This window comes from Rattus norvegicus, chromosome 10, assembly GCF_036323735.1.
Source record: "Rattus norvegicus strain BN/NHsdMcwi chromosome 10, GRCr8, whole genome shotgun sequence".
NCBI lineage: Eukaryota > Metazoa > Chordata > Mammalia > Rodentia > Muridae > Rattus > Rattus norvegicus.
This window is the reverse complement of record NC_086028.1, coordinates 27,416,812-27,705,169: the sequence shown is the minus strand read 5'-3', so window position 1 is coordinate 27,705,169 and position 288,358 is coordinate 27,416,812. Positions and strand designations below refer to the sequence as shown.

Sequence of the window (288,358 nt, the reverse complement as noted above, 5' to 3'; positions counted from 1 at the left end):
GGTCTGAGGCACGGGTTTCTGTTTGGCCTCAGTTCTAGAAGCCATGGCAGGGAAATAGCTGTCATGCCATAGTTTAAGGATAATTTGTGGAGATCGTTCCCTGAATACTAGAGCTGACTCTGAGTTGAAGAATCTCATCTCATACCCCCAGGGACAAGCATAATCTCAGAAGAATGACAGGTACCCACTCATCAGGCTACAGATTATGGAATTTGAAACTTAAGTCTGTTCTACCAACATAGAGGCCCACATGCGATGCCAAGTTTGTTTCAGTTTTACCTATGAGATCAGATTGCAAATGGACCTTCGGTTTCCTAAGTGTGCAGGATCACAACATGATGATTTGTTGAGTAGACACAGGGACAAAGCCTTTCTAAACGTTTACATCGTCCTTCCTAACAGTTAGAGTTCTTTTCCAGTTCTTACCCAGAAATTGAGGGAAGTGTGTGTTTTGAAGAGAGCAGGCTGAGTTAAGGTAGCACCAGCAGCCCAGGCTCAGGTGGTACTGGCCAAGTCCTAATGGTTAGAATCTTACTTAGTTTCTAATCTGAGACATAGCCTCAATTCTTCCCCCCTTCCTAAAGTAGAAAGTGATAGGTATCTGCCAAGGTTGTGTTGTTTGGGGCAGGGAAGACTGACGGGGGTAACTTTCACCCTCTTTCAATGCATCTTCTTCATTTGTTATATTAATACCAACCACTAAAATGATACCAAATTTTCTTAGCTTCTGTGCTGCTTGTTTGGTGAGTGAAAAAGTGTTCAACTTGGAATAACTGTGGCAAACAGTACATGAAAGTTCTTTCTCGCCTTTCATGGTGTCCCCCTTCCCCTTGCTGAGGCTTCTGGTTTCTTTTTTCACTTGAAATGCTTGAGATGGTGGTGCGAGCACATATCCTAGGTATCACTGTCTATGAGAGAAAGTTGCCTTCTGCATTTCTTGCTTGCTTCCTATTTCTACCATGTTAACACTTTGCATAAAATACATGCTTGTTTCTTGGTTACTGACCCCATGGAAACTAAAACACGAGACACATTTGCTTTTCAAAATGGCAATTTAGTCAAACTTAGTTTAATTGAACTCTTAGGATTTTACCTACATAAAAAAAGTTGGAATTTTACTTAGCCAAAACCAACGTGGGGCTGGAAAGATGGCTCAGCAGTTAAGAGCTCATTGAACTCTTGATTCCTAAGACTCACATCTGAAGCTTACTATTGCCTTTCACTCCAGCTCAATGGGATTTGATGCCTTGTTCTGGCCTTTCCAGGTACCTAGATACACCACATGTAGCATATAGACACACACAGAGACACATACATATAAATATAAATAAAAATAAATCTTAAAAATTGACCTGATGCGCTTTTAATTCAAACCAGTGTTTTCAAAAGCTGCCAGCAAAGATTTTTATTCATCAGAAGGGTTTTACCTGTAAGCTCTTCTCTGCTGGGCAAGGCTCTCTCCCTTGATGACTACTGAGCTCCCTATGAGCTCTCTAGCACTAACTGTCTGCCAGCTCTTTTTGGGATACACCTGCAAAGCCTCCACTCCTGCCTATTTTGGATGGTTGGTACTGATTCCTGGGACAGAATCTCTGGAGAGGCTGGCATATTCAGGTTCTTGCGATATAATAAGTAACCATGGATTAGACCAAGAATAGGTGGTAACCTTAGTAAGTGAAAAATGGGAAATATTGCAACTTAAATCTCTGCCATGCATTTCAGAGGAAGACATCCATGCAGCAATGGAAGGATGAAGGCAACTTATATTAATTGGGGAGTCTAATATCAAGACATAACATTGAGATGCTGGAAGACATGTCGTATACCCTGGCCTATTCTTACAGCAACCTAAAACATCTGGTCAAAAAGGCCAGGTGGAAGACACCTGTAACCCAGCTGTCTTAGTCAGGGTTTCTATTGCTGGAACAAAACCTAAAGGCAAGTTTGGTAGGGAAGGGTTTATCCAGTTTACACATGCAGATCTTAGTCCATCATTGAAGGAAATCAGGCAAGAACTCTAGCATGACTGGAAACTGGAGACAGGAGCTGATCCGGAGGCCATGGAGCAGTGCTGCTTACTGGTTTCTTCCTTGTCATGGCTTGCTCAGCTTGCTCTCTTATAAAACCCAGTACCACCAGCCCAGGGAAATCACCACTCACAGCGGGCTATGCCCACTTTCATTGATCACTAATTGAGAAAATGCCTTACCACTGGATCTCATGGCGGCATTTCCTCAACTGAGGCTTCTTGTTCTCTAATAACTCTAACTTGTGGCAGGTTGAAACACAAAGTAAGCCAGTATGCCAGCACGTGGGAATCTGAGGCAGAAGGCTAGAACATTTGAGTTCACCTTGGGTTACTTCTAAGTTGCTGTGAAGTATATGATGAGATACTCAAAACAACGGATTGCAAAAAGTGAAACAAACAAAAAACTATGGGCAGATAACTTAGAACTAGACTATCGAATAGAGACTCGGATGTGCAGAAGCATGATAGTGAACCCACCCCTAAAAGTTCAATGGGATGCATGTGGTACTGTACAATGTGTCCACCACTCGCCATCCACACCCTTTTTGTTTCCCTACAGCGAACTCCGACTTCTTGCCAGTTAGGTGGATGGTAAAAAAAGCTTTCTGCCACTTTTATTTTATTTTACCTAAGGATGTCCACATGATCTCCTTTCTCCATTGGACAGCTCCTGTTCATGCCCATGGTATTGAAGTAAATGTCTTAAAACTTCCTAGGCCTTTAACAGTTAATGCGTGTTTTTTCCCATGGAGGCCACATTTTATCCAGTGATTAGTTTTATTAAAGAAGTTTTTTTATCATTTATCATATTTTATTTTTCATGAATTCAGAGAAGCGAGCTTGTCATTGTTTTCTTCCACTATTCCTTAAAAGGCTATGTGTACAGTAAACATTTAAAGGTCTTCAGTAAATGAACAACCGATGAATATTAGTTTTTGTACTTTAACCACAGTAGAGAATCTCTGGTTTATTTTCTCGCTAAAAATAAGGTATGCACCAGAACTATTGTTTATTTGGTTTGGTTCATTTCAAATCAACCTTTAACTCTTTGGATATCTGTATAAAGGTGACAGATAAATTAGGCTAAGGCACCAAGGATTATCTAAAAATGGTCTGATGATTATCTGACTTAAAAAAATGGTAATGTCTGTCCTGTCCTTTACTTAGAATGATATTTTTTTATCATTCCATATGATATATGTCTCATTTCTCAAAAGCTATTCCTTATCCTGGTCATGCAGAGTCTAAATAAATTGTGTTTATAAAAATATACTCTAATCTACAGAGGAGCGCTGCTGTGAAAATGGAAAAGCCTAAACTGCTATCTTCAGTCGCTATGGGAAGTTGTACATCTGAGAACCATCAGTTTTCAAATTGAATTATGCTCCAGTTTGTATTTCTAGCTAATGATTAAAACAGCACGTGGACCAGCAGGTTTCCACCAATAGAGCAATTGCATACAAGACGCTGCCTTGTCCTTCTGTCTACAGAGCCCTTCGCAGAGATGAAAGGTCAGTCACTTCTGCTTTAATGATTTGCTGTTATTGATTAAAATGCTCCTTTTGTTTCAATCACATTTGTATGATTTTATGCTACAAAAGTCCCCACTGACCTCCAAAGAAAGGGCAGGCCTTTACTCAATAATGTGTTCAAAAGTTCTAGACAAAGGAGAGGGACAAAACAAAAATAAAGACAAAAGCACTTTGAAGAAAGTTCCAATAGAAGTTCACTATGGTCCCTGAGAGATCAGTTTCCACATGGGACAGAAAGAACCAGGTTACAGATACATTGGAACCAGTGCCTTCTGTTTTCAAAACAAGACCAACTACATTATAATACCTACTTTAGAGCTGTGGAATATAGAAAAATGGAATTCCCATCATAATCTCAGTGTATATAGCCAAGGAAACTCACAGGCAGGACACTTGAAATTCCTTAAGTGCTGGTCCTGTATCTCTTTCTATTTATAGCACACACACGCACACACACACACATACACACACACACACACACACACACACACACACACACACACACACAAATACACGTGCGCGCGCCCGCGCTCACATCTGTACACATAGAAACCACTATATACATTTGGAGAGATTAAATGTTTGTATTACTTTATATATTAACTATTCTTTTTACTTAATTTTACAGTAGATAAACTTAGAGTCATGATTTGAGGTCTGTGTGTACACACTCTGTGTAAGTACGAGTGGGGTATAAATGCAGGTCTGTGGATGCCACAGTGCACATGTGAAGGCTAGAGGACAAACTCAGGTGTCAGTTCTTGCTTTCTAGCTCATTTGAGACAGAGTCTCTCATTCACAGTATCATAAGCCAGTATTCCTGGTTTGCAAACATCCTGTCTCTGCCTCCCATCTTCCTGTAGGAGTATGCAAATCATAGAAATACAGTCCTGACCTGTTTTGGCCATCTGAACTCCGGTCTTCATACTGAGACAAATTATTTTACCCACAGAGCAATCTTCACAAGAGCTTCTTAATTTTAACTGGAACGAAATCAGCTATAAGGGATTCCATTAAAGAGTAGACATCTTTAGAAATGGAAACCATCATTGAAACTTACCTTGTTTTTAATATTTTGAGGTGAAAGTTAAGTATTTGAGCCATCTTCCTTTTCCTTTGATGACATTTACACCAAAGTTTCTCACTGGAAGTGTACATAAAATGTATTTAAATGGTCTGGGTTTTGTCTTAGCTCCTGATCTTTCAAATATTCATATTCATTGCAGTAATTTATGGAATAAGGCCTATTTAGGATCAATATGAAAATGTAGACTTTAAAAATGTTTCTCTTCACTGTTTTATCTATATTTTAATAAATTGCTCAAAAATTCAAGTAAAATTTAATAGTAAAACTATGTGCATTAAAGACTTGTAGAAAGGCTTTGGTGGAAATTGCAAGAATCCCTATACACAATTCCTAGCATCCACTGAATTCTTGCCAAATGGTGCTTGCTACTCAGGTTGTTATCAAGTGGAGCCTTCAGAATATCATGAGGATATGCCTACATTGCAAAGTCCTGTATCTATTTTAAATCCCTGTCAGACTCACTGCTCAGATTTCAAGAGCAACTCTGCAAATTACCAACTTCGCCTCTATTTATAGATAGGATGTGTTGACACCATGCTGGACCCATCTTGCTGATCAAACTCCATTGTTGATCTTTAAAATGAGATATAAGGATTTTGCTCCAGGAATCCATATTTATCCTAGAAAGGATTTGCATCTTTCCATGTCCCTCACTACAAACCACTGTGTCTTTTTTTATATTTATTTATTTATTTTTCATGTATGTGAGTACACTGTAGCTGTCTTCAAACACACCAGAAGAGGGCATCAGATCCCATTACAGATGGTTGTGAGCCACCATGTGATTGCTGGGATTTGAACTCAGGTCCTCTGGAAGAGCAGTCTGTGCTCTTAACCACTGAGCCATCTCTCCAGCCCACTACTGTGTCTTTGATTAGCCATAGAACCCAAAATAATTTGCTTACAGGTTTAAAATATTGGGGATGAACAATTAAAGCAGTGCTTGGACCTGAAAGATGAGCACTTCCCTTATTTAATTCATAAATTACTTATTTTTTCATATTTAGTAATTAGTAATTCATTTATTAAATGTAACCTGAAGCCTGTTTCCCATGCTGACTTTTGTCTGATAACGTGGAGAAACAAATACCGATTCAGTTAGTCCATGTTGATGTCCCTTCTTCTCTAGAACAATAAGGGCCACTCTTCCAACAGCCATTTACCTGTACAAAGGGCTCCCAGCTTTCAGCTTTATTTTTCCCTTCCCTGTGGGTCTCTCTCCTCGCTTCTTTATAGGTCTAACCTCTATTTTTCATTTCTCCACATTTTAAAGAAACTCTTACCTTTCAGTATTTTCCTGTAAACTCTAGAATAAAAACACTAAATCAGTACAAACATTCGGCCCAGGCTTCAAAGCATCAAGCACTCACCCTGATCTATGCATGCCTATAGGTACCCATCTCTTCCTTCCTTTCTATGTGTCTCCTATGATCTTTCATTCCTATTCTTTCTCTTATATTTCCATACCTTTTATCTCCCCAACTAAAGAAAAGAAAAAGAATTCTGAAATATCAGTTCCATACCCCCAAGGGAGGAGTTGGAATTAACCTCCTTAAATTATGATATTTCTTTCTATGTGAGGGGATTACATAACACAAATATAACATCAGCACCTTTCCTTCTTCCCTGTGCCTGCCAGAGTATACAGCCCAGCTTTGGAGTATCTGCATTTTAATTCAGTTCTTCATTTTGAAAAGATCATTTCAAATCCGTATTTTTCCCTGAAAAGATTTTTTTCCATTTTTATTACCTTAGGGAGAATGCAAAAAGGATAACTTTTGCCAAGCATTGCCGAGCCTATTCATATTTCAAAAGCAAATGAAGACACCATAGCTAAGCCCTTGGAGGCATTCTGTACCAGTAGGTAGATGATACCTAAGAAATAAATCAGTTTCATTACAACAGTTCCACCCAGCCTCATAGGTATGCTGAGAAGGCCCTACTTTACTCTTGCTTCTTCAAATATGTAAGCTGTTAACATGGCCAATGTCAAGGACATATTCCAGTCCCCATCGCCATACACAGACACACAGACATATAGGCACACAGACACTCATACATTAGCAGACTTATTTCTGAGGAAGTCCAATCTTGTTTTTAAAAGTAGACAGCATGCTAACTATAATGATTAAATGGAACCATGTTCTACACTATATTCTATACTTTCATGTTAATTATTTCCAAGGCTATGCTAGTGCTGCTAGACACTGTACTCTACCTGTTAGTACAGGAGTGGGAAACTTGAGCCCATATGCTTGGTACAACTAACCGGAGAGAACATAGCTTGGTAAAATTAACCGGGTTACTAAGGTGCAGACAATGAGCTTTCAATTGAAGCAGGATGATTGGGGAGAACTTTTTCTAGGAGAATTTTTGAAGAGTGTCTGTAAGGTTGAAGTAGAAAAGTAATGGAGGCAAAGACCACCAATTGAAAAACTATGTTCATTAAACAAGTATATCCACGCCATGACTTGTATTGTACATGGTACACAATGGCTATAGACCCACTGGATCTTTGGTGTTTGTTCTAATGAGGAAGCCCAAGAAAAATAAACATATGCATTAGACTTGCCAGGAAAGAAGAGAACCAGGGAAATGAACCTTGTTAAAGGAGAAGAATCCCTTATTTTGCTTATTTTGTCAAAGAATGGTATGGTTAGGTATGTTTAGTCAAAAAAGGTTGGAGCAGAAAAGACACTTAGGAGACTACTGTCGGTGGAGGAAGGTCTTTCGGAACTTAATGCATGGAGGCAATGAATACCACTTGGTCACGCAAAGTCCCACAGGTCAGACTGAAAGCTTTGGTCCTGGCCTAAGTGCAATTGGGCTTCACTGAGGGTGACAGCATAGTTGAATGCTTGACTTGACTTTGAAAGACTTTACTGGCTTGTGTACACGGCATATTGGTTTGGTGCAGGGAAGGCAAGTTCTCAGATTGGAGGAACTGAACATAATTCCATGTAATTTGAGGTTTCGATACTGGAGCTGGAAGGAGTGAGGTAGAGGTGAACAGCACAGTGTGACAAGTGTGCATGACTCACACTTAACAGTAACACACGGGGCACTTGTTCTTCGCGTGTCTCCCAAGTATCTGTCATTTATAAGACTAGACTGTGGAAATCAATTCTGCCTGTCCATCAAACCAACTCTTCTAATACGTGGACCCTAAGAGAAAAGCTGGAGCCTAGGAAAATTACTTTTGTTGACACATCTCAGAAAATAGCTCAAAAGAAGTCATTCAGTTAGATATTATTTTGGGGTGGGGGAGAATTTGTAAAGGAACTTTTATATTTTCCTATTCATGCCAAGCCTTGCAGTGTGATTATGATTCATTTCATAAGGTAAGTGTTTATGGGAACCAATATCATATTGTACTCACATTATTCTGAGTACATGCTGTCTTAAATACCCTTCACCACAATGTTCTAGCCTTTACTTCTTTTTGCTGGCTTGTGAGAAATCCAGAGGTGTTGCCAAGTGAACAACACTCCTTAAAAATAAATTTTTAAGCATTATATTCTTTATAATTCATAACGGCAGTGAATTGAGTTCAGTGCTAAGATTTTCCAAAGAAATAGATTCTCACATTTATGAGCATGTTTAAACGGAATCTAGATGACTTGAAGTCAAGATGATTGAACACAAGACAAACGTGACCTTAAAATACCCATCAACCATTTCTCCATGACCTGGTATCAGGCTGCTAGACACAAAAATCTATCTCTATTTTGGGTCTCAGGAAACTGCAAATTATTTGTTCATATATATACTTATTTACTTCTACTTGTAAAATCTCATATCATTATGATGCTCACTTTATTTATCTTGATTAAATCAAAGTGATGTTATATATTGAGAATTAGAAGCAATGCCTTTGGAGATATCCTAAGGGATGCTTTTTTCCAAAGCAGATTTCACAAGGTATTAAGCTTCTGTTTGTCTAAAGATACCTCTGGATGAGGCTTTAGCTCTTTATTTTACAGAGGAGGAAACTAAACACTCTTGAGTTTTAAATTCAGGGTGTAGATGGTACAAATATTGTCAATCTTTTTCTATTTTTTAATAGCAAGTAGCACATTATGTAGCAAATGAGTAGATTTTGCAAATGGGTGTTTTCTCCAAACTGACAGTGTTGAGACTTGAGTAAGTTATTTGAGCTGTCAGACCATCCATTTTCTCATTCCTTAGCATCTAGGTATAGTACCCAATTTACATGTTAGCAATGATTTTTGAACAATGCTTGGCACACTGTAGACATTTACAATGGGATACATTAGTGTTATTAATAATAGTTTCTAACACAGCAATCTATTTTACATTTCTCTTTCTTCCGTTTCTTCTCTCTTAGAATCACTCATTTTGCCTTGACTGTTTATCCCACATTACGGCCTTCTGGCTCAGACCAGGAAGACCGTCAGGTTTCACACTGGAGGTTGTAACAGAGGTAAGAAAAGCAGCTTTGGACTGGCTTCCTTCTGAAGCCAGAAAGACAAAAGCCATGCTGCACTCACGTTGCTCCTCTTCCTTATGACTTAGCTCTGAAATTCCTGCCCCGGAAGTCTGAGAATGACCTCCCATTGGATATGGTTGGATGGTCATCTGGTCTTGGTTTAGAAGAGTTTGTTGTTGAGGGCTGATTCTTTGGGAGGTTGAGACTTGTATAAACGAAATGAAATGAATAGAAAGACCAGTGTCAGTGGTCAAGTCAACTGATAAATATCCTGACTGCATCCCCGTGGTGTATTCTCCACCCTACCATGCCACAATTCGCAACACACATTCCCTTTCCGTCAGAAATATTCACAAAGGAGCAACCAACATAGGGCAGGCAGGGCTTGAACCAAACGCTTGAGACTCTGTCTAAGACTCCCTGTGACAGAGTTTTCAGCTTCTAAATAATATTCTCATGTAGAATTTAAATCAACTCTTCTATTTTTTTCCATTTTAAACACAGTTAATACCCAATTTCCCGCACTAGTGAAGAGAATAATTTACAGCTGACACTGAAATTCATTGTATACCGGGTATTAGTTTTCTCGAGTTCTTCATTTCTAATTATGTTTGTTTGAGGCAGTATTGCGGAATGCAGTGTGCAGTAGCCAAGGTGTTAGGTCTGATTCATTATTTTGCACACAGTGTTTATGGCATCTAACATTTGACCTTGAAAAGACAATTTGTTTCTCCAGGACACTTAGTTTTACCCTCCCCAATTTTGGGAATAGTCATAAATATTTACAGAAATCTACCCTGTAGAATATAATGTATATCAATTTGATTGTCTGCAGCATGGACCAGAGGGCCTAGGACACTAGAGGTATTTATTTATTCCTGCTTTAGAAGATTTGCTTTTGCCTCTAATATGGGATACTCATCTAACATGAAGTAAGAAGATTCATTTCTAGATTTCATTTTCTTCCCCCGACAAATAGGAAGCTTCCTTTAATGATTATTATTATTAGCAAACAACAACAGCTAAAACAGGTATGTTATCTCAGGCTTGGGACTATGAACGTCTCTTATTTTCTGTTTTGTTCCCCCAGAACATTTTTGTACAGCAGTTTTTATGTTGACTCCATTTTAGGTGAGGAAATAGACAGACATTAGTGGAGTTTAAATAAATTGGCCAACCTGGATAATGTCCATGCAAGAGAAAAAAAAATCCAACCAAGCAAACAAATAAACAAGCAAAAAAAAACTCTCACCTGGGAACACAGATTCATGTTATCTCAGCTTCCACAATAGTTTTGTGAAGTTTTATAGTAACAGAACAAAGAAAGTCATAAACCAAGTCATCTTTCAAATACGTTCATGGAAATATCATTCAGATGGGTTAAAGCAAAGGGAACACACCACTGGCCTCACACAGCATCTGACAGTGTTCTTAGCTTTTGGGTTGGTAGAAATTGGGTGGTATGTTTGTACATTCTCAATATACTTACCTAGAAATGTTAGGTTACACTCAGAAGAGGACAATGGTTCTTCAAGAGGCCAAGACAGATCCAGATTATTTGTAATTTGGCTTAGAACCCACATTGGAATCTCTACAGACCCCAAAATTCTAATCACCCTTTTTGCGTAAAGCTCCACAAGTGTGTGTCTTCTTCCAGGAGACTTTGGATCACAGGACTCATTTTTGTGGAAACATACTGACATTGTGTTCAGCTTTTCAAACCTTACCTGACTCTTGGGTCCCAGTCACATGATCATAAATAAGAACAGAAAGCTAATAATAAAGCAGTTGTGTGCTCACCTCTTTGTTTTGGCTCTGCTGCAGGCTCTGTGGATCAACAGTATCTTTAAGAGAGAGTCTTTCAGATGTGGATGAGGACTCACTGACAACAGAAAGACTACCTGTTCATGGAAGCAGAACCGTTCTCTAATCAATGTTCAGTATTTCTTCAGGCTGGAGAAAAAAAGAAAGAAATTAAAGACTTTCTAGAATTCAATGAAAGTGAGGGCACAGCATACCCAAGCTTATGGGGCACTGTGTCACTTACTCAACTATGTTTATAGCAGTTTTGTCCATGATATCCAGAAACTGGAAACAACCTAGATGTCCCTCACCTGAAAGATGCATAAAGAAAATGTGGTTCATTTGTACAATGCAATACTACTCAGCCAAAAGAAGAAATGAAATAAAAGAAAAGAAAAGAAAAGAAAGAAAAGAAAGGACATCATGGATTTTGCTGGGTATGTGTGGTTGTTTGAATATGCTTGGCCAGGGGACTGCACTATGAGAAGGTGTAGCCTTGTTAGAGTAGGGGTGGCCTTGTTCAAAGACGTGTGTCACAATGGGGATGAACAATGAGTCCCTCCTCCTAATCATGTGAGAGCCAGTCTTCTCCTGTTTGTCTTCAGAACAAGTTGTAGAACTCTCAACAACTCCTGTGCTATTCTTGCCTGGAAACTACCATGCTCCCACCTTTATGATAATGTACTGAACCTCTGAACCTATAATCCAGTGCCAAATAAATGTTGTTCTTATAACAGTTGCTCTGGTTATTGTGTCTCTTCACAGCAATAAAACCCTAACAAAGACAGTATGTAATCACTTATAAATAAATATTAGTTATAATGTATAGCATATCCTTGCTATAATCAACAGACCCAAAGAAACCACATAACAAGGAAGGTTCAAGGAAAGACGGTTGAACCTTTCCCACAAAAAGAAACAGAATAGATATCAAGGTCAATGGAAGAAGGAACCTGGGAGGAAGAGGAGATGGGGAGAAGAGTGGGAGAAGAGAGATTAGATGTATGGAGAGCTGGGGAAAGGGAAGGGAGATCAGTGGGGGTTGAGGTGCAATCTTCAAGACATGCCTGTGACCTGGGCTGGGGTAGGCCATTACATTAGTGTAGTCATAGTGGCAGGAGCTTGAGGGGACTGGTCACATGGTGTCCACAGTCAGGAAGCAGAGATCAATGAAGGATTGTGCTTAGCTCACAAACTCATTTTCTTTCAGTCTGTTCTCTTTGTACGAATCCTCTTTATACAATGTTTAGAGGAGTTAATAAAGGAATAGTCCAAACATACAAAAGGAATTTCAATAGCTCTTTGGTGATGATGATTTTGAAGGTGTTTAACATACGATGTCACAAAATGGAATTAATAGCTGGTTTGGCAGAAGACAGTGGGGAAAAATTCGAAAGGCATCTTTAGGAAAGCAACTCCACTGGAGAGGAGAGCTACTGAAAATAACCAATGGGAAGAGTATGAAGCTGAAGAACAGAGTACTTGCTTGGATGAGTCAATTAATGCAAGGAATCAAGAGTGTAAAAAACATACACTCTAGCTAGAAAAGTAGCTTCTTATGTGGCCTACAACCCTACTGTTCCATAGGCTATTCTGCTATCAGTAAACACTGCTACCAGTTTTCTTCTACCAGAAAACCAAGAGAGAAGAAATATGCTCTGGACCCTAATGTAATGCATTGATATTACTCACCTAGATGCCAGGCATTATCCTAAATTCTTTCATTCATTATCTCAATATGTAAAATTGCTTATGTTTTTGAAACAGGTATGAAAACTCAGATGTGTTCATACAGTGATTGGTGGAGGTAGGAACACATGGTTGTATTGGAGAAATTCCTTTACATTTTGACAGATGACAAAGCAGGAATCTGATTTTGCAGCTAGCATTAGTCACACAGCTTATCTCTGCTTTACAGACAGCACTGCAGAAGCATAGGAATGAAGGCAGAAGAAGACTTCAGTCAAGTTCTTTTTCTGAGAAATGATTTATGAAGGTTGAGACTCATTGTTTGTCCTTTCTGGGCCTCCTTCCCTTAATTGTAACCTGAGTTTGTTTATATGAACTTATATAGGATTAAGTTTCTCAGAGTCTATGACAGCTGTTTGACCATATACTGAAGAACTGCAACTTCTCTGGCCTTCAGGATGCTCTTGTTCCTTTGCTGTTTTACCTAATATGCCCTAATTTATGAGGAATAATAAGAAATCCCCAAGAAATATAAGTTGGCTTAACCTAAATATTAATATTGCCAATGTGACAAGCTCTAACATCACCTTGGAGGCAAAACTATGGGCGTACCCAAGAGAATTTCTAGACTTCATTGAAGAGAGATGATTGATGTTAAAAGTTGGCAACACTGTCCCATGGCCTAAAGCCCTGCACCAAATGAAAAGTAGAAAGTAAGCTTATCTGGAACTTTATAACTTTTCCCTGCCTCATGATTTCTGATGTACTGTGGCTGCTGCCTCAAACTCCTGTGGCCATACCTATCCAGGAATGATGTATTGGACCCTCAAAGTATAAACCGAATAAACCTTATCTTTCTTAAGTTGTTTTGATAGATGTTTCATCATAACCACAAGGAAAGTAATTAATATGTTAACTTACCAATGCAAGACCTATTGTGAAGTTTAGAAATTGTATTAAACTTTCAAAGTACCACCCATATTTTATCATATTTTATAAAGTCAATTGATAAGTTCCCAGATGTTTGTTTCCCATTTCTCCTTTTCCACAAATATCTGTCTCTTTTAGACATCTAGCTAGTTTTTGAGCATCCCTTCCCATTCCTCTAGAAAACACAAGGGTGGTATTGTATCAGATGAGATCTCCAAAATTTATATGACCAAACTCACTGGGTCCTTTGCTGCCATTGACAACATCCATTTCTGTATAAATTTTCAGTCATCAAGATGGCACACAGGAGGGTGTTGTTCACCCCAGTCAATGTTAAGGCAGCCTCGGGAAGATTATTTTAAAACAGGGATAGGTAAACTCATCATTTTTATACTGTGATAGAATATTTTTATAAATGGGAAGTATAGATGAGTATTGACAAAGTTAAATAGGTACAGTATGTGTCAAGAGAAACCCAGAATCACTTAGATGTAATGTTGCTCATTAAAATGTTTTTTGACATGCCAGGCACAAGGATAATGGAATGGTAAGGGGCTTTTTCTACTGTTATCCAGGTAAAATTGGATATAATTATGTCACTGAGAAGAGAGCTAATGTCACTAGAGGTCACAATAAGAAATTTAAGAAGACAGATGTTATCCTTTTACCACTCCATTTGCTCCATGTCTTATAAATATATCTCCTGTGATAATTTCCATAGATCCTCTCTGGTTCTTAATATATACATTTTGGGATGCTAGAACCACACATATCATGAACTCAAAGGCAGAAATGTAGCTTTGCAACTTCTTCTAACACTTGTAGAGAAAGAACATACTGCCAAGTTTTGATTTAATCACCCCAGAATGTTAAACCCTAACTCTTAAAATAGATAAGTAAATGATTCTTAAAGGAGCATAAAATTCCTTTGTCTCCATTGGCAAGTCCATTATTTAAAATAAGACATTCTCTACAGTGTTTAAAAGTTGAGTTCTGCTTCAGGCCATGGGCCTCTTGCCAGGAACTAGCAAAGTGCAATAACTTAGAAAAGGCTAATAACTGTGAAATGTTATTACGTTATTTAGACATCGCTCGGAAAGAGACTAATAGCAGTAACATTATGTGTGAACTGCCAGGCGCAAAAGTCACAGAACTGGATCTCTGTTCATCAACAACTCCACAGGGTAGCGGACCTCGTTCAGTTGGCCTGAGTATAAATCTCATTATGATCTCTAGGCTCTCCATTGCTGCAAACCTGCCACATTCGTACCCAGCTCACAGCTTCTTTGACAGAATTGTTGGCTCTATTTGTCCTTAAGAGGGTTGAGACTGATGGAATTGATGTTTACAGGGAAAAGAGAAAGGTATGGGCAACCTCTGCAAAAAGAATAGGCAAAGGTAAGAAATTCTCATGAAATATCATAATTAGACACTTTGGGGGTGGGGGAATAACCCAACCCCATTTTCCTCTGTTAGTTGCTGGAAGTGACTCTCAAATAAAGGATAGAGTGGAAGCCCAGGTAATTCAGGGCTGATAGCCTCCCCTGAGCAAGCTTAGAGGCACTTTGTTTCTCATGCATTTTAACTAAGGAGGCATTTAAATTTGTGAGTTGGTGTGAGTGTGTGTGTGTGTGTGTGTGTGTGTGTGTGTGTGTGTGTGAGAGAGAGAGAGAGAGAGAGAGAGAGCTATAACTTTGTTGACTAGAAATCCTAGCTACAATGATAAGTCACAGAAAATATATAAAAGACATCTAGTTTATGGAAGCAAACGGAATCTACTCTTATTTGCAGATGATTTAGGTAAATACTACAGATAACAAATAAACTAATCTGAATTTCAGAAAGTAAAACATTCAATTAAAAATCTGTATATAGATCAATTTTATTTCTGTGTGCTTGCAATCAATATTTCAAAAAGAAAATATGAGCATAATTACACTTAAACATCACCCAAAAGAATGAAATTCTTAAGGACATGCATTTATGTTCTCATTAATAAGTGGAAATTAGCCAAAACAAACAAACAAACAACAACAAAACCCCAAGTACATAATACCCAAGATACAGTCCACAGAACTCAAAAAGGTCAACAAGCTCAAGGGCCCAAGTAAGGATGAGTCAGTCCCACTTGGGAGAGAGAAGAAACAACCACAAGGGTGGAGGGAGGGAGGAACCTAGGAGGGGAAGGGGATGTGAGTGGAGGAAGAAGGGAACATGATCTGGTATTGGGTGGGGGAAAAGGACTGAAGCCCTGAGGTCCGATAGAAAGAATGGAAAACAGGTGACCTCAGAAAGAAGGAGGTTAGGAGGACCCTCTAGGATGTACAGAGACCTGGGAGGTGAGAGATCCTCAGGAATCAAAGGGGGGACCCTAAATGAAATGCTGTATAGTGGAGAGAGGGAACTTGTTGAGCCTACCTCCATCAGAAAGATAGAGCATCAAGTGAGTGATGGGAGCTGCTATCCTATAGTCAAAACTCTGACCCATAATTCTTCCTGTCTGAAAGAACTGCAGGAATGGAAATGGAGAAGAGCCTGAGAAAAAGAAGGTCCATCGACAGGCCCAAAGTGGGATCCAGCTCAAGGGGAGGCCCCAAGACCTGATACCATTACTGAGGCTATGGAATGCTCACAAAATGGACCGATGATGACTGCCCTCCAAAAGACCCAACAAGCAGCTGAAAGAATCAGATGCAGATATGTGTACCCAACCAATAAACAGAAGCTGCTGACCCCTCTGGTTGAATTAGGGAAAAGCTGGAGGAAGCTGAGGAGGGGAGTGACCCTGTAGGAGGGCTAACAGTCTCAATTAACCTGGACCCCCAAGATCTCTCAGACATTGGATCACCACCCAGGCAACATACACCAGCTGATATGAGACCCCCAACACATATAGAGCAGAGGACTCCCAGGTCTGGGTTTAGTCAGAGAAGATGCACCTGACCCTCAAGGCCCTAGGGAGTTTAGAGATCTGGTGGGGTGGGTGGGGTGGGGACACCCTAGTGTAGACAGGGGTCGGGGAGGAGGTATAGGTTGTGGAACAGTTAGTTGGAGGGTGAACTTGGAGAGGAATATAATTTGGAATATAAAAATAAATAAATAGATTAATAGATTAATAAAGTAATAAAGTATAAGATGAGTATACTGAAAAATCTAAAAGTTGTTGAAGTTAAACATGAACAAATAAATCGACTCGCATTCCATATTTATTAAGAGAACAGAGTGTTATTGGTGCATCAATGATCTTCAAACTGATACAAACATATATCACAATCCCCATTGACCGTGCTTTAGTGTGGCTTTGGCAAAAAAGTCTTGCTAGTTTTAAAAGTTGTGCTAGGTGGCATTGATGACGACATTTCTCTCCTGGTAATGTGCAAAGTGTCTTTCAGCACTGTGAGAGCGTGACAGCAAGGAAGGAGCTAGGAGTTACTGAGAATTCATAGCTACCTGCAGAGGTAGTCTTGTTTAATGTAAGGCCCAGGGTAGGTCAAACTCTCTCCAGTGGGTAGCCACACACTCAAGAGTATATAGCCAACACGAATGGGACTTGATAGGTTAAAAAAATAGGATACACAATGTACTGGGTATGAAATTAAAACTGGTTCTGGGAGGAGATGGAAAAAGGGGGTGAACATGGCAAAGTAAAATGTATGAAGCTTTCAATAAGTAATAAAATATACATTTAAAGAGTCATAATAATGCAAGAGATGAAGAGTATTTCAAATAGTCTTGAACATGAAAAAGAAGATTGAATAATTAAGATTTTTTATTTTAACACTTTCTAAAATGTTGGTTTTCTGAATGGAAAGGAAAGATACTTCCTGTCCTTTCGTGATACTTTTATAATGTGATATATGGATTGGTGGAACGGAATGGATTTCAGAAATAAGCCTTATACTCACAGTCTACTTATTTTTGTTTTATGTGTAGGGATGTGACCCAGGACTTTGTATATGCTAGGCAAACACTTTACTAAGGAACGACATTACCAATTCTGGTGAATAATTAAGGATTATTTGTTTGGAGTTTAAACTCATTAAATTGTTAAAGAATAGTGTTTTGAACAAGTAAACCCAATACCTTGATATTATAATAAGGTAGGCATGGTGCCACAGGCGTGGCATCCCAGCAGTTAAGAGACTAAGGCAGGGGGATTGCCATAAATTTAATACCAGCCTATTCTACTTACTGACAATTAAGCCAGTCAGGATTATATGGCAACACTTGTGGGAGCCAAAAAGAAAACAACTGTATACCTATGTGGAAACGAATGAATCTGGTCTCCTAGCTCATATCACATATAGGAACTAAGTAAACATAGGCTGAGGAAATAAGAGTTAAAACTGTAAAGCAAGCAGGAACTCATCACCATGAACTAAGCACTTTTTGTTTGATATGTTGCAAGAACTACATGTAACAAAGCAGTATAGATTTTTTTTTTCAAAATAGATAACAGACGTTAAGCTATGTAGTTTGCCTATGTAGTTTCCCTTTGTGATAGAATTTTTCTTGATAATATACTAATCTGTCCTATTCCATTTTAAGGAAGGGGGTTTAAAATACCCTATACTTGTGCCATTGGCACTCAGATCAAGAAAGTGAAGTCATCAACAGTTCAACAACAACCACGTGCTCTCCACCCCAGTTTTGACTCCCAACCCCAACTAGTCTCCTGAGAGGGCATCGCAGATTAGTTGAAGTATTATTTTGAACTTTACAATAATAAAACATGGCTTCTTTTATTGAGAAAAGATAATGATTTTTCTATCTAACAAGGCCCCTATATCTGGACTATGTAAAAATTTTTATAATTTAACAATGGTAAGACAATAAACCCAATTAGAATACTGGTGAGAAATTTGAGAACATATTTCTCAAATATCGAAACCAATGGTAAATAATCAGACGACTAGATTTAAGAAAATGTAGAATAAAATCACAGTATAAAAACAGTTCTTGTCTGCTATGCTGCTAGCAGCAGACAAGGTAAGTGTAGATGTGTACGTAAAGAAATTGGAACGGTTGGAGTAAACCTAAAAATGCCTGAACCTTTTACCCGGCTCTAACGCAGGCGCTGTTGGGCCACATGAAACTGTGGGGAACTTTTATCTCAGCAGCTCTATGTTGCCCCCAAGCACTCTCAGACTCAGGCGGTCCACAAGCCATTCCCGCGTTGCACCTTGCCACGCTGGTCCCTAGTATTAGTTCTGGCATCAGAGGGCCATATGCAACTAACCATAATTTATCTCTGGTTAGTATCTCTCCCAGCGACTCTCTACTAGCCTTGAACTCTCTGGTTCCAGCTACCTGGTAAAATCTGGAAGTCTAGCAGCAGCTGGCCAATCGCAGTTCCCTGCCACTGACTCTGCAAACACTCCCCGCAACTGCCCCCGCCCCGGTAGTTAAGGTATAAACTCCCAACTACCAGGTGAAATCATGACTCAATAAGCTGTAATTTATTAATCAGATTTATGTGTTAAATCCTCAATCCACAATACATCCACAGAATAAACTCACAACCAAATGATAAAGATATAAACCGCCCACCTAGATAAGGTAAATTGATCTATAGAAATCTATCCCTTAAGAAATATATGTAACTACCTAGGACCATTTAAGACCCCCTGAATCTGGGTCGTCCCTCTCCATCTCCATCTTGATTCTATCCCTTTCCCTTCTCTCTCACCTTACAAAAACTTTGTGCCTGCCTTACTTTACTGTCCAACCAGGGCCTTGACCTAACTTCTGCCTCACCTGCATATAGACATCAACCTACCTGGAACCTCCGTTCAAATGAGATTTCTAAATACTGGAGAGTCGTGTGCTCTGTCCTCAGTACATCAAATAGGCCCTCCTAAGTATGTACCTTGAAAAACTGTGACAGATTCCCATAAAATATGTAAAAGGTATTAACAATACTATTAGTGCAACTCAAAGGTCCATCAAGTCTTCAATAGGTGGACGAAATATTCATACAATAAAATATTATGTAGTAGTAGTCATACAAACTCACATTATAAATTTATGTGAAATCCCCCAAATAAATAAGTCCATAGCAAAACCAAAACAAATGAGCAGATGAAACGATTCTGTGGAGTGTATGGGCAGCAGAGACTAGAAATGAAGCAGGATCGTTAATGGATGTGCTTTTATGTCTGGAAAGAAGAGAACGGGTGCAAATGTTTTAAAGTTTAAAGTGAGGATGATGACGGCTGTACACGTGAATTTGCAAAATCAAATGGGTTAATTTTATGGCAAATAAGCTTTATCTCAATAACCCTCTTTAAAAGATATTCAGTGCTTTCAATAGCGTAGTTGTAACATCACTGACATAATTAAAATGTATTAGAACGCTAACGTAATATCAATTACTTTAGGCGATTGACAAGTGTTATTTGTTACCAATTTATACTTAATGTGACTTGGCACTTGTCCCAGGCTTCTCAAAGCTCTTGAGACAGTGTTACAAGGCCTCAGGGAGATGCCAGATGAGCTGTTTCATTCATAAATTAGCTGAATGGTATCTACAGACTTCGTGGAGTCGATTGGATAGCATTCATTATCGGGGGTGGGGGTATCGCTCTGTAGATCGTGCAGCATGAGGCAAGTGAAACCTGTTTTCCACCTGTTTCCCTATGTATTTCTGAGAGACTCAGGACCACCACCATCACTGTGTGTTGTGGTTTAAAGGTAAAATGCCCTTTCTAGGCTTGTGTTGTTGGGTAGGTTGTGGAACTTTTTGGAAGTCTTGCTGGAGGAAGTGATACACTTGAGGGTGGGGCTTAATATGTATTGCCCAGCGCTACTTCCTGGACTCTCTGCTCCCTAAGTGTAAATACAGTAAGACCTGCCCTTTTCCTGCTCAGGGATGCCAGTTCCTCCTCACCAAAGTAGACTATCCCTGCGCAACTGGAAGCCAAACGTATTTTATGATATCGACCAGAAAATAGCTACAACAATACGACAGTCCAGTGTTTCATAACTGACTTGGTTGACATTCTCGGGAAAATCTTCCAATGACACACACAAACCCTGCAACAATTGAGCTGCATGGAAAATTCCATCCTGAGTTTGACCCGGAGTGGATCTTGGAGGACTCTTTTGGGAAATCTAGATCTAAACATCTCATTCATCACCCTCAAAATCCACAGAAGGGATAGCAACGCCCAGAATATTTAATTTCCCAAAAAATATGCACACACAGCAGAAAACAATTCCAGAAATTATCAAGAGAAATTCCAAATTGTAAGAAAATTTTGAAGTGTTTTAATCATTAATGATCAATGTGATTTAGTAATGAGATTTCCTTTTATATTATTGAAAAGTAGGTTATCATTCAGATTCCTCAATTGGATTTTAAAATAATCAAATATTTCAATCATAGAAGTAGAGCAGACTCTAAGGCTAAAGAATTAGTGGGTGACTAAATTTTTTGGGACTCAAATAATAACTGAATGAACACAGTATGAATGAATCCTTGAGAACTCAAAATAAATGGGACTTAGAGTGTGAGATAAATGATGGAACAGAAAGGTTTTCCCTTCCTACGTTATATTGGTGAAATGTACATTCTTAAGGAACATAGCTGTTAGCACACACTATTTACTGTTTACATTCATTCTATAAACAAAGAAAAGTTTACCATCATGAGGCCTGCTTTTATCACATCAAGTGTCTCTTCAGACAGTTTCTGACTTGTACTAATCTATTTACACCTAAATGCTTGCCTCAAATCTAAAAGCCCAGTTTCCTTCCTATAATGTTTACATTGACTTTTCTGTTCAACATATATAAAAAACATTTGCACTTTTGGCAATTTTTTAAGTCCAGGACATATTATTAGTAACAAAATATTTCCAAGTTCTGTTTTACCACTTATTGCCCTGGCAACTGAAATCATCTGACTAACTAACTTGTCACCTGTTCTGACTGCTCTATCTGTGTCTGTGCTCAACAATTTAGAAATCAAGTAAGGTAGACTATTTGCTATTTATCTTTCTGTGCCTGGCTTATTGCAGTTGCCACAATACCCTCCAGATGCTTAAATGTTTATGTAAACAGCAGTGTTTCATTTTGTTCTGAGGTATATATGTTATATATAATAATATTATTATATATTTATATTATATAATACAATTCATATATATTATATTATATATATTTATATAATATATTAACAATACTGTGGTGAGTGGGCCTAGGAAAGTGGATATCTACTTAACACACCTGTTTCATTTCTACTGTAAAAATGTTTTTTAAACCTTCTTTTTTTTATTCTATGTATTACTGTCTTCCTTTCATTGTCCCTGCCCCCAGTTTTCCCCCTCATATATGTATCTTCCAAACTGCTACCCTTTTAGTCTCAAAGTCTGTCTTCTGTGATTTTTTACCTTTAGATCAACTAGTTTTGGTACTAGACTTCTTTAATTGCTTTACAAGCATTTTCCTGATGCTGGCACAAATAAAGTGTTGTCCTGAGCTGAATCTAATGGTAAGACTGGGTTCTTCTTTAAGCGTAGACGTGGAGAAGCTGACATAATTCAGATGATAGGTAGGAACAGTAAGGAAGAGGGGACAAGTCGTTTGACAGTTTTAGCAAATGATTATTGTGTTAGTGATGAAATGACCATATTTTTTGGAAGAAAGTAACTTGTCCATGACACCAAGTAAGAGTAGCCTATGGGCCACACTGTTATACCACGGAAGCACGTTTATAAACCTACACATTAAAAACTCTCACAACTCACAAAATAATCAACTATATGTAACATATACTACATGCCAGGATATTTTCTGAAAGGCATCTGTAATTTCTCCTAGTTACTAAAATTAGAGTTGATGTCCAGAAGATTTGCCTAGTTTATTGCATTGTTCTCATCTCACAGGCAGACCATTTTGAATGTGTCTGAACTTTCAAATCTGCTCATTTTCACTATGCATTTCACAAGCTAGCAATTATAATAATAGAGAATGAAATGGTAAAGATGTTAAACTTTGCCCACAGAACCATCTAGTTCATTTCCATTGGCAAACAGTAAGCAGGAGGATGGACGTCACTTCTGTGTTCCATAGTACATCTGGAGGAGTGCTCACCTGTGTGATACTTGGATCTGAGAAGTCTTTCTTGAGCCTCACACATTATCTTCTTGTGCGAGTCTTTCCCCAACAGCATTTGCATATCTTTAAATGGAGCGTTGTTCCATATACTCTGCCAGTTACTATCTGTTCTCCTGCTCCACTCCACTTAACTTCAAAGCTCCAGGAGTGATGGAAGAGTATTCATTTCTGTGGTTTATGGTATATATTCTCAATTTTAAAGTCCCTGCTACTCTTTGGTATTTGTGGATGGAAGCAGGTAGGTTTACCTTTTGTACTCTAAGCTGTGGAAGCAGTCGAAGATCTTACTCAAAAAGGAGACACTGAGGTCACCTTTCTCCATGTCTTAAAATAATCAAAACACCTGTTGATGAAACTAAAATGTGTGTGTGTGGGGGGGGAGGGCAGGTATCTATCCCAATGGAACCATTACTTTTAATTTTTTATAGATTTATTACTAACTAACAATATGTGATGATGTTGAAAGCAGCCACCTTGTTATTTCCTCAGAAGGGTTCTGAATATGAGTAGTAGATGAACTGAATTGACCCATAGATTCATGACTTTTTTTCTGTATAGGTCCTATAACAGTGAAAATAAATACCAGGACTTTCACACTTTGGTTTATGGATTACATTCATAAACCTTAACAGTAACTTTAAACGTCGTAAGAATTGTGCCATGGGCTAGAGAGATGGATCAAGGATTAAGAGCACTGGCTCCTCTTCTCGAAGACCTGGGTTCAATTCCCAGCACACATACACAGCTTACAACTGCCTTTAACTCCAGTTCTAGGAGATCCAACACCCTCACACAGCCATACAATCAGGGAGAACATCAATGGACATAAAATAAAAATGAATAAATCATAAAGACCAATTGTGTCTTTTCAGTTTAGACACCTGCAGCTTTTGTTTCCACATCTTATAAAATTGAGGTGTTATTATTCAATTATGCAAGACCCATATTCTATTTCTGAATTTAAAAGTGAAGTGGACGAGGGTAATACAGAGGAAATGAGTGGGAACAAACAAGAATCTGCAAAGCTGTTCAGTATATGAGGTTTCCACGGATTGCAGGAAAGTAGGGGTCAGAAAGAAAGCCATAATCTACATCTATCTCTGTAGATGTAGAAGAAAGATAAACTTTTATCTTTCTTTTCCTTGTCATTCTTTTCATCTCCATTTCCCCTGGGACTACCCCACTAGGTATCAGTGACTCTGGTGGCTGCTTGTGACTGAAGAAGGTTCAACCCTGAAGAAGGTAGAGGCATGAGGACAAAAGGCCACCTGAATGCTTTCCACAGCCTGGCAATCAAGGAGAGACTGCACAGCCTGCCAGCGGAGGAGGTCCAAATGTAGGGTGAATCATCCTTTGCCTTTGGAGTAAGATGGATTCCGTTCACATTGCGAGTTGCTTTCTAGCAAACCTGTGACTCCCGTTCGGTGGCTTGAAAGGTCATGCACCTCTCACCGGGATGCAGGCAATGGCTCTGCCTTCTATATCGCCTTGATCTCAAACTGTTGCTTGCACACTTTCCCTCCATCATCTTTTCTGATGGATTCTCACTGCTGACGAGGCCAGCTGCTCACACAATATGCTGGTGGCACATTCCTGGCAGGCGCTCTCTCACAGCCAGTCCTGTTTATGGCCTTTCCAGCTGACTGCATGTTCTAAAAGCTCACCCGAGCTTCAGAATCAAAAGAACACAGATGCTGGTAGGTATGAATCTTCCCGGGGTCAAGTCAAAATTTGTGGGTTAAATGCATATTTACGATATCCGTCGCTTCATGTTAACAAAGCAACAATGGTCCTTTGTGTATTCCTGAGATGCATAAACACAGCAAGCCTTTGCCTTACTGAAGAACACCGCATTAGCTGACTGAATTATAGGACGCAGGAAGACATAGTTGGTTCAATTTTTTTTTCCTGATCACTCGGATCAATACAATTAGACTGCTAATGGGTCCAGTTAAATTAGCTCAAGCATAGAGAAGGAATTTATGGCCCCACAAAAGTGAAAAGAACTTAGCTTTTGTAATAGTTGTAATAGTTGGTTCTGGGCACTAAATAACATCAGGAATCCCTCCTTCTCTCTCTCCTTCTCGTCCCCACCCCTTTCCTCTCTCAAATTCCATACCCGTACCAATCTTCCCATGGAAAGTTCACAGTATCTGATGGATGACAGGCCAAGCACTATATCACTGACGGTAGGAAGATAGGTGAATTGCTGTCTAAAAGCACACATTGGAGATGGTGATTACAGGAAATCCTGACTGGCAGCCAAACCTGATCTTATACAGGAGGAGTCCTAAGTTTAGTTGCTTACCCAAGAAGAAGCCCAGCAATTGAACTGGGTTTCAAAGCTCCATGCAAAAAATAAAAAAAAAAGATGTACAATATTGTACTTCCTTGGAGAAGTAATCCTTCCCCAGTATTTTCTTCCAGTGCTGTTACAAAGATCTGAGTCTTTGTCCTCATCATTATTGCTTGCCTGGCTGGGGTAGTCTATACCTTTAATCCCAGCAACTGGGAGAGAGCAGCAAGAGAATCATTGTGAGTTTGAGTTTGAGGCCAGCCAGGTCTACAGAGTGAGTTCCAGGACAGCCAAGACTACACAGAAAGCACTGTTTCGAAAAAACCAAAATAATTAATTAAATTAAAATAAAACAAAAATAATCATTGTTTCCTATGGTGGTTCCACCAGGCAGAGCTTATTTAATTCCTCATTGTGCTCTTATTCTAGACATACTGATGAGGAATAGTGATTTGCTTCGCATTGCATCAACTGATTTATCTTTTCCAGTACAATAAGATTTTAGTAACTAAAGAACTATTTTGGGAATAAGAGCTCATTACATTTTGTTTATCTTCATTCTATGTGAGAATTTAAAACAGAAATTTGATAAACGTACTTGTGTTTCATTTTTCAGCCCAATAAAAGCATAAAAACCTCATCAAGTAGTCTTCTATTAATAAGTAATAATCATTAGTTTTAAATGCCTTAAATGCCATTATTTGTTGTACATGGACAAGCAAGGTCTTCGAACTAAATGAGAAGATGAGCTGGGCTTTATAACTGGCCAGCCTTGCTGTCTGCTCCTCTAGACAATCTTTCCAGAAACCACATTAATGTTTTTTTTTTAATTTTGTTATTTCTGCAATGATGGCTTTCACTTGAATAGGTCTTAACAAATAGCTAATTAAAGAGCTTCTTAAATAAGCAATGTTTTATGGTTTTTGGCAAGACTGAAAACGAGTGTTCATTTAAATCTCTTGGCCTAAGACTTGAATTTCTCACAACGTGGCACTGCTCTTTAGTTCTAGTTAAATTAGTAGACGAGTTAACATGGTCAGTACAATAATATCACAGCGAAGTCCACAAGAGGCTGAAACCAAAATGCAGCCACATTAATCCACCCTTCTCCTTTGCTAAAGAGAAAAAAATCAGGCAATAAAGAAATAGTTCATAGGACAGTATACAACAGAGTATATTCTTTGTGCTTGTTAAAAAAAAAAAGAAGATAACCTTTATGTTCTAATTCCTGGGACTATCATCTCGTAGGTGACAAATAGGACATGTGAGGTGACAAAGTATAAGGAATCCACCAGGAAATATTATTTTGAAATAATCCTCCCAAGGAATCAGAGACTACTTTGATTCTGATTCTGTATGTTCTCCCATGGGCAAACTGAAGATAAACACTCCTTATACTTCCTAGACTATTTTGGAAACAAAAAACTAGACTGGTAGCTGACTCAAGTTCAGAGTCAAGGATATACACTCTTCAGCTTGTATTATTGCAGATCTTCCTTTGATGGAATTTTTTTCCTTTTTTTTTATTAACTTGAGTATTTCTTATATACATTTCGAGTGTTATTCCCTTTCCCGGTTTCCGGGCAAACATCCCTCTCCCCCCTCCCCTTCCTTATGGGTGTTCCCCTCCCCATCCTCCCCCCATTGCCGCCCTCCCCCCAACAATCACCTTCACTGGGGGTTCAGTCTTAGCAGGACCCAGGGCTTCCCCTTCCACTGGTGCTCTTACTAGGATATTCATTGCTACCTATGGGGTCAGAGTCCAGGGTCAGTCCATGTATAGTCTTTAGGTAGTGACTTAGTCCCTGGAAGCTCTGGTTGGTTGGCATTGTTGTACATATGGGGTCTCGAGCCCCTTCAAGCTCTTTCAGTTCTTTCTCTGATTCCTTCAACGGGGGTCCGATTCTCAGTTCAGTGGTTTGCTGCTGGCATTCGCCTCTGTATTTGCTGTATTCTGGCTGTGGCTCTCAGGAGCGATCTACATCCGGCTCCTGTCGGCCTGCACTTCTTTGCTTCATCCACCTTGTCTAATTGGATGGCTGTATATGTATGGGCCACATGTGGGGCAGGCTCTGAATGGGTGTTCCTTCTGTGTCTGTTTTAATCTTTGCCTCTCTATTCCCTGCCAAGGGTATTCTTGTTCCCCTTTTAAAGAAGGAGTGAAGCATTCACATTTTGATCATCCGTCTTGAGTTTCATTTGTTCTAGGCATCTAGGGTAATTCAAGAATTTGGGCTAATAGCCACTTACTTTGATGGAATTTTTAATAGTTACCTCAGTTTTTTTCTCCACTTCTTTCATTATTCTGAAAGCCAAGATGCGAATTCCATGTTTGCTTTAAAATATCAGCTTATAATATGAGCACAATCATTGAAACCAAGGTGACATATATTCAGGAGGAATTGTACACTGTATTACGAATTTTGGCCAATTTTGGGGATAGCCATGTGTGGTATTATATGCCCTTGTGATGCTTGGTAACAGCCTTGAGCCATGGCTTCCGAAGAGCCACACACTACCTTGCCTTGTGTTGCTAGATTTTGGTGCTCAATGGATTGTCTAGACACCATAAGCGAATGTGTACCTTTTTTCTGTCTTAAACTGCGAGTTAGATTCTGTTACTTATACTTTGAAAATCCTTAACTGACAGAGAGTTTATAGAAAGCTTTGGGATGATTGGCTAAGAAAACAAGCTCTAAGATGGACGAATCTGAGTATTGATTATCATAAGGAGGGGCGTAAGTAGGAGAATAAAGACCGAAAATGGTGTTCATCTCATAGGACTAAGAGACATTTATTTTCTCAGTTCTAGAAGTTGGAATATTTTTGGGTTACGTTTGGAGTGGATTCATTTCATAATGGGGCTCTCTTCTTGCATCACAGATTTCCTCCTAACTGAGCATCATATAGTCTTTCTTGACACTGTGCCTGACTAAAAAAATTCTGCCTGTGCTATTATAAAACAACAAACCAATTTCGAGAGTCCCACCTTAGAACAAACTGAGACCTAACTCCTCTCCAGAGATGCCATATGCAAATGCTATCAGATAAGGGCAGTAGCCATGTGCAACTTCCAGCTCAGAAACATGACTTGCACTATGATGCGTCATGAGCAGTCCAAGCAATGATGTGAACCTTAGCGGTATTTTTGTGTATTTATTTAGTCTCTACTTTGTATGCTTGGTATTTGGCATCTAATTGTACTGCATGGTTTTCACAAATACATGAATGAAGCTACTGATGATAATGTCCACCCCTCATTTATAGGTGAGCTAAAAAAAAAAAGTCAAGCATTTAGATAACCTGCCCATCGTGTTTAGATTATGAGGGATAAAACTTTAATTCTGGGTCTTTTAGTACTGAAATCCATGCACCTGACCATAGTACTTCTTAATTTGTTGAAAACCTTATAAATCATCTGTCCACATTTGCCCATGAAGTTGCAACAATAGCATAGATCTCACCTCATTCATTCCATTTGAATAGCTACCCTGAAAAGACCTTTCAAATATATTCATAAAAGGATACTGGAGTTATACTTATTCATTTTTCCTGAAACAAAATCACACTGATCATCCAATCATTTTCATTTATTAAATACTGGTTGTGTTTCTGTCTTATACAAGCTACATAGTGCAAGACACCGAGGACTCTTTTTATTTCAGCCCAAGTTCAAATGCTTTTGCAGAAGTGTATTTTCATGAACAATAGTCATGGATAATCTTATGGCAAAATATCTCCCAAGGCAAGTTGTCATAGAGACTGAGAAAAGGTTTTTTTTCTCCCCATTCTAGTGTGTAGAAGCATGAGGTCATATGCTATTTGAGCACCTCTAAGAGGGTGCTGTGTCACTAGGTAAGGAAATATTGGCTCGTAGGCAGAGCAGCATTTGTGGGGAGAAGGATCAGATAAAACCTGGCTTAGAAAAGAAGATAAAAATCAAAGTATTAAAATATCTGCTTTATAATGTGACAATGATGTCCTTCAAATAACTCCCAATCCTTATGGTTTAAAAGAGCAAACATGGCCTCTTGGTTCAGCTCATTATCAGGGAGATAAACGTCAGGACCAGAAGGAGCTGTCTTGAAGAGTTAAATTCTTCCTTACTTTTTCTAGTGGTCATTGAAAAAAAATGTTACTTTTATAGCTTTATAGTTCCAATATGGCTTCGTGTTAAAATAGGCAACTTCCCTGTGGGTGAATGATCAAATATCCTCTTCCTAGAATGCTGTCTGAAATTCGGTCTGGCCTATAATCTTACTCTAACATAATGATGCTTACAAATGTAATATCTCATCCCTTTCGCCCAGATTTCAGCCATGTAGTCTATTTCTCTTCATCAAATAGATTTCTCGTTTTGTCGTTAGCTACTGACCCTTAAAGCCCAAACTCATCTCATACATCATCCTTCATTATATCACAGGTTTTGGAGGCTTGTTCACTTGTAAATTACCTTCGCTGCTCGGTATTTTGTATTTAGAAATAAATAAATAAATAAATAAATAAATAAATAAATAAATAACTTTATTTTAATCAAGAACAACAGCTGCTCTGGTTTAATCTTGTCTCGGCTGAATTCTAGTCACAAAGTCTGACTCTCCGCTGTAAGGTGTGGGGGACCAAGCACTTCTTTTGGAAAGCACATTAAAGAGATGTAGAACTGGGAGGAAGAGTTCCTATTTAGTATTCTAATAAATGACGCTATTAGGCATGATTTTTGAAGACTTCTCTAATTGGAGTCATGCCTTATTCACAAGTCATTAAAATTGTCATTTAGGTTTTAAAAAAAATCAAACTTCTCCTTTTGATTACATCTGTAATTATAATACATTAGCAGAACAACTATAAATACAGAAGTGCCATTTGCTTCTGATGTCAAAATGTAGTTGTAAAAGCAATAAAATCACCTTGCCATTGTGCCAGCCAAAGTCATGTTAATTGCCTTAAGAGTCCCAGTCCTGTGTCACAAGGTGTGACAAACATAGTGTTTTATACGTTCAATTTGTGCTTTTACAGGCTATCAAAGCTTCTTATTCAATCCTGGGCCATGTTCTAATGTTTTCATTCTGTACCAAAACGTGCCTGAGATACACTTGGAAACTTTTGGAGTTGGAAGAAGAGTTTGAAAGATCCATTCATCATTGATTGGTCTTCCATCCTTACTTTGTAGGTAGCAGTGAGCTGACAGTGAAACCTGAGCTTCTGTCATTAGCAGAGGGACACTGTGTATTTTATTTCTTGCTAGTCAGCCTCCCACTCTAAACCCAACCAGTGTTTTCAATAAAGTTGTGTTCTAGGAATCTTCGGAATGAATGTGCCAAAAACAAAATTCAAGCCAGCTTGGGACTTTCACATTCCAGAAATCTAGTCTGGCATCTGCACATGATACAGTGATGCCATATAGGCGGTCTCTCCCTTTCTCGTCTTGCCTCACTGCTTTCCTTTGTGTTTCTTCAACATCCAGACTGTCTCGAAGTGTTGGCAGTATCACTACCCAAACTGTCAGAGTGATGCCTTGTCTTTCTTCAAATCTAAGTGAAATACAGAAATAGCCCACACACCACATCCACAAACACCTGCATTGTCTGCCATTGCTTGGTCTGACTTTTTATTCTGGTAACTCAATTAGTTAGCCTTGATTGCATGACACTCTGGAGCTCATGGCATATATGTCCTGGAGAGTGACAGACGATCCATTATGGTGGAGGTGAAAAACACCAAGTTGTGTGGTTTGAGGTCTGTACTGTTTTGCATGAAGGCATATGGTGAAATGAAACAAACAGAACTCTGAACTGTTGATAAACGGCTTCAAACAGTGCTCCTCTTATTGTCTGTATCCAGAGAAAATGGCTCACATATCTCGGCCTCCCATGTTTGATAATTAGCTGTCTTCCTAAGAATATAGAAAATGTCGATTGTGAAAGTTGAAACAGAAATTGAAGGTTATTAATAATATTGATAGTATCTCGATTAACATAAGAAATTGTTATGAGGATTTTAAAGAATTGTTTACTGGAAAGGAACTTATTTCCTAGAGTTAAAATGAAGTTCATGAGGTCATAGAACAAATAAAAACTTGAAGCTAATTTTTCCCTAGTTTGGAGATTTTATTAGTCATAAGCCAAATAGCACATTGGAGTCTGGTTTTCATAATCAGTCCTTTTGTCCTTTTCTTCTAACGGGTTTTGTAGGAAAGTGAATGGAACATCATGAGTTAAAAATAAGTACAATGCATGGAGGTGTGTGGTGATGGGCTGACCCATGTCAGGATAATGGATTCCATTTTGCAGGGGTATTAGGAATATCTTTCCTCTGATAAAAGCATACCTATTTTTTCCATTCAGCTCTGTACCTTCCCAGGCATAGATTTTATTATTATTATTATCTAAAATGAGAACAGGTCAACAACTTTTTTTTTCTCTATCTAGGGCAGCACTGAGGTTAGCTGATGTTTTAAAGATAGAATAAAATCTCTAACCAGAGCCCTAATGTAGCAACATAGAAAGTTTTAAAAGACACTGACAGCAGCAGGGAAGATTAGGAGCCTGAGAAATTTTCAGCCATGTTCATAAACTTGGATGCTCATAATATCACTGAGACTGTTTATGAACACACGAGCTGCTTATTTATTCCAAACTTTCTAAATTAACTATTGAAGCCATTCATTCAATAAATATTCTTAAAATTCTTAGTATTTGAAAAACAACACATGTTTTTATATCAGGAAATATCAGTTCATAAAGCAGACAGAACCTGTCCACTTATGAATATAAATTTGGGTGAAGGAAAGAAATTAAAATGATCATTATAAATATGTTCAGCATAAAATGGAGAGAATGTAGAGAAAAGGATGGGATCGAAGGGATAGTAGGTCGGGGCTGACTTTAGAGTGTTAAAGGAAGGTGATGATATTGTATAATGTGGAAAGGAGAGGGCTCATCGGAAGACTTAAAAGAACTAGGAGAATTAAGCATGTTCTGGAGGGACATTTCCAGACAGAAGAGAGGCAAGAGAGAAGAAACATGTTCCGATCATTGAGGTTGAGCAATGAAATCTATATAGCTGGAGCCTAGAGAAACAGAACACTTGGCACCAGGTAGGTATGCAATGGGATTACAGTATATAGGCTATAATATATACATTATAGAGATGTATACAGCTTTTGTATCATATTTTAAAATTCTCTTCTGTCTGTTAAAAAGGAGTCTCTGATGTATTTGGAGAAAAGCAGTTGATCTGAGTTGCCTTTTAAAATGCACACTTCTGATACCATGAGAGGAATGTGAGGGTTAGGTACTTGCTTTAGTGTTGCGACAGAAAACTTGGCAAAACAGCAAAAAGGAGAGAGGTTTTATTTTCACTCAAGGTTTAAGAGGGGATACGGTTCATCATGTTGGGGAAGGCATGGCAATAAGAACATGAGGCAGCTGCTCATATCACATCAATAGTCTTGAAGCAGAGAGATATGAATGTAGTGGCTCAGTTTGCTTTTTTCCCTTTCCATTTTTGTTCAGCTTGGTACAGCTCTACAGATGTTCCTACCAGTATGTCTCCTAGTTCATCCAAATCCAGCCAAGCTGAGGAAGGTTAATCTTTAACATTTAGGAGCAAGCATGAAGAGCAGAAGACAGCCTGGCTGTTCAAACCATGCAAGTACAATATTGTAATTCAGCTAAGTGGCTACAGAAGGAAATGAGTGGTGGTCATATATTATTATGCTGGAAGGAGTAGAAATATTGTAGGAAGCAGAAGTCCTAGAGGACTGGACATAATAGAAGCATTGCCTTCATGAACACATAGCATCTGTGGCTGAATGCATATGACCTGCACAGGGTGAAGTCAGTCAACATTCATGTATGGCACAGTGGTGGCATACTGGTGCCAAACTAAGGAGCTATTGTCAGGTGGCGTCTTCTAAAGGAAGGAGAATCTGTTTTCCATAGTGGTGTTTACCCCACACCCATGAATATATGGGTAGCCAAATTCAACTCAATAGATTATCAGGGGAAAAAAAGAAAAACAAAAAAGTGAAATTTGGAAGTAGATGGGTAGGTTGGGGCCAATCTGGGAAGAGTTGTGGGAAGAGTGGAAGAGGTAAATATGATCAAAACATATATGTATATGTGTATGAAATTCTCAAGGAGTTAATAAAATTACTATACAGAATGCTACTATTACAGAGTCCCTGACATCAGTAAATGGAATGCTCCTAAATTGGAGAGAAAATCAGTTTTGAATACTCAATATTTGCAACGCACATTCAACATATATGGAATGTGTAAGTTAGTTGGAGTTTAGAAGAGTGTTATATATTTAAAACATAACAATGCACTCTAACATAAAGACTTTAGAATAGAGTAAAAATCAACAAAGGACTCTGAAAAAATAACAATTAGTAAGTCATAGGACAACTCAGAGCTGAGAAACTTGCTTCCATGATCAGCGTGTCCTCTGGTTAATACTCAACTCTACCCTAAATTCTGTCAAACACCTGAAGTTTCCCCAGTTACTTATGAAAGTGTTATGGCACATTTGCTCTGTGCTGAAGATGGTGTCCAAAATAAATCAATGTTTAGAATCAGGAAAGTTTTATCAGATGACATGATCTCTAATTTTTTTTCTATTCTTTTTTTTTTCGGAGCTGGGAACCGAACCCAGGGCCTTGCACTTCCTAGGCAAGCGCTCTACCACTGAGCTAACTCCCCAACCCCAAAAGATTTTATTTATTTTATTTATATGAGTATACTATAGGTATCCTCACACACACCAGAAGAGGGCATCAGATTCATTACAGATGGTTGTGAGCCACCATGTGGTTGATGGGATTTTGAACTCAGGACCTCTGGAAGAGCAGTCAGTGTTCTTAACCACTGAGCCATCTCTCTAGCCCACCACTGAGCCATCTCTCTAGCCCCCACTGAGCCATCTCTCTAGCCCCCACTGAGCCATCTCTCTAGCCCTAATTTTTTTTACCAGAAAAAAATACATAGAGAAATTCCCATTTCTCACACTACAAAAGTGAGATTGTGTTTCATTCTTATACTGATGTTCCTAGAAGTCAGGTCTTTCCTTGAGATCAGATTTGAAAACAGGTGCTATTCTGCTTGTACAAAAACTCACTTTCTCTACAGGGAGTCTTTGGATTCCATGGCTCTAGCTATCTCAGTGACCATATTTGTTCAGGAAGAACACATTTTAAAAAGGACTAGAGACCTGAGTATGAGTAGTGCCTCTGTGGAACTGGCTGGAACTCAACTGGGAGGGAGTCTGTTTTCAAAGGCAGAAAGAAAAAAACCAGCTCTTAAAATGAGCAAGGAACCAATCTCAAAATGCTATAATGTATCTAGTCTGAAAACTTGGGAGTCCATGGTGAGATTAAGTCTCCTATAAATATCAGAGAAGCTGCACACATGAAATCTTTCTAACAAGGCTGCCTAAACATGACCTTGGCAAGGATGATAACAGTAGAATAATGTATGCTGTGGAAGAGGGAAAGTTCAGGAGGCCACAACCCTAGACAAAGAACTATAAGGAAGTAAGGAATGTTGAAAGTACAAGAAATAATCTTCCCAAGGGAAAGATAAATGTGTCACTGAAGCACCACTGAGGATATCATTCAAGAGCAGTCATTTCTGAGGGCCATTGATTTTCCTGTTGGATAGGACTGTTAATAACTTCTCTCCATCAACAAGTCACATAAGACCTAAGAAAGAAAAGTTATCTTGGCAACCAACAGCTATTTGGACCTATGGCCCACTCATTAGGAAGGAATTCATGTCTGATCCTGCAAACCAACTACGTGGCTGGAGGGGTCAGAGATTCGACATGAGAACCCACTATCCCCTTTTCTTAAATCACAATAATGTCTATTTGTATCTTAACTGCCCATCTTTATGTAAACAGAATAGCAAGTGTAGCTCTCACACCTCATCATAAATTTTAGTTTTACAGTAGAGATGGAGACTACTACATAGATTTACAACTGCTCAAAATGTAGACAGTAAATGACCATTGGTTTCCAGTCTCAAGTGGTACATCTTCAATGCAACCTTAGAACATAAGGCTCAGGGAAACTTTCAGAAGAAGTGGAAAGACTCTAAGAGGTAGATGACCAGGACCCCTGTCATTAGACAGCATTTTTAGTCAAAAAGAGAAACTGCACCCATGAAATCTCAATAACGTGGTTGATTAAACAAGACTAAGTAATGACGATAACAGTTGACATTTTGGATAGGGTTAATTTCACAAGGTTCCTATTCCCAGATGAAGACCTACAGCAATCAGTGGCTGCTGAGAGACCGAGAGAGGGAGAATTGGTTTTCTTCATGGATGAGCTCCGAATAGGTTATCGAATCCCACACGATCAGCTCCAAATGCATTTGCATATAAGCAATACTAAACAGATTCTGTAGGACACCCATGCATGTGCGTGTGTGTGTGTGTGTGTGTGTGTGTGTGTGTGTGTGTGTACACACAAAATTAAAGTCACAAATTTTAAAGGGAGTCATTTTAAAGGGCAGACATTGAAGGAATTGGTAGAAAAGGAACAGTGAAAACGATATAAATAAAGTAATCATGTATAAATTCTCAAAAACTCTTAAGTTTTATATACATTTAAAAATAACATCATTCCCATATTGTTGTTGTTACCATCAATCAACTGAAGACCCCAAGACTGACCGCCCTCTGAGAAGGGTGGAATTCTACCAATACATGGTCTTTGAACTTGAGCCAGAACATTGGATGTTCCTCTGAGCCCCAGCCTACTGGTCCGCACTAAAGGTTCTGACATGTATTTTCATAATCATGTGAGAAATTTTCTTATATTTAATATTTCCAAGTACAAACGCATGCCCTACTGCTTGTGTTCTCTTGAGAAGCTCATTTATTAAACTGGGGAAAGAGAAAGAAAGCTCGAGGGTCTTCGTTTACTGTCAGAAAGCCCCATAAGCATTTGCTTTTCCTTGCCCACTGTAAAAACAGGCTATCCTGGGTGTTCCACATTGATTCTGGAAGAGTTGCCAAAGACACATGTCGGTTCCTACTGTGTGCTAGCCCTGGATGCAGAAAAGCTCATCTTACACGCACATAATCCCATCATTTAATTTTAGCAGGAACCTTGTGAAAACCTTTTAAAAGTTTTTACTTATTAATCATTTTATACTTCGTATGCATCAATAGTTTCATTTTATATATTTTGTGAGATTCTTGAAATGTTCAAATGAATTCCTGGCAAGTGGAATGAGGAATCGAAATGAATAAATAAAGGTTTGGCAAACCACGTCTGAAAGGTTGCCAGCTTTGAGCAGAGTTCTGATTCCTTCGTGATTGTTCTTAACTCTTCTCCCTTTGATTTCGTTCCCTCACCTTCTCTTGCCTTTCCCTCTCACATTTCTCTTTCCCATGTCCTTTCCCTTTTCTCTGTCACACCTGCTTCTATTCTCTCCTATTCATTCTTCCATTCCTGAAAACTGAAAAAATATATATATTTGTTCACAGTTTGAGATCCATAATGTCTGTAAGTCTAGGCAGTGGGAGCTACAAACAGCTATTCATGTCTCACCAGCTGCCAGAAAGGAGCAGTAACTGCTTGCATGCTGCTGCTCCTCCTCCTTCTAGATTGATGCAGCCCAGGCAATGGTCCAAACCACAGTCTAGACTTCTTTTTCACATCAGCTAGGATAAGGAAGACAATCTCCTTCAGGTATGCATTGAGGCCAATTTCCCAGGTGGCTCTCGGTTCTATCAGGTAACATCTGTTACCATTACAGCCTCTCCTGTCATTTTCTTCTCTTATCTTGTGATGATGTTCTTAGGGCTTGGCATTTCCCTACTAGGGATTCCAGAGGAAGCATGTTCATTTTATTTGAAAAAATGTCATGTAGGAGGCTTCAGTTTCTTCAGGGCCAGTGGACCAGATGACAATAGAGACCTACCTGCTTGGCCCTGCCCTTCAACATTTAATTTGAGGTGAGAGAAAGAAAGAAAGAAAGAAAGAAAGAAAGAAAGAAAGAAAGAAAGAAAGAAAGAAAGAAAGAAAGAAAGAAAGAAAGGAAGGAAGAAAGAAAGAAGATAAAGAGAAAAAAGAGAAAGAAATAGAGAAGAGAAAGAGAAAAAACAAAGAAAAAGGGAAGAAAGGTAACAAAATCTTCACATTGTGAAATTGATAACTCAAAACTTTTCAATGAGGACAGAGAACGGAGAACCCTGTGTACTGTGAGAAAACGTGGCTTTCAAATTCCTTAGATGATAATTTAAATGTACTCACTTGATTTATTTTAATGCTCCTTCCCTCTTAAATAAATTGGGGATGACAATCAAAGCATCTAGAATTTGGAAGTTCTTGGATTTTCAAAATACATAGAAAATAAGAAAAAAACTAAGCAGGGGATGTAGCCCAGGTGGTAACACAGTTTGCTGCATAAGTCTGGCAACCTGAGTTTGATCCCCAAGACACTACTTAAAGGCGGAAGGAGAGAACCAGTTCCACAATGCCATCCTCCAAATTCTGCACATATGCACTGTATGTTCTATTACTATAGATATAAAGGAAGATTGGGAATGAAAAATCTCGTCTCACTCTTTCCTTTTAAATTTAGCCTTGTTCCTGACTTCCCTCTTAAGGAGCATACAGCCTTCATAGCTGGAGGAGAAGTTGTGTAGCAGCAAAGCAAAGACATTGTGTATACAAGGTTGGTTGTCAGCAAGCTGGTCCTGCAGTACAAGCTGTGGCCCTCTTACGTTCTACGCAGCTGATTAGTTTCCCACACACTCTATCATGCCATCCTAATTACAACACATGCAACACGGTTGGCTGTGTCGGGACCTGAACAAAATTCATCTTTCCTTTCTCCATTTACCCTTCCTCTCTCATTGGTCTTTCCTGGGGCATGAAGGGTGGTACCAGATCCTTCAGGTCACTACTGTGAATTGATTTTTAATCTGTTTTATTAACTGCAGTCTTATTGCAGTTAGGATCAAATTTCTTATTTTTTTTCCATTTCAGAATTTGAAATTTCTGATTAAGTGTGTTGTGTTGAGTGTGTGTGTATGTGTGTGTATGTGTGTGTGTGTATGTGAGAGAGAGAGAGGGAGAGACAGAGAGAGAGAGAGACCGAGAGAGAGAGACAGAGAGAGAGGGAGGGAGAGAGGGAGAGACAGAGACAGAGACAGAGACAGAGCAAGAGAGATAAGTGTATATGTGTGCAGTTACACATAGTTATGTGTACTCATGTGGAAACCAAAAGATGAATGCCTCTGTGGTGCCTTCTACCTTGAATTGTTAAGACAGAGTCTTTTACTGAACCTGAAACATGATTAGACCTTAGACATAGAGAAAACTTTGCAACTTTGACTGAAACCAAACACACACACACACACACACACACACACACACACACACACACTCATAGTTTTTCTTAAATATAAGCAATGCCAGCTTCTATGAAAGGGGAAAAGAGTGATCCCGTTGAAGTTACAAATTCATGGAAGCTTGTCTACATATTTTCTTGGAGGTTGTAATGTTCTTCCACTCAGCTTGAGCACTGCAGTTATAGAACCCATTTGATGTGCCCACTTGAACACATGAAAAGAGAACTGCATCTTTCTGGGAAGTGAATGATTTTCTGCACTGGGGAAAAGTCAGTTGGTTGGTGGTAGTCACTGTGAGGTTTGGGCTCTTGCAGTCTAAGATTAAGCTAGCAACATGGTACATGCAATTCTTCAAAATTTTTGGATGCTCTCTCAGATAAAGTATGCCTTCCTGAGTTTGCACTGCCACTTACAGGAAGTTTCTAGTAAGTTTATAGTTTCTGCTAACAGTTTCTACTAATCTTTCTATATTATGGTCTGCAAGACAGGGGTATGGGCTATACAAATTCTCTATTTCAAAGTTTATTAATTTTCTGCATGTCTTCTTCAGGAACTATTTCATTGTCATAACAAATCCACCTTCTGGCTTTTCAGATCACTTCATGCTCTGCATTGATCACGGACTAACCAGGTCCTGACTAGGAACGCAGCAGTGAGTCTTACTTCTTAAATGAATGGCACATTTCTTTGTTGACATAGCTCATTCTGAGTGCTTCTTTGGCTGCGATCACAGGGCTCCCTTGCTTTAGCAACACGCCCATGGCCAAAGCTTTAAACATGGCCTTCTTAGCTCCTCTGTGCCATTTTCTCTATGTTATGCCATTTCTCCAGGTCAGAACCAGTAAGTAAAGTTTAAGCTTTTTTTTTCTTTATTTTTTATTGGATTTTTTCATCTTTATTAAATTGGTTATTTCTTATTTACATTTCAAATGTTATTCCCTTTCCCGGTTTCCAGATCAACATCCCCCTAACCCCTTCCCATCCCATTCTATATGGGTGTTCCCCTCCCCATCCTCCCCCTATTACTGCTCTTGCCTCAACAATCCTGTTCACTGGAGGTTCAGCTTTGGCAAGACCAAGGGCTTCCCCTTCCACTGGTGCCCCTACTAGTCTATTCACTGCTACCTACGAATTTGGAGCCCAGGGTCAGTCCATGTATAGTCTTTAGGTAGTGGCTTACTCCCTGGAAGCTCTGGTTGTTTGGCATTGTTGTACATATGGGGTCTCAAGCCCCTTCAGCTCTTTCAGTCCTTTCTCTGATTCCTTCAACAGGTGTCCCATTCTCAGTTCAGTGATTGGTGCTGGCATTTGCCTATGTATTTGCCATATTCTGGATGTTTCTCTCAGGAGAGATCTACATCCGGTTCCTGTCAGCCTGCACTTCTTTGCTTCATCCATCTTATCTAGTTTGGTGGCTGTATATGTATGGGCCACATGTGGGGCAGGCTTTGAATGGGTGTTCCTTCAGTCTCTGTTCTAAACATTGCCTTCCTATGCCCTCCTAAGGGTTTTTTTGTTCCCCTTTTAAAGAAGGAGGGAAGCATGCACATTTTGGTCATGCTTCTTGAGTTTCATGTGGTCTGTGAATCTTGGGTAATTTGAGCATTTGGCCTATTATCCACTTATCAATGAGTGCATACCATGTGTGTTTTCTGTCATTGGGTTACCTCACTAAGGATGATATTTTCTAGTTCATTCCATTTGCCTATGAATTTCATAAAGTCGTTGTTTTTGATAGCTGAGTAGTACTCCATTGTGTAGATGTACCACATTTTCTGAATCCATTCCTCTGTTGAAGGGCATCTGGGTTCTTTCCAGCTTCTGGCTATTATAAATAAGGCTGCTATGAACATAGTGGAGCACGTGTCTTTTTTATATGTTGGGGCATCTCTTGGGTATATGCCCAAGAGAGGTATAGCTGGATCCTCAGGTAGTTCAATGTCCAATTTTCTGAGGAACCTCCAGACTGATTTCTAGAATGGTTGTACCAGTCTGCAATCCCATCAACAATGGAGGAGTGTTCCTCTTTCTCCACATCGCAGCCAGCATCTGCTGTCACCAGAGTTTTTGATCGTAACCATTCTGACTGGTGTGAGGTGAAATCTCAGGGTTGTTTTGATTTGCATTTCCCTTATGACTAAAGATGTTGAACATTTCTTTAGGTGTTTCTCAGCCATTCAATATTCCTCAGCTGCGTTTTGTTTGTTTAGCTCTGTACCCCATTTTAAAAGGGTTATTTGTTTCCCTGCGGTCTAACTTCGTGAGTTCTTTGTATATTTTTGATATAAGCCCTCTATTAGTTGTAGTTGGTAAACATCTGTTCCCAATCTGTTGGTTGCCGTTTTGTCCTAACAACAGTGTCCTTTGCCTTACAGAAGCTTTGCAGTTTTATGAGATCCCATTTGTCGATTCTTGATCTTAGAGCATAAGCCATTGGTGTTTTCTTTAGGAAATTTTCTCTAGTGCCTATGTGTTTGAGAGTCTTCCCCACTTTTTCCTCTATTAGTTTAGTGTATCTGGTTTGATGTGGAGGTCCTTGATCCACTTGGACTTAAGCTTTGTACAGGGTGATAAGAATGCATCGATCTGCATTCGTCTACATGCTGACCTCCAGTCGAACCGGCACCACTTGCTGAAAATGCTATCTTTTTTTCTACTGGATGGTTTTGGCTCCTTTGTCAAAACTCAAGTAACCATAGATGTGTGGGTTCATTTCTGGGTCTTCAATTCTATTCCACTGAAGTTTAAGCTTTTAATCGATAGGTTTTATTATCCTTTTTCCTAATCTTTGAAAAACTACCCCATTTTACTTTAAAAGATATCTTTATTTTCTTCCGGTTTCCATCTGGGCTCAGAGCTGAACCTAAGACACAGCCCTCTGTGTTCAGATCCTGCTGGGAGAAAGCTGATCTCAAAGGAGTGCTAACACACCGGGGAGCACAGGCAGGACTATCACTTGTCCTCAAAGGGACCCACCTGGACCCTTGGGAGACAGAAGCTGAGGAACAGTCTGGGACAGGAGCCTTCCAGTTTCCATGTGCTCCCAGAGCTGACACAGAGTCACAGCCCTTTGTGTCTAGATCCTGCCAGGAGAGAACTGGTCTCCCAGGAGTGCTGACACACAGACTTACAGGTGGGTCAAGACACAGTCAAAGGGAGAAAGACCAGACAACATCAGAGATAACCAAATGGCAAGAGGCAGGAGCAAGAACATAAACAACAGAAGTCAAGACTTCTTGGCATTCAGAACCCAGTTCTTCCACCACACCAAGTGCAGAATATCCCAACACACTGGAAGAGCAAAACTCTGACTTAAAATGACACCTTATGATGATGTTAGACAACTTTAAGAAGGACATAAATAATTCCCTTAAGGAACTACAGGACAACACATATAAAGAGGTAGAAACCCTTTAAGAGGAAACACAAAAATTCCCTTAAATAATTATAGGAAATCACAATCAAACAGATGAAGAAATTGAACCAAACCATCCAGTATCTAAAAATGGAAATAGAAAAAAATAAAGAAATCGGCAAGGTGACAACCGTGGAGATAGAAAAATAGGAAAGAGAACAGGAGTCATAAATGCAAATGTCACCAAGAGAATACAAGAGATAGAAGAGAAAATCTCAGGGGCAGAAGATACCATTGAGAATATTGAAACACCAGTCAAAGAAAATGCAAAACGCAAAAATCTCCTAACCCAAAACATTCAGGAAATCCAGGACACAATGAGGAGATCAAACCTAAGGATAATTGGTATAGATAAGAGCTAAGATTCCCAACTTAAAGGGCCAGTAAATATCTTCAATAAAATTATAGAAGAAAATTCCCCTAATCTAAAGGAAAAGATGCCTACAAACATATAAGAAGCCTACAGAACGCCAAATAGTTTGGACCAGAAAAGAGATTCCTCCATCACATAATAGTCAAAGTTCCATATGCAATAAACAAAGAAAAAATACTAAAAGCAGTAAGAGAAAAGGTCAAGTAACATATAAGGGCAGACTATCAGAATTACACTAGACTTCTCACCAGAGATTGTGAAAGCTAGAAGATCTTGGGCAGATGTCATATAGGCCCCAAGAGAACACAAATACAAGGCCAGGCTACTATATCCAGCAAAACTCTCCATCACCATAGATGAAGAAAACCAAGATATTCCATGACAAAACCAAATTTATACAATATCTTTTCACAAATCCAGCCATACAAAGGATAATAAATGGAAAACTCCAACACAAGGAGGGAAACTATACCCTAGAAAGAGCAAAAAAGTAATCTTCTTTTAACTAAACCAAAAGATGAGAGCCAAACAAACATAATTCCACCACTAACAACAAAATAATAGGAGAAAACTCATTGGTCCCTAATATCTCTCAACATATATACACTCAATTCCCTAATAAAAAGGCATAACCTAGCAAACTGGATATGTAAACAGGACCCAGCATGTTGCTACATACAAGAAATGCACCTTCACTATTTCTTAATATCTCTCAACATCAATGGACTCAATTCCTCAATAAAAAGACACAAACTAACATAAAGAGGACCCAGCATTTTGTTGCACACAGGAAACACACCTCAGTGATGAAGACAGAAACTACCTCAGGGTAAAAGGCTGGAAAACAATCTTTCAAGCAAATGGTCAGAAGAAACAAGCTGGACTAGCCATTGTAATATTGAACAAAATCTACTTATCACCAAAAGGTATCAAAAAAGATAAGGAAGGACACTTCATATTCATCAACAGAAAATCCAACAAGTTGAACTCTCAATCCTAAATATCTATGCACCAAATGCAAGGGCACTTACATTCATCAAAGAAACTTTACTAAAGCTCAAAACACACATTATTGTGCACCTCACACATAAATAGTAGGAGGCTTCAACACCTGACTCTCAGAAAGGGACAGATCATGGAAACCAAAACTAAACAGAGACACAGAGAAACTAACAGAAGTTATGAACCAAATGATTTTAACAGATATCTACAGAACATTTCATCCTAAAACAAAAGAATATACCCTTCTTCTCAGCACTTCATGGTATCTTCTCCAAAACTGACCATATTATCAATTATATGTCACAAAACAGGCCTCAACAAATATCAAGAAGATTGAAATATCCCATGCATCCTACCAGATCACCATGGACAATGCTGGTCTTCAATAACAATAAAAATTAAGGAAAACCCACATACACATGGAAATTGAACAATGCTCTACTCAATGATAACCTGGTCAAGGAAGAAGTAAAGAAAGAAATCAAAGACTTCTTAGAATTTAATGAAAATGAAGGCACAACATACCCAAACTTATAGGACACAATGAAAGCAATGTTAAGAGGAAAACACATAGCTCTGAGTGCCTCCAAAAAGAAACTGGAGAGAGCATACAATATCAGCTTGAGCCATCCTGAAATATCTAGAACAAAAAGAAGCAAATACACCCCAAAGGAGTAGACAACAGGAAATAATCAAACTCAGGGCTGAAATCAACCAAGTAGAAACAAAAAGAACTATCCAAAATCAACAAAACCAGGAACTGGTTCTTTGAGAAAATCAGCAAGATAGATAAACCCTTAACCAGACTAACCAGAGGGGTATGAAAAGGGAGACATAACAACAGAATCTGAGGAAATCCAAAAAATTACCAGATCCTACTATGAAAGCCAACTCTCTCACTACTTATTCAATATAATACTCGAAGTCCAAAAAACCCTAGCCAGAAGAATCAGACAACAAAAAGAGGTTAAAGGTTACAAATGGGAAAGGAAGAAGTCAAAATATCACTGTTTGCTGATAATAGGATAGTATCATTATGTGACTCCAAAAGTTCTACCGGAGAACTCCGAAGCCTGATAAACAACTTCAGCAAAGTGGTTAGATATAAAATTAACTCAAAACAAATCAGTAGCCTTCTTCCACTAAAGGATAAACAGGATGAGAAAGAAATGAGGGAAATGACACCCTTCACAACAGTCACAGATAAGATAAAACAACTTGCGGTGACTCTAACCAAGCAAGGAAAAGATCTGTATGACAAGAACTTCAAGTCTCTGTAGAAGGAAATTGAAGAAGATCTCAGAAGATGGAAAGATCTCTCATGCTCATGTATTGGCAGGATCAATATTGTAAAGATGGCCATCTTTCCAAAAGCAATCTACAGATTCAATGCAATCCCCACCAAAATTCTGACTCAGTTCTTCATAGAGTTAGAAAGAACAATTTGCAAATTCATTTGGATTAGCCCAAAAAAACCAGGATAGCCAAAGTTATCCTCGACAATAAAGACCTTCTGAGGGAATCACCATCCCTGACCTCAAGCTGTGTTACAGAACAAAAGTGGTTAAAAACTGTGTGGTATTGGTACAGAGACAGGCAGGTAGATCAATGGAATAGAATTGAGGACTCAGAAATGAACTCATACACCTATGGCCACTTGATCTTTGACAAAGGAGCTAAAACCATCTAATGGATAAAAAGACAGCATTTTCAACAAATGGTGCTGGTTCAACTGGAAGTCACCATGAAGAAGAATGCAGATTGATCCATTTTTATTGCCTTGTACAAAGATCAAGTCCAAGTGTATCAAGGACCTTCACATCAAACCAGATCCACTCAAACAAATAGAAGAAAAGTGGGGAAGAGCCCCTAACACATGGATAGTGGGGAAATTTTCCTGAACAGAACACCAATGGCTTATGCTCTAAGATCAAGAATCGACAAATGGGATCTCATAAAACTGCAAAGCTTCTGTAAGGCAAAGGACACTGTGGTTAGGACAAATCGGCAACCAACAGATTGGGAAAAGATCTTTACCATTCCTACATTCAATAAAGGGCTAATATCCAAAATATACAAAGAACTCAAGAAGTTAGACTCCAGAGAGCCAAATGACCCTAAACAAAGAATCCTCAGCTGAGAATTATTTATTGGCTGAGAAGTACTTAAATAAATATTCAACATTCTTAGTTACCAGTGAAGTGAAAATCAAAACAACTCTGAGATTCCACCTCATACCAGTCACAATGGCTAAGATCAAAAACTCAGGTGACAGGAGATACTGGCTAGGATGTGGAGGAGGATGAACATTCCTCCATTGTTGATGGGATTGCAAGCTGGTACAACCACTCTGGAAATCAGTCTGGAGGCTCCTCAGAAAATTGAACATAGTTCTACCTAAGGACCCAGCTGTATCACTCCTAGGCATATACCCAAAAGATACTCCAACATATAACACGGACACGTGCTCCACTATGTTCATAGCAGCCTTATTTATAAGAGCCAGAAGCTGTAAAGAACCCAGATGTCCTTCAACAGAGGAATGGATATAGAGAATGTGGCACATCTACACAATGGTATACTACTCACATGTTAGAAGCAATGACTTCATGAAATTCTTAGGCTAATGCATGGAATTAGAAAATATCATCCTGTGTAAAGTAGCACAGTCACAAAAGAACACATAGGGTATGCACTCACTTATAAGTGGATATTAATCCAGAAGTTCAGAATACCTAAAATACAATTCACAAGCCAGAAGAGGCTTAAGAAGAAGGAACAGCAAAATATGGATGCTTCAGTTCTTAGATGGGGGAACAAAAATACTCACCAGAGTAAATAAAGAGAAAAGTATGGAGTAGACACTGAAGGAAAGGCCACCCAGAGACTGCCCCACATGGGGGTGCATCCCATATACAGCCCCCAAACCAAGACAATATTGTGGATGCCAAGAAGTGCATGCTGACAGTAGCCTGATATATCTGTCTGCTGAGAGTCTGTACCCCAGCCTGACAAATACAGAGGCAAATGCTTTCAGAAAACCATTGACCTGAGAACAGGGTCTTCAATGGATGAGTTAGAGAAAGGACTGAAGGAGGTGAAGGTGTTTGCAACCCCATAAGAAGAACACAATACCAACCAACCACCACCCCCCAAGAGCTCTCAGGGACTTAACCACCATCCCAAGAGAACACAGGGATGGACCTATGGTTCCAGCTGCATATGTAGCAGAGGATGGCCTTATAGGGAATCAGTGGTAGGAGATACCCTTGGTACTGTCAAGGCTCCATGTCCCAGTGTAGGGGAATGCCAGAGCAGGGAGTTGGGAGGGAGTGTGTGGGAAGGTGAGGGAGCACCCTCATAGAGGTTGGGGAGTTTGGAGAGCAGGTTTCTGGAGGGGAAACTGGGAAATGGGATAACATTTTAATGTAAGTAAGATATGCAATTAAAAAAATAAGTATGGAAAAAACCTGTATAACCTTAAAAATTACCTTTATTTGCCTTTACGCTGAGTTTTTCTTTGCAGTTTTACCCATTCTCATCAAAATACACACACACACACACACATACACACACACACACACACACACACACACACACACACATGTTTTCTAGTGCAAATAGGTTTCATGTGCCTAGGTTTTAATTTGTAAAATAACCATTAAGAGTAAAGCCATCCTGCATACTAGAAATGTTTTGTCTTTTCCATAGATATATTCTTTGAGATCCACAACTCCATTAAACCTGTGGCTTTACTGGACAATCATGTACAGGAAGGACACCTCCTTCAGGGTAACATCTTCCACTAAAATAATGTTTGGAATTCCGAAAGAAGTGAGGATGAATGGTAGTGGATTTATCATTAAAGTATCCGCAGGACCTGAGAACTCAGCTGTGCCTGGTCGGCAGGATCATGACTGTTCACCTCTGTTTCCCCATGTCTGAAAACTTTTGGCTAGGTCTGACACAAATGTTTCCTGAAAAGTGACCAAGTGAGGCATTTTAGAGACGGGAAGTGTGTCTGTGAAATGGATGCTCAATGTTCAAGGCTGGTAATAAATAAAAAAGCTAGCATATATTTTTTCACAGACCACTAACTATCTCGTAATGTGTCCGGAGCTCCGTCATTCCATCTTTACAACTACCTTAAGAGTAAACTGAATTTATGCCTTTCATTTACAAACAAAAAAGCGGAGTTAGTGGTGTGTGTGTGTGTGTGTGTGTGTGTGTGTGTGTGTGTGTGTGTAATAGTTGCTTGTAGGCATCGCATAAAAACTCACGTTGAAGTCTGCAAGATAGTGAGTTCCAAGTTTATAAAATCTTGTGCTTTTCAGAAATTATTGCAACATAAGCCACACACGCGGACATTCATGCACAATAAAGCCACACATAGAACTTTTAATTTTTATTTATATTTCTTAGCTCAAGAATTACACACTAGCCAACATTAGTATATATTTACATGCTGAAACTGGCTGCAATTAGTTGAAATTCATGAAAATAATTCTTATGTGCTATTCATTGATAATCCTCTTTTGAATTTGACTACCGCGTGTATCCCAGAGATTTTAGAAGTCCTGATGTTAGAAAGACGTGAAAACGGATGCAGTGAGTCCCGCTAGTGCTTTGCATTTTTCTAGCTGTTGGGGAGTGAGCAGGATGTGTGTGTTCAGAAAGGCTACAAGGTCATTGTAAGGCTGATAATCACTACGTTGTGAAGACACGGGACCATCACTTCTTATAAAAGGACAGTTCAGAACTACGCAGGAACAATTCCATAACAGAACTATTTAAACACCCATGCAAAGAAAAATTGTAAGTGGCATGGAATTTAAATTATAGGTAGCTTCATTTGCGTGGATTGTGTCTAAAACGAATGTGTGTGGACTCGTAATCACTGAACCAAAACATAAAATGGGACAAACTGATGGAAATGCTGACTTGATTCAAATGGTGAGTGACAGGGGTATGGCGTCAGATGGAGGGGATCTAACAGGGAGTGGCATTTCGCTTTAGAACTCAAAATAAAATTTTGTTTTTCATCGTTTTGGATGTTTATCACAAACATACTTCCTAAATCAAGTTAAAAATTGATGTCTAAATATTGCACATATCTAGAGAAATGTTCTCAATGAATTTCCCAAACTAGAGCTATTTAAGGGTACAGCTTTTTTTTTTTTTCCAACTTAAAAACGCAAACAAACACACAGACAATAATTTGCTCAGGGAAACTTCTGAATTTACTCTCTATTGACTCCTTTCTATTTTTTTTAAAAACCATCTCCCTACTGCATTTGGAAAAATTATTTAAACTTTGGTGTGAAGCAGTGACCTTTTTTTCCATTTCCTTTCTTTCTTTCACTTTTTTATTCGTTTGCTTTTGAAAAATAATTCTGGAGTCTTTGGTTGAAAGGAATAATACTATCTAAAGACAAATGCTAGTATATATTAAAAAAAATCTTCTAGCATGCATCACATATAACAAATTCTGGAGCTGGTATGAATAATTTTTGTTGTCTGCAGTGCTGCTATAAACATCTAGTTTTGGGGGCCTAGCTATACTTTGCAAACTTTGGCTTCTTTTACTCTAGCATAGAAAAAAGTTAAATCGACCCTAACCAAGTCTCCTTTTTTTCCATTTAACTTTTTAAAAGCATCCCTTTTTGTTAATGTGATGCCAAAACAAGGCTACATTTCCCACTGAGAGGGATCAAATGGGGGTGAAAAGCAGGGAGTAGAAGATGGTGTATGTGTGTGTGTGTGTGTGTGTGTGTGTGTGTGTGTGTGTGTGTACTCATACCTGTATGTGAGAAACAGCAGTGGAAACCCTTCTGGCTGGGATTCCCAAATCATTTATGCAAAAGGGTGTTTAAATTACTCTGTTGGGGCACTGCAGTAAACACACTGAGTGAAAAATAAATAGATAAAATTAAGACAAAAACCCTAAGCAATTATTTGTATCTGTTGACTAATAATTTACAGCATATTTAATTATGTACATAATGTAGCACATCAATGTAAGCCATAAACAGAATTAGTACATTGCCTTACTGTAAAATACAAATTAGAAGTTAAAAATATTTAAGAAATCTGTTTAAATATTTACACACGCTCAGTGAAAGTTATGGTTGCTTACATAACAGATTCTGTACACTTAGCAAAATGGCATAATTACTACAGTTGTAAATTTCCCCTAACCATCATGGTGAAGGGTTATTTTTTTTCACTCCTCTCCAGAGGATCTTTTCCCCCATTTTCTTAATTTTATTTTTTAAATTTTAAATCACCAATGGACAGTGTTATATGTGTCCTTTAAAAGAGAGCAGATGGACATTTGACAAGCAATGCAGAAACTAGTTAACATCTCATAATTTGAGGTACAGTACTATTGTAGTGTCAAACTGTGCAATGTTCTTAGAACTGTAGGCATTGATTTGCTGAGAGAGATGTTCAGTACCCTGTATTACTTATTTCAGAATGGTGACCGTTGGTTGCCAAATTTTAAAAAAAATTAGTCATATACAGGCTCAATGAAGGAAATAACTCATTAGCTTATTCCTTTTGTTTCTGACGTATGAATGAATGCATACATATGCATGTATGTTTACATGGATCTCTATATACACTATACACATGTAGATATGCTATAAGACCTGTCCGTGTTGATGTTTTCGGGTTTTGTTGTTGACCATGAAGTTAGCTATAAGACTCAAACACAGTGACCTACAGAAAACGGAATTGGTCATAGTTGCCGATTTAAAGCAGGTCTTGCTTAAAATACCTGTGATTTATTTCTCCGTTAGAAATTCCACTGCACTTTTGTGATGTCTTGTGCTTTTGTAAGCTGACACTTCTGTGTGGTCCTAATCCTAGAATGTAGCATCTTTTGGTTTTTTTTTTAAATCAGTATTATTACTGTTGTTTTTATTACTTTACTTAGCACTGCTCTTGTTGAAGTGAAGAGAGAGAAGGACTAGATGGCACTGCTTGAGTCCTATCCTTTGTTGTTAAATTGCAGTAGAAATAATTGTAACATTCCTATGCAAACACATGAGTATGCTGCATGAAATTTCAATTCGGAGGTGCATTTCATACCTACAAGCAGTCATGTACAATATATATATATACAGATTGAGATCAGAGATTTTGTTTAGACTGTGCATTTGAGAGTCAGAATTTGCCCACTAATTTCTCAAAGATGAAAAAACACCTTAATTGCTGGCTATCTGACTATTGTATAATCAAAAGAAAAAACTATACATATGTATAAACGGATAGTAATACCATTTCAAGATTGCCAAAATACACCTTGGTGGTCCATTAGTTTAATTACTGGGTAATAAACTAATTGGTTTTCCCAGATTCAGCAGACCTAGCACCCTTTCCTACATTCTAATTCAACTAAATATGTAGCTTAAAAATAAATTCTACATGGACTGCTATTCCTGGACGGGAGGAGTCAGTGTTCTCTACCTACATGTATATTGAATGTCAATATATGTTTTCACTCTAGGGCATTGGTCACAAGGTCCCGTCTTTTCTCTGCATTAGTTAGACCAGAAATCTGTTTGCTGATCATGAGCCTGTGAAACCCACCCTGTGAGGCTGCTTCTCTCCATCTTTGATCTAAATTATGTGGTTGACTTCCCTGGACAGCTAAGGTTTTGTTATAATCACAAATTACAATATCAAGGGTTTTGTTATGGCTTTTATGGAGATTGCAAATGGGAGCCTAGACTTAGGCTCTGAATTGTCTTTAGAAAAATCTTTTCAGAATGGCATGTCACAGGTGTGCCCCTGAGAATAAGGTTATGCTTCTTCCTGTGGGTTTCTACTCAGACTTCACCCCTGATGACAAGGGATAGGCACTTTTATTACTGTGAACCCCCCCTAAAATAATGATTTTGTAGGAGAAAGCCCTGGAGAAACTCGAAAAATCTTTACTCTGAGCACATGTGAACATCCTTAGTCATGTCTGTAGTCCTGTAACTCAAATTCAAAAGTATTAGGTACATAGTTAAAACACAGGAGTCAGGCACCCCCAACACTGATTGGGAAAAACAAACAAACAAACAACAACAACAATGACAAAAAAACCCACAAAAACCTACTATCCTATCTTTGTTAAAATTTAGAAAATTAATGATGAATTTTCATTTCTTTTTCTTGTTTTCTCTTTATCAGAATAGAAGCACACAGTAATGCTTACTCTCCTAGGTTTTTGAGCCATGATGGAAAGATTCATCTGTAAATGATACTAGCCTTGACTCCTATACACTTAACTGGGGACCCTACTCTGAAGTCAGATATATATTTTTTTGATTGTTTTTAAAAAATAGAAGTAGCAAAGTCATCCTCTGAGGTTAAGGTCAATCAGAGTCAAATGTATAGAAAACATAGTAATTTAGTATTTTCTATAGGTAAAGGCCAAATAAACACCCCATCCCCGTTGACAAAAAATAAAATATATTACCCTGTTCTCTTTTCTGTAAAGAATCTGTAGGCCCAATATAGAAAGATGCACAATGACACAATTTGAGAAGCAGTATAAAAACAATCCTCATACCAGCCTGCTTGGCGGTTATCTACGCTTCTGTACCATGAGCTGGGAGTGCAACACTCACTCACCACGGTTTTGTTCTAATCCCAGTGTCCACTGTTTTTCGTGGTTTGCTTGATTAAGTAGATTGCAATATACACAATGTGAGCACCCTTTAAATGACCCAACCCCACAGACTCCCAGACTCCGTAACGCAAGCCTTGGAGAATACAAAAGAAAACCCAGGTCACAAGGTCTCAGCAAAGTCTCTCCGGGGCTGTCTCCTAAGTGTAAAATGAGATATACTGAAAGCAAGAAAATCTGAAGAGGGCGACTAATCCTTTAGGGCAAAGAGCAAATTCTCCTTGTAAAAATACCGTATTCGAGTCCGAAATAAACCTGTAGGAGGACAATGTAAGGGCAACTGACACTGAGGAAAAATGACCTGCTTGCTCATCTCTGCTCTGTATTTGTCTGTTAGAATGATTCTCAATATAAGCTATCAAGAGACTTCTAATTCCCTCCACTTTTCTATTTGATAGCTACTTTTTTGATGAGATAAATGATTTTTAAAAATCCTCCTTAAATGTGCTAAGCTCACGACATGGGCACATCAATCTGTCTCATTCTATGCTTTGCTGCTCAGGGCTGTGTGTCAGACCAGATGCTGTGTTGCAATGATAAGGGTCACACTTGGTTGTTTTACTCTCTCTTAACCATGGTATTTTCTGGACTTTTGACCCTGCTCTGTGCTGCTAGCTTTTATTTTGACCACCTAGGAAACAGCTTTTTGGCAAAGTGTAACCTTTGGCCGCTGCACACGGTCTGCTCAGAAGTCTTCTGTTCCCTAAGACCCGCTTGAAAAATATGCCAGCTGCTTTGCTGTAGGCCAGACCAATTGGATTCCCGAGTCTCTTCTTTGAAGCTTTGTACCACCTCCCTATTTTGATTGTGCTCAAAATGCATACAAATGTATGAGACCTTTGAGAATCACCACTCTATGATGTCATCATCATCATCATCATCATCATCACCACCACCACCACCACCATCATCATCATCACCACCATCATCATCATCTGGCTTAGACCTCAAAGCCCATATTGAAGTAGCATGTTTGCATTATTGCGGATAATGTTTTATAAGCACAGTGCTGTCCCAACTGCGTGCCAACCTTAGGAACAACGATGGAGAGCATTTGGAAATGACTGTTTCAGAGACTTGACTGCCCATGCCATTGAGCTTTCCAGTGTCTTCTAGAATCTAGGTAATTAACCCTCTGAGTAGGCTGTGTCCTAAAACTGACAAAGATCTTGCCGGCATGTGTACAAATCACTTGCATTGTAACTGGAAAACCACGAGGACCTTAGTGTAGTCATTACTTAGTAGAAGCAACCCAAATGTTATGAAATGGACCACAGGATAGGCCAGCAACTAAGGTATTTTAACATCGCTTTTGTCCTGGATTGATGTGTTTTCCAAGTCCTACATCAGGCATCAAGCTGTACAACTGTTTGAAGAGGAATCTAGTCCTTGCTTCTCATGGGAGGCTGGAGTTTAGTTCACATAGTAAAGCCAATAGACGATGTTGAAGAAGGAAAACACCACAGGGAAGAAAATGCGGGACCACCGATCAATGGCGTTCACATCAGTCAAGTCGGGGATGGTGATTTTCAGTTGGGAGGCACGTCTCCTCAGGCGACTTTTCTTTTGTGCCACATGTCGTTCCAGGGCGTTGCGGCCAAAACTATGCCTAGGCAACCCAGCTTTCCGATACTGGATGCTGGAGGCATCATAGGCAAGCATTGTGCTCCTGGGGTCTCCAAGTCCCATTACTGCTTCTGATGTGGCCATCTCATTTTTTATCTCAAGAGTGCTGAGTAAGATGTTCTCATGTGGGTCCATCTGGAAGGAAGAAGGATCAGAAAGGGTACCATAAGACTTTGTTAAGGCTTGTACTGCAAGGAACTATTACAGACACTTAACAGGCTGTGTATCACAGTGGCGAAGAGAGCTAGCTTTCTTATTGCAATGCTTGACTTTTAATTGCAGCTTTGCCACTGTGAGCTATTGACCATCAAGTTCCTCATTTACTAGATGGTACAGATTCAATTCCAGAGGTTTCCTATAATGTGATTATAATAGAATAACTAACACCAGCTTCATAATTTCTACTTACCCCAAGCAGAGAAATAGAAGTCAAGAAACATCCCTTTACATAATTTATAACATTGACATAAACAGATGAACAATTCAATTTTATTATCTATGGTATAATGGTAGGAAACTACTCTCTGAGTTATATTCACACTTATGTAATATATTTATTTACTGAGTATATATATATATACATATATATATATATATATATATTTGAGAATCAAGGTATAGCAACCGCCATTATTCTTTTTCTTCCTTTCTGGTCATGTTGGGGACTGTACCTGGAGCCTTTACTATTATAGGTAAGTGTCATACCTCTGAGCTACATGCCCACTGATAATTTTTTAATTACAAAATAAGAAAAAGTGAATCCAACTTTCTGTACATTGATTGAGAAGTAGAATATTTTTGTATGTTCCTCAAGAATCCAACATTTTTGATCTTTTTAAGGCAATGATTATGCAAGTTGGGTGTTATATTTTAATCCATTAACCATTACTAAAATAGAAACTAATGGGATGGGTCACCAAATATACTTGTCACATTGAGCCACTTAAAAATATTTTTTAAAAGAAATTCTTGTGTGTAGCAAGATTTAATAATCTGAAAATTTCCCCCTGGGCACGATTCCCAACATGCACATGGTAGCTTTCAAGCATCTATAATCTAGTTCCAGGGGATTCAATGCCTTATTCTGACCTGCATGAGCACCTCACACATGTGTTGTGTATATATAATATGTAGGCAGAACACACATACAATTAAGACAAAATGTCTCTAAAAATACAAAACTATACTATTACAATATTACTAACATGTAAATTGAAATGCTATATATAAAGGAAGACAATAAAATAATGAATGAATGAAGAAAGAAAGAAAGAAAGAAAGAAAGAAAGAAAGAAAGAAAGAAAGAAAGAAAATCTGGCTAATGGTAGGCACAAATGATATAGACAGGAGATATAAGCAATTTGTAACATGATATAGTAGTGTGAGCATGGATTGTGCAGAAAACAAAATATTATAAAGACTACATATTAGTAATTAACTTTGATATTTACTTTGATGGTCCTATATTACAACTTCAGAGCTAAGACTGTTTGAGAAAATAGACTCTACAAAACATTCTAGAGCATAATAGTTGGCCAATTAATCTCTGCCCCCTATATGGTTGTTTTATGGTTTAAACAAACATACTGGGTAGACTAAACAACAGCTATTCAAATTGTTTTGGAAAGTTTATCAAATTTGGAAATGCAAATACATATATGATACAAGAGTACTGACTTTCACAGCAGTGGTTGTGATGATTGGTTAGTTCTCAGCCTAAGGAACACTGAAATGCTTTTGCTGTGTTCAGTTCTCTGCAACAACTGTTGCACTAAATACTCACAAGCTTTCTTATAACAGGGCACTCTTCTTCCATTTACAGGTAAGGGTGTTCACCTGAATTTCCCTCCCAGACACTTGGTCCCTAAGGAAAACCATACCTCAAAGCTTCATCCTCTAAGAAATCAAATTTACAAGTGAGAGGATGTGAATTTTCACCTGCTGCTCCAACACTCCATCTACTCTCTATATTTGCTGTGCTTTTATCCATACAGGAAACAATTTTTAACATGCAGATTTTTCTTTAATGATTTTCAGTGCTTCTCTCATTCCAATACCGGGATGCTTGCCTTACTACAGAGTGTTATAGTAGTAAGAGAGGTTACAAAGCAATTATAGGCTTGACTGTTAATTGTATGAAACAATGGTAGCAATCCCAAGAAGGGCATTGGCACCTGTCAAAAGTAACCTTTTCTAAATTTTACACACATTACACTCGGATGATTTATTTAACTTCAATGAGTTTCTATCTTACTGTGTATGGAATTCAAGAGTTGAATCCAACGATCCCTGGAGCCTTATCATTTGTTTCTTTTTCATTTCCAAATTCAAGAGATATGTTCAGTGTGATTGATTAGCGGGCTGAGTGTCATGAATATATAGAGGGCTAAGGAAGAGTCCTCATGGCAAGGGCAGCCTGCAGAAACAACACTGGGTACAGGTCAAAGTGTAGTTTTCCATTGGTTCTTTTTGATGTGAGAAAGCTAAACATTCCTTCATCTGTATTGAGAGCTGATGTAGGATGCGGGGAAATTAACTGAAAGGAAATATGTAAGAAAGTAGACGCTAAAGCACGATTCAAGCCAACTGTCATGAAGTTGACAGTTATAGGGAGATGCATATGAGTACCAGGAACATGGAAAATAACAATAATAAATAACCATGCCCAAGGGAAAAGTTACTGGGTTGGCTTATATATACTTATGTGACCCACAAGAAGCACTTCAAAATTCAGAGCTGATCTCATACAAGTAAAACCACTGTTCTCTGGACGATTAAATTTGATCTAGAGTGATCTTTTCCTAGGTAAGTCCAATCATCTCTGTCTTATTGGCGGTCTTGGCAGGCTGAGAAGGAGGTAGTGGTGGAGAATGCATATGGAATACCTGTGTGGACATCTGATGAGCTGCCACTCTTTGGCAGAGACCCCTTCACTAGAAAATGTTTTTTTCTTTCAGTTTTTAGTGTCGTAATTTATCTATGTAGCCCTGCTGACCTGGAACTCACGCTATAGACCAGACTGGCCTCAAATTCAGAGATCCTCCTACCTCTGCCTCCTGAGCTTGGGGATCAAAGGCATGCACCACCATAATTGGATCAAAATACTTAAACTGTAAAATATGACTATTCTTCTAGATTTGATTACCTGGCCAATAACAGAAAAGAATTAATTTATCTAAAAACATCTTTATCCAGAAAAATCTTACCCATGCTACAGAGACAGGAAGTAGGCAGGAATAAGAAATAGCCATCTTCATTTGTAATTCATTTTTCAATTAACAGGCAGGAAAGAGACTCAGGCCAGTTGTAATTCACTGTAATACGCTTTAAAGTAAAGTACAATGACATAGCTCTGGTTTTCCCAGCTAATTCTAGGAAGGAGCATTTTTCTCCTTGATCCTGTTTTCTACAAGGTCTTCTTTATAGCACTTACCTTCACTTTCCTCCTGAAAGTCACTGAATTCCTCACCAAAGAACACTCTTTAGTGCCCCTTTGTCACCAATATGGAGAATGCTTATCACATCTGCTTAGGGACTCAAAGAGCACTTGCATCACTTTCTCCATTCTGCCAAAGGCAGGCTATTGTACACTGTCCTGTATATTACTCCATATTGTGACAGTCTTTGCTTATCCAGGGTCTACCTTTGGGACTAAATCTCAACCTCTCTGATTTCAGTTCTGTTAAATGTCAATTGGGGAAAGTATCAGCACCAGCTTTCTGGGGTTGTTTAGGAAAATTGAACAGCTGTATATGCAAAACACTTAGGCTCTTTGCTCATAGCAGGCATTCAACAAATCGTAGCTAAAATTGCTATTAAAACTCCAATACAGCAACCATTGGACTAAGCATGGAGTAGCCAGTGGAGGAGTTAGATATAGAACTGAAGGAGCTGAAGGGATTTGCAGCCCCATAGGGAGAACAACACCAACCAACCAGACCTTCCAGAGCTCCCATGGATTAAACCACCAACCAAAGAGTACATATTGAGGCATCCATGGCTCCACCTGTATATGTAGCAGAGGATGGCCCTAGGACATCAATGCGGGGAGGGGAGAACCCTTGTTCCTGTGAAGGCTTGGTTCCTCAGTGTAGGGGAACACCAAGGCAGGGACGTGGGGGTGGGAGGGTCAGTGGGGGAGCACCCTCATAAAATCAGGGGACAAGAGGATGGGATAGGGGATTTCCAAAGGGGAAACTGGGATAGGGGATAACATTTGAAATGTAAATAAATAAAATATCCAATAAAAATTTCAATATAGGTGAATAATCCACAGTCTCCTTATCTTCATGCCTTTACTGTAAATGAAACATCCATAGCACACTGACCCTACACACCTACACACACACACACACACACACACACACACACACACACACACACACACACACACAGGCTGTGTAAGAGTGAACAAAAAGATTATAGAAGCTAGGGCCATTGGATTCCTGCAGTGGAAAGTGTTTACCAGACATGATCTGGCTGTTATACACATGAACACATAGCAGCTATGACAGCATTCACAAGAGCTCTACAAAATCTCCCCAGTCAAAACCAAGCATGGAAAAAAGCTCATGAAGCTCTACCCACAGATGAGGAGAGATATTAGCAATTGATGACTTCAGGCAGAGGGAGAGAGTTTTCTTTAGGCATATAGCTCATGAGGGGCTGTGTAGGCTCAAGCTGATGGTCCTATAATCATATGCATACAGGTAGCACTAAGAGGAATTAGTAGGTTTTAAAAAAAAGGAAACCAATGAAATTGAAGTCAAACATGGTAGGGGAATAAAAGAGAAACTGGGTGGGGAGGGAATGGGAGTAGAGTCGATGACAACACGTTATTGGCATATATAAATTTATCAAACAAAACAATCTCACTAGTCAATGCATCTATAGGTTTCACTTTATGCTGCCATAGGAAAAAAATGCCACAGACAGTTATATAGGCTAAACTTTCAAAATCATTACTACCTACTGAACACTATGTGTTTATTTATAAAATATGGCTTCATTAACTATAGTAAGTCTACACTGAATCATTTTCAAATGTTGAGATGAGATGAATAGAAGTTGCATTTCATTTTTGGGGGAGGGATGGAGAGAGAACAAAAGGCTAATGGACATTACTACATACACCCTGCATGCCAGTTCATTTTAATATACCTAAAACCACCTGGGAGGTCAGTCTTCTGAAGGAAGTTTTCTCAGACAAATTTGTCTCTGGATGTGACTATGAGTAATTGCCTTGATCGTTACTTGATATAAGAGGACCTTGCACCATTCTCCAGACAAGTGTCCTGAACATTGGAAAGAGAGGTGAAAGCAAGCTGAGGATCATTGGGCCAGCAAGGAACCATGCCAATAATTCTCTGCCCTTGAGTGTGGATATGATGCGTATACAGTTGCTCACCTTTCTGCCTTGACTTCCCTCAAGTGATGAACTCTAGTCTGGAATTGCATGCTGAGATAACTCCTCTCTTCCATAAGTTACTCTGGGTCAGGATATTTTATCATAGTAACAGAAAGGAAAGTAGGGCACCACATTTACGGAACCAGTTACATCTGCCCAATGACAAGAAAAATAGGGCCTAGAGGCCAAGGCCAAGAACGAAATTATCAGTATTACAGTGGCAGAGAGCAGGGACAGATGACCTGGCTTGTCTTTTCTCCTGATATGTCAGTTTTCGTTAAAATTCTGATGACAATAAATTATACTAATTTTCTTGGTATTTGTCGTTTATCAAACAGCACTTCTTGAGGAAAACACAAAAGGAGGCCTTTGTATTCCATTGCTATATCTTCAATAATCTTACATTGCTCTTAGAACAATGCACATGCTCAATATAGAGTGGTTCAATGAAATTAATTTTGTGATAATAAAAATCAAATCCACCTCTTTGTGAGTCATCAGTACATTGGAGTCAATTATTTCATAGCACTCTAAAGAGCAGAACACACCAGGAAGACCTCTGGAACTCTACCTCTGCACCCAAGATTTCTTTGTCTATTTGCATAGGTGTTTGCTTGCTTGCTTGCTTTTTTTCTAAAATAGAGCCTCTATACTCCCATGGTGCCCAGTGTTACTTCCAGGACAGATCCTCCATTCCTACACAGAGAGGAGTACTTAGGAACTAACAACTTGAAGTTGAAATTAAGCATTTTATTTACAGAACACGTTCAGTTGTCCCAGAAGCTACTTAGAGCTGGCTCTGATCCCACACTTGGAAAATAGTGAAAAGCAGGCAGAGCAGGAATTAGATTTAGATCTGTTCCACTTTCCATTGCTGAAGCATGGAACCAGTCTACCTCAGTGGGGCAGTCATCACTGGGTCTTGCACAATTATCCAGAGGAAGGACTAATATGAGTGTTTGGAGTGAAATCTGTCACTAAAGATAAGAGCTGGTTAAACTTGTATTAACTCCAACACTGTCAGGTGAGAAGAGAAGAAATATGTGTTCTGTCTGCTTATCACGGGTAATCTACTTATTCTCATTTCTTTTTTTAATTGGATATTTTCTTTATTTACATAAATAAGTAATTGCTGGACTGTGGGTCTCAATGCAGTATTTCAATGCTACCTCCAATCTGTCTTAAATCTACCAAGGAAACCTGATCCACCTGGTGGGGTGGAGGATGAGAAGCTGTGTCCCTTGTTCCTAAGCTCAGGTGTCCATCACAACCCCCTGAGGCCTTGTTAAGACAGATTTCTGGCTTCCACTGTTAGGATACCTGAATCAGCAAAGTTGGAATGCATCTCGATAATCTGAATTTCTAATAAGTTCCCAGGTGACACTGTATTTCTGATCTAGGGTTTATGCTTAGAAAATGCATCCCTTGGACAGCAGCTGAAGGGCACAGTGTGACTTCAAATGAGGAAGCAGCAGAGTTAAAAAAAATTATGAAAAGAGAAGTGGCTGGTTGAATTCTACAACCAATTTGAAGAACAGCTTTCACATGAAATGCATGTAGTTTTCATTTCTGCACTATTCCCAGGAAACACACAACACATGCTGCTTCTCTGTGACTTGACAAAACTCTATGAAACATGGATCATTAACATCTCCATCTTAAATACAAAGAGATAAAGAGATATGCCTAAATGTGTTCTTAGTAATCTGGTCCGAGATCCCCTCCTAGGTACTTAATTATACATCCTCCTGGCTGAATTTTGTCATTGAATACCTTTTCTGTATGCTGTCTTTAGATGATAAATTTTAGAAAATTAGAAGATGCTGCCATTGACTCATGCATTTAGCTAATTTAAAAAATAAGTTTCTCCCTCTTCCACTTCCTCCTCTGTTTCTTCTTCTTCTTCTTCTTCTTCTTCTTCTTCTTCTTCTTCTTCTTCTTCTTCTTCTTCTTCTTCTTCTTCTTCTTCTTCTTCCTTTCCTCCTCCTCCCCCTTCCTCCTCCTCCTCCCCCTCCCTCCTCCTCCTCCTCTCCCTTCTTCTTTTTCTAATCTAACCTTTTCTGATTGTCTCAACTCAGCAGAGCAGAAAAGACATGTGAAACCCTCTCATCTAATCTGGTTTCTGCAGAGGACATTGTACTGGAAAACATACCAGTATTATGAAACTATTCTCTTTTAGCATGTCTACCTATTCAAATAACCATGGGCATTTTCTTAATAGCAGCTGAAGCAAGATGGAGAAAAGCAAAAAAAAAAAAAAAAACAAACAAAAAACCCAAAAAACAAAAACAAAAACAAAAAACAAAACCAACCAACCAACCAAAAACCTAACAAATAAAACAGAAGAGATGGGCACATAAACCCACACGCTTGCAGATGAGTTGCAGGGAGCCTTGCTGGTAGTGGCTTTGTACTGTGCTCTTATTTCAAGTTCTGCTTCTTATTCGCCTATCCATTTCTAAAAACACGCTTGTCTGGGGAGATTTTATAAAATCACCGTTATCAATCAAACTGTTGTTTCCCATCCAATGCCCCTGTCTGCAAATTAAGATGCACCTGGAGTTGTATTTTTCAATCAAGAGCTGAGTGCTGGATTTTGAGAGGCAGACAAGAGTCTCCTGCAAGGCTCCTCTGAGAATGAAGACAGCTCGAATATCATCCATCTGGCACACCTACTGGTTGCAGAAACACCTCTACTGACATGGCTTACTTTGTAGATTGACCCAGGGAGCGTTGCCACTGACACTCGTAAATTAACTCTGAATATTTGGAATATATCCTTGTTTCCTTACTGTTGTCTGCTTGTCAACATTTTTTTTCAGAGGAAGAAAACTGGGCTGGCTAAAGGATTCCATTTTGCTGTTTTTTTTAAACAGTAATCCACTATGCTCTGAAGAGTATGACTTGCTTTTTATATAATGATTGGTTAATTCCAAATGGGTTTTCAGACTCACTGCTTCTTTGCCTATTTATAATTGACATATGATCTACAGGGACAACCTTATGTCTAAGGTCATCTACAGAAAAACAAATCACGTCTCTCACTAGCAGACTAGAATCACCAGCTTACCTGAAAAGGAGAATAGTGTTATTTTAAAACTCAGTTCACTGCTGGCATTACCCACTGCATGAGAAATTGCAGATAAAAACAAGTTCTAACTACACAGCTTCCCTGCCCTGTGCCTACAGAGGGTAGGAGATCTAGTTTTATCTTCCATGAAATGGCATCGGGGCCCGTGAGACTTGAAATGCTAAGGCAATGAACCATTAAGCACCTGGGGATAGTCAGTTGCACTCTTTCTGGAGGTGGAAATCCTCTGAAAATACCTAGCAAACGCTCAGTATTCTGTGAAGTGAAAGAAAGTTCAGCCAAGCAGAATGTGTAATGGGGATTTTATCAGAGTAAGTGAAGGCCAATGCTGTTGATTCTTCAAGTCCTTGAACCAAAGTTAGTGGAGAAACAGCAATCAATGTTGGCATTTAGAATTTAGAACTGGATGTAGGAAGAATGCTTCACAATATCTCGGTAGCTTTTGCCTTACCATATGTGTGTGTATGTGTATGTATGTATGTATGTATGTATGTATATGTGTACATATGTATATATGTATATGTGGGTATGTATATATGTATATGTATATATGTATAGTCATCCTTCCTTCATGCCTTTATTTTTCCTTCTTTGCCTTCTTCTCTCTCTACCTCTATACTTTCCTTCATTTTTAAACATATTTAATTGGTATACAGTTACTGTGCCATCTGCACATGCTTCCCTGTGTTGGCCAGAAAGTGTAGGTGGGCTAGGGAAAACCAACTCTGTACCTCAGGTTCTCTGATTTTTTTTTCCTTCTCTAAACTTGCCAAAGCAGTATGCCTTCAAGACAGCAAAAGTGAGATTGTGTGTTGGTGGTAATGGATCGTTAAGTCTGTCTGGAAAAAAAAAATGCCACAAGTATTTAAACAAATAAATCAACCCCAAACCAAACACGGTATATTGAATCTCTAACAGTGTTAGAGAAGTCTGGGAGCTCTTCTATGGCAGGCTGTGGAGACCTATTACATGAGACCAACATGAGAGATAACTGCTGTACAGCCATACTGTGGACTTAGCAATAACAACATCCCCCACTACATACCACATCGACAGAAAGGTGACACTTGTAACCAGAGCCAGAACGAACGTAAGATCTGCTTTCCTTAATTAAGTCAGTTACTACTATCATACTAGAACTACCCTTTGTATCATAAATAAGTCCATGATTACTTCAGGCATAGTTACATGCGGAAAACTTTTCCTGGTCTTGATAAGTAATTACTAGAAAATGTACTATGTTCATTATTTTTCAGTACAAAGTAAAAAATAAGGAGCAGTATGAAATAGATTTCAGCATCTTTGAAATACAGTGACAATTATTGTAGCTTTGCTAATTCTAGGTTTTTGACTGGATATGAAGTTTGCTTACTAAACTGCTTTTGTGTTAAGCATCATCCATCTGTGCAATCATTCCTTATGATCGTCACCCGCTATGGTTCTAATGTGATCATCAGGTGGAATGTTTCTGTTTCTCACATAAAGAGTCCATCAGGCCAGCAGGTGAATGCAATGAGCTAGGGGGTGGCTTGTTTTCTGAGGGGATGACTCTTTTCTGAGGAAGCAGAAGCAGAACTCAGGATAGGAAGGAACCGATGAAGTCTCTTCTCTCCAAAGTTCCCCAGCAACAGGCCTCATAACACTTGCAATCAGTACAGAATCAATCTGTGAACCCCTTGATAGGCATGTGTGTTTCTAGAATTGACATTCTTACCCTTTAGATTCTTCTCCTAGATTTACTGCCCTTTGCAAAGTTAAAACATTGACAAGAACAGTAGCTTCAGCAACAACAGCAGATTCCAATTTTGACTTTCGCTCCTTTTCCTCCTCCTCCCCACCTCCTCCAGCTCTTCCTCACCTCCTCCAGCCCCTTCTTATCCTCTTCCTCCCCTTGTGTTCCCACTCCTCCTGGTCTTCCTTTTCTTCTAATTCTGTCTTGCTTTTTCATGCTCCTTCTCTCTTTCTTCTCCCCACTTCCTCTTTCTCCTCTTCTTCCTTCTTCTTTACCCTCTTCCTCCTTCATTTTCTTCTTCAACACTATTATTCACTAACTCTTCCAAGCCTCCCTATCTTCTACTGGGAAATTCTGAGATTATAGATAGATATCATTATGCTCAACTCCTTAAAGGGTCTTAGCCAGAAAATCTAGGTGTATAAAGGAAGCCTCATGCAGGTAGAGCTGCAGTGGACAAGTGAGCTTCCTGGAGATGAGCCCACTGTCCTGCTCAGCTTTGGTGGGTGAGCTCTGGTGTGGTATGAACCCAGAGACATTGTCCAAGGACTGCCTCTTGCTTCTGTTGTACTTTCTTATGTTGGTCATTGCCTACTCCTCATTCATTTGGGTTGGTGTGAATGGACACAAAGAGACCCTTGCTGCCTATCACTTGGTGTAATAGGCACCACCCATCCTGGGCGATGGGCCATTTTGTTGGGCAAGCTTTTTGCAGATCAATATGAAGGTGAAAAATTCTTGAGATAATAGTGTCTAGATGAGTTAATTATTTCATGGAATTTCTGACTTGATTTAAATAATCTTTAAAGGTTATTTTGATTTAAATAATTTTGGGAAGTTAGGGTAGTTGACAAAAACACATACAGTTAGGAAATTGGAAGAGTTGATAAAAAGTTTAAGTTAGAATTAAGAATAAACTGTGCCCTTTCCTGATAGACTGGCGAGAGCTGCTTGAGTTAGAGAAAGGAGTGCAGTGAGCATTCATACATTACAGCATGTGATTGTAGAGGTAAGAAGAACAGACTGGGACAAGCTAATGATCGAGATAAGCATACCCTCTGAGATGGTCTGAGTTCTTTCTTGTGATCTAGGGATTCGGTGACAGGAATTTGGTGTGTACCAGAAAATGATAAGGTTATAATAAGGAGCAAATAATTCCAATATGAGTATAAGATCAGAAAACAGATGACTAGCCAGCTTAGCTGATCAGAACTTCCAAATTACAATGTAAGAAATTTGCTCCTTAGTAAAGGTAGGTTGTCACCAACCAGGCAAAGGGTAAAAGTTACTCCCATAGACTTGGCTGGTTTAAACTTTGTTAATCAATGACTAAAAATTACTGTTTTGAGGTCACTATGAGTTTTTGCAGAGAAAGATAGGGCACAATTGCTTAATTAGGTATGAGTTCATATAAGATATATGTAATTAATATTTTGTTGTAGTTTTCTTTTATATAATGATTTTGATCTGTTTTGGAAGAATGTTTTTTATGGTGATTACCTCTGGAAAAGATGTAATTTGTGGCTATGTGGTAATTTTCTTTCTAATAGAAAAAACTGTCTCTAGGGGTCTAAAAGAGAGTTGAGAAAAGAGATACATTCTTCCAGCTTATTCTTGCTTCAACCTTTCAGTATGCCTGAGTGTTTGATCCCTTCTTTTGTCCCTGCAGGCCCTATAGTTATCTGTATGTGCCTGTGTTAGATGCTCTCTGTGGCTCGATGCTATGTATCCATTAAGCTGACTACGGCAACCAGTACAAATGAGCATTCAAAATAAAACTAAACTGAATCTCCAATAGTTATGTTAAATCTTGGATCATTCAATTTTGGCTTATGATGGTTACAAAACAAATTTTGAAGCAGATATAATGGAGAACAGGAGGAAGTTAGTCTTAGAGTGAATTAGACTAAAAGATACTTTACCTTAATTGCATCTAAATAAAACATTATCAGGAATACAAGATAGTCAAAATTACAGCTAAGTGTTCAGTGCTCAGGGAGTGGCATAAAGTGTTCCTCTTAGATTTCATTAATACAAATTTCTTCTGTAGCTGCATTTAATTTTATATTAGCAACTAACTTTTTTGACTTAATATACAGAGTGATGTTAGAAATGAGAGCAAAGGGAAAATCTTGTCTTTGATATCGTGGTGGAATAATCTTAATTCCAGCACTCAGAAGAAGGAGAGGTGGTAGTATCTCCCGGTCAAGGTCAGTCAGGTTTACAGTTCAAATGTAGTCAGCCTGAGCTACATGTAGAATATTTTTAAAACAAACAAACAAAAACAAAAGAATAGTACACTTTCCCCATGTAGTTCTTTATAAAAGCAAATCCCCATTAGAGATTCTTAAGTAGTTTTCTTGGTTTTGGTAGCTTACAGACTTTTCAACCCTGTCCTTAAAGGAACTAGTTGATATTTTCTGCAGCATGATGCCACCTTCCACATGGAGAATGACACATTAGTACAGATAATTAGTTTGTGTTTCTCCAGAATATTTGCATTGAGATCAAAGAGTAGATGTTAAAGTTAGAAGAGAGGCAAACACATTCAAATTGCTATATTCTACAAGATCACAGTGAATGAAGTGCACGCTGAATAAAATGTCTAAAGGTTGGTCAAATTCTTTTTGGTTTCTCTTTTTAATTGAGTAGAATACATATTAAATTTGAAAGTAAGTAAATTTGTCATTGGAGAGAAAAACCAATAAGGATCAGTTTAAATTTTTCTGAAGAAATGAGAATTGAAACTGTATTATGAACAATCATCATTTCTTGCATTCACATGAGCTTTTGATTTTCACAGGTCTCTGTGGTGTAAGGAATTGAGTGTACTTTTACAATAAACTTTCCTAGGTTCAAACCCTTTTCTCTGAGAATAGCTATGTTTGTCTTGGATGGACAATTACTAGGCTTAAGAGTTCTCCCTGCCTTCCAAGTAGCTAGGACTACAGGCTTACACTGTTGTATCCTTTAAGGATCAGATTTGGGAAAGTTTCTGGAAGTGGATGTGAGAATTTACACATACAATCATAATGATTCAACAGAAGAATGAGACAAAGGTTTCTTAATTCAGTTTTCATTTGCTGTATTGACACAAGCCCTGAAGTAGAATCGGTGAACTAATCTAATCTTTCCATTAACTGGTTCATCTACCCCAAAGCACTATGGGTGGAAAATTCCTGAAGATTTTTACCAATATTATAGCTTGCAATTAACAACTTCCCAATATAAGTTACCCAAATAAGACCACATAGAACACTTGATTTGATTTTTTCCTTCCCAAGGCTAGAAACAGGCTAGTCTGTGGTTTTTAGTGCGTAGAGGTAAGGACGACAAACGTAACACATCATGCCAAGTACAGTAATAGGATATATGAGTAAGAGAGATAAACAGTATTGTCAGGCATGCTGTCATAATCTTTAATCCTTAAAGAGGAGTAATAAATTCATTAGGTCAAATCTCAATTTTATTTATAGGTCACAATTAACTTCAAGGTTGTGGCTTCAATCAAACCAGGTCATTGAGAGAAGAACTTATGATCGTTATCTTTTCCTTGGGTTTTAAAACTGACCCTGAGAGATATTGTCCCATACGTAAATGAGGTGGGTTTGGGCACAGAAATCCACCCACTGCCTCTATTTAAGTCATAGAGAATTGTCACTGCTAGCTTTTATTCAAAAGCAAAGAGTCCACAGTTTGGTTTTTGTCACATTCAGTCATGGCGTCATTTTTTTTTTGTATTTTTAAAAATTTGTTTATTATTGATTGATTGATTGATTGATTGATTGATTGTGTGTGTGTGTGTGGGGGGGGTGGGTGTGGGTGTGGGTGTATTGCTTAAGTATAGGGTTAGAGGACCAGTTATAGGTGTTGATGCCTAAGCTCACAGTAGATGCAATTCCTCTAGCAAGATTTGCAAAAGACTGAGCCCCACAAACATTCGATCCTGCACTTTAGATTCAACATGCTAGGAGATTTCTAAAGTTAAAACCTCAGTCGTCACAGGAAGCAAAAGACTGCCAATCATCTATCTTCCTGGTGCTTAATTTGAGGACTATGTTTGTTTCTTTATCCTTACAATGGCCAGAGGCAAGAAGGAACTAGAAATGTTCCACTTCATTATCTGCCAACAGGATTAGTCTAAGTTTTGGAAGTCCCACCCTGCACCCATCAACAAAATTAAATTTTCAGACTAGTTCTTATTCCATTTATATATGGAAAATAAATATCTCTTCCTGCAAATGAAATCGTCAATAAAGACAGCTTCATTATGATGATAATGATAATATGCAATTCACATTCTGTGCGTGCTCTTTGTATAGTCACATTTAAAATTCGAGTAGAGACAAGAACATTTATAGAGTTAACTAAATTTGCAAATGTGAGCGTGGAAACAGCTTTGATTTCTTGCTCATCTACCAACTTGCTGTGTGATCTTGGCTTAGTTCCCCAGCTCTACTGAGCCTCAGTTTCTTACTTGTTAAAATACAGGAATGAAAAGGCACAGAATACATAGGCCACAGAAGCAGAAGTAGGACTGCTGAGGAAGGCGGGAAACCGTCAGGAGGACATAGATGATGGAAAAGGAAGTTGGGAAGGAGTATGTTTCATAGAAGAATCTATGAAACAATGTTATGGAACCCACTGCTTTGCATATGAATTTCAGAAGAAATTTGAGGTTATTTTAGGATTGGTTCATAGTATTTAGGAAGTATAATTTGGATCTTCACGGTCCTTCAAAGGCCCACATGTTAAAAGCTTAGAATGAAGCCTGTGATGCTACCGGGAAGCAGGGGAATCATTAAGAGGTATGGCATTCGAGGAGGTTCTAGACCATTGAGGGCGTGTCCGTGAAGGGAATGCTGATGTCTTAAAGAAGTGTTTCTCAACTTCAACTCCTCTGAAAGTAGGACAACCTTTACACAGAAGTGATCGAAGACCATCTGAAAACACAAGATATTTGCATTACTATTCATGGTGACATGTTTAAAATTACAGTTATGGAGTAGCAAAGAAAATAATTTTATCGTTGGGGGGGTCACCACAGCATGAGATATTGTATTAAAAGATTATAGCATTAGGAAGGTTGAGGACTACCACCTGCATAGCCTAGTTGCTCTGAGCATGATGTCGAGCTGTTCCTCCTGGCAATGGGAGCACGATGGATTAAACCTGTAAAACCATAAGGCAGATAAACCTTTCTGTCCTTTTACATTGATTTGTTTCAGATTCTACTTTAGAGCAATGGAAAGCTGAGGAACGCAGTCATTCCACCAGCCTGTATGGCATGTTATTAGGCAATAACAAGTGGTCATTTCTAAGGTGCTAATAACTTGCAATGTGTACAACCCAGAGAAAAGGTTCAGATTTACAGATTCACTTAGTCAGACAACATTATTTTAAGAAATGTTTTCTCTGGGGTATTTTAGTGGAGGTTCCAGATGAATCAATACTTCCTTTCTAACGGAGTAGCAGTGACTTCCTGTCCTCATTTTGAGGCTGATGGCTTTAAGCCAGAGTTGTTACTCTTCCCTTCCCCTTGGCAGTTATTGGCACAACAGAACAGGCAGGCGGTCTATGACAAGGGAAACTTATTCCTAATTGGCTCCTGTGTCCAAAGGAAATGCCCATCTCTTTGTCTGGGAAAGAAAGAAGAAATAGGAAATCTGTTTGCTAATACGGAAGTCTTATATCAGAACAAGGTATTTGTAAGTAAGATTTGGGATTGTCTGGCTTGACATCTCCCTTTCTCTTGTACTTATTCCTATTAAGCAGTGGCAGAAAACCAGAAGAATCTCATTATAATAATTAGCAGATATGGTTCAGATAAAATTTGACCCATAGTTCAATAAGTATGTGCATGTATGTACACATTACACCTCTCTCTCTCTCTCTCTCTCTCTCTCTGTCTGTCTGTCTCTCTCCCCCTCCCTCCCTCTCCTTCTGTCTCTGTCTCTTTGTCTCTCCCTCCCTCCCTCCCACCCTCCCTTCCCCCACCGTGTATTTGTATTTGAGGCAAGTCATTACTTGTTAAGTTAGGCAAGTCTCAAATTTCCAGCTATCCTTCTGACTCAGATTCCCAAGTGCTGAGATTGTACCCTACAGGGCTAAAAGTAGTAATCTTTTGAGGAAAATTCAATGAAATCTCACAACATTTTAAATAAGTTTATTCCTGAATTTATTTAAACCACTTGAACAAATTGAATGTACATCCGGGTCTTTTAGCTTGATATTCCCTACAACATTGGAGTGAACTTGAAAGATTAGGTGTGCAGTGTCTTTTAATTTCACAAACAAGACAACTGAAGACAAGTGAGGCTCTTTAGTGAAAGTCTCAGAGTTGTCCCAGAGACTCAGCTACACTGAGTCCCCTGGCTTTATGAATCCAAATTAGATTCTGTGACTGGTTCTGACAATTATAGAAGTGAGAGGAAAGTTATTTTAAAACAGCTTCACATGCAATCTGTGATTAAAATGTGCAACTCAGAGAGAGATAGAAAAAAATAATCTAGGCATGCATTCTAGCTTTATATAGCCATAGCCCTATAACTTACTGGCTTCTATGAGATCCTGAATTAATCCCTGAGAGCTCTGTTCTCAGCTTCTGTATGTTACATGACAGAATTGTTAGAGGTGATGGTGTCTATTCTTAAGCTTATGATAGGCAATGTAATAGCCCAGATGGCTCTGGACTCAATTGCAGTATCCTCAATGTCGTTCTCAAGGCAGCAGCCATGAGTCATCCAGAGATTGCTCTCCAGAGTACTCACTTGTATCCCCTCAGCTAGATTCTTGCTATTTCCTACAGACCATAGATCGATCAGTTGCTTTGGCATCACTGGAAAGTGTGTGGAGATTACAGAACTTCAAGCCTTAGACACTACAGACTGAGTTTGTACTCTTCCAGGAGCCTTAGACTACCTGAATGCATATTAATGTTGAGAGAAACTGGGATTAAATCATCTAGCCTCAACCATGCTACTTGACCTTCTAAAGCCAATGGTATCTGCTTTGTTTAAAGGTGGCTCTGGAAATACACATTCATATACTATTCCTGACTCAAGCATATGTATTACTCATAAGTGAGGCTCTGTGTAAACCCTTCAGGAAAGTGAGCTGCAGAGGGAGCTATGAGCTCTACTGCAGCCAAGGATTTCTTACTCAGCTGTGATCTAATGGCTTTTGTGCATTTGGCCAATTACATGGTGAATTACTCTTGTCAAATGCAGCCTCTGCCTCCTAAAGGACTCTCTGCTTAGGAGAACGGCTGTTAATCTGACACAGCCTTGTCAAATATCCCGGTGCCAGTTCTAACACCCAATTTCCCTTTGCTTGGAGTTTGAAGATGATGGCAGACAGTATATGCTGCTCAACTCTAAAACATAGGGCAACGAAATGAACAAAAAATAAAATATATCAATTTAGAACGTATGGCAGAACATTGTGGTCGGTTGATGTCCTGATATTTCTCCGAAGGAGAAAACCCTATCTGTATTCTGGGTCAAATATTGAAATCTTTCAAAACAAAAGAACCCAGGTTAAAATTGCATGTTAGTCTCTTATGAACTATGAAAATGAATTTCTTTACTTTGATCAAAACTGTCTTTTCTTGGACTAAATGGTTTGTAGAGCAAGTATACAAACTTATGTTTTTGTGGTCATGTGTATTCTTTGGGGAGTTTGCTAAAATTTACCTTGGCAGGCAATCAGAAATTCTGACCTAGTTATTAAAATGTTGTAGCCTAAAGATGACCCTGTATGTAGTTGTGTTTTGGGGTTCTAGATAACAGGAGATGATTCAAATAGATGAGTTTCTTGACTTCTGAGTTTACACAGCTCTCAGTGAACATTAGCTTTTTAAGAGATATTAATATTTAAGACTTAACTAATTTTCCCCAGAGTGGTCCAAGCTGGGGGCGTAGAATGGTTTCTATTTTGTCAGGACACTGTCCTGTGCAGTCACTTCTCTCAGAGACATTTTTTACTGGAATGAAGAGATCAAAGTACCATGCAGATCAAATTATTACTCACTTTTAACTCCTGGAATAGAAGACAGTGCTATGAAGGGGGCAATGTAATTGTTGTGTGACCTTGGACTGGTCACATCTATTTATGGATTAGTCTTTTTGGTAATAATGAGAAGACCCTTCAGTTGTCTCCCTAGAGTAAAATGCTGTTCTTACACGACTGATTCATTTACCCAAGTTGGACAAAGAAGTAACTTAGTCATATTTTTAATTTTATTTTTAGAATTAAAATTTCCATTTCACTCTGTAATGCTTTTCCTGAGCATATATCTGGATGCAGCATCTCCTTCCTGTGAAACTGAAAAGCACACATTATCTGCAACTCAGTGAGCTAATGTACAGTGCACTCTGTGATCCAATACCATTAGAATAATCCTACAGGAGCCATGGGAAGGAAAGGGCCAGTCGACCAAATAAAATGACAGCACAGAATTCAGAAGCAAATCTTTAACACCACGAAACACTCTCAACTCTGTTTTTTCTCTTCTTCCACAAAGTCACAGTGACCACTTGCAAACACCAGCTGCTTTTCCAAGATCTTCCTACCTTCCTTTCAATACAATTCTTAAGAATACAATCTCATGGCATAAGTATAAGTTTTTCTATGCAAATGAGATTTTGAAGCTCTCCCAGCTGCCACTTTATGCCCACACAGCTAAAATTCAAGTCTTGGGGCTTGAGTTATGGGCTCTCTCTAATCCAAGGTGAAGCTGGATTCATCAAGCTAGAACTTTCTGTGCACTTAAGCCATCAAAATAGAGAAAGCTATTCTATAGGAGTAATCATTTGGTAAATATTTAGTGAACAATCATCACATTCATGATGCTCTTTCCAAATCTGTATTCTTTGTGAGATATTCCATGCTAGCCTGCCAAAGGCTATTAGAAGAGGAACAGAGAATAGCTGAGAGCTTGTCATGAAGAAAAAAACAAAACAAAACAAAAAACAAAAAACAAAAAACCCCAAACCCCATGTGTTTGGTTTCAGTAGGCGAGTATTCTCAAGTAATCCCTAAATCTTAGCAATACTTCATCTGAGTAGAGAACTGTGACCCCTAGAGACAATGAAGGTGTGAGGTGTAGGGAGCAATAGAAGGAAGCTAGATAATGGGTGATTTTTGTAGATAGAAGGAGGGAGCTCTAATACTCTACACCACAGAATCTGACCAATTTATGATCACTTTGTATATATAGGAAGGGCAAAAAGAGAAGGACTAGAAGGTTTCTAGAATTAAATAATAAAAAGTATTAAAACATTGATTATTATCTAAACATTGATTATTGTTCACTTATACAGAACCCATTGTATACATGTATTGCGTTGACATATTGCATTTTTCATAAGTGTGGACAATAACAATAATCCTTGTTCCTGGCCTGAGGAAATGTGAAATACTCCATGAACTAATGTTTGCACATGGGTACTTGATATTGTAGTATGATCTTCAGGAGGCAGTTGAGAAGAGCTGACTTCCCCTTCCCCAACTCAGATTTTCAGCCCCAACTCCTCTCTCAGTAATCATCACAGGTATCCTTTTACTCAGGGGAGAAAGCCTGCTGGAGCTTGTCCAACTTCCAGAAATATTTGCAGTCAGAGCTGGTAGAAGTGTTGTGAGGAAAACAGACAGCTTGTTTATTGTCAAGGGAGATTTCAAAAATCATATCAGGGTCCAGTTTTGTTATGTCTCCCTAGATACTCTTTGCCAAAATTAAATAAGTATCAAGCTATCTGGCATAGCTCTTTGCACCAGAGGCTGTAACCAGTCTGAATTTCCTTAAGAACATGAGAAGTAACTTGCTCAAACTATTGTATTTTTTGTTGTGAAATAATTTAAAATTAATAGGAAGGTGGCTAATGAAAATTTGATGCCAGCTCTTGATTCCCAGAACTGTTCATGGAACATACACTTCCTTTCCTTTCCACTATTTGACAAATTCTTCCTAATCCTTACAGAGTTTTCTCAGGCAAAGTTCCCTTTTTTGATGATAGAAACTTCACCTCATTTTCTAGAATCTGAAATTCTATAAGAATAAAATAAATACTATAAAATACCCATCCATTGTTTACAAATGCAGGTGTGAGTAAGAATGAGAAAGAAATTATTCATATTATGTGTGCCCTATCCTAACTCCAGGAGCTTGACAAGGCTGATCTTTGTTTGTAAATGGAAGACAATTTGACTAATCTTTACTTCTTTTGGAGATCTAATTGATCTCCATTTTAACAAGTTATTTTTCTTTTATAGCCAAGAATAAATGTTGAAGCTTTATTAGCATTTTTTGATGTCTATGTGGGGAGAAAGATTTTAGTCTTTCAACTCATGCTTGTTACTTGTATACTTCAAGGAAACATGTACCTTTAAGGTAGTTTGTGAGCCTTCTCTGGGTATATCTATCTATTCAATGGTTTCTCCCTGCCATTGACATTTATTATTGAAGTGGACCTCTGACTTACTATATAGTTTTAATAGGGGTTTGCAATCACTTATTTGTAGTGAGCTTCAAAATCACTTGAAGATGTCCTTCCTGCTATGTCCAACAACTATCACTAAAGGTAACTAGATCTCAATGTTTGAAATGATTTATTATGGAAAGTTTATGGGCTAGATTTTTTTTAGGCAAGGTTACCTTTTTATATCTATCCTATTAGTTTTAGTTAACACAAATCGAGCAGTCTTTGTGCACTTACTTGTAGTTTCTCGAATGATCACTTTGCTTTCAGATTCCTCTGTGTGTGTGTGTGTGTGTCTGTCTGTCTGTCTGTCTGTTTGTCTGTGTCTGTGTCTGTGTCTGTGTCTGTGTCTGTGTCTGTGTGTGTGTGTGATTATGTGCATGTGCGTGGGTGCAGGCTTGTCTGAGGTGATCCGAGGACAACTTGTAGAAATCATTTCTCTTCTTGTATCACATGGATCTTGGGATTAAACTCAAGTAATCAGCCTTGGCTACAGTACCTGAATCCATTGATCCCAGTTTATCCCTTTATTAATTTGCTCCCTTTTCTAATCTTTCTTCCCGCTATTGTAATATTCATAGAAGATCTTATCATAAAAGTCAAACTTGAGATGTAACTTATCTCAGAATTGGTTTTTGTCCAAACCTCTTCCAGGATTTCTATGCTGTTTCCTTGTTGGATTTCTCATCTTGATTCAAATGTTGCTATTGAGTTTTCCAGTTGGCCTATCTACAACCTGGGTGGATTTCTCTGAATTCTGCTTACATTAACTCTGACTTTGTTTGCACATCTTTGCTTGGGAGAGCTTAAGTTTATAATTGTTATTTTATTATTTGATTTACTTTTAAATTTCTGATTTATTCTTTAGGACTTTTTAGACAGAGAGAAGATGAAATGAATCTAGAATTATTTTATACATCTATTTCTCTAGTACTTAATTGGTCACAGTAAAACAGGTATTTTCTGGTTTGTTTGTTTGTTTTTCTCATTTTAGAGGCAAAATGCACATATGGTACACTCCTATATGGTGCCAGTATCTCAGCAAATTACATGCAGACCATTATAGAGAGTGACATGTAAATAGATATCACTTCATTCTGGGCCAAAAAATTCAATTTTCCACATTAAGAGGTAACAGTATACAAATATGCCACCAATGGAAAGCTGATTTTATAGCTGTTTTTAGTAGACATGCCTCAGGAACAATTTACACATCTAAGAATGTATGCATATTAAATACGTGAGTAGTAAATTATGATTTGGCATTCAGTGAAACATTACCATTAATTTGATTTATTTTTGAAACTGTGAAAACTAGAAATCCATTCAATGGTAGAACATTACAAATCTATATAAAAGAGTATCACTAAGCATGAATCCAAGGCAGTGATAATAACAGTTAGGACTGCAAGTGGGGATATGGATGTTTTCCATTGTTTTAAAGCTTTAAAAAGATATATCCTCTGTGCCACCATCCCAATATTCCTAGCCTATTTTAATTGAGTATGCTTTGCCTGGTAATGTATATGACCTTAGCGTAACTATCTCATCTATCTTAGCATCTCCACAGTGAGCTCAGTGTTCACCTTAAAACATTAAAATATCCAATGCCACACACCTCAGAAGGACAAGACCAGAATATAGACCCATTTCAGTTGGACCCTAAAATATAGCCCTTATCTTGCCTCTTGTGATTGCCAAAAACATCTTGGTTATTAAGCATACTACATCTCTAATAAAAAAAACATTGTTTAAATTGTTGAATGTTAATTTGTATTTGAAATAGTAAATACAGACTTAAAATGAAGACTCAGAGGAGAGAACAAACACATATCTGGGAAAAGACACAAAATCAAAGAAAAACATTAAACTTTATACTTCAATGTATTTTGCTGAACATTCTCTTTAATGAGGTATATGTAACAGAGCATCTTAAAAAAACAAGGTTCTTGATCATTGGGCCAAGCCGTCGCTTAAAAAACGTGGCACAGACTAGGCAAAATTTCTTCAAAATATTGTCATGGTGAGAGAATGTTCTAAATTTTCTTGGTGCTTTATCTAATCATCAGACTAATCATAATGATTTGATTTTTTTTCAAATCATTTTTTTAAACATCGTCATAATAAACACCAACTTCCATCATGTTTCATTCCAAATGACCACCATTTTTCCCAGAATGCATCAAACCACTCTACTTTCAGCAAGAGTCACTGAAGTTTAAGAATCACATTGGAAACAACACACTCATGATAGCCGAAGGCATGGACATGATAGGTTCCAGAATTTTGAAGAAATTAAGACTAAAACGATTGTTGACAAGCTCTAAAATGCCTCTGATCCCAGAACCTCTTGCCATTTTTTGGGTAAATACTTAACAAGCTATACAACTTATAAAAGCAATGAACTACTAAGCCAAGACACCATCTAGTCTATCACCCAAATCTGTGCTTATGCACAGAGGCTGAAGAATGAAGTGTCAGGACTTTTGAAGCCACAGTCTTCAAATTAAGGAAGAATGGGATAGAAGACACAATATGGAAACCCACTAGGCATCAAGGCCTCACACAAAAGGTTGAAAAGCATCAGTATCAATTCATCCCCATTAGGAATTGAACATTAAGACACAAAACCAAAATGTGTCAATGGAGTAGTGGCAGGTGATCAGGTGGAATGTTGAGTATTAATGTGTTTCTTCTCCTCCTCTCATTCAGAAGGTAATAAGATGGACTAGTGGCCAGTAAGGTCACGGGAACATGAGGATTCAAACCTTGACTCTAAGAATTAGTAAACAGATAGACTAAGATGTGGTTAACCACAAGTTTTCACAAGGAACACTTTCAATAACTGTCTTCTTCTCTCATGATAATAGTGCCAAACCTGCCATAATAATACTTATTTAGAAAATAAATAACAATAAAGCAAGGACTTGATGCAAATATAACAATCCTAGTTATAAATAAAATAATTTACTGCAGAGGTAAAGGTTCTGAATTCCCATGTTCCAAACAACAGAAAAAGAAAAGTTTAACTCCCTATTCACTCAGGTGTTCAAAGCACCCAACAACAAAATCAAGAAAACCCATGAGTCATCATAATAACACACTCTCTCTATACAGACAATGGGCATAAAAGCAATCTGCTTGCTTTGCTCCCTAATACTGCAATAATTTCTTAAGGCTATGTCCGCCATAGTTGTACTATGTTGAAGACTCTATTTAGGTCTTCAGAAGACATTTCTCTTAGACTAAGATCCCTATGGACACATGCCTGTGAATTATCTTCATAGATGCCAAACATTATGTTAATGAGAACAGCCAAACAGAAATAGAAAGAAATAGATTAAAAACTGGCTTTCTAACCATATACAGAGAGAAATGATAGTAGGTAGTCCATCTAGTAGGGTCCCACAAGGATTGATACTGGGTCCTATTTTGTTTAATATCTTTATAAAAAATCTGGAAGACAAAGTAGAAAATGTGCTAATTAAGTTGACTGATGGCACTGGTAGTTCAGGTGAACTGGGTGTATATAAATGCTATTGGTCTTCAGGAAACATAAAGAAAAAGACCGGTACTAAGGAAGAATGGGAGAATGATGATTAGCTGGTTTTCAAAAGCATTTTAATAGTTAATTCTAAGCAGTAAGGATACATTGAAAAGGTCTTAGTGCTTTGCATTACAAACGGTTCAGCAAAGGCCTAAGGTCAATAGTGTGTCACAACATCCTGGGTGCAAATAACATCAAATGGGGGTTCTTTTAGGAAGAGTTTTATTGAGAACACTGATGGCTGTAGGTTTCTCAATATGAAAAGCACATTGGAGGGATTTCAAGTATGCAATAACCAGGACTGAAAAGGCAAAAATGACTGGATTCTCAAACATGTAAATACTTAGCAACAGGCAGAAAAAAAGAAGTCAGGAAGCCATATAAAGCTTAAAGCTAGGAAAACAATGATTTGGAAACTTTAGTCATGAGGAAAACAGGAACCGATTATTAACGAAAAGAAAATTCTATCAGAAAACACACACACACACTCTATCTATCTATCTATCTATCTATCTATCTATCTATCTATCTATCTATCTATCTATCTATCTATCACACAGGGGCAAACAAGCTTTGATTGCATTAAAATAGATTTTGCATTTTTCTCATTTATTATTGGAAGCTATTCTATGTTTTAAATTACCACAAAGGACATTTGGGAAAATATCAGCAGGACTCATGTCAGCTTGAAGTTGATTTTAAACTCACAGTATTCTATAATTTAGAATGTTATATAAGAACAAGTGAAAGAAACATTTGGTTATAGATTTTCCTGTGCTGGGTTTAAGTCAAGTAAACTGATGAACGGATTTCTCAGATGGACTAATGAGGAAAGCAAGTTGCAATTTTCCTTTATTTTGGTCAGTATACAGAGCCACAACAATATATACACTATATATGGCTGAGAATGTACACTATATACGGTTGGGAACACTCCGAGTAGGTCTGGGGTCCTTGGTTAACTTTCTGATGCAATTGTGGCTACAGCATGTTTTCCTTATTAGGTTTCATTTCTGATTTACTTAAAGGGAAGGGTGGTGTTTTAAAAGCGGGAAAATATATTCAAAAAACTAAAAGTAACTAATAAAGAGAAAAGAGAAAATATGAAAGTTAACTGTATGTTTCTTCTTTTGACCTTCCCTGTCTCATTCTACCTTGACCTTGTGACAGTGCAGTTTGAATATCACCACAGCTGATCAGATATAGTCCTTCCCTCTTTAGGAAGCCATCAAAGCAGGAAAAAAAATCTAATCCTTCTCCTAGCAGCTGATTCTTTTTTTGTTACGGGAGATAACAATACTTAGCTGATTATGTGTCCAATCTTGGGGGGAAAATAACCTTAGAATTACAGTTGAAAAGAAGGGACATTTCTGATAAGAAATAGTGGCATTATGCATGATACTGACACAAAAGAAAGGATTATATAATCAGAACTCAGTGTGGATCTTCTCTGACCTTTTGTGCTGGGCAAAAGAAAGTCAGTATCTGAAATGCTACATGAGCATCTTTTTTGTCTTAATCTAATCAGGATGATGTCAAATGTTCTGCCCTATAAAATGTCTGGCAGAATTTGGCACAATAGTTTTGATGTAGATTGTATAGCTAATAATCACTGAAAACCTCATTCCCTTGTTGTTATAGTAATTCCTGGCATGCATACTATTATAGGCACTATACTTTGGGGATGCTAAACAATGTAAAATCAAGGGATAGGTATGCAGTTGGCCTATTTGACTGTGAAAAAAAATAATGCTTACTATACAGAAGGGTATCAATTTTATTAATACATAATTCTTAATGAATGGCTGTTAGGTAGTGAGGATTCTCTTACCCTCCTTTCACAGTATCCGAATCTTCACATAATATTTTCATAGAAACATTATGAGAAAAGAATTGACCTTATTTAATAGACTAAATACTGAAGGCCAGACAGGTTGACTCTGTCTATTATCACATAGGGCCAAATACTAAACCTGATTGATTTAAAATGTGATGTGGAATTGCGTTTGATATCTTTGGGGTGGGGGCTTGCTGATCAAACAATAGATAAACCTCGTAGTCAAAGAGTAATGAAACCCAACTCAAATATATTATCTAGGGAGATCTGTCTCTCGGGTTCGAAGTAAGAAGGTTGGGTACTTTGGGCAAGATGATTCTTTATCTTTGCGCAAGCTATTCTGGGCATTGTGGTTAGTTTACTGACATCCTTGGCTGCCATACATGGAACACTAGTAGCAACCTCTATGTCCTAGTTTGACAAGCAAACATATCTCTAGGCATTTTCCCAACCTCTCTAGGGTCAAAATTCCCCATTTTGGAAACCGACAATGTACTGGATGGTACCATTCTCCTCTGTTCTTTGTTATGCTATGATCTGCACTGTGCCCACCCTCAGCCAGGAAAACGGGCTTTTCATTATCCAAAAGTGCCTACCCCATGAGCTTTTCCCTGCTTCTTTCTGGAAACAATTGACTTTAAAACTTTGGAAAGCTCTTTAGGTTCCATTTATTTAAAAATCTTCACTGCCTCGGTCTTAAATGTATCATTTAAATGCAAATTAGTATAAAAAGATCAGGTAGATGAAGGTGTAAAGGGATCAGATGTTATCTTATTAAGTCGGACTTGCATCAAGCAATTGTTTAAACTCATTTCAAACTCAAGTCCTAGGAGACACTTTTATTTATTATTCTTTCTGTTTTCTTTACTTAGCATACTCTGTCTGGTGAATCATGAAGCGGTTTTAACAGTCGTCTCAGTTTTCAACCTAGGAAAAGCATACTGATCAGCTGGCTTTTGCTGTCCAGCAGCCTACATATTCCAGCTACAGAATATCTAAGCCCGGGGAATAGGTGGACAGTTCCTAGACTCCATGCTTATTGGCTTCCATAGATAGCATATAAAATTTATTATTATAAATGTCATCTTCTGCAAAAGAAGTTTTTAATTAAAAATAGTCTAAACAAATATGAAACCTGTGGTTAAATTGGAATCATGACTCAGAAGCTTCCATGGAGTTTCTGCAAGGAAATTTCAATGGTGAGATTTGAGTTCTATCCTTGGAGTTATAATGAAGCAGAAGACATTAACATGTCAGTGTCCTAGTTAATTATTGTTGTGGGTAATAAGTATAGGGAGTTTAAGCACATTTCTTTTTCCCAGGATATCAGTGTGAATTATTTAATGAGTTCACTATTTTATGTTATTCCGTAAACACTAGGACAGATGCTACTGAAAACACTTAACTCAAAAAGTTCAAACATGGAATAGGAAGAAATATCTTCACAATTATTCTGTTTAAGACAGAAAACTCTGTAACAGTAAGCCAGGTGAAATTACATTTGGATCCAAAAAGCTCAACTCCAGTAAGACTTCTGCCCAAATCCCTCAAAGTGATGATTCCCAAAATGGGTTCCAAGTAAGAATAATCCAATGAAACTATGAATGTATGATGCCCAGGCTTAGGAAGGACTTGGGATTCAGTCTCTACAACATTCTTTCATCACACCAAGAGGAGAAACTGACTTCAAAAACAAAAACAAACACTGTGAAGACTTATATAGGAAGTCTTTGACCAGGCTTGACTTACTGAAGATGGGCACCTCATGCAGGCAGTGGTCTGGCACGGCTTTAAGCAAGCATGTATCACCTGAGAAAATTGCTCCACTTTCCCTACTTCTTCCCATCCTTTTGATTACTTGGGAGGTGGGCATCTCCGATTGTTGTCAGTAGGTAGTTAACAGATTTCTAAATGTGATTACTTGTATTTTAAACCAAAGAGAAGGCAGAACTAAGGTTCAGAGCCTTCATTTCATATCAGTAAGAGTTTAATGATGCAATTTTATTTTATAGTTAAGGTCAGGTAGCGGCAAGCTCTATTGAGTATGATAAAATGACCTTGTTTTTTTTAAATATATTTAAACAAGTAAATTTAGAGGAATGCAAATTATTTATAAGATGTGATTCTCATATATAGGAAAATATCTTCTGTGGTTATGAGGTGAGGAAGTTTGAGCATCTTTTGTGTCAAAGAATGAGTACCCAAGAGTTGGGTAATATAGTTGAGGAGCCTATTTTGCCTCTCACTTATCATTTATGGCATTTTGGGAGGAAATTACTGTTTTCTTCCCTATGCCCCATTTTCCCAAGTCTTAACGACTCCATCACGCTCCACAATTCCTCTGAATCTAAGCAATCAGGACCATTTCTCTGTAAGTGTACCTTGTTGACATCCAGGCGCATCTTCTCGTTGTTGGCATTAGCAGCTTTCTCAGCTGCTTTCTTTTGGCGCTGGGGTCCTCTCCCAAAGAAGATGTAGTTGACCAAAGCATATTCCAGAAGGGCCATAAAGACAAAGACAAAGCACCCCATTAGGTACATGTCAATGGCTTTTACATAGGGAATTTTAGGGAGAGTCTCCCGGAGATGGGTATTGATTGTGGTCATCGTCAGGACAGTTGTAATTCCTGAAAAAAGAAAAAGAAAAAGAAAAAAATTAGAGTAATATATTCCTATTTCCTTACCTGTCTCATAATAGCTGAAAAAGCTAGCTTACTTATATATATATAAGAGATTGATAGAGATTTTATTATTTATCAGCCTAGTGAAAATATGTGTAAATTAACTTATAGTAAACATGTATCATTATAGAATTATCATCTAATTGTATTTTTTGGTTCATATTTATTTATGAAGTAGATCATTGGAAATGTGGATTAAATATTATGCTACATGTATATATTTGGAGCAAATTTGCATAGAGTAGATCCCAGTTCATATCCCTGATATGTCAGTATCAAGAATGTAGATTTCAGGAGGTGCTTTTTGAAAAATGAGTGAGTGTTGTCTATTTATCCAGAGGAAAGTAATTGATAGTTACAGCAAACCTCAGGAGATCATGGGTGGGAAAACTTCATATAAAGGTTGGATTACAGAGAGTTCACAGCTCTTCAATAATGTTCAAGATCTTCAAATATATACATATATATTGGAAGAATGGAGGTTAAATGAAAGCTTGCTAAATCAAAGATAACGCCCAATGCTGGCTAGATGGAGACCAGTAAACATAAATATGGATATACTAAATTTAAGAAATTTACTCTGGTAACAACATGGGAATGAAAGAAATGCAATATAAGGCAGAAATAAAGAATACTAGATTAAGGGTTTTTCTAATAATCTATGTAAATAATGGAAAGGTAAATTAAAATAGCAGACACAGATCTATGAATGCATTATGCAGCTAACATACACAAACTACTACAAACATTTGAAAGACAAAGGCAGAGGGTTAAAAAGCAGAAACTAGAGTGCTTCTGATTTTGAATTGGACAAGTGTGAATACATAATGCACAGACATGAGACACAGATCAGCTACAGTGGTCCTTATTGGAATGTCCCCTTGGGTCAGGTTATAATTGCTTGTCTAGTTAGCAGGCATCTCTAACAGTAGAGAGCAGTTAGTCCCAGAGCAGTCACTGGAAGGTAAAAATATTGAGAGTTCAGAGAACTTGGTATGGCGCAGTGCAGACTTTGTAGTGATGAGAAAACAAAGAACAGACAGAGGCCACGTCACACAGAGGGGAAGCTGTACTGACACCATCTGAACTGAGGTCTCAGGAACATTCACCTCCCGAACAAACCATCATCGTGTCTCAAAACTTTAACTTCACTCTTCAAAGATTTCTCTAGCGTAATTCTCTTCTTTAATCCTGTCTCACTAATGATTTTCATTTTGTTTTTAGCAGAGCTCATGAGTGAGTAGCTAGTACCTGAACATGGACTTCAGTTGACTTCAGTTGAGATGTTTCCTTACAGACCTTAGATATCCTTTGAATGAGTCATTTTGAAAGACTTTCAATTTTATATTACTCCCTGTCATTTCTACAACAGGCTTTACTATCTTATTCACTTATTAAACCTGACTTTTCATCTGAATGCCTTTTGAAGGTAGTCACGTTCCTAATAATAAATGATTCAATTACAAAGATATTTTAAGCATTTCTTTTAAGGCATTAGTAAATTACGTGTTTGCGCAATAGACACACAGTAGATGCTTGCTTTACTTTAAGAAATCACAGTTTATTGTTTCCATTTCTTTATTAGCATTTTATGTATGCATAAGACAGTACTGGGATATGACTATATATGACCCTTCTTCCTCCAACGAGTCTTTCGATGCTTAGGGGAGAGCATCAAAAAGTAACCAAACAGAAATTAGTTCCCCATCTCCTGTGATCTTTCCCCATGGCTTTTCTCCACACTGTCCTCTACAGGGTCCCATCGACATTCCCAATTTTTTCCAACCCAGGAGCTTTTGGAGGCGTTTGGACAATCACCCCCTAGATCTTGATTTTTCTTGACATCTTTTCTCCTATAATTACTTCTGTGTGAGGTCAGCTTTGACCATGGTGACACTCCCCGGCACGGTTACAAAATGCTTCCTTCTCTCTGCAGACTCACCCTCTCCATAACTGTTGGTGGCTCCTCAGTGTCTGTTTTCCATCTTCTCAAAATGAGTGTGCAAAATTTTAGGATTTATTGTGACATTTTCAAACATAATTTTGTTACTCCTCACGGTCCATCCTCTACTCTCTCTCTCTGTGCTACTTTTGCCTTCTACCCTAGCACCCACCTTTTTGCTTTCACATGAAGTCTGGTGCCCTGCTCCCTTTCCACAATACCTCTTTTTGTCCTCTCATGATTGCCTTTCCAGATTCATACACACACACACACACACACACACACACACACACACACACACACACACACTCTTGAAAGTTAGGGTCCCCATGAGAGTAAAAAGTATGGCAATTTTTCTTTCTGAGAACCTCACTTAATATAATTTCCATATTAGTCTACTTTTCCTCAGTGTTCATGTTTTGAAATTGAATACAATTCCACTGTGTATATGAACCACATTTCCATGATCTGCTCTGTCTTGCTCTTAAGACTCTTATCTATATTTGCTGCTCCACTCTATTTTTCAGAAAAGGAGACACGCATCTTCAGTGCCTTGCTGTGTCAGCACATGTTATACGCAAATGTTTTTGAATGAGAAATGAATGGCTTTTCTATGTGTGTAGTGACTGAATCTGGATCTTGTGATGAAGCCAAGCAACTCCCAATTTTAAAAGGGATTAGTCAGAAATGTAAATAGAGAAATCTGTGCAAGAGGTCACACAATTTGCATAAAATGTTTACTAAATGTGATTTATTCACATCTGATGTTATGACAGAAAAACAAAGTCAGGCATATGATGAAGAAGACAAAAAGGATGTCCCAGCACTTGACTCTTTTGTCTCCTCCCCTCTACATGCTATCTTGAAGCATGAATAAACCATCAGATATTTTCTTTACTTATACATTTGTTAAGTAGCACATCTCCGTGCTAAGGTAGGGGATAAAAGGAAGCATTCTGCAGGTGAAGAAGCATGGAGATAAATTGAGCAATTATGCAAGCATTATTACACAAAATATGTTTTGATAAGACTATCAGACTGATGAAACCAATTTCATTACCAGCAGCTCTACCGTTACCTAATTTTGACATGGAAGAGCTTTAATTTGTGTTTAATTGATTTAACGCTGAATCAAATCATAGAAGTCTCGTGGCTGAACTCTTGTAATGGGAAATGTCCAGTCTTATACACCACAAAATTCTGAGTGAGAAAAGTAAAGGCATCCACATTTGGACACACACACACACACACACACACACACACACACACACACACACACACACACGCACACACCCCATTTTGGAGGACGGGGCAGAGAGGGAGAGAGAGAGAGGGGAGAAAGGAGAGAGAAGAAACAGGATTCCACAGTTTGCAAATGGCCTACCTAATGCAACCCGTGCAGCAGAAGCATCATAGTTGATCCAAAAGGAGACCCAGGAGAGGATGGTAATCAGAATGGATGGCATGTATGTCTGCAGGATGAAGTAGCCAATGTTTCTTTTCAGCTTAAAGCTTAGGGACAATCTGGGATAAGAACCTAGAAAGGCAATTTGAGAACAACATAATTATCAATATTTATAAGGTGCTTTCCATTAAAGGTTCATAAAAACTTTGTACTTCTTTTTAAATGCAATTTTAGCTCTGGGTGAAGGGCATTTTTGTTCTGTAAATCTCGTCTGAGATCCCAGGCGTTTTACTGAGCAGAAGGACTCAAGTGTGGAATACATCCCATGCTTCCCAGCAACTAATGAACCCATCCTCTTCCTCATCAGCCTCATGTTTTACACCAAAGATATCCATTCTCTGCAACTGTGAGGACAACACGATTTGTACAGTCACTTGGTTGCCCTCCTTCAGCTCTTCCTTAGTACATTCACCCTATAATTTTTTGTTCTTTTAATATAAGAATAAAGCTGAAGGCCCTGGTGGCAGTAACAAACACCCTCAGAAGCCATAGGATACATTTTCAGTCTGTGACCAGAACCCAGGTGTCTTTCACTGCATACAGCCTTTTCTTTCCTTAGCAACAGCATTACTTGTATGATAGTCTGGACTAGTCACTCAAGAAAGTGTAGAGAATTACCACCTTTAACTAAGATTTATGAGATATAAACCAAAGGACAAAAATGTCGCGCTAAAGACACAGATCTTGGTATATACTAGGCTACTGAAAAAACTGAACCAACAAAACAATCCCACTCCTTCAAATGCCAAGCAATAGAAGTTGCCTGAATGTGAGTCCTTTGCCTGTGGAGTTCTGGGGAGTTAACATTACCAAGAAGACATGTAGGAGTGTACCACCTTGGAGTGTGAAAGTTCCACACTGTAAAAGGCATGAAAGACAACATTCTTCCTATGTATAAGAAAGTGTTGTTTAGTTTTCTTGGGCTAAATCATCAGAGGTCTTAATATATACACAATCCAAATATTTTCAGAAGGATATCCTTTCCACTGAGTTATAGGGATGTAAAAACCCCAGGCTTACTGAAAGCTTCTGGGCTTTTTATCCCACTCCTCTTAAGCTAAAGTTAACTTTGTATTTTTACTAAGTCATAACACAGCTCTTTCAGAAAGTGGTTTACAGCTCGGCAAGTATCAGAATCCTTGGCAGAAAGGCGATTCTACAAATCTTCAGTGATGGACTTAGTTATTTATGTGCCTGTTGGATTCATTTCAACAAGAAAAACCACCAAGAGGAATATTCCAGCAAGCTTATTACTTCCGCTGAAATAGTTTCAAGAAATGAATGCTTTCCTCCACCATCTTTAGGGGAACTCATGCAGCCACCCACAACACCACAGATGCCTGAGATCTGGAGGAAAAGGGGTCCATGCTATCACTGTTTGGAAGATGTCAGCTCGAAGATAATCTGGAGCTAATGAAAGTCTCATGTTCTAAGGCAAACATGGCTTTCTAGGCTACTTTAGTGGATGCCATGCTTCCGCTCTAAGTGCCTAAAGAACTACCCTTAGCAAACTGGAATGCTTAAAAAGAGTGGTTTTAAAAAATCAAGATGCCTGAGTCAGCTTTCCCTCCCTCCCTCTTCCTATACTCCATCTCTAAAATCCATCTCGTCTCTGGCACGAGTGGTGAAGAGGAGGGTTGGCTCTGCTTGACACTGCCTTCCAGAAACCACTTGTGTGTTTCTGAATGGCACAAGGAGCCTCTTGAGGACTGAGGGTTGTAGCATAGCTTCTACACTGTTGGCTCCTAGGATACAGAGTTGCTGCCCGCTATCCCCAACTCCATATTAAGGTATCCTTCTGAAAAAAATGGGATAAAGTTCTTTTTTGCTTAAATCCTCCCGCCCCGATACAAACCTGTGGAGAAAACAACTTTCTTGGTGATGAGTTTATAATCTACAATGGAGAACTGAGGAAGCTCAATCTTTGTCACTCCCGTGACTGCATTGTCATCGCCACGCCAGTAAAACTCAATGTCATCAGTTGTATAGCCATCTGCAAGAGGAAACATATATGAGTGCTCAAAACAGAAAGAAACATATAGAAAGAACACTCGTGTAATAGCTGAACTCGCATGTACGAGAAACTACAGTGATAATGTGATGTGTGAAGTAGCAACCGATAGAAGCATTTTGAAGTCTACTGAAGCATTTCAACCTTACACAATCTTACCATAAGGGAGTAGCCTTCGACCCACTCAAGGTGTAAAAGACTTAGAGGAATTAACAGAATCCTCTTCTTACAAGTAGGAAGTGCTGTGCATGGGCTACAAATCAAACTGGTAGTGAATCTTCCCTTATCTACGAAACATGATCAAATATCATACAATCCTCGATTGTGCTTAAGAAATGATAAAAGAAGAAAAAAATTAAGTGGTTAATTTAGTGCTAAATACCCTCAAATCATTCCCTTCCAATACAGGTTATTTGAATTATAAAATATTCATTTCATGTCAGAAAAGAAGTCTTCATGAAGAAATCTGTATACCACATCTCCAAAAAAATCTCATTTTTCTCACTGAAGTTTTTGGAGCCCTCAAAATTTAATTGGTTTTAACAGCTCTAGTAGATATGAGTGGGTGGCATATATTACAGATGCACAGTACATTAAGAAAGCATGCTTCCCTATACTGAACCATGATTTATGGCACTCATGTCATCGTCATTATTGGATATTCTCATGTGAAAGGATTTTGTATAATAAAGACATATTGTAATCATGAAACTTTCCATCCATGAACCTTAACGAGTGCAGAAACCATGAGTGTAACAAGCAGCCCAATTAGACTATAGACAGTACTTTCAGAGATAGATGGACAGAACCTAGTACATATTAATAATTAATAGACCCATCTAGACTAGCCACAAACATATCCCTCAAGCAAAAATGATGCATTACATCTTTATATACGGCACGTGAAGAGTCGTCACCTCTATGTCTTCACAAAATCTATTGGATCGGAATAGCTGAATGTTACAAGTATGGGGGTTGGTTCCTTAATTTAAAACTCAGCAAAACTAATTAAAGAGTGTTTAGGATCCTTGCCTTTGGCTTGTTAGTAAATAGTGTGACACAGATAACCAAAATACCTGTCGTTTAACACTTAGCTTCACAGAGACCATGATCCATAAAAGGACCCCTGAGTTTATGGACACAGCCACTGTATCTAGCTTTCCATGGGTTTGGAGGGTGGAAACTGAAGCCCCACGCTTCCACTGCAAGTATTTTATCAACCAAGCCATCTGTATTTTCTGCACAGCCTACAGTTCAGATTTGATGATGGCAAACTTCAGGGCATTTGAAGTTCCATCCATTCTTAATAGCATATCCATTTTTATTCAACGAACAAATACAGGGATTTTAAGCCTTAATGAACATCTGTCTGACTGGTTCCACAGTGTTGGATTTTGGTGAACTTTTAAAAATTTTAGTATACTTTCAAGTACCATTTCTCTATTGAAACAGAATTATGGACTGTTAATTGATTTTATTTTATTGGCACAGGCTAATATAGAGATCTTTTATAATGGAATGCCTGTTGTGATAGAAAACTTTTTCTTGGAAGTAAATTTGAAGATTTTATTACACTGTAAATGATAAGTTAATAGCACAATAAACAAATTCTCTGCAGAGAATTCATAACTCATTTGTTTGAAGGTAATACATTTCCTGATATTGGGAACTTATGGTCCAGACTGGTTTCTCAAGTGCAATTTATTTGATTGTCTGTTCTTTATACACACTGCTCAGTTATGAGATAGGTCAGGGTCTTTGATAAGAAGACCTGTTTACAATCAAAGAAAGAGCAATCAAAGAGGTATTTGTGAAATAAGAAGACACAGTCAGTCCCCATGGAAAGAGTTTAGAAAAATAGTAATTACCACTTATATATCTAGACAGCCAAGAGTTGGTAGACACATAGTAAATACCATCCCTTTTACTGAGAGGCAAAATTTCAAGAAAAATGAATCTTGGTTTATCCTACCAAGAGCATAAGATACTTGTGGAGCTGATGATTTGACCTAGGGACTTGCTTTTGCTTTTAAGTAAGCATCTTGGGTAACTATATTTTGGGTGGCAAGTGGAAACCTTAAGAACCACTTGTCTAGCACATGAGGAAGATGATGATAATAACTACAAGATTAAATATAGTCTTTTATTTCACTAAAACCTTTATAATAAAAGTAATATCAATATTTATATCAATATTTACAATAATTATTTTATAGGAAAAGAGTATTTATAAACATTATTTTAAGTTTTGTCAGCCCATACTGTATATGAATTATTTTTATTCTAACTTGATGGCAGAGAAAACTAAGACAAGGAAAAATTACATAATGTGTTTAAAGTTACCTATCTGGCATTTGACTGAATAAAGAACCTGTTGCCATTTTGCTCCAAAGATAGAATTCTCCCACTGTACAACGTTGCTAGGGAACATAAAACAAGCAATATGCTAAAAAGAGACAAAGGGCCAATTTTGTGATGTAAATAAAGGGCAAGTAACTTCAAAGCAAAAAGGGGAGAAAGTAGTCTTGAAATATTTTCCCATACAGAGGACAAGAGCTGAGCTAATGAAGACCCTTCCAGCTTCTTCTCCTCACTCCCTTCCTCAGTATTGACCTCATCTTTGTATTCATCACTGTGAATCTTACACATCCATAGACAGAGGAATTAATTAGAAAAGGGGAGGCATTTTAGCAAGATAGCATTGGCTTTGCTTGTCATTTATTCCCCTAATGGGAACATTACAGAGGACTACATCTGTGTGTTTGACAGTGTTTGCTACGTAATGCTTGGTAGAGGAAAGGCACTCCATAAAATCATGGTGTTAATAACATATTGATTTAATGCACATGTTGATTTGAGTGCACAGTTATTTATAATGGTGATTTATCTATGTGCTCATACACTACAGGTACACACACATGAACACACACATATAACTTTATTATGTACTAAATAAATATTTTCAAAATGAAATTTCAAATTTTATAAGAACATTTAAAGATTACCTACCCAGTCGTTCTTAGTCATATACTTCCCCCACGTCTTGCAAAATTCCATTACTTTTATTTATTCTCTATTTTCTCGTATATGAATTAAGATAATAAAAAACAATACTTACATGTAGAGGTGCATTATGGAGAAAAGCATACATTTTTGAGTTTCTATTATTTAAATGTTCAATTATTTTCAAATTTTACCTAACATATTTTGATCACATTTACTTCAGTTCCTTCCCTTAGCTCCACCCAGCCCCAGACCTGGAACTTTCTGCTCTCTTGTTTTATTTGAAAATTGATAACCCATCAACTCCAACTATGCTATGACTATATTTCTGGATGTAGGGTCTGCTAGTGGAGTGAGGCTGACCATCTAGGAGTTACAGCTGTAAAGAAAATCAGACTCTCTTCTTATACTTTATATAACTGTAAAGAATAATTTAAAAATATCAATGATGAAAACTGAATAGCATTTTGCTGCATGTCATCTTTTTGTGCTTCCATGAGCACACACGGGGACTGCATGATTAGAAAAATGAGTGATCTGACTGCATTTGTAGAACTTTTTTAAAGGCTTGGAAATTAGGAGTCAAGAACTTAAAGGTCGCTTTGATGCCCAAGTTTTTGGAATCTAACATGATGATAGAGCGTATTAATCATATTTCTTGGCTACTGCTAGTCTTCAAAAGCCAAATTGTCTTGACATCATTTTGGTTAGTGCAGGCTAAAATATTCCAAAGGAAAAACAAATGCATTCTCACCCCCTCCCCTACCCTCATCTCTGAAGATGAAAGACCAATCATATCTCACTGAGCTAGGGCAGTAAGATAAAAAGACAGTCTGATAGACCATGTAGGATTGGTTTAAAACAGACCTAGTTTTCTCCTTTGAATTTTCTCTAGAGAAATGCTTAGCACTCTCTCTCTCTAAGTGATTAAAAACTAAGAGAAAATGTATGCAAATGTGCATGACCTGACTTTCATAACATCCATAATGAAAATAATTAGGTTCCTTTTAGAATACATCAGAAGGTGGCCCTGTACTGAAGTGCTGCGTTAATGTCTCAGAAATCAAACTTACCTTTTTATATTTTAAACATGGAATCCCTAAATGTGAGCCATCACATTATTTTTGGTTGTGTCATCAAAAGCACAACCTACACACTAGAGTCAGATGGGCTATGAATACACAAAGCGCAGATTCATTACAATTTACTTGGAAGAGTGAAACTGATAGGCAGTTGCACCATGACATCACTTTTGATCAGGAGGTACAGATATCTATATTTCTAAATAAGTGTATAGAAGATATGAGTTGGAGACACTTTGGCTTTCAAATATCAGTAAATATTACTAAAGGGCTAAGGAGTAGAAATGCCACTTTTAAATACAGATACACAAAAACTGAGCTAATCCTTACAAGCGTGATATGATTTTTCATAACACAACTTGGCATTCTAAAGTGTTTTTCTCTCACTGTCTTTCTTTACTGTCAGTCCACATACCTACTTGTTGTTTATTAAATAAAGGCTCAGTTTTATAACTTTGCAAAAATATGTACCATTTCCAAGGAATTAATCCACAGAGATTAATGAGAACATTAATAAGAGAAAAGTTGCTGATAGCACCATTTTTTAAAACGTTTTATTGGTTCTTTGTGAAGTTCATATCATGGATTCCAATCCCACTCATCTCCCAGTCCTGTCCCCTCATATTGGCCCTTCTACCTTTGTAACCTCTATCTCCAAAAGAGAAAAATGTGGAAGCTGTAGTCTGTCACAATGTGTCCCACAGTACCTCCTTTTCTCTATACTTCTTTGTTGGCAAATGTTCATTGAAATGTATTCTTGGTCTGGCTTCTGTTTACACAATCAATACTGGAACTATACTGAGAGTCCTTGCAGATATTCTGTTATGGCTCTGTGTCCTGGAGATCCTGTAGGTTTAGATTTGTAGAACTGGCCTTTTCCCACACTCCAAAAGATCATGCATAGGGTAGATATTGTGGTAGGCCAATTCCAAGCCCTAGATCTGGGCCTGAGAGGTACCTGTACCCACATCACAGAGGTCCCTCCTATCATTCCCTGGCTGGCCCATCCAATTTCACAGCTTTCAAAGGCAGAGCTAGATGTCCAACTCACATGCCCTTGGGGCTGACTCTTCTGGTGCCCATGCCATCAGTGCCAGCTCTACTGTGCTGCCCCGGGGAGATGCCGAGCCAGCTCTCCAGAGGCTGCAGCTGGCAAAGAGCAGGGATAGCTCTACTACTCTCATGCCCTCAGGGGCGGCTCACCTGCATAACCAGAGCCAACTCAACCCTGCTGTCCAGGCGAGGAGCCACCATTTACTTTTGATAGGGGGAAATTGAAGTGCCTTTGTCCTCTCATAACTTATTGAAGCATTGTTTCTCAATGGAGTTGATAGAAATGTTCTGAAGTATTATCTCCGTTTATACCTCCCTATCTGTCAGCACTTAGCAGTTGCATTAACCATCTAGTAATATCCTGTTTCTATCAGTTGACAATGAAGGGGAATCATAAGCTAATGCGATTGGTGAGTTTACAGTAGACATGAGTTTGATATGAGTTCATTTATTAGAGAATTATATTAAGGACTATTTGAACTCAAATTCTCTGCCTTTGTTCCAGGATTGTAAAATAGCACTGAAAGCTTCCAGAATCAAGCCCTTCATTTCTAAAAATTTAGCAGGTAACTCCCTCTTAGTGTTCTCCTTTTTTCAATGTGGTTGCTACGAGTCTCTGAAGAGCTGTTATCAAATCTTTATTTTTGTTCTAAGAAACATTACTCTTATAATGAACTTTACGGAAAAGGGTTCCATGATCTGTGCATTGGAGAATAATAGCACATGTGAGCCGCTGTCTACAGTCACAGAACATTTAACACAGTAAAGGAAAGGAAACCATGAAGTAAATAATCCATTTAATTTTACTTGTGCTTATCATAGCTGAGACTTGTTTTATTAGAAACAAACAAACAAACAACAAACAAAATGCCTATCCAGATGCAATCATTCCATTAAATGCTGGGTTCACACATTGTAGGGAAAACATAATCGTCCTCTTAATAATGGCCGCCAAGCACTCCCAAGAAGGACATGAGAAGACTCATGAACCATTAGAAGTAATTCTTCCTTAGTAGATTAAACATTATTTTATCCCCAAGAAAATAATTTCAATAAAAGAGATGGAGCCGCCTTTTGGGGAGCTAAGCTGACAGGGATGTAGCATGGGGAAATGGTTTCACTCACGGTTCTCGGGTCTAAGTCAAGTGAACATAATGAGATGCTTACAATTAGAAGGGAATTCACCATATAAATGTTGAGTATACAAGAGTGAGTAGCATCAATGCCAAAGCCATGAGAAATTTTAAGATGCAGCCATGGCTTTTTAAAGTTAGCACTAGGTATTGCTGAGATACTCAGTGATGTCTCTAACTCCATTACATTCTTCCCTCAGCTCTTTAGATGAATGGCTAGACACAAAATTTCCATTGTAAGACCATCTCTAGACTTCAAGCAGTTCAAAATAATTAACTGAGGGAAGGTCAGGTTTGATTGTGTAGTGCTTGCTTAGGACGTTTATCATAGGCCAAAGCCCAACATTAGTTCCTAAATCAAAGATTGTGTGTGTTTGTATTAATCATAAAATTTAACTATTATGAAGTATGAAACAATAAAATCTATCACATTCAAGTAAAATGTCAAATGATGGACTTTGAAATCCATTGCCCCTGGCAAAACAATAATTTTTAAGCTCCATATGGGTGAAGGGTGATTTTGTGATAATTTATGGGAATTGTAACTATACTGCATTTCTTAAATATTGTTATAGTGTTTGCAGAGAAAAAGTCATTAATGCTATGGTTCAGACCTAAATACATTATGTGTCCAAATTCATGAGGTCTCCGTCTCAAAGTAATATGAAAGATTCAGGAAAGTTTTGGTTTAAAAAAATAGCCAAGTGCTTCTCAAACTTTGTGTGTATGGAAATCACCCAGAAATCTTCTTAAAATGCAGACTTGATTTAGATATGAAGCCTGAGATTTCGAATTTCTATCAGAGCCCTAGGGGATCTGATACTGTTTGTTGACCAAGCATCCTTAATCTAGCAAGAGATTAAAGGATTTTGCAAGGTGAAATTTCTCTCTGCCATGGTGATAGTCAGGTAACGGATGCCTTGAATCCAGTAGGATGGACAGAAGAACTTGATCTCTGATAAATTAAAGTCTTATTGGATCCTAAATATTAAAATGCCTTTTCCTGTTTTATGACAGATACTAGGTAACAATTCTGGTACATTGACTGGAGACCTGGTTTCATTTAACTGCCTATAACTTATCAATAAGTAATACTACAGAGAGAAGGGAAAGAGTCTGGGTCCAAAATTCTAGTACAAGTTGTACCTATTCCAATTTTATTTCAATGTTTAGCCTTTATGAGGTTCACTGATAGGACCTCTCACTGATGGAAACAGCTTTCTGTATGTTTCGCAGAAGAACAATCAGCAACTTTTCAAATGCTTCCCCTTCCTCCAGTTAATGATACACAGCTGGTTAATATTAGTTTATTTAAAAGAGGTTGAGAGCCAGGCATAGTGACCTAGTTCTGTAATATCAGCAGGATATAAAACTGGAATATTACATGCTGGATGTTAGAATGGGCTATGTAATGACCATCAATTTCAAAGATACCACAACAGAATAAATGAAAATAAAATATGAAAGAATAGTAAAAATATATTGAATGAAAACAAGTTAGTGCTTTAACAAAACAATATGGAAAGGACAAATAGAGAAAATAAGTTTTCTGTCTAGGTGGTTCAAAACTGAATGAAAACCCATCAGTCTCACATTGAAAACTGACATTGGGAAGGCTAGGCTGACTCCATGAAAGGTTTCAAAAGGGCTGTTAGGAGACTAGGTCAAAGAGTTGAGCAAGTCCAAGCAAGCCCAGGTAAGTCAACTACTAGAAAAAAGACCCAGGCTTCAGGCAGCTAGTCAGAAACTGCTCTACCATCAGAAACTGCCCCCCTTTGCCTGAGGCAAGGACAACTGGTCAGCAGCAGTTTCCAGTCTTCCTCACCAACAGTTTCTAGCCCCCATGTCCCAGTGATGGAATGTCCCTAGAGATGGAGTAAGATAAAGGTTACCTACCCAGGGATCCCCTAATGTGTTTTAAATCAGGCCTGTAAGCTCACTTAGTTGTGTCTCTATCTTGGTAATGGGAGATCCCAGCATGATGGACTTCTGAAGAATAAAACACTCCTTGAGTTTACATACTATTTAAGTCTGGGACATCATTCTTTGGTGAATCACAGACCCTTATACATTATATAGCTTCTACCCACTGCCTTTATTAGTATTCTCTCCCTCGCAAATTCCTCATCATTGGTCTACTCTCTTTGTGAATTATGAGAAACTACTTGACCTTCAGGGCCTGGTTTGAGTTACCTCAGTTATTTGACTACTTCACTCTTCACGTCTAGTGTCCTAATGTCAGCACTGTTTTTTTTGTTTGTTTGTTTATATGAGTACATTGTCACTGTCTTCAGACACACCAGACGATGGCATCGGACCTCATTATAGATGGTTGTGAGTCACCATATGGTTGCTGGGAATTGAACTCAGGACCTCTGGAAGAGCAGTCTGTGCTCTTTACCACTGAGCCATCTCTCCAGCCTTTGTCAGCACTTTAAAATGGTCTATCTCAGTGTCCTTCTTTCCCCTAAACCTTCATTTTCTTTTACTTTGTCTGCAGCTTTCACTCAGAGCATGCTAGTTGAATGTCTGCTGCCATAATTCTCACAGCTGAGTCAAATCTGTATTAGGGGATTTTGTGGGTATGCTGGTCTCAGTGATCAGGCTATCAAGAAGCATGCCTGGCTCTTAACTCTCTTCTTCTTTTGTGTAGGTCTTAACTCAAGCCAGAACTTGTCCTATCTGGGTAAACTGAATTGTCAGTATGGTGCTACCTTATACCCTGGTGACTCGTCAAGTCTCTGCGAGCATAGGGAAACCCAGAAGCCATTTGCTGAGTGGCAGAATGGAAAAGTTAGGAGCTTGAGCATCAGCAAGTCCCATCCCTCTAGCTTGAAGTCATTCAAAGAATGCCAATGCGGCTGGTGATTGTCTAAAGAAGCAGTTTATCAAAACGTAGTTGTGTTTAGTCAAACTTCCAGATGTTCTGGGTTTTTAATAGGTGTTGCCATCCCTAGAGTGAACTAACATGTACTCTTTGAAGGGGATCAGAACTCTACTAATGATTTTCTCTGGGCTGATAGATTTTGGAAACCAATCTGCCACACTAATCTCCAGAGGGACCCAATACCTGCAGCTCAAATACAATAATGCTCCCTTGTGAACGGTGGAAATAGTCACACAGAAGAGTGTGCTAAGTCAAGAGTGATCATGGAAGACATTTAAATTAACAAGGCCAATTGAATGGGCAAGGAGATGCACACAGCTGTGCAATAAAGTGCCATCAACTGTGACATCAACCCATCTGCTTTCTAATAAGAGGTGACAAAGCAAGTAAAGGCCCAGCTGGCTGCATCAAGGACCAATGTGGATCTTTCCATGTTAACCCACACTTTACATATCCTTGCTGGGATACAAGGTGAGCTGAGGATCGCTAGTAAAAATGGTGGCAGCGGGCAATTCAGGCTGAGGGATAGTTGATCTAGAAAAGCTCTTCATCTATGCTATAGACTGTTAGGATAGAGCTTGACCAGTAACACTCTTCTTACAGTACTTGTACTTGCCTAATCTGTAAGAGCATTCGGTATGTTTAATACAAGTTATCTGGCACAGGCTGTATCCCCATCACTCAACTCTGAGATCTTATTTAAACAGAGCATTCACTGCTTACGTTCCCAAAGTGGAGTGAAAGGTGGCAAACGTCCGATATTTAGTACACAGTTATTGAGACGGACTGGATTTATGTTCTGTAAGAGGGTTTATGTACACAGCAGGAGGGAGGACTTAGAGACTGATGGCTTACATGCCACTCATGTCAACAGATGTACGCAGTTAAATATGGCACTGCCGCTTTGTCTGAGGGAGTTGGGAAGAATTCAGTAAACGGAGGTAGAGAAGGGGCTTTAGAAAACAACCACTGGCTTATGTGATTAAAGAATTTCTGCAAGAAACCTGGTGCTTCCTAAGCATCCTCTCACCCTGCCTTTAATAAACCCTCTGACATACGAGTTATTTTCTTTATTTCAGAGATAAAGAGCCTACCTTCTAAAGAGGTTAACTTGCCCTAGTATCAGAAATGGGAATTAAATGTAATCCTCTTTAATATTGGTAAAGAATCCAACCACTTGATCAATATAATTGCCGTCCCACATTATGATACAAAGCCATATGTCTGACTTATTATGTAACATTATAGAGATACTATACTGGGCTCTGTTTTTTTCATTTTAGAGCATAGTTTGGGATATTTTTACTGGAATATGGGGTCAGCCGAGAACATTCGTATTTAACTAGTCTCATTGTATCCACTCTTTTTTGTAATGTGAATTTATAACTTTCACCATTAAGTGGTAGATTCTTCCTCTGTACCCCAAATGTGAGCCATCTTTGATGCTTGTTTTATTCAGTATTGCTGACACAGCTCCAGCTTCGGTCTCAAGAAAGTTTGTAGCTGTGATTATTCTTTGAGCTTCCTGCTGCCACCATGGAAACAGTCCTTGGACAGCTTGCTAGATAATATGGGGCATGGAGAACACTTCCCTTTATCATGGCAGTCAGACAGCAAATCCCCAGCCTTCCTGCCAGAGGACACTAGATGCATACATGGCCATAGTTAAAATGAGCCAAGCTTGGCTTAGCTCGACAGAACCTCCCAACTAATTTGTAGTCTTTTAAGTAACAAAGACTGCTTTTTGTTTTAATCCATTGAGTTTTAGGCTAGCTTTGAAGGAGCAGAAACTAAGAGAGGACAATGAGTCCAATTTAAGACTGAAAATGAACTTTCTTTCCTACTTGGTGATGTAGGGTCTGTATATACAATCCAGTCTAGAATGGACTTTGGAGTCATAGCTGAGCTGTGTTTCACAGAATCTCCAACTGCTTGTATAAATCTTATAGTCTTGACCATATAACACCAATCAGAATACCTACCTAGATTCTGCTACAAAGAAGCCATAGCACTAGGGAAGCCGAATATATGGCGTTTAGAGCTCAAGTTCTACATCTGAAAATAAAGCATTTTCCTCAAACAGCAGTTCTCCAGTTTTGGTTTCTAAACAGCTTTGCTCTGAAAAACCACTGAAGACCCAAATAGCTATTCACATGGCTTAGAGTTATAGATATTTACTATGCTATGAGTTAAAATTACATTTTAAAATATTCAGTATTATGAGTCATTAGCTAATTGAAAGCAACAATGGTGGCCCTATCACTTACTAATATAAATAACATTTCTATGAAGATAATTTATACATATTGCTGCATGGGAAGTGTTATGAAGAATTTCGGTTCTTTTCCATGCCAATGACTTTAGCTGGATTCCCATGTATTCTTTTTCACTGTTAACGTAGTAACCCAGTGCTTAATGCCTCTAGAAACTGCGTCTTTACAGGGAAAGAATGGGGGAAATGAGGCAAATAATTTTTGGTACTTTTGTGAAGGTAGTTATTTAGCCCTGCGGATATTCTAAAATGTTCTCTAGGGTTGGGGATTTGGCTCAGTGGTAGAGCGCTTGCCTAGTAAGGGCAAGGCTCTGGGTTCGGTCCCCAGCTCCGAAAAAAAGAAAAAGAAAAAAAAAAAGAAATGTTAAAATGTTCTCTAGATGTACTCAGGGAAATCTGAGCATTGTAGACTACAGTGTTAGAAATCATTGCCTTTGGGAATTAGCAATATGAAATTTGATGATTTAGGTAAAAGTATGAAGAATCCATTTTTTTCTTTCAGATCTATTGAGTTTATTTAATGTGTCTGAGTGTTTTTGTTTGTATGCATTTATGTGCATCGTGGATGTCAGAAGTCAAAAGAAGGTGTTAGATCACCTAACACTGAATTTATGAATGGTTGTGAACTACTCTGTGGATGCTGGAAACCAAACCAGGGTTATCTAAAGGAGTAATAAGTATTCTTAACCCCCAAAACATATCCCCAATTCCAATTAATTCATTTTAAGTTATTAAAAATTAGTCACGACTAATTCTGTTGTTTGATGCCAAAAGAATAAAAATAATTCACCCTTGAAAAGCTAGGAATTTAGAGGCCATTTTTGATTCTTAGCTAACTCAGAAATAATGCACATTTATAGTTCACAAAATTTAACTTATTTCATTTATTCCCTTGGTAAAGTAGGGATGTGCATATCTGAGAAAGGAAATGAATGCACTTTTATGCAGTTGAAGCTACTCTTCACCCATATCTGGTTCTCAACTCGCAGCTGTGATTGTGGATTTAAAAAAGATTGAACTTCACCTTAGAATGCTCACTCTTTCTCGTCATGTAGATGCTTTGCGTTCCTAAGATAATAGACTTAATTGTGAGGATAAAAGTGGGGCTATTGACTAATAATCAGAGGACTGGGGTTCCTGGTTCAACAGCATCAAGCAGCTGAGGCCTGCTAGAATCCTGTGAGTGGGTCTGGAATCATACTCGTCTCCTCATGAACCTTTCAGAGGAGACCACAGCAACAGACAACAGGTTGACTACCACCTAAAAGAGACCCTGAACTCAAAGAACCTAATTAAGACACCTTTGTTTTTCCTGAACATGACAAATTCTGAAATAAGACGTCTAACTTTATTATTATTATTATTATTATTATTATTATTATTTATTTTTAATAGTCCAGTCGCTATACCCCTCCTGGTCTGTCCTCTGAGTGTTATTTAACCCATTCCTCCTTCCCCATCACCAAGAGGATGTCCTACCCTACCCCCCAAAAGCCTTTATGCTTAAGGGAAATCTGTGAGTAAGGCTGACCATAAAACAGTGTGCTTTAACACAATAAATTTACAAAACCAAACCAAACCAAACCAAAACCAAAAACTAAAAAACACCACGCATCACGTTATAGTCAATGATAAAATGTCAAAAACTTTTTTAACTCAGAGTCCAAGAGATCGATGCTCAATCTAGTTGCTTCCATTCAACACAGTACTTGAAGAATCATTATCAAAACAATTGGCCAAGTAATAGAAATTAATTAACTTAACTGAGAAAGAAGAGTTTAAATAATATCTATTTCCAGACACACACATATGCACATGTACACATACTAATACATGCAGACACACAAACAATACATGCATACACACACACAAAAACATACACACAGATGCACAAGCACTCATAAACACTTGCATGCACACAGATGAACAAACGTGTGGACACACACATACACATAAATGCACACATGTACACAAATGCACACACACACAAACACTTAAGAATAATAAATTCATAAGTGATGCAAGATACCAAAATCTGAGTTTTAAGAAATGATTAATTTCTTCACGTGAACAATAAACGATCTGAAAATAAAATCCAGAAAAAATATATTCATAAAGGACTCAAAACAAACCTAATCCATGAAATTTTAAAAAATCGAAAACTGAAAATATAGATGAACCAAAGAAAAACTGGCATATGAAACCAAGTGTTGGCATTATGGAACCAAAGGGTTTCTGTCTTAAACAAATGCATAGATAAACGGACATGGGGAATGTGAAGGCTTCGTGTCTTGGAGTTTTATGCAGACTTGTTTGCATAAACTTAGATACATGAAAAATGTTTGGACTGGAGATAAGCATTTGAATATAATAAGCACACTGGTGATATCGAATGTTGTTCAACCTAATGAGAGAATACATGAATACACTAGGCCATATCTAAATGCTAACAGAAAGTTGGCTGGTCAGTATATGCATTCACATCCTTAGCGGTGATATGTAAGAATGTAAGATAGAAACAAGAGGACCATGAAGAAGAATAAGAAAAAAAATACATATGGTAGGAGACAAAATTAGAGAGTATACCACCAATTTCCTCAGAGCAAGAAAGGGTCATGAGGGGAAACCAGTGTCAGTGGTGTTAAATGATTTGCCTCAAACATGTGGGGGAATTGGAGTGTTCTTGTGAGGTCATTAACAGCCATGATAATCTCAGCTTGAGTCATGGTCAAGGGGAAAGATACAGTAGAAGAGATTTAGAATACAGTGTAAAAGAAACATCTGAATTGGAGTTTCCTGTGAAAGAAAAAGCTAGCTTTGCAGCTTAGAAGTTTCTTTATAAGAAGAATTTGTATATTTCTTGTCACCTTGTCAGAGGAGCAATAAAAACTGATATAGCAAAGAAGGTGAATGGCTGGAGCCATTCCCTTGAGTGGGCAAGAAGAAGAAATTCTATATACAGGGAGCAGGGTAACAGCAGGGAGAAGGTGGCACGTGGGTGAGGAAGCTGGTGGCTGGATAGGTGAAGGGTGGGAGGATTCTGAGTTCTCTCATGATTCCTTTTTTCCTTAGCTGGGTAGAAAGCAAGATCATTAGTTAGGAGAGCACCAGAGGTGCTGAGAAGGTAAGAAGGTAAGAAGAAAGGAGTAGATTTAAAAGAGAGAGAGAACTAATAGATCAAATATGTATAACATGATTTTCCAGCAAAATTATTGACAGTTGAAAGGTGGGATCAGATGGACAAAATAGGCTAGTCACCATGTACCGCTTAAGCTACTTCAGCTGGGCTTTTTCCCCGATCCAAAACACTCAGACCAGAATATAGAATTACATGGAAACAGCTTAGCCTCTTGGGATATCTGTGGGTGGCAACTTTTTATTTTGATGTTTTAATGATGAAAATCTAGGACACGATTATATGAGTGTTCTTTTTTTTTTTTTTTTTTTTTTTTGGTACCCAGGAAGAAAGAAAATCCAGACTGCATTTTAATACATCTACATAGATTTAAGCATACTTAATACAATGGTTACAGATGTGTAGATACAGTACACTACACTACACTACACACACACACACACACACACACACACAGCAACACACACACACATTCCACCCTTACAGAGAGAGAGAAGAGAGTGAGAAAAGCAGGCAGACAGAAAGACACAGACACACACAGACAGACAGACAGACAGATAGATAGACAGACAGACAGACAGAGACACACACACACATTCCACCATTACAAAGACAGGGAAGAGAGTGAGGAAGGCAGGCAGACAGAAAGACACAAACACAGAGACAGACAGACAGATACACACACACACACACACAATTTTGGAAATATTTGCAGTTTTGATTTTTCTATGTTGCTTTATAATTCCTCATTATCATCTGATATTGATAGTAAAATATTTATGACCTCTGCTTCATACAGAAATGATAATTTTCTGTATATCTCAAAATGATATCTTTGTTGTTAACAGCTCTCTGTAGATATTTTTGAACTTAAATATTTCCTGAAAGTATAGACTTAAATATCCATTCAGTTCTTCCATGGGCAAATAGGGCCAAAATTCAAGAGACATAGTTTCTTTTCCTCAGAGTAAAAAGAATGACAAGGACATCGGTATATGTGTTAGAATATAATTAATGATGATGATGCCTGTGATGCTAAAAACAACAAGATTTTGATTTTTAGCACACTGCACTGTGGGAAAAAAGACAATGCAGAACAGTATTTAGAAAAGAACATTTTTAGATAAGTTTTCCTTATCCCTATTTAGATTATGCAATGCCAGAGACATTAACTGGGGTTTTATTTTGAAAACGAGTCACCCATGAAAGATAAAAGAAGGAAAAAAAAACCTACTTTGTAACAAATGTAACAAAAATATGCTATTTTTTCATATTTACAAATTTAAAAATCATCTCCAGCAATGTACTGGAAAGCCTCAGAGGTGATCAGCCCTGTTGTCTGTGGTTGCTAACCTTGGTTCTCAATGAAAGCAACCATGACCATTTAGAAAAATGGCAGACTTCCATCTGGAAAAGTGAAGAGACCGAATACAGAACTGGAAACTGAAAGGAAAGCAAAATTTACTAGATTTGTACCAATAAGGGTCAGTTGTCAAACAGGTCATTGGCAAAAATTAAAGCATGGTTCGACAGTAAATAGAGAATATACAATGCATAAAGAAAATGTTTAAACACACCCCTCAACCATACCTTCCTATGGTCAACACTGAGGGATACTGGGAAATCCCCCAACACATACCCTTCCATGGTCAACATTGAAGGATACTGGGAAATCAACTCATTTTTCTGAAAACTGATATAGCAAAGCATATGAAATCTTATCTAGTCCTAAGATGATAAAATAATTTAATATCTGGTATGAGGGAACCTGTTTTCATATAAATAGCTTAGTTAATAAGTTAAAAAAGAATAATAAGTACATGGCCCCATTTTGTGCTGTTGTACTAAATCTAAGCTGTTGTCACAGCAAGACAGGACAGTGTCTCGTTTTAAAAAAATGTACCCACTAGGTAGTACATTTGACAAAAGTAAAATCATACAAGTACTAGAAATTATTAAGAGTTATTTCTGCAAAGAAGCCCGAGGAGGAAAATACCCCAGTAAAACACTCAGGAAGATAGATTAAATTAAGAGATAAAGAAATCCTAAGAAATTCCACACTAAAATAAACAATCAGCCTTCCCTCCTATCGCATGGATTCTAAAGGAAAACATGACAATAACGGTTTTCAATATAATGATCATAAGAAAAAAAGAAAGGATGCAAATTATACATGAAAATTACTTGAAATAATTGCAACTGCAAGGACTTTATTTGGATCTGAACTTGAACAGACTAACTGCTGATCTAATATAAGTGAGCACTGACTTAAATTTGATTTTATTGATAATGATATCAAAATCTGATGTTTAATGGTCATCCTTATCCATAGTCTGGAAGGAGTTATGAATCTGATGATATAGTTCTAATACTTAAGGTCTGCAAAACTCTTCTGACCTGGTCTATGGCTCAGCAAGACAGAGGTGTGGACATTTGGTCCTGAATGACAATTTTATCACACTGCAAGTTCAGTTTTAGTACATGGCTGGAACTCAGAGTCTACCTCCAGGAGGGTCTCAAGAGGAGGGACGGGGTTACTAACCATAGTCAAAAATTCCTGTCCCGGAATTGTTCCTGTCTAAAAGAACTACAGGGACAAAAATAGAGAAGAGACTGAAAGAAAGGCAATCCAATGACCAGCCCAACTTGAGATCTGTGCACTGAGGTCTATATGCAGGTGAGGGCAGGCACAAGATAAGGCAAGGCCTGTGATTGGGCATTGAAAAAGAAAGGCGGGGGCAGAGTTTTTGTAAGGACGGAGAGATGAGAACGTTGGAGAAGAAATGAAGTTGGAGAAGAAGGATGACCTACTCTCGTGTGGCTTTAAATAGCCACAGGTAGCTATGAAAATCATGTAAGGGATGGGTAATTATAAGACAATTTGTCTTATGTAGGTAGGCAGTTTATATCAATATCAATTGGTTCTGAGTTTATTGTGTGGACGTTTTGTGGAGTGAGAATTTACTGATTGATAAATTACAAGCTTCTAGAGTTTCGATTTTGCTGGGTTACTGGGAATTGCGACTCTATCTCCAAGGTGCTGATGGCTGAATGGGGCTGGTGTGGCCTGTGGTCTGAGATCTACAGTCACTGCTGGGGCCAGCCACAGCAGGAGATCGCCACAGAGCCCAGAAAGTAGTCAATGGTAGCATGGGATGGAAACTGGGAACTTAATGAGTCAGAAAGGAGACGTTTTGAGAGTTCTAGGTCAGAGAGTCTGCCGAGTCTGGCTGACTGAGATTAAAATACCCTGCAGATGCCATGTGGCCCAATGGTGCCAGCGATAGCATGAGTTGGTGTCTCATTTCATGTTTTTATTATTTACCACTACAGGGATCTATCTCATGGTGGGTGGGGAGGAGAAAGCAAGGCCTAACACTATTGCTGATGCTATGATGTGCTTACAGACAGGAGCTTGGCATGGCTGTCTTCTGAGAGGCTCTACCAGCAGCCGACTGAGACAGACACAGATACACCCACCATTGGACTGAAGTCAAGGGTCTCTATGGTTGAATCAGGGGAAGGATTGAAGAAGCTGAAGGGAAGTAATCCAAACTCCAGGGAGTTTCCAGAGACTTAGCCACCAACCAGGAATATACTAGGGCTGACCCGAGGCCCCTGGCACATATACAGCAGAGGTCTGCCACATATGGCCTCAGCGGCATGAGAGACTTGAGAGCTCAGGAAGGGGGAGGCCTGCTGGGAGGAGCACCCTCTTGGAGGCAAGAGGGAGGAATGGGATGAACAAATGTGGAAGGGTGGACCAAGAGGGAGGCAACAACTGGAATATAAATAAATAAAATAATAATTTTAAAAAAGTAAAAGTGAAGAAAAGGAAGAGAAGTTTGAGTTTTTCCTGCTTACAGACGGGGTTCAGGCAGAGAACACCACTGTGATATCATCCCAGGTCTCTGGATTGTTTTGTAATTTGTTATTTTCTTCGTTCTGAGGCTTATGAAGTAATTTGGGGTAAAATAATCCTTCATTCTTTTATCTGGGAGCCATCAGCTATATTTATGGATCCGGGCTTATGTGTGCCAAATATAGGCTGGAGGGAATGTTACAAAAAGTTATGTTCTTAAAGACAGAGACATGCTGTTTTTTGAATAATTTCAAAGGTTTGTACTGTTCCCATCATAATGTAATTTTAATCAAAGACAATTCTAAAGGAAATGGATTTTAAATATTCAGTGTTTTGTTAAAAATTTTAACAAGCTGAGGGGAGGGAATGAAAGCACTGTGGTGTTCTCAGTGCTGGGGATGGAACCCAGTGCCAGTCAGCCGCTAGCCAAGCACACTACCACTGAGCACAGCACAGCCCAGCCCCTGTTTATGCCAGGTTTGGAAATTTGCTTTTCTCTGCCTCACATATTACTCAGTGTCACTAAGTGATTAAAGACTACATAGTTTTTCTTCACGACGTAATACATAAAACATCAGTCGTTAAACATTTCTCAGAATATCATTAATTCAGTTATAATGATCTATATTTTAGTCTTACTACAGTATTCATCAGTGTACACTGAATAGGAAATAACTCATACTTCATTCTTTATGCCTATGTGTCTCTATACTTGTGCCTGATAATCTGTATTTCTGTTAGAAATGTTAGTAAAATGACGGTAGTTAATTTTTTTTAACTGTAGAGTTTTCCTCGTGTGTCCTATACTAAACTCTTCTAGTCTTTGGATAATAAAGTAAGGAAAGTTTATGATACAGTGTTTAGCGTCCCCCCTTTTGCTGTCCGTAATATCTGAAATGTTACCTAGTACATACTCAGTTTCACCTATATAAGCTGAACAGATATAAAGTTTTCTATGCTAAATTTCAAAATGGTGGCATTCTAACATCTATAATGACAACTTTCGTATGAGTTATTGGATTTTGGAAAATCCTAAAATATGTCTATTATTCTATCCATTTTATTTATTTGTTTGTTTATTTATATTCTTATATATATTTATTAATAATAGATTCTTATTTCATATAGTACATCCCAACCACAATTTCCCCTCCTTCCACTCCTCCAGGCTCCCTAGAACCCCACCTTCTTCCCAAGATCTACTCTTCTCCATTTCTTTTTCAGAAAAGAGCAGGCCTCAGAGAGACAACAACCAAACAAGACAAAAGCAAGATATGATATAATGAAAAGAAAAGGCCCTCATATTGAGGCTGGAGCCAGCAACCCAAGAGGAGGAAAAAATTACCAAGTGCAGGCAAAAGGGTCAGGGACACACCCCTGCTTCGACGGTTACCACGATAACAGCCAAGAGGCATAAACAAGCACAGGTCACCTGGTGCAGACCTAGCAGGCCTGTGCTTTCTGTTTCTGTCTGTGTGAGTCCATACGTGCCCTGCTTAGCTGATCCAATTGGTCATATTCTCCTGGTGTCCTCCATCCCCTCCTAGAATCTTCTCTCTCCATCTACCACAGGGGTCCTCTATCCTAAGTGAACCCAATGGAGACCTTATTCTCTCCTTATAATGTGGGTGGGGGTCTTTGCAACCAGGTGCCATGTGCTATCAGAGGAAGCCTCTCAGAGGATAACTGTGCGAGGCACCAATCTGAGGATAGCAGAATATCATTAGGCATCATTTCATGGTTTTTTTTTTTTTGTTAGTTCGTTTGTTTTGGTCAATCTACCTTCCATCTCTGAGCTATCCAGTCTCTGATATCTGGCTGTTCAAGCAGTATCAAGCGCAGGAAAGACAGATTGTAGGTCACGGGTTTTATGGCTTGGTTGGTGTCCAGGTTTCCCTTTCAATAGTCTGCAGAGTACCTTCCCATGCCAGAGACCAGAACATGGGGGTGGAGGCTCCAGGCAGGGACCAGTGTAACCTCTCTACATTCAATGAGTTGTGTGTCATCCAAAACAATGGGGCCCTGTTGTCAGTTTGGGGGATATCTAAGTTGTTTTACGTTTCTGGCTATCATGACTAAAGATACTTGAAATACATTTAACAAGTGTCCTGGTGGTAGAACGGAACATACTTTATATACCTAAGCTTGGTATAGCTGGTTGTTGATGGAGATCAGTTCCCATTTTTCTCAAAAGCCATCGTATTAATTTCCATAGTTGCTGTACAAGTTTGCATTTCCCTCAGCAATCAAGGAGTGTTTCCTTGCCTCCACATCCTTGGTAGCACAAATCGTCGCTTGTCTTATTGATCTTAGCAGTTCTGACAAGTTGTAGTTTTGATTTTCATTTCCCTGATGGTTACGGATGTTGAACATTTCCTTAAGTGGTTCTTGGCCATTTGAGATTCCTCTGTTGAGAAATCTTTGTTTAGCTCTACGTCCCATTGTAAAAATTAGATTATTTGGTATTTTGATACCTAGTTTTTTGAGTTTTTAATATACTTGGTTATCAGATCTTTATTGGTAAAATTATTTTCCCACATTGTAGGTTCCTATTTTGTCCTATTGATGGTGTCTTTTGCTTCACAGAAGCCTTTCTGTTTAATAAGGTCCCATTTATTAATTGTTGATTCAGTGCCTGCCCTACTGGTATTCTATTTAGAAAGTCATCTCTGGGGCCAATGGATTTAAGGTTCTTCTATCCATTTTATATTTCCTTATACTATATATCTTAAGTAAGAAAAGGAATTATTCTAACTATATAGTAAGTAAGAAAAGGAATTATTATTTATGATATTATTTTTACCTCAGCATTTATGTTGTGTCATGTCAGGTTCTGATTAATAAGACTCTTATTTTCTAATCTTAGAAAACCAAACTACTTTTTGTTTCTTCCTGGTTTAAAATGATCTATTTTGAAGATAAAGATAGAGTGCTTCTACAAAAAGTATGGTTGTAGTTATGCTGACCACTACATGTCATAAAGCTGATTTCTTCAAATATCTTTTGAATTTGGAGAATAATACTTTATAGTCTTCAAAAGGACTCTTCAACTGTATAATATGACTTGCATGCATGAACGTAACTTTCCATTTTGTTAATTTTTATTTTATTTTTGTTTTATTATTTGTTTTGTGTGTGTGTGTGTGTGTGTGTGTGTGTGTGTGTGTGTGCCCGCATGCGCACACATGTGGATGCATTTATGCAATTATGTTCATGTGGGGGTCTGCAGACAGTTTGCGGAGTCACTTCTCTCCTTTCTCTAAATAGGTTCTGAAGACAAAGCTCAGGGAAGCAGGCTTGATTGGGACACTATGTTCCTGAACCACCTGATTAGCTTACCTGGATGAAAATTAAAGAAATGAACACAGGCATATGGTTCACTACATATATGAATATACATATACTTATAAATGCATAACTGAAGTCAAGATCTTGAAGAGACAGCTGATTGTTACGTTCATTGCATCATTTTAAATAATAGCCAAGATGTGAAAACTATTTAAAAGTTCATTGGTTGGAAATGATAAAGAAGATACAGCTTACTCAGCAATGTGATATTATTTCGCCAAAAAACCCAAGGATGACCGGCTTCATGCAACGGCATTGATGAACCTGTTGGACACTGCATTATATCGAACAAGGCATGGAGTTGCAAGTACTGTGTGGTTCCTTTATATGAGGTGGCTAAAATAGACCCAGAAACAGAGGTTGGAACGGCAAAGTCCAGAAATAAAAGAGTAGAAACTGAGGAGTTATTGTTTAGTGCGTATGAAGCATAGAGGTTCCTCCTAAAACCAGAAAGAGAAGTATCATACGCCCATGGGTTCCACTGATTCACAGACAGACAAAGAAATTAAAATATGTATGTTTGAGAAATGGATAGGACAAATGCCCTGAACTGCTCATTACTTTTTCCATATACTGAAGTGCTATGACATACATGATAATTATGAAAATTATTTTATACCATTTAAATAGACAAAAAAATAAAAAGAACACAACAAATGTTGGTGAGGAGGTGACAAAAGGGAACACGTGTCATTGCTGATGGAAATGTTATCTCATCTAACCATTAAAGAAGGCGTGACGTTTCCTCTGAAACCTGAAAATAGATGAACCATATGACCTGGCTCTACCACGGCTGTGTGTTTACTCACAGCATTCTGGGTCCAAATCACTCAGAGGTATTTGCGTATCAATGTTTATTGCATAACTAGTCGCAGTAACTAAGTGATGGAGCCAATTTAGGCCTCTCTCAGTAGAGGAAAGGGTGATGAAAATATAGTATGCATATACAGAAGGGTTTTTTCCATCCACAAAGAAGAAAAACATTATGGCAGTTGCTGGAAAATGGATGTAAGTGGAGATGCTCATTTACAATAAACACGAACATTTTTCTTTTTTTGTCATCATTCCCTAAACAATGAAAAGCGAGACTAGATTTTAAAAAAATACCAATTCCAGACAATCAGCAAGTAGGAGAATCATGCTTCTCTTGAGTGCTAATTCAGCTCCAAAATAAGTGTTCTTTCCTGTGCTTTACTGTCTGTCCCTCTCCTTTACTGATTCTCTCTCTCTCTCTCTCTCTCTCTCTCTGTGTGTGTGTGTGTGTGTGTGTGTGTGTGTGTGTGTGTGTGTGTGTGCTTTTATGTCTCTGTCTCTCTTGGTCTCTCCATCTCTCCCTTTCTGATTTTCTTCATTTTGCTTTTAAAATTTCATTTTGGAATTAAAACTTAATACATCACTTCTCCCCAACCCTTCTCGAATGTGCCCACTTTCTCTCAAAATACTGGCTTCTATTTCTAACTGTAATTCCATACACATATACGAACGCTCATAATCCTAAATATATAACTGTTTTATCACGTTTCTCAAGGTAGATTCCCCTGAGGGTCTTCTATCGTAATAGAGATGCTGGTAATTTACTATGCGGGCGTTTTATTTTTCTCTTTGTTTTGAATCTGCTTCTATTGTACCATTTGATGGACTTCTTATGGACATATTAGGGTTTCGCCGGGTCATTCACGCACACTGAGTAGGTCCTATGCCCTATAAATGTTCAGCGAGCATGTGTAGTAGGTTCTCAACTCTTTGAGAAGTCTGCAAACAGGAAAGTTGGCACATCTATGTTAAGGAGCGTGTCATTCTGCCAAGTTCCCCAGAGATTCGATGTTATAAAAAGAAACCTATGTTCCTAAGCATACAATAAACCGTTTCGAAGGGAGATGACAGCCACAGAAAGGGAACCTCTTTTAAACTGCAACTAAAATGAAAAGTATGACTGGCTGGCAGCAAGCTACAGCACAGAATCATGCTGATGAAGCAATGGCCGGAGGATTCCTTTATCCATCATCCATCCGAGGGGTTTGGTTCTGCTGCTTTTAGCTGTGAAAGAGGAACGCGATTGTTCTCCACACTTGGATACTTGAATCTCATTCAAGCAAATGCTTGCAAAGAACTACGAATTTAGAACCAATCATTTGATATCATCTGAAGAAAATCAGTGGAGATCAAATTTAACCACAATTCTTTTTCCCTATCCCAATGCTAGTTTTCTGGGCACCTTGAGAGTAAGAATCAAAGTCACCAATGTGCTACTTACTATGTGGTAAATGCTTCATTCAAAGTATGTGTGCAAGAATGCATGAATGGTGCTGTGGTTTAGCCAAGAAATCAGGGCTTTGTAACTAATGAATTCGTCTTGATACAACTTGTTGATAAAATATTTCTTTAAAAAAACTAACCTTTTCAAAAATTAGATACTTCTGTAATAACACATTACAGTAAGAGAAAAAGAATTCTTTGAAAGGTAACAAATCCTTTTTCTGGTTTACTAACCTTTCAAGGTCTGGATTAGAAGTCTCTTTATAACTCTAGTTTATGTTAAATTTCAAATGTCACCTTTTGTAGTTACTCAAATAAAAAATAATTTTCATAAAACTTTAATTATACGCGTGGATGTCTCTGCATATGAGTTAAAACAAAACAGAATATCAAAATTCTGCAGTTTTTTCAAACGTATAAGTCTCTTTGTGAGGAAAAATGAAAAATGCTTCCCACGAGGCTTGGTACATACTAGGGAATTAATAAAATTAGATATTATTCCAATGAAAAACTCAAAATAGCAAACCGATTAATTTAGTTCCTCCTCCATTCCTTTCTCTGTAATTCCTGTCCTGTGTCCCTCCATCACTGAAAGTGGATGGCTAAAAGACCATGTTCTGAAGCAAAACCGACTCTCACCACTCCATCATCCACGCTGGGATTTTGGCGGGATTGATAATTTGCCGTTCTTGTGCCTTAAGTCATGGCCACCGTGTCTTGACATATGCAACAGCCTTTTCACGTTAGGCATATTCAATTTTGTCATATTTAAGTCAAATTTTCCTCTCATTTTATAGTACACAAATACATGTTTATCATAGGTTGTATCTCAGCAAGTAAATGATTTGAAGTCTAACTTTACCACCGAAATAACCAAAGAAATGCCATTTCAAGTGTCAGAGAAAGCTACCACATGCTTCAAAGTTCAGTGGAAATCATATACACATTTAAAGATCAAACGCGGCCTCAAGATGTTAACAGCAGGAAACAAAGAACAGCATTTCACAGTATTAAATGTCCCCTTCAGAGATACAGAGACAGTAAGGAAAACACTTCTTATATGTATTTATTTATTTGAAATGTGTGCGTTATTACACTAATGTGCGAGCTTGTACCAGGTCACAGGTGTGACGGTGAGAGGATAATTCGTAGGAGTCAGCCCTTTTCCTGCACCAAGTAGGTTCTTGAGGTCAAATCCAAGTGATCAGGCCATTGTACACGAAGCCATCTCACTGGTTCACAATACTACATTTTATAGGAACATTTAAAGATAATTTTAGAAAGGCATCTCAGAACCCACTTAGGCAACTTCAGTGTGCACAGTACTTCTCTTGCAGAAGCCCCAAATCTAGTGTCTGGCACACAAGGGTAAATTTAAGCTTCTCTCACATTTGTGGTTTAACTGGTGAGCACATTGCACACAACCCAATACATGTATTCTTTCTCTTTCTCCCTGCCTCTGTCTTCCTGTCTCTGTTTCTCTGCCTCCCTGTCTGTCTCCTTCTCTCTGTCTTTCTGTCTCTCTGTCTCTGTCTTTCTGTCTCTGTTTCTTTGTCTGTCTCTGTCTCTCTGTCTCTCTGTCTCTCTGTCTCTCTCTCTCTTTCTCTCTCTCTCTCTCTCCCTTCCTTCCTCCCCTATCTCATGTCTCATTTATGTTCCAAAACATTTTTTTAGTTTCATTTTAACATTTTGTCTTATGTGTGGTGTCTGCATGAATGTCTGTATATCATGGGCATACCTTGTCCCCGTGGAGGCTAGAAGGGAAGGCACTATAACATATGTGGGGGCTGTAAATACAGATGTTTACGAGCTACCCTGTGGGTGCTGAAGATCAAGTGTGGGTCCTCTGGCAGAAGTACTCTAACTGCTGAGTCATCTCTCTAGCACCACTCAAAATAAAGTTTAGACAAAATAAAAATAGGAAATGTAAAAACATCAAGGTCTCGTAATCAAAAACAAATATACCTATAAGGTTTCAATACTTTTTTAAATTTAACTGCTAAAAAAAAAATTCTCGGTGTGAGGGTAAACTTAATTCAGGACTGCATTTGGGGGAAAATAATTTTTGAAGTTGTAACTTATAACAGAAAGTAAGACTTCAGGGAAATTTATTGAGCAAGATGTTATTATTGAAAAAAAGAAAGAGTCTAAAGAAAGGTAGGTGAACTGCCAAGTTAGAAGGAGACAACTGGAAGAAAAAGCAGTCCAACAACACTGGCTATGGCAGGCTTTTTCATTCAGACTACCAGAGTAACCAACTGTTTGCTTATTTGATCTGAGTCTTGCTCTTTGGAAGGAACTCAGATCTGTGTCTTTGATATGGATAAAGCCTGCTGGTGGCAGAGGGGCTCATAGATACTAGTAGGAAGACTGCTGCTGACAAAAAAGAGGGGGCTCTGTTGGTTTCCATGTATCTGCTCAGCAGGATCTGGTTTCTCAACCTACTTGAGATGCTCTTTTTGCATTTAAAATAATGCCTTATAGCAGGATGTAGGGTTCAGCCAAGCAAAGTAAAACATTATGAATAGCCTTATTATTATAGATGGTCTCTTTATCATCAGATCTGGAATATATTTGATTATACATGTTAATGTTTATGGGTTCCGTCTACATTTGGCAACCTCTATCCCCGAGGCTCCCTACCTTTCGATTTTTCTAGGTCCTATTATTAGAAAAACCTGATTTAGAAATTCAGATAAGCTCCTGGTTTTTTTCTCGTGTGGTTGTGAACAGATTCAACATGCCTGAATCTATGCTGTAAAATGGACTTCCGGCAGGAAGACTGGCAGCTCCTGCCGTGAGACCACTGAATGGTTATCAATTAAAAAGTTTTAAAGGGAACTATTGTTTAAATAATACTTTCAATGGCAGTTCTATTTTTGACTTTATGGATAAGAGTATGCATTAGCATTGTATACATTATATAACTATCTTGTACATGTGAGGACCAAAGAAATAATTTGAGAGAGAGGCTTAGAATTTTCTATCAGTTTGTAAGGAATGAATGATATCTCAGAGAAAGACACACACACACACAGAGGGAGGGACTGAGGAAAAGAATAGAGACTACCCATTGAAATGAGGCAAATTAATCTGTCAAGAAGCCTACAGATTAATGAGAGGTGCTATTTTTTCCTTAGATTTATTTATTTTATGTATATAAGTACACTGTAGCTGTCTTCAGACACATCAGAAGAGGGCATTAGATCCTATTACAGATGGTTGTAAGCCACTGCTAATTGGCTGGGAATTGAACTCAAGACCTCTGGAAGAGTAGTCAGTGCTCTTAACTGCAGAGCCATCTCTCTAGTCCCGTGAGGTGCTATTCTTATGGCAAATGTCTTTTTGTTCTTAGGAATAGATTTGCCAAAATATATAGATGGTCTTCATTACGATTTATTACATTTAGTATAGTTACAATGAAATATGCTAATACTGATTTATAATTGTTAATACTGGGCTAGAAAGATGATTCTGTAGTTAAAAGCATGTGCTGCTCTTTCAGAAGACCTGAGTTTGGTTCCCAGTACTCATGGCCATTGGCTCAGAACTATTTGTATCTCCAACTTTGTCCCCATCCTTTCAGGTACTCATATACACATGGCATATACACAATCAGATGCATATCTCTCTCTCTCTCTCTCTCTCTCTCTCTAGCTAGCTAGCTATATCTATATCTATATCTATATCTATATCTATATCTATATCTATATCTATATCTATATCTATATCTATATCTATATCTATATCTATATCTATATATAAACAAGTGCAGATGCAGATTTCCTTACTGTGAACATGTCAAGGAATATTCTCTGGTGTTCAGATCTTTACTTTTGTGGTAATTAAAGCTGTTTCTGCTCCTCAGCCTTTTCTTCTCCTATTTGTAAGCAGACTCTTTAGACAATTTTGCTGATCATCTCAGTGGTGACTAATGTTCAATATAATAAAAATTTTGGTCAAGTCTAAACATTTTGAGAGAAAGTCCTAAGAAGAAACAAAGACAAGGCTTAGCTTCTGCCACATGACTTTGGAAGCTATGTATCCTTTTTCAAAATCACATGTCTCTTCTCTCTCTCTCTCTCTCTCTCTCTCTCTCTCGCTCACTCTCTCATTCTCTCTCTATTTATGAAAAACAAAAATTAAGGATTTTGCACAGGTAAAATGGAATGACTTACTACAATGGAAAAATAAAAATAAAATGAATGACAACAAGTCTCATCTGATCTCCAGGGCTTTGTTTCCTTAACATTCCTTAAGCTCAGCTCAATCTATCTATTATACTGTTTATACAGCCTAAACTGACGTCTAGTTTGGAGTACTGAGACTAGGCCAAACAGAATGAAAATAATTTCAAAAGAACTACCTGACTCAGAATAGTTTACCTAGAAGGAAGAGCTTGGAAAGATCTATTTTTTTCCATTCATCAACGTGCGTCAAAAACTCGGTGACTACACTATGTAAATCATTTCACCTAGAGAAACTGCACTCTACAATTGCTATGGGTTATCATTCATTCAAAGTATCTTCCACACTTCAATTAGGTGTTTGGCAAGATAAGGCACTTAGTATCATCCAGGCAGAGTTACAACTTCTGCATTGTGTATATATTTTATCATTCTGCGCACTTCCAGTTTCCTCCATTCACAGGCTGGCAATGAACGTAAAGTTAGTAGGAGCAGTCACCTGTTATTTGCTGCAAAATCAAACTAGAAGAGGAGCCAAGTGAGATCTAGCGAGCCCTCAGTACCCAGGGGATAAAAGCGTCACTGCTGAGTACAAGGTCCTGAGACTTCCGGTGTTTGCCCTGCTTTGCTGTAGATTCCACAGAGTACAAAAAGTGATGTTTCTTGTCTCTTTCCAAAAAAACAGTGCTGAGGTGTGTTGGAGATCTAAGAATTCTCTTCCTCTATTTAGTTCTGACAGCACATCAGCCTTGAGCATTAAGGGAACTCTTAAGAGTTAGTGTTATCTCCACCCTCCTCTGACAAGACTCAAGCTTTAGTAATAGTAGCATTAGAAGCTTTTACTTACAATATTTCATTTCTAAATTGTGGGCCTGAGAAGTTCGCTTAGAAGGACACTATGAGAAAAATCTAGAAGGTAAAGTACAAAGTAAAAAATGACAAACATTTACAATCACATCTAATACCATAAAAATTCTTATTTATAGGATTTGTGTTCATCTATGCATACCGATCATCTTTCTATTCATGTATCATCTAGCTATACCTATAATTTAATCATCTATCATTTATCTATCTTTCCCTTCTTTCTACATAGCCAATCTCTTCATTAAATATATGCAAATTGTATTTATTTTTATCACTACAATGCACCTTCTTTAAACCATGGCCCTTCAAGTCTGTGCCACTCTCTTGAGTACCCTCTTTTATCTCCTTTTGTATTTCACCTGTAGCTCACTCTTCTTTAGCATCTTTTGCATGCATGTACCGTCATGATGTTTTATCCAACTGGGTTATCTAGAACTCAACAGACTCCAAATAGAAGCCTTCATTTCTATGACAGCCCAGTTCCCATGGTGGCTTCCACTTCTCTAAATGAAATCACGTTCAACTACTTATCCTTATTTCATTTCTTCTTTCAAGATATCCGTCTCATATAAAGTACTGGCATTTCTTTCCAGATAAACACCAAAAGTCAATTATTATTTTTTTTATGTAAGCTGTGCTTTTCTAAATAAATTTCAACTCTAGGTTATCAACAAAACTGAATCCCTTGGCAGCAAGTAGGGTGGGATGGGGGTGGAGACATTTTTACTATTTTCCTTTCTTCTTAGAAATGTTCATTCTAATCACATGGCTAAGTTCCTTCAAGACTTTATTTATTCAAATTCCTCTTCTTTGGAATAACCTTCCTTAATTACCATGTATAAATGTATAAGTCAGCAACTTTGTTGCTTTTTATTCCCCTACCATTCCTTATCAATCTTCATGTGCATTATGCATTTACATTATGTATTTGTTGATTTATTGTCCGCGTTCTTATAAACAATATATTAGTTCAATGTAAATAATCACTTTTTAATTGCTGTGCTCCATCTTTGAGACTAGAGATGATTGTGCAGTAGGGGTTGAATTAAGGCTTGTGCATAAATACAGGAATAAATACTCCTGGCAATGAAAGGGCTAGGCTGACTTCATGACAGGCTTCAAATGGCAGTTCAGGACTGGGCAGGTCCAGGCAGGTCCAGGCCTCAGAAGCTGCCCTGGCACTTGGTCTGCGGCAAGGACAATGGATTAGCGGCAGTTTCTAGACCTCCTCAGCTACTTCCTCAGCAACTGTTTCTAGCCTGCATACCCCAGTAATGGAATGTCCCTAGAGATAGAGGAAGACAAAGGTCGCCTACCCCAGAATACCCTAATGTGCTTTACATCAGGCCTGCAAGCTCACTTGGTTGTCTCCCTATCTTGGTAATGGGAGACCCCCGAATGCTGGACTGTCCAGAATAAAACGCTCTGCATTTACAAACTATTTGAGACTGGGGTATCATTCTTTGGTGAGTCATGGACCCTTATAATAGGAAAATAATCGTTTCTATGTTTTGCTATTCCTTAGAATATTTGAATGAGTTGTAAGGGATGCCAAGGAGGTTTAGATCTAAGTATTCGGTTTTCAAGCCTTTATTATTCAGGAAACTAATTGAATGCATGGGTGGCCATACTAGTTCTTGCCCAATTCTCATGTGTTAATATAAATTACAGCTCATAGTAACTATTCAAAGGCTATTTATCAGAGCAATGGCTTCAACACCACAATCAGAATATGTCCAGTGTAAGTCTTTACTATAAAGATCATACCATTGATCAGGGGCTACATTTGAGATGAGATGCATGCTATTCAAAGTATAATTTTATATGGAAATTAAGTATATTTTTTCTCTCTTACAAACCAGAGAATCTTAACAACAATGGCGTTGTGCACCGTTTGGCAAGCAAGAGGCACAACTGAAGACGGTATCATCCTCAGAGGCACCTGAGATACTGTCTCCATGTTTGCTGCTTCTCTTAATCAATGTGACCTTCCTAACCTCTAGGCTGCTTGTGGCATTTATATTTCTGCCTTTGTACAAATGGCAATTCCCATTTATTTATCACTAAAAAGTACTTTCAGAAAATGACAAACAAACAAACAAAAATATTCTAACGGAGATGAAGCGTAAGATATTTGAGCCAAAGAGACTTTCAGTATCGTCCTCATCATTTGTAGTTAGATGAATAGAAGGGCTTTGTCTCTAAACTTAAGTTTTCTTCTGCATGAAAACAAGGCCAGCACACAGCCATCATGAAGTGTAGATAAGATAAAGTAGCCTGGGATTTGAGGCATTCACTAATTGGCAACTCTGTCGTCAGTAACAGTTGATGACAAAAACGAGGTTTCTTATTATAAGCATTAAGTTGACTTATGTTGGAAAGTACAAATAGAATTATTTGCTCTAATATTCTGTTTATTTATTCCACAGTCAAGATGAAAAATATCCTTAGCTGGAGTCATATGTGTTGATAATTTTTTCCTTTGGCTGTTTTTTCCATCAAATCCATACAAATACAAACCATTTATTCAGAAACTATTATAAAATGTTGAAAATAAAAAGGTGGAAATTGGTTGATTATTGATTGATTGATCAATTGATTGATTGATTGACTGATCAATTTTTTATTGTGGAGTTAGATCCCATGTCTCAAGCATGCTATGTAAGCACTGTGTAGCACTAACTTTCCATTCATGATCATTAAAAAAATAAATATATAATTCTAAAATCATTTATTGAGTATTACAAAGGCATTTATTATAAAGACAGAGCTGAAACTGAAATAAAAGTGAGGGGAAAAGCAATTAGCTTCTTTTAGGTATAAAAGTATAAAGGTGGATAGAGCACCTACTTTGCCTTCCTTTATGCTTATATTAGACATGATGTTATTGGAATTCAGTATGCTAGAATCAGACATGATATTAATAAATCCTTAGGATTTAGATGAATCTAACCTTTGTCAGACAAGATATAATGCTTGCCTAAGAGGACCAGAGGGAGTATATACAGGGATAGTACACACACACACACACACACACACACACACACACACACACACACACAAGCATGTACCCATGTGTGTGCACATACTCACACGGACACACAAAGATAAGAAATCTTCTTTCTTAAATCTAACATAGTCAATCACGTTTTGGTTGCATTTGCTATTTATAAAAGTATATCTAATGTACTTCTGGATAGATAAATATAAATTTATCTAAATATAAAGCATCTGCAGAAAGTTGTAATGTCTCCCATTCTGAGTGTGACTGATGTCAAGAACAATATAATATCTTTACCTTCAATATTCATAAAAGCAGAATCAACAGCTTCATGGTTTTCTTTTCCAATACACTCTATTTACTGCTATAAACATGGTGAGTTCCACCACAGGTGCACAATAACAGGTTATATTATGAAAGTGTTTGTTGGTATAAATTTGGGTGAAATAAACAGTACTTTTATTTCCAAATGTTCAAAAGGTGGCCTTGATATTTATAGCAGTTGTAAATGAAGAGAGAGGGTGTGAAGACAGAGAATCAAGGACTAGAAAGCAGAGGTGTATCTTAGAACAGCTAAGCTGGGTTATTTGAATATGTTGCCTAAGTAATGAGATTCAAATCGAGATAAATTTTATTTTTGCTACCTCCTCCTTTATTTGAAATGAAGCATTTAAGAATAACTAAGTCACAGCCAGGCATCGTGGTGGATGCATCTAATTCTATTACTCGGGAGGGAGAGGCAGAGGCAGGTGGATCTCTGAGTTCGAGACCAGCCTCATCTACTGAGTGAATTCCAGGAGAGCTAGAGCTACACAGAGAATCCTTGTCTTATAAAAAAAATAACCAAGTCATGATCAGCAGTCTGATGAGAAAAACATCACATTTACTTTCAGGTTGTGTGACGACAGAGTCACTGTGTCTGTGGGGCTAACATTCATATCAAATAAAATCTTTTAACAACAAGAAGGAACAAAGAGAGTGTATAATTAACCTGCACCCCCCAATGTCCTAACCATTACTCATAAGAACTATTTATGAATCTCTAAAACAAGCTTTCTGTATCTACCGAGTATTTATCATAATAAGAATATAAAACACCCGACCCGTGAAGAGTGATTAAATGTATAGCACTGAGTAGACAGCATCTGCGAGAATAAATGCAACTAAAATCTTTATACAGATAAGCATATTTTTCCTGCTCTTAATTGTGTGAAATCTCTTTAAAAACAAAATTAAATGGAACTGCTAATGCTCGTTGAAAGCATATGAATAATTTTTCTAGATAAAGTTCTTAGGAGCAGGGGCCACTGGTACTGTCGCAGATAATTAAAAAAAAAAACCCAGTGTAAGTGCTTGATACATTATTGAATTATTGTTTGTGCTATGTCATTTATGGTGTAGGAGTCTAGAGAACTCTTCACATATTTTTTTCCATACAAAAGCTTTTTGTTGAATTGGTGGAAGGTGTTTAGAGGTAAAAATTATCTTCCTACGCAGGAATTACGAATTGAGTTTGCAGATCAATACACATAATCCTTTCTAATCATTTGTCTCAGTGTATCTTTAGGTAGGACACCGAGTCAGAATTTTTCATTTGGAACTCAGTCATTTTCTTTTTAAAATTACATCCTATTTTAGAGGGCGGGAATGAGAAACCTGGGAACTGCGACTCTAAATATTTCAGACAATAGGCTTGACAGCTGTATGCTTTTAAAAATCACGTTATTTACCCTTTGAGGATTTTATCTAATGCATTTTGAGCATGTTTATCCCTGATAAACAGATCCACTCTCAGATCCACTCTCAACACTCTTGCCTTCCTACCCTTCCAACTTCAGTTCTCTTCATCTTTTAAAAACTTATCGAGTTCAATTATGATGTACAACTTCTTTAGGGAGTAGAATCCTCCCTAGAGTTTCCTTGGTCTACTAGAGGTCACACCAGTCTTCCTCTCCTAGCAGCTATCAACTGCCGACAGCTTCCAGTTAATAGTAAGAGTTCATGACTAACTCTGTCCCTCTGTGTCAGGATTTTGTCTGGCTTGAGATGGCACAGGTCTGTGCATGATGTCACAATCACCATGAATTTATATTCTCAACTGCCCCCTTATGTCCTTAAACTTTACTGTCATCTTTAGTTATAATCTTTCAATTCCCTCATCCACACATACCCATAAGCCCTAGAGTGAGGGGTGTGTTATCTATTATTATTCTGTTAAGTATACCTAGTATTACGATGGCTGCTAATAACTTATTATATTATTATATATGTGGTAGTTTGAATATGCTTGACCCATGGGAAATGACATGACTAGGAGGTACGGCTTTGTTGGAGTATGTGTGACCTTGTTGCAGGAAGTGTGTCACTGTGGAGTAGGGCTTGAGGTCCTATGTTCAAACTCCTCCTATGGCAGAAATGAGTCTTCTCCTAGCTGTCTTTGAATCAAGTTGTTGAATTCATGGCTCTTCCAGCACCACGTCTGCCTGCACACTGCCATGCTTCCCGCCATGATGATAATGGACTGAACCTTTGAACCTGTAAGCCAACCCCAACTAAATGGTTTTTTTTTTTTTTTTGCAAGATGTTTTGGACATGGTGTCTCTTTACAGCTATGAAGCCCTAAATAAGATAATATCCATAAGTCAGTGCATCTTTCAACCCTCTTCAGAAAAGCTTCTCGCTGAAGATGGCAGTTAAAACAGAGACCGATCAATCCAACTGATCATCATGCCTACAGGAAGAAACTGTGGAGTGCTCAACCCTGGCTTTATGTGTTTTCAAATATTATTTAAGCTTTGTAGAAACTGTGCTCTGTCATGCACAAAGGATGACAGGATGGAAGGATAATTAGAGTCAAGAAGACATTGTTCTGTGGTTCTGGTAAGCCTGAATAATCACCTGACTGACAAGATGTTCAATCAAATGTTATTGTACCAAACAAGAGAGTAAGATATGCTCAGTTTTAAGTATGATAGAAAGTGAACAACCTGGGATAACATGCCATTGATTTCTTACCAATCTTTACCTCCCAAATACCTGTGTTTATTCCCAGTGAACATACTGTGTCCCACAAAAGGAGGTGGATTTTTTTCTTGTAAATTTCTAGAAAAACTTAACTTTTCACTGAGTAGTTATTTGTGTTTTGAAGTAGAAGCTTTCATAGTGTATATTTATTATGGTAAGAGGATAAAAAACAGTTATAAGAACTTCTGAGCCTAATTTATAACTATTTCCCTAAATGAATCTTATTTGCTATTGTACTTGATATAAATAGATTGTAATTACTCTGGCTTGAAGGGCATATGTATTAACAGTTTTTAAAAGTGGTCCACAGAAGGCTGGGGAGATGGTTCAGTGTACTTCTTGCTCTTGTAGTGGACCCAGGTTTGGTTCCTAGCACCCACAGGACAGCTCACAATATTCTGTCTTCTGCAGGCATATGTTTGGTGAACATACATACAGACAAAATACCAATACACACAAAATAAAAATAAATAAAAAAATTAATTAAAAATATTCAACCTATACTGGTTCATTGGAATAACATATATTACAATTCCATGGCTAAAATGGGAGCCATTAAAATGAAGTCAGGCATAAGTGATTTCAATCTGTGGAGTCTTGTGGGATTTTTATTGGGTTCAAAAGAGTATATTTAAGTGAGTTGCAGGGGATCTGGTCAAAAAGTGTAGCTTGAAGCTACCCAGAAGAAGGTTTTCTAGAGTGACCTGACTAAACAGAATAAGTGTTCACATTTTCATCACTATTCATAAGACCATTCCCCCATAGAGTCTCGTTTAGGTGACTGTAGAAATGAGACTGATGGTCTACACTCTTCTGTCTTCCTGAAAACATACATCTGCCTACCTCCCTATCCCTTGTCCAGCTGATAGGAAAGAGAGTTATTAATCCAGAGAGATAGGGGCTTGAGGAGTCTAAACATTAGAAGAGAGTTATTTAAAACATGAGCCCATTGCGGTTAGTTATATATGCAACAAAAGACATATTTGAGTATCATGGATAAAAACCAAACCAAAACAGAGCGGTGGTCAACAGAAACACCCAGTGTCTTTTCCTGCTAAAGAACTTATGGTGCCTGTAAATGTACCCCCTCAATATTCTACTCCTGCATTGTAAGGATGTACTTTAGTAATGCAGAAGTGTACTCCTACCTGTAAACACTCTGTATGTATATTTGAGGTAAACTTGAAGAGCCTTGTAGCAAACACAGAACAGTGTATTTACAAGATGCTATCTAATAAAATTTTTTTAAATAAGTCTCACACTTTCTTATATTTCACTTTCACTGGCTCTCTTCTAAGTACTCAAGCATTCTGGATGAGGACCATCACAGAGTAGACATGACTTCAAGAAGTCTTGTTACAGACTTTACTGCTAACCACTCCCAATCAGCCCCTCTAGCCAAACTTCTCTATCTGAGTTTCAATCCCTGGGTTGAAATATGACCTAGGGCTGAAAGCACTTGGACTTCTCCATGCAGCTTCTAGAGTGGGTGGCAATTGGAATTGGTCAGCGAATTGTTCAAAGTGTAAAAGACATGTCTACATTCTGCCTAAAGAGCAAAATGCGATAAAACATGAAGGGAAATATTAATTGAGAAAAGGGGAAGACGCACAAATTGAAGGAGAGAGTATACTGAGCTATAGTAATATATTTGGGTTTTAATAAATATTTTGTTGCTATATAGAGTTTATCTTACAATTTCCTTACAAATGACTTTTCTACCAATACTTAAATGCTTTGCGGGTGGTTCTACGTCCCTGGAGTCTGTTTTATTAAGGTTGAATAATGGTCTATAACTTTCCATTTTAAACACATATTACTGCTCCAGGGCCTGTGTATGGTCCAAGGGGATCGCTCATTAATAAACATGTCTTCTTAGCTAGAGTTGGTTGTTGTGAGAATCAAGCTGGCTTTATTCCACAGTTACACAATGATGAAATTTTCTTCCACAAAACTTTAATTTTTCAGTAACTTAATTTACCACTAGTACAGTGAACTGTCACTAGAGCATTGGAAAGCAACCTCAAACTAGGTCAACAGAATAACTCATTAAGCCCTCTCTCACCCTCTCCTGCTCCCTACCCTCCCCTGCTCTTACTTTTTCTTTAACATGTTAAAATATCTCTTTAGAATCCAATTGTACCAGTTCTTTACCCAAATGGGTTTGCAAATCTCAATAAATACAACAAGAGTTTAGAATTGAGCTTCTTTGCAACTACTAAGAAAAAATAGCTTCCGATGCTCTTTCTGGACCAATGCTGACTCATTTACATTTCTGTTCCAGACATTCAATACTCTAGTGGAAAAACAATGTGAGAAATCAAAAAGTAGAAGGAGTAGATATAATTCAGTGTTAGAGACTTGCCTAGTGTGTATGTGAAGCTGGGTTTGAGTTCCTGTACCATGAAGAGGTTTAGAGAGCTGATCTAACCAGGTTTTAAGTAATGTAGCTTCTGAGGGCATGAGTGCAGCAAGCTTCCTGGTGAACACACACACACACACACACACACACACACACACACACACACACACACACACACATAGGAGAATGACAGGTGGGCCAGCACAGTGTAAATGCAATAGTGGTGTTAAGAAACTTGGTGACAAGTTTTTACAAGGGGATAAAGAAATGGAATTTACTAACTGCTGGAGTGTGCAGGAAGAGTTACAGGAAAGACATTGAAATATCATGGACAAAAATTAACAGATATTTACCTGATGTCAAGGCTCCATCACAAAGCTTCTGCATTAAAAAAAAAATTAGAAAGGTTCAAGTGGGGTTGGGGATTTAGCTCAGCGGTAGAGTGCTTGCCTAGCAAGTGCAAGGCCCCGGGTTCGGTCCTCAGCTCCGAAAAAAAAAAGTTCAAGTGTATTCAAAATGCTAGTTTAAATCTATACCCAATCATCCACGTGCAAGTAATTGTTTTTCATTGAGAACTTTGCTGTAGAAGAAGCATGAGTTTTGTGGTCACAAAACGTCAATTTCAAAAAAACTACCATTTGTTTGACCTAGGAAAAACCATTTCAACTTTCTGGGATTCGGTTTCTAAACTTATGAGGTAGGTATTAGGATAGCTACCCTTATGACTATCTTAAATGTGTAGAACTCGGTGTGTAATCCTAAGATAACATTATTCAATAAGGAAAATTCATCCCCACTGACAGCAGCTCCACAAGATCATCATGGAGCTTTCAGATGAGATAATGGTTAGCAATGCTTGCCCTCCTTAGAGATGCTACTGAAAGCACAGTTTATCTGGCTACTTCGTCTGTCCAGTAAAAGATGCATTATAAGATGATTAACTGATGCTTTGGGATGAGGTCATGCCCAAAGGTAGGGAAAACTCTGAATGCGAAAATGGGCTAATGGATAGTTGGTGGATACTCAAAGTACTCATTGTAAAAGAAAAATGTCCTGTACCTTTGGGCCAGGAGTCAAGTACAGCAATATCTTTAGTGAGGCTCCAAGCTAAAACAAATAGATACTGTGCTGGGGAGAGCGAGTTTGAGGAAAATACCATTTCAAATCTGGCTTCTAGGGTATTTATCTTTTGCAATTTGAATTAAGCTATTAACCTCTCTGAACTAAGTTTTTTTCCTACTAAATGTCTACTAAATATAATATGGTATCTTGTCTATTTAAAGATTTTGGCATGCAGCTCTATTAAGGTAATATGTGTATACACAGTACAGAATTGTATACATAGAGGATTTTCAGTGTTCGCTCTAATGTTTTGATATTACTGAACTTATATTGTCCGGTTCCACGGTAGGGCTTTCTGCTTATTTCATTTGCACATTATTACACTTTAATGAAGTGGTCTTGAACCTCTGAATCTAGCTTCAGCTTTGCTGCGCAAATAAAAAATATGTTACATTTTCCATATAGTCCAGAATAGTGTAAGAAGGGGCAAACACGGAAGGGGACAGTGAAGTGACACCTTAGGTAAAGATGTTTTCACTGAGCCCAAACTCCCAGGTTTGATCTCTGGCACTCAAATGGTGAGAAGAAAGAACACCTCAAGTTGTCCTTGGACCATCAGTCACATTGAACCATAGAAAACACGTGAGTGCGCGTGCGCGTGCGCGCACACACACACACACACACACACACACACATGCACACACGCACACACGCACACGCACACACACACACACGCTCATACAGAGGGGATAGAGAAGAGAGATATCATATGTGTGATCTCATGCATATGATAAATAAATAAAATTAAAGAAAAATAAAGCCAATAAAGAAGAGCGAAGAATGGGAGAGATGCTTCCAAATGGTAAAGAGCAGTACATTGCTGCGGGACTTTGAAGTTCCTAGGAGTGCTCTGTTCTCTAGGGCTAACTTGAAGAGATAAAGGAATAGAGGATATATGTTTGCTGAATAAGGGACTGTTTACTAAGAGGTATTTCCAATGCTATTTAGATACTCAACACACGGTGGGCTTTATATTGCTGAAGGTCCCTGGATTCTGGTTACAGCACAAATCTGCTTTCTCCCTATATCAGTATGAGCTTTTATAGTTCTTTTTTTTTCTTGAGGCCTCGTCTTTTATCATGGAAGTAGGCAATATCGTACTACCAGCGTTGCTATCATAATGAATTGTATTTATTCCAGTTTACGCTCTTTCTTTCTGAGTTAAGCAGGCACCACTCTATTCTTCGTGTCCTCTTTCACTTTTTTTCCATGACTTCTTCCTTCCTAAGAATACTCAGTCCATGTGAAGGCCTCTCAGTTTCGAACCCTCTGGATTATGTGACATGTTGGAATTCTGTTTCATACCTGGAGTGATGAATCTTTGGCTCCAAGCTAACTCAGTGCTATATATGCCCACGCTAAAAGATGGATTAACAGATTTGTGTATCACATTGAGAATCCAAGCTTCTACATTTTCATAATGAAACTCTGTGGAAATCCAGTGCCCTTCAGTCCTTTCTCATGCACCCATACCTTAGCCTCTTGATACCTGAGAAGTAGCTGTCAAGCATTCAAATATCTTAGCTCAAATAGTAAAGAGGCCTTAGCAGATATCAAAAGAACAGAGCTTGAAAGACATTTTTCTCCATCCCTTTACTGTATCCAAGTTCTTTTAAAATTATTTAGTTTCAAATATTTAACCTTTTTTTGTATTTAAGAACCATAATTAAATTATCTGATACACACAAACACTGTTTAAAAATTAATGCAATTGAACTGCCTGAGGATCCAGCTATACCTCTCTTGGGCATATACCCAAAAGATGCCTCAACATATAAAAGAGACACGTGCTCCACTATGTTCATCGCAGCCTTATTTATAATAGCCAGAAGCTGGAAAGAACCCAGATGCCCTTCAACAGAGGAATGGATACAGAAAATGTGGTACATCTACACAATGGAGTATTACTCAGCTATCAAAAACAACGAGTTTATGAAATTCGTAGGCAAATGGTTGGAACTAGAAAATATCATCCTGAGTGAGCTAACCCAATCACAGAAAGACATACATGGTATGCACTCATTGATAAGTGGCTATTAGCCCAAATGCTTGAATTACCCTAGATCCCTAGAACAAACGAAACTCAAGACGGATGATCAAAATGTGAATGCTTCACTCCTTCTTTAAATGAGGAAAAAGAATACCCTTGGCAGGGAAGGGAGAGGCAAAGATTAAAACAGAGACTGAAGGAACACCTATTCAGAGCCTGCCCCACATGTGGCCCATACATATACAGCCACCCAATTAGACAAGATGGATGAAGCAAAGAAGTGCAGACTGACAGGAGCCGGATATAGATCGCTCCTGAGAGACACAGCCAGAATACAGCAAATACAGAGGCGAATGCCAGCAGCAAACCACTGAACTGAGAATAGGTCCCCTATTGAAGGAATCAGAGAAAGAACTGGAAGAGCTTGAAGGGGCTCGAGACCCCAAAAGTACAACAATGCCAAGCAACCAGAGCTTCCAGGGACTAAGCCACTACCTAAAGACTATACATGGACTGACCCTGGACTCTGACCCCATAGGTAGCAATGAATATCCTAGTAAGAGCACCAGTGGAAGGGGAAGCCCTGGGTCCTGCTAAGACTGAACCCCCAGTGAACTAGTCTATGGGGGGAGGGCGGCAATGGGGGGAGGGTTGGGAGGGGAACACCCATAAGGAAGGGGAGGGGGGAGGGGGATGTTTGCCCGGAAACCGGGAAAGGGAATAACACTCGAAATGTATATAAGAAATACTCAAGTTAATAAAAAAAATTAATGCAATAAATTAGTGTTTTTAGTCAGGTTCATGATCCCTGTCCATCTTAGACCTTGAATTCAAAGACCTCCAAACAATGTCTTTCGTTTTCCTCTCTTCCTGGTGCCACGTTCTCTAGATTCAGCATAGTGATGACGCCATACTTATTTGTCTTGCTGCATTTTTGGCTTGGACTATTTTAAACAAATCATTAAGAAGAAAGTGTACATAAGTCCTGTATTTAATCATTCAGCCCTAAGGCGAGTGTTTTACTTCTAACCCCATTTATACATTCTTAGATTGTTTATTGCAGCAGCTGCTTGTCACTTGTCAAATTAGATTAAGTCAAATTAGCTAAATTAAATTAAACAATAACAATTGAGTTCAGGAGCCATATGTGAGTAGGTACTTATATTTTGAAAGTGAACATATCAGTTAAACCTCCATCATTGGAGAATATTGTAGAAGAGTGTGCTAGTCTACACCCTGTTCTTTTCCATAGCAAAGGTCATTTTGTAGTAGTACCTGACAATGTTGCTAACCAATGTTGTTACACCAAGAAGTGAACAAGAATTGTTTGGTAATATCAAATATACATCTGGCATTAAAATTCCTCTACCTTAACCCTCTTGCTTATCATGAGTTTATGAGGAGCTTTCATAGGTTTCAAAATAACTCAGAGTCTGTATGCAAAACCTGCTTAAGTACAGAGAAAGAGAGAGAGAGAGAGAGAGAGAGAGAGAGAGAGAGAGAGAGAGAAGGGTTTTACTTGGGAAGATACTGAGATACCATATGATTGTCTCAAATACTGATAAAAAAATGTTTCTAGAAAATGAAGACTCAATCCCTAATAGGAGGTATGTCTAACTAAGTAATTAAGGAGCTGAATTCCTGTTTCAAAGGATACTATAAAATGAATTTGCTAAACACAGAACAAGGAATTCATTTTTTAAAGATGAAAATATCTTTTTTTAGTAGTTCTATTTTTTATTTGATTCACATATTTGCCTGAAATAGGTACAGGGTCAGTTTAGGATCACTGGCCTTGGATGACTCATGTCTTCTTGATAATATCACCCATCTTCTATTGGAATAGCCTGCATTTCTTCTTATGATGAGAGAGGACAGAGGGATAGATAGATAGATAGATAGATAGATAGATAGATAGATAGATAGATAGATAGATGGACAGACAGATAGGTAGGTAGATAAGTAGATAGATTGACATATGGCCAATATCTTCTGCAAAAACATTCTCTACTTACCTAAATTTCTCCCTCTAGGCCTTACCTTTTGAAAATTGTAATGCTTCCCATTAGCATCACAGCTAACGGCTAAGCTTTTAATACAGAGATCATCAGAGAATATTTACCTAAACCTTGCATCAACAATGTATTTTTTAAGACAAGATATCATATAGCCCAGACTATCTTGGATCTCACTATGTAGCTGGAGATGACTTTGAACTCCTGATCCTCCTGTTTTTCCCTTGTGAGTAATGGAATCTGGTTCTGTATTCCTTCCCTTGCTCATGCAGTGTTTCATTCTAGGAACATACTTTATCATCTGAACAGCATGCCCAGCAACAATGCATTATTTTATATATGCATAGCATATATGTATACCTACACATAGCATACATATTATATATGCTGATATATATGTGGGATGAATAATAGCAATAAAACAAAGGACATCAAGGAGAGATTAGAAGCATTTTGTTATAATGAGATACTTGTATATCTGTAAAGCAGTTTTTTGAAAACATTTTAATCACATGAGTAATACAAGCTTTAGGACAACTGCCTAAGATTATAAAATATTTCAATCATAAACTGTATCTTATTTTTATTCTGTTACAATGCCTCTGAGAAGACAGTTCTTCAGTTGCATGAATCTGTGCATTTATAAGCATGTAAAATGAAGCATGCTTCTCCTTTTGCCTTTGGTATAACTAGGGTAAGACACCCTGAAATTCTGAAATAGTCCCATTCTCCTTCATTGGCCATTTCAAATGTTCATTTCCCTTTACTTATCCAGTCATTCATCCAATATTTGCTTAGAGCACCAACTCATATAATGAGGCCTTAGTTTTTGATATAACTCTGATAGGATCTCGTAACTTTTTTTTTTTCGGAGCTGGGGACCGAACCCAGGACCTTGCGCTTGCTAGGCAAGCGCTCTACCACTGAGCTAAATCCTCAACCCCTGATATGACCTCATATCTTCATGATTCCTCACATGAAGTATATTTGACTCTTGGCACACTTAGTGCTACTGAGGATAACTGTGCCACAGTCAGGGCAAGAAGACTTGAAAGGATTTTGCCAGTTGGACAACAGCTATCTATCCTGTACTTAACTGTGAGCCAGGCCTGTGTGAGGTGACTGGGACAGGTTAGACATTCACATATGCAGAGTTCATGTTCCCATTCAATTTAGGCAAACATCATCATGCTGTGAATTGGAGGGGTGCAAGGAAGAGATAGCTGTCTGTTGATGTCTAGTATTTGGGGTGTTATAATGGGAGTGCAGGATCACTGTGTTATCGTCACTGTGACCCTTCTGTTGGCATCCCAAACCAACCTATCAAAGTTGTCATTTACCTATTGCTCACCTCTCCCCAAAACATCCCTGACGTCCATGAAATCACTTGCTGTGTAAGCAGCCCTCAGCCCTACTGGACCATCTATGTTGAGCATCTGTCATTTCTTTCAGAAACTGCAGTCTCTGATTTTTCCCTGGCCTTTCTAAAAGTAGGTCCTCACCTCAAAGGCTGCAACGAATCTTCCATTTCATTACAAATGCAAATGTATGCCAAAAATCTCCATCTTTATATATCTACACATATTCCCAATTGAACGCTAGCATATCAATCATTTTTAAAACATCTACAAAAATCTCTCATGAACATTCCTCTGCTAACCCTTTTTCTAGCCAAATTTTCCTCATGTCTTTCTTTCACTGAAATGGGCCTTTTCTTTTCTTTTTTTTTTTCTTTTTTTCGGGGCTGGGGACAGAAATCAGGGCCTTGCACTTGCTAGGCAAGCGCTTTACCACTGAGCTAAATCCCCAACCCTGAAATGGGCCGTTTCAGTAGGGGAAATTTCATAGGTCAAACGAACAGTTTTGATACTTGGAAACATTTCATTTATTGTTGACTGGTTGGCTTATGTTAAGTAAGATAGAATATTTTGGACAACAAGATGGTAGATAAGAGAAAATGCTCTTAAACTTGCAGTCTTCATTGGCTTAAGCACCACTATACTCAGAACAAAAAAGAGAGATTTAAGTCAATAATCATTCAGTGATCATCTGTCCAGTGTTGTGCTCTGTATTAACTAACAGATATCTTATATTGGATGACATTTTAAAACATGTTTAATTATCATATATACACATTAAATGAATGGGTATGGGAATATATCCATAAGCTGATTCATTCAATGGTATTTTCTAATTAAAAGCAAGGAAACACTAAGTAGCTAGTTTTAAGATTTTTAAAATGTTTATGTGCAAATTGTACCCTGAGTGAGGTAACTCAGACCCGAAAGGACATGCATAGTATGTACTCACTTATAAGTGGATATTAGCCATCTAATAAGCATATATTAGGATACAATCCACAGAACTACCAAAGGTTATCAAGCCAAAGGGCCCTGGTGAGGGTGGTTCAATCCCACTTGGGAAGGAGAAGCAAACAATCACAGGAGGCACAGAAAGGGAGAGATCTCTGTGGGAGAGGGAAGGTGGAAGGGAAAGGGGAACATGAGGAGGTATGGGGAGATAGTAGAGAAGCCCTGAGGGCCAGCAGAATGAATAGAAATATGCAACCTTTGGGGGTGGGAGGTGGGGGAACCCTCTAGAATGTACCAGAAACCTGGGAGGTGAGAAACTCTCAGGACTCAAAGGGAAGGACCTCAGATGAAATGTGCTATGTTACTATATGTGCTATATTACTGATGTACTATGGAATGCTTACAGAGAGGAGCCTAGCATGGCTGTTCTCTGAGAGGCCCAACAAACAGCTGACTGAGACCGATGCAGATAGTTAACCATTGGGCTGAAGTTAGAGACCCCTGTGTTTGAATTAGGGAAAGACTCATAAAGCTGAGGAAGTGGCTGACCCCAGAGGAAGACCAGCAGTGGCAACTAACCTGAATCCATGAGATCTCTCAGACACGGAGCCACCAATAGGCAGCATACATTAGCTGGTCCAAGGCCTCCAATACATATACAGCAGAGGATATGACTGGTATGGCCTCAGTGAGAGATGTCCCTAACCTTCAAGAGACTTGAGGCCCCTGATAGTGGGGAGGCATAGCGGGGGAAAGGGGGTATCCTTGTGAAGACAGGGGGGAGTAGGAATGGCCTGAGAAACTGTGGGAAGGCAGACCAGAAGTGGGGCAATGATGGAATGTAAAACAATGAAAATAATAAAAAATTGTGTATTACTTTATTTATGTTTATTTGGGCACTTATAGGCACTGTGAGGCCCATGTGCTATTTCAACATACTTTCTGTTGTTGCCATTGGGAAGGAGACATTTGAACTATCACTCTAGCAATGATTCAAATGTCTGCTTCAAGGCCTCGAACAACTTTAAAAAAAAATTGTGCCTCAGTACCCTGTTTATGACACCAGGGTGAAAATTTAGACCTAGGGAATGTACCAGATGCCTGGGATAATTAATCAGGATTATTAAATTATTTAGTAAATTCTAAAGGGTTGTACATGATGTTGGAAGTGTGATCGTTAGGGGTGAAGTGGCATTCAATGTTGTGGCTATGAGCTTGCACTTGAATCTGGAATCAAATTGCCAGAGTTCAGGTTCCCTCCTCCCTATTCTCTATGTAATACTACGTAAATCAGTGAGCTTCTCTACTCTTTTTTTCTTTTTTTAAAAAATATTTTATTAGATATATTTCTTTACTTACATTTCAAATGTTATTCCCCTTCCCAGTTTCCTGTCCATAAGCCCCCACTCCCTCCCTCATATGGATATTCTCCCTATACATCCCCCTTATTTTCCCCACATTCCCTTGCACTGGGGGTCCAATCTTGGCAGGACCAAGGGCTTCCCCTTCCACTGGTGCCCCAATAAGGCTATTCTCTACTACATATGCAGATGGAGCTTCTCTACTCTTAATTCCTCCTTCTCTAATGCCCCAAGGAAAAACAACAGACACCAGTTTATATGCTTGCCACTAAAATAAAGTCAAATATTTAAAAGTTTAGAGCAATGTCATTTACTTCATAGCTTTTATTAGTAGTTACATATTATATATTTCGAATGTATGTGTGGCTCTCTGCATGTGCTTATGTATGAGAGATGTGGAACAGTTTGTACACAAAGTAAAATTGGCCCCAGGATTTCATTCCCAATTTAAGTAGATTTTTTCCTGCTGTTCAGTTTTCATGTGCAAATCACTTCACTAACATGGCCACAAGATGACTACCTTAATTCTGTGGTTTGATGGAGTGGGTTCACTCATTACTTTTACACACCCAAGGCTTATATTTTGCCTAAATATGTCTCATCCTGTGATCCCTGTCAACGCTTGAATAGTGGCACAATCTCTCTCATAAAACCACCGAGACTAAAGAATCCTTAGAGTGATTTAATGCCACAGAAGCATTTAAATAATTTCAATATTACTCAGTTGTCTCTACTTTCAAAATCAGTACAACAAGCTAAAGCGAGAAATTAGTTTGGTTTTTGGACACTCCACTTTTCATCTAAATTTATACTGACCAGGCAGTGGATATTAGAAAATATTGAGTTATATGAATAACATGAATATATATCCAAGACAATATATATGTTTATTATGTATATACTCATATACATATATAGCATATATGATATATTTATGCATATATACATTTACCTTTGAGTAAATAAGTAAAAGAAAATATAAAAACTAAAAATTCAAAAGGACTAGATATTTAAACTACATAAAACTTTTACTATATGTATGAATTAATTACTAAAATAAATCTACAAACACTGAGGAGATGTTTGGCATCTGGATTTTTTTAAAAAAAATTTTGAAAGAAAATATTTTGATAATTTTCTGTGATTTTATATGCCCAAGTTGTGTGGTAACATTACTCGGTAGCAAAATGTAACATTAAAACAAACCTAGAATGAACTTTCTTTTCAAAATCAAAACAAAGAAAAACCTAAAAAAAAATAGACTGTTCTATGAGAGAATTCTCCATAGGACATATACGAGGGCAGCTGCAATAAAATGAAAGCTCTTTTAAGGAAGCCACAGAGCAATGTTCTCCAAACACAAAGAATGGACAGTTTTAGGAAAAAGATGAGCAACTCAATGGCTCAAATTATATGAAAACTATGAGAATTTGAAGAAACACTGAGCCAGCACTAGGGGTTAAGTACAAATGCAGCTTAATTAGAGAAAACAATCTCTACTGGTCCAACTGTGAATGAAATTCTTAATACTGATAAAGTGGATTTTGAGTTTATGAGTTCAAGCATTCTTTGGGGAGCGATTTATAAGGGTGTACAAAGTTTAAAGCACTAATTGCCGGGTTACTCGGTTATTCCTGTTCTTTTAACATAGTATAAAAGGAGAGAATACAAAGAGGGACATGCAGCGCTTCATTTTCACATGACATGTGAGTGAATAGTTGGGGAAGGTAAAAAATAATCCATAGGACAGTTATTAAATATATTATACCACATCCCTGTGACCATACTGTGTAAGGAATAGATGTGACATCTCTTAGCACTGGCTGTAATGGATGTTCACGATATATAGAGAATAAATATAGAAGAGCTTCATAGGATGTATTAGTAAAGGGGAGATTATATAATATTGGCCTTGTTTATCCCTGGGGAAATGATAAGGGGTAGACATAAAAAAATTTGATATCTTAGTTTTCCTATTTGTGTAGCATGGTCAAGGGTGGATGTCATATTCTGTCTGATTTCACAGAAGGAGTGTGCCTTCTTTATAGTTGTTAAGGGTGTAAGTTACCATCGGCATAAATTATTGAACTGGTCACTCTGACCATGGGGATCAATTACCTCAGAGTTGTTTCTTTAGGGGATTTGTTTATTCCCACACTGGACTTCCAATATGGGGCAGGACCTTGGCTACATATCAAATATTCCTTTAGGAAGTGAGGGCCTGCGTACTTTGAAGCATCTCCCAGCCTCAGATAACCTAATTCGTGAAGATCAATAGAACAATTCTTATAGATGTTTTCAATCGAAGAATTTGCCTCAGAGAAAAATATTCAATTGTTTCAGATTTACAATCAGATGGTGCAATGACTTTGAAAAAAAAGTCTTAATTTGTACGAAGAGAAGTTTTTTTTTTCAAAATAAAACCTCTAAAATTAAATTCTCTATTTGACCCTCAGGAGTTGATCAAAGCAGAAAACTGTTCTAAAATCAACAGGGGAATTTCCCACGGGAGCACAAATTATCCAAATGATCTCTTTGGTCTATCCACCATCTCTTCTTTGGAGTTATCTGGGTAATACAAATGTTTTCTAAACTTCATGTGACAAATTTTGTTTACACTTTTGTACATCAGGTCATCTAGATTTTATAGTATCAATGAGCATGGGTATTCAGTATATTGTTGAAAACAGAGAATGCAGGGTACCTGCATTTCAGAAAATCCATCTGCCATAATAAGTTAAACAACTTCATTTTTTCCTCGTGTACAGAGCCCATATAACAAATCTCTGCCAATCTACCTCTCATGTCTACCTGTTTCTCTTATAAAAGAACTTTGCAGTTAAAACAAAAGAAAATGAGAAGTTAGGACTCTAAAATCAAATTTGATGTGATGTTATTGATAAACAATTCAAAGCAAAATGCCAGGAGATTTCAAGTCTTTGTGCTTTAGAAACTGAGTCAGAAATAATTATAATACACATATCATAATATTATAATATATATATTTTTAATATAAGCATGTGCCCTAAGAGCTTTAAATACTGACTTGTAATTATTAGTATTATGATACTGGCACACAAAGCCAGACATAGGTTTTGAAGAACCCAGTCTGAAACATAGGTAGACCACAATGCAGATAATAAAATTATTATTTAACAATTACAAGCTAAATACACACATCCTTTTACTTAAAATTCCACTTATGTTTTTAATAAATGCTTAAATTATCCATGAATAATTTATAAATCAGCCATGTATTTATATAAAATATAAAGGCAATGTAACTAAGCTGTCTTACTCTTGATTCCAAAATGTGTAAATATTTCTGATTCAGTAAAGAAGACAGTCAAAACCACATATATTGAAACTGTTAGTAGAATAAGGATTATGAAATGAATGTGGTGAGATATTTGTGTTATAATTTAAAGATACATCATTTTGGAAATTCATTACTTTTAAGTGATGCACATTTTTCAAACTGTGAGGTATAATTTAGTCCTGATACTGGTTCTTTATCAAGAGCACCAAAGTTGTCTTATGATATACAGCATCCTTGATTAATTTTGCCCCTCGAAGACAGATAATGGGAGATGCATTTTTTATTATGAATTTAATAATTCATTTTCTATTAAAAATCCCCTGTAAACAGACGTTTTAGTCATTTTAAGAAAGATTTTTATAGTCGATAAAATAGCCTTGAATATCCTGTATTATCAAACCTGCATCCTCTGTGCGTGGCATCATCACACGCCATTTTTTCTTCAATGACAAGTTGATGATTAATTGTTACAGTCTGAAATATAATGACTTCACTTTATCTTTGGAGAAACATGTACATAGAATTACTTATAAAACTCATATAATGTATATGCAGAAAATGAGAGTAAGTGAAGGTTTTAGTTTAACGAATGGTATGCTGTATTCTTTCAGAAAGCACAGGACGTGAAGGAGAAAATAATGCATGGTACAGACGCTCCAGTCCTCAATCTGTGATTAGCTGGACCAATGACCTGGAAATTATTGGTTCCTTATCTGTAAATTTGGGTAGTTGAACTAGAGAATAGTCGTCTCTCAATTCAGGGCCTTTATAACAACAAATGATGGGGGCCTTTCCAGAAACCGAAGCCTCCAAGTTGGATTTTAAGCTAACAGGAATTATCATTTTAATGGGTTGCGATCATCCAGATGGTCCAAATTAGTAGGTGCACTGAAAGTGATCTTAGGTTATTCAGCCTGTCAAAACTGTGCATAATTAAACTTCCAAAATATATTCAGCAAATCTTTCTCCTGCTGTACAGTTAACAGTGTGGTAAATAAAACCTTGAGCCTCCGAATGTCACTTTGGTGTTGAAGAACAAGAAATGAAAATAACTAATAAGATGCATTTTATAAGCACGGTCTTTGTATTTATTGCATTTTTCAGATACATAAATTCCAAATGGAATGTGTACACATATCAATATGTGTGAGATAGAGAAGAAGAAAAGGAATGGGGAAAAGACAGAGAAAGAAGAAGAGGGGAAAGAAGAGTACCAGAAAGAGGAGGGGTAAGGAACAGATAAATAGAAAAGATTGGATTAAAGAATCGGCTGGGATCATTCAATTATAACAACAGTGAAAACTTGCTTTGTGAATGTTTTCACCAATATAAATTTCTATGGTAGCTCAAAATATAACTTCTAGAATATGACCTTATAATAAAATGATCCTGGGTTTCTCTCAAAGAAAGAAGAAGCAACCACATAGGGACTGATTTTATTTTTCAGTGACTAATTAGCACTGTTTTTGGAATGGAAAAGGTCTCAGCTTACACATGTAGTTCTCAGGTGAGAGCTGTGAAATTGGGAACCTCCCCAAACTCCTCAGAGATGAAGATTCCTCAACGGCAATATAATGATAATAATTCCTACTCTATCAGATCATTTGGCAGGGATAATAGGCAAAATAAAGCATAGTACCTAGTTGGTTTCCTTTCAAGAAAGTGTGAAGTGAATTGGTATATGATCAAATTTATAGCCTTACTTAAAATAGTACATAACTCAAAGAGCTTGTATTGGATTTCACACAGTTAAATGTAAATATGTGAGCTTAGGTCTCTACTCCGATGCCCTTGAGTCCATTATGCTGGAGTTAATGTGCTTCTGAAAGTAATACATCATACATTTGAGTAAGCCAGTTTTATAAAAAGAGTATCAGTCAAATTAAGACTGAGGGATCTTTCTATCAAGTGCTAGAGGAATAATTAGTCTTCTTTTTTAGTCATGTAAAACCTCTCTCTCTCTCTCTCTCTCTCTCTCTCTCTCTCTCTCTCTCTTAGATATATTTCTTTACTTACATTTCAAATGGTATTCCCTTTCCTGTCCATAAGCCACCATCCACAACCCCTCCCCCGTACAGCTGTTCCTCCCAATCACCTCCCCCCCCAACATTCCCCTGCACTGGGGGTCCAACCTTGGCAGGACTAAGGGCTTCCCCTTCCACTGGTGCCACAACAAAGCTATTCTCTGCTACATATGCATTTGGAACACTGGGTCAGTCCATGTATTGTCTTTTGGTAGTGGCTTAGGCTCTGCAAGCTCTGGTTGGTTGGCATTGTTGCTCTTATGGGGTTGTAAGCTTCTTCAGTTCTTTCAGTCCTTCCTCTAATTCTTCCAAAGGGGGTCCTGCTTTCAGTTCAGTGATTTGCTGCTAGCATTGACCTCTGTATTGGACATGCTCTGGATGTGTCTCTCAGTAGAGATCCATATCTGGTCCCTTTCAGCATGCACTTTTTAGCCTCATAGATCTTATCTAGTTTTGGTGAGTGTATATATGGGCCACATGTGGGGCAGGCTCTGAATAGCCATTCCTTCAGTCGCTGCTCTAAATTTTGCCCCCCTATCCCCTCTTAGGGAAATTTTTCCCCTTTTAAGGAGTGGGAGCATCTGCATTTTGGTCATCCTTCTTCTTAAGCTTCCTGTGGTCTGTGGATTGCATGTTGGGTAATTTGAGCTTTTGGGCTAATATCCACTTATCAGTGAGTACATACCAAGTGTGTTTTTCTTTGATTGGGTTACCTCACTCAGGATGATATTTTCTAGTTCATTCCATTTGCCTATGAATTTCATGAAGTCATTGTTTTTGAGAGCTGAGTAGTACTCCGTTGTGTAGATGTACCACATTTTTTGAATCCATTCCTCTGTTGAAGGGCATCTGGGTTCTTTCCAGCTTCTGGCTATTATAAATAAGGCTGCTATGAACATAGTGGATCATGTGCCTTTGTTATATGTTGGAGCATCTTTTGGGTATATGCACAGGAGAGATATAGCTGGGTCCTCAGGTAGTGGAATGTCCAATTTTCTGAGGAACCTCCAGACTGATTTCCAGAGTGGTTGTGAGTCTTCTTACCTGTTGGGCTCATGAATCCGAGTGAGAACTCAGAATGTCTGTGATGCAAGAGTCTGTGTTGGTGCCTCAAAGAGGAAAAATATATTCAGAGACAGCTAGTGAGACACAAAGACTAAGTTAGCTGAAGAGATTTTTTCCAATCCTAGTTACTTTGTGGCATGGCTGTGCAACATGTTGATCTAAGGGAAGCTGATTGAAGAGCATGTGGGAAGACTATCCATTCCCCTTGTAACATTTGGCAAAACTGATATTTCAAGATAAAAGTATCCCAAATGTCTAAATTTGAAAAAATTGATAATGGTAACAAGCAAGCAGGCCTTCCATACCCTCTTCACTCCCTCACTCTCCTCAAGCTCCTTGTCCCTTGGGAGCTTTCAGCCCTGTCTCCAATCCATCTTGGTTCTTGCGTCTCCACATTATGAAGGTGGTTCAAACTGGTATACTCATTACAGCCAAGAGCATCTTTCTTGGCTTCAAGTTAGAGTCAATGATAGAAACAGTTCAGGACCTGTGGGTAATGTTGGACAGAACTTATCCTGGCTAAGTTCTAAGGAAATGCACATTTCATTAGCCTAACAAATAAACAGACAGTGACAGGGGTATGGCAATTAGGTTACATAAACTTATAACTGTAAAGATGCATCATTAGGTTATATTTTTAAACTTCCATATGCCACCCAAACTCAGGCATAGAGAAACCTGTAATGCCATCTTCATGACAGATTTTTCTTAAATTCGCTGGTTTTCCCTTCTCTCCTGACATTTCATTGAAATTTTAATACTCTACACTTTGACATTTGACAGGTTGCCTTCAGCTAACTTTGTTAAGCAGGAGCATCTGTTTTAAAATGGCAAGCTAGGTCCAATCATCCCGTCTTCTTTTTTTGTTAGGTTCACAGGCCATTTTAACAAGCCCTGGGTTTTTTAAATTCTGTGATATTCAAAGGGGGGGTTTGTAAACGATGCTCTGCAAAACAGCTACCATTTACTTTCCTTAATTACTGAAATGGCCTGCTGGAGGTGTAAGGCCAGATAAGAGTCATTTGAATGTGATTTATTTTCATAGGGTAGAATCAGGTTTTGTCCAATTTCAGACACAAATTCTGAATTCTCATAAGGGTTAGAAAAATATGACATCATGAACAGCCATGAATATGTAAAAGTAGCATTGGGAAGCAAGCCAGAGAGCAAGCGGGTTTCTGCATTAGGAGATGGCTGCTTGCTCTTTTTTTGTATGCACAAGATCTAAGTAAAAATGTCATAGTTTCTGTGACAGGTCGTGAGCCATAGAACATGGTCGTAGATATGAGCAACATGGGATGGCATATTCTTCCCTTTTGAGGAATAGGAGGCAAGAGATAAAGATGATTAGGCTACTAAATCATGACAAGTCACTTCTTGGTAGTCCATCAGTTGTCTCTGAAAGAGTAATGGATCAGATTGTCTTACAGTTAAAGGATCATGTAGCCTTAATACTTAGGACCTAATTGTGTTTCCCTGGATAGTACACCATAATTACTGCAGAAGGCTGAGAAAAACTACAAATTGTGGGGTGCCATATTTATAACTTATTAACCTTGGAACACTCAACCCTAAATGGAATGTCTCCCTCCCTACAGAGCTCAGGGAACCTGTTAGAAGACCGGGAAGAAAGAGTGTAAAAGACACTGGGGATAGAAAATAAGGCCATCTAAATCAACATGAGCAAAGCTCATATAAACTCAGAGACTGAAACAGCATGCACAGGGGCTGCGTAGGTCTGCACCAGGTCTTCTGTATATGTGTTATGGCTTCCAGGTTAGTGTTTTTATGAAATTCGTGAGTGTGAGAACAAGTGGGTCTCTGATTCTTGTGCCTTCTCTAGAGATCTTTTCCTTCTATTGGTTTATCCTGTCCGAATTCAATGTAGTAAATTCTTATTTTTTTCTTATTATATTTTGTATTGTTATAGTTTAATGTCTCTCCTAGAAGCCTGTTATTTTCTAATGAAAATCCTTGTGGGAAGGAAAATGGAGAGGAACTCGGAGGAGCTGGAGAAAGAAAAATCCTATTAAGGTATATTACATGAGGAAAGAATCTGTTTTCAAGAAAAGGAAAACTCACGAATTAACTTACTAAGTAACTGACTGACTAAGGCAAAAAGTAAGTTCAGAATTGTCTAGGGATGAAACTAAGTGACCAAGCCCTTGCCTCACTAGTTCAGATCAATGGCTTTGACATCTACTACTGAAGACACACAAAGTGAATGTGGAAACTCTTCTAGCATGTATACTATCCCAGACCTAATCCAGGGTGAATCTGACAGGGCTTATGAGAGCTAGGCTTGGAGCTTATTTCTTTCTGGTATGCAGATGTAGAAATGCTTCTCTAAGATCATAATCAAAAGACTATGCAAAAGCATTATGATGTTCTCTGTCTTATTATCATAGTAATAACAATGAGACTATTGTGAACTAGAAGAGAGCTAGTAGACTAGTTGTTGTAAGTCCTCCATTCTATAAAGTAGTTCATGTCTAGCTATAGTCAATAACTCTGACTTAGTTCTTGTAACCTCTATGTACGATGGCTATGATTATTAAGGGTATATTCCATATTATATAATACTCATTTTTTAATATTATACATGATATGAAGCATGGCATATGATATGTACACCAAAGATGATAATGTCTTCATATGATTTAAAGGTAAATCAATGGAAGAGCATATTTTTGTTGAAAGCTTAATTGAATTCAAAGTTCATCATATTGCAAACATTAAAACGATAACTTACTAGAAGTAAAGTAGCATAGCATCAAATAATTCCTGACACAAAAATGAAGTTAAAAGACACATTAGAGAAGTTTAGAAAGAAATGTCCATGAAAATAACATTCTGGGAAATCAATTAAATTGGCGCTTAGGAAAATTTGAATTTTTAAAGGCTGTATACTTGAAGATTCAATCAATAATTCACTTATTAAAAAACCTAGGGAAAGATAAAAAGAGAAAATACAAATGGTATATAGATAGAAAAATCCAAAGGGCATGATAGGTGGGATAAAAAGAAAATGTCCAGAACCAGAGAGTCTTTTATAATACTTAAGGGAATGACCAACTCCCAGCTATTTATCAATATAAAGAGAATATAGGTTACCAATATCAAAGGATGAAAAGGAACTATTAGCCCAGATCTCATGAGTATGAGTATTATGATAAGAAAATACAATTAGAACCTTTATGCAAATTTGATTCTTAAGGAAAAAAGTGTTTATTGAAATATACAACTTCCTCAAAATTTTGCAAGAAACGAGAAACTAATCTATTAAAAAAACCCATAGCTATTAAATTATTGATTTACTAAAAACTTACTGAAAAGCAAACTTTGGCAAAAATGATTTTATGTGTGACTTTTATCATATATTAAGAAAGGAAGTAGAAACAGGCTCACTGGAAACTTTTTAGAAGACTACGGGCCAGGACATCTGCTGAGGATAGCATGATCACTATTGTTACAATGCCGAATCCTAACGAAAGCTCATCTGAAAAGGAAAAAGCTACAATTTAAGGCACTCCCTGATACAAAAACGAACCAGGAAAACAACAGAGTATCACACTCAGTAGCTGTTAAAGTGGTATTTAATCAAGATCTCTGGGAGGCATTGGATCTCAGATCCTGGGTTCTTTACAAGAAGAGCAGAGGGACAGAGATCTCAGAATATAGTTATAAACTTATAAAGGGTCTTATTTTATACAGTGTAGATATTTAATTTTGGTTTGCCTTTTACATCTTGATAAAATGTGGAAAACGCTCTTAAAATTGATACACTCTGGCAATGAAGTTAATTTCAGTTTCAACAATTCCTGGTCTGGCTAAGCTTTTAACCATTGGTCTTTTTATCTTTAAAATAAGGTTTGACATGGTCCTGTTCAAGAGATTACCACAAAAAACCCACGAGATGATCACGGAGAGGACTTAGTCAAAATACACAGCAAAGAGAGAGATTCTGGGTGGCAACTGCTAGTTTCCACATGTCAAATTAAAATGGATGTCTTTGCTAATTTTAGGATTTATTTTTGTTGTTGTTGTTAATGTGTCTTCACAACCCAAAACATTGAGCCTACTGTATCATTGCATACCTTTAACCCCAAAACCTAAAAGTTGAAGGGAGAGATTGCCATGAGTTTGAGGTGAGCCTGGGCTACATAGTGAGTACCAGACAACCCTGAGGTATTGAGACTCTGTCTCGAAGAAGGAGAAAAAGAAGGAGAACGAGGAGAAGGAGACAAGGAGGAGGAAAAGGAGAAGAAAGAAAAAGAAAAGGGAGGAGAAGAAAGTATGAAGAAGGAGAAGACGAGGAGGAGGAGGATGAGAAGGACAAGGACAAGGGGAAGCAAGGCATAACTAGTTAGGTAGCAAGGTCCTTACTTAAAGTTTAAAGCTGGGCAGAGCTGAAAGATATATTCACATCACAGATTTCCTGTGATTATAGCAGTTTGTATGCTCTCTTGTGTTTGTTATCATAGTGCAATTATAATTGAAAATAGCATCATTCCGTTCAGGACAGTGCATCCCTGATGTATGCTTCCTGATTCTGTTAATTTTATTATTTGGCAGTAAATTTTATTAAGTGTTACTCAAGCAGTATTTTATTGTACATATAAACAAACGGACTCAGCATTTATAACTATAGTAAATATTTTCTTTAAACATGATTTTTTAAGGGGCATTTAAAATCAATTAATTTGATACAGTGCCTTTATTTTGGTAAGAAATAAGTCTTTTATTTTCTAACTGTCAGAATAAATTAGGACTAGCAATCATTTTAGAGATCCATGCATATATTGATACCAAGATACTCGTGACAAATTAGGAGCCCTTTCCTAATACCAAGGCCCGAGGGATTAGAGAAACTTTTATTGCTAATGTAGCTCTGTAGTACACTTAAAGTAGTATATGTGTGAAGAGACTTTCTGGGATTGCATTAACAACACTACACCTCGTTAGTTCTGTGACCTTTACTAACCAATACTACAGGGCTGGCATGCTAAGACAAGGCATTGAATGTAAGTTTTTCATATATTTAACAAATGTCCCATGAAGTATATATATATAGTCCTAGATATTATGCAATTGTGTGTGTTCAAGGGAAAATTTAAATTAAATATCTAATCTTCTTATTTGAGTCATCACCTATCAAATACATTATGAGCAGGTAATCCAATACAAAGATAAATTATATGAGAGTATTATTAATTATTTTAATTGCATCTTGTTTTGATAAGGTCTCTTGATACAGTAAACTTTAAATAAATAAGTAAGTAGAATAGACAAATTTGCTGATTGTTATCACACAAAGTACTATGGGTGATAAAAAAAATGATACAGAATAAAATCCATCCTTTTAAAAGCTATCATCTTTAGTTGCAAAGAAATTAAGTAGGAAAATATTTATTAAACTGAAAATGAACATTATCACTAGAGAGCAGTTGTATGAAATACATGATCAGAAGCAAAGTTCAGACTCATCATTTGTACTAAACTCAATGGGCTGCGACTGGGGCTTCACTGTAGATGCCAGGGACATGGGCTACGGAGCACAGTGATATACACATGCAAACTATCACTGCTTTTCTCTACAGACTCAGTGCTTCTGGTTGTCTGTTCTCATGCTCTACTATACCTACAACTCAGAAGTATGTGACTGGTAGTATTCTGTCTGCATCCGCCTTCTAGTTGTAAAGCAGGGAGATGGTGAATGTCTGGCTTTTCAAGGGATGTGAGTTCCACCATTATAGAATGGGATTATTCATTTATAAAGAAAAAGATGAAAATATCTAATGTCCTCTAAAAGCACACAAATGAGTAGATGGAATTTAATAAAGATGCAAATGCTTATGTGCAAAGTGGACTTTGTTAATTGTATTAGAGCTATAAGTAAGGAAACTTACAATAAATGCAAAGGCTTAAAGGGATGAGCTATAACAGCAGACCAGCGAGGTAACATCTAGTCTTAGATACTGCTTCATATTGGCAGTTGACTCACTGAGAACTGCATTCACCAGTTTACTTTGCCCTACAGTTTCAAGCAAGGTGGGAGATCTGTCAGTCAGGAGTGCTTGCTGAGAGAAGAATTCAGAGCTGGACTGAGTGTACAGCTTACAGATTCTAGGGCATTAGCATAGATTATATAACGAGCGGGGGAGTTCTGGTCCAGTGGCTGAGTAGTAGCCCCTGTATTCATCAGATGGTCACACTAACCCATGAGCAGCTGCTACTTTGGGAACAGAAGGCTGGGCTGCAATTCTGGGAGTCATATCAGAAATCTTAACCTAGTTTCTATTTCTCCAGTCCTGTCAAGAATTCTGTAAGTCCACTTAACCTCTTCTGCTTAAAACCTAACTGCACAGTTCTATTTGCTGCAACTAAATCTTAAACAATAAATTCACTTGCTAGCCTGTGTGTGCTTCTATCTAAATGTCCACTTATCTGTCTGTCTATGTATTTATGTATCTATGTCTGTCTTTCCGTCTACACACACAGACATACACACACACACACACACACACACACCACTCAACTTTCCAAATATTTTTATATCCTCATATGTACAGATGTTATTAGAAGCTGCCACAGGAGATTGGGTGAAGTCAAGTCTGTATCCAGACAGCATGGAACCACAATGCACTATTTGATATATGGTGATTCTTAATGCTTATGATGAAAACAATCATGATGTCACTAAGTAATAACCACCGGGTTGACTGTCACAGAGATCAGTACGGGCATAGGAAATAGAGTTGGAAGCCATCACGAAGAGCGAGATTTGATTTTCAAAAAATAACCATCTTTATTTAAGGCCTAAGAAAATGGAGAAATCTTGGAGAGGTAATGCAGTGAGTCAAATTTTGGATGTGTCACACTGCAGTGGGCTGCAACTGTCAAATGAAAACAAAATACATTGTCTGAAAGTGCTGCAGGGAAGGTCTGTGGGTGTGCGTAAGGGTATAGCTTAGGAGGCTCACGTCATGGTTCCAATTTTCACCCTAAACACTAAGCAACCCACACCTGTGCCAGTTTTCTCTACTCCTGCCTGATAGAGTATCAACGGAAGGGCAGCCAGGAAGAGACACCATCCACAGCATGACAGCAGCCTTGACACAATTCCTCAGCCAAAACCAAATCAAACCACACCAAACCAAACCAAACCAAACCAAACCAAACCAAACCAAACACCTAAACAAATGGGTTTGCTGTTCTCCCCTTCCCCCATAAAACCTGAACACTGAAGACCTGATTGCATTTGCAGAGTGGTCAGACATATTGAGAGCAGGAACTGGCCTAGTAGTAAAAACTTTAAGAGGGGGGAAGGCATCAGATTATAAAAGATAAAGATGCTCAATGCCACTTTCTGGACAGAACATCATTTCTGGGCAGAGCATCCTTTCTGAGTGGTGCATCATTAAACACTCAGTGTCCTGAGAGACCCAGAAACTCACTTTATCCTTAAACAAGTGTTTCAATTTGAAGTCTGTAGCCTAGTAAGTCTTTCCCTAACCTGAACAGCTCTGTTTACCAATCACAGCCAGAGGGTGTTACTCTGGAAGCCTCTGGCTAAGGATGAGCTTTATCGTTGAAAGTTGCAGGCCACTGAGTTCAACGTGTTCACATTTGATATAATATTCACAACAATATTCTTGATATGTTACAAGATAAACGTCTAATAGGGGATCGATTCTGTCACTAATTCATGTTATCTTAAGTTGTTTAAAGTCCGGATGCCAAAAAAAAAGCAGCTCTGATTCACATGAAAGTCTTCACGGATGCCAGTAGCAAAACTACCTACCTACCTATGGGGTGTCCTGTGGTGGGCAGGCAGCAGCTCTCCATACCAGAAGCTCTATAACCTTTTACTTTGCACACTGTATCGGGAAGAGCCTAATGACGGCCTAGGTAAGTGAAACGAATAGGTAAGACTTCAATTATGAGTGTGGAAGGTACTAATTTCCTAACACTGAACTATGCTTTATTGAGGTTTAACCCATTAGGATTTAAAAAAAAAAACAGTGTTTTCCTCTGCAAAGATAACAATAATCATTTGAATTCTCATGTGCTTCAGGGTCCTTTCCGTTTTCGTGATTTTTACATAAAGCAAAGACACCTGGAGGTATGAATGTAGAGTTTCATTCTTCTTCTCTGAGATCTGGTGAATATGACAGGTGATAAGGTTTGAGAGTAGAAAATCCTTGGCAGGTGCTGACACTTTATCAAACCGATACCCTGTGCTGCTCCAGTACAGTGGGTACGAGCGTTTTAATTTTTACTTGTAATTACATTCTGTCTTCTTTTAACCCTATGTTTTTTATTAGAAAGGAGATGTCCACATGACCTGTGTAAATGCCTTCATCCGGGTAAAATTAGTGGGAAGAAGTGATATTGTAAAATTCTCAGCCTGGAAGGATGTGTAGACCTCATGGAACAGAATCAAAATATATTAAATTTTATGTTTTCGGTGATGAGGATGTTAAACTTATATGGATCTGCCCTATATTTTAGTATCTTTCAATAAACTTCTGTGTGATAAAAGAAATATCTTAGCTGTCTGCTCTGACCAATTTGAAAACTCCCAGCTACCCAGTGACTAAGCATATTGACATAAACATAGTGTAACCAATGAGTTGAATGTCTAATTTTATTTCATTTTGCTAACTATGAATTTAACTTTATATATCATATTGGAAAGCATGACTGTATAATATATTCGTAAATAGATGCCCTGGCATTACCCTACGCTGGAGAAACGAGCCTTTCCATGACCAAGGGTTTTTCCTCCTATTGATGCTGGGCAATGTCATCCTCTGCTACCTATGTAGCTGGAGTCATGAGTCTCTCCATGTGTACTCATTGGTTTGTGGTTTAGTCCCTGGGAGCTCTGATGGAGTCTGGTTGGTTGATATTGTTGTTCTTCCTTTGGTGTTGCGAACCCCTTCAGCTCCTTCAGTCTTTTCTCTAGCTCCTCCATACGGGTCCCCTTGTTCAGTCCAATGGTTAGCTACAACCATCCTCATCTGTATCAGTAGGGCCCTGTCAGAGCCTCTCTGGAGACACCCATATCAGACTCCTGTCAACAAGCATTTCTTAGCATCAGCAATAGTTACTGGGTTTGGTGGCTGCATATGGGATAGATCCCCAAATGGGGCTGTCTCTGGATGACCTTTTCTTCAATCCATTCCATTCTTTGTCCCTGTATTTCCTTCCATGAGTATTTTGTCCTCCCTTTTAAGAAGGAATGAAGCATCCTTTTTTATTTAAAAAAGAAGTAACTATTTTAAAGTGGAAGGAATTATTGAGTGAAAGAGTTTTCTACCCAGGTTAAGACATACTCTTCACATCCAAGATGGTGCTTTCAAATGTTGCCAGAACTTAAGAGCAGAAGAATTCAAGTTCAAATATCAAAGTCAGAAATAATATCTGCCCAATGTGCTAAAATTCTATCGATGCCTTTAGGACTTATCTATGGCCACTGGGGACTGAAAACTATTTGCCTGGACCATAGTCCAACAAAATATCAAACATAGCAAGGGTGGGAAGATACAGCCTTGCCTTCTGCAAGCCTAGATAAAATTCTAGAAACTATCAAACCCAAACAGCAATGCCAGCTGGATATTATGCAATGACTGTGTGATCATTTGCAACGCTCTTGGCTTTTCTTGAATAAATAATTATAACTAGGCTTTACTGGAGTGGCAGAGGAATATATTAATTGAAAATAATTCAAGGATCATTTCAAATTCTGGGTAGTTTTATTGCTTTATGCATCTCCATTTCTCCCCATCCAGTACCGATATAAATAGTGATGAATACATTCTCTTCTATTGTGAGAAGGAGCAGACTCAAAAGGGCTAAGGTTATTTTTAAAAGAGTGCATCTACCTAGGGTCTTAGCTAATTCTGCATAGATAAAACTGTAAAATGTTCTTCTATGAGGAAATTTTGTGGAAAGAAATACAAGTGGCTAAGTAATTGTAGGCAAGCACAAACATACGCGCGCGCGCGCACACACAAACACACACGCAGAGAGAGAGAGAGAGAGAGAGAGAGAGAGAGAGAGAGAGAGAGAGAGAGAGAGACTTGAAGCTTAGCAAGTAAGCAATCTTTTCCTAATCAACACCACTCCCAGTGGGATATGCAGATGGGCCGTGCATCCTTACATAAACCGGTACTGCCTTAAAATCCTTTAATTAAATTCTTTCAGCTTTTGCTGGTGTCAAGTGACCCTCAACCCACAGCTACTCAGAAACTATTTAATCTCATCACTTTCTCAGTAAAATAATTTCTTCACACCCAGTAAATGGTCTCGCAAAATACAGCCACCCATTTGATTTTCACCAGCTACAATTGCCTAAAGCTTTTCTTTAACTTTTCTGACCTAAATTGCCTTTTGGCATCTTGTAGCACTGATCTATTTTTCCCTCTAGGTCATATACAGTCAAGATTTTTAAGAGGAAGTCTTGCAGTGATTATCGGAAAAACAACTCTCCCGTTCAAATGCTACATGCATCCCTCCCTAGCTCCAAGGTCCCTTCCTCGAGATAAATGAGTCTACGCAACAGCAATTCCGGTTTCTTCTACTGTGTCTTTAAAATGTCCGTTCTGTATATTGTTGACATTTTCTTCAGTGGTTGTAATTGCCAAATCTCTCTCATAAAGGGTTGTGAGTTTAATTAAGTCCAATATTATAGGGATAATTTGATAATATCAATGGTAGGTGTTGTCTAGAGAATCATTAGTCTTTGTATGACACTGAAATGGTGCTTTGTTTATCTCAGTATCTTTGAACATAATAGTATTGTATGGCCAGTAAACAATAATTCGAAGAATAGCAGCTGCTACTTGCCTAGTTCACTGAAGAAGCTATAACGACTCTTCTAGTTATATTCCAAAATGGCCCCCATCACTGTATCCGTTTAGTCCAGATACCCATCTGCTCACCGTCTCCTCTGTTCTAGGAGGATTATATTATAAGGTGATGCTGACCTTGTAGTAGTCATGACCTAGATAGTCCATACTGACCACCTAAAATTCTCGAAATAGATTTTATGGTTTGTTCTAAGTATCATTTGTTTAACTTAAATAATTAAGTACTTTATCCTACCAACAGTATTTAATTTACCAATATTATTTAATTTATTATTTGCATTTTATTCTTTCCATTATGTCCATAAGCCTGCTTAGCTGCTTAGCACAGTAAGTAATTAGTGTCCAATGAGTGTTTAATGAAGAAAGTAATTATTGAATGGATGGATGGATGGATGGATGGATGGATGGGTGAATTCATTGTTCATGCTTCCTACTCCAAACATTCTAGAGACAGGTTATGCCTTTTTACTGAGCCAGGGATATTTGCTGTCAACGTGTTGAGAGATCATCATAATTTAACAATAGTATTGGGGCCATTTTGAATTGAGAGATAAGAAGAGAAAAGACAGGAGGAGAAAAAAAGGTGGGGAAGAAAGGGAAGAAAAGATGGATAGAAGGAAAAGCGAGACTAACGGTTCCCCAGGCTTCCAAAGGAAACACTGACTAAGGTGGATATGACGAGGTGTCAGGTACCCTCTATAAACCACTTGTTTACGGGTTAGAACTTGAGCACATTCAACAAAATGTAAAAGTAAAAAGGCTTTCATATCCTATGCATTGTTAAGACTGCATCAGATTACATTTTCTACAAGGATGATTAGCAGTCTGGATCAATCTACAAGTACCAATTCATTTTTAGAACAGACCATTTAGAATGGGAAATTGAGAAAAGGGATAACTTAATCTGGTCATCCAATATCAGTGTCTTTCCTAAGACATAGCAATGATTTATGATTACATCAGCAAGCTCTTCTGATTCTTTAAGGGCTACAGGATACTGGAGAGATACCACTTTTACCTATTTGATTCTGTTTCCCTAGGTATAAATACAGAAATATTACCAACTACTTCATTTCGCTGGGCAACTTGAAATAGAAATGAGAACTGTACATTGAGATAATGTATTATGTAAATGTAAAAGTTGTAATTTAACCCTTGAGTATTACCTGTTTCTGCTAATACTCCTTCTTTAAAACAAACCAGATTTTTTTGTTTGTTTTTTGGGTTTTTTGTTTTGTTTTGAGAATACAACAAAGAACTTGAAGTGAGATCATTATAATTTCTCCATCCTTTCATAAATATGATTTTTTTATGAGTCCAGTAAAATGTTACCTCCAAAAACATAATAAAATAAAGTGTCAGAAGCTAACTTTTTTCCGAGAAATCTTACAACTGAGCATCTGAAACTGCCTAAGGCTTTGGTCTTTGAGAAGTATTGTACCATAAGTTTAGCACATGGAACACACCATTCCATCTCAAAGATATTTACATAAAACTAATCATTGAAATCCTATAGGCCAGCTAAATTTAACTAGTTTTATAATGCAAAAAAACCAATTTGGGAATAATGATGAGTTAGAATTTAAGGGTGCAATTAGTTTCTTTATAAGCATGTGTAAATTTAATTACCCCTAGAGCTGTCTTTTTAAAATGAGTACAAATATGCACAAAGTTTCATAAATGCTCTCTGTCTGCTCAGAGCAGTGCTGGACTCATGCTGCTTACCATAGCTAACATTTTTCTCAAAGGCAGGACACATCTCACAGTCCAGCTACTTGGTGTACTGAACACTGAGTTAAAATTGTCTACTTCTAACTATGGACTGGGATAAAATACAAAAGTGTTCCAAAGCATTTGTGGGAAAAAAAAAGCAGACACCAGCTTCTTCTTTCCCTTAAACCAGCTCTTTGTGATGTCTGCAATGCAGAAAGATTACAGAATCATCAATTTAGCCCCTCTTCCAGCAGGGCAGATGACAAATTCATTGTCATGAAATCCATGGTGCCAAAAAGCAAACACATTACAAAACAGATTAGTATCATAAATAGAATAAACATGCATACCTAAATGCTTGCACGCACACACACGCACACACACACACACACACACACACACACACACACACACACAAAGTCTAGCTTACTGTATGGCCTTTGGCCTTCTGCACAAAGCTAAGTTTCTAGCACTGACAATCCTGTTTCAAAGCAAAAACAAGCAAACAAAATCCACAGCCCGGCGGACCTTCATAACACAATCAGTCTTCATGGCTCCATCCGACATTAACTTATCAACTATAGGGGATAGCATTTATGAGTTTCAAGGACAACTGGGGGACATTTTATCACATGCTGTCACCTTCACATTTTCCCCCTCAGGTTTGTCTTAACCCTTTACACCAATTTCATACTTCAAATGCTTGACTAGCCTGTGATTTCCTTCCAGAGTGTTAGTACTATTTTGATTGATAAATCACACTTTTCACTAAACATGTTCCCCAGGATTTAGAGGTGGATGTAAGAAGGTGGCAGCATTAAGGTGGGGAGAAGCTGTTTGAAGTTGTTTGCCTGGATCAAATTGCAAATACTCCTCTAGCAACTTTGCCAAGACCATTGATTGAGGCATGATCCTGCTTAGCAAGCCTGTGCCTGAGGTGAACCTCAAACCAGGAGGTCAGCCCAGCTGGATCCACAGACACTTACAGCTTTCGATCTCCAACGTGCAGTTTTGTTCATCCAGTGGATACCGCCTTAGGTCCATCATGCAGGCAGCTGTAGTTGTGATTCTAGAAGAGAAATGGCACTGTGAGTTGTTAGTGCTTAAATCCAAGTGCAGAAGAGAAGAAACAAAAACAACCAACAAAAAATGCCCTCTTAGAGACTGAATCCTCAGTTGAGCATCCACAAAGAGAGTGATCATCTTTCAAAAATCATTCTTCTCCACAATGCTTCTGGCTTCTGAAGAGAGTGGACTATTTAAGTCTCCAATGGGTCACGAATGGCTTGAACCAAAATCAACCAGATGTGTTTCAAAGGCAATTCTTTCAAGTCTCCAGAACATCTTTGGGGTGAGGTTGTTCTAGCTGTATCTCAGGTGACTTGGGTGGTAAAAACATTCCAATGACTCTCACATTTTGCTTTACTTAATCCTTTTGCACAATGCTAAAGTCTAATCTTCTACCAACCTTACTTTGGATCCATCATTTTTCATGCTTAAAAAATCACACTGTACTTGGTAAGCATCCTCATTAACAGACAGCACACATTAGCCCTCTATCTATGCCTGATCATTTTGTTCTAAATAACCTGATGTTCTCTTGGCTACTTCGAAAGACAACGAAGCATGGAAGTTCATATTTTTGGATTTGACCAACCTACTTTTGCACAATCGTGAGGAGCTCAGAGCTCAGTTAGAAGTGGAAAAATGAGACAGACCTCTATTCTGGAGGAAAGAGTCTAGACTACACTTTCCAAACTCTACCTCTGTCATGTAGAACTAAACCAAGAATCCATGTAGCCACACTTCAGGAAGATACTTGGGTGAATCTGACAACCCAAGGGGTAGACTGGAAATGTGTAATTGGTTATTCATAATGAAGTTTCTTAATTTTAGTTTTCTTTTCTTTTGTACAAAAATGCTTCCCAGAGAAGGTTTCTTGCTGACTTCTCCCTTTATTTAGCGAGTCCTGCAGGTCACTCTGCCTCAATTATCTACTACCCCACTTTCTCCTATGAGTCTGTCCCCCTTGCTTCCCCTACAAGTCAGTGCAGGAGCTGGGCCTTAGACCTTTCCATTTGTGTCCCTAATTCTATCATGCACACAAAACAATAAAGTAGATCTCATCTGTTAAAAATGTAATGACTATTCTAAGAGAATCCAAACTCTGACTTTGTCCGACTCTTTCTCACATGTTATGTTTCTCTTCTTTCCTATTAGCTTCTTCTATTGTTTTTTCTCACAATGTCTTTCTGCCATCAACTTTGTTCTCTATGTCTACAGCATGCATCCTTCCCCATCAGAGAAGCTCTTTCTGAACAGCCTATCCAGGGTGACTGTTTTAAGACATGCCTCTATCTTAACTTTCTGTTCACTGCTGTCAAGCAATTACCACAATCTGGAATTAGCTTGCTAATTGTTGTCTCAGAAGAGTCTTTTTTTTTTCTTTCAATAAAATTTAACCTGCTTATGGGCATAGACTCTGTTCAATTCAGTGCAAAGGCATTCAATAAATATCGGCTGAATGAGGAAAAATTAATTTATAATGAGGCAACCAGATGGATTTGCTCGTTATAAGTCTTTACATGTGGAAGACTTTTATTGCTTCACCTCTGTTTTGACTGAAAATGGTACTGTGTCTTAAGTTAGAGATGTTCCTTTTGTAGGGTTAACAATAAATGGAATCTAATCAATTTAAATTACATGAAGAATATTATTTTAAAGTTATTTTATCAATTTGACTCTTACAGCTTTCAATGAGATTTATGTTGCATTTAAATTCTACAAATTACATTAAAGTTAATATTCACATTTAACAATCTGGTAACATGGTACTTGGATGGATTTTTTTTTCTTGGCCCACTGTTTCCTCTTAGAATTTTGTGAGACTTTATAGATTGATACACTCTGAATTGCCTCTAACCTACAGATTACAAAGGGAAATTAAATTTAGGAAATGGTAGACATACTATCTCCGAGCGCTGTTGTGGAAAATCGTTAACTGGGTTCCTCTCCTCAGAAACTAGATGAAATGACTTACTTAGTCTGATAAACCAATACAAAAGGCAAGACTGCTACAGGGACATAACTATAATTTGGGAAATTATAAAATGGGAAAAACAAGTACTGAAAGCAAGCTGTGTAATTGAGGTGAAATTTGTAATTGATACTGCAGTTTGTATTTCACAGCTCTGCTGATACATATTCATAGCAATTAATAACCGTGAACTATACTGTATAAACTAAGAAAAACAAACCTACTGAAGCTCTGAAAAAGGCAATGTGTTTTCTTCAAGTTTTAAAAATACAGTGAAAGGAGAGATGACTGACATTGTAGTCCTGTTAGCAGAATGCTCACCTACCGTGTATGAAGCCCTGGGTTCAATTCCCAGTACCACATAAAACAGGGCTTGTAGCTAAAGAATCAGAAGTTTAAGATCAAGTATAATAAGTTTGAGGCTAGATTGGGGTATACAAGTCATAGTCTAAACAGCAGCAGCAAAAGCAACAACAACAGAAAGTAATTTTTTCTTATGATATTCATATTATTTATTTGTTTTACTTTACTTCTGTTTTTAGCACTATAACACAGAAAGCTAGCAGATCCTGTGGCCATTTTATATTTAATATTTGTAGTCTGGGTCTTCTATTGGAGTAAAGTCAAAACTCTGGGACTGGAAGGATCCATTTTAAATCTTGATCAAGTGCACAAGGACTAGTCACCCCTCAGATAATTTACTAGCATTCTTCGCCTACTGGAAACACTTGCTGACCAAGCTGGCTGTAGGATGATAAATGGGAGGCACGTATAACTCAAAAAGTGCTCTGCAACTTTTGTATTAATCTGCGACAAGCAGATATCAAGACAACTCATTTCACTGATGAGGAAATATAAATACCCATGTGTGTCCATTACCAGAACCATAACTATGAATGTAATAGTGATACCATATAAATATATGACATTGTTATATATGGGTGTGCATATCATAAATCTAGATATTTCTCAAGTGCCCACAGAGTTCAGGAATCATATGTTTTGTCTTAATTTGGATTTAAAAGACATGTTCCTGACATATGTCACTAACTCACAATTAAAATAATAATAAATCACCAAACAAAACAGAGAAGCGTGATCCAATGTGAATACTGATTGACAAATTAAGAATTTTCAGGTGATGGTTATTAAGGACCAAATATAACTCATCCTAGAATTCACACATAAATTTAATAATCAAAACCATTTTAGTGAAGAAAGTATCCTGTTATGACTATCATTCAGAAAAGGCCAGTGGCAAGCATCTATGCCTGTTTTATTCATAATAGGGCTGAGGTTCACAGTAGTGCAACAGATACAACTTCAGTCCTAATGAATATTCTTAGCACTGTTAATGAGTCTTAAATCACTCAACAGCATTACTAGATGTCTTTGAAGAGATGCTTACAAGCGGTTACACAAATGCCCCGGTTAAAGATCGCAAGATCCAAAAGATCAGAGAATTTTCTGTGAGATTGTGTCTCCTAGTAACTAATGTCAGAAGCTACATCCATAAACTCTCATCAACGTGACCCTCAAAACATGAACTGAACAAAGACACTAATCGACATGCCAAATTGGACTGGAAAGAAAACCCATGAGGCCTCAACCCTACACAAAGGACTACAGGCAACTGAGGAATATGGAGGAAAATAGTTTTCCCATGGAAAGAGCACACCAGTTGGTTACCTAATACCAAATCGTCAACCCTGAAAACATACATAAAATTAGTATTATGCAGACTATTTTAGTTTTAAAACTTAACAATATGGAGACAGCCTTAGTTTTTAATCAAACCAGCACCTTCCTTATGAATGGAGAGTCTCCAACAGTCTAATTGTAAACACCTTCGACAGATTTGAACTCTTTTGAAGAATGAAAGTTTTACTTAGAAATGTCTGTGTTTTATTTGGAACAAGAGATTGTGGATAAACCTTTCCTAAGGTAGTCATAAGCTATTATCACTCTATAATGCTTTGTATCATAAAATATTAGCACAGAGCAAAAAAAAATCTAAATATACAGCACTACCCAAGGATTCACTAAAGGCACTCATAAATCAAGAAATATAAAAGCTAACCCAACATTTTGTATCAAAGCTATAATTTGTATTTTTGTAGTTTTAGAGTGCACAAATGCCACTCAGAATATGAATGGAACTAAAGAGGGCTACTAAGCAAAAGCAAATACCACTTTTTCAGATGCAAGATGAAATACTTGGGCTCACAGTAAGTGTGACAAATCTTAAACCTTGCAGTAGACTCTTTAAGAGATGATTTTTGGAGTTGAAAACTCCATATGCTCGCATGTGTATAGCCTATGAAAGTCTGGGTGGGATTTCAAACAGAGATAGTAAGAGAATGAATTAAGTGATTTTTTAAATGACTTTGATTCTTTAATAGATGATGTCATACTTATCCATCAAGAAATTTTGTTTTTATCCATATCATTGTCTGCTTAAAGTATCAAATGTCCCATCCTGAACCATGCTTCGTTAGAACACAGTGTTCTAATGCATGCTGTGCTTTTATTTGCTCAACTAATATATTTACTCAAAACCTACATCCAATTATAACCACAAGGGAAAAAAAACTTCTGGTATTAATAGGCAAAATACCCAAAGGAAAGTGAAGAATTTTAAACTAGGGAGATTGAGAGATGGTTCAGAAGTTAAATATGCAGGCTGGTCTTGGAAAGGACCAGAGGTCAGTTCCTATCAGGCACATCCATCCAGTAGCTCACAACTGCCTGTGGCTTTAGCTCCAGGATTCCAATGTAGGCATTGCATAAACCTACAAACATACAAATACACACACACACACACACACACACACACACACACACACACACACACACACACACACACAGAAGCTTAAAAATAAAGTCTTTAATGAAGTCAATTACCCAAACATGAATCAATTTTTGAAGTTTTCAAACAAGCATATTAAAATTTCAACACAGAGAAATTCTAAATTTAAGTTGTTTAGGATATTAACTAATTATAAAATGTTCCAAAGACCTCATATAATTCTCTTTCCTTAAAGGTTCTTTAAAAGTGTCTTTCTTGGTGTACTACCGTATTTGACATCACATCATTCTGTATCTTATGGCGACTTTCATTGGGAAACAAAATTAATCTTTCACACTAACTCATACTCAATCAGATCTTACATCTTGTGGATTAAAAAGAATATAGATAAAGGACATGGGTGGTTTCTTAAGTAGAATTCTGATGTAAAAACCACATAATATTAACTTATCAGTTACTAATAAGGTATAGATACTATTAATACCACCCAGACAGTTCTCATTTAAGTCTAATTATTATTATCATCTAACAGACACAAGTAGTGGAGGATGTTTTAAGAGACACACTGTAAATGGAAGAACAGGGATTTTTTTTTCCCGGCAGGAATTGACTTAACAGTCCACATATTTAAGAATGATACTTAACTTGATAGATAGATAACCTTGACAGTGTGGTGTTGGTTCTTCAGAAGACTGTTACATATATTCAGAATGAGCTTATTCTTTCTGGGATCCTGTATTCATACATTCATGGTATGACCTTGAGATGGTGTCGTTCTGTTTTACCCACACATGCAAATGTTGTATTTCCCTGATGTTTATTCTGTTTTACTCAATTATGTAGATTAGCCCACCACAGACAAGTAAATGCAAGCCTCTCCCTAAGGAGTCTCTGTTAATACTCTCTCTCCTCTGATTGAAGGTCCTCCTCACTTTTTTCTGCCTTTCTAGCCACTCCAAAGGCCTTGTGCTTATAGCAAAATCTCCAAGACTCTTGCGTAATTGTTTTTAAAAGCTCCTTTGAAGTCCTCTTTTGAGTCACATGCACTACTATGCTCAACTTTGTAATCACCCAGAAAAGTAAGATTGCTGGCACTCAAGTTCCCATTTGATAATTCATGCATTTCAGATTAGAGCTATTTGTGCTCTTCTGCAGATGTTTGGCCTTCTGCGACTCTTTCAATCTTTTTTTCGTAATCTTATGCTCTGCAAAGATACTGTGACCATTAAAGGGCTACCCAGATCTCTGCCACAAACACAGACATTATTATTTAAGAAATTTCCCTAAATAAAAAGCCTGCTTCCGCAACACAGTTAGAAGTCTCTAGCAAGTTCTTATTCTGTGAGGACACTTCATCACAAACATTAATGTAAATGTCCCAACCTAGGTTCCCATTTGCCTTCTGTTCTCTGTTTTTCCCATCTTCCCTATACTATCGTCTTTGTGGTCTCACCTATAAATCCTATACTTATCTCATACTCTTATTTTTTTCTTTCTAAAATTTACATCAAGAGGAGAGGCACAAGAAAAAGTAAACATCCATTAATTTGATCATCATTTAACTGAAATTTGATTTTATATCACAGTAGAAGGTCTAATGGAGCTATGATTTCTTTAAAAGGGGAAGGGCACACAAAAAGAGTGGGAACTCTGAATTATTTTAAAATCGAACTTTATTCACAATGATGACTCAATATACTGGGTGCTTTTGATAATATATTCACGAAAATAATCAACTACTTTTTTCTATATAACACATCAGAAATCTACCATTTCAGAAAAAGTCATCAGTTTCTCTCTCTCTCTCTCTCTCTCTCTCTCTCTCTCTCTCTCTCTCTCTCTCTCACACACACACACACACACACACACATACACACACATATATATGTATGTATATATATATATATATATATATATATATATATATATATATATATATGTTCAACCCTAGCTAGTCCAGATATTGTTAAGTAGACCAGACTGTCCACAAAGTCACAGCGGACTGTCTCTATCTCTAGAGTGCTAAAAGCTTTGGGCCAGCACAGCTAGCTTATTCAGTTTTGTAAAAATAGCTAACAGATGTGTGAGGACTTGACTAGCACAGACAAACCTCTAACTACAGCTGTGCCTCCTCACTTCTTTCTGGTCCCTTCCAAGTATAGTTTAAAACACGAACTACACAGGTGGGAGCCTACTTTTTGCTTCTCCGATTGTACCCTCTAACTCCAATCCCTGCATTTTGGCTTCTTGAAAACTAGTCTACTTGGACTTCACAATCTCTTCTAAGTCTGGTGTCTGACCCAGGGAGTGAAGAACAGGACATGAATCTGAGATCAGAGGGAAGTTAAAATCCAGGGATGCTACCCTCATTCCCTGCTCAGTCCATAGCCCATCTAGTCCTCCCTTCTCTTTTGAAAAGTGAATCCTAGGGCGCTGGTGGCAACCTGCTGATGCTGTGTAGTTAGGGAGGAATGTTTTTTTTCAACTCTTTGTAAATAGTTCTTTTATTGCCTCCTCAAATTATCCCACTTTCGGCGTACCATCTGTTTCCTGTTGGGTTCTTGACTGATAGAAAGCATTATAGAAATGTATTTAAAATCAGAGGCGCTAACAGTTATGCTGTCAAAAATTAGAACAGTTCCTTTTTGGAGTTCTCTACCTTGAGAATTTGGAGGTAAGATCATGAACATCCCTTTCCTTAAAGGAAACATCTCTTACCTGTCATTCTGGTATCTGTTCATCACAGCCCTTCTAAAGCACCCTCTCCCGCTGCCTAGCTAACATGGTGCTACTTGTTCTCTACTGCTCACCTCCTGTGTGTATTCTCTTCCTTTTTTTTTAACTTATTAATCATTTTATGTGTTTACATTTCCATTCTTACCTCCCTTCCTAGTCTCCCCTCCATGAACCTCGCACCCCATGCACCTCCTCTTTGCCACTAAGAGGGTGTTCCCCCACCCAGCTAATTCGCCTCATTTAATGCTATCTATCCCTATTAAGATTCTGGATGTTTGTAGGATTTCTCTCTCTCCCCCCCTAGACTCAACTCAAGCATTGTCTAACTAAGGCTGGGTTCTCTAGAACCTGACCTTGAGAAGTATTTATTTGGGATCATCAACAGTGCAGAGAAGCTAGATGAGGGGTTGTTGTTGTTGTTGTTGTTGTTTTTAAAGGAAGACTTCGAATTGTGTTCTATGCAGTATGGCAGCAATCCCACCATGGTTAGTCTCCCAGGAAACATGCAAGATCATCTGTGGTAGGACTGAAGTGGCCATTAACCAGCCTCTCATAGTCTATTATGCACCCATAGACTATGCCAGGCAAACTTGACAAAAGAGAAAAATACCTTTGGCTCATTTTTCTCATTCCTTCATTTATCTCCCATTTCATAGAATCTTGCTGAATTCGTAAGGCCAAAAATTCTAAGTGATCCACTGTTATCACATCATCATACATAGTTCCCAAGCACTACACCTGCATCTGTGATGAGCTGTCATGTATAACATACAGGCAATTCATTTCTGATTCCAATAAAACCTATACATGCTACCATCTCAGGGCTTTCTGTCACCTGACCTCACAGTAAAATGGTTTTAGCTACATGGTACTTTTTACTATTTCTAGATTGTATGCTAAGTAGTCATAAAGATATGTGAGCAATGCTTAATACAAGTAGCAACCACGCATGTATATCAAAGGCATGGTTATTATTGTTTAAACAATCAGCACAAAAATGAAAAAGATGGTATCTGGACTGCATAGAAATGGATGCCTCCTGGGTGCTGTGGTTTGGACTACAAACTGGTATAATGTTTCTGAAGGATTGTTGGACTGCAGCAAACAAAACCTACTTACTTAACCTTGGCTCCTGAAATGTCATTTTAGTGAATTGGTGTGAAATCACAGTGATATAGAGATGTTGAGCAAACTTCGTAACTTGGCAGGACAAAAGGCTTTTGTGTATATTTGAATGTGCATGAGTATGTATACACACACACACACACACACACACACACACACACACACATAAATGTTGACATGAATTTTGATCTAGACACATGATGTGGTAAAACACTCTTGAGAAGAATGGGAAAAAACAAGAAATCTTTTCTCGATATATGAACAATAAGAAATTAAAGAAGCAATACAGGCAGTGTAAGTCTGTGTGCTTTTAAGAAGTTACATCAGTGCATATTGAAGTAGTTAAAATATCATAAAAGAGGTATAGCACATTGGTGAGTTGATAGAGTACTTGCTTAGCAAACATAGATCTTTGAATTCTATCCCCAGCATTGCATAAAACTAAGCTTGGTGGTATATATGTATTATTCTCACCAAGGGGAGGTGGAGGCAGGAAAATCAGAAGTACAAACACAACTGTTGCTATATACTGAGTTTCAGACCTCATTGGGCTACAAGAAATCTTGTCTCAAGGAATCTAATTTAAAATGCAATGAAGATCTAGTTGACTCTTTTCTTTCGTAATTTCCTTGTTTCTACATTGAATAGGTATCATTTCCTCTCCAATAAACATTCTAAAGACAGTTTTCTCTATCTGCTTGGGGCTAGGACAGCACTACTCCTGTCTCTGAACTGAATTCAGTCTATCTGAATAACTTTTATTCTTTAAGTGAAGACATTTGTTTATGCATGGAACCATATTCCATAGGTTGCAGATACTGGTCCTCAAAACTGTGGTGCAATAGGATTCATGTCATTAAAAATGTTTATGAAAAACCAAACGCACAAAATAAAGAAAGAATATTAGAAGCAGTAAGGGAAAAAGGTCAAGTAACATATAAAGGCAGACCTATCAGAATCACACCTGACTTTTCGCCAGAAACTATGAAAGCCAGAAGATCCTGGACAGATGTCATACAGACCCTAAGAGAACACAAATGCCAGCCCAGGTTACTGTATCCTGCAAAACTCTCAATTAACATAGATGGAGAAACCAAGATATTCCATGACAAAACCAAATTTACACAATATCTTTCTACAAATCCAGCACTACAAAGGATAATAAATGGTAAAGCCCAACATAAGGAGGCAAGCTATACCCTAGAAGAAGCAAGAAACTAATCGTCTTGGGAACAAAACTAAGAGAAGAAAAGCACACAAACACAACCTCATATCCAAATATGAATGTAACAGGAAGCAATAATCACTATTCCTTAATATCTCTCAACATCAATGGTCCCAACTCCCCAATAAAAAGACATAGATTAACAAACTGGATACGCAACGAGGACCCTGCATTCTGCTGCCTACAGGAAACACACCTCAGAGACAAAGACAGACACTACCTCAGAGTGAAAGACTGGAAAACAACTTTCCAACCAAATGGTCAGAAGAAGCAAGCTGGAGTAGCCATTCTAATATCAAAAAAAATCAATTTTCAACTAAAAGTCATCAAAAAAGATAAGGAAGGACACTTCATATTCATCAAAGGAAAAATCCACCAAGATGAACTCTCAATCCTAAATATCTATGCCCCAAATACAAGGGCACCTACATACTTAAAAGAAACCTTACTAAAGCTCAAAACACACATTGCACCTCATACAATAATAGTGGGAGATTTCAACACCCCACTCTCATCAATGGACAGATCATGGAAACAGAAATTAAACAGAGACGTAGACAGACTAAGAGAAGTCATGAGCCAAATGGACTTAACAGATATTTATAGAACATTCTATCCTAAAGCAAAAGGATATACCTTCTTCTCAGCTCCTCATGGTACTTTCTCCAAAATTGACCATATAATTGGTCAAAAATGGGCCTCAACAGGTACAGAAAGATAGAAATAATCCCATGTGTGCTATCAGACCACCACAGCCTAAAACTGGTCTTCAATAATAATAAGGGAAGAATGCCCACATATACGTGGAAATTGAACAATGCTCTACTCAATGATAACCTGGTCAAGAAAGAAATAAAGAAAGAAATTAAAGACTTTTTAGAATTTAATGAAAATGAAGGTACAACATACCCAAACTTATGGGACACAATGAAAGCTGTGCTAAGAGGAAAACTCATAGCGCTGAGTGCCTGCAGAAAGAAACAGGAAAGAGCATATGTCAGCAGCTTGACAGCACACCTAAGAGCTCTAGAGCAAAAAGAAGCAAATACACCCAGGAGGAGTAGAAGGCAGGAAATAATCAAACTCAGAGCTGAAATCAACCAAGTAGAAACAAAAAGGACCATAGAAAGAATCAACAGAACCAAAAGCTGGTTCTTTGAGAAAATCAACAAGATAGATAAACCCTTAGCCAGACTAACGAGAGGACACAGACAGTGTGTCCAAATTAACAAAATCAGAAATGAAAAGGGAGACATAACTACAGATTCAGAGGAAATTCAAAAAATCATCAGATCTTACTATGAAAGCCTATATTCAACAAAACTTGAAAATCTGCAGGAAATGGACAATTTCCTAGACAGATACCAAGTATCGAAGTTAAATCAGGAACAGATAAACCAGTTAAACAACCCCATAACTCCTAAGGAAATAGAAGCAGTCATTAAAGGTCTCCCAACCAAAAAGAGCCCAGGTCCAGACGGGTTTAGTGCAGAATTCTATCAGACCTTCATAGAAGACCTCATACCAATATTATCCAAACTATTCCACAAAATTGAAACATATGGATCACTCCCGAATTCCTTCTATGAAGCCACAATTACTCTTATACCTAAACCACACAAAGACCCAACAAAGAAAGAGAACTTCAGACCAATTTCCCTTATGAATATCAACGCAAAAATACTCAAAAATTCTGGCAAACTGAATCCAAGAGCACATCAAAACAATCATCCACCATGATCAAGTAGGCTTCGTCCCAGGCATGCAGGGATGGTTTAACATACGGAAAACCATCAACGTGATCCATTATATAAACAAACTGAAAGAACAAAACCACATGATCATTTCATTAGATGCTGAGAAAGCATTTGACAAAATTCAACACCCCTTCATGATAAAAGTCCTGGAAAGAATAGGAATTCAAGGCCAATACCTAAACATAGTAAAAGTCATATACAGCAAACCAGTTGCTAACATTAAACTAAATGGAGAGAAACTTGAAGCAATCCCACTAAAATCAGGGACTAGACAAGGCTGCCCACTCTCTCCCTACTTATTCAATATAGTTCTTGAAGTTCTAGCCAGAGCAATCAGACAACAAAGGGAGGTCAAGGGGATACAGATCGGAAAAGAAGTCAAAATATCACTATTTGCAGATGATATGATAGTATATTTAAGTGATCCCAAAAGTTCCACCAGAGAACTACTAAAGCTGATAAACAACTTCAGCAAAGTGGCTTGGTATAAAATTAACTCAAATAAATCAGTAGCCTTCCTCTGAGAAGAAGAAAAACAAGAGAGAAACAAGCTGAGAAAGAAATTAGGGAAAGGACACCCTTCATAATAGACCCAAATAATATAAAGTACCTCGGTGTGACTTTAACCAAGCAAGTAAAAGATTTGTACAATAAGAACTTCAAGACACTGAAGAAAGAAATTGAAGAAGACCTCAGAAGATGGAAAGATCTCCCATGCTCATGGATTGGCAGGATTAATATAGTAAAAATGGCCATTTTACCAAAAGTGATCTACAGATTCAATGCAATCCCCATCAAAATAACAATCCACTTCTTCAAAGAGCTAGACAGAACAATTTGCAAATTCATCTGGAATAACAAAAAACCCAGGATAGCTAAAACTATCCTCAACAATAAAAGGACTTCAGGGGGAATCACTATCCCTGAACTCAAGCAGTATTACAGAGCAATAGTGATAAAAACTGCGTGGTATTGGTACAGAGACAGACAGATAGACCAATGGAACAGAATTGAAGACCCAGAAATGAACCCACACACCTATGGTCACTTGATTTTTGACAAAGGAGACAAAAAATCAAATGGAAAAAAGACAGCATTTTCAGCAAATGGTGCTGGTTCAACTGGAGGTCAACATATAGAAGAATGCAGATCGATCCATGCTTATCACCCTGTACAAAGCTTAGGTCCAAGTGGATCAAGGACCTCCACATCAAACCAGATACACTCAAACTAATAGAAGAAAAACTAGGGAAGCATCTGGAACACATGGGCACTGGAAAAAATTTCCTGAACAAAACACCAATGGCTTATGCTCTAAGATCAAGAATCGACAAATGGGATCTCATAAAACTGCAAATCTTCTGTAAGGCAAAGGACACTGTGGTTAGGACAAAACGGCAACCAACAGATTGGGAAAAGATCTTTACCAATCCTACAACAGATAGAGGCCTTATATCCAAAGTATACAAAGAACTGAAGAAGTTAGACCGCAGGGAGATAAATAACCCTATTGAAAAATGGGGTTCAGAGCTAAACAAAGAACTCACAGCTGAGGAATGCCGAATGGCTGAGAAACACCTAAAGAAATGTTCAACATCTTTAGTCATAAGGGAAATGCAAATCAAAACAACCCTGAGATTTCACCTCACACCAGTGAGAATGGCTAAGATCAAAAACTCAGGTGACAGCAGATGCTGGCGAGGATGTGGAGAAAGAGGAACACTCCTCCATTGTTGGTGGGGTTGCAGACTGATACAACCATTCTGGAAATCAGTCTGGAGGTTCCTCAGAAGATTGGACATTGAACTGCCTGAGGATCCAGCTATACCTCTCTTGGGCATATACCCACAAGATGCCCCAACATATAAAAAAGACACGTGCTCTACTATGTTCATCGCAGCCTTATTTATAATAGCCAGAAGCTGGAAAGAACCCAGATGCCCTTCAACAGAGGAATGGATACAGAAAATGTGGTACATCTACACAATGGAATATTACTCAGCTATCAAAAAAAAAAAAAAACAATGACTTTCTGAAATTCGTAGGCAAATGGTTGGAACTGGAAAATATCATCCTGAGTGAGGTAACCCAATCACAGAAAAACACACATGGTATGCACTCATTGATAAGTGGCTATTAGCCCAAAGGCTTGAATTACCCTAGATGCCTAGAACAAATGAAACTCAAGACAGATGATCAAAATGTGAATGCTTCACTCCTTCTTTAAAAGGGGAACAAGAATACCCTTGGCAGGGAAGAGAGAGGCAAAGATTAAAACAGACACCCATTCAGAGCCTGCCCCACATGTGGCCCATACATATACAGCCACCCAATTAGACAAGATGGATGAAGCAAAGAAGTGCAGGCCGACAGGAGCCGGATGTAGATCGCTCCTGAGAGACACAGCCAAAATACAGCAAACACAGAGGCGAATGCCAGCAGCAAACCACTGAACTGAGAATAGGACCCCCGTTGAAGGAATCAGAGAAAGAACTGGAAGAGCCTGAAGGGGCTCGAGACCCCATATGTACAACAATGCCAAGCAACCAGAGCTTCCAGGGACTAAGCCACTACCTAAAGACTATACATGGACTGACCCTGGACTCTGACCTCATAGGTAGCAATGAATATCCTAGTAAGAGCACCAGTGGAAGGGGAAGCCCTGGGTCCTGCTAAGACTGAACCCCCAGTGAACTAGATTGTTGGGGGGAGGGCGGCAATGTGGGGAGGATGGGGAGGGGAGCACCCATAAGACAGGGGAGTGGGGAGGGGATGTTTGCCCGGATACCGGGAAAGGGAATAACACTCGAAATGTATATAAGAAATACTCAATTAAAAAAAAAAGAGTGGAGCAGAAACTGAAGGGATGGCCATCCAGAGAGTGTCTCACCTGTGGATCCACCAAACCCAGTCACTATTGATGATGCTAAGAAGTGCTTGCTGACAGTAACCTGATATAGATTTCTCCTGAGAGACTCTGCCAGAGCCTTATTGATACAGATGTGGATGCTTGCAACTAACCATTGGACTGACCAAGGGAACCCCAATGAAGGAGTTAGAGAAAGGACTGAAGGAGCTCAAGAGGTTTGCATCCCAAAAGGAAGAACAAGAATATCAATCACCCAGACTCCCCAGAAGTCCCAGGTACTAAACCACCAACCAAAGAGTACCCATGGCTCCAGTCACATATGTAGCAGAGGATGGCATTGTCTGGCATCAGTAGTAAGAGAAGTCCTTGGTCCTGTGAAAGCTTGTCTCCCCAGTATAGGGGAATGTCAATGTGTTGAGGTAGGAGTGGGAACATTTTCATAAAAGCAGGGAGAGGGGGAATTGGGAGGGGACCACAGGTATTGGAGAAGGGGGGATGGGAGATAATGTGAAATGTAAATACATAAAATATCCAATAAAAACATTTTTTTCAGATAAAAAAGTTTATGAAAAAATGTCAATTAATTATGGATTTTAAAGCAAAAAATAGGTTGAGTGACATCCATGCAAATGCCCTTTAGATAAACGAGTTCTTTCTTTGTGATCTCTGTAATTATTGTCCTAACAAATCTCCAGGGACTTGAAATTCAAGCTCTCTGAAAGGAAACCATTTTGTCTTTGGAAAGCTGTGATTATCAGATTTTCTTTCTATTTTTAACATCAGTTTGAATTCTTTAATTGTAAATTATTTCTCCCTGTACTTTGTAGTTTTGCTTAGGAAGTGTCCTTATTTTTCTTGTTCATAGAGATTCTTGACAGTTTATGACATCCATTTTCACAGAGCTGTACCTCTCTTGCACATTGGTTTCTTTTCTGCCATTATTTGTGTAGAATGTCTTTATCTCTTGCCAAATGAGTGAAAAAAAGAACACTGCAGGAGAATGAATAGAAATATGTAGCAGTGGGGTGTGTGGAGGGGAACCGTTAGAAAGTCCCAGATATCGGGGGTGTGAGAGACTCCCACATGTAGTAGAAATACCCAACAGAGGGGAGACAAAATCTGAAGAGACTGCCTCCAGTTGATAGGCATAGTCCCCCACCCCCAGGTGAGGCCACATACCCATTTCAAAAGTTTTAACCCAAAATCATTCCTTCCAAAAGGAAATTTGGGAACAAAAAATTGAGCAGGGACTGAAGGAAAGGCCATCCAGAGACCACCCCACCTTAGGATCTATTCCACCAACAGACACCAAACCCATTGCTGATGCCCAGAAAAACTGTCCTTTGAGATGCTCTGCCAACACCTGACTAAAACAGAGACACTCAAAGCCAACCTTTGGACTAAGCCCAGAGAGCCCAATGGAAGACTTAGGGGAAAGACTGAAGGAGCTGAAGGAATTGCAACACCATAAGAAGAACAATATCAACTAACCAGAACCCTCAGAGCTCCCAGGGTCTAAACCAACAACCAAAGAGTATACATGGCTCCGGCTACACATGTAGCAGAGGATTGTGTTATTTGGCATTAATGGGAGGAGAGGTGCTGGGTCCTGTGGAGGTTTATTGCCCTAGTGATGGGGGATGCTATAGGGGGAAGGTAGTGAATAGGTGAGTGGGTAGGGGAGAACCCTTTTAGAGGCCAAGAGAAAGGGATATGGAAGGGAATTTGCAGAGGGAGACTGGGAAGGGGGACAATATTTGAGATGTAAATAAATAAAATAATCAATAAACACTGTATCTGATTTATATGCTTAAATTTTATACTGACTTCTTAAGCCCATCAAGATGTCATACTGATACACTGTTTATGCTTAGAACACAGACTTCATTTTTTTCCTGGAAAACAATGTGGTGCCATTATTTCCTTGACAAACTGTCATTTCGTTCCCAGAGAAGAAATAGTGACAGCAAAGGTAAATTGAGATTCTTATCATTACTAATGCAAATATAATATATACTTTTATGAAAAAATAAAATAACAGAGTGGAGAATATAGTTTCATTTCCTGTAATGCTTGCCCAGCATGTACTAGACCAGAACTTTGCACACCAGGTATTGTGGTGTCTCCTGTAATTCCAGCACTCAAGAAATAGAGATAGGAGGATCCCAAAGGCAAAATCATCTTTACTTAAGTAGGAAAATAAAGGACAGCCTTGGATATGCAAGTCACTGCTAAGCAATCTTCACATATTAGGTCAGTAATTTTGTTTTTGTAATTTTCAAGAGGATTTTGTATAAAGAAAGTGATAAGAGATGAGTTTAAATAACCATGAAAGATATAATGATCCATGCACCACTAGTAATAATACAGTTTCATACTCGAGACACCAGCAACCCTCTCATATCCAGAAGTGTAGAAGAAAATAAAAGAAAATGGAACTTCTGAAGTTTTGGAACCGTCTCTTAACTTCTATCATGACTGCCTCCTGCTGTGTGACTTGCAACATCCTATGGGGAGAAAAATGGTATGAAAATGGTCCTGCAGCCCCAAATACTTCATCATCCTGTGAGTTAGAACCATTCCCCAAAGCAATAAGGAACCTTGCTTCTGGTTTGTAGAAATAATTTCTTCAGAATGTTCATCTACTTAGAAGGGTAGGAGGTTTGAACTGAGGAGTGGGAAGGTATGTGTATCTTAGCCACCGAAATTAAGAGAGCCCCTTACAGCTTGTGACAAAGGGAAACAACAGCATATGCTGCCTCATTATGAAATAGTCCAGTGATTGCTAGTCCCTCTAAAACATGTCTAATAAGAGGGTGTTTAAAAATAAGGGAAAACAAAAAAAAAAGTTTCCATGTCTTCAAATGATGACTCAATGTGCAATAAACTTACCTAAGTAATTAATTAAAGCAAAATAAATTGAAGGATACAAAAAAGAAAAGTTTGGAGCAGAGACTGAAGGAATGGCCATTCAGAGCCTGCCCCACCAGCCCATATATACAGCCACCAAAACTAGACAATATTGATGAAGTCAAGAAGCACATGTTGACAGGAGCCTGATATCACTATCTCCTGAGAGGCTTTGCCAGAGCCTGACAAATACAGAGGCGAATGCTAGCAGCAAACCATTGATCTGAGAACAGGGTCCCATTGGAGGATTAAAGAAAGGATTGAAAGAGCTGAAGGGGTTTGCAACCCCATAAAAACAACAATACCAATCAACCAGAGCTCCCAGGGACTAAACCACCATCCAAAGAGTACACATGGACAGACCCATGACTCCAGCTGCAGATGTAACAGAGGATGACTTTGTTGAGCACCAGTGGGAAGAGAAGCTCTTGGTCCTGCCAAGGCTGGCAGTGTAGGGGAATGTCAGTGTGGGGCGGTGGGAATATCGGTGGTTAGGAAGGGGACCTTATAGAAGAAGTGGGGCAGGGAGAAGGGGCTTATGGACAGGAAACCAGGAAAGGGAGTAACATTTGAAAGGTAAATAAAAAACACCCAATAAAAAAATTTAAAAAGTAAAGCTCAACATTAGAAAGAATCTCAAAGAAACAAAAAAGGGTCACAAATAGAGATTTAGAAAAAAAAGATTTAGCATCTGTGCTTCAAAGATAGCTGAGACAGGATCATTGCCATGTGCTTGAAGCCAGCCTGGGCTATGCAGTGGTTAGTTACAGACCATCTTGGGTTAAAGAGTGAGATTTCATGAACCAGAAAGTAAAGGAGTTTGCTGTGAGATTGTATATCCCAGAAATGTGAGAAACCAAAGCCAGAGAGTCCCACTATGATCGCCTAAGTATGAGCAGAACCAGGACAGTAGATGCACCTAAGCAGAGCAGGTAAGCCCATGAGACCTCAAAGCTACAAAACAACTGCTGGAAAACAAAACAAAACAAAACAAACAAACAAACCAAAAACAACAACAAGAACAAAAACAAAACAACGCTAGGAACAGGAGAGACAGTCTTTCTGAGAAGAGCACACAAATTGGTTATCCAGTAACAAATGATCTATTCCCCAAAACACATATGGGCAACATGACATTCTGAGCCGCTTGTATCTCAGAATATATATGTATATTCTGTATACACATATCTGTATGTAACAAATAATGAAAAAAGGCCATCGTTTGTAAGAGATCAAAAATGGGTTTGAAAGAAGAAAAAGAAAGAGAAAATAATGTAATTATATTATAATCTCAGAATATAATCCCCAAAATTAAAAAAATAAAACAAAATGTATGCTAGCTAACATATCTATGTTCTGAAATTATATTAAGTCCCCCAAATAATTTTAAAACATTACAGGAAAGACACAATGGAAATTTTTCCATATTTTATCCCAAGAAGAAGGGAGAACTAAAAACAGACGATATCAGAAGACAATAGTCATGAGTCAAGTTTATTTCACCCCATTGTGAGATGAGAAGAGGCTTGAAAGAAAAGAAAGGTTGTCAATGTTAACCAACACTTGCCCTGATTGATCTTTCCTCCCTCTTTATCCTGCCTCTGTGTTTGTTGCAATTCTGACCCTTTCCCTTCTCTCAGAAGAGAAGAAAAGGTAGATGAATTCATGATTGTGTGAAGTGTGTGACTGGATATTGCAGCCTGAAAAACCATGGATCCCTGTGGCAGCAGAAACTCTGTGGTTCTACCTGGGTACAGGGAAGACTGATGGATGACACCCGCCTCCATTCATGGAGAGGGCTCAGTGGAGCAATGATCAGCTGTTCACATGGTCCACTGTAGACTAAGGAGAAAAGTTTACCCATAAATTTTACCAGGAAGGGCTCTGAGGATTTAGGTTAAAGAGAAAGATGACTCTGCCGATAGTAGGCTGTAAATGATGAGATGGCTCTCCGGGGTGGATGAGCAGGTTTCTTTTCTTGGAGATGATGTGTACAGAATAGGCTCATTTATCAGTATGATGGGATGGGAGCAACTCTTGTGCAAGGATGATCTATATTTTCTGGTTCATGTAGACAGACTCTCTACCTGTTAATTTATAGCAACTGAAGAGTGAAGACAATGTGTAAATTATTCAAAGTGGCAGCATATATTTGCTAATTTGATTTTAACAGAATTTTATCTGAAAAAAATGGGTAGGGTCTACTAAAGTTTGTCAATGTAGTTGCATATCTAAAGGCTTAACATAGCTTCTTAATATCAAAGTATTTCAACACATGCTTAGTAACTGCAAGAGCTAAGGAAACACATATGTGACACACAATAATTTAGGGGAATTCTCAAAGAACTAGATTCAATATTTTATGTCTATAACATTGTTCTTGCTGGAGTCTCCGAATAGTTAAGACATTTGTGGTAGAACACTACAGTGCTGCTAAAGGGTCATTGGTTCTGAATTATTTGTTAATGGTTAAGGCCCATTATATCACTGTGGCACAACTGATTTTAGGCTTCTTTTCTCTGTAGCCTTCTTGCCTTTCCCCAGCTTCCACCCAAAAGAGTTCAGATTTCCTCTACTTGAAAGAAAAAGAGATAGATTAATAATTACCTAATGCCAATCATCCGCAAGAGAAATACCAGGCAATAGGAGATACTGAGAGAAGAAAATACAGTGACAGATGATATTAAGACCACTGCATTTGGAAACTATTTCTACACAGCACACAGAGCTCAATGCTCCCAGTATTTACATTTCACTTCCTAGAAATAAATAAGCAATAAAAAATTTAAAACTGAAGCATTCTTTTATGGGGATTACTATAGCTTTTCAACAGGCTATAATGTCTACCCTAAAAGAGAAAAGATACTCATGCCTGAGTAAGAATCTTTGCTGGGGAACTCAAAGACCCTACTATGATCATTTTGCAAAGGGGATCTAACATCAAGTTTCTTTCTAACTACCATCTATTCATATCTGGGTACAGCTTTCACACTCATCGCACAAACTCATTTATGCAGTGGTTCTTGGTTAATACAGAGGCTCACAAGTGACCACATATCAGGGAATAAGTGTCTTTGTAGTTCTTAGCTCTAAACAAGACATGTATGACACATATCCTTCACCAAGGCTCAGGCAATGTGGGAAAAAGTTATGAAATGATTGTAAGAACCAGATGGCTGCAAATTAATGTCTTCTGAACATGAAATGGCCACAAGAACTCACAGCAGTTGTAGATGCCTACATCAGACCTGCACAGGACCAAGTCAACCAACATTTCAGGATTAAAAGGAAAATTTCCCTCCCCCACTCTAACTAAGGGTCATTGCTTATTAATATATGTTGGGAGAGGGGAAATAAATCAGTTTTCTTCAGTGATATAGCGAATTGCTGTTTGACGGTGCTACAGGTTATGATGCCCTATACCCTTGTGTACATGATAAGCACTATTTAGTCTCAGTGGATCCTAATTTTAAAAAAGAAAGACATGAAGGTACGAAGATGTAGGGGGACCTGGGTGGAGATGCGAGATAATGGATATGTAGACATGATCTAAATATATTGTCTTTATGTGTAAAATTACCAAGAATCATTTACAAAAAAAGGACATAGTACAATATTCAAAGGTGTTATGTTTGCCAAAGAAAATAACTTACATAAATTGGATCAGTTCTGAGGGCTGATGCTAAGTAGCACTTAATATACTCTGTAATTTTATACTTGAGGAAAATAAGCCTCTGAAAGTCTAAGTGGTTAACCCTAATTGGCAGTCAGTTGGATATGACCAAAGACAAATCTATTTCACTTTAGAGGTAAAGCATTTATGCTAGACAATGTGGGGCAGTGTGAACCAAGAGTCAGAACATCTATGAATTTTCAATACAACCTTAATTATCTTGATGAATGTTCCCAAAATTTTAATTGTACTTTATTAGAGTCTTAAATAAGCAGTGGAGTGAATAAAATATAAAAAATAGATAACAACAAAAAATAACAGTTTACAAAGCATGTAGCAGTGAATTCAAAGACTCATGGCCACCCAAGATGCAGAGAATAAGCAATAATTTTGGACCAGCTAAGTTATACTTCTCTCTCTAAGGCCCAATGTTCCATAGAGGAAGAAGGTTTGCAGAATACCTGAGCTGTAAAATAGAGTAAAGATCTGAACATTGCAATTCTCTAGACCTAATACAACACTAATCATCAACTCACTGTATTTCCTTGTAGTGGGATAACAGAAAACCATTCCTTTCAACATCAGATAAGGAAGGAGGAGAGTTTTATGCGGCCCTGCTTTTATCATGAACTATTAGTTATTGATAAATTCTTGGAGACAGGGATTCACTCTCTCTTCTTGCTACACCCTGCTGAGCTCACCAGACTCCACCAGATAGCTCTAAACCCCCACTCAGTCAGACAAAACGTACAAAATAAAAGAAAAAGAAATGAACGTGAAAGAGGCATTTGTGGGCCTTAGGGAGGGGAGACAAGGGTGAAACAGATAGGCAGTGAAAGCGGCCACTATGCATTGTGACAACCTTTTAAAATTGTAGAAAAAATTATTTAAAAAATTTAAAAGAAATAAAAACTAGAATATATTGCCATGATAATTGCAATTGTTCACAGGCACATCCAAGAAAGTTATTATAAGATTGATATGATTTATATTATGTCATTACATTTTAGTAAAATAAATAGGCACATTACATAATTACAGGGAATAAACATGTTTTCAGGAAATCTCAGATTTCTAGAATGTAGCACTGAGACCTTCGAGAGGTTGGATCTCCAGGCCAACTTGTGGACTCGTAACAGAGACTCAATAAACCTTCTACCTTTTCAGGATTGCCTCAGGTATTTTGTCATAATAACGGAAAACAAGCACAAATCCATGAGTTAAGAAACAAGAATATAATATTCAAGGTGATGTAGCCAAACTACTTTTACTAACTTTTTGTGATTTTTTAAATAATTCTTTCATAGATATCACCTACTAAACTAGGAAACAATAAAAGTTCTGCTAATATTTTTTCCAATTATTTTCAATTTCTGATTATTTTTAAATTAATCATCCCTTCAACTTTGTTAAATTTAATTCCAAGTCTAGTTATTGACTATGTATTAACTGCCTGAAAGATGAATTAACTCCTGAAAGATGAGTCCATGTGAGTATCATATTCAAAAACATATTTATTTTATTCTTCATATTTTTTAAGTTTTCACTTCACTTTATTTTTCTTTTTTTAATTTCTTATTAGATATATTTTTTTACTTACATTTCAAATGTTATTCCCCTTCCTCGTTTCCTGTCCATAAGCTCCCATTCCCTCCCTTCCCCTTCCCCTTCCCCCTCCCCCATACGGGTATTCCCCCTATACATCCCCCATACTGCCCCACCCCATATTCCATTGCACTGGGGGTCCAACCTCAGTAGGACCAAGGGCTTCTCCTTCTACTGGTGCCCCAACAAGGCTATTCTCTGCTACATATGCAGTTGCAGCCCTGGGTCAGTGCATGTATAGTCTTTCAATTGTGGTTTAGTCCCTGGAAGCTCTGGTTGGTTGGCATCGTTGCAAGCTCCTTCAACTCTTTCAATCCTTCCTCTAATATCCCCCAAGGGGGTCCTGTTCTCAGTTCGGTGGTTTGCTGCTAGCATTGACCTCTGTATTGGACATGCTCTGGATGTGTCTCCCAGGAGAGATCTATACCCGGTTCCTTTCAGTATGCATTTTTTTTTGCTTCATCCATCTTATCTAGTTTTGGTGGCTGTATATATATGGGCCACATGTAGGGCAGGCTCTAAATGGCCATTCCTTGAGTCGCTACTCTAAACTTTGCTTCCATATCCCCTCCTATGGATATTTGTTTTTCCACTTTTAAGAAGGAATGGGAACATCTGCATTTTGGTCATCCTTCTTCTTGAGCTTCCTGTGGTCTGTGGATTGCAACTTGGGTAATTCAAGCTTTTTGACTAATATCCACTTATCAGTGAGTGCATACCTGGTGTGTTTTTCTGTGATTGATTTACCTCACTCAGGATGATATTTTCTAGTTGACCATTTGCCTATGAATTTCATGAAGTCATTGTTTTGATAGCTGAGTAGTACTCCATTGTGTAGATGTGCCATATTTTTTGAATCCATATTTAATACACAATTATTTGTCTTTGTATATGTTTAAACAAAAGTACCATAAGTAAATTCGTGAAGTTTTCAATGAAATAGAATTTCATGTTTTTCATGGAAAAAAGCAGCTTTCCTTAATATATAGGAAGTGTATCTAGAGGCAAAATGACTAAAGTATTATCATAAAACCATTACTGGACTATCTCAGCCAACTTACCCTTATCTGATCTAAAATCCTAGAGAAAAAGAAACATCTATATAAAAATTCTGAAGACTAATTAACTAGCTAAAACGTCATGATGTTAATTGTGAAAATACTATAGAAAAAGGTCAAATAATCTTGGGATCTCTTTAGTTGTTTTGACAGAAATTCTTTATCACTTCTGTATCTAACCTATCATCCTTTAAATTAACAAGTTAATATTGTTGGAATTCATTAATTTCACAAACTATTAGCTTCCATCTGTCTTATAGTGAATAATTTCATCAAATAAACAAACAAACAAACAAAAATCAGTGCGTAGTTGCTCATTCTTTGCTGTACCACTCACAGATGCATTTTTAAAATGCTTTGATTTATGACTGTGTTTTATTCTGTGACTTCATGCAAGTTCACTGAAAAGTGTTATTTGGGGGTACCCTTAATCCATCAACTTGCACATAATTCAGGATAAAGGATCTCTTATTTTCCTCAAGGTAAAGTCTGTGAGGTAGGTATCTATGAATCCATCTATCTACCTATCTACCTATCATCATCTTCCATCACTTATCTATCTATCCATCTATTTTCTATCTACAATTTAATGCAAAATTTTAATTAATGCTTTCTGAATTTTATATATGAAGAAATGTATTTGGACCTTATTGACCCTCACTCTTCACTTAACTCCTCCATATTATCCTTGATTCCTAAATTTATATCTTCTTTTTTTTTCTTTTTTAAAACCCACTGAATCCATTTGTGCTGCCTATAGACAGGAGTAGAGGGTCATCCCCTTGAGTTTTGTCAAATTATCCAAACTAGAAATCACACCCTAAAGAAAACCAAGTCTCCTCATCTAGTAGCCACCAACTGTTACTAGATCCTCAGAGAGGTGTAGAAGCTGCTGAGCCCCTCCCTTACTTATTCTGGAATGTTAACTAGTTTTGTGCAGGCAACCATGGCAACTTGGAGTTCACAAGAACACTAGTCTCATCTTGTACAGATAATGCTATTTGACTCAGTGCTTCCCAACCTGTGGCTTTTACAATCTTTCTATCTCCTTTATGTGATATTCCCTAATCCTTTTGTGGAAGGAATGTGATCTATTTAACATTTACAACTGAGAATTCAATAGACATATATTTTCCTTAGTCACTGCACTAGAACGTTTCTCCATGAGGACTGAGTTGCAGCCCTTTCTGGTAGGTACAGTGATTCATAGTTAGAGGGCAATTTGATGCTACAATGTTCAGTGAACTCCAAAGCCATAGGTTCTAGGTGAGGTGTACAATACTGGATATGTATTTCCTCCCATGGAGTGGGTCTTCAATCCAATTGGAAATTGGTTGGTTATGTCATAACATTTGTGCCACTGAAACACTGATGGAAATACATTGTCAGGCCAGTTGTGATTGCAAATTTCAGGTTCGTGACTCAATAAAGCCACTGATGGCTTTTCTTTTGGTGGTAGGAAAGGTTAGCCAGAAAAGGGGAAGCATCTTGGTCAGTAAATACTTGATTTATCCATGTTTTATTATCATGGATAATAGTATGTGTTGTTTTCAGTAATATGGACAAAGCATCAAGATCTGGTGGGCAACGGAGAATAATACAGATATCTATGAACAATATCTTGAGGGTAGGTATCCCACACACCTGACCTCTTAGTTTGACGAGCTATAGCTTCTAGTAAAATCAATGCCCCTATGTATGATACTTTCAACTAAGCTCTTTTGAACACAGAGTGTGTATATGTATCTGTGTTGTGTGTGTGTGTGTGTGTGTGTGTGTGTGTGTGTGTGTGTGTGTGTGTAGCTGATAAAACAGAAGGTTTCCATATGGCTTTTCAAACATCCATAGTGTTAGTCATCTCTTTCCTTACCTCCTCCTCTGATCTAACACTATATATATGGTGATACATAAAAATATATATGCTTATATATGGCATTAGATATATCTATATGTGATACTCTTCTGTGGATATATATCCATAGTACTTTTAAGTCTACATATATCTAAATTTCCAAATATCCATAATATTTTAAAAATACTTAGAAATTTTCTTATGGATTAAGGCAAGAAGCACAATCAGATATCCCTCTGGTGTTCTCAGGGCTAAATTCAGCTAATGAACTGAAAAAAATAACATTATCCCATCAAATGCTTAAAATATTTTCATTCATCAACTAAACAGTTTGAAACCAACACTTCAGAAAATGTCAAGGCAATGATAAATGCTATTTGTATTTACGCCCTAAGAACTGCAAGACCGTAAATGTATAAGTCATAAAAGAACTGTTAAATGCAAATTTGATCATTGATTTCTATGATTAAAGTTCATGATGGTTTCCCTTGCTCCAAAGATTAATTTTAAAATCCTAAATATTGTCCAGAACAAACTCTTCTCCTGCTCTAACCTGTCTCATTCCTCATGGCTCACTCTCACTGTCTGTAGTTCAGCCAAAGGAAAGTCATTTTCCCTCCTTCATTTTTGTTTGGCATATACACTGCTCCCTCAAGGTGAGTCTCTTCCCTCTATTTTTCAAAGGTTCTACTTCACTTGAATATCTCTATGTCCTTCTTTATGTGGACCTATCCCCAGTATTGCCCCGACACACACACACACACACACACACACACACACACACACACACACACGCATGCACCACACAAACACCATGCTACCTACATAGCAGATATTTCTATATGCTTCTTTATCTAAGAAAATGATATGCAAAGATGGATGGGATATCTGAGAGATCGTTAAGATGAAACGGAATGAGGCTCCATAGGGAGAACTAGAAACCTGATACGACGATTCATTCTTTCAGATCCGTTTTGCATTTATTTTTATTATGCTATTATACGAGTGTTTTGCTTGAATATATGTATGTCCTTCTTGGACATGCTTGGTGGCCTAAGAGGTCAAAAGAGGTTGAGGAGACCCCGAGACTGGATTTAACACACCTGTTGTGAGTTCCCATGTGAGTAATAGTAATCAAACCTAGGTCCTGTGCGAGAGTAACAAGCTCTTACCTGCTGAGCAAACTCTCCAGCACCAGTAGTGCTTAGTTCTAATGTTCAGCTTAACACAGTCTAGAATCACCTGCAAAGGGAGTCCCCGTGAGGGGTTATTTGGATTAGGTTAGCCTATGGACCTGTGTATGGAGAAGCGAGATGGTGTGTATACTGTGGGTAGAAGTAGATTCTCAGCCGTGTAAGAATGAAAACGTGAGACAAGTCCGATCGTGCACGAGTGTGCATCAATGCATTGCCCTCTGCTCCTGACTATGGATGTGCCATGACCTGCAACTTCATTTTCTGTTCGCTTTCCTTTCCCACACTGGTGGCCTGTAACACAGGTTTATGAGCCAAATAAATCTTTTTCCTCCTTAAGTTGCTTATATCAGAGTGCTTTATCCCAGTGACAGGAAAGGAAACCAAGATATAAGGTAATCAAGTCAATAAATGCAGAGCCATACAGAGCTCTCTCCATGTGGCTTCTCTGGGGGTAATCAGCAAGCCACCCAGGTCAGAAGTCAGTTTACTCATAAATAAAGTGACACGTTACAGTGATGGATAGACAGCAAGAGCCTTTAAATGTACCCTGTCAACCCCGCACAAGCTTATTTGTTGTAGAAATTTAAATAACAGTCATGTGGATCTTAGGCCAACCCTCTACTGCTAACCCAAAGCCCACACCGAGCACCCTTGAATGTTAATACTCATTAATGTCATGCATGTACCTAGACGAACACAGTTTTCTCTCTTCTTAAAAGCAATGGAGCTGAGGGAATTTAACTCAGTATTAGAATCTGTGTCAAGTGTTTCAGACCTTAGATAGGGGCCCTATAAAAATGTACATATTTTAGAAAACTTATTAAATTCAGAAATTACAGATACAATTGGAGAAACACCACATAAGATTACTAATGACTGCATTAAAACAGTATCCCAAAACCTAATAAGTATCCCAAGAAAAGAGGTTGGCATATAATATATATACATATATAATATATATACATATATATATAATCACTACACAAAAATAAGGAGGATGACGCACTCTTAAAAATGGTACTGCAGAAAAGGATAAATGGAAGCCTACTTGTCATATAATATTAACTGGAGGAAGAAAATTATACAGTAGCAAACATAATCAAAGACTTCTATGAAAAGCAATGCATATAAAAATCTGGAGGAAATCCTGTCTAATACTCATGACAGACACTCCAAATTTATAATCATTAATGAGTGTTTTCTTCTAGCAGTTCAAATTCTAAGTTCTTTTCTTTTCTGGCTCCTGTGATGTTCACATATGTTCTGGCGACTAGGAAACAACTTAGCCTGGTCATGAAGCAGAGCGAAGAAGAAGAATAAAGATAGAGAAAAGGCAAAGGAGGAGGAAGAGAGAATGAAGAAGGAAGAGAAGAAATGGCAGGAGAAGGGATGGGAGATTAGGAGAGAGAAGAATGAGACGGTAAAAAGGGAAACTTTCATTTAGTCTTTTAAATATATTTTAAAATTTAAATGTAATTATCTCGTCCCCTCTTCCATATTCTCTCTTTAAACCTTCCCTTGGTCCTCTCTCAAACCCCTCATATTTCCCATCTCCCTTGCTGACTGATGGCTGTTATTTTTGTTACCATTATTATTAATAGGCTATTAATAATATATTATTTTAATATTTATTAAATATCAATAACAGTCATCAGTAATATGCTTCCTCTATGTATATATAAAATTAGTGTTTATTTTTAGAAGGTTTAACACCATTATTCATCAGGAAATGTAAATTAAAACTATTTTGAGAATTTATTTTACCCAAGTAAGAATGGCCAAGATCAGAGATATTATTTATAGCAGATTCTGGCCTGGGTGTGGAGAAATGGGAACATTTATTCACTGCTGGTAGGAGTGCAAACTCTCCCAACTACTGTAACCATTAGTATAGATGTCCTTCAAAAATCTGAAAATTATATTTATTATATGATCTAACTATGAAACTCTGGGACATACATCTAAAAGAGGTTTATCTTACAACACAGACACTTGTTATTACATATTTATTTTTGCTCTACTCGACAGTAGCCAGAATATGGAAGCATCCTATATATCCATCAACTCTAAAAAAGACAATAAAATTGTGGGCACTTACCATAATCAAGGTTAAAAATAAACAACAGTTTTCAGATGACCAGTGCCTAACATTCTTAAAAATACATTTTATAGTGATAGCAAAATTAAGTTACCAAACTTATTATCCCATATGCTCTGGAGGTACAGAAACCGTGGAATAGCAGTATTCTGACTTGAACCATCAGATGAGTGATACTTCTTATACACAAAATAATGCCTTGAATTTAAAGCCATAAATAATTACTTCCATAGTATGAATCTATAGCTATGAGATATTTGTTCAAGCAATGAATCTTCAAATATAAAAAAATTACTCTTTGTTCATTACAGTAAATCAGAAGGGTAAGGGTAAAGGAGGCAATATGAAGTAGGTGCTGTAATACCATGTATCAGACAAACATAGATCCAGTATTCAGTTTTAACAGTGACTTTAGGAGCATTACTTAAACTTTCTGTGATCCTTTTCCCCCAGCATAAAAAATATCCACCCTTACAAGTAAAACTGCACAAAACAATTCATACGGTGTGTAGCACATAAATGATACTCATTAATTATGAATTACTTGAATTACTGACAGAGAAAATGATTTTTTTTGTTGCTTTGTCCTTTTTTTTCCTTTTTTCCATCTTTATTAAATTGGGTATTTCTTATTTACATTTCAAATGTTAGTTCCTTTCCCAGTTTCCAGACCAATATCCCCCTAACCCGCTCCCCTTCTAGATGGGTGTTCCCCTCCCCATCCACCCCCCATTACTGCCCTCCCTCCAACAATCCTGTATCCCATTCACTGGGGGTTTAGTCTTGGCAGGACCAAGGGCTTCCCCTTCCATTGGTGCCCCTAGAGAAAATGATTTAATGGAAAAATAAACATGTAAAATACCATGAACAAAAGTCCATAGTTGATAAATTTGGGAAGCATACTTATAGTGAGAATCTTGGGTTGATTTTACATAAAACCACTATTCTACTTGTCAGTGACCACAGTATAATCCTACTCTGTTATCTGCCATATGGACTTGAAGCTGACAATACCAGGAATCTCTACTCATTGGCACAGAAGGATGAAGAAAAGTGTGCATTCCTTGTACTGGGCAATATGCCCACATTGTACACACAGCATCGTGGTCCCATGGACAATAGCTACTTACTACTCATGACCTGGGTCATAAGGTGAAGAATGCTCACCATCTACCACTCATTTTGTTATCTTGTGCTTTTTGTATTCCCTGCTCATTTCACTCATCTTTTCTGAACTTGGTGTCCCCCTCAAGCCCTGTGACATGCTTCACCATCTGTTTGTGCACATGGCGCTGTCCAGCAAAGTCAGAGTCTAGTGTCCCCATTTTGTTCTTTCTTTCTCTCACTCTTTTTTTAATCTAGTTGAGTTTCAGCAGTGGGAAAAACAAATGAGGAATCACAAGCCCATGAAACTGAAGACGACATGACCTCTGTAAAAAATATACTCACTGTAAGGACCTGGATTGTAGCGAATGCTGTATGCGTTCAACTCCCCCCAGCATTCTGCTGCAAACCCACTATCTACTACTGACGTCCCCTGTGGTATGGCATCACAACTCTCCATCACGTATTTGCAGTCAGCGAGTACCGAAATGATCGATTGTGAATTTGTCTGTGTGTATTTTACACTTCGCTCTCCCCATGTCTAAAGAACATGAAATGATGCAGGGATGGAATGGCTTTCTGTAATTAAACAGGGCTGTCACTGAATGATGGCCCACTGTTCTTTCAGAATTGTCAAACATTACAAAGGATGAAGTTGAGCCAAGCAGCTCATTTATTCTGGGAGGAAGCCCAGAAGCTTGGGCATCAAACAAACATAGCACAATCGCCAGAAGGAAAGGCACATCAGAGCACCAGCGTCTTCCCTGCCTGAGATGCCTGTGACTCTCTCAATAAACAGGCCAATTAAAACCAACTCTAGGACCCAAACTTCAAGCAGAACTTGAATGCGAATGCCTTTCAGCTCATGTTATTTGGAACATGGCCTCTTATAGTAAAATCTGTTTTCCTTCTGGCTAGAGTTTAGTAGGCACGCATGCCTGTTTTAATGATTTCCCTTTGTTTTCCTCTCACTCACTGCTCCCCCACCCTGGGTACCTCACAGTGAATCCACTTTCTGTTACAAGGCAACTCTACTTATTTTTCAAAAAGGGAAACCCATGTGGTTCATCTCATCTCTTTACCAGATGTAAAGATTGGGTGCTTTAGGCATTCTAGAACTTAAGAAGGATCTGCAATTCAATACTTAGTTAGTGGTATTAGTGAGGCACAAAAACATTCAATATCTTCTTAGAACTATCAGCCAAAGAAAAGAGCTAAGTGGAAACTCATTATTACATTATGGGCCTCTTTTATATTGGTGTATCTAATTGCCCAAAGTGTATGTGTGTGTGTGTGTGTGTGTGTGTGTGTGTGTGTGTGTGTGTGTGTGTGAGGGGAGCTACAAGGGCTGACAATTGCATGCAAAGAAAATAAGATTTGAAAAAATATTGTTTGGAAAATATATTTTACTTTTCCATGCATAGTAGTTTCTCTTCATGACCCTCACTACCAGCAGTACCCCAATCATATGGACAGAAGCACAGAAGAGGACATCTGAGTTGTTTTACACACACACACACACACACACACACATACACACACACACACACACATGCACACACATACGCACATGCACACACACATACATATAATTGAGTATAGGCAGGATAATCTAGATGGCAATGATATACTCTATGCTCAGCAAACTGTGCACCATGACCTAGCAGTCATAAAAGTTAGTCACAAAGTATTTTATTGTTATACCTAAAATGTACCACACCCCCCCCAGCACTCACACTCAGCCCCAAATACATTTTTGAAGCATTTTTTTTAAAGATTTGTCTAGAAAGTCTTCTCTCGGTGGTTTACCTTATGGTGGAGACTGGTATTGGGTACCTAATTTCTACCTGTACAGTTGTTTTTTTACTTTGATATGTTTGTCTATCATTTAAAGTATTTTAATGGTAGAAAATATTATATGACATAAAATAGCAGCCTGCCAATGGAAATGAATACATAGGCAATTCCTATTAACACGTAAATAACACTGAACAATAGTAGCAGTGGATCTTGCTTTTGTTTTAAAACATCTCTGAAATGTGCTGGAGTACATACTGCATGAAAGTGCTGTCACTAATAATGTAGTTTCCTATCCAATGAAGAGACACGCTCAACATGTAAACAGGGAGGACCATAGATTATCTTTAACTTCACTGCAGCATGATGATCTTTGATTATTGGGTTTGAAATCATCTCAGCTTCATTTTGTATTTCTTTTCCTATTCCTTTTAAATGGCACATAAATCACACACAGAATACTTTAACATTTGTAGTTGGTTGCTGTGGGACACAAATGCGCTTGATGTTGGGGTGTGAAATGGGGTACAAAACAGAAATCTATGCCTTCCTAGGGATGCTATTCCTGTAGAGGGTATCCAATGAATGTAATATTTAAATGATGGATTATTTTAGGAGCATTAAACGCAATAGTGTGAAAGAGTGACTAGAAAATTTTGGACAACATGGCTTTCCTTTCATTTTCCCTTAAACACAGGAGGCTTTTCTGGCCTCAGGAATATGAGAATCTCATGTTTCCAACTGGAACTTATCCACAGAACTCTTTCTGTCTTTCTTTTATTACCATTTCTTTTTTATTAGTCATTCATTTCTTATTCTCAATAATAAGGTCTCTAAGTGTCATCCTCTAGAGCAGTATCCTACCTCTCCTCTCTAGATATTCCTCATGAGATCCCTCTGATCCTTCGGCTCCATTGAATTCATCATAACTTGAAAACCTTCTATTCATTCATTACTCAACATATTTATTGCAAATGGTCCTAAGATTTTCCTCAGCATAAGAAGTGCCTGTCTATGGGTTACCATACCTGCACCAGCAACCCCACCTTGAGATTACCAGAACTCCAAAGGAATAAGTTAATGAACATGGGAATGGAGTGTTCAAGGATTTTTTTTTTCAGTTTTATCAAAAAGAAACTTGTTTTTGTTTGTCTCCAGCTTCCATTTTGAACGCTCCATAGACATTCTTACAGTTTAGATTATCAAACTCGACGGTACATTAACTTCTATTCATGAAAATTCCCAGCATGCCTTTACCTGCTTTTTTTTTTTTTCGTATCCCAGTCTGTGCACCAAGTTATTTCTCTCTCCTAAATCCAGTATGAAGCATTAGGCTTTAGGATCAAACAGTGATTAAAGCTATTTCTAGTTTTGACAAATATATTGCTACTTTGAACAACTTACTGAATTTGCTTGAATACCCTTCTCTCTAAAAATGAAATGTTCTGTTGCTTCCAAGCCCCTGCTATCTGTTATGTGCCTTTCAACCACATATGTCTTTGAACATGAGGTGTGTTTCCTACTATGCCCCCTCCTTATTCATTTTCTTCCCCAATTAACTTCCAATATTTTGTAAGTGACACATATTGTAGGGCTCATTTGTCTTCGTGTGTGCCCACTACTGGCCTGTGGTGGGTATGTAGTAAGTATTCAATCATGTATTTCTTTCTTGACATATTTTATTCCCACCATATCAGCATGGGCTACAACATAATAAGTCAAAGTAAGATATTTGCAGAAATGTTAACAGTAACAATTATCTTTAAAATTAACTTACTACCCGCCAGATAATTTGCTAAATGCTCTACGTCTATTCATTTGTTTAACTGCCTTAATAATGGTTCAAAGTAAGTAGGGTTAAAAATCATTTTACTGATAAGAAAACTGAAGGTCAGGGGATGGAGTACAACATGTCTGTGGTTCCGAGTGGCCTTGAAACAAGGCAATCAGAGTCCAAACCCAAGCTCTGAGCATTGCAATATGGCTGTTCCAATGGATCTTTGTTAATAGCCAGACACCTCCTAGTGCTTTGACATCTGTAGAATCTTTGTTCTTTGTCTTGTTTGGCTTCTCCTAGCTGTCAGCCTATTACAGCTCCTACAATATAAAGTCCTAATTATTTCCACCATTACGGCTAGTGGGAGCAATCCAACTTGGGATTAGCATCTCCCTCTAAAGATTTATAGCCATTTAGCATTGTGCTGCCTTTTTATTCTGTCCGTAAGAATGCACCTAATGAGCTCCTTCTGCGAAGTAAAACAGCTTGAGCATTTCATGTTATGGGGAATGAGATTTGAGTCATTAACCTTTTACACTGCTTTAGTTCCTAAAGAGAAGGCATGCTTTATTTGTCCAACATAAAGAGGGACAGAATGGCTAAAGCTCTTCCATATCAGTTTAGCAAAATGGATGAATAATATAGTTTCTTAAAGTCTTTAAATAATTTTCTAGAGATAATTTACAAAGGTTAGATTATTTTTCATTTTCTTCGTTCCTCTTCCAAGGAGTAATAAAGCTGAAACCAACACCACTATTCAGTCCATAAAATTAATAGTTATCCCTGTGTTCTTTTGGACCTTGCCCAATAGTCTGGTCCATGAAGGAATCTGCCTAGTTACCCATATAGAGAGGCATATATTAGAGGCTATAATAGGCTCTGAACTCACTACCTCCCCATCCATTGTAAACGTTGATACTAAAGTCACTGGTGAGAGTCTCACACCCATGCTCATGGATAGGTAGGGTTAACATGGTTAAGGCCATCTTACTAAAAGCAATCTACACAGTCAATGAAATCATTGTCAAAATTCCAAAACAATGTTTATAGACCTTGAAGGAACAATTCTCAATTTAATATGGATAAACAAGAAACTCAGGACAGCCCAAACAATCCTGAAAAGAAAAAAAAATACTTCAGGAGGAATTACCATCCCTGACCTTAAGCTGTACTATAGAACATTGTTAATAAAAAAGTTGTATGGGATTGCCACAAAAACAGATAATTTGATCAATGAAATTGAATCAAAGACCCAAAACTAAACTCACACAAGGATAGACAGTTGATTTCTGATAAAAGAAGCCAAAACCATACAATAGGAAATTGAAAGTATCCTCAAGTAATGATGCTGGACTAACTGTGTATCTGCATGTACAAGAATGGCAATAGATCCATGCTTATCACCCTGTACAAAACTCAAGTCCAAGTGCATCAAGGACCTAACATAGAACATTCTACTCTAAATTCCATAGAAGAGAACATTGGTATAGGAGACAAGTTCCTGAACAGAACACCAATGGCTCAGGCTCTAAGACTAACAATCTAAAAATGAGATCTTGTGAAACTGCAAAGCTTCTGTAAGACAATGGACACTGTCAATAGGACAAATAGGCAGCCTACAGATTGGGAAACGATCTTCAACAATTCTATATCTGACAGAGGGCTAGTTTCCAAATTTTAAAAGGAGCTCAAGTAGTTAAACATTAACAACCCAAACAGCACAATTAAAAATGAGGTACAGAGCTAAACAGAGACTCTTCAACAGAGGAATCTTGCATGGCTGAGAAGCAGTTAAAGAAATCTTCAAAGTCCTTAGTAATCACTAAGGATGTAGAGCAAGGGGAAAACTTCCTCATTGCTAGGTGGAGTACAAAATTATGCAATGGCTTTGGATATCAATTTCACAGTTTCTCAGTAAACTGGTAAGAGTTCTACCTCAAGACTCAGCTATACCACTCCTGGGAATATACCCAAAAGATGCTCCAAAACCTCACAAAGACAATTGCTCAACTGTGTTCATAGCAGTTTTATTCATAATAGCTAGAAACAACCTAGATATCCCTCAACTGAAGAATGGATAAAGAAAATGCAGTATATCTACAAAATGGAATACTATTCAGCAATTAAAAACAAAGGCATCATGAATATTTCAGAGAAATGAATGGAACTTGAGAATATCATCCTGAGAGAGGTAACTTAGTCCCAAAAGGACATGCATGGTACAAACTCACTTATAAGGGGATATTAGCTAGAAAATACAGGTTCCACATTGCACTCCATAGATGCAAAAAAGCTAGACTAGAAGGAAGGCCCAAGTGAGGAAGCTTGAATCTCACTTAAAAGGGGGTATAAAATAGTCATAAGAAACAGATAGAGCAAACAAATTGGGAATGAAGGGAGATGCTGAGGGAAATGGGGACTTCGGAATCAGGTATGGGGAAGAACAAAAGAAATGGCTAGATGGCCATAAAAATGAATGGAAATCTGTAACTCATGGGAGTGAGGATATGGGAGCATCTCCAGGATGAGACAATTCAAGGATGAGATGGTATAAAGGGGATGTCTGAAAATTGATAAGGGTGATCTTAGATGTAAATCACTACACTGGGGATATGGAACTTGAAAAGGCCACCTCCTGGAGTCAGGCAGAAACCTCAATGGAGAAATAGAGATACAAACACATCCACAAATCTTTCAACCTAAAATTTATCTTGTTTACAAGAAATGCAGGCATGGTAGATAGAGCAGAGATTGAAGTAATGGCCAACCAAGAACCATCCCATCTTGTGACCCATTCTATGGGCAAACACCAGTCCTTAACACTATTAATGATACTCTGTTATGCTTGTTGACAGGAGCAAGTTATCTTCTGAGGGGTTCAACCCAACAGCTGACTCAGACAGATTCAGATACCCACAACCAAAGATAGATTGATCTTGGGGACTCAAAGGTGATATGAACTCTACAGAGAGACCAGCAAAGTCAACCAACCTGGACCCTTGTGGCTCTAAGCTTGAACCACCAACCAAAGAACATACACAGCGTGGACCTAGGCCTCCCTGCACCTATGCAACAGATCTGCAGCTTGGTCTTCATGTTTGCTCCAAACAACTGGAGCTGGTGCTATTCCAAAAGTTGCTGCATGTATGTGATAGGTTCTTCTAGCTGGGCTGCCTATCTGGCCTCAGTGGGGGAGGAAGCACCCAGCTTCACAGAGACTTGAAGTATATGTGTGGGGAGATATCCATAGAGGAGGGAACCTGCTCAGAGGAGAAGAGGTGTGGGAATTGGAGAAGGACTCTGGAAGGGGATAACCCAGAGGGGGATGTAACATGAGTAAGTATACAACAAAATTAAATTAAAAGGAAAATAGGAACTCTCTAATAGAGCAATGATCTTTAGTGACCATGGGGAGATATGTTGCTTTAAATGAGACAGAATAAGATAAACACTGAACATCTTTTCACGTGTGTGGCATTCTATTGACTCGGAGAGTTCATACATGAAGAAAGAAGGGTATGCAAGTTCTGCCAATGAGTTTGCGAAAACAATATTGGCCCACTATGGTAAATACATATACAATGTGAGCCATAGATACTTTTACAATCCTCGTTATGTATATTGGAAATGTGTGTCGATGTCTATCCTCTTTATCACATCAATGATGCTATCATGTTCGTTCTTTGGGCTTGTAGTACAAGATCCTTGCCTTTTGGAGTGAGCTGCCTCGAATTCCCCAGTCTCTGACCATTCCTCTTTCCTGAAAGTTTTACCTTCACACCTCTGCTCTGTATCAGAGACAAAGTTTGACACTGTAACCATTTGTACCTAGCTTTCTTTCCACTGAAGTCAGTGGGCCTAATGGTATCTAGGGACAAATGTAGAGGGGAATGCAGGAGCCTTAGTAACCACTAGGCTACGATAAGCCAGAAAATATTAGAGAAAAGCAAGGTAGCAAGGTTTGCCTTTCCCTTTCAAATAATCTTTTGCTGTTTAAAACTGAAGCAAAATGTTAAAACGATTTGTGTCCACATGCCATCTCTGCTCCTCAGCCTTCAGTGTCTGACTCCAGTGTTGTTGATTTGGATCTGAATTATTTGGTAATGTTAATGAAACAGTGTGAATCTAACTCAATGAGAACATATGCGGCGACTATGACAGCAGCAAAAGGAGAACAATCCTTGAATTGGAAGTTCAGTGTTTGGGGATATATTGTGTTTTCCAACTAATAGCTCTCTCCACAGCAGCAGGTGAGTTGTTCTCGTTTTATATCTGCCTTTTAAAGAAGCTGTCTTAGTTAGGGCATTATTGCTATGAGGAGACACCACATCCAAGGAAACTTTTAAACTAAAGTGTTAAACCAGGGCTTGCCTAAAGTTTTTAAAGGGTGATTCCATTGTCATCATTGTATGGAGCATGGCAGCAGGCAGCTATAGCTGAGAGAGACTTGGCTTGACATGAGCTTTTGAAACCTTAAAACGCATGCCCAGTGACACACTTCCTTCAACAAGGCCATACCTCTTAATTCTGCCCAAACAGTTCCTTCATTTGGGAGTCAAGTATTCAAATTTATGAGCCTATGTGTGTGTGTGGGGGGGGGCATTCTCATTCAAACCACCACAGTTGAACTTATAGCAACTATAAATTACTTCTAAATATGTTTACTTTTAATCTAAGTAATTTTATCTTATATGAAAATGACGAGGAAGAACGTTACTTTAAAAAAGTAGACACAGTTCTTTAAAAGCTACATCTAAAGTTCCTATGGATTTCTTTTTCCCATGAGGCAGAGGCAAGTTAAGAATAAATTAAGAGACAAATTAAGAATAGGGACTCTTTAAACAGCAACAATATTTAAGTATAAAACCCTCTAAAATCGATTTTTCTGTTGAGGACAGGGAGCATATGATCAGCTCTCCTACTCTGGCTGAGAAGACTGATATTCTTAATAAAATCTCTTTTGTTCAGCCTGACAAAGTGCGATTACTCAGTATCTGTGTGAAAATTAATTAAACCAATTAGGAAACCCAAGCTAAAATTGATATATTAATGTTTAATAGAGCATTTTTCTATGTGTGATAGCTATCTTGTGCTAAAACGTGCAGACTGGAGAGAGAAGATGGAATTAATAAAACCCCACTTGCCTATACTCATTACAGGCTAACTTTTTTTTTGCCATTTTCCCAATGACAGAGCCTACAAAAGGGGGGTGGGGTGGGGTGTTGAATCATTGTTTCTGGTGCCTGCTAGATCTTTCTTTAAGAATGTGAACCTTAAGTATGAGTGACAAGTTTCTGAGCTAGTGTTACTTATAGAAGGTGTTTAAACAAGTGTTGTCTAGCCGACTCCCATGTCTACATACACATGGAGACTAAGTGGGCCTAGGAGCTCTCCTCAGATGGGCTAGCTACTACTCAAAGCAAGAAGGCCATTCTTTACATAAAACCATCGCTAAAAAACAAAAATAAAACAAAACAACAACTACCACAACAGGGTTCAGTAAATATTCTGGGTGATTTCTTTACCAAGTGAGTCTACAGAGCTAAGCACAGCTACATGATTCTAAACTGTATTTCAAGCAGCTTCTTGAGTTTCTCATTAAAGTACTAAACAGATTTCAGAGAACATCCTATATTTTATATAAACAACTTCATATTTCACCTTTCATTCAAACCTATAAAATGTGTCTTGTGTAAGAAATATATCTGAAAACATAGAAGTCTGGTGGATATAAAATGAATTTCAAAAGTACTTTATTCATATAAATTATGCATATTATTGCAAATTGTTAAGAAACTGGTCCCCATGTCAGACATTTAACATTAAATTATTTTTACAGAAAACTACATATGTACTTTTCTAAAATGAATATAGGTGAAAATACAGAGCAAGGTATTATTTTATTTTGACTATATTTGCTAGATAGTCAAAAAGAAAAATAAAATTTCATAATTTAAAAATGTCTTTTTATTGTTAAAGGGTTTTTAGGATATGTTAATCAATTGGCATTAATTTCAATGCTGATGTTAAATTTTTAAGAGAATGTAGGTTGTTACTAAGAGATATTGCCTGTTGATAACATGGGTTGATTCCTTTGAAAATCAGAATGTGACACTTTTGCTTCTGCTTTATAATTAATTCATCAGAAGAGTTTATTTTTCGAAGACAACTGATGTCCTTGGTAGACCTCAGATGTATTGAACATTGCTACAAGCAAATGAGATATTTCTTAGAAGCCAGGATGGAGTACATAAGCAAAATTATAAGACTATAGTCATTGGGGAGCTAGAACAAGAATTTAGCAAACATTTCAATAAATTATTGAATGAATCATCAATTTTCAATTTTCAGACTAGAATGCTGACTGGTTTCCAATTAATTATTCATTAGCCTTTGAAATGTACTAAATATGCTATTTTGAGAAAGTTAAAATATAAATCATATATATGCAATATTCTTTTTATTTTATTTTTTAATTTTTTATTTGTTATTTTATTTATTTACATTTAAAATGTTATCTCCCTCATGGTTTCCCCTGTACAAACCCCCATCTCATACCCCTCACCCCTGCTTCTATGAGCATGCTCCCCCACCCATAAACTCACTTCTTCCTCACCACCCTACATTCCCTTACACTGGTCATAGAGCCTCCACATGACCAAGGGCCTCATCTCCCATTAATGCCAGATAAGGCCATCCTCTGCTACATACACAGCTGGAGCCATGGGTCCTTTCATGTGTACTCTTTGGTTGGTGGTTTAGTCCCTAAGAGCTCTTGGGGTCTGGTTGGTTGATTGTTTTATTCTTCCTACAGAGTTGTAAGCACCTTCAGACCTTCCCCTAACTCCTCCGTTGGGTTCCCATCATACTACTGACATAATCATTGCTATGTTTTAAATACCGGAAAGGTTCACTGAACACTGCTTTACGACAGTTCACTCAAATATCATGGATGGTGGTCTCGCCTTCCTTCCTGCCAAGATGGGTAGGATGCTGTGGTTTGTGGTATCTTATGCCATAGACACTCGACTCAAAGTCATTGATTTGCAAAGTTCACTGGTCATTATCTTGATTTATAAAACTGCCTGGCTCTCAGATTCCTTCCTGAGGTTGAATGATTTCCTTTCGGTTTTCATTATTCACACTGGTAGACACTACCATTACTGATGTTTATTTGCACTGACTTTGTCCGTCTTGAAGGATTACACACACACACACACCCACACACACACACACACACACACACACACACACACAACCTACCACCACCACTACCATTGCCATCATTGTCCTAGAACATCCTATAACTCCATTAAACCCTGGGATTGGAATCTCAAGGTGAATTTCCATACAAGATTCATGTTTGATGTTTCTCGGGGTTTTTTTCATCATGCAAGAGAAAAGTCTCTACCAATCTACTAAAAGAAATTTCCATTTAGCTTTTCTTCTCTCCCATGCATTCTAGGTTCTTTCTGAGCATTCCCAAATTTAAATTTCTATAGGTTCCTTTGTTTTTCATATAATATGAACAAAATAACAAGACTTAAGTAGTATGAAATAAGTAAATACACACATGATAAGGTTTTCCACGAATCCTAGATACTTACAATAATTTCTAAGTATTTTCAACATTTTTCATCACATTAATTCCAAATAAAGTTTTTATCAGACTATGAGCAATGAAAAATAACAGGATTGGCAATAGATTAGTAGGAGGAGGGGCTAAACATTTGTATTCAATACTTATAATGGTCATTTTAACTAAATTTATTCTATCTATTGCAAAAAAGTTTCCTGACGATGATAAGAATAGAGTATCAGCAGCCACCAAACCCAGACACTATTGCTGATGCCAAGAAGTGCATGCTGACAGGAGCCTGATATAGCTGTCTCCTGAGAGGCTCTGCCAGAGTAGGACAAATACAGAGGCAGATGCTTGCAGCCAAACATTGAACTGAGAATGGGGTCCCCATTGGAGGAGTTAGAGAAAGGATTGAAGGAGCTGAAGGGGCTTGCAACACCATAAGAACAATACCAACCAACCAGAGCTCCCAGGAACTAAACCACTACCCAAAGAGTACACATGGATAGACCCATGACTCCAGCTGCATATGTAGCAGAGGATGGCCTTGTTGGGCACCAATGGGAGGAGAAGCCCTTGGTCCTGCCAAGGCTTGACACCCTCCCCCCATGTAAGGGAATGTCAGGGTAAGTAGATGGGAAGGGGTGGGTGGATGAGTGAGGGAACACCTTCATAGAAGCAGGGGTAGGGACATGGCTGGGGGTTTATGGACAGGAAACGGGTAAAGAGGATAACATTTGAAATGTAAATTTTAAAATAAAAATCCAATAAAAGAAAAAAAGAAAAAAGAATAGATTATCACGCATTTAGCAGGAACTGGTCTATTTTTTCCATAAAATTTAAGAGGACTACCTAAAAACATATTTTAAAATCTTTCTATTAATTTCATTGGCTGATTAATATTGCAACTCAGAGAACAATCAAAATTAATGAGCCTGCTTTGCACAGAAGTGCTAGTTTTATGAATGTCACAGGTGTTCAAAAACTTGTTTATTGTCAAGAATCTTTGTTGAAAGTGGAAAAGGAAAAATAATGATTTTCTACTATCGGGAAGTAATACAGGCTGCCCTGTCAGCATCCAGCTCAGAGAAGTTATAAGCCCCAAACCATTTGCCTCTAAAGTGATTCTCAACCTTCCTAATGCTGCAACCGTTTAATATAGTTCCTCATGTTGTAGTAACTCCCAACCCTGAAATTATTTTTTTGCTATTTCATAAGTGTAAGTTTGTTATTGTTAAGAATCATAATGTAAATATCCGATATGCAGGCTGTTTGCTATGGGACACCTGGGAATAGGTTTCTTGTCCCAAAGAGGTCATGACCTACAGGTTGAGATCCTCTGCTCTAGATGCACAAGGGGCAAGTGCCATTAGCGAAAATAGGCCTGGAACAAGAGTGAGGTTGAAATGTATCCAAACTGTGAAAATCTCATCTTGAGACTGGTAGGAGTAAGGACCGTTTCCTCCCTGTTCTGGGCACACTTCAGCCAAACCTGTGGTCATCCAGCACACCTGTCACAGTAATCTGACATATATATCCACCTCCCTGACAGCACTGATCATACGTACAGAGGGGTTTCAAAACCACCAACCTCTGAGGTACACATCCCACCCTGGTTGTCTGTGGTTCTATCAAGTAAGCAGTCCTTCCCTCCACACTTTGACTCTCATGCTTTCTTCCATTGTTCCATTAGCATCAAGCCTAAGCACATCAGAGAGCTACAGTCTCCTGCCTCTAGGGCATACTTTCACACTCAGTGAACTCACTTAAGCTAGACAAGGAAGAGACTATTAAAGCCATTGGAAGAGAAGCCACTACTCCTGCCCTATTCCCTGCCCCAAGTAAGCGTCTCTGCCCTGCGCACCACAAGAAGCCAGATATGATCCATCTATATCTGTCACACATGCGCAACACTCTTCAAACACTTCTTAATTTAGCTTGTTAATTTAGAGGTCAGAGGATTCCTAGCATCTATCATTGTCCCACAATGTTTTATGAAACAAGGTTCTGAAGATTTATGCACATGTGAAACTGCTATCCTGGAACAACTCCTTGCCAAAATACACTGAGTCTGCTTTATGAAGTCAGAGACCATCATGATCCTCTCCTGTACAAAACCACAATCATCTTCACTTATCCCCTCCATGGTAAATACCAAGTTCCCCCAAAACTGAACTTGAAGCAATGCACAGTGCATTCAAGAATTATAAAGCACAGGAGATGATGTTAAGCATCACTCAATCAGTTGCATAAAAGTCTCTGCTAACTCCATATTGACAAACCCCAACACACAAGAAGAGCCAAAAAAAAAAAAAAAAAGAATGTCTTCTCAAAAAATTAACAATTACATAGTGATAGCTGCCAATGAGGGTGACTTAGACAAAATTCTAGACAAAGAATTCAAAACAATAAATATGTCCAAAAATTCCAAAGAGGATGCAAATAAACTCATGAATCAATTGAAAGTGGAGGCAAATAATCTCTGGAGTCAATTCCAAGAGAACACAATCAGCTGCATGAATTAAGAAAATCAATTCAGGATTGAAAATAGAATTCATCAAAGATCTAGAAATACTGAATAAAACTCAAACGGAAATGATATTAGAAATGAAAATTCAGTAAGTCAAATAATCATCTCCTCATTGGAAAGCTTCAACAGTAAACCAATCAGAGTGGGTACATCATCAGCGTTTGAGGATAATACAAAATAATTTGATCATTCAGTTCGAGTCAATAACTTTTTTAAAGAAAAATATCAATAGACTCAAAAGATCTGTAGGACAATATGAAAAAATAAAATTTTGAATTATGGACACAAAAAACAAGGAGAATTCTATGGTAGAAGCATAGGCAGTCTTTTTAATCACAGAAGAAAATGTCCCAATCTCTTAATAAGATGCCCCTCCAGGCATAAGAGGCATGAAGAACATCAAATGGATAAGACTAGAGAGGAAACACCCATGTAATATTATACTCTACAGAATGAGTAAAGGATACTGGAAACTTCAAGAGACAAGGCTTAAATATATAAAGGCAGACCCACCATAGTAATATTTGACTTCTCAATGGAAACACTAAAAACTAAACACTCTTGGAGAAATGGATATGCTTCATGGCCTGAGATCTGCACCCAAGATTTCTACGCCAAGGAAAACTATTTGTGCTAATACTAATAAACAAAAGAGAATGATAAACATTCTGATGCAGAAGCAAGAGGAAGTAGTAAATCTGTGTGTATGTAGATATATGATTATGATACATTTACATATATGCATATAATATATGTGTCTATTTATGTTTGGGTAGGTGACTATTCCAGTGCATGGATAGAAGGTTATGGTAAAACTCTGACCATCAGTCTTGACCTTGAATGAGGCAGGGCCTCCGTATTGTTCTCTGCTTCATACACAGACTATTTGGCCTGAGGATTTGAGTAATTCTCCTGCCTCTATATACATCTAGCTAGGCAAACACTGGATTGCAGACAGACAGTACTATACCCAACTTCGGGTTCCTCATTTTCACATGAGGAACATGATACATTTGACCCACCCATCAGTTTTATTTTTTTCCTCTTACACCGTCAACACACATTCCTCTATTTCATTTGTCACCACTTTTTGATAGTATCCAGTATGGTGTCCCAGCTTTCTATCAAGTGGATTACAAAATCCTTTTTACTGACTTGTCATGTGCCATGAATGATTCTAATCAATTCAACAAGAATCTTCCACAACTGTTTGCAGCCTCATCCATAAAGTATTTCAGAAACCCATCCATTACAGCTTCCATGAATATTATTTTATCAATAGTAGTCGAGTATTCCCCTGACTGGACAGTATCCAGAGTAATTCAATCAAACACCAGAAAACGTTTACTGCTCATCTGTATTACCAAGAAACTGAAATTTAGAAGTTGTATTAGAAGTAAAAATACAGCTTATACATAATCATTTATATAGAAAATATGAAGGAAACCCAAATGCATCGAGTATTATTAATAGGACTTTAGCTTTTCTTCTTCCAGTTAATTTTTCATTTTGGCCAAAGGCAATAGTAAAATCCATGCTAAGAAAATGCTGCTACCTCGGCTTTCTGATTTTGGTGCCAGAACAGGACATATGATCTCTCTGTACTTTTCAACAACTTGATAGATTGATCACTGTGTGCATGCTATCACCTTATGAAATTTCACTCCTATGATACTGTACAGTACCAGAGTTCAACTGTCCTTCATTTATCCTTTCATAGATCCTTTGCACTTATGAATTTGGGCTTCCTGGGTGTGGTCCTATGGGAGAGCTAGGTTTCAATGCAAATTAACAGTGGTTGTAGCACATTTTTTGCTTAATCATTTCTTTTCAACTTTTTTTTTTGAGAAACAGAGCTGAGCCTTTTCTCATCAAGTGTATCCTCTCTGGGACCTGTCTTAGTATAACTATCCCTAAACCTTTATAAGTTCCTATCACTTGCAGCTCATGGGTTGGTGGCACTTATCTTGGTACCCCTTGATGAAGTCATCATACAGGCTCAATGTGTTTCTCATACCAAACACAACAATCTCTTGCCAAATGGGATATATTTTCTGTTCATGTTCCCATCCATAATTGAAAGGCATGGCTTATTTTACTTATCAAACCAAGAAATGTAAAATGGAAACAGGCTGTGGAGATGGTAACTATACAACGTGTGGAAAACACTTAGCTTGGCATATAACACCTGAGAAGGATACAACTAATGACTATTTCCACTGCCACTAACATCATTATGATCACAGGATAGCTACATGCTTAAATAAAATATCAGATTGGGGACAATGAAAAAGCCTGATGTTTAGAATGGTTTGCATCTCTTGTGCAAAGAAAATGTTCATACTGTAATATTTTTAGAATAAAAAAAGTTTCATGCAAAATAATAGGTCAGAGGCATTTGAAAACACTGACGTCTAGAGTGGTCTCTTTCTAGCATGCAAATACAAATGTTTACATTGAAATTATTTCAGAATAAAAATATACTTTCATTTTTATCAATTAAAACTACATCCATTGGTTTTGATTGAAATTAAACTAGCTTCCTTTACAAACCATCCCCATCCAAATAGCCTGGTCTTGCAATGATATACTGGAATTACCCTTAAAAGTGTAAATTATCCATTAATAAACATGAGATGGGTATTATTTGCAAGTCAGATTGCTCCTTGGAGGACGAGAGGGCATGCTATTCTTCTCTGTCACCAGAGGACCATGACCCAGTTCAGCAGCTCAGGAGCATCTGCCATGTCCAAATAATCAGTCAACGGTCAGGGTTTTCTGTTTTCCAATTTTCAAGAAATCCTGTGCCTCAGCTCTTTTGATATTCTTTATCCCTATTCCTTAAAGAAAGCGGCTTTAGCATCAGCAGCTGATACTGGGAGATAATTCAGAAGAAGTAAAACACAACAGCAACTTGGTCTTAGCTGCAGCTAAGTCCTTTGTACACATGGTGTTCTAAGCTCTCAGACATTTCCCTGATAGTAGATTTAACTATTTTTTAGTAGGACTGTAAAAGGAATAAGAAAAATAGCACGATATAGCCACTGACAACAGGCCATTGAATTTTATTTTTCCAGGAAAAGTTAAATGTTAAGATCCGTACTACAGACCTGAGGCCATACAGGACAGTACCATCTGGATGCAGTCGAATCATACGGTTTTTGACAGTCACTCCATGTACAAATGACTTCTTATCATTCAGGAAGTAGGTGTCAGGCACCCAGAGCTGGTCTGCCACTCGATTGTCCAAAGTCAAGTTTAAAGGGATTACATTGTAGGACAGTCTCTTATCTCTCCAGGCTTGCTGGAAATACATGGTCAAGGTGTAGTCCTGTGGATATGAGAAGAAACATAGTTATTTTGTATTATCACAGACTCCTGGAATGCATTCATTGATTTAACTCATTCTTTGAGTTACATACAACTTGCTATATGTTGCAGGAAGACAGACATCAAAGAATAATTGGATAACTTATTTTTTCTGTTGTTTTACAAAGTAGAATGCATAGGGTTGTTTTAGCTAAGGTATAAGTACAAATTTAGAAGGATAGGCACTTGTATTCCTCAGTATTGAAATAATTAGCACATCAAATCTAAGATTTCATGCATTGATTCATTCAACAAATGTTTAATTTGTTCCTGGTATGTGGCTGGCAGTGCTGACGAGTAGATCAAAGCCTGCTCTAAGGGAATTTATGAACAAAGCCTAGATAAATGAAAAGAATGTCACATAATGTTGTAGTGCACAAAGAAAATATAGCAAATATAAAAACATTTATATGGGATGATGTAGAGGAAAGCCTCTCTACGGAGGTGAGATGGTACAGAGACCAAAAAGGCCAAACCACTGGCCCTTAAAGGAACATTCCAAACTCAGGAGAGTCTACAACAATCCTAATGTTTGAGTGGAATTGTCATATGTAGTAAACCGATGAAAGACATTCTCATATGACAGCAGGGGCACATAGAAGAATGAGAACAGAACAACCCTATGAGATTTACCAGTCGGAAGAGGGTGGGTATTAATGATGCCCCGCTGTCAAATGACAACAAATGTTAGATATGGGGAAAGAGGAATCCTATGTACTTTTGGAAGAAATGTGAACTGTTTCAGCCACTGAAGATTTCAGTATAGAGCTTTTTAAAAAATCTAAAAATATAGTTACTATGTGGCCAGGCTGTCCAATATGCAGTCATACTAGAGAGACTCAAAGTGCTACCACAGAGATACCCCTACATTGCTATCTATTTGGCATTATCGGCAATTGCTACAAAATTGAACTAGACTAGATGACAATAAATGAATGAATGAGAAAATGTTATGCATACAAGTAGTGGGAGTTTATAGGCATGAAGGGAACAAAACACAATACTAGCAGGAAAAATGATAGAACTGTAGACCATTATGTTAACAGAAAGAAGGCACACATTGAGAGACAAATTCTTCATGCTTTTTTTCAGACATGGATCTTACACTCACATACACACACACACACACACACACACACACACACACACACACACGGGTAATGAAACTGGAAATGGAACCAAGGAAAACCGAGTCTTTATAGGGAGGAAGAAGACCACCCCAAAAGTCTGAGAGGATGGGATGGAAGTGAGTGGAGAGAAATGAGCTGGTTATCAGGTGCACACTTACAGCACTCCCTTTTGCCTGAGTTGATTAAGTATAAACAGAGCTCTTAATATATGCCTAATATAATCAGCACTATTATGGAAATTAAATAAATAATGCAAATGCAATTTGTAAACCACATAAAGCAATATATTATGAATAAAGCATTAACATATATATTGTGACATGCTTGATCCATTAAAAGCCTATGGGCACAAAGGAATTGCTCTCTCCCCTTCATTTGAATGACTAACCGGAGGACCAAATACTCATTTGAAAAAAGATAATTACAAATCTATTTTAAAATTAATTCACAATGACCTACTTGAGGGCTTTTAAAAATGAGAGTCATGTCTTAATCATTCCAGCAGCCTGAGAAGCTAGATCAGCACCGGGGCACAAATGGTGAATGAGTGAATGGGCTGTAAATCATGCCTCTGGGATTTATGCCCAGAGCCGGATAATTCTGTATATAAGAAATGCCATTCAATCTTCACAATGCCTGAGGTTTTCCAAACTTGGTTGGTTGTTATGTATCCTAATTTTGTGCTTCACATGGTATATGTGATGATCACTTATAAAAATGTATGTGTGTCACATATACAAAAAGTTTAAATAGGTCTCTGGTTTTGCACATCTGCTCACGTTGGACTAATCAAGAAGTTACTTCATCAAGCAGCATCTAATTTTACCACCAGAATTCTATTTTAATAATGCAGATATACTAAGGTCCTAAAGGCATTTCAGATAGTTGTAGGTGGAAATCAGTTCAGTGGATCACTCTGACCATTACCCTAAACGATTCTGCAAATGTCTAGTTCAGAAAAAGAGTTCATGTGAAGATTATTAGAAGAGTTCACCGGCTTAACAGAAACAACACCAGAGAGTCAAGAACAACATTGCGATGAAATAATACCCTGTATAGTTTTCTCATGTCTGTGTCACAAATAACTTAAAAGCAGGAAATAAAAATAAATAGAAAATTAATATTGAGAATAGGAAGATACTGATCCTATTAGAATATTTGCATGGCCTTGACAATAAGCTTTTTTTCTATTGAACACAATTGGAAACAGTTGAATTTTAACAGTCAGCTGATACATATTTAAGCACAAGTCACATGCTAACTCCAGTTATTTATCTTCAAGCCCTTCCTACTAAGACGTACTCCCAAATAGAACCTGGATATTTTGTAACCTAGCATTTCTGCCTCTATTTCAGCTATTTCAAAACTATACACCATGGCACCATCAGGAAAGAAAGAATTTGTACACATGAAGAAAAGTCTTCCTGCAGTCTCCTCTCCTCTCCCCACCTGTTTACTTCAGATAAATCCTTTCGACTTCAGTATTGATCTTGTGTCCTGTGGAATTTAACCATGGGGAGCTGTCCCAACTTTGCTGTGTTTGAACAGGAAATTCTCAACTTAACCACAATCCAGACCATCTCCATAAAAGATGGATTTAGAATGTCAAAGCTAAAACCAATTCTTTTTCCATCCTGTGCAAACTGATGTTTGTACTGCAGGTTATTTGTCCCTCTAGCTGCAAGTAAAATAACAAAATTCTAGAGATAATAAGAAAGCAGCTATCTCTCATGATCATGTAAAGTTAATAATAGAAGACAGACAGAAGAAGAAAAAGAAATTGAGGTAAAATTGTTACAACGAGGAGATTGTTATTGTATTATTGTAATTTGTGTCTTCCTTTTCATTTTACTGCAGTAACATACATGAAGGTGGGCATGTGTCTACATGCAGAGCTAGAAGGATACATCCCTAAAGAAGGGAGATATATGCTGTATCCATGACTGCAAGGATGAATATTATTAAGCTGCCATCTCCATGGAAATGCGAACGTTAATTTTTGCCTTCACATGCGAGGGTCTTTTTTAAAATGTGAGTAAGGTGTTAAAATTCATATGCAAAATGCAGGAATAGGAATAGTAAAAATAATTTGGAAAAAAATAAAACTATCGAAAGCCACAGAATGAGTTTTAAGACATAGTATGAAAATGCACTCAGCTACGTGGGGATGGGTTACAAAAACATAGATCAGTAAAATATACAGGTCTAAAAATATCCACATGTACCTGTAAGTTCACTTGATTTTCAACAAAGAAACCAAGGGAAATAATGGAAAATGCCTGATATTACGGCAACCATCCAATTCAACTGGAATATCTATGTAAGTACAAATAGACGAATCCTTCTGGAAACATAAACCCCAATAAACAAATTCTTCTGTGAGTTGCCTTGGTCCTGGTATTTTGTCAAAACAAAAACTAATACACAAAGTATGACATACATCCATATATATGTATATATATATGTATAAATTAATTTTATGTTGTCAATTTCATATATATGTACATGTATATTTATTCAATATATACTGTTTGGATATATACACTATATACACTATATAATGTATAAATACACACACACACACACACACACACACATATATATATATATATATATATGTTAAATTAGCAAAAAAAAATTAATTCATTTGAATGCTATCAATCAGTTCACCATTCACCCAAGATACCACCTTTACTTTCTAGACTTCTTTAATCTCGGATAGCTCCCTAATCATTATTTTTGTGATGATGTTTTTGAGGGCTTCTGGTCAGTTGTTTTGTTGAAGGTCATTCTGTCTGGATTTTCTAGTATGTTTGCCTAGTGAATTTGGTTTACAGCATGTCTAGAACTAGGAAACAGAAGCCTGATCATTACACAAGATGCTTCTCCATAAGGGTCATTTCCCCTCTACAGACGGACTGTGCCACTGCTCTGGCCACTTCTAGCCAGAGGTCTTCATTCTGGTGTCTGCTGAAGTTTTTTTCCTGGCCAAGCCTATGGTTTTTGTGCCTGTGTCTGCAGTCACGAAGCTTCTGTCTTCCACCTTACTGCCTTTTTGTCTGTGGCTCTCTAATTCTTCATTTCTTTCTTCTCAGGGGAAGCTGGAATTGCTATTCTATGCATCTTTTCCTTTGTTTTGCATTTAAACCACAGTCACTCACTTGGGGAAAAATAATATATTTTCATTTTCCCATTTAATTTTTCTGAATCTAGGGAGAAGCCAACAGGGAATGAGTGTGTTTAATTTGTGTCTGGTCTGTCCTTTGAGTATGCCAAAACATCTGTTAGCTTTCTAAATGGGAAGACGTTAAAATATACTTTCACCGATGATAAAATAAGGGATTAATCTGCTTTATCTACTGTAGCGATGTTTTGTAAGCTTTAAAAATTGCTGTTACTACAGTAGAACCTTGAATTTCAGTGACTAATCTTGTGTGTACATTCTTCTAGACAATAGCTTTGTCTTCAAAATTATGTATTTTTGCAAATATCGCAATTTCTTCTCTAAAGCTTTTGATTTCTGAAAAAGCAACCCAACCTCTTTTAATTACCACTGGCAGAAACAAGTATGTCTAATAATCTTTCTTTATTACTTTCCTCTAGAGGATGGTACTCCAAGACTGAGGTTCTGAATGGAGAGTCTGAACTTCTGCCTGCTTTTAGATGGCTCTAATACTGGAAAGGCAGTGTAAGCTCATTATTAATAAAGTACATGATTAATTTAAGTTTAACACACGTTTCTGGAGTATAATATGCCATACATATCTAACATTCACCCTTGTAGATTTTCCTCTCATTTGGGAAATAGTTTATTAATTTGAGGGCAAATTTAGAAGACACTTTCATGTTTCCTTCTTGTATTTCCAGTGAATTCCAAAATTTGAAATGCAAAATAATTTTCACAATTAAAACTCAAAGTTTTGTTAAAGATATCACATGCAATATGTAAATTATCCTAAACATGACAACTATAAAACTTAGTGATATACAGGATGCATGTTTTTAACATCAAAGGTTGTCATCTCCATGAGAGAACTTGTATCTTATTCATGTAGACAAAAACAATATTTAGTACACATTCAAGTAAATAAGAGTACAATGTGGATTTCTTGTGAACTCTTAGGAAAATGCACAGAATGCTCTAAATATGATTCCTGTTTCTCGGTATTACATTCTTAGTGATATATTTTAATACTTTTTGTTTGTTTTTAATTATGTATGTGCATGTTTTGGTGTGTGGGTGTGTATACATGAATGCAGACCGCAAAGCAAGTCAGAAACATCGGATCCATCTTGGGGATGGAGTGACAGGTAATTGTGAGCTGCTGGAAGAGGGTGTTGCTGTGAAAACTCAACTCCAGGCCACTGAAAGAGCAGTGTGTGTTCCTAACCACTGAACAATCTATCCAACTCTAGAAATATTTGTAGAAAAAAGCCAAATACTAAGTTCTAATTCCAAATATTATAGAAAATCTGGTATGTCTCTAGTCTTAAGAGTTGGTGGCAAATTACTATTACAAAGAAGTTATTACAATGACATTGCCACTGTTTATATTTTTATCCTTTCCCTCAATGGGATATTAGGAACCTACACAGAGACGTGTCTTCCTGAACTAATACAGTTTGAAAGCTTTTTATATGCATAGAATGAAACATTAACCTACTTCCACAGCCTTGTACAAACTTGGACATACCCTGTTTCTTTGGCCTCACCTCTGTCACTTTTCTGTCCCAAATTACTAAACATTTATTCATATTGCCTTTTCCTGATTTGCAAACACTTTAAACTCTTTTAGATTTTGAATACTGTCTTAATAGATAATGAACAAGCTACATTTCTATGTCTGGCTAGAACTCAAATCCAAGTTCGAAACTGCTCAGCAACCTCTTGACCCCAGTAGACCCCAGTAGACCATACACCAGCTTTCATTTACTGTATAGTCTGAGCACTTGACACTTTACAAAATCATATTCATTTATTAGGGTAATTCTGTAATTTTCGCCTTCAGAATTGGAAGATATGTTCCATAAAAATGAGCTTCTCGGGTTTTGAACCATTGTATCTTTTGATATTTAACTACTCCACCCATCTAAAATATCCATGGCACTGTCAATTTTTACTTCAATCAATTTGCTTTCATTATTCCTTATCACTGTCAAAAATGCAAACATCAAAACAATGTTCATATACACAGTTAGATGCAGCAATTACAAACTAAAAAATTAAGCATACATAAAATAAGTTATATCTATTTTATTACCATCACCAAAGTCACACAATTTAATGAACTTAGAGTTGGCACAATTGAAGCTCTGAACCTTCACATTTAATATCTTATTATCATAGGTGATATTAATGAGGACAAAGGAGACCTGTTAGTTTCTGAACATACTCTATGCAATTGTGCATATATTACAGAGTGTCAGAAAACACACATAGACCAAGTTTAAACAAAAAAGGTGACTCCTTCAATTCAATTAGTTTGTGCAGCAACTGCGGCAAGGTAGAGCTCTTGCTTTAGTGATTAGCTTTCTGAGTATCAATTCAATTAGAAAACGCTTCTTACAAATTAATGCATGCTAAACTTAAATTAATATCTCTCTTGAAGGAGCCTGGGTCTTTTAGAATAAAATATTTAAATTTGATGATTTTTAAAGGGACAATGTATACATGATTGCTTAAAGTAATTAAGTTTATTTAACCAAAATGAGTAATTTCAGTGAGTTATAATTAACTCGCATAGCATAACTTTTAAAATAAAGTCATTTTATAAATGAGTTTTTCATGGCTCTGTAACTTGTGTCAGAATTAAAATAAAGGTCACATTATGTCCTAACACTTAAGGAAATGTCCAAACTCAAAACCTGTATAGCTGTGCCAGTACAACATTTTCAAAGTTGTCTAGCTATTTACCTTTGAATACAACTATTGTAATGAGTAATTATGCAGATTACACAGAAACTCATTCGCCTGTCTATTGTGTAGCTATTTCTTTAAACTGAAACATTCTCTCCTCATCATTCCCAATAAGTCTCAGGAACCCACGAACATTTAAAAGGCTAGAAAAGGGCCCTCTCTAAGCTTTTGTTAAGCAACAAACATATACAAGGGAAGAGGTTTTTGTTTACTGACTGGACAGGGTTCCCTAAGAATTCTCCTCTCCTGAGTTTTCACCCATGCATTGTCTTTTTGATAGCACAGCTACTTTTCAGTTAGTCTGGGTGGAATGGACTCTGTCTGCTGTTACCATATTCATAATAAGCAGTAGCCCATTCATGTCTCTCCGTGAGAAGGTACACAAGGCTCTCTTAGTTTATGTAAGTATATTCTGTGATACTCATGCAACTGAAGCCAAAACTGCTTCTTTAAACCTTCCCTAAGATAGGTTATCATCATTAAAGAATGGGTGAACATGAATTCAATATTAACACAGGGATAGCCCCTTGTAGCCAATTTATAAAATATCAGAAACTAAGACATTACGTGATAATTCAAGAAAGAAGAAAAGGGGAATGAATTTTACAAAGATAAAACAAATTTAACTTCATGTTTTAAGACCACAGGAACAATAGCTAAAAATTTTGCCTGTTTTTGATGAATAAGATTCCAGGTTAGAAGTGAGTATTTTATTAAAGGAAGAAACACATTTGCAAGAGCCTAATCCTAACTAACATTTAACTTTAGCTGCATAACTGGGCGGGGTCCTGGGAATGAAGTACTGCTATCCATGTCTCCTTTGTTTCACTTCTCATGTTCTGTTAAAATGTCACAATAAGATAGAATGGAATGTCCCCAACCATAAGACTGCAGGAAAACCGTGAGAGACTTGAGACATGAGACTTGTCAAGTGACATCTTAACGTTTGTTGACACTTTAATATGTGAAAGCAAGTACAATTTACTATGTATCCATTACATTTGGAATTATGCCAAAGGCTGCATAGAACTTTATGTGAATCAGAGTTGTTTTCATTTTCATAATAATTCAGTGTAAGTTGAGATACAGACTATGATTAAATCAAAATATGAATTTTGAGATATGCAAACACATGTAAAAAAGATCAAAGCAAGGAAGAAGGAGTGATGTCAGAAAAAGTAGAAGAAGAATTCGGTCTGATGGCACAGGCTCAGTGTCCCAGTGCTTAAGAGACCAAAGGATGAAAATTACCAGGAGCTTAAGGCCAGCTTTGAATACAAATGAGTTTCAAGACAGCAGTGGTTCTTTAAAGACATAGTGGAACCCTAGCCAAACCAAAAGAAAAAAAAAAAAGAAAAGAAAAAAATGACCTAACAAAACATGAGAAAATAGAGCAGAAAGAGTATTTGAAAAAGCCATAGAGAAACATAGTTTAAAAATTTATTTAAAATGACACATATATATAAACATATATGATAGATAGATAGATAGATAGATAGATAGATAGATAGATAGATAGATAGATAGATAGATAGAATATAAAGAGTTTAAATGGTAAATGGTGTTGGTCACAGACTATTTCACAAAATCCCTAATGGTGGTCAAAGAAAACCTCTCTTCCAGTAGAGGTTCTTGCCACTGTAGTCTGTTACATACCAGAACTTGAAGGCAGGACAGTATTTCAGAGACACTGCAGACTTCAGACATAGAACTTTGTTGAATCAAACTCGTAATGATCTGGTAACATCCTCTTTGAAGACTAGTTCTGAATATACTAGAAGTTTCTATGCAAGCTGTGAATGGAGAGAAGCAATTGCTAGATCTACCCAGCTGTAAGTCTTTCAAAGCACAATAAGGATCATCCTGGCTGGATATTTTGATGGTACAATTGAGCCACTTGTGTCTTAGACAGTAAGCAACAGCTGTCTCATTGGACCGAAGGACCACTCCATAGGATGGCCTACTTGTCTGTAACTGTAAGTTAAGTGACTTTGCATGGCTGGAGAGGCCATATAACTTGCAACAGTCATGTCACTAAATCAAAATTATTCCTAATTATAGGGTAACACTGATAAGTACAGCTTTCCCCCTTTATCATAGAAATTTCTTTTTGCAGCAGTTAGGATTTACTACAGAGATGCACACAGGACAACTAGAAAAACAAATTAACCATGGTATGTCCATTTCAAGTTGGTACATCTACAACCCAGACCCTACATCTAAGGCTCAGGAAAGATCATGAAGGTAGGGCAGAATGATTGTAAGATCCAGAGGAGCAATGCCCCTCTTGCTCCATAGTATTTTCTAAACATGAAAGAGATGTCTTCATGAAATCTCAACACTATGATTATGTAAAGAAGACCTGAATAATAACCACACCAGTCAACGTGCCAAAATGGATGGAGGACATGTCATAAGACCCCATTCAATATTAAAACCTATAGGCAATTAATACCTATTATGGGAGGGCATATTAGTTTGCTCTATTTAGGAATGAGCTCAGAGAAAGGAATTCCAATTCCAAGTGGTCATCCCTAAACACATGTACATAGGAAAAATACCACGTGGATTCAGTAGATGTGTGTGTGTGAGAGAGAGGGAGAGAGAGGGGGGGAGGGACAGAGGGAGGGAGGGAGGGAGAGAGAGAGAGAGAGAGAGAGAGAGAGAGAGAGAGAGAGAGAGAGAGAGAGACTATAGAAGAGGTTATAAATTGACAGACAGTGGGAAGTTGGGTAAAAGGAAGAAGAGCAAAAGAAGGTTGCAAATAATATAAATTTAGCAAGTTTAGGTATGAAATTCTCAAAAAAGCAAAAGAAAGAGAAAACCAAAGAACACAAATAGGGAAAATAAAAATAAGAATCTAAGCATATTTATTCTGAGTCAAAATTTCAGAGTAGTTTCTAAGTTTCCTTACCTGGAAACTATTGCAGATTTCCCTAGATCTCAATAAAAGACAATGTCATTATCTGTAATTCAAGCAGCAATAAGAATGTTTGTTTCAAAAGAATGTTGAATACTGAACGATATAACTCCTATGTAGAGGCAAGTAAGTGTCTTATTGTAAACCCTAAAGTGAAATTAAAAAGAAAAAACTGAAAGATTCCGCACTCCAATTGAACCGTGATGTCACCTGGACATCCTAACCTGAGCAATTACATAAGGTAAGACTAAAATGACACTCATTTTCCAAAAGACAAAGAATACCATCAATGATGTTCTCTCTATATATAAATGGCTATTTAATACTGTGAGAACTATTAATTTAGAAAAGTTGTAAAATACAAAATGAACATCTACTTGGTTATATTTCTATAAATTAGAAATGGAAACTATGGATTGAAAATGTTTGTCAATCATGTACCTGATAAGATGTTAACAGTGAAACCCTAGTAATGAACTCAACAATGAAATGGCAACAATATGGTATAAGAGAAAGACAAAGTTCTTTATCAAAATAATATAGAAAATTACAAAGGTATGCTGAAATTTTTCAAACTATAAATTGACATCTCACCAAGGTGTCACTTCACACCTATGGTAGCTGCAATAAACAATCTACCAGATACAAAATCAAAATTTAAAATGTAAAAAAATTAAGAACGATAGGAAAAAGTATAAGTTATTGAAGATGTGTTGATTTTGGAACGCTTATATGATACTGTGAAATTGCATAGATGTCATAAAGTATAACTGTTCCAATGAATGAATGTATGGATGAATATATCATCATGTAACATCAAGTGACTGACCCGAGAGCCAGTTTAAAATCATATAAGGTACATTATCATATATGGTGCAGTTTTTCCAAAGCAAAGAATTACATCACAAGCCAACCATTCCTTACTTAATAAGTTCAGTTTTGTATATTTTATGGAAAATGCCCTTTCTATGTAGGGAAAGCTGGTCCTAAATTTTTCTTAGCTTTCTGATTACTTGGACTGCAGATGAGAATAACCATGCCAGGCATCTTGTAGTTTTCAATGGGGTGTATTGTAATGTAACTATAGGAGAACCCAAGGTCAAGTTTTCCTTGCCATTTCCAAAATGGGTTGTGTTAGACAAGCATGCAAAACCACCCTGGATACTCATATCATCATTTATCTTCCCACAGGTCCACAGCAAGAAGTTTGATCATGGCAACTCATTAAACATTAAATTGATATGGTCTCCAGAAATGGGAGAAATGCAAAGAAATGACTTTTGTACTTTTGTCGTATGTCATGCTTAAAATAATTTTGAGAAGTTTCTTTAAACCAGTTTGCACACATCAAACCATTTCATTTTTTAAATAAAGGAAACTCGGTATCCAATGACGCACATCGCCACTTTGACCAGCCGTGACACATGTGGTGCTGGCCTCAAAAGAAACCTTTTAAATCTAAACCATCAACACTTATGAATCTATTTTTATGCTCACCACACACTGGCCAGAAGCATGTATTTTTATTAAGCATATCAAACTAAATGACTTATGATATGCTTCTTGTGGTGTTTTCTAATGGTTCACTAATCTGATGGTTGCAAAATAAGTCCACGGAAGACATTACAGAGATAAGTGGATTTCCCACATCGGTTTTTACAGACATTTGCTATGGCTGGTAGTACTACATTCATATGTTTTATATTTTTAATAAAGGTCTCACCTGATCTACAATTATAGTGCTAAGCAGAGCCCATCTAATCCTAAGCACCTAGTTGGTCTTTCTCTTTGATTCTCAAAGTGATTTTTATATGAAAAGTAGAACGAGGTGAGGAATCTGAGAGACAAGAGGTGCCATGGAGTCCCTTTTCAATATTTCAGATGCTTATTTTTGTTCAGCTCAGCATGAGCCAGGCTCGTTCACTCTGAAGCGGCAGCTTCTGAGGAGATCTGACAGTTCTAAAGGGAAAGGACGTTTTCAAATAAGGACGTAGTCTGTTTTCATACTTTTGACAAGGTGGCGGAACCTAAGAACTTGGCCAGTTTGCAGACTGAGGATGGAGCAAAGAAAATGTGCTTAGTCAGTGCCTCCAGGAGAAGGCTGATGGGCCAAGAGAAAAGACAAATGCATATGATCACGTTTTGCAGGAAAGGTGATATATATATATATATATATATATATATATACACACACACATTATTAAGACATAAGTGACATTGAGCTACAGGTCAATATTTTTTAAATCACTGGTGTACAAATGGGCCAATATTTTTGTGGATGCTGGTAGCATCCTGTCCATCACGTGTCTGAGGACCCTCATTGTTATCCTTATTTCAAGCTCTGCACCTGCGTATTTCTTAGATCTCTTGCCCTGGTAACTTGACCATAGCCCTTCACCATTTACTAACATGGATGTCATCAATGTTCTAAGTTTTGTCATCACAAAATCTTTAGAGAAAGTAGTCCAATAAAAGAATGTGAAAAAGAAGTTTCAATGGTTCAAACTACCCACTCATCTTGAAAACAGGACTATTCTTTTAGGAAACCATTCAATGTGTAATGACAAAGCTCGCAAATGAAGGAAATGGGGCTTCTCTTAGTCTCAAAGAGAGAATAATTATTGCTAAGAAAATAAAAATAAATTAATGGATGTACTCGACAGTGACAGAAATTCGTGGTGACCAGTCACTAAAAATTGAGGAGTTGTTTTCAGAGGTTTGGCTATCCTAAGACAGCCAAAACTTAAGAAGTTGTTATTTATTGATTACATTCATAGGTCAGGATAGGACTACTTTTTTATTAAGTTGGTTTCTAAAACTTTCCCCTGAAAAGGTTTAAGCTTCCTGCTTGTAGGGTGTGATTATCCTCAGAAAAGCAGAGCACATGCTTCTGGAACAAAGCAAGTGCTCTGTGTCAGTGGACAGGAGAATAAAGCAAGCAAATGTCCTTACAAAGAAAATGGTTTCCTCATTCTAGACCATAATCAAAGACATCAATGACTATGTCTTTACTAATGTTTATTTCTTAGCTCTTACTTCCTCTAAAGATCTGAGGCAGTTCGTTATTGGTTTCCCGGCGGAGGCATTTTGTCAAATATCACAGAAAGGACAAATAAGATCATGTCAGGGACATTAGTGTCCTTCCTAAGGTAAATTACTTTCAATCACTAAGATACACATATATAAGTCTGATCTTATATATGATGACTTCCTATTTTAGCACATTTAAAAGGAATTTTTTTGGAGTCAAATTTTATTTAATTGTTGCTTGAAGAAGAATTGCATACATAGGTAGTTTTATATACATAGAATAATAGGAGGTGCCTTTTCCTACTGATTGTTTTGGAAGAAGAGCAGTACATTTAAAAGGATAATTTTTTAAAGAAAGAAAAAAGTTAGTAATCTACAGGGTCCTTTATTTGTTTTTTTAAACAACAGTATACATTTAAAATTTCTCCATTCCTAATAGAAAGTTAAGACATGAAAAAAAATGACGTAAACATTCAGTAACATAAGCGTGTACCTACTTTAAAAAGCTTCATTAAACAAAATAATGGTTACATATCATCAAATCTTGTGTCAAGGGTATTTTAAGGCTACTCTTTAACTGCAACAATTTGTATACCAAAAGGTTCATGAAAACACTGGTTAAAGGTAAGTGGGAAGATTGAATTATTCATTAAGTATGGTCATGCAAGGGAAGTAATTTACCAACAAAGAATGCAGCGGCTGGACCCTGTTAACACAGTCTTGTAATCTCATCTATTCCAGAGGCAAAGGCAGAAAGAACACAAGTTCAAGGCATGACTGTGCAGTATCCCAAGATCTTGTCTCAAATTTTTATAAAGAGAAGAAGAAAACGAGGAGGAGATGTAGGATGTATTTCTTACTCTGTGCCAGGGCACAAACTGATTGCTGGATCGGAGAGCAGTTACACACAGGCCTGGCTTCTATTCCCAAGGTACCATTCAGTCAGTGCCACCGCATGTCATCAGAACTTAGTGTATGCCTTTATCATTGTATTCTCTTCAATGATTTTTCTTTAATAGGTATATTATTTCTGAAACGTTATCAGTATGAATTTACTAGGATCACATGATAAATCAACTTGTCACTTAGACAACAATAAATTTCTAACGCCCCCCCCCAAGCAAAATTACAAATGATGGTTTGAAAATATATATCACCCACTTCTATTCATGACAACTTTCTCTTAGAGAAGCAGTGTTGTGCTTTATATTTTCTGCCAAGTAGAACAATATTTACCTACAGACAAAACAGACAAGCTAATAAAATAGTTATTACATCTAAAGCTGGTATTATCCATGATTATCTTTAATCCATTCAAGAAAAATTAATAAAAATCATGGTTTAAAGTCTTATCTGAACTTTAGGCATCAACCTGATCTGATGGATTCTGAGGATAGAACTATCCATGAGTGCCCTATCCTTAGTAAGCCCCTGAAATTCACAATGGTTACAGTACTGAGCCAAAGTAAATATCTTCCCTGTCTCCAGAGCAAATGCTATTAGGCAGTGGTCCTAAATCCTTGAATCTTCATAGGAAAGCCAATTATTACAACAGGGAGATCTCTGATCCAATCTTTCAAATTTACAGTTTGTAGCCTGTAATTCTGCCCCAAACTCAGCGCACTCGAAGATCTGGTGAACCCTGACAGAGTGTTACATTTTCAGATCCCAGACTCCTTCATTGTCAAGTTCTTTATGAGCAGTAACCCTGTCAACAGGAGAACATAGGCTTATATATGTTTGAACACTTGGTCTCCTCTTGATGGAACTGTTGGTCCTGTTAGAGGAGTGTCACTGTGTGTGAGAGTTGAGGTTTCAAAAGACTAGCGCCATCCCAAATAGTCTGTCTCTTGCTTGTAGGCTAAGATGTGAGCATTTAAATGTTCTTTCCACCGTGGTTTTGTTATGCTTTCATGGCCTCTAAGCCTCTAAAATCATAAGCTCAATAAAATCCTTTAATTTATAAGTTGCCTTCGTCATGGTGTTTTGTCATAGCAATTAAAGAGTAACTAAGAGAGGAGGAACAGGTTCATTTCAACTTATGGCTTACAGTCCAGCATCAAAGAAAGCCATGTAAGAATTCAAGGCAGGACCCTGGAGATGAATAAAAACCTGGAGCAGAAGCCATGGAGGGATGCTGCTTGCTTGCTTGCTCCCTGGCTTATGTTTAACTAATTTTTAGTGTAGCCAAGTCCCACCCGCGTAGGGATGGCATCACCTATAGTCACTGGGCCCTCCCAAATTAATTTCAATAAAAACAATGCCCCATCTACATAGTCTCAGGGCAATCTGATGGAGGTAACTCTTCAGTAGATAATCTGTCTTCCCAGGTAGTCTGATGGAGGTAACTCTTCAGTAGATAATCTATCTTCCCAGGTAGTCTGATGGAGGTAACTCTTCAGTAGATAATCTATCTTCCCAGGTAGTCTGATGGAGGTAACTCTTCAGTAGATAATCTGTCTTCCCAGGTAGTCTGATGGAGGTAACTCTTCAGTAGATAATCTATCTTCCCAGGTAGTCTGATGGAGGTAACTCTTCAGTAGATAATCTGTCTTCCCAGGTAGTCTGATGGAGGTAACTCTTCAGTAGATAATCTGTCTTCCCAGGTAGTCTGATGGAGGTAACTCTTCAGTAGATAATCTATCTTCCCAGGTAGTCTGATGGAGGTAACTCTTCAGTAGATAATCTATCTTCCCAGGTAGTCTGATGGAGGTAACTCTTCAGTAGATAATCTATCTTCCCAGGTAGTCTGATGGAGGTAACTCTTCAGTAGATAATCTGTCTTCCCAGGTAGTCTGATGGAGGTAACTCTTCAGTAGATAATCTACCTTCCCAGGTAGTCTGATGGAGGTAACTCTTCAGTAGATAATCTGTCTTCCCAGGTAGTCTGATGGAGGTAACTCTTCAGTAGATAATCTATCTTCCCAGGTAGTCTGATGGAGGTAACTCTTCAGTAGATAATCTGTCTTCCCAGGTAGTCTGATGGAGGTAACTCTTCAGTAGATAATCTATCTTCCCAGGTAGTCTGATGGAGGTAACTCTTCAGTAGATAATCTGTCTTCCCAGGTAACTATTGGTTAGTATCAAGGTGATGGTTGAAGTTAATACTGGTAATGTTCAAAGAAAAAATCCAGAAGACTTTTACTTTGATTTTAGTATATTTTTCCATATTTAATCTCTGTTTATCATGGATTTTGAGCAGGCAGCAGGTGGCAGTCCCTGGTAGGACTGAGTTTTATAGAGCTTCCACTTGTATTACTCATCTGGACATCATGTGTTCCAAACAACAGTTCTATTAACATGTTTCTCCATAAAATTATATCATGTGCAAAGTGTGCGATTGAAATACTACATTCGTCTATGTTTCCTTAGAGGTGCACAATGGTTTATTATAGGGTCAAACCAAACAAGTTAAATGGTTTCTATACTGGGGGAATTAAAATTTTCAAAGACTATTTTAGGAGCAAGTGTGACCATTCCCATTTTGTCATTTCACAGCAATGCCTCTGAGGGGAGTAGCAAAATTCTACTCATTCTTACTAGTCTTTGCCTGTGAACTTTACCAATAAAAGGTTCATCCATTTTTTTATTCTTATGTTTTATATATGTATTTATCTTGTGGTGACAAGGCTGAGTACAGGATCTAGTATCAGATCACCCCTCAAACAAGAATCCTGAATGTGTATCAGAAAAGATTCAATTTCTTTTAAAAAAAATTAAAATACTAAGTAGGCAAAATCAGAGCTAAACAATTAACAAAGCATTCCATAAGGCTTTTAGGTGTGGTCATGCTTGATCCACATTTGGAAGATTAAAAATTAAAGTAAACAAAAAAGCCATTGCAATGAATAAACCTTAAATGACTGCTGTAATTCAGGACCCCAAATTCAGGACTCTGGCTAAGAAAAATCCCAGACTCAAGAAAAATTTTGGGAAAGTTTAGTGTGGCTTAACAATAAATGTGCTTTAATAGAAAGACAGACATCATTGCTACTGTAGCACGCAGGATAAAAAGAACCCAGAGATATATACTTTACAGGTTTTCCTATGAGAAAATACAGTTAAATGTTAAAGAGATGGAATTGTTATGGAAGTATTTTTCTCTCAACCTGACTCTTTAACGGAAGAATTCTTTCTCCCAAATCCGTGACAGATGGTAACCCAATTCTGCTTGGATACTTCCAGTAATGAAGTCTCTACCTGGCAAAGCCGACATTGCCCTGTTGGGTGGATGGAACTGGAAGAAAGATGTTTGCTTGTGATTTTCACCCTCTGGTGTACACAACATCGAGTCTCCCTTTGAAAGGTAGCTGATGTGTAATTTGAGACACTTTGCATAAATTAAGGCGCAGAGATAAAAGGAATGAACACAGTAGCATACTGAGACTTTACGTCCTGTGGGTCTTTCTGCATACAGATGTAAGGGACCACTCCTCCACTGAGAAAGGATCGTTATTTGAAGGACAAATGTTGGAGTCCTAGATGAGATCAGCTTGGAAAAGATTCATGCAAGAATCAATGTTGGTCACCAACTTCCTTCCTTCCTGCTCTATTGTCTTAAAGGCAACAAAAAATCCTTTTTTTTCTAACTAGTTTTGTGGATATATTGTACAGCACATAAAACCAAAATAACTTTAAATCCTTCAAAACTCACAATAAGTTCATGCAATTCAGCATCTATTATAAACGGAGGTGTCTTCATCCCAACTCTATTGACATCCATTCTCTTACCTGAGCTAGAACTCACCACATCTTTTCTTGTTTCTGACAAATATTTGCCACACATTTACCAAACTACTTCCTCAAAATACATTTTTGCATGCCATTTTCTTTCCTAAACTTATATCAATATTGGTTTAGAGTATTCACAAGATTTTCAATTCCTTAATGAGGTTTCTGTGATTGCTTTCCTCTCAACTTGACAGAACCTGGAATTACCTGGAAAGATGCTCTCCATGAGAAAGTTTCCATATTGACCTGTGGGCCTTATTGCACAGGGTTGCCTTAGTTAACTGATTGATTGATTAATTAATTGGTAAAAGAATAGCCATCCCAATGCATTTGGAAAAATTCCCTAGATAGGGTGTCCTAGACAAAGTAAGAACAAAGAAAACATAAACAAGCAAATGAGTGCATATCCATTCATGCTGTCCCTGCCTTGAATGTGGCGGTGATGTGACTCACTGTCTTAAGCTTCTACTGGTAGAGCTTCCATGCAGCGGTGGACTATAACATGGGGATGGATGCTAAACTGAATCTTTTCTCATCTACATTCCTTTTTTAGAGGGAATTGTTTTACAGCCACAGAGATTAAACTAGGATGCCACGTCCCAATCAATGTTTTCTGAATATTAAACTTCATTAATACCCTTGACTTCTAGGTTCCCTAGGACCTAGACTTTTTCACAATCAATTTCTCACATCTCTGTCAATTTTTCCTTATTGTCTTCCTTCAAGCAACTCCTATTTATTCATAAATAGGTCCTGAATCACATAGCATGAGTCACCATTTAATGATGGGTTCTCCACCTTAGTTCTTTTCTCCATTGCCTGTATTCAAATCTAAGTTAGATATCTTCTAACACACTGTGGTGATAACTGTATATTCTTACCTAGAACAGTGTTTATTATGTCACAGTGTCTTATGTTCTTTCTGCTTCCATACATTATAAAGTGTGCAAAGTTGGGATAATGCTCTAAGTATGCAGTCTATATTACCACTGTCAGGAAATGGCACATAGTAAGAAATTAATAGCATTGTCCAGGAATACATCAGTGTAATAAAGTGAGGAGAGTTCCCTGGCCTTGGCTTGGTTGCACCTCTATTTTTTAAGGAAAGCAATCATAGAATTGTTTGGTCATATTTCAGTTCAGTATGTGCTGAGAACTCCACGGACTAACACAATTTCCAGTTATATACTGCTACACATGTTGCAAAGTCACTTGTGGTCCCCATCAAGAAGTTTTGTTTTGTGAATGATATATCTTTTTACTTTGGGTTTATTTACTGGCAAGAGTGGGAAATTATCAAAAGTCCCAGTTATAGTGGTCAATAAGATATGCTAGTACCATCAATGACTAACATAGAATGTGTACTTCAATAATTATTGGAAATAGGTGGACATGTGAAACAATTCAAAATATAATGCAACAGCAGTATAATAATAGAGAGGGGAAGTTGAAAATTTGTTGAGGGAAAAAGATGCTTCATGAAAAAATATTAACTGTTCTGGCATTAGCACCACGAGCAAAATTGGCCATATTCCAGACAATGCAGCTATCCAAAAGGAGAAAGGGACTTCAAAAGAAAGGAAAACCTTCACAGGTAAGGGCAGGGTATGGGTGTGGGGTAAAATTAATCATTACTAAATCTATGCAGACACAAATAATAGAAGAAACACACAAGAGAAAAGTGATAATCTAAACCAGCAAGCAGGTCACTGTGAGTGTACTTTGAATAATATGCAAAGATGATCTTTGTTTCCACCCAGCATGGAATCCTGCTGTATACAAAATGGAGTGTTTTGTGTTTTGTTTAATGTATTTTGTATTATTATAATAATGAATTCAAAGGTAAGTAATTTAGTCATTTTTGCGGTTAGAAAATAAGGGAAGAAACAGTTCATGACTTATGTAAAGAGTTATTAAAACAGAATTAGAGCTCAGAATTGTCTGCAATCAAGCCCGTCAAAACTATAGGCTGAAGACCAGAGTGAGGGGCTGCAAAGAGGACTGTGCAATTAAGAGGATGCATTGCTCCTACAGAAATCCTGAACTGGGACCTGAGCATCTAGGTCAGGTGGCACACAACCATCTGTAACCCTTGCTCCAAAGAATCCGATGTGTCTGGACTGTAGAGACTGCTGCAATCATGTGCAAAACCCCACACACTGGCACATCAGACTCTTAAAAACAAGAACAACAACAAAAAAATAAAATAAAACAAGCCAAAAAGCCTAATGTGTAGAATGAAATGGGCAAGAAGAACCAACTTGCAAGAAGACCATCCTTCTGCCTCAGTCTTCTGAGCTCTGAGGATTCAGTTATGCATCAGCACCCTCACCTCTACATATAATATTTTAAGTGTGCATTTGTTTTTTTTTCTTTTCTTTTTTTCAGAGCTGGGGACCGAACCCAGGGCCTTGCGCTTGCTAGGCAAGCGCTCTACCACTGAGATAAATCCCCAACCCCTTCTATCAATAGTATAGTTTAGTTGCTCTAAAAATTCTGGAATTTGTACACCTTCTGGTTCTAATGTTCGAATTATTATCCAATACTCAATGTGTGTAGGAGTTTGGGTTTTAAAGGGTGCAGTGTCCATATTTTGTGGGTTTCCAACTCTCTTACATTTTTGGATGTAGCAGTCCAAAGTATTCATTGAGAAAATGACAAACCCAGCTAAGTATTGAGGCAATAAATACACAACTAGATTATTTCATCCTCCAGGTTCAGAGATCTTCATATCACTCAAGGTAGGTCAATAAGATACTATTTTACAATTTTTGGTCAAGGAAATTGAAATACATATTTCCATTTGTAGACTAGAGTCTTTTATCTTTTAAAGAGAAGGGCAACACTTGAAAACTGCCTAAAAATAAAGAGAAAAGGTGAATATAGTCATCAGAGATGCGGGCTGACTGCAATGATTGTAGACAATACCATTTGAGCATGTCTAGATGCTCTGTTAGCCATGTCTGAGGCCAAAGCAAGGCCCCGTCAATTCAGTTAGTGAGACAATGCATTCCCTTTTTATGGAAGCCTGCTTAAGTGCTGTTTTTGTTATTGCCCAATGACATGGCAAATATCTGATACTTGGATCACTTTAAGGTGGTCACAGATAGATCTACACTAAACTTTGAAGAATATGCATGACTATTAGATAAAAAAAACAGAGTATTTTTTTCTGGAAAGAGGCATTGTAGACAAAATCCATCATTCTTGCCATCAGAGTTCTCAGTTTGACGTGTTTCTTTTATCTATCACAATTGAACAATCTACAGAAACAAACATATTCCCCAACAACTCCATGTCTCTGGAAAATGCACACCCAAAAGCATCTTGTCTGTAGTGATGGATTGCACTTTAATTCTCTACGCACATCACTGAAAGAGAATTTGATAGCATCTATGATACACTTTATAGACTGGTTCATACAGCTACAGCACAATGCCTTTGCCAAAGCACCCAGCAGGTTACTTTGAAGGACAGCATATCAACTGAAGAGCACCCATTTGCGGCATGTGAAGTCAGCTGTGTAATGCATGAATTTATACATTAACTTGGTGGCTCTCATTATGCAACCCTAAAATAGAGAGAGATTCTTTGCCTCCCATTCAGTCCTATCTTTCCAAGCCTCCTCCTCCATATGTGCGATCATAAATATTCATCTCAGAAAGTCATCCGTTTGACACCAGCACTCTACTGTCTTCCAAAGTGCTAGAAGGTCACTGTGATAAACTGCCTCAGAGAAATAATTTTGAACATCATTGAACAGAGCAAGCACACCACAACACTCACTGTTTGTTTTGAGAATTCTTTATAAAATTCTTCAAGAAAGTAAAAGCAAGAATGAGCTCTTTCAGTTCAGAGAAAAAATTGGGTTGTGCCTCAGAAAATTTTAAGTCAGTTCCATGTTTTGATCCATATTCTCTTCTCATGTTGTATAAATATCGAGGGACTACCTTTCCTTCTAGGATGAATTACTTTAGGAGTGTGCAGATCATGAACATTTTTCTCTTATAATTTCCCTAATAAATCATTTTCATTATTTGTTCTTTGCTTTCCTATTGGGAGACAGAGGCAAAAGTTCTGTGGTTAAGAATTCAGTGTTTAAGAGCACTAACTATCCAGAAGATCTGAGTTTAATTCCCAGTGCCCATAATAATGGCGTATAACAGGATCCAAAGCCTCCTTCTGGCTACAGGCATCAGTTTTGCACTCTGGTGCATAGGTGTGCAAAAACATCTTAGGAGACAGTTGAAATTAATTTAATGCACTGACTAAACACAGGTATACACATTCACACATGCATAGGCATGGGTACACACACACACACATGCTGCATTCCTAGAAAAACCATCACAATTTATTTTCCCAACTTGGTAAAACAAGACAAACTGGACTAGAAAACAGGATATTAAATAGTTGTGGGGAATAGCTACAATTTCCCACGACTCTCATTGTCCCTTGTTAAAATGCCATACATGTTAAATTATAAATATATTTGATTAAAAATCATTCAACCTAAGGGAAATAAACAAACACATTTTCAGTGTATGTGGTTAAGTAGGAATGTTTGGGAATAGGGCTTCACACCATAGGAAAGTTTATGGATCTTTGACTCCCTGCCAACACAGGAAGGTCGCAGAACAGAGCATAGTTAGTCTTCGAGTACGAAGGCTTGAGTCTACTCACCTTCAATTCCATAAACTGGGCTCACTGTCTGGGCTTTCAATTTTATTCTAGTAAAAATATTATAGTAAAATAGTGGCCTTGATGCCCAACATACAAAGTATCTCTGGAGATACAGCAAAATAATACATGAATGACCCCCTAGGGGCTAACAGATACTCAATAAAGGTTGGCTAAACACATGGAAATTATAAATGAAGAGACTTCTCCCAATTACTGTCTCCCAGTCCTTGCATTTTCTTACATTTTTAATGCTCACCGTTCGAAGGAACGGTTTATCACTATGACAGCAAACTTTCGGAGTGTAGCTGTTTGTGACCCGGGGTAAAAGTGCTAAAGTGCTGGAAGAGTACTCACAGAGAATAGATAGCGTGCCCGCTCAGTCGAATGTGCCTGAGCATTTCCCATGTTTCTATGACTGAATATCTGAGCATTAGACAGTGAATGGGCTCACCACTCTCATTCTGCAATACCTTTCTCTACACTATTGTATCCAGTGTTATAATGACTGGGATGGATTGTGGAGGGCTCTAGAAAGGGGACAGAAAATGACCTTTGGTTCATTGATTTATATTTTTCCTTGTAGTTTCTTGTATTTCCTTTTATTTCTTTTTCTATACAACCTTAGGCATTAAGGCCCCAGTAGTATGAAAATCGCCCATTCACATCTTTATGCGAACATGTAGGCTGTACCCCAGAAGTAGATTTTAGATGTAGTGAATTTTGTCCTCTAACCTCTTCAGAAAGAACACACTGCTTCCTCTCATTATTGCCTTATCATTTTCTATATACATTCATCCTTGTGCCACTGTAGTTGTGACAGTGTGGCAAGAAATCACTGAGTACGTGCTGCAGCGCAAACGTTGCTTATGAAAACTTATGCTTGATCTACTCTGTTATGATTACTGACTTTTGATCACAGAACATTCGAAGGAAACCTCTCAATTGGAGAAAAATGGCTGGATTTTGCACAATACCATTATTATTTTATTATCCCCGAATGAAAAATTATTTTCTCTTCTAAATTTCTCTCTAATTTACTCAGTAGTCATAGCACGTATAAAAGCTTTGCCCACTTCAGGGCAAAAGGTATTCATCTGGTTTTACTTACTAACTTTACAGCATTCATTTCAGAACAAAATATTTACAAATTCTACAAGACAATATACTGTATATGTAAGATGTAGTAGGAAACATTATAGTTTGGAAATGTACCAACATTTTTGGAGTACCTGAACCAGGAATCTGTTTATGGTTGAGTTTTAAAGGTCATTATTTTGTTTCTTTATTTTAAGTGACTATACTTTCATTTTATGTCAAGAGATGCACATATTGTTAGCTACCAGACATGCTTTCTAAATCAATTCAAGACACTCTGACATTCAAGGTGATCAGTATTTGGTGCTTGAGCCATGGACTCTAATGAAACAATCACTTTTATCCAAATAAACAGATGATTCATGTTAAGGATGAATAACTGTTGAGTGACAAGACTGTAAGTAATAGACTTTCTAATCACGATTTGTTCCCTGCAAAGAGGATCAGCTCAGTTTCAGCATAGACTATCTATTATGGAGTAATGTGAAAGCATAAAGTTATCCTCAAAATTATGTATAAATCATTTAATATATTTTACCATAAAACCAAAAATGATATAAAACAAGAACATAAAACATTTCTGAGAATGTATTCACGGCAGGTAATTCATAATTTAAACTATACAATGTAATTTTCATTAACAGCCTCATTGGCTGAACATTACCATAACTTTGATGTTTTATAGGTGAGAAAAATCAAACATTAAGTAGATTAAATAACTGTCAAATGTAGACGGAGGAGATAAGAGTATTAATATTTAAATCCAAGCAGTGGGAGTAAGGGTCTTGAGAGTACAGACCAATCAGAGTTAGGACAGTGCATAGAATAGTTCTACTTCCTAATGACCATTTTCTTTAATATAGTCTCTTGCCCTGCCTCTAGAGCAAATATCTTTTCTCAGACATATTGTTCATGCTATAAAAAAATAAAAAAGAAGAAAAGAGATCAAGAGATCTTTACATCTTGGTCTTTCTCTAAATAGTACACAGGGTGCCAACCATCTTTGTCTCTTTGTCTCTGTCTCTGTCTCTGTCTCTGTCTCTCTCTCAAGTTGTCTGTCTCTGTTTCTCTGTGTATATATGTGTCTCTCTCTGTCTCTGTCACAGTGTGTGTGAGAGTGTGTGTGTGTGTGTGTGTGTGTGTGTGTGTGTGTGTTGCACATACACGTAGGATAAGGTGAGGTTTGAGGAATAATTCCTGATGTCCTGTTCTATTTCTCTTCATTACTTTGATATTCTCTTTCTTGCTGACTGGGGGCCTCTCATTTTCTGTAGACTTCTGGGTCAGTAATCATGCCCTAGAAAATCTTTCTGTGTTTCCTACCAAAGTAATAGGTTTACAAATCCTATTCCCCACCATGCCCTACATTTTAAGAGAGTGTGGGGTTCTTCTTCATGAAGATAATGTCTTCATGTTTGCACATTAAGCTCATTTACATACTCACTCCTCTTGTCCCACCTATTTTGGATTTTCTTTCTGTGTCTAGAAGTATGTCCCATTCTGAGAGCGCTATTGACAGAATCATGGGCCATAATGCCTTCCTCATTTCCACACGAAATGTTTCTGTGAAGCCAGCACTATAAAATAGAAAATTTACCCAGGGCAGGAAACTTGATCAAAATGAAGTTAGCTGTTGATTTGTAGGTCATGGCTGAAAAACTGGAAAATGGTAAAGAAACTTATAAGGGTATTAATAACAGTGACATCATTTTCCTGTGTATGATATTAGCATGGCAGCAATTGAATTAAAAGTAGAAACTTGATGTTACATATAATTAAATGAGGCTGGATGAATACAGGAGGATCTAAAACCCTTTTCAATGGCATTAAGGTCAATGACTCATGACTTTCTATTAGAATATGTGAAAGAATCTTTTACTTTGTTAAATTCAAGTTTTAATACACAGACAATGCTTTAAATAGTTAACACAGGTAACACTTTCCCCATTGATTTTAAGTGCTGTGTTTTATAATAAATTTCAATGGTCTACTTAACTTTCATCTTTTGTTCATTAACATAAAAGTCTCCAAGGTTACCCTTCACAAACATATGGATGTGGAATGAAAATTTTATTGGATTTTCAAATCAGTAATGGTGGTCTTTTAGTATCATTTTAAAATATATTTTTAATGTATGATTGTTCTGTCAGTATGCGTGCATGCATGCATGCCAGAAGGGGGCATCAGATCTCATTACAGATGGTTATGAACCAACATGTGGGTACTGGGAATTGAATTCAGGACCTCTTGGAGAGCAGCTGTAGGCACTAAATATTCTCTTATATTCACAATATAAAATGCAGAGAATGAGAACTTACAACTCAAATGCCTATAAGAGCTAAGCCAGTGGTTCTCAACCTGTGTGTCACAACTGCTTTGTGGGTAGCACCTCAGATATTCTGTGAATTCTGTGTATCATACATTTATACTGGAATTCATAACAGTAGCAAATTTACAGTTATGAAGTAGCAACAACATAATTTTTTGTTGGGGGCCACCAAAACATGGGGAACTGTATTAAAGGGTTGCAGCATTAGAAAGATTGAGAACCTCTAACCTAAGCACTGGCTGTATTACTGTGGTGACGAATGAACACATAACTAACATACTATTATGGGGGACTGAGTAGTACTGGTCCCCATAGACTCATGTGTTTGAATGCTTGGCTCTTAGGAAATAACATATTAGAAGGTGTGGCCTTGTTAGAAAAGGTGTGGGATTGCTGGAGGGGGTGTGTCACTGTGGGAGAAAGCTTTGAGGTCTCCTATGTCCAAGCCATGCCTAGTGTGGCACACGGTCTCCTTCTGCTGCCCAAGGATCAAAATGTAGAATTCTCAGCCCCTTCTCTAGCACCATGCCTGCTTCTTACCATGATGATAATGGACAAAAATCTCTGAAACTATAAATCAGCTCCAATTAATTATTTTAACAATAGTTGCCTTGGTCATTATGTCTCTTCATAGTTATAAACCAAAAGTAAAAAAAATTATATAAACTAATAAATTAATTCATGCAGCTATGGCCTGGTCTATATTTGATGCTGCAACATTTTTGCTAATGACACTAGATTATATTACAGAAGTGAGATTATGACTATCAATTCACTTTTCCCAGAGCACTCCTGTTTTGACATGAAACGTAAATCTTTGGTGATTTATTTGCATTTCTAATATCAGAGACATGGCTGCTGATATGTGTGTATGTATGTTCACATAAGAGGATGAAGGCATCTGCAATATTGGCTTAAAGAGGAAGAATGAGTTTAGTTTTCCATAGGAAGTAAATGTAAATGTGAATGGTTTTCTAGTGAACCTAAATTTTTCTCTAGGCAGCACGTAACATTCGGGCTTTGGATTATGTTTGCTGTCTTCATTTTAAAAACTATTTTAAGAAATCAAAAGTCAGTAGGGAAACATGCCATGGGCACTTGTCACAATGCCTCCGCCAAAAGTCTCTGGATAGGACAGAGCTGCTGAACAGAGGAAACTTCAGAAACTGAGGTTTCTTGCACAAGATCAATCCAATTAAATATCCCAGAACACAGGGAGGTGGGGGCTCCTGATGTTCCACAAATAACTGAGGAACTATTGAGAGCTGATGGCTATTCAGGGAGAAAAGGTCACTTTTCTTTGGGCTACAGCCATAGGTAGGTTTTTCTTTCCCCAGTGAATGGCCTCACACCCATGCACATATGGGCACTACTAATTGGACTCAGTGGGTTATAAAAATGAAAGAAGAGACTAGAAGTTGGAAGAAGGACATGGTGGGCAAGGACTGTGAAGTTGGAGAGAGGAAGTGAAAGATTATTATGAGCAAGACAGGACATGTATAAATGTGTAAAATTTTAGAACATTAAAAAGGATAAATATCATCATAATACATATGTCTATGAGATGGAAAATAAAAATAAATCCTACCTAAAATTCTTTTTATTTGCTTTAGTTTCCTAGTATGTTTAGGTTCAGAATTGGATATGTTTCATTTAAAAACTGCTATTTTTTCTTAAAACATATATCATAATCTAAAGAAAAGCTATTATTCATTATGATGTCTATATGTAGTCAAATCCTAATAGTGTGTGGAAAGTAATACAGAAAGGAGAATCAATCTCCTTTTGTGGTGGATTGAATGAGAATAACTCCATAGACTCATATCACTGAATATTTGGTTCCCAGTTGGTAGAATGTTTAGGGAGGATTAGGAAGTATTGTCTTGTTGGAGAGGTGCATATTTGGTATTAAGATTTAAGGTTTCAAAAGCCCAAGCCAGGCCTAATATTTTTTTTTCTTCTGCCCATATACCAGGGTGTAAGATCTCAGGTATTGTTCCAGTGCTATGCCTGTGTGCTACCACCATAGTTCCCATTGTGATGGTCATGGACTAACCCTCTAAAATTGGGAAGAACCCAATTACATACTTTCTATTTTCAGTTGCCTTGGTCCCTTGGTCATGGTGTCTCCTCACATTACTGAAACAATAACTAAGGCACTGTTTAAGCTTCATAACAAAAATTCACAAAAGGAAACAAAAGAGTAAAACAATTGGAAAATGAATATTTTAATGTCCTTTGAAAAGAGCTTTGTGTTTCACTTGCTTAAAAGAATTTATTATGATTTATTTCTCTTTAGAAAAAAAAACTGAAGGTGATTTTCCTCCAAGATGACGAATATCCTCTTTAGCAAAAGACCCTCGAGATATTATATGTGAACATTTCAAAACAATGTATTCTACACTCCAGGGGCTAGACAGTTTTAAAGACGCTTTGATTAAAATTATGGTCACAAGAGGGATATTTCTATGAAAATATCTGTGATGTTTGAACTATGCTGTAAGCTAAATTAAAGCAAAAGTCATTTTCAAAAGAAGAATGTCAGTCAAAAGAGAATGTATGATCTCAGAGGCTACCAACACATATAAGGAAAAGATTTTTGAGTGTCATTTCTTTGTGCATTACATAATCTGTTCAAAAATATAAAATGCTAATACAGATAAATTGACATACAACCTTAATCTAGTGTTGATACTTTCTTATGACATTGTCTCTAGCCAAGTGGACTTCATATTTTCATCCCTTCATAGACATCATGGAAGGCATGACTTTTGCTTAAATTATATAGGAAACTCAAATGTAAGTCATTGGTCCAAATAAACCTTTGGCCAGTTTGGAAACATAAGATCCCTTCATTGGAAAGAGAATACAAACACAGAAGTCAAATTGAGGAAATATAAGCATGATCAATGATTCTACCATTTATTATTAGCGTTAGCAAACAGTGGAGAGGTTATGCAATCTCTCTGATTGCTTTTTACTGTCTGTAGTCACTACAATGTTATCTCTAAGAGACTTTTAGGGAGATTAAAGTAATGAGTCACTCAGAATTATAAATAGTTACATAGTAATATTTCATTCCTTGATAATTTTTTCAATTTATTTTGTTTATAACATTATGTTTCTGAAAATTCAAAGGTGTTTATTGATTTTTAACAAAACTATTCATAATGGCTACTGATAACAAGAATGACTAAATGAAAAATTACTCAACTAAAACTTATGACTTAAGAGTCATTGCTGTCAGACACTGTCATGTATCCTTCCATAAAACAAATATGAGTAACTTCTGGTCATATTTTACATGCAACTTTGTTATGTTTTAAAGTTCAGCTATAGCATAACTATCTTCTACATCATCAAGTGGAGTTTTATGATCTACAGAGGATTGTAATAAATTGAAGTTATTATCAGTGTTCTTGAATTCTGTGCTTTAATATTCTTTTCATTTTATCTTTAATATTAATAACTTCAAGGAACATCCTTACATAGTATGTCTTCATACACTTGGAAAAATATTTCCCTAGTGAACAGTTTTATCTTATCTGTTATTGGATTCAACCATTGCATAATGTTTGTACTCTCTATGAGACATCCCCTGCTTTCTTTAAAAATGTAAAAGTAAGAGGCACCCAACATTCAAGGTGAGACACTTCTCATATTACCAGTTTTGCATCCTATATTAAACAGCATTGGACACCACATACAGTAAACTTAATCAACAGTGGGATGGCTTCATAAGGAACAGTGAAAAAATATGAAATGATAGAAAAAATACGAAGCCATACTTATTAGAAACTTAGGGAGCTCAAAGAAGTGTTTTAGGCACCTGACACATAATAAATTAGATGTCACGTTTCACGCCGACACAAAATTGTGTCTCGATGAGGAGATGAGTAGCACATAAATGAAGACAAGTTAACAGGCATGCCAATATTGTCCCCATCTTATAATGATGCCCGAGAGGTGGAAGAAGTGATTAGAGACCACTTTCTCTGACCCATGCCATACAATGTCTGACCACCACGTTATCTTTTGACACTTAAACATTATTTAGTCCCTGTCCTTCCACACAAAGCCCTCCTCTCAAACTCTCATTTAACATCTAAGGGGATGTGACAAATGCATGTTGGAAGTAACGTAAAGTTGCATTTACTCTAAGGAAAATGAAGTCCTGACATTTCTGAAGAGACATCAGACACATACGACTATGGTCATGAAGCACACACAATTGAGCAGCCTGCAGTTGGCTACACAAAGCTCTGAGTACCACATGTTTTGCCATGACACCATTTCATAAAGTGCAGGCTTAATTCTTTCTCTCTGTGTATTATTAATTAGCTGCACATGTCATTTAGATGGTCATCTTTGTCCACAACTTCAGAAGCACAGAGCTATGCTAATATTAGAAAAATAAACCATGATAATTTGTACCCCCAATGCTGTGTAAGTAAAGTGGAGTTAATTTGCCAGAACAACCTAATTTCCTCTAAGCTATTCTCTCTTTGAAGATGTTCTGCTTCTTCATTTTAAACTAGTAATACTTAATTCCATTATAGATAGCTGTATAAAGAATTGAGGCAACACTACATAAATGGAGCAATAGATCTTCCTCGTTTTGTTCACTCTGAAGTACCCTCAAACTCACAAATTTTACACTACATATAAAATTTACTCTGATTAATGTTCCAGAGAATCCAATATTAGGGCAGCCTCTACAAAGCATGTTTTAACTGTGAGAACCAGGGTTCTATCCCAGTGGCACACTGAATGCTTACCGTAAAAGTGTCCTGTGTCAAGCCTAGCAACCAATCAATAAACATACTCATAAATGTTTAATATCAATATGCTATTAACTTGGGTAAGCACTGACTTTAATCAACCCAGTATCCTGCATCATGAAATCACTCGACAGTTATATTGCTACAATGATTTTGTTCTGTGTACATCATACTCCAATTTCAATTGACATATACATCCATGAATATCACCTTTAGTTTTAATTCCTGACTCAATGGTCACGTGCTTTCTTGTGCCTGAAACATGCTGGCACCAATTCTTTAGCATGAGGTAAAACAGCTCTGTCATCACACTCTAGGAAATTCTTACCTGTCCTCCTCAGTGAGTAAACTGCTCTCCTTTGTACTTAACCCACATTCTTCCCAATGACTGCATTTACAGTACCAAATTGCATCATTCATTTATATATGCATTCATTAAATGCTTCCCCTTCTGACTCAGCCTTCTAAGTATTTCTCAAACCTCTTATTGCATCACCTCTTTTTATTGTATTTGTTATTCTAAAGCTGTAAAATACCACACAGTATGATAACTTCCTCTCCCTTTAATTGGATTAGTTCTTTTTTAAAAAAAAAAGACTGTGTTTATAATTAAGGTCGTATTCTGATGTAGTGAGAATCAGTATAAAATATATACGGGCTAAATTATATGTATATACATATGTATATTTAAACAATAAAAGACAATTCCATTTTTAAAATTTAAATATGTTTTTATCATGAATGGAACAAAGACGACCCCCATAAACATGCCAAAGTGGACGAGTTAAAGTCCACATGGCTGAAACTCAACACAGAGAACTACAGGCAAAGAAGGAACTCTGAAAGAGATGAATGGTCTTCCCCTGGGAAGAGCAAACCTGTCGATTAGTCAGTACCAAGTGGTTAATCCTGAAATATACATATAAGTAACATTATACAAACTGAGTAGGTTATATTTAGGAATATCAATATATACACATAAGCATATAGTAACAATGGAAAAAGAAGTCATGATTTGACATGGAGCAAAGAGGTATAGAAGGATATAGAATGGGGAAAAGGAGAGGAGAAATTATGTTATATGAGAATCTCAAAACTAAAATAAAACATTTTTAGCTTGAGTAAGCATTGATTTTAATTGTTTTCATATCTTGAATCTCTGCTCTCCTGCAACCAAGTACTCTATAGAACTCAACACTAACCATTGGTAAAAATTGCCCAGAAATCATGCATGCCTCACAGCGAAGTACCACAGGACTGAATATGATCAATGAGGTGAGAAGATTGGCTTTCTCATTCTTTTGTTGCTTTTCCTAAATCAAATTCATTTCAGAGCTAGGGATCTGGGGGGATACATTTCACCTGAGGTGAGGAAACAGATGTTTTCTGTGGCGTTGTATTCTCCCTCTGCCAGAAATCTCAGCTAAGTGCAATTTCATTTCAGGATTTCATGATTACAGCTCCGGGGAGTTCAGCGATGTGTTCAGCAGCTGACACTTGCCTCAGTGATTAAAAACGTGCTTGCTTGTGTCTGACCAGCGTGCTGACTCTCTTTTCTTACCTCCTCCAAAGGATATCCCCAGTTTCCCATGCTTCCTTTCACAGCTCACTGACACGCAACCTCTGGAAGTCCAATCCTTTTACAAATGCTTCCTCTATCTCTAAGCTGTACTGTCATGAATTCTCCTTCCTTCCTTCCTTCCTTCCTTCCTTCCTTCCTTCCTTCCTTCCTTCCTTCTTTCTTTCCTTCCTTCCTTCCCTCCTTCTTTCCTTCCCTCCTTCTTTCCTTCCTTCCTTCCTTCCTTCCTTCCTTCCTTCCTTCCTTCCTTCCTCCTTTTCTTCCTTCCTTTCTGCCTGCCTGCCTCTATCTCTCCTGTTCTCACTGTCTTGCTCTCTTTTTCTCTTTCTTTCTTCCTTTCTTTTACAGAATACTATGTCAGGCTCTTATTTGCATATTGCCTTGATTACTGTCATTGTCCTACACTAGGATAAACATCAAGAGGAAAAACATCTGTTTGGACTTGTTCATGTTTTTCTCCAGACCTCAAGACACAGGGTCTTCTTTAGAGCAAATGGTTAATGTGTATCTGCAGAGTAAATGGAAGAAGGAAAAAAAAAAGAATGGGGCTCGAATACTTTCTATTCACAAAAGTACACACATATGCACGTATGGGCAGTTATGGAAAATATGCTGATCACTAAATATATACCATAGGACACAGCCATGGGAGACCCTCGGCCTTTTATACTCTGTGGTCCTCTGAGTTTAACATGTTTAATGTCTGCATTCAACTCTGAACTTCAATCCTCTCAAGCCTTGTTATGATTTGAGTCGAGCTAGCCTCTCTGTTTACGCTCTGTGTTAACTTACAGCACTGTTTCTCTTCTGCTCTTGAGTTTTCTATCATAATTGTTAACTACTTTTAAATGAGAAAATGTATGTCATTCCCATGCCTTATCGGGGATAGTGCTCATTAAGGAGTAGTTACAGTATCATCTATCAATATTGTCAATGGACCCAAACATACTCATGCAGGGCAGTTAATGTAAACTTCTACCCAGTTTATCTGAAATGTGACTTTGAGATGGGGAAGAGACCATGTTATGCAAAGCGAGCTCAGGCACTAAAGTCAGTCTCTTCCTTTAGTGGCAGATTTGTTTTTATTTAAATATGATTCTGACGATATCTATGCGAAAATCTTCAGGTTTTTCTGAAATTTCTCTGAAACACTTTGACTAAATAGAAGCGGAAAGGAGAAGCAAAACACATTTAAAATTCAAAGTAAAGTAAGCTCGTTTGTTGTGAGCAACTTGGGCCTATTTTTGAAGAAAAAGAAATATGTTCTCTTTTACCCAGGAGATAAATTGCAAAACAGATTTTTTTTTTGCTTAATTTGGAAAAACGAATGAATGGATTCTTGCACACAAGGATAGCTTTGAAAACTCAAGTTTATTGGATATTTTCTGGTTTTATTTTTCCTTTAGTGGAGAGGAGAAAAAATGATGTTTACATTCTGATATGCTTCATGGATCCCACTAATTCCACCATGGACTTAAGATTCCTTAAACATCACAGATTTTTAATTACTATGCAAATGTATTAATTAAGCTACTTAGAGTTAAAGGTCAGGTGCCAATGTAGAAATAGAAATAAAAAAATTTAAGAATTTTTGGAGTGGCTGAAATTCTTTAAGGTTGTTTTCTATATAATAAGAATAGGCTAGGTGTGTTGGCACAGATCTCTCACCCCAACATGCCTGAAGCAGAGGCAGGCAGATCTCTGTGAGATCAAGGCAGCCTGGTCTACAAAGAGAATTCAGCCAGGAAGGACTACATAGTCAGTGAGAGCCTGTCACAAACAAACAAACAAATGTAAAGTAGAAGAGATAGAGAAGGAGAAAAGAATGTAATTGTCAACTAGCTATACAAGATAGGTCAACATACATGCAGAATGCTAGTCCTAGTATCATATGCCTTTAATCCTAGCACTCTGGAACCAGAGGCAGGAGATCACATCTTTGTGAGTTCTATGTGAGCCTGGTTTACATAGTGACTTCTAGGGCTTTATATAGAGATCCTGTCTCAAAACCCAAACCAACCAACCAAACACACAGACAAAAGAAAACAGGAAACATATACAGAGAATATAAGGGAAGCAAGAGTTCACAGTGAGTACAGCGGTAGATGAGGAAAAAGTACTTTTATCCTGGCAAAATCAAGTCATCCAGGGTCCACACCAGCTTCTCTCCTTACTGCTTCATGGAGGTTTGCCATTAGGCAGCTGTGTAGAAAATGAGGAGGACTCTGAAATGCTACCTTCGAGCCTGTAAGTTTTGACTTTGACATTACTTACTGGACGGGACATGGGTATTCTGACCTCATCTCTTACCCTCCCACTCACATTTCCTAGTACATTTACATGAAGTTGGAGCCAATAAAGATCTCCGTGTGTGTATGTGTGTGAGTGTGCATGCGTGCCCATGCCCAATGTGTGTTCTAATGCGCATGCCTACGTTCACATGTGGAAGCAAAAAGAGGACATCAGATAGGCTACTTTCTCACTCTTTGCACTACAGGGCCTGTCACTGACCCGACTCTAACTGCTTACACTAGGGTGGGCTGTGAGCTCCTTGGATCCTGTTCATTCCACCTCCTGATGTTGGGGTTACAGGCACACATGTGACAGCTTTTTCTCTATGGATCCTTGACATGAGGTATTCTGATGCACTGAACCATAGGCCCAACTCATAGCTACTACCTTGATAAAGAAGCTTAACTCATTGGTCACATGTTAACGAACTATTGTCTAAGGCACACCTGCAACTGTCCTAAAGTCTGTTAGTTCTTCCATTTAGTCATCACAATGAACTCGGGAGTTAGGTAAATAGGGTGCGTTTGAATGAGGATGCCTCTCAAAGGCCTCTTAAATGCTTGCTCCCTAGTGGATGGTCTATCTACGGAGGGTCAGAGAGTGCAGCCTTGTGGGAAGAAATATGTCACTGAGCCTGGGCTTGGAGGTTTCAAAAGCCCTTGCCAGGGCCAGTGTCTCTCATCTCTTCCCTTCTGACTTGTGGAAGACACAAATGTAAAGTCTTATCTACCGCTCCAGTGCAATGCCTGCCTGACACCTACCATGCTCCTTGCCATGACGGTCATGGACTCATCTTCTGAAACTGGAAAGAAATCAGCCATGAGACGCGCATTTTTATAACTTGCCTTGCTCCTGGCATCTTTGAAGCCATAGACCAGTAACTAAGACAGTGATTACCTTAATCCTAAACTCTGTGTAAATACAACACACCCCATTGCTTTTAAGGACACAGGATTCCTCACAGTAGCCATATGCAATCACATCAATTCCTGCATTAAAGAAGAAAGCAGTGAACCTAATTAAGGCAACGAGACTCACCAGAGATGGTTAATGAATAGACAGCCAAACAATCTTCAATCCGTCAGGATACAACTCCAATAATGTTTTGCTTTTTTTTTCTGAAAAGCCTAGATACTGCCTTAAAAACATGATTTTAGTAGGCTATGCAAATTAATCAAGACTATGTTTTTGCCTTTAGAAAGTTTTCAGGGTAATCATCCTACTCACAAGATTTTATCCCACCTGTGGTCAGTACAGGTAATCAAAGATTTACCATGAGAAACTGCAAGTTTATCTTGTTCTCAATTGTTGTGTTCAGTACATGTGTGAAGAGTGACTTCACAAGGTAGGGTGGATTGCTATAAAATCCTAGGAGATAGGAAGAGAGAGGAAAATAAAGGTCTTCCCAAAGAATGAGAAGACATCCCTTGGCTTTCTTATATTAATTTTCACACCTTATGCATGTGTTTTTGGAAATAACTTGTGCTTGCATCAAGAGAATTAAAAGATCCCTCACTTTTACCATGTCTCTAAGGTATACCCATCTGTCTGTTCTGCCTTTTTGCCTTCCTCTATCCTGTGAGTAAATTCTGATGCACCGGGTATTTTCTGTGGCATGAGGACATAAATGTCTAGGATAAACACTGACACAGTTGAAGATATTGGAAGGAAATGTCATTAGGTGTTTGTGACTCAATTTATTTTCTCAAAATTTTTCTTGAGTGTTCTCAAATGACTGAGTTGAAACTGAATAAAGATGAATAATGTCTCACTATGCATTTTAATTGTTTTTGTTGAAAGGAAGAAAAGCCCTACTTCTGATCCTTCTCTCTTTTTGGTGGCTGGATCAATGAACCTCAGAAAATACCTCAGCTCTCTCCTCGAAGAAGTATCTCTGTCACCTTTGGCATCAGAGAAGGCTGGCTTTGATGGGATGTACTTGTTTGGTTTGAATTGTACTGAGCTCAGGTTTGAAAGTGTTTCTAAAAATAATTTTGTGCTGCAAAGAAATGTTGAGTTCACCATTTGTTGAGATTGAACTTCACTTTGCTTGTAAGTACAGGGTGTCTACTATTTTTATCGATGATTCTGGCTGTAGCCAGTTGAGGTTAGACAGGCATGCACACCTGTGCAGATGACTCTCTTTATGACCTAGAGGAAAACTTGAAGGAGTAGTAACCTAAGACCCCCTTTAAGTGCTGGTAGTTAGGAGATGGGCAGGGTAGCAATTGGATTGCCCAATGTCTGTATCATGCTCTGTACTCATGATGTTCAGACAGTGACAAACTGACTGACTCTAAAGGGACCATGTCTAATATAAATCGCACACTACAAAAAAGTGAAAAAAGTTTAAGAGAAACAACTCACAGAAGACAAATAGAAAACGAAGATTTCTAATTTTGTCACAAGAGAATATCGAAATTTTTTAAGGACAATAAGTGGGTTAATTATTTTTAATTATTATTTTTAATAATATTATTAAATTATTTTTAATAATCTATACAAAATTAAAATCACGACCTGGGGAAATTGTTTTAGAAGACAAAAGCAGTAGTTTCTTATAATTTATGGGGATGGGGGGTGAAAAATCCAGTCTCAGGATGAATTATCAAGAGATGCTCAGTTTTAATGTCTCTTTACAAGGAGGGCTCTCCTACAAATTTTGGCCAGTGTGGACATTTTTAGCTCTGCTGTTGTCACTGATGTGAAATAAGCGTTTTCAAGATTGAGCCCAAATGTGTCAAATGAAAGATTAAAATCCCTTACATTTCCCTAACATACTGAAAAGCTCATTTCACTGTTTAAACTGAAAATATAAAAGTATATGACTCTCTTAAGCAACTCAGTAGCAGCAATGCAGTCTTACCACACCAAGATGCTGTTACTGAAAGTCTCTGTGCATGTATGCATAACAGTGTATCATGCATATCCTAATCTGTCCCAGCAGTTTCTCTTACTACATCTAACCATAAAGCTAGAGGGGGAAGGGTGTTCGATTTATGCAGAGTAATGAAATAGACAATAAAGCCTCTGGTTGCATTGAGAAGGCATTATAAACTATATACATCAATCATTGATACAGGAAAAGATGTATTACCACATTCATCACAATGGATCAATTACATTGATGCATTTGTGAATGAAATCAGAAACCCATTATCCTACCTGCAGCACCAGCTTCACGCACGCCTGTAACACTTCACAACATTTCACTGCAATATTAGATTTTGGTTCAAAGTGGAACTCATTAACTTAAAACGAACTCTTGAGGAAGGCAACGGCGGCAGCTTCTTGTACCATAGCAACGTCCATTGAGTTTTGTAAGGTTAACAAAGAATGGAAGGAAGCTTCAGGGCAAGTTCATGAAGCAGTAATGAAGATGCTGCAGAGATCACCACAGGGGCTATACGGACAGAGAGCGTAAGCTTAGACAGCTCTACTGTGGAAAGTGCTGTGCGCTGGTGCAAGGTAGCAAAGAGACAAGTAGCCAGATTAGAGGTGCCCTCCTGGATACCATGAGCAAGAGCTGGAGGTAAGAGAATAGAAATCAGTCCATTCACATATAGAGACTCGCCAAGCACCTGTCTGCTATGCTATCCTTTATCCTGTGACTCACACTGGCTTTGCTTAGCAACACTATGCCAAGCATCGTTCTTGCGTGAACAAGAAGGTGCTTACTAAAAACAGACCAGTACATTTATAGAGAAGGTTTTATGGTGCTCGGCTCTGCTTACACAGCCTTCTAAGCATCCTTCTCCCATTAAGATGGCCACGACCCTTGGTGACGAGGGAAGTCAGTGTTATATTCAGGCTTTTAGAATACAGCGAAGACCCTACAAAGAAAACGATTTTCGCTGTTTTAAAAAAGTTTGGTATTTTAAGGAATTGTTCGGGATGTTTCCTTAAAGGTGAAGTTTTTTGTTAAGACACAAACATAAATAAATGACATAGAAAAATTTAAGGGATGTAAATTGAAGGATTAGCACTAAAATTTTGAAAAAAAAACCCTGAGAGATATTTTATGGGGATGTAAAGCAGTAATAATAATATCCATTTAAGGTGATGGAGAATGATATGAAGAGAGCAAAAGTGAGGTCAGATAATATTTAATAAGCAATTCTATACTTTGCTTTTAGTCCATAAGTCTCATGATGAAGCAGCTAACTGTAAGATATCCTGTTATAAGCAGATCCAGGGCAATACAAAAGAGAAAAGACTTTCAATGTTTTCAGTGAGATCTAATATCACAAACGCACTATTTTTGCAATGTTTATTCCCAATGTTGGCATTTCTCTTTTAACTAATGCTAACATTGCATATAACGGAGCATAAACTGAACTACTTACTTCGAGAATATTTATTTTCCAATGAAACAGAGGAATATTCAAGGCAAGTGGAAAGCACCGATGTCGCCTTAAAGAAGAATTAACTGGCCCCTGTGAATGAGTTACAAGAATGCAATGTATTTCTGTGGCTGCCTCTAAAGTTAGTTCAAGAAACATGGCTATGTGCATTGGATATCAAAGGATATGTTTTGTGTTAGCGATAACCTTCAATATTTATATCAGTAATACTCAGCTCTGCCTTCATAGAAAGAAGGGATTAGCACTTGGTAATTCTTGAAAAATGACATTCCTCTGCTATTTTTCTTTTGCCTGCCTTTCCAACTAACACATCTTGATGAAGCTGGTCACGAAATGAAAAGATTCTGTTGCTCTCAGTGTAATCAACCTTTTAAGATTCAGTTACTGGCTGGTCATATTCTAGCTCCTTTCTCTGAACCTTTATTAGGGAATAATATTGACAAAATACAGGGAAAACCAAGATTCAGACATGATATAACTTTTTAATAGGATATTTTCTTTATTTACATTTCAAATGTTATCCCCTTTCCTGGTTTCCAATCCAGAAATCCCTCATCCCATGTCCCCACCCTCTGCCTTCATGAGAGTGCTCCCCTACCCACCCACTCCCTCCTGCCTCCCTGCCCTGGCATTCCCCTACACGGGGACGTCAAGCTTTCACAGGTCCAATGGACTCTCCTCCCATTGATGCCCAACAAGACCCATCCTCTGCTACATATGCAGCTGGAGTCATGGGAGGCTCCATACTCTTTGGTTGGTGTCTATGTGGTGTCTGGTTTGTTGATATTGCTTTTCTTCCTGTGGAGTTGCAAACCCCCTCAGCTACCTCAGTCCTTTCTCTAACTGCTCCATTGGGGACCCCATTATCAGTCCAATTGTTGGCTGCAAGCAACCACTGCTGTATTTGTCAGGCTCTGGCAGAGCCTCTCAGGAGACAGCTATATCAGACTCCTGTCAGCATGCACCTCTTGGCATCTGCAATAATGAATGGGTTTGATGACTGCATGTGGGATGAATCCCCATGTGTCACAGTCTCTGGATGGCCTTTCCTTCAGTCTCTGTTCCACACTTTGTCTCTGTATTTCTTCCTGTGAGTACTTTGTCCCCCCTTCTAAGAAGGACGGAAGTATCCACACTTTTGTCTTTCTTCCACCTGAGCTTCATGTGGTCTATAAATTGTATCTTGGGTATTCTTTCCTTTTGGGCTAAAATCTACTTATCCGTGAGTACATATCATAATTTTTAAGTATATAACTTCTAGAGATATAATTACTGTCATCAGGGCTCAGACCATAAACTATAAAAGTAAAAATTGTTTATAAGCTTCCTTGTATCAATAGAATACATGAACTAAGCTAACTATAAACAACTGTGTGTTGATGTAAGTATGTGTATGTATGTGCATGTGTTGGTGTAAATATATTCATACCTGTATGTGTGTGTTTCTCTGTGTGTGTGCATATGTGTGCTGTGTTTGTGTTTATATGTATGTATAGTCGTATTTGAAGTATATAAACCTGTGTGTGTGAACATATCTGTATAAATGTATATGCATGTATATATATATATGTGTGTGTGTTTCTCTCTCTCTCTCTCTCTCTCTCTCTCTCTCTCTGTGTGTGTGTGTGTGTGTGTGTGTGTGTGTGTGTACTCCAGAAATATGGGTAGAGCGCATTTGTTTCCATGAAATGACTGAGAAACAAGCTTACCTGAACTCCTTATCACAGCATGCGACATTAGACCTCACCGATCAATAAACTTTGCTAAGAAGTCAATAGGTGTTGCAGTACATTGCTTAGGAAACAGGTATGACAAATCATATTTACTGAGTTTTTTGTCTTGTCAAGGGGGCAGGTCTACTTTGTTGGCTGTGACTAAGAACATCCACGATTTATGACGCCTGATCAAATGTGTCAGTTCTTTGAACCTGGACAAATCTCATTTGGATAAAGGAGATGGAGGGCCATTGGTTTTACTGGGTTCTCCAAGTTGCCAAGAGCAATAAAATGAAATGATGCTTAGCAAGTTCCCGTTGCCCCTTTAGGAATAACTCTCAGGTTTATCAGCTCTTAAAAGTAATGAATTAAGCCTGGCTCCACGTACCTAATCAATGCCCTCAAAAACTTCATCAATCACTTTTTCTTTATACTTAATAAATAAATTGGCTATACATCTTATAACCTGCTTCTTGATCAGTAGGCACAGCACGAGGCCTTTAGTTAGGAGCATCAGAATTATAGTTCAAATTTAACTACTTGGTAACTACTGCTGAAGTGTCTTCCATGGAGATATAAACATCTACTTCCTAAGGTCTCAACAACAAACTGAGGCATGATTTCACCAATATTTATTCTGGGACTTGATAAGTTCATTAGGTTTACTTACAGAACACAGGTGCGGTACTGTTCACAAGAGTATGGGTGCTCTTTGACTAAAAGACAATATTGAAAATTCTTCACCTACCTAGAATAACCCCTTTCCCATAGCCATATTGATGGAGTCTCCTCCACTGGTTCTTTCCCCTCTCTATATGCTATCACTTCCCCAGGACCTGAACGTTAGATGCATACAATTTATTTGAAGAGATGAATAGATACTCTGTTGAGAGTCCCGTGACATCCCTGTACCTTCTTCTGTAAGGGAATATTAGAAGTCAACCAGCCCCTGCATGATAACCTCTCATGTGCAGGCCCAGCTGAACTCTTGAAGTGTGCCTTGGAGAACAGTTTGATATGGTAACCATATGGTTTATGTAATAAAAAGACACTACCATCTAAACAATTCACTTCTTATGATTAGGAAAGAATGGCGCAAACAAGGTGGGAAAGTCCTTGGTTCACCTCTCATAGATGATAGGGAACACAGATAATAGAAGTTGCTTTCAAAAGGATCGACTCATCAACACTCTTGTGTGTGCTTATAACCCAGCAGGAAAGCACAACGGTGAAGTGTAATGATGGAATGGTCCTAATGCATGGGGAAAGACCACATTTCAATCATTTTACTTAGGCTGTTATCTGAGAAACTTGGTAATGTCAGCATCCTAACTCTGACTCAGCAAAGAGTAAATCGCATTTCTATGGTACAAAGGCCCATGTGTTCTAAAAAATTCGGATTCGACTTTACAATTTTTCATAGTCTGGAAGTGACCATGGCAACAATCTCCATATGATTCAGAGAACACAGCTCCACCACAATGACATATCAGTTCATTTATTCTCCCTGTAACATGAAAGTCGGGTGTCATGAAGCTGTCAGGGTATCGTCATGTCTCGGGTAAGGACCTGTGTCATGAAGCTGTCAGGGTACCGTCATGTCTCGGGTAAGGACCTGTGTCATGAAGCTGTCAGGGTACCGTCATGTCTCGGGTAAGGACCTGTGTCATGAAGCTGTCAGGGTACCGTCAAAAGGACCTGTGCCCTTTTTCAGGAAAAGGGGTATCATTTTCTGTACATGAACCTTGGAACTCTGTCTTTTGAGGACACAGCTCTTGTTAGCCTGATGTGTATTTAAGAGACCTTTAAGTGTTACCACACGTTTAAGATTAGTCAGGTATGATTCAGGAAGAATGAAACTTACAGGGTCCCCATTGGAAGAATTAGAGAAAGGATTGAAGGAGCTGAAGGGGTTTGCAACCCTAAAAGAAAAACAGTGGCAACCAACCAGAGCTCCCAGGGACTAAACCACTACCCAAAGAGTACACATGGGCAGACCCATGGCTCCAGCTACATATGTCCAGAGGATGGCCTTGTTGTGCACCAATGAGAGGAGAAGCCCTTGGTCCCGCCAAGGCTGGACCCCCAGTGTGGGGGAATGTCAGGGAGGGGAGGCAGGAGGAGGGGGGGTTGGGGAGAGGAAACACCCTTATAGAAGAAGGGGAGGAGGATGGGGTTGGGGGCTTATGGACTAGAAACCAACCGGGAAAGGGAATAACCTTTGAAATGTAACTTTTTAAAAAATTCCAATAAAACAAAGAAAAAAAAAGAAACTTACAAAGAGCTGAGAGGAGAGTCACTGTCCCCTTTTCAGCTATTCGATGAATTAGCATATGGAAATATTAGCACCTCACAAATTTCCTGCAGACTGCTGCAAATGGAACACCTTGGGAGGATTAGCCCGCTGAGGCTTTGCGGAATCAAAAACAATGGCCAAATATCCAGGAGGAAACAGCAGCTTTTCTAATGGACAGCATAACACCTTTTATTATCTCCCTTTTCATCGTCGATAACAAATGCGTTTTTTTGTCTGCCTGGCAGCCCATGTATGGCTGTTCATTTAAAATTTTAAAACAATCTAGCATCTTTATAAAATGTATTTTCTATTCGTCCTTTAAAAATATTCCGAACTGGTATAGTGTATTAATGAAATCCTTTCATGTGCCTACAGAAATAGAACCAGTGCACAGAGAAAGAAAAATAAAAGACCGACTCAAGGTCACACAGTAGAGAGGAGGGAGGATAAATTTAGAATGTAGGTTTACTGGATCCGACTCTAGCAGCTCTATACAGAACAAACGAGTCCTTTGATCGTCCACTGCCATGTGCTTCTGAGAGTATGGCTGTCTTCATTTGCTGCCCAGACAGAAATTCTTATGGATTCATGCAAATTTAATTTGTGCTGTATTTTTGGTTTGGGGTTTTGTTTTGTTTGAGGCAGGGTCTCCCTGTATATATCTCTGTCTGCAATGGAACTTCCTATGTAGACAGTCCGGTATGAAATTCACAGAGATCTGTCTGACACTGCCTTCCAAGTGCTGGACTTGAAGGCATGTGCCAGAAAGCCTGTGTGTGTGTCATATTTTAATGAATGTTATTTGTAGATATATTATACTATATAGAAACTTTAATAAGCCTTGTATATATATTAATTTACTTAATTTGAGGAATCATCTTTTGAAGTTCATACCATTCTTTTGTCATCCAGCTGGTAAGAAAACTGATAGTTTAGTAAGTTAATTAAATTGAACAATGTCGCAGAGCTAAATACGCCAGAGAAAAAGATTCTATAGTCTAATATTTAAGAGCGGTGCTTTGTTTCCCAATGTTTAAAAGAAATCAAAGGAAAAGCATTTACTCTCCAAAAAATATGTCCTGCCTTTATTAGTTTTAAGAAACAAAATTGACTTCTAATCTTTGTAGAAGTAACCACAATATTTATTTAATTCTGGTCCAGCAGCAAAATACGGATGTGTTGCATTCCATTCTTTAACAGAAATTGACCAAAAGTATTTCAAAGATACTTAATATTTTAAAAAGGAAATGACAGGTTCCTAGCTTGGGAAAGCATGCCTTAAATCCCAACACTGGGGAGGCAAAGGCACGTGAATCTCTGTGAGTTTGAAGCCAGCCTCTTCTACATAGGGAGTTCCAGGATGGACAAAGGTATATAGTGGCACCCATCTCAAAAACAAAACAAATCAACCAAACAACAACATCAAACTGAAAAAGAAGAGAAGGAGGAAAGGAGGAAAGGGGAAAAAGAAAATAAAAGAAGAAACTTTGAAGTATTGTGATGGAATAGTTCATTTTTCCTACATCTGAAACATTAAGTCATATTTATCACCAGTAAGCCCTATCAAACTACATTCTATGTACAACCCAGTATTCTGTGTAGCTCTGATTTTAGTTTCCTTTTCAATCAATCATAGTGATAATTTCAGTGTGCATGCTTCAAAAAGGATGCTGCTCACTAAAACCTTCAGGTGGATCTACTGACCAACCATGAGAGCGACTCTCACTCTTACTGACATGCAGATTCTTAGACATGTAAAGGAAGACTGTGTTAATACGACACTAGGCTTCTCAGGCAAATTCCCAGATTGAACTGAAATATCCTAGAGAAAAATTGCTGATTGAGTGTAAGCGACAATAACTTCCAAATAAAAGCATAATTTGGTAGTGATATAACTTCCGGAGCGCAAGCAGCACTAAGAGATTCCGTGTTGTTCTAACAATAATTTAATTCATTTGTTATGTAACAATCATGAATCATGTTCATTTTGAGTTCAACGGGCATACAGTTAGAACAGTCAAGGAAACGAAAGGGTGCTGACTTCTTGAGCGCAGACTAAAAGGCTATGGTGAGGTAAAATTGAAATGGACAATGAGTTAAGATTTTACCAACAGTAATCTCGGTAGTAATAAAATATTAACCATGTCAAAAGCATCCATACAGTGTTAGGTCCTATAACCTCTTGATTAAGTACAAAGCAAATCTGAATACAAAATACAGGCTGCCTTGCCTGTATCTGAGAGATGACAGTTGGTGCAGAATTCCTTAAAATTTGATCTATAATTGATATCTAGAGTATCTAACCTGTCCCCTTCAGGCAAGTGGTATTCACTCCTAAACTTTACGTGTTGAGACTATGTATAAGATTACAAAAGAGGTCAAAGAACTGAGATTGTACAAAAATGAGACTTAACCATTGTGATGTAATTATTAATAAATGTAAGACCTCATATGTACTAAGTTCTGGATATGGAGCAGTGAAAATGTTCAGCCATCATATAAAAAATGACAGGTTTTAATTGGAATTCTTGAACGTATTCATTAATAGTGCAAAATACATGTACTCTAAAATAAACTTATTTTTTCCTATTTATTTTACTACTCTTTCTTTTTTCAATATGTTTGTGACTGGAGATAATGTTCAGTGATTAGAAACATGGGCTGCTCTTCCAGAGGACTCAGATTCAATTCCTAACACCAATATGGCAGCTCACAAGCATTTGTAGCTTTAGTTCCAGGGGTTTGGAAACTCACTCACACACGCAGACAAAATCCAATGCATATAAAATAAAAGTAAGTAATTCACTGAAAATTGTAGTTTTGGACATTTTGTAGTATATGTGTGTATATGACCACATTAAAAGGTTTTACCCAGCTGTGAACTTTGGGAACTTCCTGCACAGCAGGTAGAACTAAGAGTTCAATAAAGACAGGAATTTTATGAAGGCAACCAACCTCTTCTGAGCGGAGTTAAGGCCCACCCCACCACAGAGGAAACACAAGCATATTGCTGTGAGCATGACTAAGAACTCCTGTTTGGAGAGCTCACAGGTACCAGTATAAACCTAACCTATTTTTTTATCATCACTATCACCATCACCATCAGCATCACCACCACCACCACCACCACCACCACCACCACCACCATCATCATCATCATCATTTTGTTAAATGCACATAGTATTGAACTGCCTTCTAAATTCATTTCTCTATACCTATAGATTAGTGTAACTCTTAGACATAAGCAGAGATGTTTCGTTGTGGACAGTAGTTAGTACTAAAACTCAGGACTTGTCAAGATACAAATAATAAGTGTAAGGAATGCTCAGCTACACAAAAGACATCTATATAGCTTTCCTTCAAAACTCAACAGTCAATGGTAGAAGGGAAAGGTAGATTTTTAAGAATCTCTCAGACACCGAGCCACCAACCAGACAGCATACAATAGCTGGTCCGAAGCTTCGACACATATACAGCAGAGGAGAGCCTGGTCTAGCCCCAGTGAGAGAAGATGCACCTAACCCGGAAGAGATTGAGATCCCAGTGAGTGAGGAGGCCTGGTGGGGGTTGGGGGTTGGGATATCCCCTTGGAGACAGGGGGAGGAACAATGGGATGAGGAACTGTGGGGGGGGGCGGGACAGGAGGGGGGCAATGACTGGACTGTAAAAATTATTATTATTATCATTATCATTATTATTATTATTATTACTATTACTATTACTATTATTATTATAGTTTAAGACTGGGAAGAACTGGACCGAAACAAGACCACTGTGGCTATAAACTCAAGCGCTGCTGCTGCGATTGCCTGCATAGAAGCTGCACAAGATCAAGGCACTCAACATTCTAGCATGGTGAGGGGGGATAGTACACCTCGCTGCGGACCGAGGAGGTATTGCAAGCTGAAGGTTTCACTTAGAATTTAAAGGCGTGGTAAGGGGAAGAACACCCTTATGGGGGAGGGGAAGAGGATAGGGGGCTTATGGACAGGAAACCTAGAAGGGAATAACAATTGAAATGTAAATAAAGAAATATATCCCCCCCAAAAAAGTGTGATTGCAGTAGATTGGCCACACTCCACTGGATACTCCCCAACCAAGCAGTATATAGGCAACGTGAATTTTACCTTAAAGACGTTTAAAAAAAAAATGAAGACACAAAGTTGAGTTATGTAGGGAGTTGGAGTATATAAGAGGAGGTATGGGGAAACATACGAGAATTAAGTTCAAAATACACTTTATAAAATTTACAGAGAATTAATAAAATTTATATTAAAAAGATACGAAGCATTTCATATATTTACAAGTAAACGCACACACACACACACACACACACACACACACACACACACAGAGTCACACACTCACACACACCAGAAATGTCTTTCTCTAGTTTCTGATCTCTTGGTTAAACCAAGATGAAAGTTACTCCAACATCAAAGAATCTAAACCTCCCAAAGTATATGCTGTGTTTTCTTCAGTTTTGTGGCGTTTTCTTCAGTTTTGTGGCGTTTTCTAGAAATCATGAGCCAAACAGACCAACATGACCATCAAAACAGATCAATAAATCAAACTGGCAAATCATGGTAATAAACATGGGCAAACAATATTCGCCTTAGACTACTGCGATGGGAGAGCTTTTATGTCCTTATTTTTAAGGCACCAGCTGTTCTTTGTTAGTGTTGAATCTTGCCGAATTATTACTGTAGAAGAACTAGACAAGGAAATATTTGATCATAGAGTGGTAGATGTACCGTTTCAGTCTTCTTATATAACTACTTTAGCATAAAATATCTCCTCTGTATAATGTGCAGATGCATTCCTCCAAGTCACTTTTAATATATATAGACATAACCTGTTGTGAGAATCCATAAAAGTTCTTGGTTTCAGAAACTTTACGATATAAGGGATATAGATGGGACAACTTACAAAGACAATTACTTCAAAGACATATTATAGTGCATAAAGTTAAATGCAAGGTGTATTAAGACAATGTTCTCAGCAGCAATGCATGCTGGTCCTTGGAGTCAGATTAGAAGACTGAAATTACAATTAAACAATCCTATTTTTGTGCATTTAAGTTGATTAATAATAGTCTTCCCTTAAAAGAGGTGTGAAATTTTAGATGTGTGTGTAGCGGGGTCAGAGGTGGCTCCAACGAAATTAGTGCCATCACGGGTGCCTAACCAAAAGCTGGAATAGAAATGGCAGTAAGAATGAAGAAACTAAGAGGCAAGTTTCTGAAATGTCTCTTTGACATTTATTCATTTGGCTAAGAATTAAAATAACCATTGAATGGAAATTTTCCATTCAGACTATTAATAAGAATCTAAAGTACTGAAGTATAAGGGCAACAAATACATAGTACTTATAGGAATAAATTTATTGAGAAATGTGCCATATTATCCTGAATGAAACTACATACTTTTATTAAAACACATAAAAATATAGGTAAGTAGCAGGGAGAGTCATACTTTTCAAACGGGAGGGCCAACAAACATTCAAATCTGTTCAATAGGAAAATTCAAATCAGTTTATATTTATTAAAAATGTGATATTTATCCTACTGAAGTTTAATATATACATATGTACATATGTTCATATATATATGTGTAGATAATATGAGTGAGTTATTTTCAAGTAAACATAAATATAGTAAAGGGGATTCATTACCTTTAACATAAACTTACTTCTAGCACAAAATATAGATAAAAACTAATGACTGTTACAGAGTAAAAATTACAAATCTAAAAACAGGAAAATTACTGTATAAGTATGTAATATAAATCTATATAAATATTCTATATAGTTTATTTCATAGTAACAAAAATTCTACAAATAATAACGATCATCCACAAATGATTGATTTCATAAATAAAGTGCATGTATGTAATAAAATTCTATGCAAAAATTAGAATTATGATTCAGAGCATCACAAGATACTGACAATGCTGACAATTGTAAATATATCTGAGGGCATGATAATATGTCCTACCTTATTTCATATGGCAAATATATTATTTATTAATACTATAAATGTATTTCTAAGAAGTCGGAGAACTCTATATTTATTTTGCTAGTTGCAATCTTCTCCATCTGTCTTTAGTCTGGCCAGAATACTGTTTTAATGGCCAGAAGAAAAGAAAATAATTCAGATTTTAAAAACTCCTAAAACATGGGGGAAACTGTATGTGACAGAGGAATTAACTTGATTTATAAACAGAATGTAGCAAGCAAATTAAATCTACCTTATACATTTCATTCCTCCATTAGCAAATAAAAATGTTTTCTAAAACTCAAGAAGGCTTTCCCATTATTTAAATTCTAGGATAAAGTCCGTGCTCCTAGTGTCTTCCTTTTGATAGAAATAATGTTTCATAAATGTAGAAGTAATCTGTTAATATTCAGCAGATTTTGATTGAAGAGCTCTGCTTTCTAAATGAGTATACACAGCACATAATTTGGAAATTATAAAAGTATTTGCATATTCAAAGCATATTGTGTATATATAAGATATATTTCTCCTGATTTTGATCTTATCAATCTATGTGGAAGTTAGATAAAGTATATTAAAGATGCAGGTATCAGATGAGTTTTGTTTGAGGAACACATTTCTCAGGACTTAGATATGGGTCTGTTCCAATGGAAGACTTGACTTGGGTGGATACATGTGTCGCCATTATTTTCACAGACACTGAGGTACTGGTCAGCACAGTGTTTTGAGACAGCTGTCTTCCCATTGAAATGGCAAGTGTGATGTCAATAACTGATTTTCCTTTGCTCTAAAGTCTCTCATAAAATTTAATCAAAATCTAATTTTGTGCTTAATTCCCAGGATTAGCATACACTTTCTTTTGAGCACATCTTTTTTGTGTGTGTGTGTGTGTTCAGCAAGAACTAAATTCATTTCTTAGGAATAAAAGCTAATGTACAAGAGCTAAGAAAAATATAAATTATAATGTCTAATTAACTCACAAATTCTACTGGTGCCGAAAGTGATAATTACTAGCAGAAACCATATCTAAATCATTGAGTCTATATGCATTCACACTGTGACAAACTTGAATATTTTTTAATCGATTTTGTGAATTACCCACCACCCTTGGCGATTATGGCAAAGGAACATCTACTCAATTCCTAGGACATTTTTTTCTTATTATCTTTAGGAAAACCATTTGGGGAGGCAAGCTTCATTTCCACCCCTACCCCTTTCTGGAGAATCATAAAAAAGAACTGTGTTGTCTTGGTTCTAACTAAACTCTTGCTTCTTCTACTAATCCATCAGCCCACATTCATAAGCTGAGAATGTAGAGTTTATTTCATGTTTTTTGAAAATTGTGCCATTTCATAGAAATTTCTTAATAAAATGAGTTTTAAAAATTAGTCATAATCATTTTCCAGTTACATGTCAAAATTTTTCATTTTCCAGGTGAACCTTTCAAACTAAAATGTTTTTTGAAAATAAAGTATTTTTGCTTCAAAGAACAAAGAGAATATACATATACCATATACTTGGATTCAGATCATTCTAAATCATCTAAATTCCAAAGGGCAAAGTCTGGGCATGGAGTGAGTTATTGGTAGAGCGTGTGGTTCACATGTGCAAGAGAAAAGAAGAGAGAGACAGACAGGAGATGGGGAGGGGGCAAATCAAAAACCAATTCTGGGCTATCCTTATATAGTCCTTATAGCATGCTTCATGTATTTTATACCAAGCAGAGGTCAGCTTTAGTGTAAAACATAAGCCTTTTTTCTCCTAGGTCGTGAAGACATACTATAGACTCGTGGGCAAAAGACTGCTATTTTTATCATTCCCTCAATGTCTCCCACTCCCCTCTCCGTGCTTCATTTTAAAATAAAACAGTGTAAAAACAGCAAGCAAATGAGAACTGGAGAAGAAACAGAGAAATGGGGATCAGAATCTAAACCCTACTCACCCACAGCTGCTCAGCCCTGCTTACAATTCTTTGTCATGCTGGAATTTTTGCCAGGGGAGTTTCTTTAAAATGACTCCTTGAACGCATAGGCACAAGGGAAATGTTCCTGAACAGAACACCAATGGCTTATGCTCTAAGATCAAGAATCAACGAATGGGATCTCATAAAATTGCAAAGCTGTAACACAAAGGACACTGTTATTAGGACCTAACGCCAACCAACAGATTGGGAAAAGGTTTTTACAAATCCTACATCTGATAGAGGGCTAATATCTAATATATACAAAGAACTCAAGAAGTTAGACTCCAGAGAGCCAAATAACCCTATTAAAAATGGAGTACAGAGCTAGACAAAGAATTCTCAACTAAGGAATACTGACTAACTGAGAAGCATCTAAAGAAATGTTCAACATCCGTACTCATCAGGGAAATGCAAATCAAGGCAACCCTGAGATTCCACCTCACACCAGTCAGAATGGCTAAGATCAAAAATTCAGTTGACAACAGATACTGGTCCTTACCAGCATCTGAAGATGGAGATATGGAGAAAGAGGAACACTCCTCCATTGTTGGTGGGATTGCAAACTGGTACAACTATTCTGGAAATCAGTCTGGTGGTTTTTCAGAAAATTGGACATAGTACTACCTGAGGATCCAGCTATACTACTCCTGGGCATATACCCAAAAGATGCTCCAGCATATAACAAGGACACAAGCTACACTGTGTTCATAGCCGCCTTATTTATAAGAGCCATATGTTGGAAAGAACTCAGATGCCCTTCAACAGAGGATTGGATACAGAAAATGTGGTACATCTACACAATGAGGTCCTACTCAGCTATTAAAAACAATGACTGCAAGAAATTCATAGGCAAATGGATGGAACTAGAAAATATCATCCTGAGTGAAAAAGAACATACATGGTATGCACTTTATGATAATTGGATATTAGCCCAAAAGTTTGGAATACCTAAGAAAAAAATTCATAGATCATATGAAGCCCAAGAAGAAGGAAGACCAAAATGTGGGTGCTTCTTTCCTTCTTAGAAGAGAGAACAAATATTCATGGAAGGAAATACAAGGACAAAGAGTGGAGCAGGGGCTGAAAAAAAGTCATCCAAAGAGTGCCCCAACTAGGGATACATCCCATATGCAGCTATCAAACCCAGTTGCTATTGCTAATGCCAAAAAGTGCTTGCTGACAGGAGCCAGATATGGGTGTCTCCTGAGAGGCTCTGCCAGAGCCTTACTAATACGGATGAGGATGGTTGCAGCTAACCATTGGACTGAACAAGTGGACACCAATGGGGAAGTTAAAAAAAGACTGAAAGAGCTGAAGGGGTTTACAACCCCATAGGAAGAACAACAATATCCACCAACCAGACCCCACCAGAGCTCCCAGGGAATAAACCACCAACCAATGAGTACATATAAAGGGACCCATGACTCCAGCCACAAATGTAGCAGAGGATGGCATTGTCCAGTATCGATAGGAGGAAAAGCCATTGGTCCTGTGAAGGCTTGTTTCCCCAATGTAGGGGAATGCCAGGGCATTGAGGTTGGAATGAGTGGGTAGGAATGGGAGCATCCTCAAGGAAACAGGGGGAGGGAGGAGGGGACATGGGTGAGGGAGGAAAGAGATAACATTTGAAATGTAAATACATAAAATATCCAAGAAAATTAAAATTAAAAAAGGAAAAAAATAAAATGACCCATAGTTTGTTTCATTCAAGATTAATGATGACGAGGGTTATCTCTGAAGATACATTTCAGGGATAGACCATGACTACCTAGCAAGCACATATCCTCTTGCAAATGAGCAAATGGACAGAAGAGGAGAAAAATAAAAGATTTGAACACAAGTTTGTAATTTTTGAGATTGTAACATAATCACAGAAAATTGTCAATGTTTAAAGATTATTTTGTGTTTGGGTGAATGACTAGATGCTCTATTTCCTAGATATTGTCAATCTAACTTGCCACAATCTCAAAAACAGGAATAGTCAAAGCTTTGTTGCGAATAAACCCTGCTTTCTAAGAAAAACAGACAAAGCTCAAAAATATATTTTCCTGTTTCAAACATTAGAACTGCAAGGTAAAAAAAAATGTGGATATATTCATAGAAAACACCAAATAGCTAATTTTACCTATTAAAGTCCTACTTCCTAATATTCCCATTAACAAAAGAAAATGCAAAAAAATCTTGAATTTTATATAACTATTAATGTTTCCCATTTTCATGGAAATTGAAAAACTCTAAACCAGTAACAAAATGAAAAAAGAATAAATATATTGCACCTCTTTAAAAATAAAATTTTGAGTAAATATCATACTTGAGAATGTTTCGTAATATATGAGTGCCTACATCCATTGACAGATACCTTTTCCTAGAGTCAAACAGCCTGAGGTGTTAAATGTCAGTGATGCCCTTATTATCTTGTGGCTATGGACAAGTTAATAATTCAAAATTTAGTTCAGACATCTGTAAAATGAGAAATTATTTCTATCACTTATTAGGTTAACTGTGCTTTTTACTTTAGCTAAAATAAAATAAACATTTTTTCTATACAATCTAAGCAGTCAGTGAAATCCCAAAAACTGGGTGTAGAGATATTCAAAATCTCGAATTATAATTTTGGTTACTAAATTATGAACTTATATATATAATGTACTTTAGGTACCTCAGCATTTATACATATATATCTACACACACACACACCACACACACACACACACACACACACACACACACACACATATCACATGTGTTGATACAAAAGTCATTAATCTTCAACTTATGTATATCTATGAATACATATAAAACCTTCTTATAAAAACCAGGAACTCACTTATAAATTGTAATACTTTTAGAAAATAAATTAGGGATACTTTTCACAGAATATACATGAACCTAAAAGGTGAATTCTATATAGTAGAGGAAGACTTAACTCTAAGGTAAAATCTCCTTCAATAGCTACTGTCAATTCTAACCAATAAGGTGCCCTTCAGTTAGCACTGAATGAATATTTTCCGAAAGGCTACAATGTCAGTGCTTTCTCTGTGCGTGAACAAATTCAGCCCTCACTGGTTGCACATCTGGGTATAGCCAGGCCTCTGCTGAGCGCATCATCGGTACTTGCAAAGTCTGGCCCTCCAATCTCTAGTTTTCCTCTCTGGCTCACTCGTGTATCCCTTTCCTAAGCTATACATTGATCCACCTTCAAAACTTCATTAATTTAATTGTTGCTATTGTGTTAGGAGGAAATTTATTTCATCTTCAATTGCCTGAGAATTGCTTTATAGTGAAGACCTCTTGGCAGGGAAATGGACACTGGGTGCCAACTTAGCGAGCAAGGAAATGAGAGCTGGCAATAGAAACGCCTGAAGCACATTAACAAAACTGTCATCAAAAACCAACAGGCAAACACCTCTCCAGACTTATCCACATAGACGGCACAGCCCATTTATCCCCTTGTGTAACGTACAACATGATAAAGTAATATTATGCAGTAATTATTTGGCAAGTAAGATTCATAGCTGGAAACATCATATGGATTTTTTGTTTTATATCTTTTGAAATTCATAAATATTAATGTTTTCTGCTTTAACATTCAGTTTTAGTGCATGTTTACACCACCCAAAATGTGATAATTTTATAAAAACTCAGATATGAGTCAAGGTAATATTGATATTTAATACAGTTCTCTCTTTTGCATATTTTGCATATCATTATTAATAAAGGAGACAAACACATTAAGTGCTCCTTTATTTTTTTAGCTAATCACTTCCCATAATTGTAAGCTTCCCTAAAATAGATACAACAGATTTCTTTTTTAATTATAGGTAATGAGTAACAGGTAAATGATCATTACGTTCATATATTTCCACATCATGCAAATTACAGAAAGAATGCAGGATAACCCCCATAGAACAAACAACAATATCAACCAACCAGACCCCCCCCCCAGAGCTCCCAGGGACTAAACCATCAACCAAAGAGTACACATGGAGGGACCCATGGCTCTAGCCGCATATGTAGCAGAGGATGGCATTGTCTGGCATCAATGGGAGGGGAGGCTATTGGTCCTGTAGAGCGTAGAGAGATGTTGGGCAGTGAGGTGAGAGTGGGTGTACCTGTGGGGGAGCACCCTCATAGAGGCAGGGGATGGAGATGGGATGGGGATGCTACACAGGGGAAACTGGGAAGAGGGATAACACTTGAAATGTAAATAAATAAAATAACCAACTTTAAAAAGGAAGAAATACAAACACCAGTTTGCCTTGGCGACAGTGATGTTACATATTTTTTGTTACTATAATTGTAAATTATGAAATTAAAATGCACATAAATGCAAATTAAAATGTCCTAGGAAATGAAAATGCACAGTATACTACTATCAAATAACCAAGAGCATTGTATTGTGAATAAGAACAAGAATTAAAATGTAATAAGCCCAAATAAAAACAATTTTAAGAATTAACAAGAAAACTTTTTTTTTCATATTCTAAAATTGTTTACCCACAATAGGCTTTTAAAATTAAGTGAGAAAGGCCTTTAAATACAGAAAAACATGGCTCAGGAACAGTGTTTTTCCTTACTTGCTTGAAGAGAAAAAAAATGCTATTCTTCACACCAGTAATTCTAAAAGGCATCTTTTGATTTCCAATATTTAATGGCTGTCACTTGCACTTAATGAGTAGAAGCAAGAAGTGCTGTTGAACGCTCTACGGTACATGCAGCAGCCCTCTGTAATAGAGTGGTAATTGACCCCAAGTACCAGCAGTGCCACAGTTCAGATAGTTTGAGTGAGTCCAAAATAAGAAAGCACCCTTGTTAAAACGAATCCTCCCTCAAAGTGTTTTTTTTCTCATTTATGCTCTTGAAGGGATTCTGTCATTGTGCAATGGGTTAGGAGAAAATAAAACATATATGATGCATTTCTAAATCATGACATTGAAGAAGGCCCCCCATCTGCTTTCTGTACAATGTAAGCCCATATTCACATCTTTAATTCACCTCCCATTCAAGCAAAGCCTTGCTGAGTATCCAGTAAGAGAAATTACAGATGATGTACTCAGAGAGAGAGAGAGAGAGAGAGAGAGAGAGAGAGAGAGAGAGAGAGAGAGAGCGCTGAAGGAAATAGATCTTAAAATCAGAATTATTAAATTGAATGGCTGTTCAAAAACATATGAAAATTTTAAAAATCTGAGGCTTATGATGAATTGCAGTTAGATCATGTAAGAAAGAAGGGGAAAGTAGAAGGAAACAGAGCATCTTGATAATAATGAAGGAAATGTAAGAGTGTGGTGGTTTCACGCAGTGCCTCCCCACAGTTTAACTTCGTGAAAAGAGTTTAAAGCTGTCAAAAGTTAAGTCAGCAACATCGGTGGCAATTATTCATCATAAATTAGAAACCTTTATGATCTCTTGATTGATATTGCTGAAGCGTCACAGTAAAATTAGACATGTCACTGACTGATACTCATTATCAATGAAAGAAATTAATCATACAATCAGCTTCCTCAACAACTTGAGATCTTAGACAAATCTTTATATATCTCTGGATAAAGTACCTGACTGAAGGAATCACTTGTTTAAAACTGAGGTGTTTTAAAACTAGGACAAGAAATGATAGATACATCTTATAAATCACTGGATCATCTTATCCATCCATTAATTTCTTACACACACACACACACACACACACACACACACACACACGACAATGATGATGACCACCACCACCACCACCACCACCACCACACCACTGCCACCACCTCAGAAGAATTAAAAACAAAACCATACAAAGAGTATCCTGACAGAAAGCAAAGGATCAAATAGTTAGACTTCCCTATGCTAAAAGTACACTCTAAATGAGATGCTAAGATTGAGAGATGAGAAGGTGATTTTTTGCTGCCTGTGTGACCTTGAAAAAGCCACCCTTCATCTCTGCACTTCAGGTTTGTCTTCTCATAAATAAGTTGATTGTACTGATCTCAGCCTTTATAGGATGTTTGCTAATGAGATAATGAGAAATAACACAATGACTGCAGAAGAGCCCAATAAACAGTAGCTGTAATTATCTTATCATATTAATGAGATGGTGATGATGATAGTGGTTGCTGAACACTGCACGGGTGGAGGAGGAGAAAGAGAATGAGACAGTAGGGAAAAGACAAGATGGAAAGTAGAAGGATACAAAAGCTTGTGGATAAGAGCAAGAGGAATGCGGTAAGGAAAGAGAAAAGGTGGAGGAGAAAAGAAGTTGATGAAGAAGATGAATAATAAGAAGAAAGAGAGGAGGAAGAAAAAATCGGGGAAGCATGTAGAGAGGAAGTGTAGAAGAAGGAGGAAGAGAAAGCAGAAGAGAGTTCTTTGCCAATACTGAGTATAAGATTTTCTATGAAAAATCTATTTAGAGCTAGTCAAACATGTTAGCCTAGAGAGCTCCGAATGTATTCCACAACAGCCATGCTGGCTCCTCTGACTCATTAGATAATGTCTCTTCTGGTACAGAGAACATGAAAGTCTTAGGTAAAGAAATCTTTCAGCTTCTCGCTCTGTCCTTTATTGTTCTTTGAATCTTCTGCCTTCTGCCTCCTAAAGGCTATTTCTTCTCTAAGTGTACATGGTTACTTTTAAAGCAAATTTCTTCTCAAAAATGTAGTTGGTCTCCAACCACTAAAACATTCCTTATTGTGCTCTGTTAATACGTTCCTATTCTTGTGACTGAGAGACAGCTCTCACAGCTTCTTTAAAGTGATTCCAAAACATGGAACCTGAGGGACCACTTGTTTCTCATTCAAACTCTCATGAGCATCAGCTTCTAAGACATTAGCTGAAGGCTCTTAAGTCAATAGTCAATTACTTCTTGGCTGCACCTTAGCCACCCATCATTCTCTCTTCTCAGCTCTTTTCCTGTTTTCTGCCACATAAACTCCAGTGCTCACAAGGCCTCCACTTTTAGCTACCTTTTAACTTCTTTTTAATTTTCTCCTCATACAGTAATATGTCCCACTTACATAACACAGTGTTCAAGTCTATGCTCAAGTCTTCTTTCTCTGTTATAGTCTTCCATTTTTTCAATTACCTCCTAGTTACCCCCACTTGAAGTCTACAAACATATAGAAAACTCAAAAGCAGCATTGCTCAAACCAAACACACCAGCAGTTAATATGTCATCCTTCCAACCTCCACTGCCATTCTGCCCTTCTCTACAGAGATAAATGACACCATCAAAGTCTTGGGGTTCATCTAAAGTGTACCGTTCCTGATTTTAAGGTTGTGGGTTTTCTATCTCCTCCACTGCCATCATATCTTAATTCGCCAATGCTCCTTAGCCTTTGTACTTAGCTTTCTTGTTTTTTCCTAGCCTTAGACGTTGCTCCACTTCTCTTCTCTCCCAGAATTTCAGAATCAACTTCTAGACTTGAGTCAGACTATATGATTCTGTTTAGAATTTTGCACGAGTCTTTACACTCTTTAGAAAGATAACAAGCTCTTTAGTAAGGCAGGCAGGCAGACAGACAGACAGGCAGGCAGATGGATGAACAGACAGACAGACAAGTATACAGACAGACAGGCAGGCAGATGGATGAACAGGCAGACAGACAGTCAGATAAATAGGCAGGCAGGCAGACAGACAGGCATATGAATGGGTGAACAGGCAGATAGACACACGGTCATAAATACACACACACACACACACACACACACACACACACACCTCTATGATCTGATGATCACTGCCTCTGGCTACATTACCAACTCTTCACTCCTCGCCATAGAATCACAGCAGCATTTTTCAAGCGACCAACAAATGAATACCATTTCTTTCCCCCTTTGCATATTCTCGTCTATGTCAGCTTTATTTTCTGCTGGGAACACCCATCCACAGTTCTCTAACTTCCCTCTTGACATCATCTATGTGGTTCATCCTTGTTCTATATTTTTATAATGTTCTGTCCTCCTTCAAAGTACTTACAACTTGACACTGGGATTCAGTCTACATCATTTTAAATGGTGCATATCTTCAAGTCAAGCACGACTCTATGCTGTATTTCTCCACATAGGCATTACCAATTGTAGACACTAATAGCTAATTTCTGCTATGACAATGAATTCTTCTTTCAATGCGGGAAACCACATACTAGCAGAGACAGTATTATTTGTTTGATGTCATTCGTCAATATTATAGAAGCAGACAGGCAAACTGTGTAGCAAATAAGCCAACTTGACATACCAAATACCAAATGAGCTTCGAAATTGAGCGGCAAAGACTGAGAGAAGACAGAGACCACTAGGCACCCGCTTGACTGCTCACCAGCATGTGAAAGAAAAGATAAGATGTAGGCTAAGAAAGCACAAGAATCTGAGGCATAGTTGAAGGTTAGTGGACACTTAAATATACATAAAGTTACATGAGGTCAGGGCGATACCCTTTGTTGCTCTGCCCATCAGGCCTGACACACATCTTGCTAAATAACTGTTCCTTGAATGGAATTTTAAGCTGTGCAGCTGGTGATACAAGAAACATCTGTATATTTTTAAAGCATTACTTCTCTCCATTTGCCACTCCATAAAAAAAGGTAATTTTGTGAATGTGTTTACTAGAACTCTTTCCTGAAAAGTGAAATATTGCTTCAGTTGGTTGGCAAATGTGCCATTTCAAAAATGAAGACTCTGCCTCAAATGAAGAAAAAGCTATTTTGGTCCATAACTCTCACAGCCAAATTTGAATCATAAAATGCACTTTTCATCAAAGAATCTTAACAAAAAGATTCCTGCCAATTTAACCAAGACATCTAAAAATATTTCATTCTAGAGCCAAGCTTCCTGCTTAGCAGCGTTCTGACTGAGATCATGGTTTCCAGAGATCTTCCACTGGGTGACGGTCACTCATGTTGAGAACCTGTCCCACTGTCACCACCTTCAGAAAAGCTCAGAATCACATTCTGTCTAGGAATTTTGGACTTCTTTCGAATTTTCTTATCCTTCCAAGTTTTCCTAAAGTTTTTATGTATTCAACAATCACCATAACACGCTGTAACTAGAGGTATGTGTAACTTGTAGACGGTAGTCTCTTGACACTTATTCTGTACAGTTCAAGCAGGAAGAAATGGAGGAGACCTCATGAGGTACCCGACTATTAAAAATGGACACAGGGCAGCAGCAGGAATGGATGCTGGGTACACTAAATGCTTGCCTGGTTTTTACCCCTCATTAAGTTAGATGCAACTAATGTCATTTTTTAATCCTGGTGGTTATCTGAGATAGTAGGAAAATAAGTATACTCTCCTTTACCCCTAAGGAAATAAAGATCTTTTTGACTGTGAATAATCTCACTGTGGCCAAGAAATGGAGCTGGTACCTAATGCTCCTAATCCAGCTATGGATCTTTCTACAGGTATCATCTGTTTAAAAAAAATATCAATACACACCTGTATCACTGCAGTTCAAATATGTGAGTGGTCTGGGGGCTGTCCTTCTTTAAAGGCATATGGACAATAATAAAAGTTACAGAAACCACAGACAATAGTTCACAAGCCATAGTGAACAAACATGGGTATTAATCAACCCTGAAACTTCACTTAAGTAGGTAAAAAACATTCATTAGACAGTACATGTAATCAAACGTCCTAACCCTGGTAGGCCTTTGTGCACTATCCAATACACGTCCTATAGTAAGTTACCCATGGGGGCTCAACTCATCTGTTGCTTCCAAGCGCCTAACCATATTTTGAAGCAAGATAATAAGTATATGTGTTACAAAACTGTTTTTGGAGGGATAATTTTAGGTCAGTCAGACTGGCAGCCCAAAGTGTGTCTGGACAAATGCACAGTGTCAGCACTAAGCTAAGAAAGGAGTCTGGCTTGGGAATTTTCACACCTGCATCAGATCATTAATGCTACAATGTTGTCCCATTTACAAGCTGACATTTATTTTTGCACTTTCGACATCCCATGACTTCTCTGCAAGAGTAAATAGCTCAAAGTGATTACACCCTGCCTCAGCCGGATCTCTATTTTGACTAGCAGGTCTTGGCATTGTGTCCACCTCTGGTACCACTCCAAAATGGTGCATACAGGGAAAAAGTGTCTGTGAAGTTCATGAAGAAAACGAAAGCTTTACCACTCTATGCCACGTAAGGATACAATACACTCAAGCCCTTCCCAACCTTTTGTTGTAACCTGGAGTCATTTTGTGAGCGTTGCTTTATCTCATAAATTTGTTTTTTATTTTCTATGAAATAGTTATTTTGTGATGTCTTCACAAAAAGCTGTTAGTAAAATAAAGTTTTATTGGGGAAAATGAGCAAAATATTTTTAAAAACAATGAGATATGAGTCTGACCAACCACAATGTAGAAAATACAAAACCTTAATTGATTTCTATATAACTTTGACATTAGAGATTCAATTTGGAGTCAAGTACTTGGGACTTGTAGAGGTACCCAGATTAGGGCACTTTCTATTTTTATGTTGAAGATCAAAATATGCAAACTTATGGCCAACTTCTAAAATCCCACAAAAGTAAATATTTGTATATCTGAGAAATTAACTTCTTAAGAAATACTTTTTCTATCTACACAGGGAAATTTCCTACTGTGTCTTTCTGAGTCATCCAATACTATGTATCTTTTGTGTTTGTGTATCATACAATCAAAACACTGCCAATTATTAGATTATAAAATTTCTGTTATTAAACCACTGCTGAGTTAATTGATTATCCCCCTCGAGTTTCTGTTAAGTGGTCAGAAGCTTATGGTGCCTTTAGATTGTTACTGCCCAGCATCTGTAGCTGATATGCTAGTTGCCACTTTGAATTCTGGGAATATAAGAACTTCTGTTAAATTGAGGTGAGAGCCAGGCTAAATCCTAATACTTCAAACTTCTTGAGTTAATTAGTATGCCCTAAATTTTATGTCCCAATGGCTGGTTTAGAAGTGTTTGTATAAAAGCTCACACACTTCATCTCCTTCTTTAATTATTTGTTCACTCTCAAGACAGGAAGACAGGAGGATACCATAGAACAATCTGAAATGTTCTGTGTGCTATCAGATTTGAAAGGAATACTGGATTTTTAAGGTTCCGTTTATCTAGAGAGACTTCTGAGAAAAGGAAAGAAAGAAGGAAAGAGGGAGGGAGAGAGGAATGGAGGAAGGGAGGGAGGGAGGGAAGGAGGGAGGGAGAGAGGGAGGGAGGGAGGGAAGGAAAGAGGAAGAGAGGGAGAGATGGGGGAGGGGAGAATTTACAGGAGAAATGTCCGTGAGTTAAGTGGGGGAATCTGGGACACTTGTCCTTGTCATGTATATCCGCAGTGCTCCAACGTGGGCAGCAGGGGGCGCTCCTGCATGAAGCATAACCCCACCCCACCCCCTTCCAAAAAGTGCTTCCCTGTTGGAGAACACAGGTTCTTCCCACACCCCTGTCTCTTAGTGTTTATTCTTTTTCCAAAGACTGAATGTGGCTGTCAATAAATTGAATGTGCTTGGTACCCACGATGATTAGCGTCGTAGGAGCTGTAAGAAAGTACACTTGGTATGAAGCTTGCCTTTTTGGATAGAGACTGGTCAGCTTTTATTTTATCTCACTGGAATAGCAGAGGGGTTTAAAAGAGATGAGAAGTAGTGAGGGGAGGGCAGAGGTGTCAAATATCATCAAGTACAAGGAGGCAATTTCCTAAAGCAACAAGTGGGCATCAACATCCTAGGACTTACTGATTTGTCTCTCTGTGACAGTTTAGTTTGTAAGATAGACTTCCTGGTAAGGTATTTTCTTTTTCTCTTCCTTCCTTCCTTCCTTCCTTCCTTCCTTCCTTCCTTTCTTTCTTTCTTCCTTCCTTCCTTTCTTTCTTCCTTTCTTTCTTTCTTTTTGGTCACATTCACATCCTCCTTTACATGACTGATCCCCAAACCCAGAACTGAAACCTGACAAACTGAGGCATCCAAGAAGGTGTCAGAACCATAGCTTCTGCAGGGGGGAGGAGGGGCCTCCAGCATATTACTGTCTTTACACGTGAATGTGTGAGGTATTTTACTCGCTCTGTATTGGATCCAAATTGGAAAAAGTGCAAAAACAACAACAAAAACAAAAAGCAAACAAACAAAAAAAAAAAACCAGGAGTTGTTCTGTAATTACACATAACATGAATTCCAGGACCATATACCCTCTTCCTGTCCCCACATTATACACATATTCAAGCTTACCCCACCCAACCCCCAGTGGCTGCACAACCCCCTCACAGTCCCCATTGCAGAGACATATCTGTGAGTATTAATACTCACCATATTGACTTCAGAAACCATATCGATGCTGGCGATATCAATGTTCATTCCTACTGCCACAGGGGGACCTGCAAACCAAGATGGTCAGCCATGTGACTTCTCAGAACTTAGTCATTCACACCTGAGTTGTCACTGGAAACTCTAAAGAACCCCCTCCCCCCTCATGCTCATTATATTCCTACATCTTTGCGATAGGAATGTGGGGGATACTCTTCTAGGAATATGCACACATGTGCTGGTCGGACAATGAAGCCAGCTGTGTCTACACATGTTGATGGCTCAGCTTGTGAATCCTACAACTCACAGCAACACAAGAGAGTTTTAGCCGGAGGGATTTGTTTATATTGCCTTGAAGCCCCCTCCTTCTTCTTTTCCCCACCCACTTCTGTGTGTAGGTTTTAACTCTTTGAGTTCCAATAAGAGTCTGAGCAAAATTAAATGGCCACACTAGCATATCTGGGGCTCCAGGGAGAAGTGCCCTTTTTTCCTCTGCTATCTTTATTCTCAATCCCCCAGACCCTCTTCTCCCCTGTACCATTCCCGGTTGAGGGCTGGATAGAATCCCGACGTAAGCCACTTTAAACCACGGCCAGAACTCTTCTAAAGTAGGTGGGCACTGAGAGTCGAGGCCACCTCTCAGCCAACCGCCTGCACATTGTGTCCTCAAAAGTACTCACATTATAAGACAGCCCCGGCCGGGCACACACCGTTAACTAAACTTAAGAGGCTTGTATCTCAAGAAACCTCAGACTGGGGACAAAGATATATCACAGTGAAGGAGAAGGAGAGCTGTTACCAAGTCTGATCACACTCTAAGGGGGTCTCTTGAAAGACCTCTCAAGTGCTGGAGAGAAACAAACTGGCTTAAGTTTGGATCTGTTTCTCAGCAAGGTAAAATAGGGAAACATTCCATACACCACATGCACCCACAACTAAGGGGCGGAAAGAGAGTGCACACAAAGCCCAAAAGACAGCTTAGGCTGGAGCTGGGCTGTTTCTTATTTGCCAAGCAATCCCATTACCTCCGAAATCTGGTCTCAGACGAATGTCATAGCCTTTCAACAGTCTGTCCACCGTCTCTTTAACCAGCGACATATTACTAGGGTCATTGACACTAAAGAAAAAAATGACAATAACCAGGAATGAATAAAGAAGACAGCACGGCATCTTCAACAGCCCTGCTCACAGAGAGGTATGCAGACAGAGCCCTGACAAGTGAGAAAGGAAAGCGACACTTACCTCTGAGCACAGACAGCGGCGATTATTAAGGGAAATGACCAAATCCCAAAGTAGCCCCTTTTCCGGACTCTCCACATCCCTTTAGTTTTTGGTGGGATTGAGGGATTCACTGAAGAGAGGAGATCCAACTTAGTCTGCCCAGTGCAGTAATTCTAATGTGGAGCGCATGCGCACGGCGTACCAAAACATCAAAGGGGCAGCGGCGGCTGCCGGGGACCGAGATTTCCTTGTTTAAAAAAATTAAAGGGGAAAAAGGAAAAGAAGCATATATATGTGTAATATGTACATGTTTGAATAATATTAAACTACTACCCCAGAAATGCATCCAGAGTAAAATCTTCGTTGTTTTCTTTTTTCTTTAAGACAAAAGCAACCAGAGCGTCTGGTAAGTTTCTGTTCTAGGATGTAGTTGCACCTCACGATGTGGTGGGGTTTTAGAGTGTGTGTGTGTGTGTGTGTGTGTGTGTGTGTGTGTGTCCTTAAATATTAAGAAGAAAAATAGGACTAGGTGTAAGGGAGGAAGATTGGTTTTTGAAACCCCACTCCTCCCGGTCTAAGCAGGTTGAAAGGGGCAAGGAGTTGAACTTTTATTTCCTGAAGAATAGCAATCCCCTGCCTGGGACAAGCGGAGGTGGTGGGGGTGGGGTGGGAGCGCTAGGAGTGGGGAGGGGAGCAGTGGGAACTGGAGTCCGAGGAGGAGAAAAAAAAAAACCCAATGGGAGGAGTACTGAGCAGAGGTTGGATTTTGAACGAGGGGGGTGGGGAGTGAACTGTGAATATGAAAGAATCAGAATGGGTTGAGAAGAAAGGGGAAGAATACAGGAATTCAAAGATGCTGGTTTTTCCTGGGAGTCAAGGGGCAAGCTTTTTCTTCACTACTCACAAGTGATTTCTTTCTCTTCCTCCTGCTCACACTTTGTCCCCTGTTCCCTGGGAAGAAAACCTCGGGGTCTTGGTTTCTGGCGCTGTGACGCTCCTGACCCGCTAGTACTGCTATTTATAGCAGGAGGGGGAGGGGGCGAGGGGAACAGTCAGGCAAGCAAAGGCTTCTCTGGGTTTGGGTCTGACTCTGCACTGGGAAATTATAAGTGGTCAGAATGAGGTGTGACTGAGGGACAATGGAGGTGGGGACGTGAGGGACAGAGGGTGACAGGCGTTCCAGCACAGGTGCGGGGCCAAAAGGCACCCAGCGCGAGGGCGGGTGGCGGGGTGGGATGCTCTCCTCTGGCCCCCCACGCCTTGCGGACGCACGCGCACGGCAGGCACACACACGCGCGCGCACACACACACACACACACACACACACACACACACACACACACTCACAGGCACGCACGCACGCGCGCGCGCGAACACACACACACACACACACACACACACACACACACGAGACACACGTGCGATCACAGTCCTTGCCACCCACCACTCCTTACCTCACCAGCAGGAGCTCGCTGCCCACTACTGTGGCCCAACAGAGCTGCACCCCTGCCGCTCCTCTCTGGCCAGCTGAAGATGCACCTCTGTGTCCAAACCCAGTGGCTCACACAAGGCTGGCACAATGAAGGAACCCCGAAACCGTCTGAGCCACCGAACCACCAAACTACACACCACAATTTCCCCTCTTCCCTTCCTAGCCCACGGGAACCCAAGACTGCCCACTTCCCTCCTGCTTCAGGCTCAACACGGACACCAGATCGAGACTCATTTCATAGGAAAAATCATTTCCTCTGCTCGGGGCGCGCGGAGGGATGGGGGGCGGGGCGGGGCAGGGTGGGAGAAAAGAGGATGCCGAGAGCACGCGGACTGGGATGCCCTGGAGTCCTGTTCCCTGTTTTATCTAGGAGACGACAGGAAGGGAGCACCGCAGGTTCTTCAGCTACCAGGCACTCTTTGGTGAAGAGGTGGGAAAGCAGATCTCAACCCTGGGTCCTGGACCGCAGTATTTAACCTAAATCTACTACTGAGCCTTGTCATATACCGAGAGCGCCTACCATATTAAGAAAACCGTGCTTAAAGCAATATTAGCTCGAGGTTGACTCCTTGGTGACCCCATTTTATGGGTTTAGAAACTAGCACATCGAATCTGAGGAACATGTCCAAGGTCATTCCGGTGGAGAAGGATGAAAAGTGATTTGCGCTTTTAAAGCAGTGTTTCTAACCCTTAGACTAGACTACCTCAACTCTTAAGTTTCAGGACCTCAACCTCTGCTAGCTCCTTACCGCCACCCGGGGGACCTCCAAGAGCCCGCTGTGCCTGTGGTATGGAAAAGCTCACAGTTTACACAGGGCTGGTGGTCCAGCAGGTCTCTGGTGAGAGCAGCAAACTGATCCTCCACGGGGTTTGCAGCTAGCTTGGCGCTGCAGGATGCCAGCTGAGGGCTCTTAGTCCCCACAGTGGCCAGGTCCAGCTTCCCCTCTTGACCCACATAGTGAATGACACCCCCACCCCCGCCCTGCGCGCGCGCCCCGGGACATTGAGAGTCATTATTCTGGGGCAACTTAGAGAGGTGACTCCAAGGGAACTTGTGGAGGAGGGATGGTTGCCAGCAGGAATCTGATAGTTTCCCTAGGGTGGAAGACAAACCAGAGGGAAATAGTCTGGGGAAGTTAGCACCAGAAACACAGGGCAGATGTACTATTGCATGACTATCTGCCAGGTGGAAGCTAATACACACACACACACACACACACACACACTGACTGGTGGGGGGCAGAGGGAGATTTGCTGATTTCTCTTCCTTTTCTTGATCTTACAGTAAGACTAATATTCAAGCTAAGTGTAATGAAAAGAGAAAAAAATATGTTTCAGTAAACACAAGGTTCTCAAAGCAGTTAGCCAGTAATTCAATCAAGTCCTAGAAAACTCCTTTCTCTCCAAAAATATCTCCAAACACAGACTTCGTTCCATTAATTACTCCTCCGATCTGTCCATCACCTTCAGGAAGGTTGTCTAGTTTGGCTGAAAGAATGAAGTTCAGTAAACTAAATCACAAAATACCCTCATATCCATTCAACATAATAGTAGTGATCCAATAAATAATTACATACATACATACATACATACATACATACATACATGTGAATAAATACATATTGAAGATCTATTATGAATGGATCTTCTCAAACACCTAGAAGTAACTGCAAGACATTGATGTCTCTAAAATGTGGTCTCCTTGACTTATCTAATCTAGATAAATGTTAATACTGTTTTTGCCATTGGATTAATGTTGAATGATGTAATCACTTGAGTAGCATTTGTCATGCAATTAGCAATCTTTAATGAGTGGGCACAAAAGCAAACAACGTGGCGAGGCAGTCATCTTTAAAGACGGGAAGAACCCAAATCAGATGCAGTTGTTACAAATTTGCCTGAGGAGAATAAAAGAGCTGCCATTTGGAGAAAAATCAAAAAACGCATAGTAAACGATGAGAAAACAAAATGGCAAAAGATGACAGGAGATCCTTTGCCTCTGCATGGTAGGCCTCATGGGCATCTCTTATCAATGACTGTAGGGACTAATATTAAAATACATTTGTTCTACTTATAAGATGCAAGATGGGTATGCCTGAAAGAGATTGTATTTCTGAGACTCTCAGGAAGATTTGCTCGTATAGCTACTTAGGAAGAATACAAAACTGGAAAAGAAATATTGCCTCTCACTTGAAGTTGTGTGGACCCATGGAGAGCATCCTCCAAGATCCACAAATGTGAGCTGACAGGCAAAATGTCAGCCCTCAAAGAAAGCACAGCTTTATAGTCATCTCCAAGTGTCTGCTATGTAAACACCAAGGGGCAACAATACTCTGCTGTCTATCACTCTTCTCATCGTCATGGATAAAAGTTATTTGTACAGCGTTGACAATGATGACCTGAAAACAGATATGGTCCTCACCCTCTTGAAACATGTGTTCTAATATGGTAGATGGTTATCATAGAAATAAGTGCAGGTTGAATGTGTGGAAATGAAATGGTCTGTAATGTTGATGTGTAGCCTGTACCTGAAGAAATGCTTCACTGCACAGAATTTGAAAGTTAAGCTATCCTTGAGCTGGAACCAAACTAAAAGTGTCTTTCCTGTTGGTTAACTCCCATAGCATGTAGAGGTGTTATGCAGGTAGCCATGAACCCTAGAGCTATATGGCCAACTTATCAGGCAACAGGAGCTCACTGGTACAATAGCTACACAACTCTTATGGGGTGACTGGAAGCCTACAGATTGTATTGGAGGCCGACTCCACAGGAGAAGCTGCATGGCTCCTACTTTAAACTTGGTTAAAAAGAATTTCTTGGGATGTAATAGACTTTCGGGGGGGGGGAACCTCACCACCGTTGTTTGCTTAAGTTGATATGGCAGTGTAGATGACTATGTTTAGATCCATAAACAAATGAGTCCCTCTCACCCTAACTTAGAGAAGCTTCTCTCTGTGGTGAACGGCAGTGGATGTGGAGACTCGTGGCTGCTCAAGGTTGTTAGACTAAATGATGGTTGAAGTGCTCAGTTCTTATCAGGACACTTTTAACACTACAAGAAGAGGCAATTAAGGCAGTGCAAGATCCAGAAGATAGGGGGACCGCAAAATGCTATCTTTAGGCCAGGACACAGCTATTGCAATCATAGTCTCACAGCAGCCTCAGCTGCTCTGAGTTGGAACAAGACTGGACATGTCAATAGATAATTCTGAATCTAGTTGGATCTTACGGGACTCTTAACTACTCTGATGAACTACTGACAACTGATGGGTTCTTGACCAGGTACCAAAGAGTGAGTCTACTAAACTTCAGTGGGTAATAATGAACCTGTAGCCACAGAGGTGATCTTCAAATTGGTGGGTTGCAAAACGAAACAGAAAGGCATGAAGCTTGAATGATGGGAGAGGATTCACATAACAGGGAGGAGTATGATAGAAGCGGAACTGAGATAAGAAAGAGCTGGAGGTAGGGGGAACAACCTAGTACATAGGATAGAGGTAGTGAAATGGCAAATTTAACTAATAATAAGAAAGATAAGCTATCCCGATAGAGAATTAACTAAGGAACAGTAGAAATAGACGGTGAGAACTACAGCAGCCACTAAAGAGACAATGGGACTATGGCTCTGTTTGGAAGCAGAAGTGCGGCTGATGAATCTTAACCACACTGGAGAATGACAGGCACGGCTGTGAGTGATCTGTCAGAATGGAGGGGCGAATGCAGATGAGAGATGATGTTGCTCTGAATTAAGACAGGGATGATAAAAACAAACATGTCACTGTCATCCTAAAGACAAACTGGCTAACCTTCTTGACAGGTGGGATCTGGGGAATGGGGGTTAGAAGGACTTGGGTTGACTCCTATATGTCTGGTCTGAGCTACATGGTCGTGACAGTTACGAAATGTTGATTATGTTATATTCTGTTTGGCAGTGTTCCCTATATTATTTGGCTCTCTGAACTCTAATGCTTAGAACTGAGGATTGCCAGCTAGGCTGGGGACACCCACTTCTTGGCACTCAATGCTTTCCTCTCTGGTTTTACTAATTTTAATTTTTGAATGTATGGCTATGCAATTATATCCATATTTCACCCATTTCATTTTTACCCATTTCTGAATCAAAGTAAGATATTGGACAATGTGGGGTTCTTTTTGTTGATTTTGTTGGTGTTCTCTTCGGGAACCAACTAGTATTCCTCCAAGCCTGAAGACAATGTGTTTGATTGCAAAATGTTATGGGAGCATGAGCCTAATCCAAGAAGAACGACCAGAGCAAAAACCTGGATATTCTAGAAGTTACTCTTTCTGGCCTGATACTGGGGAAAAACCCTGATGATCTGGGAAGAAAGTTTCATGGTTTCAGTGATTGCTCGTTTGGCTAAGCCATCGGAACATTTGAATTTGTAATTATGTTATTAAAATGAATAATGGCTCTCAGCTTTGAATATTGATCCATCTTTTTAAATAATGTTCAGAAAATTAACGATATTCAAGAGCAGAAACAATCCTCAATAACCTGTAGAAATAAAGTTTAGTGTGTGATATGTGGTGTACACACACACACACACACACACACACACACACACACACACAGATATTACCTTAGTTTCGGGGGCATTCCACAACATGAACATGAACCTCTAATAACGCATTGTCAGTTATATGGCTGTCTAGACAATTACGATGTTAAAATAAGACCTGATTAAAACACACACACACACACACACACACACACACACACACACACACACATTTTCAGGTGTGGAAAAATGACACTGTGGAATTATTAAAACAAACTGAATTCAAATCCCCAGAGCCCATGTAAAGCTGGGTGCAGAAGTAGGTATTTGAAATCCTGGTGCTTCTCTGCAGAAATTTGAGGTGGTGAAAGAAGAAACCAATGGATTAGATAGTCTGGCATATGCAGCAGCAAAACAACAAAGGGTATGTGACACAAATGTGGTTAAAGGTCAGTACCAGAGCTCTGGCAGTCCTCTGACTTCTACATGAGTGCCCTGGCACAGGCACATGATATGCATGCAATAAATAAAACATAACAATGGGTTCACTTACACACACATGCACATAAACACACTATATACACCCACTTGGAAATCATTCGATGTATCCCACGTAGAAATGCATTTGCATTTATTTTTGTGTGCCAATAGGTCTGACTAAATGAGTTCACGAGGTCTGGTTCAACACTACGTTGGTTAAATAATACCTCTGGTTTATTTTTCTGGCTAAACTTTCCTTTTCTGAGACCTAAATAGACATTTTGCTATTCTCTGGCAATACCATAAAGTATGGATTAAGCTTATGTATTAATATTTTTTTACTCTAATGAAAAATATGTGAACTCCATGCTCACTCTGTTCTGCATATCCTTCAACAGGTGGCACTAACACTGAACTTTGGTTTGGGCAAGCTAAATGGACACAGTAAACTATAAATCACTTTAAAATGTTTAACTAGGAATATATTAGCAAAAATAATACAATAGCTCATTGTGTCAAACATCATTCCAAATGTTTTATGTAAGAGAATCTATTCAGTGCTAACAACATGCCTGTATGATGTAATTCCTCTTTCTCAGACTAGGAGAAAAGGACATGTGAGTGCATTTTTTACTGTATTAATTTGTTAATTTATTCACTTTACAGACGGATCACAACCCCCCTTCCCTTCTCAGCTCCCAGACCCACTCTTATACCCTCTCAGAGGATGAGCTTAGTCCTCATGTATCATTATGGTCATAGTTTGTGAAAAAATATTCAAGGGCTAAGGTCCTTCCTGAAAAAAGAAACTCCTGTCTTCTGAAACTCTCAATTTTTCTCATCGACTAAGTTAATATAACTGAAATAAAATCTCAACTCCAACAGAGGGGATCTCTGCACTTTACGAATGAAATGACCAGTAGGCACTCTTAAGGCCTGAGTTATGAGACATATTTTAAAGTAGGACACCTTTAAGCACCACCTCAGATTAATCGATATTCAAGAATACAGAAAGCAAAGTGCAGCTGAGGGTAGGAAATGAAATTAGCGATGCTTCAAATGGAAGCAAATTGTTCAATGAGGAAATTACCTAGAGTCTGACACCACAGGGATGCTGATTATATTCACATAAATCTCAGCAGTAATAAAACACTACATCCCATGTGCTACAGATGGATGGAATGGGAAGGAAGTTCTTTTTCCCCCTCACTGTTTCTCAAAACTTGAATGGGGAGAATAAATAGAAGCCCCTTATCAATGTACCTATGCAAACTGATAGATGTGGCAACACGAAAAAAAAAACCACAGAGCATTTTTTTTTCATTACATCTCTAGCCAAGGAGAGATATCTAAAAATGGATGATCTGACATGAATAAGTGAATTTCTCTGGAACATCGGTCATGCTCTCTTGTGGCATTTCTAGTGGTCTCTCCCTTTTCAGGATGTGTATCTACCTGGCTACGATTTAATGACCCTAAATTTTTTAAAAATTTTTGAGAGACTACAAAACTGTCAGAATTCTGAAAAATGTGTGCATTTTTCAGAAGTTAAAGCTGAAATCAGACTGTTGGAACTATGATTGGAAGTATGTTCATATAGTCAAGTAATCAGGAGAAAAGTTCTATCTCAAAAAAAAAATCAGATAAAGCTAGCCAAACCAAAATAAAAAGAAATCCCTGAAGCTTGGCATTATGGGGAACACCTGTAATCCTAACATTTGCGAGGCAGAGACATGATCTCTATGAATTGTCTATGTAACATATTTCAGACTGGCCAGGGCTATATACTGAAAAACTGTCTCAAAGCAATCCATACGGTGCTGAAGTTAATGCCTGTTTAGTTAAATGCTTGTAACATCTAATACTATGCTTTCAAATGTCCAATGTCAAATGTTCTATGCTTAATATAGAAAAATATATTTAATATACTTTATAGTACAGATCAAGAAACCTACCAAAAATAGATCTTGAAGGATTTATACCAGAAGATGTGTTGGAAATTTAGCTTAGTGCTGAAGTGCTTAACAAGCAATACACAAGACCATTGCTTTGAAGCCCAGCATTGGAAAATAACAAAACCTAAGGACTGCATCTCATCTCACTTTTGTATGTCTACAGCCAACTATGTTCTTGACTCAAGTGCTTTATCAACGTACTCTTTTGCTAAACATATTGTGGTTTGCTTTTCATTTCATTAGTCACCAAGAACAGTGAACTATTCTAACTTATATCAGGTGTTCACAACAGTTGTCACTGATAGTTAAACTAGTAATGATTCACCGCTAATACATTCCAAGTTTTTGCTTACTGTCTTGCTTTGTCCCTGATGACCACCTAACAATTCATTACTCATGAAACTTTCCCAAAACTATGTCAGGAGTCACTCAGTGCTGCTGGTTTTGCAAGTGTTAAAAACAAAAACCCAACTATCTTAGGTAAGACAATATTATCATTAGATAGGTGTTATTTAAAACTTTAGGGTACACTCAGTTCCTTGATATTTTCTTTATAACTTTTCAATTCTGCTTTGTGAAAGTTGACTTTATTTGTATCTACAGTCGGTCTCTTCTATCAGCTGTTCAAGGTCAACAGAGTTGAAAAGATTAACAGGCTTTCAATTTCCAAAGTTGGGATACTACCTAGGAGTGTATGGGCATGGGTGTACAAATGCACACACGTTTAAGAGCAGAGTGCCTGTGGAAGCTGATGGTCAACCTTGTTATCCTCTCCATTTCCAGTCCATCTTATAACTATAAAATTACCATCATAATTATTATTTGTTTGAGACAGGCCTTTTTTTCCTTAACCTAACATTTCAACTGCACTGCCTGTTTGGTGAGCATCCAGGTTCTTACACCTTTTGCCCTCCCAGGTCCTGGTGTTATAGAAATGAAACACCGAGTCTGGTTGTTAAATTCATAATTCAAGTCCAAATGCAGGTCATTAGGTTTGGCAGTACTCACTGAGTCATCATCCCAGATAGTAAATAAAAATTCAAATGCATAATTCTATAAAAATGTTTTTGTTGCATAATCATTTACAGGAGACATATCACATATAACTATGAATTTTTTCTTTAATAATAAAATTATTCCTTCATGGCAGATATGGTAGCAAATGCCTCTGATCCCAGCAGTTGGAAGGAAGAGGCAGTTAGATCTCTATGGGTTTGAGGTCAGCCTGGCCTAATGGTAACTTTCAAGACAGTCAGAGCTATACATAAGACCCTACCTTGAAAAAAACACCAACTATTCCTTCATGTTTATCATTTGCCTTAAAGATAAGGTCACTGCTGATGCTAACCATTGTTTCCTGACATGATTTTTTTCCCACTTGGTCTACATTTCATTTAATTCTTCCTCAACCATATAAAGTGGGTTCTAATATTGCCTCTAATTCACAATATTTGGCAGGTTTCACAGTGTTGTGATTTAAGCAAAACCTTTTAGCTAAAAGGAATGGCAATAGTTAATTGGAGGGTACGGGAGTAAATTCTTCTTTAACTGGAGCTTCATGAGTAAGTTGTGTTAGCCCCTGCTCCCTTCCATTCGTTCTAGCGGTATCATAAAAGCTGCATGAAGGCTTGCTTTGTTCTTAGTCCCTGAGAGGATGGATGTAAGTTTAAGTTCAGATAAGAAGTGCAGGCTGACAGGAACCAGATGTAGACCTCTCCTGAGAGACACAGCCAGAATACAGCAAATACATAGGCAAATGCCAGCAGCAAACCACTGAACTGAGAACGGGACCCCCATTGAAGGAATCAGAGAAAGAACTGGAAGAGCTTGAAGGGGCTTGAGACCCCATATGAACAACAATGCCAACCAACCAGAGCTTCCAGGGACTAAGCCACTACCCAAAGACTATACATGGACTGACCCTGGGCTCCAACCTCATAGGTAGCAATGAACAGCCTAGGAAGGGCGCCAGTGGAAGGGGAAGCCCTTGGTTCTGCCAAGGCTGGACCCTCAGTGAATGTGATTGTTGGGGGGAGGGTGGTAATGGGGGGAGGATAACACCCATAGAGAAGGGGAGGGGGAGGGTTTAGTGGGATGTTGGCCCGAATCAAAATGTAAATAAGAAATACTCAAGTTAATAAAGATAAAAAGAAAAGAAAAGAAAAAAAAGAGTGGCAACTGAAAATCATTCTCCTGAGTTGTGCTGTGTGGGGGTGGAGAGCCACAACACTGCTTTCTCTTTTTTAAGGACTAAATTACATTAAACAGAAATCCCAACAACTAATTTCTGTTAGTGTATATATCTTTAAATATAATTATTTTTATGAGGTTTCTGCTATGTGATTAATGGTTGCAACTAATGATGTGTTCATTTACAGGGAGCAAGGAGTACTTTCTGGGAATCTGATACATTTAAGAACAAAGTTATTCAAAATTTGCACTCTGGCTGGTTTATCAGATGGTTTTGGACATCCCAAGCTTGGGCATTCAAATTTCATCATCCTATAAACTGGGAACAATGTCTCAACTTTCAGTTCTGATTATGTCACCATAGAAGTCTCAGTAGATGGTCAGATGCCATTGGGCATTTCTCTAAGATTTACCTGTCCATTTTAACTGAGGGTTTTCAACGTTCACATCTAAAGCAATGGATTTATCATCTCGGTTATATTTAGACCTCTCTACTCTGATTCCTCAAATATAGCTATTACCTTCCTTTATAAACAAAAAGGTTAAACATCAATATTGTTAGGAAAATAAATGAAAGAGCAAAGCAGCATTTGACAAACCAATGTAGGTGGTAAACAGATGAAACACTGCATTGATTAGGGCAGGAACTCACTATCCTTTCTATAACAGAAGTTCCCTTCTTTCATAAAACAGTTACTTATTGTTTTTTCATGTGGGTGAGGGTTTTGCCCTCAGGAATGTCTACCACATGTGTTCCTGGTTCTCACAGAGGCTGTTAGGAGGCATCACACCCCCAGACATGTAGGTAGAGATGGTTGTGAGCCACCATAAACACTGAACCCAGTTCTCTGCAAAAGCAGCAAATGCTTCTAGCAACTGAGCTCCCATAAGAGAAATTCCTATAGTTATACTGCATTAAATTTCCTCTACCTCTGTAATTCCTGTGGTTACCAAATATCTGCAGAGTAGGTAATCAATAGATATGGATATGAGGTGATCCTGAACATTCTCTCAAAACAATGACATCTCTTTGAGAGGAAACCTCCAAAGCCTGGCTCAGTAACTCCATGAATATGCTGAGTCTCAGTGTACCTGTGAATTTTCATCCAAGACAGGAATTGGTGTCCCTCTCCTTAAGGAGTCTTTCGTAGCAGTGAGAGGAAGGTAGCCGCCATGAATGGTGTAAGCAACAAGGTATTAGTTCCATAAGAAAACTATGAATCAAAAGGAATACAATTTTTGTGGGTATAAGAGATCAGAGTTTGTTGAGAGAGGATGGAAAAGACTAAACTGACAATAAACTATTTTGAAAATGGACCTTGAAGGATGGGCAGGACGAAGTTGCAGTTACTAGTGGGCTCTGGTGAAGTTTGGGATAATTTTTGCATGAATGTAATGCACGCATCTATTGAAGAGATGAACAGTGGCAAAGGCAGGTGAGGTATAGTATGGAGATTACAAATTGTGTAGATAGAGAATGTGTTCTGGAATCCAGTCCTTATAACGCTTACCATTTTTTTTTTATTTTAATCAGTACTAGGGATGACTCTTATCATAGCATTTAAATATGTATTTTGTCAGATGCTCCACTTGGCACGGGAAGCCTGGAGACAAGCATGAACAAGGGTAAGCAATAAAAATGAGTTATAATTTGAAGAGCCATAGACCTGGAAAGTAAGAACACTACTGGGCAGCACGCAGTCAAGTCTTACAAGTAACAGCGGGGCTGGGGATTTAGCTCAGTGGTAGAGCGCTTACCTAGGAAGCACAAGGCCCTGGGTTCGGTCCCCAGCTCCGAAAAAAAGAACCAAAAAAAAAAAAAAAAAAGAACCAAAAAATAAACAAGTAACAGCAACCAAAACAAACAAACGTGCAAACCACTTCTTAACGGCTACCCGTAGTGCTTCTTATCCATACCTGTGGGGTGTACATTTGTAACGCACCATTTTAACCTCGGTATGAATTTTTACAACTGATGTACAAAAGCTCTACGTCACAGATCCTTTCAAAATCGGAAGGATGACTTGGGCGGTGATCAAGGGGAGAGCATACTCAAAGTAATTTTTTAGGCTCTGGGTTCAATCCTGAGCCCTGCCAAATAAAAACAAACAAACAGAAACTCCTACTGTGGGAAAGCTGTTACAAATTTATAGGAAGGAACGTGTAAGAACGGAACAGGTCTCCTTCTCACTTTTTTATTACTTCCCAAGAAGTAAAAGTGGAGCATGAAAACTTGCTTGCTCCTTTTTCCATATGGAAAAAAAGGGAGTACAAAAGGGATGGAAAAAATAAACCATTAAGACACTACCATGACTAAAACTTAAGGTTTGGGGTTTCCTTGGAGAAGAGGAGAAAAAAAAAATCTAAACCTTAAAGTTAAAAATAATTAGGTATCTGAAATGTGTAACAACTCTTGAAGATGTGAAGAGAAGGCCTTGGATTTGGAAAGAGCCTCCAGCAATCATTGTTGGGTTAATATAATCCCTATTATTTCTTTTTCTAAAAATGGGAACTTTAAATAGAAATATTGGGTGGTTTCTTATTTCTTCTTTTGTTAAAAGTACACAACAGAATACAATATTTTTGTTGCCTCCCTAAGCAGCCTAGCTCTATCACATGCTACAAGCTAGGAAGCTATATAAGTAACTTACACTAGGAGCCTCCTTGTGGAATTAGACTCTGTCTACTCCTGCATGACCTTAATCACCTACCCTCTCTAAATGCCCTTACCTGCTTATCATTCGCATGGGTATTTTGTTTCTCCCAAAGTCTCAGTGAAGAATTTGAATCTAAGACTAGTTTGAAGAGTATCTAGGGAAAATGATCATTTCTGGAAAAGAAGGCATCATTGTTGGACCTCATTAGATTCCAAACATAAAGTAACAGAGCTCATTGTAGAGTCTTAATACTACATGTGTGATTGGGTGGGACCAGGGTACAAAGAAGCAAAAATCTCTTAACTCTCTGTTGTCTTAAATAAGACAGGTCAAATGCAGGCAAAGCCTTCTATGGCATGAAGCAGATGTGGGCAAGCTATGGATCTGGTCAAATGAAGCTTTACCTCTTGCTTTTACTGTTTAAGTATTTTCAAGAGAGTCAGGTGTCTCAGCACAGAGCGAAGGAAGTAGGCATAAGATCTCGCCCATAACCAAGAAACTATTTGCAATTGATACCTGTGGGCAGAGGGAAAACCAGGTTTCTCCAGTGTAGTGCCATAGGATATATCGACCACACTGCAGGGCAGATGTCTATCCAGAAGTAGTTGGCCAACACAAAACGATCTCCATGCTATGGGGATGGGAGTTATTGTTGACATGTATTGGGTTTTTTGTTATAATTTTTGTCTTTTTTGTTTTATTCATTTATTTTGAGAGAGACACAGACAAAGAGAGAGAGGGAGAGAGAGAGAGAGGGAGAGGGAGAGGGAGAGGGAGAGAGAGAGAGAGAGGGAGAGAGAGGGAGAGAGAGGGAGAGAGAGGGAGAGGGAGAGGGGGAGGGAGAGGGAGAGGGAGAGAGAGAGAGAGGGAGAGGGAGAGGGGGAGGGGGAGGGAGAGGGAGAGGGAGAGGGAGAGGGAGAGAGAGGGAGAGGGAGAGAGAGGGAGAGGGAGAGGGCATAGATATGGGGTGATGAGTAGGGAGACTGGGAGGATCTGAGAGAAGTAGGGGAGAGGGGAAAACATGATCAACATATATAAAGAAAGTTAATTTAAAAAATTAAAGTTATAGAAAGATAACAACCTCCATTTTGTTGGGAGTCTATCCTTGCCATGAGCTTAGGTGTTGTCAATGAGTAATTTGGTATAAGCACTAAAGATATGAGTAACCTACACTGTTCAGGGACTTGTTTTACTGTCTTAAAAACAAAACAAAACCCAACACACACATATACATGCACATGCGCACGCACATGTGCACACATACACAAAGCCAAGCAACCAAAGAAATTGAGGTTAAGTATCTTTCAATAGCTCACCAGGAACTGGGCAGGAGTAGGGGAAAAAATCACTTTCATCCAGTCTGCATCCAGGCAGGTGCTTTTAGCAATGCAGAGCAGCCTGGATATGGGAAGGGCCAAAAAGGAAAATGGATCTTCGAACCTCTGAGTCATCATAATTTGCTGCTTTTGTTTTATTTTTAGGAGCAGAGTTAACATCAACAGGAAGTCAAGTGGCAAGTCGAAACATGAATGGGGGCAAGGGTGTGTGTGTGTGTGTGTGTGTGTGTGAGAGAGAGAGAGAGAGAGAGAGAGAGAGACAGAGACAGAGACAGAGACAGAGACAGAGAGACAGAGAGAGGGAGAGAGAGGGGGAGAGAGAGAGAGAGAGAGGAGGGGGTCTGCAAGTTCAACAGTTAGCAAATAACGTAAAAGGTAAAATTCAGCCCGCTGACATTTTTCACCATCACATCCCGTCCTGAAGTGTGTTTCATGTTTCCTTCATTTTTTTCCTCATGGTGCAAATCACAGACACATTCACAGATGAATTCACAAGTGAGATGCTTGACTTGGTCGTCAGCAGTGGCAGCCTGCGTCTGTGGGGTGGAACTAATCATTTTCTGTCACTTCTCAGATCTCATCCTCTTCCCACTTCCGCTGAGTGCATTTCTGCTGAGGCAACTTGATGAGTGAGAATCCGAGGGCAGATGATTTCACTCTTCATGATCCACAGCAGAGCAGAGCTTGGGTCCAATTTGCTTTGCGCTGTATTCTTGTCTTTGTAGATCCTGTGGAGGAGACCCACTTAAAATCCATGTGTGTATGCCTTTCCACTGAGGACAAGTTCATTGACTAGCCTGAAACAAAGACGGAAACATTGCAGAGCGGAGAGGCTGGAGAGCCTTTTTTTCAGTACATCTTCCTTAAGTGACAGCTAGAATTCATATTATTAGAGAAATAGAACTAAAGCCTTATAATTTGGGGGAAAAGTTCCATCAGTTCCTAAAACTCCCTCGTTCTTCCTATTTTTTTTATTTTCCTGTTTGGTAAACATTTGTCATTCGCTAGGTTTTAATATTCACACAGAGTGAACTTGGCTCAAGTATCTTAGTTTTTGCCATTCAAAGCTGAGATGTAATATGGTTCCTAATGTAGTAAGTTGACTGGTAAATTTCTTTTGTTGCTGTTGTTGCTGTAACTCTTTATTTGCTATTATGAAACAATTTGTGTTTGTTTTAACTATGTCCTTTAGACTATGTGCTGCTGTTTTTATTTAGAATGATTTCTCTTTTTAATACTTTTTTGATTTCTTCATAAAAAATATACTGATACCAGTTGCCCACCCTCTACTCTCCCAGTTTCTCCTCACCTCTCCCCCATCCAGATTCACTCTATTTCTTATATTGATAATAAACAGGCTTCTAATAGGCAATGATAAATAAAATAAAATAATCGCTTTCTTACTTCTGCCCAGGTAAGAACTTCTTGAAATTACAATTTTTAACATTCCTTAGACCCAAAATATAACTAAACTACCCACTTCTTTCTCTCTCCTCCTCCCCACCCTCTCTACGTCTGTCCCTCTCTGTCTCCATTTCTTGTTTCCCATTTTTCTCCTGTTTTACCATTCCTTCATTTTTTTGAAGTTTTTGAATTATATTTCTACTAGTTCCAGAATGCCTGAGGTCGTAATTGTACTAAACAGAGTGAGTGCCCAAGAGTAAGCTCCTTCACCAAGTACTCACACTTACGCTTTGATCTTGCAACTGTCACCTCTACTTTTTGAATGAGGACACTAAGTAACAAAAATGCTTAAAGGCTGGCTAGAGTTTGTACAACATCACAAGTGAGATATTATAATTACATAATAATGGTAGGTGAATGGAGATCCTGCCTCAGCTGGGTTGGAATCTGGGTGGTAACATTCAACGCTGCACAGTTTCAGAAGATAACAGCCCAGGATTCCTCAAAGGGTAAAGGGGTCAGAGAGATCTTGGTTGTTAGGACTGGAAGAGCCTGTAGTTATGACTATGGATCTGCAGAGGGCTTTTAGCTGTGGGATGATGAAGTAAACATTATATTCACTGTGGCATGTATATTACGAATTTCAAAGAAACTAGAAATTTCTTTGAGAAATGGTTCTGTTCACCAACAATATAATAGATCCAACTGCACTGGGGAAAATGCAAGACAAGCCAGTAAGGAAAAACCTCTATACATACATACATACATACATACATACATACATACATACATACATTCCTATAAATAGGGTATACACACATAAACAGACACAGGAGAGAGGAAAAAAACCCAGCAGACTATTTAGGAATTCAAAGAACTTTTAAACGTTTTTGAGGGAAAACATCCATTCTTCACTGAATGAAGTACTGTTACAAAAAAAAAAAAAAATAGATTAGGGAATTTTGGTTAAGTAAAGTAAAAACTTTAAAATGGACTATTTAGAAACAGAAACTGGGGGCTAAAGAGATGGCTCGGAAGTTAAAAATACTAGCTGTTTTCCCAAAGGTTCCGAGTTTGGTTCCCAGCACCTTCAGGGTGACTCAATCATCTGTAATTCCACTTCTGAGGAATCTAGTGTCCTCTTCTGGTGAACTTGGGTACTGCATGCATGGTGCATAGTTTACACATGTAAAATCAGATTGTGTCTCCTTTATGCTTTAAGTGGGTTCTTGAGGAAGAATTATAAGTTGTAGTATATAAATTACATTTATAATGTAGGAATTAACGTGCAACAGTTTCTAAGACCAATCAGAAAATTCGAATGTGGAAGAAGCAAGCCTTCCAGGACCTTGGAATGCGGGATGGACTTCTGCTGGCAGCCCTCAGACACTTCTGAAGAGTAACTGGTAACTATGACATCCAATTTCCTTTGCCTAAATCTTAAGCACCATTCTGAGAACTTTATACAAATGATGTCTTTATATTTCAGCCAGGCTCATTTGTCCTTGTCTTATTTCCTAGCCTCGGGTTTCTGCTGGTATCTTGCTTTAACTTTCGCTGCCAGCATCCTTCCCGACTGCATCCAGTCCTCCTCACAAATCATCTGCTCCCTGGTCTTCAGGAGCTCTGTTAGACCCCAGACTGACTTCTGGAACCCAGTCTCCTTTGCTCTCTCCTTCACCCCCAGTCTGCCTACAGAGGCGACCCCATCCCTTCAGTGTTCCTGCCTCTGAGTTTTATCCGATTTCTCTGCCCCGCGTAGCTCCCTCCAGGTCCTCCCATGGCCAGTTGCACAGTATCAGCTAATCTTATTGCGTGGGCTGCTCAGACTGGCCTATCCTGAGCCAGTACCATTTAGTCTCACCCTTATATTATACCCGTCCGATATCTGCTCATCCGGACTGTTTCCTCATTGCTCATTCTTTGTCTTCTTGCACTGAGCTGCAAGTTTTAATATACCCTGCGTATCTTCCTCAAAGAACATCCGGAACATCAGACACACTATGTCTGAAATAAAATTTTCAATCTGCAGGAGCAACTGCATTTCAATTCTCTCAATGAGTTTGTTTTTCCTGGTTGCTGTTTCTTCTAATCAGCCTTATGGATTGCCCAGTTCTGAGAATTATTTTAACAGATACTTTATATACATCACACATTTAAATTTTTACAACTCTCTGAGGTCATGACTACTGTGCACAGGTAAAGTTCTAGAGCCAGCGAACAGGAGAATAAGTATCCAGAGGAAGTGGATTCTCTTGTCATTAAGCCATATAAGCCTCTGGTGTCTGAAGGGTAACCTTCAACTGTTCCTCAAAGTTCACTTTATGACATGATGGCCCATTGTCTTGCTTGCCGTTTTTGCCCTTATTCACAAATAGGTTTTCTACTTCCTCATTCCAACAGAGATGTGGCATATCAAACATGCGATGTGAATATTTTCATTACTTGTCTTGAATTAAATTGGTTAAATGCATGTAAAGAAAATCCTCCAAGACGTTTGGTGAGAACATACTGGCTCCTCACTGAATGGGGTCAGCTGTTGCAATAAATACAAAGTGGGGGCTGATCATCAAATATCACCTTCCTGCAAATTCCAGTAAAAACTATTCAGCTATATGTAAGCATTAACCTGAAGAAAAGGCTCGTGGAGATTGCAGGAAGTTCATTTGGAGTTAAATATTTAACCAATAGTTTACCAGCTCATGTAATAATGTTCTCATCTCAAAAGAAACTCTTTTTCTCCCCGGACTCCCTGCATTCGAGGAATATTGCTAAATTAACAAGAGTTCTCTGTGATTTCCCATAGAGGCAAGTATCTTCCTAAAACCTAATAGGCTATCAAGCAATATCATCCCATGTTGAGTTGGATGATTGTCTTTATACATCAACTGAGACCTCACACATGAGAAAGACAACACATATTTTATATCACTTCATACGGCTGAATATGAAGGGAAGCCAACGTTGTGCTGACTGGATAGCTTAGTAAAGGGCCTATCTGTCATGAAAGTGCAAAGCCTTGAGCTAAGACCCTCAGCTCCATCACAAAGCACAGGATGCAGTAGTGTGGCTCTGTGATCCCAGCACTGAAGAGCCTGAGATAAGGTGACCCTGAAGTTTACTGACTAACCAGCCTAGCTGAGTCAGGGAGCTGCAAATTCAGTGAGAAGCCGTGTCTCACAGACTAAGGTGAGGAGTGACTGAGAAACTAATTGACTTCAAACTTGGTCCTCTACATTCCTTCACACATTTGTGCATGAGGGCTTGCATGCACAGGTCTACACACATAGACCAAACACAGGACGGGTGGGCAAGAGCAGGCACATCCCAGTAACCTATTTAGGAATTGAAGGAACTTAAAAATTATTAAAGTTCAACATCTTTACTAAGACCCTACTATGCATGTTCTAGATAGTTTTTAGACACCGGAGATATTCTGATAAAACAGATATTGTTTTTCCAAGGAAGACATATTTTAGTAGGGAATTAAGAATTAGTTGCTGCATAAGCAAAAGTGTGACCTGATACCATTTAGAAAGTATATATTTGTGTGTGTGTGTGTGTGTGTGTGTGTGTGTGTGTGTGTGAGAGAGAGAGAGAGAGAGAGAGAGAGAGAGAGAGAGAGAGATGAGGTGTTTGGTAGAAAAAAATTCCAGAATGATTCCTTACAAGAGCCCAGGATAAGTTCCATGAAAAAATTGCGTTCACGCTGGAACCTGGAGCTGTAAATCTAGGCATAAAATAGCAGTGATGGTGTTCTGATGCAAACTGGGAGGGAAATCGAAAGAAAAAGAAGATGTTCTAGTGGGTATAACACCACCCAAATCCCTCTTGAGATGAAGAGTGACTGGAACCAAAATAAACACATACCCTAAAATAAAGTTTGTCAAACATCAGTCAAGGCAGAGTAACCAGTAGTGGCTACTCAAAAATACATAGCAATGTGTGTGATGGTGGGTGATATGCTTAACGACAGGAAATGCCACTGGGTTCATTTACACAGTCATAAAGTCATTGGGTAGGTCATTTTTAACATCAGCCATTGAATATCAATTGTATATCACTATGCTCTGTCTCAGTGGCATCTAGACATGACAAGTCATGCTGAAGTCAACTTAAACAGTCACACATTGAGGCTTGGCATGCATTGTCTTCATAATACTGAATATATACCTCAGCAGTGGGTCACGGTGGGAGGGATGAATAAATCTATAAGTTGTTCTCAGAGTTTGTGGCTTCAATCAAAGGACAGATTCTACAGCAGTCATCTTCATAGGTAGAAAATTGGGTAGAAAATGTCCTAATTGAATAAGCATAAATGATAGTATTTTTTGAGTCTCAGTTTATTACTTGGTAATCTGGGGGTAGTGGCAAAGTTATTGCCTTCCATGTGGTTTATCTGTAGGGGATGGAAGGACCTAATACATAATTCAAAGGAAACATAGCTCTCAGCCTCTAATAGATAATAGAGACAATAAAGAGGAAACATTACACTTAATTCCACATGAACAAATGGAAGAGTTATTTTTCCTTTATTATAAGGTTCAATTTGCAGATATATTTGCTTCTTGAGACCTGCCTGATAGTAAAAGGCAGCGGCTATAACATTGGTTTGGAATGAGGAAGTCTGGAAAGCTCCTGGGTGATCCTAATGTGCAGTGATGGCGCAAACACCTAACTTGGAGCTTTTCTGAGGAGGGCAACCAGCTTCTGCTCCACTCCCTGTCCTGTTCCCCTTCAGGGAAGAATTCAAACAAGTGCCGAGATTGCCAAAGGGCAGGTGAAAGAAAGCTAACAACTGTAGTGTTAAAGAATCTAAAGGATTCAGAATAATGTGCTCCCAGGGCCTCTTTTGCCCTACATTTTCTGTCTGTTTGGTGACAGTCGCTAGCTGGCTATAAACATCGAATGTTCTCTACCCCGGGATTTTGGTCCCCACTGCATCATTGTAGAACTCAGTGCCACGGAGGCTAAAATTGTTCTTTCAAGTCATTAACAGAAATAACTTCATATCATGTTAGTACATTAGGTCACACATCAGTCTGGAAAAGTTTATGCAATGAAAATGATCTAACACCGAAAGCTTGAGTGTTATGTCCCCAGACTCTTCCCTCTAATGCTGCCGATCCCCGTGTATGGTTTTTGCTTACTTCCATCACTGTTCTGTCTTGAAACATGACTTTCAGGTCTTTTGAATGACTGAATCCAGTCAGATAGACACATCCATGGGTTTTTCTTCGGCAAATACTCCATTCTTTGATCGAGCAGTCTGTTTACTCTCTTTGGACTTTGTGCTTTCTGCTCTCTATGCCAATGGCCCTCAGCCTTTTGCATAAATCCCAAGCACCTAAGAATCCTGGGAAAACACGTGCTCATGTTCACTCGTCAGTGGTATGGGCGCAGTGAACATAGACATTTCTTTCAAATTCCCAGGTATCATGGCTGGAGTTGGTGCTAGCTCTTGGTTTTACAAACAGACTGAAAACATCTCGCAGAGGAGCTGTATGTCAGCGAGATGCTAATATTCTTCTTATGACTGTGTGACTTCTATTCCCCCCTACCCGCCTCTCTTCCACAGAAGCTGCACAGTACTGGGTGAACTCTTGTATCAGGAGAGATCTGTGCTTAAAATTAGATCCTAGTACAGCCTTTGTTGTTGAACAGTCGAACTCAATGATAATAGCATCAATGGATTTCTCAAGAAGCATCCTGCAGTGAGAACCCGTGTTCAGGAAGGTTGGGCTGGAAGTCTGAGGAGTCTAAGTGGATCAATGTATTCATGGTTACGAGAGCCCTAATAATATGATTTTTAAACTCCCCAGAGAAACAAGTTCCCTAAACTTGTTACAGAGAATCCTGTCTATGGAAGATGGGAAGCTACTTCTTTTCAGAATTTCAGACACTTCTGAAAATTTCCCAGCAATGCTGCTTGCATTATTAGCTTAAATACCATTAATCATCATATATGGGAACCAGGTACCAGATTACAAATTTTGGATCGAGATAATGCTTACGCACTACCTCCCTGTTCTTTATATTCTTCTGTAGTTTTCAGGGTTGGGATCTAGCCTGAAGGCATCATCTGTGGTTTGTACTTCTTAGAAACTCTTTCATGACATGTGTGTGGTAACTCAGAAGTAGTACATTCTCCTAAACACTTACCAATTTAGTGGCTGACTCTTATAAGTCTGTGGCCTGGGATAATTTAGGGGATGATTAGGAGGCATGGTCTTCAGCATACTTTTGCTAATCTGGGATTAGGGAAACACCTGCATTTAATATGCTTGAAGAAGCGAGTGAGTATCAGGCTTAATCTTATCCCAAAGCAGCTTGTTTTGCTGATTACTGAGTCAGTTGAATGCTAAGGTACACGAAACTATGGAAACCAGAGTGGGGACGAGCAGACCAGGAAAGAAAATCACTTTCTCTTCATCTGTTATATACACATAAATATTTCTGCCCAGCTTTTGAACCCCGAATGTCAAGGCAAGAATTATTATGATTTTTATCCAATTAAATAACTCATGTTTTGCCACATTGTAATACTGGCATACATCAGGAGAATATGATAAAGCAACAATTTCTCACAGTCACTTTAGCTAGGGGTTAAATTCTATCCTAGCAACATAAAGTTACAGCTGCTGGAAGAAGGCTAGTAATTACTATGGTCAACATTCTCCAAGAAACTCCAGCTGTCTTATCAAGCATGCTTTGTCAGGAAGACTCCATTTCTGACAGGAGCATAAGTTGTAGAATAACATTGGCACCTGTGAAAGAGCTGAAAGAAAAAATTTCAGTGATTATGCTGTGGCTTTTGTTTTCAGTCTTTTTTTTTTTTTTGGAGGGGTGGTTGTTTTGTTTTGTTTTTGCTTAAATTTAAGACTCTGGTAATGCTGGTTATGCAACTAGAGAACATTCTGCTGGATTGGACAGACAATGCAAGAAAGAATGAGAGCTAGAGAATATGAGACTGAGGAGACAGAAGAGAAACATTAGGTCTCTTAAAAAGGGAGTAATGGACAAAGGTACCACCCCAACCAAGAA

At 38.1% G+C, this 288,358-nt stretch overlaps 1 protein-coding gene and 1 long non-coding RNA gene across 5 annotated transcripts; one reads left to right on the top strand and one right to left on the bottom strand.

Annotated features, from left to right (window-relative positions):
• Positions 1 to 47,489: 47,489 nt before the first annotated feature.
• Gabrb2 (gamma-aminobutyric acid type A receptor subunit beta 2) lies at positions 47,490 to 267,043 on the bottom strand. Of its 4 annotated transcripts, XM_008767635.4 has the most exons (11): positions 266,734 to 267,033; positions 265,301 to 265,526; positions 265,084 to 265,175; positions 264,062 to 264,129; positions 200,718 to 200,938; positions 153,854 to 153,936; positions 87,441 to 87,578; positions 85,505 to 85,657; positions 81,880 to 82,124; positions 77,475 to 77,570; positions 47,490 to 53,541 (listed from the first exon to the last, which is right to left on the bottom strand). In XM_008767635.4, the coding sequence occupies exons 2-11, from the start codon at positions 265,375 to 265,377 to the stop codon at positions 53,194 to 53,196; spliced, it is 1,521 nt and encodes a 506-aa protein (XP_008765857.1). In that variant the 5' UTR covers positions 265,378 to 265,526; positions 266,734 to 267,033; the 3' UTR covers positions 47,490 to 53,193. The 4 variants fall into 4 exon arrangements, with proteins under 4 accessions (XP_008765857.1, XP_006246189.1, XP_038941203.1 ...); XM_006246127.4 differs by lacking the exon at positions 77,475 to 77,570 and having other exon boundaries at positions 266,734 to 267,043; XM_039085275.2 differs by lacking the exons at positions 77,475 to 77,570; positions 266,734 to 267,033 and adding an exon at positions 266,184 to 266,568.
• LOC134480669 (uncharacterized) lies at positions 211,065 to 212,290 on the top strand. Its single transcript, XR_010055322.1, has 2 exons — positions 211,065 to 211,184; positions 212,135 to 212,290. It is a non-coding gene; the product is annotated as an uncharacterized LOC134480669 (long non-coding RNA).
• Positions 267,044 to 288,358: the final 21,315 nt, after the last annotated feature.

Excerpts from the sequence above, each read along its gene's own strand:
- Gabrb2 (XM_008767635.4), bottom strand. The coding sequence starts at position 265,377 with ATGTGGAGAGTCCGGAAAAGGGGCTACTTTGGGATTTGGTCATTTCCC. Across the intron at positions 264,130-265,083 it reads TCTGAGACCAGATTTCGGAG|GTCCCCCTGTGGCAGTAGGA; the intron begins GTAATGGGATTG and ends CTTGGTTTGCAG. Across the intron at positions 53,542-77,474 it reads ATCATTTCTCTCTGTATATG|ATGGACCCACATGAGAACAT; the intron begins GTTAGAAAGCCA and ends TCTTCCTTCCAG.